Here is a 243,793-nt window from a genome sequence, read left to right as displayed (position 1 = left end):
AGGATCGGCGGGCAAGAGAGAAAGGGGGTAGGATTTGGGCACCTATGACCAACTGACTCAAAAATAAATAAGGGAGCTACCAAACAGGGTAGGAATCTGTTAGTTTGTTTTTTGGTTTATGTTTATTCTGGTTTATATATATTTAATTTTGTATTCTATACCTCCATTCTCTCTGGTTTTGTTCATCCTGCCATTTTTATGTATTTTGATATAATCAAACATGACTTGAAATGGAAGTCTATAAGTTGATTGTTTCTTTTTTTTTTTCAACTATAACTTGTTATCTCCTATTTTTGGGGTTTTTCAAATCTAATGGAACGTAATGAAATTTAAATGTTTAAACATTCTTTGAGTTTGGTGATGCTTACTGATGTACCTTGTGGCAAATAAAAAAAAAAAAAAAAAAAAAGGAAATATTTGTTACAGAATTGCTTATTTCCTCGTACGTTTCCTTGGCTCCAGATAACTGGTCAGACATTCTCCATTGATAAATATTTTTACATTCTGCAAAGAGTACCATAGCAATGTTTGTTTCTCACACCAAACTCTGAAATCTGCAATCTACACCATCCTCAGATAACCTGGTAATAACATACACCACTTTCCTTTTTTAATTGTAAATGTGATAAATTTCGCTTTTGCAGGTGATCCATGATTACCTTCCATGGTTCCTTCCTCGAGCTCCAACCAATACGGTCAGCTCCTGGCCCAGGATCAGATGAATACATGTCATGTAAAGCATGAGCCAATGTGTAGACGGCCTTATAAACACTGTATGTCTCTCTGTAGTTCATGCGCTGATATTCACTCAACATCCGAAACGTCTCATTTCCTGAGCAAAGAAAATCAGATGACCTGTCCATGAACATACCTTCGGGTCCATCCTTTACTATGCACAAGAAATCCGATAGCCATAGATCTGTCAGGGCTGTATCATCTATAAACTTTGATGGAGTAACTTTATCGAGAAAATCTCGAAATCTAATAATTTCTCCTCTTTGGATACAAAATGCTAGACTTCCATTGAATATTTCGGAGGTTAGATAATTGCCTAAAATGTTGCAGGTAGACGCTGACAGAATCCAGATTTTCCGAGGTAGCTTTTCCCAACCGTTATCTGTGAAATAACTCGTTAGGGCCATTGGGGTGCTGTAGAGAATGATCACCTGGGCGGTGGATATCCTGATGGCGTCCATGACAGAAGCCATGTTCTCAGTGTCAGCGGCAGTAACATAAGAGGGAATCATATAGGAGAACTCAATGCAGCCTCCAGCCTGGCCAACCACCTTCCGCAGTTCTCGAAGCGCTCTCTCCCCACCGTCATCATCCGTTGTCAGAATACCCACCCATGTCCAGCCAAAATATTCTAACAACTGAGCAACTCCATCGTAGAAGGAGAGCTCGTTTGGGGCAATCCGGTAAAAGGTTGGAAATCTTGTTCTGTCGCTGAGTACAGGGGTCTGAGCGCCGTCGCTGATCTGCAAGGAAGAAAGGAATGAAATAAGCATTAAATAAAATCTGGCAACATCCTAAGCAAGAGGCAGGGAATACTACAAATATTCAACTCTAAAAGACCCAGCAAATGTATCATGAGTTTGAGCACACAAATGCCAGTCTGTAGTGGCCATCTGAGTTGTGTGCTGACCCAGCCCCAACTCAGATGGCCAGACACCTTGGTGTAAAATTTGACTCACATCTCACCTTTGAGCCTCAAATTCGGTCCCTCTCCGTATCTTATTTTTCCATCATCAGAACCCTTAGAAGGATGCTCCTCAGTCTGGTGGAGTCTCAAAAAACAGTTGTCCACACTATAGCTGCGTCAAAACTGGACTATGCCAATAGTCTTTACTTAGGCCTACCGACCTTCCTTATCCAACAGCTTCAAGTTATCCAGAATTCTGCTGCACTCCTCATCTTGAAGATTCCTCCACGTTTATCAATGTCTTCTCTCTTGCGGCATTTTCACTGGCTTCCTATTAGTAAGAGAATCCAGTTTTAGGCACTTACTCTAGTTTTCAGAACCTGCACTCACAAGATCCCTTTATATCTCAGGAGGAGACTTCTGCCTTACTCCCAGTCCAGAGCTCTGAGGTCCAATAGCCATAAGTTACTGTATGTTCTCTGCATACTAAAGCCAGATGAGGCGGTCGTTCCTTCACATATCTGGCTTCGAAACTGTGGAACACATTGCTGCTCAGTCTGCACTCCAGCCCTTCGGAATGACTTTCGACTGAATTTCAAAACCTTTTGTGTAATACCCCTCTTATGGCTATGCCATCTTCAGTGTCCCCCTTCGCTTTTTGCTAGCACTGGGACACTTCCTTGGAGGTAGCTGTGTGCTATATAAATTGCATGAAATTGAAAACATTACTATGAAGCTCCATCATCACTGCCTCGAAGCTCCAGCGTTGATGCTGTGCCTGCAGAGTAAAGTCTGTGAAGCACACCACTACATTTTCATATTGCAGGTCACCGTGAGAGCGGGCTACTTATAGAATAGACTCTCTGTCTCGATAGTTCAAGATCTTAGCTATGATTGGAAGGGGAGGTGCCCCGGGATTTGTATCGGGATAGGCATCCTGTGTGCAGGCTCAATTGTGAAAAAAGTTGAGAGGTATTTAGAGCACAGATGGTTAAGTGTTAGATCTTCCAGAAATAGGTCAACACTAGGTTCCTCCGCTCCTATGGGGACTCCTACCACCCTGAGTTGTTCCTTTGAACACAGCCTTGGAACGCGGAGTTCCAAAAATCTCCACTCCACAGAGCGGGCCAGAGTTTTTCCCTCAGTTTTACTTTAAGCTGGCGAATTCGAGCGAGGAAAATCTTACTTCAGACCACCTCCTGGTGAGATTTCTCAATGCGGATAGTCGCGGATGGCTGGAGATGCTTTCGGTGAGAAACCTTCTGTTTGCATTGAGAAAGCTGCCACTCAAGTGGAATATCTACTCGAGTGGTAGAAAGAAGCAACCCCCTCTTGTGCTGCGCATTGTGCCGCTCACACTGATTTTCCAGTGTGGGGCAAACACTCAGTGCTAAAAATCAGCATAAACAACACAACCAAACGCACTCCACCGCTTGCGGGACTCCGCTTAGCATGGCAGAGTTTTGAGGTTACTTTGTGGAGTTGCATGTAGCAGAGGTCCGCAAACTCTGGAGGCACCCTAGGTTACCGCATTGGAACTTCCGGGGCAGATCTGTAGACCCCGCCCCAGATAGTCAAAACCCGGCACAGCTTGGACCCAGACTTTTTCGGGTTCGACGTCAAGGACACGAATAATCCGTGTTCCTTTTTTCCTTTGTTTTTGGGATTATAGGTTACTCCCCTCTTTTTCCTGAATCCCTCTCCCTTACTTTTTAATCACCACCTTGGTCCTGATGAAGCGCTAGGATCCACTAGGGACCGCGGGCAGCGCGAAACATGTTGACCACCCTTTCTACACCCCCTCTCTCATTTTAACCCTCACTCCAACGGGTCGAGAGCAGTGGGACGTATTTACATCCAATTTCCCCTACTCAGAGTGTCAATCGAACACTATCCCCCGTTACTTTTTAGTAAATCCTTTGGACCCACCAATAAATTGTTAGGGTACCATAAGGTCTTTTTAGCTCCATCGCGACACCGTCCTCCCCCCTTCCCCACACACCCGCACGCACAACTCCGGTGACTCCATCAAAAGATCTCCGACAGAGAGCCCTTCCAAGGGCCCGTGAGGGACTGCAGCGCCACCCCCACGAGGAGCACTGCCCGATGATGATGCTTTGCACCCGCAAGGGTGTGTGAGGGCACTTCTAGTACCATCCAGGAGTATCTGGTCTCCATTACACTATTACTCTCGAACCTCATCCACTACTTTCCCCCTGCCCTATATCTCTCTCCCCCTTCTCACAGTAGACCATATTGGCACTGTTTCGTTTAGGAACTGTTACCTTATTTTGTACGTGTCCGCAAACTCCACCCAGGCCTTCTCCAGCTGCAGGCCCGCCAGGTCATCTCGAGAAGTCCTTCTTGGAGTGTGAGCCAAGCTGGGGGGAGGTGAGAAAGAGCTCTCAGTCACCTGCATCACTGATTTGTAGGTAGCTGTCAGGCCACAGGGACCGTCAAAGACAACTGTGCGCCCCGTCACTGTTCAGAACTACCTCCTCTTCACCATAATCATGACAGGTATCAGGTTATAGGGCAAGCAGGCCCCACACATGTGCAGGGCAGTCACACCTGGTGAAAGGAAGGTAGACAAAAGCCAACGTTGTCTCAGCCCTGCTTTACAGTCCTGACTCACCACACCACCCGTGTTGCTGCCTTCTTTGAGTCAGATTTTCACTGCCCCACATCAGTTCACCAGCCCTGAGGTGCATCTCCTGATCCAGCCCCTACATCATCCCCATGTCCCAGAATTCTGTCATGGTGCCTTCTGGATCCCAGGCCCTTGCTCAGGGTCCCCTCCTTCGTGGCACCTTTACTCATGTCCGGGCTGCTGGCCACAGTTACTCCCCCGCAATGATATTTGTGCTCCCGGTCCTCGGGGCCGCTCAGCGTCACCAGTTCTCAGCCAAACCCCTCACTGGGGAGCCTATGGGTAGGCAGGACCCTGTTCATCTTCAGCACATGTAGACATCTCATCAGAGGGCTGTATGCAGCCTCTCATCAGTGCGCTGCTGCTGCCATGGCCCACCAGGCCCACAGCCAGGCCTGGCCATGAGATCACAATCAGTCTGCCAAATGGGCTGGGGTGATAGATGGTCGCTGATTTCATCTCAGCACTTTTCTCAGCACCCTCGGTATGTTACGAGCAGGATTAATAAGGAGATTTTAGGGATTAAACGCAGTTCTGGCACAGAACTTTGATAATGTGTGACTATCAGTGACTTCATAGACTTCACTCATACAGAACCTGTGAAATTCACCAGTTATAGTTGACTGAACTAACTATAACGTATGCCCTCACAATGCACTGCTTATGACCTCACACAGTGCCTCACTCATGACTCAGTGACAACCCTGATGACATCACTGATGACATCTCAAATGATATCACTGATGACATCATCTAGTGATTCTACATATTTTCTAAAGGTTTAAGAGTGGTAAGCATATATACTAAGGTACCACAATATTTAAATGAGTATACTAGGTGTATAATTACTAATGAGTGATTCTACTTCTAATATGCATTATGAGAGTGGCTGAGTGACTGTGTGTATCCGTGTGTGAGTGGGTGTCTGAGTGCCTGTAAGGGTGTGTGAGTGCGTGTGCAAGTGGCTGTATGGATATGTAAGCAGGTGTGTGAGTCGCTGAGTGACTGTGTATCTGTTTGTGAGTGGGTATCTGAGTGCCCATAAGGGTGTGTGTGTGCATGTGTGAGTGTCTGTATGGATATGTAAGAAGGTGTGTGAATGGCTGTTATGTTATGTTACAACAATTTATTAAGCACAGATCTACCCCTGAGGTGTCTTGGTGCAGACTTCTACATAGCAAGAAAAGGAGCATCATTTTTAAAGAGCCACGTTTTGAGCTCCTCCCTAAAGGAGATCAGCATGGGCATTGCTTTGATGTGAGGGGGCAGGTTATTCCAAAGCTTAGTAGTTCCAGTGATAAAGCTTCTACCTCCCCAATTGACTTTGCAGAATCTGGGAATCATCATTTTTTTGGCCCAAAGGAACGCAGCCATCTGCTATGGACGTACCATTCAAAAGAGTACTTCAAGTACTCAGGGCCAATTGTATGTAAAGCTTTGTAGGCGGTGCCTTAAATTTGGCATGACTTCTCACTGGAATCCAATGCAATTGCCAAATTTCCTTAGAAACAGATTTGGCTTTCAGAGTCCCAGAAAGGAGCCTGGTGACAGCATTCTGCCCCATATGCAACTTGTTAAGGTTTGTTTCCTGCATATTATCATAAAAGCCATTGCAGTAATCCAATTTTGATAGAACTAATGTAGTAGTTACTGTCTTTTTAGAATGATCTGGAATGAAAAGAAATTATTTCTTCATCAGTCTAAGCAGGAAGAAGCAGGAGGAGACCATAGAATTGACTTGCAGTCGAAAGTTTGGGTTTTCATCTATAAAGATTCCCACATTTTAAGCTTTGGTCATTAGGATAGGGGGAGGGCCCATTTCTTCTGGTTACCAAATAGGAGACCAGGCAGGATAAAGATAACCAAACAGAACAACCTTGGTTTTATTTGAATCAAGTTTGAGGCAGTTTCAGCTCATCCAAGAAATGATTGCCAACATACAGTCATGAAAATGAGCAGATACCTCAATGCTATTTTTGAAGGCTGACTGGACAATTTGAGTATCGTCTGTGTACGAGGTAAGCAAGAGGCCAATATTTTGACTAATAAGACCAATTCTGTAACATAAATGTTAAACAGTGTTGAACTAATGTGGCTTTGTGGGTGAGTGAATGTTGTGAGAGTGTGTGTGTCAGTACCTATATGGGTAAGTGAGTGGTGGTGTGAGTGACTGTATGGGTGGGTGCGTGGGTATATGAGTGACTATGGGTGAATGATCATATGAGTGAGTGACTGGGTGCCGCCAAGAGCAACTTCCACAACAGGATGAGGGCAGTCACCACCTGGATGAAGGACAGCTGCCTCAAACTCAACTCAGACAAGACCGAAGTCTTCATCATCGGCTCCACCCCCTATGCATGGAACAACTCCTGGTGGCCCACAGCGCTCAGGACCCCCTATCGCTGCATCCATTTCACCTTCAAAACTAACATCACCCACAAACGCCCACACCAGCTCCAATGCAGGAATTGGAACAAGATCTTCAACGACTAGCTCACTGCCTTCCTCATCAGCTCCGCTTCCACCGCCTCAGATGATGACCCAACCACTACCGCCCATACCCTACACAACTGGATCACCGACTGCTCCAACACCATCGCCCCCTCAAGATAACTTGCAACCCACATGCCAAGAAAGCCAGCTGGTTCTCCACCGAACTCTGAGAATCTAGATGAAACTGCAGACACCTCAAAAAGTTATGGAGGAACTCCAAAACCACAGCAGACCCTGATATCTTCAAAGCAGCTAGCCCCACCCACATTGGGCATGATATCAAAACCTCCATTGACCAGCTGCAGACCTGACCGAGAGGCTGACCTCCCTCCAGCGGGATGTGGATTCTGTGGGCACCAGAGTCCTGGACCTCGAAGCCCACCACCAAGAGCAGGAGCAGCTCTCGTCCGGTCTTCGGGACGATGTAATTTCCCTCAAGGAACAGCTCTATCAATCACAGCTCCGGGCAGAGAATCTCGAGAACAGGTCCCGGCGGGAGAACCTACACATCAGAGACCTGGAGGAGGGCGCGGAGGGGCCGGACCTAGAGGCCTTTGTGGTTGGACTCTTCTCGGAGATTGTGTCGCCACAGTCCCTCAAGATAAAGCTGGATAGAGTGCACCGGGTGGGGCCTCCACAGCAGGGGGAGAGGAGGCGGCCGCGAGATGTCCTGGCCAAATTCCACTCCTTCGAAGTCAAGGAGGCCGTCCTCCGGGCTGCCAGGGCCAGGGAGTCCATCACATTCCAGTACCGTTCCTGTGCCATTTTTCAGGATGTCGCACCGGCGACTTTGGCACGGCGACAACTGCTCAGACATGTTACCACTAAATTGCGAGACGACAAGATCAGATATCAATGGACGTATCCATTTGGGCTCATCTTTGAATTCCGGAATAAACGTCAGCACATCACCAATCTCCAGGATGGCTTGGATCTGCTGGGCATTCCCTCTGGGGGGGATGCCGACGCACAGGGCGCAGATGGCGGTCCCTCCCGGGGGGCTTCTGCTTCCTCTGCCTGGTCCCGCAGGGGGCGGCGCTGATTGCCTGTTGGAGTTCCGGGGCCTATGCTTCGTGCCTCCGGGTCCATTGGTAGCTTTGGCGAGTGCCCCTAGGAGCCTCCGTTGTCTCTCGGTGGAGGTTGGCTCCTGCTGGGGGAGCCCGGTGCCCTGCTGTGACTGCTCCCTCTGGGACTGAAGTCTCCCCTGGTACAGGGTGTGGGATCATAAACGCTGAAGACTTCATATGTAAGACTGCTGATGTTTCTTCTTGCTACTAGCGCAGTGGTTCGGGCGCGCCTGGTTGTCGTCCTGTTGACTTTCTGATGCGTTCTTAGTGCCGCTTCCTGGTTGCTTGCTTAGTTCCCCATTGTAGTCTCCCTCTTTGTGTGTGTGTCTAGGTATGGCATGAGGGTAGACTTGGGCCTCTCCATCTTAGTGGCCTTCTCGAGAGCCGCATACCTTGGCTTTTGGTTCACTGGCCTGCCGAGGTGGGCGTGTCCGGGTCCTCGGACCTGTTACCCCCTGTGGTCCCTCCTGGGTCGTCTTGGCTCCACGACGAGACCACCAACTACGTGTGAATGGTTATTTTGTTTTTTCCTTGTTTATTTCTTTTGGGGGGGGTTACGGGGGGTGGTGGTGGTGGCGGCTACTCCACACAGCTTGTGGAGTATTTTCCCGGATTCGGGGTAGCATGACTCAGGGACTCTGGCCTATGGCCTCTTTGGGGGGGCAATTTGGAGATGGCGGCAGGCCGGATGCGGGCGGGCTGGGTTGGGATGCAGTCTTCCCTACCTAATACGATGCCGATTGCAATAGGTACTTGGAATGTTAGGGGCCTCAACTCTCCTCAAAAGCGTCAAAAACTATGGAAATATGTTCTCGACCACCACCTTGACATTGTTGCTCTTCAGGAGACGCATCTGGTCAGGTCCGAAGACTCCCGGCTCAGGCACCAACTCTTTCCCCTTGAATTTAAATCCTCAGCCCTTACGAAACAGCGCGGGGTGGCCATTATGTTCCACTCTTCCACACACTTTCAACCACTAGGGGTCCAGAATGATAAGGAGGGACGGTGGGTGATGGTTAAGGGCCGCCTCAGAGAGAAAGTCTGTACCTTCGCGACCTTGTACGCCCCCAACGCTGGTCAGACGGGGTTCCTTAACGCGTTCCTGGGGAAATTGACTGACTTTGCAGAGGGTCCGTTAGTCCTTATGGGAGATTTCAATCTGGTATGGCAGAAGGATCTGGACAGCTCCCCTGCTCAACGAACAGGCTTGGGTTCCTTTTCGGGGGAGACACAGCAACGAATACAAAATCTGGGACTTCTTGACACGTGGCACGTTCTCTTCCCACACTCGCGAGATTATACATTTTACTCCCATGTTCATCACACATACTCCCGGCTGGACTATATATTCGTTAGCCAGTCACTGCAAGGTGCCTTACAAGACGCCAAGATCTTCCCCCTCTCGGTATCGGATCATAGCTTGTTCTCTGTTTGTCTTAATTGGCGGGGGACGGCTTCGGTCACTCCCAGATGGTATTTCCCTGCGTCAATTACTAGGGACAAAGACTCTTGTTCCAAACTCTGCGACGCCATTGCAGCGTTCTTTAACACTAATCGGCCGGAAGACACTTCGGAGTTTGTTACTTGGGATGCACTGAAGGCTGTCATCCGAGGGGAATGCATTGCTTTCAATGCGGCACTGAATAAGCAACGGGCCCAGGAGAGAGACTTGTTGGAGTCTGAGCTGTCAGCCCTTGAGCGCGCCCACAAGACCACTCCCACAAGGCAAACGCTCCGCGGCCTTACGGCCCTTCGGGGTAAACTTAAGGCCATTTATAACAACAGGGCGGAATTTACGCTTCTTAAACTACGACACCTTTCATATTCCCAGGGCAATAAAAATTGGGAAACATCTCGCCAGACACTTGAAAGGCAAACATGAGAAGGAATACATAGGCGGCATCTTGGATCCCTCAGGGGCTCTTACCCATAGGGATGGAGAAAAGGCAGAGCTCTTAGGGTCTTTTTATGGGAAGCTCTATACGGGTGACTCTCTGGACCTGCCTGCTCAACAAGACTACCTCCGGTCGCTCTCCCTGCCCCAGGTGTCGGCTTCTTGGAATGCGCTACTCACCGCTCCTTTCACCCTAGTGGATGTTACTGGGGCTATTCATAACCTGAAATCCCATAAAGCTCCGGGGCCGGATGGCTATACGGCTCTTTTCTATAAAACCTTTACCCCCGATATCGCCCCCTACCTGGTCCGCCTTTTCAATAAAATTGCGGGCGAAGGTACCGCCTCTGATTCCATGTCGGATGCTATGGTCTCTGTAATCCCCAAACCAGGGAAGGACCCCCGGCTCTGTGCCTCCTATAGGCCGATTGCCTTGCTTAACCTTGATGCTAAATTATACTCCTCGATCATTGCCAAACGCTTAAATGACCTCATGCCCATCCTCATCCACCCCGATCAGTCGGGTTTTATCAAAGGGCGCCAGACGCACGACAACACCCGCAGAATTATACACTTGATTGAAAAGGCTAACAGGCGTCGGATTCCGGCAGTCGTGGTGGGCCTAGACGCTGAAAAGGCCTTCGACCGGGTGGATTGGGGGTTCTTGTTTTGCACGCTTAGGGCCTTCGGTTTTGCGCCTAAATTCCTCGACATGGTGAGAGCTAACTACCGTCTTCCCCGCTCTAGGGTCGTGATTAATGGGGTACAGTCCCCCTCCTTTTTCCACTCGAGAGGTACACGCCAGGGCTGTCCCCTTTCGCCCCTCCTTTTTGCGCTCAGCATCGAACCCCTGGCTTTAGCGATTAGGAACAACCCTTCCATTCATGGAATTCCTTTTACGGGAGATTCCCATAAAATAACATTGTTCGCAGACGATGTTCTCTTATCCCTCTCGGAGCCGGAGGAATCCCTGCCTCCCTTGCAGGAAGAACTAGAGCGCTTTGAATTAGTATCGGGGTTTAAAACAAACCTAGGCAAATCCTACATACTTAATCTCACTCTCGCACCCGCTGAGGCTCTTCGACTCCAATCGCTTTTCCCGCTCTCCTGGTCCACCTCCTCCATTCAATACCTGGGGATTCACTTGACACCGAGGCTTGAGGGGCTCTTTGCAGCCAACTTCCCTCCCATCCTAACGCGTATTCAGGCGGAACTCGTGAAATGGAAACCTCTGTTTCTGTCCTGGCTAGGCCGCGTTCATGCGATCAAGATGACTCTCCTGCCAAAACTCCTTTACCTTTTTCTGGCCTTGCCGATCGAAGTGGAGCCCGATTTCTTCCGCAAAGTTAAGTCCATGGTCCTGCGCTTTATCTGGCAGGGAGGACGAGCACGGTTCTCCTACGCGCTGCTTCGTCGCCCCCGCTCTGCAGGCGGAGTGGGCCTGCCGGATTTTCTTCTTTATTACAAAGCGGCACAGCTGAGAGTCCTCACGGAATGGTCTCAGCGGGAATCTGAGAAACACTGGCTCCATAAGGACCGCAGTGTGACGGGACACACCATTTGGGATTTGGTGTGGCGCGCGCGACAGGACAGACCCCGTAACACATACAATAGCACCCCTACACACACTACGATTAAATTGTGGGATTTCGTTTTCTGGCGACGACAGGTGGACCTCGTTTCCATCCCCGTTTACTCCACTCCATTTCAATCCGGCATTCACTCCCGCCCATCGCGAGGGACCTTTTGATGCTTGGAGGAGGGGGGGTTGCCTGGCCCTAACGCACTTGTTCCACGACTCTGAACCACTTACTTTTGATCAGTGCAAACAAGACTATCACCTAGAGAACACGGAGCGCTATCATTATACACAACTGATGCATTGGGCCCTCTCTCCTCAGGTGCGGGATGCGGCTACACGCCCCCTCACGCAATTTGAGGCTTTCCTCACGAAGACTACTAGTATGAGGGGAGTGATCTCGTTCCTATATGGGTTCCTACTCAAAATAGTTGCATCCCCGCGTCCCCGGTATATGTCCATGTGGGAAGACATGATTCACCGCCCTATCTCTGATGAGGAGTGGTCGCACCTCTATACCTGATATTTCGCGCTTTAATCATTCTACAGAACTCAGGGAGGCGCACTTGAAGACCATGATGGACTGGTATCTGCACCCTGCTAAACTCAAGCAGATCTTTCCCTCCACCTCAGATAGATGTTGGAGAGGGTGCGGTTTCTTGGGGGACTTTCAGCATATCTGGTGGGACTGTACGGCCATCCGGCCTTTCTGGGAAGAAATTCTGGCACATATAAAGGACATGCTGGGCTACCCCATTCTCACTACAATGGCCGGTGTGCTTTTGGGGCTGCGCGATGCCGCCCTGGAACATCAGACGCGGACGTAAAAAATGATTATGTGGTTGTGTATTGGGGCAGCTAAAGTCACCCTTGCTGCCGCTTGGAAGCGGAAGGAGGCGCCCGCTATGTCCCTCTGGCACTCCCGCCTTTGGCGCCTTCTTAGCTTGGAGCGGATGGCCGATATCTTCAGGGATGACTATAAGAATTTTGAATTTAAATGGGGACCCCTTGTTTCTTTCCTTTCCAGAGGCCTACCGGCGGCTGTATGTCCATCTTCCATAAGAAGCGTCCATCTCTTTCAATTTTAATCGGAGTCATAAGCCACACTCCGTCTCACGGGTAGGGTGAGGGGGCGGGGGTGGAGGGTTCTTTTTGGATTTTTATTCTGTTAGTAACCCATGTTGGGATGCTTTTGTATTTGCTTCTTCCTTTTTTCTTTTCTTCTCCCTCTCCCTTACGTTCTTTGTTTCATGTTTAGCATCCCATTAAGGTACCGTGGGGAGGGTCCCTTCAAGGGAGGACGTCAGACTCTCTTCGGCCTCATCAGTTAACCTGGTGCCTCTGCAGAGACTTTCCTTTACAGCTCCATTACGTTTAGAAACTGTGTTCTCTAAGTGGCTTTTAGTTCACGCATTGTAGCTGACATTGTGCTGTTCTTGGCAACTTGTTGACTTGTTCTATTCCTGTTGAGGTTTTGCCGATCCCCTGCATTGGATCCTGTGATAGCACCTTCCCAGATTGTGCACTGTAAACGTTTAATAAATATATCTTTTTAAAAAGTTATGGAGGAACTCCAAAACCACAGCAGATCCTGATATCTTCAAAGCAGCTAGCCCCACCCACTACAAGCTCATCAGATACTCAAGGAAGAAAGTACTCCAGAAAAGAATCTCCACCCACGCACACAACAGCTAGGAACTCTTCAGCTTTATTAAAGAGTTCGCCCAAACCAACATTTTGCTGGTTTTCTACTTAGGTACACTGGGATCCTGCCATTCAGGGCCCCAGTCGAACTGCTTTCTCTTTAAATTGGATTCCATGTACCTTAGGTACACTCCAGATTGGATTCTGGAGTACCCTTATAAGTCCCTAGTATATGGTACCCTAGGTACCAAGGGCATAGGTACCCAAGAGGCCTACCAGGGGCTGCAGCATGTATTATGCCACCCCTGGGAAAGCATCCAAAATGACACCATAGGTCTGCTAATGCAGCCTGGGTAAGGTGGTGCATGCACCCCTTACTGCGGTATAGGTTACCTATATCACTTCAAGAAACACACATATAAACCTATAAGTCACCCCTATGGCAGGCCTTAATAATCCTGAAGACAGGGTGTTTGGTTTTCATGTGAGAGGTTGCCCATGCATGAGCGGAGCCCCTCTTCAGCTTTCTGAATCTATTCTCCGCAGCTGTATGTGGTGCAGCTAGACCATATACACTTAAGTGCATTGTAACCTCACAGTAAATGCTAACTTTGGAATGGCTGCACGGAAACATGTCATGTTTGGTGTCAAACACCTTGGAATCATACTCCCACACCAGTAACTGGTGTGGGAGTATGATCCCACCCTTCTAGAGGGAAAGACATGACAGCACCAGTATACCCGGTACCAACTTAAAAGAGCCCTGGCATCACAAAATGGGTGCTGCAGCCACAGACACAAGCCTGGCCTCCTGCTGCTGACCGAAACTCCGGCAGGGGAGGCCTATACAACACGTTCCCTTCACAGGGAGGTGTAACCACCTCCCAGACTGGCTTTAGTGTATTGGGGCTGGGTGGGTGCACTCCAAGAGTGCTTTAAAGTCTGCACTGGGAGCACATTTGGTGTTCCTGTGCATAGTCCAGTTCAAACCAGTCCCAGGGTCTACCAGCCCCTGCTCTGGTGCAAAACTGGACAAAGGAAATGGGTGTAGCCACCCCTCTTTCCAAACCCTCCCATAGGTGGGTCCCCTGAGTTAGTCCAACCCCTTCCTTGTGTATAAAGAAGGAACCCCAGTCCTTAGGACTTTAGATTATCCCTGGATTAAACTCTGCTACAGAAATCCCAGAACTTTGACGATCTACATGACTAGAATACTGAAGAATCTCCCTTGGAGTAAAGGAGTTACTCCCCTCCTTGGCAGGCACCAATGAAGCATTTGCAGGTCTGCATCTCCGAAGCTTCGGACGGACTCCGAAGTATTTGCAGCCCAGGAGGTGGATTTCCAGACTTCTCAGAGGCCGACCCGATTTCCCAGCAAAGCTGAGACCCGCAGCCCCCGTGAGTAACGTGGAACCGGATCTCCTGGCGACTGTGTACATTTGCAAGTGCATCAGCTTCTCGACGTCTCTTGAGGATGTGCTTTAGGTTACATGTAGCCCAAGCCCCGAGCACCATCTGCACCAAAGATTGCTGGCCTACACTACACGAGTGTTCCGTGAGGCAGTTCTGAGTGCGTCAGCTTGAGGCCCCTTTGCGATCCCTGGTCTGTCAACTGGTGGGTCCCTGTGAAGGAAACTCTGACTTTCCATGGGCCTCCCTGATTGCTCCAGATGTGCCCTGACTCTCCACCACTTGGTGAGTTCCTCGGATCTCACTGGTCCGCACCAAAGACTTTCTTCTCTTTCTGCATGGGTTGCTGTTGCCAAGGTTTGTTGGGTCCAATCCGGGCACCAACACCGCAGCACTCGACATCCTTTGTGGGACAGCTCTAATCCAGCTCCTGGTTGTCATTGATACCTCCTTGTCCTCGTGGCTGCAGAGTCAAGCTTCACCTCTTCAATCTGAAATCACCCGACATCGGTGGGCATTCTTCTATCGTGCCCCTGGTCACTGGCTAGTGACCCAGACACTGTCCCCTATGCTTTCAGGTTCTCCTCATCTTCGATCCAGGCTTGGATCACACCAGACACTTTTCACTTCAACGACAGCAGCACTTTGCAGCAGATCGCCATTGAAATCATTGACGATTCCCGACACCAAAAGACACCTATGCACCCAGCTTCCCAGGGTGAGGTAACTCGAGTACTCCAGTGCATCCCTGAGTGTTGGCCCTAGAACCTCTTAAGTCTAAAGGGGTTTGCTCAAAGTCCTCTCCTAAGTGTCCCTTTTCTCTAAATTTCCAACCGCGACTTTCCCCATTGAAGTTAACGGCGATTCGCGGCTATGTTCTCACACTGCATGTGTCCCCCGTGGGTCCCCTGTGTCTCTACCTTGGGTGGTTCCTTGTGGTCCCAGCACTTCTACAGGCTCTAGGCCTTGTGTCTAGTCAAGTCGTGGTTCTTATACCACTTATTGATATATGGTTTGGTTCGCCCCTCGGGCCCAGTGTATATTGTGCTATTTACCGTTGATATTTTGCTTGTAACTGGTGTACCTCGAACACTAGCCTCATAAAGAGACTAGTGGAGTGTGTTTTAGAATAAATACATATATTTTATATATACCTGGTGTGGTTCTCCTTTCATTTGGTCACTCAAGAAATTATAGACTGGTAAAACAAGCTGCTTTACACTCCTTTAAGACTTAGCCTGAAGGCTGCTCTCCATAGCTACCACTAGGATAGCTTTCAATAAAGGTTGTCTTTAACCTACCATCAATAAGGGGTCGTTTGTACTGGTGCAAGGTGCCAACTATAACTAATGGACAGCATATACCAGGCCAACTTCTCACATTGGTGGGAGCGTGTGGGATTCAAGCTTGCCATTGTTTTACCAGATAATCTCAATTTGAGTGACTAACTGAAAACCACAAAAGGTACTTTGAGCTCCATATAATTCAAGCTTAATTACAGTAAGTTCTACTGAACTTAGAGTTGTGTGTCCAGGGCTTAGCCGTGTACACCCTTTCTACAACTCAAGAGAGTTTAAATAGGCCACACTAGAGTAGGTAGGTGCATACACCACACCTCACTAGTGATGTCTTCAAGGCCAAGAACCAGTGGGTCACTGCCAGAAGCCACTGGGCTTCTTCCAACCAAGTATGATAATCTCCCATTCTTGGAATTGAGAGCATTATGCAGTACTAGGAGACTGAAGACAGGCAATAGTGAAAACACCCAACACCTCGTAGATGATCTCAGAAGACCTACAGGGTCTGAAGGGGTAGGCAGAGTGGGTGGGGCAGCAGATGAGGAAGGGCCAAGGGGTGAAGAAAACCATGACCTGAGCTCTGAAGCTGACCAGGAAGATGACAATAATCTTGACCTGGAAAATCCAGCTCCCCAGGAAGATGAGGAAGAAGACCCCACTGGTCCTCTCTTTGTCCCTCCTGGGAGAGTTGGTGGTGTGCCAAGAAGGTCCAGATCTCCTTCTCAGGAGTCTGTCCATTCTGACACATCTGTAGGGACCTCTGTCTCCTCTCATAGGAGGGAAACCTCCCAGGAGAAGAAAGAGAGAATGCTTAAGTAGGAAGAAGCTCAGCTGAGGATTAGAAACCACAGTTGGCTTTAGATAATGAATCCCTAGAGCTTCTGAGAGCAAGAAAGAAATTAGGACTAGAGTCCCATGTTGGCAGCATACTCCGTAGTGCTAGGGAAAGGTCCCATGAGCATAGGCCCCTGAGCAAGATTGTCCCTCCCTACCAGAGTGAGGATGACATCCACAACAGAATTACTGCACTGGAAAGGGCCTGTAAAGTTCAAAGGGTCCCCCAGGAGCAGTGGGCACCAATCTTGTGGCTCTCCTTTGCAGAGAAAGGCAGAGATAAGCTCCTCACTGTAAGAGAAGAGGATGCAGATAATTATAAAGTCTTGAAGAGTGCTCTGATTGATGGGTTTTGCTTAACAACTGAACAGTACAAGTTAAAGTTCAGAGATACCCAAAATGCACTCAAGACTGGGTAGACTTTGTGTATTGTGCTACCAAGGTTCTGGAAGGTTGGATACATGGCAGCAAGGTGCATGACTTTATAGGATTGCACAATTTGTTTATGAGGGAGCAGATCCTTAATAAAACCTGGTAGACTCTGATCTGATCTCTCCTCAAGAATTGGGAAAGAAGGCAGACAAATGGGTCAGAACCAGGGTAAGGCCTAAGAATCAGGGTGGTGACCAGAAGAAAGATTCTACCAAGTCCCAAGAGAAAGGTGGGGATAACTCTAAAGACAAGTCCCCTGCAGGGCCCCAAAAGTCCTCTTCTGGGGGTGGGTCCCAAACTCCTTCCTCTCCTGAAAAGAAACCCTATTGCCATGTTTATAAAAAGCCTGGCCACTGGAAAACTGATCCCAGGTCCCCCATGATTGGCAATAAAGAAAGTGTTCCTCTAACAAATATGCTAAAACAAAGAATGATGCGCAGGCATGTCTTGTAGGTAGAAGTTAGTATATTTATTCCTTAAGTTACATCACAGGTTCTAGGTTACAGGAAGATGTTCTGATCCATAAAAGTGCCCCACCAGGAGCAGCCTCCTCGCTGCTCAGCCCTTCCACACCAACTGCCCTCCCTTCAATCCAAACCCACTGAACATTCTATATGACCTCATCATAGGCTGAGCAGCAAGGCAGAGAACCACTGTAGGGAGAGTGCATTGGGTAATTAGTACATCACAACACATCTCCCCCTTATAATGATCAAAAACATTCAAAATGTGTTAAGGTGATAAAACACACATCTCAGCAAAGGAGGATGCATTAACAACAACATAATTATACAACACCCCCCTGTTAGACCTGGCACCATTGGCGTGAGTCTCCCTTCCATTTTTTCACTGTGTCTCCTCTGTTTTTGCTGGTTATAGATGCTCTGGGCGCTGTGCCACTGCCATTCAGTGCCACAGCGCGAATGCTCCCCTTGTAAAGATGACATATGAATTGGTACATCCATGATTGGCTTATTTGGTTTACCTGTTAGTCCCTAGTAGCGTGGCCTGTGTGTGCCCAGGGCTGGTAAACCGAATGCTGCTGGTGGGCCTGCAGCACTGGTTTGTGCCACCCACAGAAGCAGCTTCTAAAGTATGTCTCAGACCTGCCATTGCAGTGTCTGCGTGCAGTCCAGAACTGCCATCTTGGCTGTGAAGTGCACCCACTTCCCAGCCCCTAAACCTTCCCTTGGCATCCTGTAAGTCCCCCTTATGATAGGGCGCATTGTATGTGTAAGGTAGGACATGCCCTGATGTATGTAGCATGTCCTAGTAGTGAATTACACCCCATTTCGTTTTTCACTACTGTAAGGCTACCTGTTCTCCATAGGCCAGAATGGGAGGTCTGGGCTATTACATTCTATAGTCCTAACTGACCCACAGAACATGGTAGGAAAACGAATCTAGTATGCCTGAGCTCAGAATATTAAAATACATCTTTTAGTAAAGGTCATTTTTATGTTCTGTGTTTGAAACTACCACTTTTAGAGTATAGGTACTTTCTTGCCTAAGCCTTCCAGTTTGCTCTGCTATGATGTGTTTTGCCTGTCTGGTTTTGGAGGGACAGGGCAGGCTGAGTCAGACCTGGGTTGAATAGAGCGACCTGCCTTGGTGTGAGGGGAGGGGTAGCTCCTGCACTTGAATAGGACTGTGCCTGGCAAGGTGAATACTGGCTCCACCTCCCCCTGTGCGTCTGAGGCAGACCCCCTCTTTCTGAAAGGAAGGATGCAGCCTGATCAACAAAGTGCTCCAGGGCTGGGCAGAACTGGTTCTGGCTGGGTTCAGAGACTTGGGACCCCTAAGAACAAAGACTTTGGGGGTATAAATATTTGTGCACAAACCCCCTACAATTTGTATTGCTCCTGGATAACAAGAAGAACCTCTGTCCGTGGGACTACAAGAATCTGCAGGAGAAGGACTGTCCTTGTGCTTGTGTGCTGTTTCTGGGACTGGCCTGCAGCTGTTACTACTGGACTTCAAGAAGAGGAAAATAACTTTGATTGGACTTTTATTTTTGTGCTACAGCAATCACCCAAGGGCTAGGAGTGAGCTAGCCTCCTGCTGGAGTCTCAGGCACATCAGACTCCACCATCAGCCTCCTGTTTCCTCCCAGCGAGGATTACTATCTGCAGGTGAGGCTCCTGTGTGTTCCAGGGCCTCCAGTTCTACTGCTGAGAAGAGAACGCTGGAAATCGTCGCTAACCTCCGTTAGCGAGCCACTGCAGCTGGTGAGCGTGAGAAAAATCGCCGCTCCGCTGTCGCCGAGTGCTTGCTAACCCCGAAGATCGTCGCAGCACCTGTCTGCGTGCCTGAAAACGCCCGCTATCCGAAGATCGTCGCAGCACCTGTCTACGGGCCTGAAAACGCCCGCTATCTGGAAATCATCGCAACAGGATCATCGCAGCGCGGACGCCGAGCGTTCGCCATTTTCCCCGCATCGAATCCGGATCGTCGCTTCCTCGCGGAGCGCCATCTTTGTCAACGCAGCAAGATCGCACACGCAACAGGCTCGGTGCATCATCCTCCCTTCGCGGCAAGGATTTCATCGCATCACCGGCTTAGCGTGAGGAAGATTGTCGCTTTGTCCTGCCCGCAACCCAGTGATTCAACGCATCGCTGGTTAGCGTGAGGAAAATTTATCGCTACAACGCCTTAGCGACATTTTTGTTGCTTTGCTCCAGGAACCAGATCCTTTGTGAGTAAGAGGGTCGCAGAGACCACTGCCTTGAACCAAACATCATTTTGTGCATCCTGAACTATTTTTCCTTGCAGCATTTCTAAAGTAATTATATTTGTATAGTATTGTGGATTTTTACTGTTATTGGTCTTGTGATTAAGTCTATATAAAAATACCTATTTTTCATAACTACCTGAGTGGTGTCCATTTGTAGTGTTCCTCATTATATTACTGTGTATGGTCATAAATGCTTCACACACTGCCTCTGAGATAAGCCTAGCTGCTCGTGCTACGTTACCACAGGGTTGAGCAGGGGTTGTCAAAGGGTGTAGGCTGCTTACTCTGACTTAGGAAGAAGGGTCCCTACTTGGACAGTGGCCAGCCATTGCCAACTAGAGATCCCCATTTCTAACACCCCCCTGATATAATTATCATATACACTCAAAAGGAGTGAAGGTGATACAACACACGTCAGCTTAGGAGGATGCATTAACAACAACATAGAACACATCCTTCGCCCTGATAATGATGATAGACAACAAAGAATGCAAGATAAAGAGATATATTCCTAAAAACAGAGGATGCCATCCTCCATAACTCACACAACAAACAGCAGGTATAATACCACCACACCACACAGAGTACACATTGCGCCACAAACTAAAGCACAAGACTGCAGCAGAACAAGGATCTACAACCTTCAACTGCACAAACCAACGGTAGGACAGGTCTACCTCAAAGAAGAGGAATAAGACACCACCCATACCAAAACAGGGAAATTGTGAACCCAAAACACACTAAAAATAAATATGGGTATATATAAACCCAAAGTAAATCCAGGGTATCTTTAAACCCAAAGTAAATCCAGGGTATCCTTAAACCCAACGTAAATCCAGGGTATCTTTACACCCAAAACACACTCAAGACACTACGAGTATTTTTTAGACCCAAGACAAATCCAGGGTATCTTTAAATCCAAAGTAAATCCAGTGTATCTTTAACCCAAACAAATCCAGGGTATTTTTAACCCAAATACTCTCTTGAACACTCTATGGGTATTTTTAAACCCAAAACAAAGCAAAATCCAGGGTAACCAAAAAAAACAGTGAATTTCAGCCAACACGCACAGGCCACAGCCTCCACACAACAGAGAACACAGCTCCTAACAAACCCAAAACTGGGGCACTCACCGCCCCACACACTGCACCCACCAAACTACACAAAATAGGGACACAACACCAGAACTTAAATTTAAAGAAACACTGCAAGATGCTTGAAGCTCACACGTTAAGCATACTAAGCATCAAATAAAGCACACATTATGCAACCCACAATATAAATCAAGTATAGGTGAGATAAATACGATTGCATTTACCACTTTACAGATAAAAGAGCACAGTAATAACATGTTGAGTTAACTTGTAATAAGTACATCAGGTGAGCGTGTCACCGCAGAAAGCAGAAGAGATGACATGCTCTGTTTATTCCACAAACTGCGTTGCAAAGAAGAGCATCCGGTGGACACAATATGAAAACCTTTAATAGGAATTCGTTACTCTGGTGAGAGGTCTCACCTCACCAATAAATTCCATACCAGAGAGTCACGTAAAAACTTTGCCTCGGACAGCCGCAACAGGAACCTGAGGTTTAATAAAGAAAACACTCAACAGTACCTCTTCGAAAGTTTTCATTCTCGATACTCTCTGCTTCAGCCAAAACCATCGTCCACCCTGCATACCGATGCAAGAAGGATGAAGACAGAATAACCCACACGGCACAGCAAGATTCCAACTCCTCTGAGGTAGCGGATCACTTCTGAGAACAGCATGGCAGCACATTATAGACGCCGTGCAGGGTGGCTCACGGCACTTCAAGGCAGGCAAGCATCCCCAAGCAGTCACAAACTGCGTGAATACAATCACGAAAAGGAATCTAACGAAGGCATCACAGCAGGGCTCGAGGCACAGCATGTAGAGAATCACGTGCTGTGTACTTTTTAAATCGCGGGAATACAGTTAAACTGCCAATTGCCCAACTTGCTCAAATTTCAGCTAATCGATGCCCCCAACAGCTTCACTAATAACTTAAACTTACAGCATACTTGGCGGTGCTATCCAAATGCGAAGGGTCAGCCAGTGCGAATAGAATTATGCACATGATCAAACAGCTCACACAATGAAATATACTGGCGTGAGCTCTACATCACATTAACTCCAGAGTTAAGCTTGATGTAATTCAACCGAGATGGCACACCATACCATGACACTCCTCGTGTGTGTAAAGATCCTCCCAACAACGTGACGCAGTAAGCAAATCCACACAACTTGGCTGAGAAAGAGACAAGTGACAGTAACCTTCACCGTAATAACAGTAGGAACTGGCAGGCCCAGGTTAGGGCTGACTAGTCCCAGGCGATGAGGTTATAGGAAAGTCACTTTTCTGGCAGTGTAAAACGTCCTCAAGGCTGTTATCTGATAACTTGTTAGATGCTTGGGGAACTGCACATGATGGAGTCACTCACTCAAGTCCCGCAGGCACTGGCACGTCCACGATGGGGCCGACCGATCTTTTGGTCACTGGTGGGGCTCAGGACTGCCAGTTAGCTTCTTCCACATGCGCTTCTTCAGTTTCTTTGGTACCAGTCCATTCAAGGTAACTCACGTAGGTTCTTTCAGATCGTCTCCAGTGTTAAAACAAAGAATGATGCGCAGGCATGTCTTGTAGGTAGAAGTTAGTAGATTTATTCCTTAAGTTACATCACAGGTTCTAGGTTACAGGAAGATGTTCTGATCCATAAAAGTGCCCCACCAGGAGCAGTCTCCTCGCTGCTCAGCCCTTCCACACCAACTGACTCTCTCTTCAATCCAAACCCACTGAACATTCTATATGACCTCATCATAGGCTGAGCAGCAAGGCAGAGAACCACTGTAGGGAGAGTGCACTGGGTAATTAGTACATCACAACAAAATACTACCACTCCTCCTGGTACTACTTGTAGTAATCCCCCAGGTAGTAGTAATGTACCCAAAAAGGTATGTGCATTCTCATGGGGAACAGAGGTGGGCCCTAGTTTAGACAGGTCCCCCTCACAGTCCTCCTTAGTCTGTGATGGTGGCATGGGATTTGCCACTTTTACCATAGGTCCCAATGCTTTGGGCAGGTACAGACTGAAGCCCCTAATTAATGGTCAGAAAGCTGTGGCCTATAGGAACACAGGGGCTAGTGTCACCATGGTGACAGGGAAACTAGTTCCCCCTCAGCAGTTTTTACCTGAGTTTAAGTACCAGGTGACCAACATTGATGGTGTCAGCACAGATCACCCCATGGCCATAGTCAATCTTAGCTGGTGAGGGGTCACAGGCCCAAAGGGAGTGGCAGTGTCCCCAAACTTGCCTGTAGATTGCCTGATGGGCAATGATCTGGAGATTTCAGCCTAGGCTGAAGTTGAACACCAAGCCCATCTGAGAATGCTGGGCATCCCTGAAAAAGTTAGCGGGGCTGTGAGGGCAACAGCCCGACCCCATGGACATATTGGAGTGATGGAACCTGAAAGAATGGCCCACTCTCCTCCACAAGAGAGCACAAGGGTTGAAGAAAAGTCTTCTTCCCCCCAGATTATAGGTGAGGGTCAGCTTCCTCAGGGAACTGATTCTACCCCTTGTGAAGGAACTGCCCCAGAGGTAGACAGGCCTGTCCTGACAACCCCTCTGATGGCAGGGAATTCTTCCAAGGTGGTACCCAGTCTGGAGCAGGTAACCTGCCCCTCTCTACTCTCCCTCAGTCAGCCCAGGGCTGCAAAAGTCAGGGAGGTCAGTGGACCCCACAGGACCCACTGTCCAGAGGAACCCCCCTTCAGCAGATTAGGGGCACCCAGTCTAGTAGCCCTAGCCAGGTGAAAATTCCTCAACACTCTGAGGGATCCCTATTACCATTGTGTAAGGATCTCCCCCAGAAGGACTCTGTTGTGCAAGGGCAAACCTGGAACCAAAAGGTTCCACATCTGCCAGGACCCTCCAGTGTTCCACCCAAATGGACCCAACCCTCAGCTGTAGGCAGCCAAAGGTTGACCCTTGGAGCAAAGTACAACTCAGTCATGGAAAGTAAGGCATCCATGATGACCAGTGATCTGAGGAAGCTGAGACCTACTTTACTAGGGCCTCACTTCTCTACTCAGACACCTCACCAGCCTTCTACTTTACCAATACAGACCACAGGTAGTAATTCCTCATGGTGGAGATCCTCTAATACCCTTGGGGTGAGGAATTGCTTAGTGGGCCATAAGATGGGGGTAACCATGCTAGGACAGGTACTTCCTTATATGGCCACTTAGTCAATAAAGGCTCAACTGGACAAGGTTAGCCTTATCTCCTTTCGTTTCGGGGGAGTTATGTAGGAAGGTGTAATCTGACTGCATGGTTGCCCCCACTTTTTTTTGGTGTTTTGCTGGTTTTCGACTTAGTTGGACTGGGATCCTGCCATTCAGGGCCCCAGTCTATCTGCTTTCTCTTTAAAATGGATTCCATGTACCTTAGGTACACTCCAGATTGGATTCTGGGGTACCCTTATAAGTCTCTAGTATATGGTACCCTAGGTACCAAGGGCATAGGTACCCCAGAGGCCTACCAGGGGTTGCAGCATGTATTATGCCACCCCTGGGAAAGCATCCAAAATGACACCACAGGTCTGCTACTGCAGCCTGGGTAAGGTGGTGCATGCACCCCTTACTGTGGTATAGGTTACCTATATCACTTCAAAACACACACAAATAAACCTATAAATCACCCCTATGGCAGGTCATAATAATCCTGAAGCCAGGGTGCTTGGTTTTTGTTAGACCTGGCACCATTGGCGTGGGTCTCCCTTCCATTTTTTTTGCTGTTGCCTCATGTGTTTTTGCTGGCTATAGATGCTTTGGGCACTGTGCCACTGCTGTTCAGTGCCACAGTGCAAGTGCTCCCTATGGTAAATTGATATATGGATTAGTGACTCCATGATTGGCTTGATTGGTTTACTTGTCAGACCCTAGTACAGTGCACTGCGCATGCCCAGGGCGTGTAACCAATGCTGCTGGTGGGCTTGCAGCACTGATTGTGCCACCCACCGGAGCAGCTTGTAAAGTGCCTGAGCAGAGCCTGTGTGCAGTCTGGTACTGCCATGCTGACTGGGATAGTGACCCACTTGCCAGTCCCTAAACCTTCCCTTTTATACATATTAGTCACCCCTATGGTAGGCCCAAGGGCAGGGTGCATTGTAGGTAAAAGGTAGGACATGCCCTGGTGTGTGTGCCATGTCCTAATAGTGAATTACAGCCATTTTCGTTTTTCACTATTGCAAGGCTACCTGTTCTCCATAGGCCAGAATGGGCAGTTTGGTTATTACATTTTATAATCCTAACTGACTCAGGGAACATGGTAGAAATTCGAGTTTAGTATGCTTGAACTCAGAATGATAAAATACATCTTTTAGTGAAGTTGATTTTAACATTCTGTGTTTAAAAATGCCCGCCCGCGCCCGCATGCGGATTTCTCCCGAGAAATGCGTGGGCGTCCGCGCATGCGCATTCGTGAGGAAGAAGCTATCCGGGAAACATCAAGATGGAGCCCCGGGACGCGGCAGCTCAGGTAAGTAATTTTTTCTTTATCTAATGATTATAGTAATTGTAAAATGAGGGGGGGGAGGAAGGGGGGCGGCGCGTAGTGGGGCTACGCGAAGTGTGCGGGTGGGCGTAGATTTGCCCCCACTCCGTAATGCTTCACGTAGCCTCACTACGCGCACTACGTCCAGGGTTGGGGTTGAGTAATGATGCACGTGTCGTATTGAACAGATAAGTCCCTACACATGTATATTATATGATGTGCCAGGTACAACTGTATATTGACACGCCATGTTGCCTTAGAATCATGTCCTCCCGGGTCCCCTCATTACTGGGAGGTGCTCTAACGGTCTCTGTGGTGCATATCCCCAGTGGGAATGCACCCTCCCAAGTTTGTAACTGAACTCCTATACTATGTTGTTTTTAGCGGTGCTGTGCACTATACTGAGCGCCTCTTATACTCTCTACACTGTTGGGAAGGGTGGGTATGCATTCACCTGTGAGATTGGGCTACAGGCGTGGGTGGAGGGGGGTTCGCTTTCTTTTTCTTACTGTAGAAGACTTGCACTGCATAGCAATACATACATGGAATCGTATATGCTTGATTTCACAATCTAGCTACTATTTAATATGGCCCAGAAATACATCCTCGATCCCACCGGCATTCCCAAAGGGTGATGGCTGCTGATACCTCAGACAGGATTCCTCTAATTCGCTGCTTAACATGGAACATGCGCGGGCTTGGAGACCCACGCAAGCCCTGGTTGGCGCTTGGATATTTGGAAAGACACATGATCCAAATAGCTATGATACAAGAGACACATCTCAATCCGGGGCACAGCTATTTTAGTCCGATTGGGTGTGGACTGTTGTCTGATAGGACAGCTAAAGGACTCCAAAGGCAGGTACTGCATTATGTGGGGTAGGCTTGCAGGTCACTCAGTCACTCTGGCCTACTGCTACGCACCCAACATTGACAATCCGGATTTTATTGTTAACCTCTGGGGGTGCATCCTAGAAATAGGTTTCACATTTGTAGTGTGATGTGGAAATTTTAACCTGACGCTTGACCCAGGGCTAGACCGCTCCCCCATGCATACACTCTTGCATCCCCATGCAACTAAACATCTTTCAGACAGTATAGCTGATCATCACTTATTTGATGCATGGAGAGCCCTCCATCCTGCTCACAAAGAGGGCACAGTTATATAAAGTGTACACTCCAGCTGGTAAAGGCTAGACTTCTGGCTACTTTCAACTGGGCTAAACATGTAGCTAAGAGAGGCAACGCACCTTGCACGTACCCTTTCCGACCACTCCCCTGTTCTTCCAAAAATCTCTCTATGCCGGGGAAGACCTCCCCATACCAGTCGTGGAGGCTCCAGCCTACGGCCTAACTGGATACAGCTTTCTGTGAGGAAATCCGCCAGGAGATCACCAATTACTTTCTGTGCAACATTGGTAGTGTTGCGACATTATCTTGTGTCTAGGAGAGCTTCAAGGTTACGATCAGGGGGCTGTGTGTAGCCAAAAGTGGGGGAATACTCAAATCTATCCGAGGCACCCTACACAAAATAGAGACAGACATAAAAAAAACAGAAGAAGCAGTTGCATCCTGCCCTGACCGCTCACATAGAGCAAGGCTCAGAGAGCTCCTTACAGAGTATGCAGAAGAAGCAGTTGCATCCTGCCCTGACCGCTCACATAGAGCAAGGCTCAGAGAGCTCCTTCCAGAGTATGCAGAAGAAGCAGTTGCATCCTCCTCTGACCGCTCACATAGAGCAAGGCTCAGAGAGCTCCTTACAGAGTATGCAGAAGAAGCAGTTGCATCCTGCCCTGACCGCTCACATAGAGCAAGGCTCAGAGAGCTCCTTCCAGAGTATGCAGAAGAAGCAGTTGCATCCTCCCCAGACCGCTCACATAGAGCAAGGCTCAGAGAGCTCCTTCCAGAGTATGCAGAAGAAGCAGTTGCATCCTCCCCAGACCGCTCACATAGAGCAAGGCTCAGAGAGCTCCTTACAGAGTATGCAGAAGAAGCAGTTGCATCCTCCTATGACCGCTCACATAGAGCAAGGCTCAGAGAGCTCCTTCCAGAGTATGCAGAAGAAGCAGTTGCATCCTCCCCAGACCGCTCACATAGAGCAAGGCTCAGAGAGCTCCTTACAGAGTATGCAGAAGAAGCAGTTGCATCCTCCCCAGACCGCTCACATAGTGCAAGGCACAGAGAGCTCCTTCCAGAGTATGCAGAAGAAGCAGTTGCATCCTGCCCTGACCGCTCACATAGAGCAAGGCACAGAGAGCTCCTTCCAGAGTATGCAGAAGAAGCAGTTGCATCCTCCTCTGACCGCTCACATAGAGCAAGACTCAGAGAGCTCCTTACAGAGTATGCAGAAGAAGCAGTTGCATCCTCAGACCGCTCACATAGTGCAAGGCACAGAGAGCTCCTTACAGAGTATGCAGAAGAAGCAGTTGCATCCTCCCCTGACCGCTCACATAGAGCAAGGCACAGAGAGCTCCTTACAGAGTATGCAGAAGAAGCAGTTGCATCCTGCCCTGACCGCTCACATAGAGCAAGGAACAGAGAGCTCCTTACAGAGTATGCAGAAGAAGCAGTTGCATCCTCCCCTGACCGCTCACATAGAGCAAGGCTCAGAGAGCTCCTTCCAGAGTATGCAGAAGAAGCAGTTGCATCCTCCCCTGACCGCTCACATAGTGCAAGGCACAGAGAGCTCCTTACAGAGTATGCAGAAGAAGCAGTTGCATCCTCCCCAGACCGCTCACATAGAGCAAGGCTCAGAGAGCTCCTTCCAGAGTATGCAGAAGAAGCAGTCGCATCCTGCCCTGACCGCTCACATAGAGCAAGGCTCAGAGAGCTCCTTACAGAGTATGCAGAAGAAGCAGTTGCATCCTCCTCTGACCGCTCACATAGAGCAAGGCTCAGAGAGCTCCTTACAGAGTATGCAGAAGAAGCAGTTGCATCCTACCCAGACCGCTCACATAGAGCAAGGCTCAGAGAGCTCCTTACAGAGTATGCAGAAGAAGCAGTTGCATCCTCCCCAGACCGCTCACATAGAGCAAGGCTCAGAGAGCTCCTTCCAGAGTATGCAGAAGAAGCAGTTGCATCCTCCCCAGACCGCTCACATAGAGCAAGGCTCAGAGAGCTCCTTCCAGAGTATGCAGAAGAAGCAGTTGCATCCTCCCCAGACCGCTCACATAGAGCAAGGCTCAGAGAGCTCCTTCCAGAGTATGCAGAAGAAGCAGTTGCATCCTCCTCAGACCGCTCTCATAGTGCAAGGCACCGAGAGCTCCTTACAGAGTATGCAGAAGAAGCAGTTGCATCTTGCCCTGACCGCTCACATAGAGCAAGGCACAGAGAGCTCCTTACAGAGTATGCAGAAGAAGCAGTTGCATTCTCCTCTGACCGCTCACATAGAGTAAGGCACAGAGAGCTCCTTACAGAGTATGCAGAAGAAGCAGTTGCATCCTCCCCTGACCGCTCTCATAGTGCAAGGCACCGAGAGCTCCTTACAGAGTATGCAGAAGAAGCAGTTGCATCCTCCCCTGACCGCTCTCATAGTGCAAGGCACAGAGAGCTCCTTACAGAGTATGCAGAAGAAGCAGTTGCATCCTGCCCTGACCGCTCACATAGAGCAAGGCTCAGAGAGCTCCTTACAGAGTATGCAGAAGAAGCAGTTGCATCCTCCCCTGACCGCTCACATAGAGCAAGGCACAGAGAGCGTCTTACAGAGTATGCAGAAGAAGCAGTTGCATCCTCCCCTGACCGCTCACATAGAGCAAGGCTCAGAGAGCTCCTTACAGAGTATGCAGAAGAAGCAGTTGCATCCTCCCCAGACCGCTCACATAGAGCAAGGCTCAGAGAGCTCCTTCCAGAGTATGCAGAAGAAGCAGTTGCATCCTCCTCTGACCGCTCACATAGTGCAAGGCACAGAGAGCTCCTTCCAGAGTATGCAGAAGAAGCAGTTGCATCCTCCTCTGACCGCTCACATAGTGCAAGGCACAGAGAGCTCCTTCCAGAGTATGCAGAAGAAGCAGTTGCATCCTCCCCAGACCGCTCACATAGAGCAAGGCTCAGAGAGCTCCTTCCAGAGTATGCAGAAGAAGCAGTTGCATCCTCCTCTGACCGCTCACATAGTGCAAGGCACAGAGAGCTCCTTACAGAGTATGCAGAAGAAGCAGTTGCATCCTGCCCTGACCGCTCTCATAGTGCAAGGCACAGAGAGCTCCTTACAGAGCATGCAGAAGAAGCAGTTGCATCCTGCCCTGACCGCTTACATAGTGCAAGGCACAGAGAGCTCCTTACAGAGCATGCAGAAGAAGCAGTTGCATCCTCCCCTGACCGCTCACATAGAGCAAGGCACAGAGAGCTCCTTACAGAGTATGCAGAAGAAGCAGTTGCATCCTCCCCTGACCGCTCACATAGAGCAAGGCACAGAGAGCTCCTTACAGAGTATGCAGAAGAAGCAGTTGCATCCTGCCCTGACCGCTCACATAGAGCAAGGCTCAGAGAGCTCCTTACAGAGTATGCAGAAGAAGCAGTTGCATCCTCCTCTGACCGCTCACATAGCGCAAGGCTCAGAGAGCTCCTTACAGAGTATGCAGAAGAAGCAGTTGCATCCTCCCCTGACCGCTCACATAGAGCAAGGCACAGAGAGCTCCTTACAGAGTATGCAGAAGAAGCAGTTGCATCCTCCCCTGACCGCTCACATAGAGCAAGGCACAGAGAGCTCCTTCCAGAGTATGCAGAAGAAGCAGTTGCATCCTCCCCTGACCGCTCACATAGTGCAAGGCACAGAGAGCTCCTTCCAGAGTATGCAGAAGAAGCAGTTGCATCCTGCCCTGACCGCTCTCATAGTGCAAGGCACAGAGAGCTCCTTACAGAGCATGCAGAAGAAGCAGTTGCATCCTCCTCTGACCGCTCACATAGAGCAAGGCACAGAGAGCTCCTTCCAGAGTATGCAGAAGAAGCAGTTGCATCCTGCCCTGACCGCTCACATAGAGCAAGGCTCAGAGAGCTCCTTACAGAGTATGCAGAAGAAGCAGTTGCATCCTGCCCTGACCGCTCACATAGAGCAAGGCTCAGAGAGCTCCTTACAGAGTATGCAGAAGAAGCAGTTGCATCCTGCCCTGACCGCTCACATAGAGCAAGGCACAGAGAGCTCCTTAAAGACCATGCAGAAGAAGCAGTTGCATCCTCCCCTGACCGCTTACATAGTGCAAGGCACAGAGAGCTCCTTCCAGAGTATGCAGAAGAAGCAGTTGCATCCTCCCCTGACCGCTCACATAGAGCAAGGCACAGAGAGCTCCTTACAGAGCATGCAGAAGAAGCAGTTGCATCCTGCCCTGACCGCTCACATAGAGCAAGGCACAGAGAGCTCCTTCCAGAGTATGCAGAAGAAGCAGTTGCATCCTCCCCTGACCGCTTACATAGAGCAAGGCACAGAGAGCTCCTTCCAGAGTATGCAGAAGAAGCAGTTGCATCCTCCCCTGACCGCTCACATAGAGCAAGGCACAGAGAGCTCCTTCCAGAGTATGCAGAAGAAGCAGTTGCATCCTCCCCTGACCGCTCACATAGTGCAAGGCTCAGAGAGCTCCTTACAGAGTATGCAGAAGAAGCAGTTGCATCCTGCCCTGACCGCTCACATAGAGCAAGGCACAGAGAGCTCCTTCAGGAGTATGCAGAAGAAGCAGTTGCATCCTGCCCTGACCGCTCTCATAGTGCAAGGCACAGAGAGCTCCTTACAGAGCATGCAGAAGAAGCAGTTGCATCCTCCCCAGACCGCTCACATAGAGCAAGGCTCAGAGAGCTCCTTCCAGAGTATGCAGAAGAAGCAGTTGCATCCTCCTCTGACCGCTCACATAGTGCAAGGCACAGAGAGCTCCTTACAGAGTATGCAGAAGAAGCAGTTGCATCCTGCCCTGACCGCTCTCATAGTGCAAGGCACAGAGAGCTCCTTACAGAGCATGCAGAAGAAGCAGTTGCATCCTGCCCTGACCGCTTACATAGTGCAAGGCACAGAGAGCTCCTTACAGAGTATGCAGAAGAAGCAGTTGCATCCTCCCCTGACCGCTCACATAGAGCAAGGCACAGAGAGCTCCTTACAGAGTATGCAGAAGAAGCAGTTGCATCCTCCCCTGACCGCTCACATAGAGCAAGGCACAGAGAGCTCCTTCCAGAGTATGCAGAAGAAGCAGTTGCATCCTCCCCTGACCGCTCACATAGAGCAAGGCTCAGAGAGCTCCTTACAGAGTATGCAGAAGAAGCAGTTGCATCCTGCCCTGACCGCTTACATAGTGCAAGGCACAGAGAGCTCCTTCCAGAGTATGCAGAAGAAGCAGTTGCATCCTCCCCTGACCGCTCACATAGAGCAAGGCACGGAGAGCTCCTTACAGAGTATGCAGAAGAAGCAGTTGCAGCCTCCCCTGACCGCTCACATAGAGCAAGGCTCAGAGAGCTCCTTCCACAGTATGCAGAAGAAGCAGTTGCATCCTGCCCTGACCGCTTACATAGTGCAAGGCACAGAGAGCTCCTTCCAGAGTATGCAGAAGAAGCAGTTGCATCCTGCCCTGACCGCTCACATAGAGCAAGGCACAGAGAGCTCCTTACAGAGCATGCAGAAGAAGCAGTTGCATCCTCCTCTGACCGCTCACATAGAGCAAGGCACAGAGAGCTCCTTCAGGAGTATGCAGAAGAAGCAGTTGCATCCTCCCCTGACCGCTTACATAGAGCAAGGCTCAGAGAGCTCCTTACAGAGTATGCAGAAGAAGCAGTTGCATCCTCCCCTGACCGCTCACATAGAGCAAGGCTCAGAGAGCTCCTTCCAGAGTATGCAGAAGAAGCAGTTGCATCCTCCTCTGACCGCTCACATAGTGCAAGGCACAGAGAGCTCCTTACAGAGTATGCAGAAGAAGCAGTTGCATCCTCCCCAGACCGCTCACATAGAGCAAGGCTCAGAGAGCTCCTTCCAGAGTATGCAGAAGAAGCAGTTGCATCCTCCCCAGACCGCTCACATAGAGCAAGGCTCAGAGAGCTCCTTACAGAGTATGCAGAAGAAGCAGTTGCATCCTCCCCTGACCGCTCACATAGAGCAAGGCACAGAGAGCGTCTTACAGAGTATGCAGAAGAAGCAGTTGCATCCTCCCCTGACCGCTCACATAGAGCAAGGCTCAGAGAGCTCCTTACAGAGTATGCAGAAGAAGCAGTTGCATCCTCCCCAGACCGCTCACATAGAGCAAGGCTCAGAGAGCTCCTTCCAGAGTATGCAGAAGAAGCAGTTGCATCCTCCTCTGACCGCTCACATAGTGCAAGGCACACAGAGCTCCTTCCAGAGTATGCAGAAGAAGCAGTTGCATCCTCCTCTGACCGCTCACATAGTGCAAGGCACAGAGAGCTCCTTCCAGAGTATGCAGAAGAAGCAGTTGCATCCTCCCCAGACCGCTCACATAGAGCAAGGCTCAGAGAGCTCCTTCCAGAGTATGCAGAAGAAGCAGTTGCATCCTCCTCTGACCGCTCACATAGTGCAAGGCACAGAGAGCTCCTTACAGAGTATGCAGAAGAAGCAGTTGCATCCTGCCCTGACCGCTCTCATAGTGCAAGGCACAGAGAGCTCCTTACAGAGCATGCAGAAGAAGCAGTTGCATCCTGCCCTGACCGCTTACATAGTGCAAGGCACAGAGAGCTCCTTACAGAGTATGCAGAAGAAGCAGTTGCATCCTCCCCTGACCGCTCACATAGAGCAAGGCACAGAGAGCTCCTTACAGAGTATGCAGAAGAAGCAGTTGCATCCTCCCCTGACCGCTCACATAGAGCAAGGCACAGAGAGCTCCTTACAGAGTATGCAGAAGAAGCAGTTGCATCCTGCCCTGACCGCTCACATAGAGCAAGGCTCAGAGAGCTCCTTACAGAGTATGCAGAAGAAGCAGTTGCATCCTCCTCTGACCGCTCACATAGCGCAAGGCTCAGAGAGCTCCTTACAGAGTATGCAGAAGAAGCAGTTGCATCCTCCCCTGACCGCTCACATAGAGCAAGGCACAGAGAGCTCCTTCCAGAGTATGCAGAAGAAGCAGTTGCATCCTCCCCTGACCGCTCACATAGTGCAAGGCACAGAGAGCTCCTTCCAGAGTATGCAGAAGAAGCAGTTGCATCCTGCCCTGACCACTCTCATAGTGCAAGGCACAGAGAGCTCCTTACAGAGCATGCAGAAGAAGCAGTTGCATCCTCCTCTGACCGCTCACATAGAGCAAGGCACAGAGAGCTCCTTCCAGAGTATGCAGAAGAAGCAGTTGCATCCTGCCCTGACCGCTCACATAGAGCAAGGCTCAGAGAGCTCCTTACAGAGTATGCAGAAGAAGCAGTTGCATCCTGCCCTGACCGCTCACATAGAGCAAGGCTCAGAGAGCTCCTTACAGAGTATGCAGAAGAAGCAGTTGCATCCTGCCCTGACCGCTCACATAGAGCAAGGCACAGAGAGCTCCTTACAGAGCATGCAGAAGAAGCAGTTGCATCCTCCCCTGACCGCTTACATAGTGCAAGGCACAGAGAGCTCCTTCCAGAGTATGCAGAAGAAGCAGTTGCATCCTCCCCTGACCGCTCACATAGAGCAAGGCACAGAGAGCTCCTTACAGAGCATGCAGAAGAAGAAGTTGCATCCTGCCCTGACCGCTCACATAGAGCAAGGCACAGAGAGCTCCTTCCAGAGTATGCAGAAGAAGCAGTTGCATCCTCCCCTGACCGCTCACATAGAGCAAGGCAGAGAGAGCTCCTTCCAGAGTATGCAGAAGAAGCAGTTGCATCCTCCCCTGACCGCTCACATAGAGCAAGGCACAGAGAGCTCCTTCCAGAGTATGCAGAAGAAGCAGTTGCATCCTCCCCTGACCGCTCACATAGTGCAAGGCTCAGAGAGCTCCTTACAGAGTATGCAGAAGAAGCAGTTGCATCCTGCCCTGACCGCTCACATAGAGCAAGGCACAGAGAGCTCCTTCAGGAGTATGCTGAAGAAGCAGTTGCATCCTGCCCTGACCGCTCTCATAGTGCAAGGCACAGAGAGCTCCTTACAGAGCATGCAGAAGAAGCAGTTGCATCCTCCCCAGACCGCTCACATAGAGCAAGGCTCAGAGAGCTCCTTCCAGAGTATGCAGAAGAAGCAGTTGCATCCTCCTCTGACCGCTCACATAGTGCAAGGCACAGAGAGCTCCTTACAGAGTATGCAGAAGAAGCAGTTGCATCCTGCCCTGACCGCTCTCATAGTGCAAGGCACAGAGAGCTCCTTACAGAGCATGCAGAAGAAGCAGTTGCATCCTGCCCTGACCGCTTACATAGTGCAAGGCACAGAGAGCTCCTTACAGAGTATGCAGAAGAAGCAGTTGCATCCTCCCCTGACCGCTCACATAGAGCAAGGCACAGAGAGCTCCTTACAGAGTATGCAGAAGAAGCAGTTGCATCCTCCCCTGACCGCTCACATAGAGCAAGGCACAGAGAGCTCCTTCCAGAGTATGCAGAAGAAGCAGTTGCATCCTCCCCTGACCGCTCACATAGAGCAAGGCTCAGAGAGCTCCTTACAGAGTATGCAGAAGAAGCAGTTGCATCCTGCCCTGACCGCTTACATAGTGCAAGGCACAGAGAGCTCCTTCCAGAGTATGCAGAAGAAGCAGTTGCATCCTCCCCTGACCGCTCACATAGAGCAAGGCACAGAGAGCTCCTTACAGAGTATGCAGAAGAAGCAGTTGCAGCCTCCCCTGACCGCTCACATAGAGCAAGGCTCAGAGAGCTCCTTCCACAGTATGCAGAAGAAGCAGTTGCATCCTGCCCTGACCGCTTACATAGTGCAAGGCACAGAGAGCTCCTTCCAGAGTATGCAGAAGAAGCAGTTGCATCCTGCCCTGACCGCTCACATAGAGCAAGGCACAGAGAGCTCCTTACAGAGCATGCAGAAGAAGCAGTTGCATCCTCCTCTGACCGCTCACATAGAGCAAGGCACAGAGAGCTCCTTCAGGAGTATGCAGAAGAAGCAGTTGCATCCTCCCCTGACCGCTTACATAGAGCAAGGCTCAGAGAGCTCCTTCCAGAGTATGCAGAAGAAGCAGTTGCATCCTCCCCTGACCGCTCACATAGAGCAAGGCTCAGAGAGCTCCTTACAGAGTATGCAGAAGAAGCAGTTGCATCCTCCCCTGACCGCTCACATAGTGCAAGGCACAGAGAGCTCCTTACAGAGTATGCAGAAGAAGCAGTTGCATCCTCCCCTGACCGCTCACATAGAGCAAGGCACAGAGAGCTCCTTCCAGAGTATGCAGAAGAAGCAGTTGCATCCTCCCCTGACCGCTCACATAGAGCAAGGCACAGAGAGCTCCTTCCAGAGTATGCAGAAGAAGCAGTTGCATCCTCCCCTGACCGCTCACATAGAGCAAGGCACAGAGAGCTCCTTCCAGAGAATGCAGAAGAAGCAGTTGCATCCTCCCCTGACCGCTCACATAGAGCAAGGCACAGAGAGCTCCTTCCAGAGTATGCAGAAGAAGCAGTTGCATCCTCCTCTGACCGCTCACCTAGAGCAAGGCACAGAGAGCTCCTTACAGAGTATGCAGAAGAAGCAGTTGCATCCTCCTCTGACCGCTCACATAGTGCAAGGCACAGAGAGCTCCTTCCAGAGTATGCAGAAGAAGCAGTTGCATCCTCCTCTGACCGCTCACATAGCGCAAGGCACAGGGAGCTCCTTACAGAGTATGCAGAAGAAGCAGTTGCATCCTCCTCTGACCGCTCACATAGCGCAAGGCACAGGGAGCTCCTTACAGAGTATGCAGAAGAAGCAGTTGCATCCTCCCCTGACCGCTCACATAGAGCAAGGCACAGAGAGCTCCTTCCAGAGTATGCAGAAGAAGCAGTTGCATCCTGCCCTGACCGCTCACATAGAGCAACGCTCAGAGAGCTCCTTACAGAGTATGCAGAAGAAGCAGTTGCATCCTCCTCTGACCGCTCACATAGTGCAAGGCTCAGAGAGCTCCTTACAGAGTATGCAGAAGAAGCAGTTGCATCCTCCTCTGACCGCTCACATAGCGCAAGGCTCAGAGAGCTCCTTCCAGAGTATGCAGAAGAAGCAGTTGCATCCTCCTCTGACCGCTCACATAGTGCAAGGCACAGAGAGCTCCTTACAGAGTATGCAGAAGAAGCAGTTGCATCCTCCCCTGACCACTCTCATAGTGCAAGGCACCGAGAGCTCCTTACAGAGTATGCAGAAGAAGCAGTTGCATCCTGCCCTGACCGCTCACATAGAGCAAGGCACAGAGAGCTCCTTACAGAGTATGCAGAAGAAGCAGTTGCATCCTCCCCTGACCGCTCACATAGAGCAAGGCACCGAGAGCTCCTTACAGAGTATGCAGAAGAAGCAGTTGCATCCTGCCCTGACCGCTCACATAGAGCAAGGCTCAGAGAGCTCCTTCCAGAGTATGCAGAAGAAGCAGTTGCATCCTCCTCTGACCGCTCACATAGTGCAAGGCACAGAGAGCTCCTTACAGAGTATGCAGAAGAAGCAGTTGCATCCTCCTCAGACCGCTCTCATAGTGCAAGGCACCGAGAGCTCCTTACAGAGTATGCAGAAGAAGCAGTTGCATCCTCCCCTGACCGCTCACATAGAACAAGGCACAGAGAGCTCCTTCAGGAGTATGCAGAAGAAGCAGTTGCATCCTCCCCTGACCGCTTACATAGTGCAAGGCACAGAGAGCTCCTTCCAGGAGTATGCAGAAGAAGCAGAGCTCAAGTCCAGATTTTGCTCGAAATACCACGTGGCCAGACCATATGATGAGGGAGAACGCCCCGGCAGGGCCCTTGCAGAGGCTGCTAGAATCCCTAGATTTGCCAACCAAATATTGGAAACAAAAGATGGTGGAGGTAACAGAAATCTCAAGAAATCCTTGAGATATTCTCCAACTACAATGCGGAGCTATATCAACACTAAAGAGAATGGTATACCAGATATAGCATCCTATTTTGAGGACACGGTACTGGGGTGGGTAAATGACTCTCGCAGAGAGCTTCTATCAGCGGAATTTGAGGAGGATGAGATACGTGCAGCTATAATGGGCCTGCGCTCGGGTAGGGCCCCTAGGCCGGACAGGTTGCCTGCAGACTTTTATAAGTGCTACGTTGAGCAGCTGGTTTAGATACTCAAAAAAGTTTTCGAAGAAGCCACGGAGGCAGACATCCTCCCACCATCAAAGTGCCAGCGTATGATAATCTCGGTACTCAAACAGGGTAACATGGCCTCCAACTGCAACGCCTACAGGCCTTTGTCGCTAATTAATTGTGACACCAAAATACTTGCCAAAACTATAGCTAATAGGCTATCACTGCTAATGGAGGGATTGGTGCTCCCGGATCAGGCAGGGTTTGTGCCGGGCAGGGCCACCTCCCATAATATGAGAACCCCCTTTGCTCTGTTACATGACATAGACCTGGACATACCTGCAGCCAGAATCTTTTTGGATGCTACTAAAGCGTTTGATTCCCTCGAATGGGGGTATTTGTTTGCCATACTGAGCAGAATGGGCCTGCCCTTGCCCTTCCTCAAATGGATAAGGCTATTTTACACCGAGCCTGAAGCAATAGAGCAGGTTAACGGATGATATCCAGACCCGATAAACATCCCAAGAGGTACTGGGCAGGGCTGCCCGTTGTCCCCGCTACTTTTTGCTTTAGCAATCGAACCCCTAGGGGCTAAAATTAGTCAGCACCATAGAGAATATCCCATCCCATACCCCTCACGTCAGACTCTGATATCGTTATATGCTGACGATATCACGTTATATCTGAGAGATCCAGGCGTCAGCCTCAACCCGATTCTTTGGGAATTTATAAAGCTCAGTAACATCTCTGGGATAAAACTAAACTGGACTAAATCTCAGATCCCTCACCCCTCTGCTGCACAATTCACCCTGATTTCCCACTGAGCTGGTGCGCGCAGGAACTAAAATACCTAGGAGCGGCCCTAACCAGGCACAGAGAATCAACCATTTGTGCTAATTATGGCAGAGACAATTAGCTCATGGGTCGATAGATGGATCACGCTGCCGCTGCCTTTTGCCCGTCAGGTGGCGGGAATGAAAACGAACATGGTACCCAAACCTTTATATTTGGTCATCAATATTCCCTACAATCCCGGACGCCCCTTCTTAACACTCTGTGATCAATGCTCATTGAACTTGCATGGGGGGGAACAACCCAGGGTGGTATGGACAACCTTGCCACAGTCTTTTGCCAGAGGGGGTTTTAAGGCTCTGGACATTGAGCTATACTTGCTCAGGGCACAAGCACACCACTCTACCTATTGGCTTCATCCCCCCGTTCATGCCGCACTTGGCTGTTGAACGGGGATACACGTGGCCCATGCCAACACACTCTTTCTTGGGAAACGCAGTACCAGGTGTGGAAATATGGATTTTTCTGATCAGTTATGTCCCCTATCTTGGACCCCAACGGTTTCATGTATGAATCACAAGTACATGTATGTTCCCTCCAGTTCCAGTTATGAAGACGCAAACACATGTGCGTCCACCGTCAACATGTCCTCTTTCAGATCCGCCATGAATGGGCCAGATATTCCATTCCTAAGTATGAAAGGCCACCGGCTTTATATGGTTCACTTATGCCATTTTACAGTCCAGGCAAGTAGGCCCTGATTCTGTCATCAAGCTTTTCCTTCCCTCTGCCTCTGAAAGCTCCAGTCTGAGCCTGCATCTGTGACCATGAACTTTGTCTCATTCCCTGCGCGGCTAACGGTGCCTGACATCAGCCTGTTGCCTGCCAAAAAACTGTATTTCACCTTCGAAATTATCTGCTCCGCTCCCTGCCCAATGCATTCCTGTCTAGTAGTTTAAGTCAACATTCTTCCAGCTACCGAGCAAAAGGCCCGGCTTCTCTGTCTTTATGCAAGTAATTCATAGCCCTGTTACTATGGAAGATTTTCTGCCCCCGCATATTGTGTAGACACTTAGACGCTTGTACACGCACTCACAGTCAGTATAGAATAAGATTCTACTCTAAGAGACCTCTCTTTTGGATAACATAGTTCTTTAAACATAGGATGTTAGATATGATTTGGGATTAGGTTGACTTGACCCTCCAGACTTCTGTCGCCACATGTAGAGCTAAATGTCAAGTCCCCTTCACCCCCTAGTTACACGTCAATCATACGTCATGCTGCTGCGCGCGCATTTCTTCCAAGTATTTCTGCTGACATTGCAAAATTCTTTCATGGAACCACCCTATTATGACATCATACCTGATGACGTTCTTTAATTACACCCAGTTACGCCCACTTTTGCTACGCATGTATGTTTTATCTTTACTATCAATTGTTACGCCTCCTGCATTTGCTTCATTGTAATGCCTATTGTATAAAAGTGATTACTTATCAATAAAGTAAGGTACTTCACTTCCTGAACCTCCGTGGTGATGGAACTTGGAGTCCACGATTCGAATCGTCCATTGGAATAAAGCCCATTCCGAACCTCTAATCCACGGATTTTGCCTCTTATTTTACTGAGCTATTTTTATTATTTTTCTGTATCAAATTAAGTCCCGGTAATTAAATTATTTACCACATGATTGGCGCCCGAATAGGGACACTTTCTCATCTCACGCGCCGGCGGTGCGTTGCAGGCCCGGTCTCCTGCCACAGCTGGACGGACAACAACGCGTACCAGCAGGATTTCCTGTATCTCCCTCCGGTCAAGCGGGGGCGACTGAGGCTGCGATCAACACCCAGACGAGGCGGTGAGAAGTGCGAAGTATCCCGACCAGAGCCTAGCTGAGAGAGCAAGATCCGAGGTATACAGAGGCCCACCAAGTTCCGAAGTTCCGAAGTTCCGAGGTTTCCGATGTTCCGAAGTTTCCGAAGTTTTCGAGTCGAGTCCAGTCCGGTCCAGTCCAGTTCAGTTCCGTTCCGAGGCCTTCCGTTCCGAGCTACCCGGTGAGTACCATTGCTGGGGAGGCGTTCTGACGTGCACATAGGCTGTGCCGGTCAAGACGGGTTTGGGTACACAAACCCGGTCTGCACTGTTTCAGCAGTGTATCTGTACTGTTTAGCAGTATATCTAGTATATCAAGTATATAAATTCAGAATAATTCAGTTAATGCCGAGTATTATGTTTAGTGACTAGTTTTCTTAGATCGTCATCATCATTGTTGCTCATTTAAATGTTAAATGTTAAATGTGTTGATACGTCCTGCATATTGTGGTGTGAATGACTGTTCATTATTGTGTTTATTGTATTAAGTTTGTTCAAGATCAAGTATCAGATCAGTTCTCAATATGCCGCTCTTTTCGAAACTAAGACAGATCACAACTAGAAAAGGGGTACTCGAAGAAGCCGTTCCTATTCCTCCTAGGGACACTCCAGGGTACTTCATGTATCATAAACACGGCTTAGACGCTATATTATTTCTTGATTTATGGGTAGACTACACCAAGGAATTACCAGAAAGTCAGAGGTGGCCCGCAGCTGGGACCTGGGATGCAGAGTGCATCATGAAAGTAGAGGAAGAGTTATGGAAAAGGAAAGCCAGACAGTCACAGAAAGACGCCGTTGAGTTATGGCGTAAAGAATCTCATAGACGTACAGAAAAAGCACTCAGACAGGAGGAGAAAAATAAGGAGAATTCAAATAAAGTCCGAGATAATCTATTAATTGAAGAAGGTACACGAGTGAAATTAGAGCAAGTAGACAGACAAAGAAATGCCCTTATGAATGGTATGTATCCCCTTCTGGCCGAAGGATTACCTAAGGCTACTCCGGAGATACCAAAAGACTTGCCACCCCCATTGTTTCCAATAAAAGTGCATCCTAAGGGGCATCCTAGAACCGCAGAAGATGTTTTTCTTTCCTCATATTTAGATGACGCAGCTCCCGAGTATGCTAACCCCGCCCCACATAGACCGTCTGCCGGGGAAGTTCAACGCCAAGATCCTGTATCTGTACCTCTACAACAACAAATCCTGACACAAGTTCCGGCAAGCACATCTGTTTCTACATCTGTTCCTACAGCTGTTTCTACAGCTGTGTCCACACCTATAGTTGCTGTATCGCGTTCAACGAATCCTTTCGCGTCCGGTACCCCAGACGGGGCTACCGGAGGTGCTACCAACATTTTTTCTACGCCACCCAGAACAAATAAACTTACTTTTCAAGAATCAGCGCATCCACGTACGCCCAAACTCATAAATTCCCGCACGCTTAAGGAACTTCTTGTAGATTGTAGATATGACCCTGTGCCCGGCAACGAGGACGAAATGATCCTGGCATCATTACGTATCAGACGAGCTGCGGTGTATTTAGGGAAGCTACCAGGAATGACTATGCATCTAGATAATATATATCATTTTGTCCAAACAGGGCGAGATTCTGAATGTATTAACAGAGCTATGGAATAACAGAAAGTGGAGATACAGGGGGAACTGTTACGTTTCCTCATAAATTGTGTGATCAGAAATCAAGACCGACCGGGGGTAGATCCGGAAACAATGCAAACTCTTACCAGATGGAGCCAGAATATATCAGAAGGGAAACATGATAGGCAAACATGTATAATAGCCATGTGCCGAAAGATCCGTAAAGAAATAGAACGCATACACGATGAGAGATTAGCGGTAGACCAGTTTGAACAAAACGAGGAGGAGGAAGGATCAGGACTGCCCACAGGACAGTCAGAAACCATAGCCTATGTAGGTAGAGGAAGATCTTGTAATAGTATTAGATGTTTTACTGACCCGATACGTCCGATATGTCCAGATAATAACAGGAATTTCCAAACACCTATAATAAATATAAGGTCCCCCGAGCATTCGTTCCAAGCCGCTGACAAATTACTCCGAGAACGAAGGGGTTATCATTTACTCGATTCTAGGGATGAACAAGAATTAGCCAGGTCAGCCGTTCATTGGGTTGACAGTCCCGGAAAATATGGTGATGATACAGTAGCACACACATTTTTGAACCTCACCCCAGATGAACAGCGTTTAGCTGGGATTTATATGATTCAACAACTTCTTATACTATATAAAAGCCAACATTCAGATCCTGGTCCCTTACCTGATATATTGACTGAATTACTCACGAATAGATGGAGAGGTTCAGGTACTAAGTTAATTAGAGAAATACTAGAATCAAGAAAGCAGTACATTCTTTTTGTATGCCCAGAACATGTCTCACTGCCCATCAAGGAAAGAACGACGTATTACATGGACAGACAGAATCCCTTACGAGAAGTACACCCAATAAAAGGCGAGGACAATCAGTTTAAACGTGTATTTGTATATACGCCCATATCGAAAATAGAATTGTTAGAAATGAAGAAAGTGGTACCCAGTCATGACAAAGACCCAGCGGGTTTTCACCGAGAAATTAAAGACATGTTACTCATGGGAGAGTATACCTATCCCGACATTATGACAATATTGAAGGTATTAATGCCTGCGGGCATTTATGAAAAACTCAAGGAAAAAGAGTGGGAGGTGGGAGACCAAAAGATAGACTGGACAGCATTAGAAGCAGAAGAAAAGGCCCGAACTGCAGGAGCAGGGCTTGGGGATAAAACTAAAGCACTACCAGGTTTACTAGTACAGGTACTGCTACGTTTATTAACTACGAAAAAGGAAGACTGGGGTGCAATCTCAGCCTGTAAACAAAAGCAAGATGAAGACACTAGTGATTTCTATGCCCGATTCGAAAAATGTTTTGGTATAAATAGTGGCATAAAAGCAAGTAGCGAATCATACCCGCATCTGTTTGTGACAAAATTAGTTGAAAATTCCTTGCCCCAAGTGAAGAATAGAGTATTAAAATTCGAGAGTACCTGGCAAGGTAACACCCCATCACAAATGTTACAAATGTTACAGTATCATCACAATAGAATTAGAGAGGAACAAGAACATGAACAAAGACGCATGAAAGACACAAAAATGAAAATGCTAGTCTCCCAGACAGTTCCAGCTGAAGGTCATAAAAAGGGTACGACACAGTCCGGTGATTCAGCAGGACCTGTAAAAGGGACATGCAACTATTGTAAACAACCAGGTCATTACATACACGATTGCCCAGTCCTGAAGCGTAATATCGCCACAGGTATTACAAAAGAAAGACCACGGCCACCTAGACAGGATCCGAATGAACAAGGAGCCCCGCAGCATGCACAGTCCATGCCAGCTCCACAACAGCCTATACAGTTTGTGCCAGCTGCACCAGCGCTGCCTGTTGCTGCCACACAAACCACGACACGACAGCTGTACCAGACCGCACAGTACGACTATCCTGATTATCAACGATACGCATGAACCAGCCTAGAGAGGGAAGTTGGCTTACCCCTGATCGAGGTCCCTGTAGACCAAGAAGGACCTTATGTACATAGTGAACTATTAGGCCAAGATAGAAAATTTTTACTTGATACAGGGGCAAGTCGAACAACTATAAAACGTAGTGAAGTTCCAGGGGCACCCCTCTCAGGCGCACAGAATATTTCCCTTGGTTTTTCAGGAAAACCTATTGTTAATGAAGTATCACAGCCTCTTCCACTTACGATTGGACCCTTGACCCGAACTACAGATTTATTGCTTACTAAATCATGTCCAGAAAACTTGTTAGGTATAAAAACACTGAAAGCTCTAGGAGCTATAATATGTTGTTCTCCGGAAGGAGTAAGATTGTTTTTACGTGATTTCAAAGGTCACTATGTGTCTCGAGACATGGATCCCCGACTGCAGACTTTACCTACACAGTTATGGGCACAAGGCCCTACTGATGTTGGTTGCATGAATATTACACCATATCGAGTTACACTAAAGGCAGGAGTGGTATTACCACGAATGCGACAATACAAGTTACCACCAGATGCTGTAGTGGCTTTACTGCAAATCATTGACGAGCTCATTGCCCAAGGAGTGGTTGTGGAAACAGACTCCAATGTATGTAATTCCCCGATAATTCCGATTCTTAAACGAACAGATCCAAAGGCCCCGCCAGTATATCGATTGGTTATTGATCTGCGCGAATTGAACAAATGCATTGTGCCACAATTCCCTGTGGTCCCAGATATCTCGTCATTACTGACAGCTATTGATTCCAAAGCCACGTTCTTTACTGTAATTGATCTCAAGAATGCCTTTTTCAGCGTCCCAATAGATCCGGAAAGCCAATACCTGTTCGGATTTAATTTAAATGGACGTAGCTTTAAATTCACACGCGCACCTCAAGGATTTACAGAAAGCCCCAGCATCTATAGCCAAGCACTGAAACGAGAACTCAACAGTATCCACATGCCAGTCAACACTGCCCTGCTTCAGTATGTCGATGATCTGCTGATCACCGCTAGAAGCGAACCTGAATGTGAAAAAGCCTCACTGACGGTTTTACAATTTCTGGCCGGAAAGGGGCACAAGGTGTCCCCTTCTAAGCTGCAATTCTGTGTCCAGCGAGTTGTTTATCTTGGACACTCGCTGTCCAAGGAGGGAAGGCAGCTTACACCAGATCGCATCCAGCTGATTGCTAATATGCCAATACCCAAGACACAAAAGGAGGTGCGGGCTTTCATAGGCCTCACTTCATATTGTAGGCAGTGGATCCCTCAGTATGCATTTCTAGCAAAACCACTAATTCAATTGACAACACAGGAGGCAGCCACATCGACTGTTCTCCCTTGGACTCAGGAACATGCACAAGCTTTTGAAAGCCTAAAGAAAGCCTTGTGCCAAGCACCTGTTTTAGCAACACCATGTTACAATAAACAGTTTACACTCTTTGTTACAGAACGCGAAGGTACTGCCTTGTCAGTACTCACACAGGAACAAGCAGGATCACACAAACCATGTGCTTATTTTTCTAGTACATTAGATCCCGTAGCTCAGGCTTTGCCTGCATGCCTAAAATCAGTGGCAGCAACAGCTTTAGCAATCAGACAAAGCGATGCCATAGTGTTAGGACATCCATTGACAGTACAAGTACCACATGCAGTAGAGGTTCTTGTGAACCGCACACAAACACAACACTTGACTATAGCACGACTTACTGGTTATGAATTAACATTGTTTCAGCCACATATAGAAATCAGACGTTGTAGTACATTGAATCCTGCCACACTGTTACCAATAAACGGAACAGACCCACTTGCACATGATTGTATTGAAGTTATCACTATCACGACGAAACCCAGACAAGATTTGACAGACGTCCCATTGTCAGACCCAGACCTGACGTTGTATGTAGATGGTTCATGTATGAGAACAGGTACAGGAGAGCTAGTGGCCGCTTACGCAGTCACAACAGACACTGAAATCGTTGAAACAAATTGCATAAATACCTTGTCCGCTCAAGCAGCAGAGCTCATCGCTCTGACACAAGCCTGTATTCAAGCCGCAAATAAAAAAGTCAACATATACACTGATTCACGTTATGCATTCGGAGTTGTACATGACTTCGGCGTGCTGTGGCGAGAGAGAGGTTATTTAACTTCTCACGGTGCCCACATTCAGCACGGACCCCTCATTCATGCCTTATTAGATGCAATACATCTACCCACTGCAATATCAATTATGAAATGTAAAGCTCATACGAAAGTTACTGATATCATTTCTCAAGGCAATGATCTAGCTGACAAAACAGCTAAACAGACTGCTCAAACTCAAACATCCGACATGACAAAGACAATAGTCCCGACGCCAACACATTGTATGACGGTTAAGGATCCCGCTCTTGACGTAATTGACATACAGACACATGCTACACCAGACGAAATAAAGAAATGGACTGAATTAGGAGGGATCCAAACGGATCAAGGATGGATGACGAAGGAAAAATCTGTGTGGTTCCTTCCTGATTCAATGGTCCAAGTTATAATTAATACTGTACATAGTCCAGCACATCTAGGAGAAAAAGCTATGCTAGACAGCATTCAACACATTTGGTTCAACAAACATTTACGAGCAGCAGCTAAACAAAAAGTTCGTACCTGTATGATCTGTTGTCAGTTTAACCCAGGTAAAAGCATTCCCGTAGAACAGGGTGGATTTCAGCCTCCTGATCACCCTTTTGAAGTCCTCCAGATGGATTATATCCAGATGGAACGATGTCGAGGATTCAAATATGTTCTCGTAGTTGTCTGTGCTCTTTCCCGTTGGACAGAGGCATACCCGGTTTCAGATTACACTGCCCCGACTACTGCCAAACAGTTAGTTCGAGAATTCTTCCCACGGTACGGTTTACCACGTGTTGTCTACTCAGATAACGGCCAGCCGTTCTCATCCGAATTAATGAAACACGTTTCACTTTTGTTAGGCTATCAGTGGAAATTTCACTGTGTCCGACACCCCGAGGCAGCAGGTCTCGTGGAAAGACATAATCAGACCCTGAAAATTAGATTGTCCAAAATATGCAGGGAGAAAGGTGTCGACTGGGTAGTAGCGTTACCAGTTGCACTCTTTTACATGAGAATGGTAGCACACTCTCGAACAGGGCTATCCCCGTATGAGGTGATCTTTGGCAGACCACCAAATATGTGGGGGACGCCTATACCACGCAAAATAACTGATATTGACTGTAATATGCTGACAGATTACTTGGCTTCCTTGATGTCTGCACTACAATCTTGTCGTTCACAGGTAGCTGCAGCTTTTCCCGACAACACCGAGGTGAAACCACATGACGTAATTCCAGGGGATTTAGTTCTAGTGAGGAACTTTGATCGGAAGTCCCAGCTGGATCCTAGGTGGAAGTCGCCTCAGCTCGTACTGCTAACGACGAGGACAGCCGTGAAGATCGAAGGTCGAAAAGGCTGGATACATTCAAGTCATATCAAGAAATTTCATGGACTACCGTCAGATGTAAATGACACACCTTGCGTGTCTTCCCCGATTGACTCAAAACTTCCTTTGGTTGAATTGAGTAACCATGAACAATACAAACTAAAACTCAGGTCTAACAAGTCAGGCAATTTGATTGTTTAAGTCCTCTCCAAGGTGAATCGGTCGAATTTGTCTCTGACATGTATCCCTTAGACCTGTATAGAGAAAGGAACAGAAGGATAAAACTGAAACGACATGCGTACTGTAAATCACTGCGTAGTCATTGCACAGTGACGTTATTAATTTTGTTTTCCTTAAGTCTTTTAATAATTGCTGCAAGTATATTGTTGCACATATATTATCCTATTTCTAGACATGTTTATAATGTTACTGCTGAACATTCTTTTAGTGAATTACCTCCGCATGAGTTGTCCTATAGATTTGCGCTGCGCAATAACACGTTTATTAGTATGTTACATCATTTCCATCAGGTTAGCAATGCTACAAATTGTTGGATATGTGGCCGACTCCCTCCCTATCAGAATTATAAAGGAATTCTACCTCTCTTTCCATACCCGTTCACACACAACGGCTCCTGTGGAGCATGGTTTAGTTTAATTAATTCCCTAGATTCGAATTCTGCAGTTTATCGAGACAACTGGGTATGGGGAAATTTGAACTCAGTTTTACTTAAAGTCTGCTACCCTAACAAGGAGGGACTTCCCAAAAGAACAGGAACTGATCTAGAAAATGAAGTATATGGATTAGGTAATTTTACACTCAATCTCATGATCCTGAATGTCGAATCCGAAGCTACTCCAATTTTGCCCGCCATGTCAGTATTTCCAGTTAAAGGTGAATTATGTGTAAGAAAGAATGGTTCCATACATATGGGCCATAGTAGATGCACCACTATAATAGAATTTAGTGATCAAGGCAAGTCTACATTTAGAGCTTCCCGCCATTCCTACTTCATATGTGGTCAGACGGCATATATACGTTTGCCACTAGATTGGGATGGTACCTGCTACATCGGATTCCTTTTGCCACCTGTTTTCCTAGCTCCTCCTGATTATTACAGAAATACTCATTTAGTACACAATAGAGAAAGGAGAGATCTCCCAATAGTCGATTACACTGAAACAGCATGGGAAAAATACACAGATTTCAATAAAGGTCTCTTTCCCTACATAGGTACCGTTACTAATAGTAAGCTGATACGTAGATTAACTAGAACCCTTGAAGCAGTAGTGAACGAAACTATTTCCGCCTTAGGCAATTTAACAGAAGAGCAGTCTGCTATGCGGATTGTTGTGCTTCAAAATCGTCTTGTCCTTGACGTCATCCTGGCCGATAGGGGCGGAGCTTGTAGGGTCATCGGATCAAGTTGTTGCATTTTCATACCAGAAAATTCGCCATCTGTATATAAAGCCATAACTCGCCTTCATAAGATTGTAAGCCAGATACACCAGAATCCAGGCACCTGGACTTGGTCCGGTTGGTTTTGGAGTGTATTATCTACCTTTGGATGGAAGGTCCTATCCTTCCTAGGTATTGGCTTTCTCATACTATTCAGTTGCTGTCTATGTCTACAATGTGGACCAGCGATCTGTGGTCTGTGTGCCACATCGTGTATTCCACCACCAAGATTTCATTCATCCCAGAAGAAAAAAGAAGAACAAATGATGCTATATGAACAGATCAACGGATTGATGAAGATTGATATCTCTTAACGGGCAAGTAGGGGACAAGGAGGGAATGTGGAAATATGGATTTTTCTGATCAGTTATGTCCCCTATCTTGGACCCCAACGGTTTCATGTATGAATCACAAGTACATGTATGTTCCCTCCAGTTCCAGTTATGAAGACGCAAACACATGTGCGTCCACCGTCAACATGTCCTCTTTCAGATCCGCCATGAATGGGCCAGATATTCCATTCCTAAGTATGAAAGGCCACCGGCTTTATATGGTTCACTTATGCCATTTTACAGTCCAGGCAAGTAGGCCCTGATTCTGTCATCAAGCTTTTCCTTCCCTCTGCCTCTGAAAGCTCCAGTCTGAGCCTGCATCTGTGACCATGAACTTTGTCTCATTCCCTGCGCGGCTAACGGTGCCTGACATCAGCCTGTTGCCTGCCAAAAAACTGTATTTCACCTTCGAAATTATCTGCTCCGCTCCCTGCCCAATGCATTCCTGTCTAGTAGTTTAAGTCAACATTCTTCCAGCTACCGAGCAAAAGGCCCGGCTTCTCTGTCTTTATGCAAGTAATTCATAGCCCTGTTACTATGGAAGATTTTCTGCCCCCGCATATTGTGTAGACACTTAGACGCTTGTACACGCACTCACAGTCAGTATAGAATAAGATTCTACTCTAAGAGACCTCTCTTTTGGATAACATAGTTCTTTAAACATAGGATGTTAGATATGATTTGGGATTAGGTTGACTTGACCCTCCAGACTTCTGTCGCCACATGTAGAGCTAAATGTCAAGTCCCCTTCACCCCCTAGTTACACGTCAATCATACGTCATGCTGCTGCGCGCGCATTTCTTCCAAGTATTTCTGCTGACATTGCGAAATTCTTTCATGGAACCACCCTATTATGACATCATACCTGATGACGTTCTTTAATTACACCCAGTTACGCCCACTTTTGCTACGCATGTATGTTTTATCTTTACTATCAATTGTTACGCCTCCTGCATTTGCTTCATTGTAATGCCTATTGTATAAAAGTGATTACTTATCAATAAAGTAAGGTACTTCACTTCCTGAACCTCCGTGGTGATGGAACTTGGAGTCCACGATTCGAATCGTCCATTGGAATAAAGCCCATTCCGAACCTCTAATACCACGGATTTTGCCTCTTATTTTACTGAGCTATTTTTATTATTTTTCTGTATCAAATTAAGTCCCGGTAATTAAATTATTTACCACAGGGGGTTGCCCATCTTGCAGTCAGCCGCACCGATTCTGCCTGGCAGTGATTGTCCAAACTAATGGGAAAACCGGCATTATACTCTCCACTGACGTCACTCTCATACTTATATACTGCACCAGTGACTCTGGAAACAGCATGCTGCGATATGTTTCGAAAACAGAACCTTACGGTGCGAGGAGACTTATACCATGAGAAGCAATTGAAAACCCAGCATGAAAAGCTGAGCTGCGAACGGACCACCCCCTTGGAAATATTCCTATAAATAAGACTTAAGCACAAGATTAGAGCCAATGTCCCTGGCATCCCAGCAGAACCGAGCACATTAGAACTTCTCCGCTCGGCACTGAACCTGTCGGGGCGGCGCATGCTGAGTCTCGCATCTGTGGCACAGCGCTGATTGAGAGGCCACAACCATCACAGGGTGCACGGGAGGAATGGGGTTCGGATCTAGAGGAGGTTATAAATACCACTCATCCCAATATTGGCACTCCTAGGATACACAGCTGATCTGCAACAGGACTGTAGGAAGATTGTCGCAATGGGCTAAGCACCGGCTGGCATGCAGATGGGGCAAGGGGCGGGCCCCTAAGTTCAAGGAATAGCTCTCTCACTTTATATACTGCAAGGATCAGCTCACAAGATATGCTGAGCTTTTGCCGATTGCATATCAGTCCTAGAAACAAATGGGGGCTGTTAGAAATGGGGATCTCCAGTTGGCAGTGGCTGGCGCCAATGTCCAAATCCTTCTTCATAAGTCAGAGTAAGGGGGTATTGTAGGAGAGTAGGATCTGCTTCACATGGGTACCCCCACTTTTTGCTGGTGTTTCACTGTTTTATGACCTTAGTCTGGCTGTGGCCCTGCTAATCAGGACCACAGCCTAGCTGCTTCTTCTCTAAAATGGTCTCCATGTACATTAGGTACACTTCTTGTTGGATTCTGGAGTGCCTTATAAGCCCCTAGTATATGGTATACTATGTACCTAGGGCATAGGTACCTCAGAGGCCTACCAGGGGCTGCAGCATGTATTATGCCACCCCTGGGAAGCACTCCAAAATGACACCACAGGTCTGCTACTGCAACCTGGGTAAGGGTGTGCTTGTACCCCTTACTGTGGTATAGGCTACCTATATCACTACCTTATACAGACACATATAAACCTATAAGCCACTCCTATGGCAGGCCTTAACAATCCTGAAGTCAGAGTGCTTGGTTTTATGTGAGAGGGTGCCCAAGCATGAGCTGAGCCCCTCTGCAGCTTTCGGAAATACTTCCTTATGGCTGTTCTGTGATACAGCCATACCATATACTCTTAAGTGCATTATAACCTCGCGGTAAATGCTAACTTTGGGATGGCTGCATCAAAACATGTCGTGTTTGGTGTCAAACGCATTAGAATAGTATCCCCCCGCCAGTTCTGGCAGCGGGGGTAGCATTCCACCCCTCTAGAGGGAGAAGCATGTTCGCACTGGCTAAACCCGGTAGGACTTTCCTGAGCCCTGGCATCACAAACTGGATGCCTCTGCCACAGACACGGGTCTGGCCTCCTGCTGCTGACCGAAACTCCGGCAGGGGAGGTCTGGACAATAGGTTTCCTGTCGAGGGGAGGTGTCCCCATCTCCCCAGACAGGCTGATGTGTAATGGGGCTGGGCGGGAGCACTCTGTGGTGCTTTGAAGTCCTGCACTGGGGGCACACTTGGTGTCCCTGTGCATACGCCAGTTTAAACCAGTTGCAGGGGTCACCTGCCCCTGCTCTGGTTTGAAACTGGACAAAGGAAATGGGTGTAACCATTCCTCTTTCCTGGCCCACCCATAGGTGGGGCCTTAGAGTTAGTCCATCTCCTAAACTCACTATAAGTATAGAAATCCAGTCCCTAGGACTTTAGATTACCCTGGACGAAAGTCTGCAACGTACATCCTGGACCTTTGAGCTTCTATCCTGACTAGAAGACTGAAGAGATCTCCCTTGGGGTCAAGGAGTGACTCCCCTGCTTGGCAGGCACCAAAGAAGCAACTGACCGGTCTGCAATTCTGAAGCTCCCACTGGACTCTGAAGTCTCTGCATCCCCAGAGGTAGATTTACAGACTTCTCCAAGGCTACCCTGAGTCCACATCAAAGCTGAGGCCCGTGGCTATCGTGGGTGATGTGGAACCGTGACCCTGGACACCATGAACTTTTGCAGCAACACTATCTTCCTGGCCCTCCTTGAAGTTGTGCTTTGGGCTCCCAGTAGCCCCAGCCTTGAGCACCTCCTGCACCAAGATTGTTGGCCTCCACTCTACGAGTGACCTGTGGGCCAGCTTCAAGTGCGAGGCTCCTTCGCGGTCACTAGCCCGTTGGCTAGCAGGTCCCCATGAAGGCAACTCCTGTTCTGATTGGGTGTTCCTGGTTGCTCCAGACGTGCCCCAACTTACCATCACTGGGTGAGTCCCTCAGACCTTGCTGGTCTGCACCGCAGTCCTTTCTCTGAATTCCAGTGACTTGCCTTTGCCAAGGCTTGTTGGGTCCATTCTGGTCGCTGACACCGCAGCACTCGACAGACTTTGTGGAACAGCTTGAATCCGGCTTGTGTACTTTGTTGACGGCTCCTGGACCTCGTGGCTGAAGAGTCAAGACACCCATCAATTCACGTGAAGCACCCGACATCTGTGGGCATTTGTCCATCCTGCCCTAGGTCACTGGCAAGTGACCCAGACTCTGTCCCCTCTGCTTTCAGTTTCCTTACATCCTAGATCCAGGCTTGGATCTCTCCGGACACTTCTCCTCTTCACGGCAGCAGCAGTTCTTTGAGGGCTCTCATTGAAATTGACGACGCAACCCGATCCGACACCAAAAGACACCTATGCACCCGGCTTCCCTGGGTGAAGTAACTCGAGTACTTTGGTGCTCATGTGGGTGCTATCCCTAGAACTTCTTAAGTCCAAAAGGGTTTGGTCCTGACTCGATTCTAAGTGTCCCTAATCTTTAAAATTTCAACCGCGACATTGCCCATAGAAGATAATAGGAACCCGCAGTTGTGTTTACACACTGCATACAGTCCCCGTGGGTCCCCTGTGTCACTACCTTGGGTGATTCCTTGGGGTCCCAGCAATTCTAGAGGCAATAGATTTAGTGCCTATTCCAGTCGTGGTTCTTATGCCACTTTTTTGGTTTATCGTTTGGTACGCCCCTAGGGCCCAAACCTGTATTTGTGCTTTTACTGATGCTTGCTCACTTATAAACTAAGTACTTCGAGCTCCAGTCTCATAAAGAGACTAGAGGGGTGTGTTTTATCCTAAATACATATATTTTGAATATATACCTGGTGTAGTTGTCTTTTCATTTGATCGTTCAAGAGATTATAGACTGGTAAAACAAGCTGCTTTACATTCCTTCAAGACTTAGCCTGAAGGCTGCTCTCCATAGCTACCACTAGGATAGCTTTCATATAAGGTTGTCTTTAACCATTCACCATAAGGGGTTGTTTGGACTGATACAAGGTGCTCACTAGAACTAGTGCAAAAACAACAATTGATGGACAGAATGCAGAACAATGTCATACATTCACCCCAGTACAGAGATCTGGGCCTAAATCCATCGTTTTTTTGCTCACCATGCCATTCCAGTTTGAACCCAGCCATATGCAAATCAGTCTTGACCCTGTGCCCCATGGGAACAGTCCAGCCCGAACTGCCAAGCCAGGTCCTCCCTGGACTGGAAACAAGCATCCTAGGACCGGTTTCGGGCTTTCAGCCCTCGTCAGCCAGGATAGCTTGATTCCAGTGGCATGGAAAGCAAGGGACTCACGTCTGAGCATACCCTTCCCACTCGGGGTGACAAATGCAAAAACAACAATTGATGGACAGAATGCAGAACAATGTCATACATTCACCCCAGTACAGAGATCTGGGCCTAAATCCATCGTTTTTTTGCTCACCATGCCATTCCAGTTTGAACCCAGCCATATGCAAATCAGTCTTGACCCTGTGCCCCATGGGAACAGTCCAGCCCGAACTGCCAAGCCAGGTCCTCCCTGGACTGGAAACAAGCATCCTAGGACCGGTTTCGGGCTTTCAGCCCTCGTCAGCCAGGATAGCTTGATTCCAGTGGCATGGAAAGCAAGGGACTCACGTCTGAGCTTACCCTTCCCACTCGGGGTGACAAATGCAAAAACAACAATTGATGGACAGAATGCAGAACAATGTCATACATTCACCCCAGTACAGAGATCTGGGCCTAAATCCATCGTTTTTTTGCTCACCATGCCATTCCAGTTTGAACCCAGCCATATGCAAATCAGTCTTGACCCTGTGCCCCATGGGAACAGTCCAGCCCGAACTGCCAAGCCAGGTCCTCCCTGGACTGGAAACAAGCATCCTAGGACCGGTTTCGGGCTTTCAGCCCTCGTCAGCCAGGATAGCTTGATTCCAGTGGCATGGAAAGCAAGGGACTCACGTCTGAGCATACCCTTCCCACTCGGGGTGACAAATGCAAAAACAACAATTGATGGACAGAATGCAGAACAATGTCATACATTCACCCCAGTACAGAGATCTGGGCCTAAATCCATCGTTTTTTTGCTCAAGCTATCCTGGCTGATGACGGCTGATAGCCAGAAACCGGTCCTAGGATGCTTGATTCCGTTCCAGGGAAGACATGGCTTGGCAGTTCGGGCTGGACTGTTCCCATGAGGCACAGGGTCAAGACTGATTTGCATATGGCCATGTCTAAACTGGGGTGGCGTAGTGGGCAAAAGAACGATGGATTTAACCCAGATCTCTTGACTGGGGGAGAATGCCTGCATTGTCAGCATTCCGTCCATCATTTGTTCGTTGTAACGCTTTTCGCCCTAAGTGGGATGGGTATTCCCAGACGTGGGACCCGTGCTCACTACGCCACTGGAGTCAAGCTATCCTTGCTGATGACGGCTGATAGCCAGAAACCGGTCCTAGGATGCTTGATTCCGGTCCAGGGAAGACATGGCTTGGCAGTTCGGGCTGGACTGTTCCCATGAGGCACAGGGTCAAGACTGATTTGCACATGGCCATGTCTAAACTGGGGTGGTGTAGTGGGCAAAAGAACGATGGATTTAACCCAGATCTCTTGACTGGGGGAGAATGTATGCATTGTCAGCATTCCGTCCATCAATTGTTTGTTGTAACACTAGAACTAGTGGACAGCATATATCAGGCCACCTTCTCACAGCTATACCCTTTGATAACCACAGCTCAATCCCGTGGTAACCTAGCACGAGCAGACAGGCCTATCTCAGAGGCAGTGTGTGAAGCATTTTTGACCATACACAATAACGCAGTGAAGACACTACAAAGGGACACCACACAAGTAGCTATAGAAAAATAAGCCTCTTTATGTAGGCTTAACACAAGGCTCAAAAAGCGATCAAGAAGCCACAATGCATGTAAATATAGATTCACTCAAAAAGGAATAAAAGCACTCAAAAGCGTGTGAAACAAACTAAGTTTGAGGCTGTGGTCTACGCGACCCGGTGATGCACTATGTACCTGAGGTTTTAAGGGGCATGGGACGCAGCTTCGTGAGGAAGCCGCGAGGATGACAGGCGGACTCGCAGCGGCCACAGCTCCCAGCTGCGGCGGTCCGCGGCATGTACTCACGATGATCCTGGGACGGTGTTTGAAAGCGGCCACCCAGCGGCAACGGTGCTCGGTGGCGGCGGACCACGCAGGTGATAACAAAGATCCTCGATGTGGTGACCAGTGCGGGCACTCAGCGGCACAGCTCCCCAGCTGCAGTGGCCCACAGTAGCGATAGCGATGATTCTCGCAGCACAGACAGATGCAGGCTCTCAGCGGTAATAAGCTCCTCAGCTGCAGCAGCCCACAATAGTGATAGTGATGGATCTCGTAGCACAGACAAATGCGGGCTCTCAGCGGCAACAGCTCCTCACCTGCAGCGGCCCACAATAGCGATAGCGATGGTTCTTAGCCCACGTTCCCAGCAGTAGACCCAGAGGCTCTGGAATTCTCGACAGAAGCCTCACCTGTGAGTAGAATCCCCCTCAATAGGAATTCAGAAGGCTGATGGGTGAAGTCTAATGTCCCTGAGACTTCAGCAGGAGGCAAGCTCAAATCAGGCCCTTGGGTAGTCGCTTCAGCAATATGGATGAAAGTTTCAAAGTCCTTTCCCTCTAGTTACACGGACAGAGGTTTGTCTTGACATCCAGAAGTAACTCACCGTGTAGGGGTTTTAGCACAGATATTTATACCCCAAAAGTCTTTGTTCTTAAAAGTCACAAGCCACTGAACCCAGCCAGGACCAGTTTGGTGTGGTCCTAGAGCACTTTGTTTACAAGGCAGCATCCTGCCTTTCAGGAAGAGGGGGTCTACCGTCAGACGCACAGTGGGAGGTGGAGCCATCTTTCACCTTGCCAGGCACAGCCCTGCTCAGATCAAAGGGTCACCCCTCCCCATACTCCAACTGCTGATCTCTCTATTCAATCCAGGTCGGGCTTAGCCTGCCCTGTCCCTCCAAAACCAGACAGCCAATACACATAACACATAACAGCAGAGCACACTGGGAGGCTTAGGCAAGAAAATACCTACTTTCTAAAAGTGGTATTTTCAAACACAGAATATAAAAATAATCTTCACTAAAAGATGCACTTTAATAGCCTGAGCGCAGGCATACTAAATTAGACTTTCCTATCATGTTTCTTGGGTCAATTAGGATTATAGAATGTAATAATCAAATTGCCCATCCTGGCATAAGGGACCAGATAGCCGTGCAATAGTGAAAAACGAAATGGAGTGTAATTCACTATCAGAACATGCTTCACAGACCAAGGCATGTCCTACCTTTCACATACAAAGCACCCTGCCATAGGGGTGACTTACATGATGCCAAGGGAAGGTCTAGGAATTGGGAAGTGGGTTCACTTCACAGTCAGCATGGCAGTTCTGGACTGCACACAGAATCTGCAATGGCAGGTCTGGGACACACTTTACAAGCTGCTTCTGTGGGTGGCACAATCAGCGCTGCAGGCCCACCAGCAGTATTCGGTCTACCAGCCCTGGGTAAGCACGGTGCACTTTACTAGGGACTAATAGGTAAACCAAATGAGCCAATTATGGGAATACCAATTCATACAGTCAATTTACAATAGGGAGCATTTGCGCTGTGGCACTGAATGGCAGTGGCACAGTGCCCAGAGCATCTAACACCAGAAAACACAGAGGAGACAAGCGAAAGATGGAAGGGAGACCCACGCCAAGGGTGCCTGGTCTCACACGTGTCCCCTCCAGCTGAAATGTGGGGAAAACTTCCCACCCACTTGGGGGATTCTCATCACTAAGGCGGAAAAATCTGGACAGATCATCAGCATTGGCGTGTTCTGTACCAGGGCGGTGTTCCACCGTAAAGTCCATACCCTGTAGGGAAATAGACCACCTCAACAACTTTGGATTCTCACTCCTCATCTGAATCAACCATCTGAGGGGCCTGTGGTCTGTCTGAACCCGGAAGTGAGTCCCAAACATGTATGGTCTCAGCTTCTTCAGTGCCCAGACCACAGCAAATGAGTCATGCTCAATTGAACTCCACCTCTGTTCCAGTGGAAGTAACCTCCTACTGATGAAGGCTACAGGTTGGTCTAGGCCCTCTTCATTGATCTGTGACAGAACAGCCCCCACATCATGCTCTGAAGCATCTGTCTGGACAACAAATTCTTTCCAAAAGTTGGGCGTCTGAAGTACAGGTGCTGTGGATATAGCAGTCTTCAGGGCGTCCAAAGCTTCCTGACAGGTGTCAGTCTAGTTCACAATCTTTGGCTGCTTCTTAGAAGTCAGCTCAGTCAAGGGTGCAACAATGTTGCCATACCCCTTGACAAACCTCCTGTAGTAATCCGTGAGTCCTAAAAAGGGTCTCACCTGTGTCTGGGTCTTTGGGGGTTCCCAAGCCAGGATGGTTTCAATCTTGAGCTGTAGGGGCGCCACCTTGCTGCTCCCAACCTGGTGTCCCAAGTACACCTGTGAGAAAGGGTGGCGACCGCAACATCCAGGCTTACCTTTGCAGTCAAACACCGGGGTTACCAACGGGGATATCACAGACGATTCTGCCTTAACAAAAAGCTGTCCCTCACCTCCACAGGGCGGGGAATCAGAGTGTTTGGGATCGAGCCCGCCCAAACGCTCACACCTGACCGGAGCCAACCAATGGCCTGTCACAGCCGGTGTAGAAAAGGAGACCGTCTCACCAGAACAACACAACAACCCGGAAGAGGAGGAGGATCCACAAGCGGATGCCAGGAGAACCGGAAAAGAAGACGCCGAGGGGAACGCAGAGGAGAGAATAGTCCCAACAGCGACCGACTACCGGGGAGCGGTGAGGCTCGACAGCGAAACCAGAGAGGACCCAGATGAGTGGTGGGAAGAGTGGTGGACCCCGGAGGAGACGCAGGAGCCACCGCAACTCAGGAGAGTTGCCACTTGAGGCGGTACGTGTCGGGTCACCGGGGGTTTGTGTGGGTGGTGGGTGGAGAGAACGTGTTCCACATTAAACTGCGAAATACCAAACTGTCCATTCATACCTTTTTCCTTGCACTTCTAGTATCCCCAGCCTCGAGATCGTTCACCCGCATAGTTTCTGTTATGCACATGCTTTGACTACTCACTGTGTCCCATTTGTTTCTTTTCCTCTTACCTCACCAGTTTTCAGACCCTTATAAAAGTTTGATGTGCACATATTCCTACCTTTCCTTTCTTCACTCTCGCGACGTAAAGGTGTGGGGGGAAGAAAGAAGGACCCTGAGGGAAGGGATCGTGCTTCCAGCACAACCCTCTACTGTAAACCCTACAATCGACACAATTGCACCTGAATGTGGTGGTAAAAGAGAAACCACAAAACAGGGATACTTATTGTCTCTCTTTCCTCTTTTGGGGTTATCCTACCTTGAGAGCCTCCTAGGAAACCCTCTTCTGGACAACCTCAACAGAAGAGAAAAGAGAGAAGAGAAGCATCGCTAACCGAAGACCTCCCACCTTACGGCTGCACACAAAAGAACACACCAAGACTCTGTTTCCCTTCTTCTTGCTCTGTGACCTTATCTACACCTACTTTTCTGACAATAAAACCCTCACTATCAACCCTATACGGCCTCCATGCTTCTATTTCCACCCATCCCTCCAACAACACCCCAGAACCCTGCCCAATCTGACACTTACTTGCCTTGATTGTGTGGCCTGCCCTTCGCAGTGCCATCAACACTTCCCAGAGGTGGCGCAGGTGGTCCTCCCATGAGGAACTAAACACTGCAATGTCATCCAGGTAGGAACCACTGAAATCTTCCAGCCCAACCTGCTCCTTAATGTATGACCAACCTCTGAAAGGTGGCAGGGGCATTCTTCATACCAAAGGGCATCACCCGGACCTGGTAGTACCCATCCGGTGTGGAGAATGCTGACCTCTCCTTTGTCCCATTAGTCAAGGCAATTTGCCAATACCCAGACATCAAATCAAACGTGCTGAGGTACCTGCAGCCCCTAGCCGATCTATGAGCTCATCAGTTTTGGGGATGGGGTGCACCTCAGTCTTTGTGACTGAATTGAGTCCACGCAGAACCAAAGTTCTGGGGTTGCACCAGGCGCTGCAGCTTTTGGTACCAAGACCACTGGGCTGGACCAAGGGCTGCTAGAGGACTCAATCACCCCTAGAGCAAACATTTTGGAAACCTTCTCCTTAATGTATGCCCTAACCCGATCAGTCACTCGGTAAGCCTTGTGCTTAATAGGTGGACTGTCCCCAGTGTCTACTTCATGGACACACCAATCAGTGACACTAGGCACCAGGGAGAACAGATCATTGAATTGCCCCAACAGTTGGTGATAATCACTCTGCTGCTCAGGGGTCAGTGTGGTGGAGAGGACCACACCCTCCACTGACCCATCCTGCTCCCTTGCACACGGGAGGTCAGGAAGAGGCTCACTCTACTCCTCGATCCCAGCATCTGTGGGCAGGAGCATGCCCACTTCGGACCTCTCAAAGTGGGGCTTCAGGCGGTTGACATGCAGGACCCGCAAGGGGTTCCGGGGAGACCGCAAGTCCACCAAGTATGCAACAGGACTCTTGTGCTCCATCACCTCAAATGGTCTGGTCCACTTATCTTGGAGTGCCCAGTGCTCCACTGGGGCCATGACCCAAACCTTTTGACAGGCTGAAACTCAATCAGAGTGGCATTCTGATCGTGCCAACGTTTCATCTCCTCCTGGCTGGCTTCCAGATTTGCCTCAGCAAGCTTTCTGAAACGCTGAGTCGGGTTCCTGAAGTCCAGCATGTAACTAAACACGTCCTGGGAGTTTTCCTGGGAGATTGCTCCCAGCCTTCCTTGACCAGACTCAGAGGCCCTCTTACTAGGTGACCATACAGCAGTTCAAAGGGGCTGAACCCTAAGGACTTCTGTGGAACCTCACGGTAAGCAAACAACAGGCATGGCAAGAGGACGTCCCACTTATGCCTTATGGCCTCTTCCAGGCCCATAATCATGCCTTTGAGGGCCTGGTTGAATCTCTCAACCAGCCCATTACCTTGGGGGTGGTAAGGGGTGGTAAACTTATAAGTTACCCCACACTCCTTCCACAGGGACTTCATATATTTGGAAATGAAGTTCGTACCCCTATCAGACACCACCTATCTGGGGAACCCCACACGGGAGAAAATCCCCATCAGTGCACGTCCCACCACGGGGGCCGTCACTGTCCTGAGTGAGATGGCTTCAGGGTACCGGGTTGCATGGTCCACCAAGACCAGGATGAACCTGTTGCCCATGGCTGTCTTGGGGTCCAGAGGCCCCACAATGTCAATGCCCACTCGCTTGAATGGGGGACTGACAACTGGAAAGGGCTGGAGTGGGGCTTTGATCTTCCCCCACTCTTCCCTCTTGCCTGGCAAGTTTTACATGTCCTACAGTGAGCATGTGAGCTCCTGTGCATCTGAGGCCAATAAAAGTGGGTGACCTGCCCCAGATGTCCGGTCAATGGCATATCGTGAGCCAACCCCAGTAGGAAGGCTCTGAAGCACTGGGGTAACACCAGCACACAGGCTGACCCAGGCTCAGCAACCTTAGGCTCTCTGTAAAGGAGGTCATTCTCCCAATAGATCAGACGTGACCCTAACTGATCACCTGCTGCCTGGGCTGCAGCCTGTCACCACAGCCCTCAAGAGAAGGGCAGGTTCTCTGCTGTTCACAAAATTCCTCCCTGGTGGGCCCTCCTTCCTGCTGCCAATGGGTCAGCTCAGGCAGGTCTCCCAGTTTGGCTACTTTTTCCCCTGTAGGCTCCAGGGCATCCTCCTCAAGGTCTGCTCCCCCCTGGACCGTGGGAACTCTAGGGGCTGGTTTCCCGTGCCCCCTACCCCTTCTCTTTAAGAAAGGGGCCTGGGCCATACTTTCAGGCTCCAGGTCCTTCTGAACATCCTTACTGGCTGTCATGGACCGAGTGGTTGCGCACGCCTATTCAGGCAGACCCAACATTTCCAAGTGAGATTTCCTCTCCACCGTAGCCCACGGGGAGTTCTCTAAATCGTTGCCCAACAGACAGTCTACCGGCATGGCTGGCCTCACAGCTACTGGAAGAGTTCCTTAGATCCCCCCACTCAAAGGGAAATTGAGCCACCTCACACTGGCTCTCAGAGTTGTCTGCTGACACTACTGGGCAGAATGCATGAGGAACAACTTGCTCTTTGGACACCAACCGGGAACTGACAGCAGTCACACTAGCTCCTGTGTCCCTCAGAGCCTCCACCCTATGGCCATTGATGGTCACACACTGCCTGTACTTCTTAGTGTTAGCAGGCAGCGTGGGGTTAGGGACCTTCTCAAAGTCTCCTAGCGAGACAAGGGTCAATTCTACGGGATCCCACCCACCGTGGGCACCCATCTTCTCCCCTCCTAGGGCTACACTAGCAAGCTGGCGAGTTGGCTCATAAGGTGGTGCATTGAGGTCCCTCTGGGGACACTGGGGATCATAATACCGGTGGCCCACTTGACCTCACTTAAAACAAGTAAGGGGCCCACTATGAACAGGCCTACCTGTCGGGGCACTGGCTTCTTCTCAGGGGGAGACTGGGACACCACTACTTGGATCCCTTGGGAATTACTTTGGGGCCCTCTCTGGAACTCAACTCGGTTTACCCCTGTCCCCCCCACTTCTCTGCTGGAGACCCTGCCCACCTTTGGTGAAGTCTCCCACATGACCCTTGCGAACCATGGTGCTCACCCAGCGGTCTGCCTCCTCAGCAATCTTCCTAGGGTTAGTTAGCTTGCTATCAATAAGGTGCTGGCATAGCTCTGGAAAACAGTTACTAGCTAAATACTCCCACGCAAACAAATCATACAGTTGCCCAAAAGTTTCTACTTTGCTACCGTTTACACAGCGATCCATTGCTCTGCAAAAAAAAGACACATATTCAACCCAAGTGGTACCCTCTGAATCTCTGCCTGTACATTTCTGGGGTCAAACCATATCGCGTCATTAAGGCCTCTTTCATATGTGCATACACCATCCTGCTCTCCTCAGGCAGGTCAACAGGGTATTCCTACCATCACTCACAAAGCGTCCCCACAACCCCCCTCCCCAATCCTTCTCAGGGACCCGGTGGGACACCATTGCTATCTCGTAGGTGGCAAACCATTGCCCAATATCCTCACTCTTATGGAAATCCTTGATGACATCCTTGGGTATGTAACCTCTACTCTCGGTAGGTAGCAAAGGTATGCTGCCACCGGAGGGGGAGATCTCTAAACTCTTAGCCTTGATCTCCAGCTCCCTCAATACTCTCTCATGCTCCAGTTTCATTTTCTCAAGTTCAAATGCCAACCTGTTATTCTCAATACAATTTTTTACTCTCTAGGTTCTTCTGACCTTCTAATTTGGCCATCACCAAACTATGCCTCCTAGCTCTCTCCCTGTGCTCCATCGTTTCTGGAGGCAGGCCCTTTGAGGACACGTTAGTACCTGGACTGGAAAGTGCTTTACCTCCCACTAAATCCACTTTGTCTTCCTGCTGCCCTCCAACATTCCCTCCCCCATCCACAGGCTCTCCCTTTTCCCCAGGGGACTCCCTCGTCTCTAACCAGGCATTTAGCGCCTTTTGATACTCCTCCTTCCTAGAGAGACCTGCAATAGGGACTGTGAATTGCTTGCAAAAAGACTTTAGCTGTTTGGCAGTGTAGGTTTCTAACCTCTCTTCCTCAAAGGTGAGATCCTCCGAAGCATTGGATGTTGGCTTACCCATTGTAGAACTAACTGGCAATTACGATCAAAAATAGAACAAAATCAAAAACATATGTGGTTGCGTTTAGGTCTGCACTCACTAGTAGTGTACACCAGTTATTGTATGTGGATCATAAATGCTAGTCCTGCTCCTCAACGCTGACCACCATTGTTAGAAATGGGGGTCTCCAGTTGGCAGCGGCTGGCACCAATGTACAAATAGGGACCCTTCTTCCTAAGTCAGAGTAAGAGGGCTACACCCTTTGATAACCCCTGCTCAACCCTGTGGTAACGTAGCACGAGCAGACAGGCCTATCTCAGAGGCAGTGTGTGAAGCATTTATGACCATACACAATAACGCAGTGAAGACACTACAAAGGGACACCACACAAGTAGCTATAGAAAAACAAGTATCTTTATGTAGGCTGAACACAAGGCTCAAAAAGCGATCAAGAAGCCACATTGCACGTAAATATAGATTCACTCAAGAAGCAATAAAAGCACTCAAAATGTACCTGAGGTTTAAAGGGGCACGGCACACAGCTTCGTGAGGAAGCCGCGATGATGACAGGCAGACTCGCAGTGGCCACAGCTCCTAGCTGCAGCGGTGTGCACTCACGATGATCCTGGGATGGTGTTTGAAGGCGGCCACTCAGCGGCAACGGTGCTCGGTGGCGGTGGCCCAAGCAGGTGATAACAAAGATCCTCGATGTGGTGACCAGTGCGGGCACTCAGCGGCACAGCTCCTCAGAGGCAGCGGCCCACAGTAGCGATAGCGATGATTCTAGTAGCACAGACAGATGCGGGCTCTCAGCGGCCACAGCTCCTCAGCGGCCCACAATAGCGATAGCGATGATTCTCGCAGCACAGACAGATGCGGGCTCTCAGCGGCAACAGCACCTCAGCTGCAGAGGCCCACAAGTCTTTTCCCTCTAGTTTCACGGACAGAGGTTTGTCTTGACATCCAGAAGTAACACATGTGTAGGGGTTTTAGCATAGATATTTTTACCCAAAAAGTCTTTATTCTTAAAAGTCACAAGCCACTGAACCCAGCCAGAACCAGTTTGGTGTGGTCCTGGAACACTTTGTTTACAAGGCAGCATCCTGCCTTTCAGGAAGAGTGGGTCTACCGTCAGACGCACAGTGGGAGGTGGAGCCATCATTCACCTTGCCAGGCACAGCCCTGCTCAGATCAAAGGGTCACCCCTCCCCATACTCTAATAGCAGATCTCTCTATTCAATCCAGGTCAAGATCAGCCTGCCCTGTCCCTCCAAAACCAGACAGCCAATACACATAACAGCAGAGCACACCGGAAGGCTCAGGGAAAAAAATACCTACTTTGTAAAAGTGGTATTTTCAAACACAGAATATAAAAATAATCTTCACTAAAAGATGCACTTTAATATTGTGAGCTCGGGCATACTAAATTCCACTTTCCTATCATGTTCCTTGGATCAATTAGGTTTATAGAATGTAATAATCAAATTGCCCATCCTGGCATAAGGGACCAGATAGCCTTGCAATAGTGCAGAGATCATCAATCAGTAAGGCGCGCCCACCTGTGGGGGGGCGCAACACCATCTCAGGGGGGGCGCGCACTCCTCTCTCATCTTACCTTCCTTCCCTGCGTCGCAACTCTTCTTGGAGAACTCCGGTATGGTTGTAGGGGGGAGGGAGGAGAAATCGATGGGGCACTAGGTGCCCATGCTTTTTTGTCTTGCTAACTCTCCGGGGGGGGGGGGGAGGGGGGTTCATTCTTAGAGCTGAAACGCTTCAGCTGCAGTGGGAGGCAGGATGTCTCCTCTGCTAAAACCGAAAGCAAGCGAACAGACAGTCCTGTTCCTTCGCGTTCGATATCATAGCAGAGGAGACCCCTTGCCTCCCACTGCAGCTGAAGCATTTCAGCTCTATGAATTAACCCCCTCCTGGGAGAGTTAGTTCTTCCCAGAAAGGAGACAAAGTTTCCAGAGACATTTTAAGGCATGGGCAAGGTGGGCTCTGGCCCAGGGCCCCAGCCATTTAAAGCGGGTGGGGTGGAGGGGGGTCTGAAAGAGCCAGCTGTGTTCTACAGTCTTGCCCTCATGACCTTGACATTCTTTTAAACACAATGTTGTAAATAGCGTTTTTCCATCATTCATTTTTAATGTATAAGAGTCTATTACAGACATTTTGCAGCCAAAAGTTGTTTATGCGTCATGTAACATCCATATAAAAAGTTATTTTAGATCAATACAGAACCTCACATGAGAAATGGGAGGGTTTAACAGAGATTATTTGCAATAATATTAGTGAACTGCTGTTGTGTTACATACTGAAAACACACATCACTATCCATGAATATCATATGTACACACATTTAGTATTTGACCAAAGAAGGCATGAAAGAGCTGAGACTGGATCATAAAATCAAGGCTGGTCCGAACAGGGGCCCCCAAAATACATTTGGCCCAGGGCCCTCAAAATCCTTAAAACGTCCCTGAAAGTTTCTTTAAAAATTACACAGGCAGGCGCGCAAAATGCCAGCCAGCCATGTGTTGTTTAAACAGCCTGCAAATTGCTTGTCTTGACACAAAATATGGTTATAAATAAAGAAGTATGTTATTCATTTGTAATGTGACCGCTGCGCCTCTCACCAGGCCGGGTCACCCCCTTGCTCCTCCTGCCGCCTCCTGCTCCTGCCTGCCAGCCTTGCCGCAGAACCGCCCGCTCGCCAGTTTCCCGCCGCAGCTCGCCACAGGCCCCGCCCACCACCGGCCCATTGGCCGAGCCGCTCCCGCTCCCGCCGCCCAGCTGACCCGCCCTCTCGTCCCCCTTCTTAAGGGGACAGCAAGGAGTGCTCGGGAGTGACCGCTGTGCCTCTCACCAGGCCGGGTCACCCCCTTGCTCCTCCTGCCGCCTCCTGCTCCTGCCTGCCAGCCTTGCCACAAAACCGCCCGCACGCCAGTTTCCCGCCGCAGCTCGCCACAGGCCCCGCCCACCACCGGCCCATTGGCTGAGCTGCTCCCGCCACCCAGCTGACCCGCCCTCTCGTCCCCCTTCTTATGACGCCCCCAGAGCGACCGCGCAGCGGACGCGCAGCGGGAGCGCCGACTGAGCGCCGAAGGTGCGCCAAAGGTAAGCCCGTCTGCGCCCGTCCGCGCCTGGCCCGCGCCCAGCACCAGGACCCCTGGCCCCCGCAGACCCCAGCCCACCCGCCGGACGTACGACGCCTCCACCCTCAACGCACTCAATGCCGGCCAAATCCCAGGATGCTACCGAGCCACCCCGAGACGCACCCACGGACCCTTCTGCTGCAACGCCTGCAAGTTCACCTGCATCCGGACCAGCACTACTCCAGCACCAACCAAGACCAAGATGAGCAACAGCAGCAGCCACCTGAAATGCATCCTGCTCAACACCCGCTCCGTCCACAGACACGCCATCGAGCTCTGGAACCTGCTCGACACAACCTCACCAGACGTCACCTTCCTCACGGAAACCTGGATGAACGCCTCTTCAGCGCCCGACATCGCCATCGCCATCCCAGACGGCTACAAGATCATCCGAAGGGACCGCATCAACCAGACCGGAGGAGGCATCGCCATCATCCACAGGAACACCACCTGCATCACGACCAACACCAACGACACCCTCGCACCCGCCGAGCACCTGCACTTCCAGGTCCACATCAACCCCAAGACCACCCTCAGAGGCACCCTCATCTACAGACCCCCGGGACCACGCACACAATTCAGCAAAGACATCGCTGACTTCATCAGCCCGCACGCCCTCCTCTCCGCTGACTACATCCTCCTCGGGGACCTCAACTTCCACCTGGAGAACAACAACGACCGCAACACCACCACCCTGCTGGACAACCTCGCAAACCTGGGACTCAAGCAGCTGGTCACCACCCCCACCCACTACGCCGGACACACACTCGACCCCGTCTTCTCATCCAGCAAGGACATCGCCTTCAGCCACGCCACCGGACTTCACTGGACGGACCACAGCTGCGTCCACTTCAGCTTCAGAAGGACCACGATCCACCACCACCAGCAACAGGTTGCACGCAGAAGCTGGAACAAGATCACAGCCGACCAGCTCGCGACCTCCCTGAGCATGAACCCTCCCACCAGCGCAACGAACCCAAGCCAGGCGGCCACCAACCTCGCGAAGTGGATCAGCAACTGCGCAGACGACCTCGCCCCTCTGAAGATCCCGCCTAGCAGACCCAGTAGCAAGAAAGCCCCATGGTTCACCGACAAACTCAAGAGCTCCAAGAAGAACTGCCGAGCCCTCGAGAGGACATGGCGCAGAGACCCAACACCGGACAACATGACTGCCCTCAAGCTCGCCACCCGAAAACACCACCAACTCATCCATGCCACCCAGAAAACCGCATTCAAGGAACGACTGGACAACAACGCACACAACAGCAAGGAACTCTTCAACATCGTTAAAGAGCTCTCCAACCCCAACGCCGGAAACAACGACATCACCCCTTCGCAAGACCTCTGCAACTCCCTTGCCTCCTACTTCCACAACAAGATCGCGGACATACACAACAACTTCAGCACTCAACCGACGCACGACACGACCGAACCTCCGCCCCCCACCACCACCCTCCGCGCCTGGACCCCGATCAGCACCGAAGACACCGTCCGCACGATGAACTCCATCCACTCCGGATCTCCTACTGACCCCTGCCCTCACCACGTCTTCAACAAGGCTGACGCTGTCATCGCACCCCACCTGCAGGACATCATCAACACCTCCTTCGACACCGCTACCTTCCCGGAGAGCTGGAAGCACGCCGAACTCAGCGCTCTACTAAAGAAGCCATCAGCCGACCCCACCGACCTCAAGAACTACCGCCCCATCTCACTGCTCCCGTTTCCTGCAAAAGTCATCGAGAAGACCGTCAACAAGCAGCTGGCCGCCTTCCTCGAGATGAACGGTTCCGTCGACCTCTCGCAGTCTGGCTTCCGGGCCAACCACAGCACCGAGACCGCCCTGATCGCAGCCACCGATGACATCCGAGCACTGCTTGACAACGGAGAAACAGCAGCCCTCATCCTCCTAGACCTCTCTGCGGCCTTCGACACTGTCTGCCACTGTACACTAGTGCAGCGACTCAGCAACGTTGGAATCCAGGAGAAGGCACTGGAGTGGATCATCTCCTTCCTCGCCGGAAGAACACAGAGAGTCCGCCTCCCCCGTTCAGATCTGAAGCCACCGAAGTCATCTGCGGCGTTCCTCAAGGCTCCTCGCTCAGTCCAACCCTCTTCAACGTCTACATGAGCCCCCTCGCAGACATCGCACGCCAGCACAACCTCAACATCATCTCCTATGCCGACGACACCCAGCTGATTCTCTCCCTCACCAACGACCCCGCCACCGCCAGAGCCAACCTTCACGAAGGGATGAAAGAGGTAGCCGAATGGATGAAGAACAGCCGCCTGAAACTGAACTCGGACAAGACGGAAGTCCTCATCCTGGGATCCTCACCCTCCGCCTGGGACGACTCCTGGTGCCCCCCCCCCCCTAGGCAGCGCACCCAAACCAACAGACCACGCACGCAACCTGGGCTTCATCCTGGACTCCTCCCTCTCCATGACCAGACAAGTCAGCGCCGTCTCCTCGTCGTGCTTCAACATCCTGCGCATGCTACGTAAGATCTTTCGATGGATCCCCACCGAGACCAGGAAGACAGTCACCCAGGCCCTCGTCACCAGCCGTCTGGACTACGGCAACTCCCTCTACGCCGGAACCACCGCCAAACTCCAGAAGAGACTCCAGCGAATCCAGAACGCCTCAGCACGACTCATCCTGGACATCCCCCGTCGCAGCCACATCTCCGGACACCTGAGAGACCTGCACTGGCTCCCGGTCAACAAGAGAATCACCTTCCGACTCCTCACCCACGCACACAAAGCCCTACACAACCAAGGCCCAGGATACCTCAACAGCCGCCTCAACTTCTACGCTCCCAAACGCCAGCTTTGATCGACCGGTCACGCCCTCGCCGCCGTCCCCCGCATCCGAAGAGCCACCACAGGGGGACGGACCTTCTCCTACCTCGCCGCCAAGACATGGAACTCCCTCCCGACCCACCTCCGCCTGACCCAGGACCACCTCGCCTTCAGGAAGCAACTCAAGACCTGGCTGTTCGAACAGTAGCGGACCCCCCTCCCCCAGCGCCTTGAGACCCTCTGGGTGAGTAGTGTGCTATATAAATGCTTTGATTGATTGATTGATTGTCTTTGTTCCCTTTTATTATCAGTCATGGGTCATTCAGGCAGCTCTAGAAAACAATTAAAAGTTCTTTCTATTCATATTTGCTGTTCAAAGTATGCACAGACAAATACGGCTTTAGGTGACTGCTTATTTTTATACCATCTGTGACATCAAAATAATGAGCTGGCTACCCTAATCATAAGACTGGAAGTTTGATGAGGGATCAGCACATTATTTCTTTCCTCCGTCCTGATCCCTGGTTACTGCCATAATATCAATAGTTTAACACATTTGAAACCCTACGCTGCCATCAATAACATGCTGAGTTACTTCAAGTGTCTGGGTGTTAGAAGGCGACCTCAGAGGAGACAGGGAAGGTACCTGACCACCCTGAGACCTACCCTCGAGGTATCGTAGCCGGGCACTGGCGGGAGACTCCTCAGGGGAAGAGTCTCGTATCTAGGATCGTACCCACTGCACCACACGACAAAGAGACACCACACTATATGTTCTTGGGAATAGATCTTTATCTAATCAGTTTCGTAGGATCTTTATGGTCAACAAGATGGATATGTACAAATGGAGCATGGGCTCAAAGAGTCTCGGTAGGGATAGGGGGTAGCGGGACAGTCTTTGGGGATCCGGATCAATGCAGGGGCGTACCCGGCGCACAGCTCACAATCCTCGAGCTGGGGGATACGCTGTGGTCATTGGGGTCCAGCCGGACCGAGAGAGTCTTTAGGAGCCGCAGGTCACTCAGCAGGGCTCAAGCACAAGGTCGGAGGTCTTACGATCTTCAGGGGAGCCGCGAGTCACTCAGCAGGGCTCAAGCACAAGGTCGGAGGTCTTACGATCTTCAGGGGAGCCGCGAGTCACTCAGCAGGGCTCAAGCACAAGGTCGGAGGTTTTACGATCTTCAGGGGAGCCGCGAGTCACTCAGCAGGGCTCAGGCGTTCCAAGGTTGCAAGGGAGCCGCGAGCACGTCAGCAGGGCTCTCATCGTTCCAGAATCGAATCTGCCGGATAGTCCCAGAGAACCCCTTGTTATAGGTCAACTCCTCTTTGATGTCCGGAGTCTCTGTAGGCAGGGGTCTTAGCACCTGGGGGTCGCTTGTCGGAGTTTCCTGCCATGTCGTCCTTTGATCCTTTCAGGAGGAGTCCCAGACACACAGCAGGTGTGGAGCCAGCCCTCAGGGAGGCCGGAGGGCCGAAATAAACCCATCTCCCCAGGGGAGGTCAGAGGTGCGATGGAAACTGCTCCTCCCTCTCTCACTCCATGGGAGCGTGATGTCCTCCAGCCGGGGCGGCGCCTCTAGGCCTGGGTCGCGCTGGAGCCGGGCGGCCATCGTAGGTGCATGAAGTGGGCACGCGGGCCCGTGGTGCTGGGAAGATGGAGGGCACGGACGGGGAAGTCCGGGTCGGGTGTGTGTGGGTTCTGGCAGGAAGGACCGGCTAGGCCGTGTACTCGGGGGCTGAATGAGGTGCACGGGTCAGGGTGTGTGGCTAGGGGTCAGGGATGGCCATGCCACAAGGCCGGTTCTAACACGCGTCCCCCCCAGCTGAAAGTCGGAGAGAACTACCCATCCTCTTGGGGGTTCTCTTCGCTGAGGCGGAAGAACCGGGAGAGGCCGTCAGCGTTGGTGTGGTCAGTAATTTCTTGAGGGCCCAGACTACGGCGAAAGCCTCACGCTCAATGGTGCTCCATCTCTGTTCTCTGGGTAACAGCCTTCGGCTGAGGAAGGCTACAGGCTGGTCTAGGCCTTGGTCATTCACCTGTGACAGGACTGCCCCAATGCCATGCTCGGAGGCATCAGTTTGTACCACAAACTCCTTGGCATAGTCAGGGGCCTGGAGCACGGGGGCAGTACACATGGCCGCTTTCAGGACATCTAACGCCTCCTGGCAGGCAGAGGTCCACTGCACTTTCTTGGGCTGTTTCTTGGACGTGAGTTCCGTGAGGGGACCGACAAGGCTGCCGTACCCCCGGATGAATCTCCGGTAGTAGCCGGTGAGGCCCAGAAAGGCTCGGACCTCCGTTTGGGTAGTGGGTGGTTCCCAGGCTAGGATGGCGTCGATCTTAGGCTGCAGAGGGTCTGACCCGGTGCCCCAGGTAGACCACCGAACCTTGCCCAATCTGACACTTGCTGGCTTTTACTGTGAGGCCTGCCTGGCGCAGGGCCGTTAGCACCCTCCGGAGGCGCTGGAGGTGCTCACTCCATTCGGAACTGAAAACTGCAATATCGTCTAGATATGCGGCGCTAAACTTTTCCAGCCCGGCCAGGACTCTATTTACCAGTCGCTGGAAGGTGGCCGGGACATTTTTCATCCCGAAGGGCATCACGCGAAAGCGATAGTGCCCATCCGGGGTGGAGAAGGCGGACCGCTCCTTGGCTCCTTCTGTGAGCGCAATTTGCCAGTATCCGCAGGTTAGATCGAATGTGCTGAGGAAACGAGCAGACCCGAGACGGTCAATGAGCTCGTCTGCTCGGGGAATGGGGTGAGCGTCGGCTCGGGTGACTTCATTGAGTCTCCGGTAGTCCACGCAGAATCGGAGTTCTGGGGCGACACCGGGGGCAGCTGCTTTCGGGACCAGTATCACGGGGCTGGCCCAGGGGCTGTCTGAGGGTTCGATCACCCCCAAGGTCAACATCTTCGAGACCTCGGCCTGAATGCAGGACCGGACTCGATCAGGGACTCGGTAGGCTCGGTGCTTCACCGGCGGGCTGTCTCCGGTGTGCACGTCATGGACACACCAGTCGGTGACTTGGGGGACAAGAGAGAATAAGTCGGGGAACTGCCCTAAGAGCTGGCGGCAGTCCTCGCGTTGCTGGGAAGTGAGGGATGGAGAGAGGTTCACTCCTTCCACGGAGCCATCCTTCTCCTTGGTACACAGGAGGTCAGGGAGGGGATCTGACTCCTCTTCTCCCCCGTCATCGGTGGCCAGCAGTAGACTCAGCTCCGTCCGCATGAAGTGAGGCTTGAGGCAGTTCACGTGAAGGACCCGAAGGGGGTCCCGAGGTGACTGGACGTCCACCAAGTACGTGACCTGGCTCTTCCGCTCAATGACTTTGAAGGGCCCGGTCCATTTATCCTGGAGGGCGCAAGGTTTCACTGGGGCCATGACCCATATCTGCTGGCCCGGCTGGAACTCGACCAGAGTGGCATTCTGGTCGTACCAGCGCCTCATTTCTTCCTGGCTCGCCTCCAGGTTGGCCTCGGCCAGTTCTTGAAACTTCCTAGTCTGGTATCGGAGGGTCAGAACGTATCGGAACACATCTCGGGGGGGGTCTCGGGGCACCGCCTCCCACCCTTCCTTGACCAGGCTGAGGGGCCCACGGACGGGATGCCCGTAGAGTAACTCAAACGGGCTGAACCCCAAGGATTTCTGGGGAACTTTCCGGTAGGCGAACAAAAGGCAGGGGAGCAGGACGTCCCACTTACGCCGGAGAGGCTCTTCCAGGCCCGCGATCATCCCCTTCAGAGTCCGGTTAAACCGCTCTACTAGGCCATTTCCTTGGGGATTGTACGGGGTGGTGAACTTATAGGACACTCCACATTGTTGCCACAGGGACGTCATGTATTTGGAGACAAAGTTCGTTCCGCGATCGCTCACGACCTCGCGGGGGAAACTCACACGGGAAAAGATCCCCATCAACGCTCGGCCCACCACAGGGGCTGTGATGGTGCGTAGGGGAATAGCCTCAGGGTATCGGGTGGCATGGTCCACTAGGACGAGGATAAAGCGGTGACCTTGTGAGGTTGGGGGGTCCAGGGGCCCCACGATGTCGATCCCGACCCGTTCAAAAGGGGCACTGACGACAGGGAAGGGTTAGAGGGAAGCCTTGCGCTTTCCTCCACTTTTCCCACTAGCCTGGCACGTGGGGCAGGACTTGCAGTGGGCTTCTGCATCTGCTTTCATTTTAGGCCAAGAAAAGTGAGTTACTAGGCGACTGTAGGTTTTGTCTTGGCCCAAGTGACCTGCGAGGGGGACATCGTGGGCCAAGCCCAGGAGAAAGTCTCGGAAGCATAGGGGTACCACCAGCACCCGGGCTGATCCTAGCTCCACCGACTTCTGCTCGCTGTACAAAAGGTCATTTTCCCAATATAACCGGTGTGTTCCAGATTGGTCGCCCGCAGCTTGGGCCTCTGCTTGCTGCCGGGGTCCGACCAGGGAAGGACAGGTAGCTTGCTCCTGGCAGAACTCCTCTCGGGAGGGGCCCCCCTCGTGGCACCACTGGGCCAACTCGGGCAGATCGCCTAACTCTTCAATCTGTGCGGGGTCGGAAGGTAGGGGTTCGCCGCTGGCGACAGATTCTCCTCATGCGGAGATGTGGGGGACCTCGGCTGGGACAATCCTGTCCTCGTTGGCAGGTGCGTCCTCGAGTTCCCCAAGGGGGGGCAGTCGGGCCGCCATAGATCGGGTGGTGGCGCACACCCACTCGGGGAGACCCATCATCCCTAGGTGGGTCTTGCGCTCGACTTGCTTCCAGGGGGAACTTTCCAGGTCGTTCCCCAGGAGACAGTCGACCGGTTGGGAGGTTCTTACTGCTACTTTCAATTTACCGACCACTCCTCCCCATTGAAAAGGCACCAGGGCTACCTTACAGAGGCTATCAGTTTTGTCAGCTGCAATTACAGGGCAAAATATATTGGGGAGGACCTGGTCTACGTGGACTAAGTGGCTGAGGACACCAGTGATGCTCGCCCCGGTGTCACGAAGGGCCTCTACCTGTCGGCCATTGATCGTCACTAGCTGCCCGTATTTCTTCGTGTTGGAGGGCAGGAGGCTCCCAGGGATCATTTCCCTGTCTCCTAAGGATACTAAGGCCATGGCGGCGGGTTCCCACTCTACGGTCTCCTCAATCTCCTCCCCTAGGGCTACATTGGCTATCTGTCTGGCTGGGGGGGCTGTAGTGGGGATGCGCAGGGCCATGGGGCATTCGGGGTCATTGGCGTAATGCCCGGGCTTCTGGCAACGGAAACAAGTGATGGTCACCCGGTGCCCCCGTCTCACGGGTGGACCGGATACAGCTGGTGGGGGTGCCGGGAAGTGTGGAGGTTGGTTTTTCGGAGGACCGGACTGGGACTCTTTCTGCCCTCCCTGGTTCCCCCCCCCTCTCTGGCGGGGTGGTCCCTGACTGGCTCGGGGGTATTCTCCTACAGGGACCCGGGAGACCCGGGTGTTGGTCCAGCGATCCACCTCGACAGCCAGCTTCCTCGGATCCGTGAGCTTGCTGTCGAGCAGATGCTGGCGCAGTTCCACAAAGCAGTTCGCGGCCATGTGTTCCCATAACATGAGGTCGGTTAGTCCGTCCAGGGTGGTTACTTTGCTGCCCTTAATCCACCCGTCGAATGCACGGCTGAAAAAGTGTACATACTCCACCCACGTGGTGGCAGGGATCTTCGTGCAGTCCCGGAACCGCTGGCGGTACATCTCCGGGGTGAGGCCGTACCTTGTGAGGAGGGCCTCCTTCATGTGGCTGTAGCAGGTCTGCATGGAGGATGGTAGGTCGAGCAGGGTGTCTCTCCCCTCGCTCAAAAATCGGCCCACAACCCGGCCCCCCAATCCTTCTGCGGGACTCGGTGGGAGGTCATGGCGACCTCGTAGGCCTTGAACCATTGTTGGATGTCATCGTTTTTGTAATATTCTTTGACCACATCTTTGGGGATGTGGACCCTCTGTTCCGCCGGGGGGGCCGCCTCTCGGTTCCCCGGGGGTCGAGCTTCTTCGCTCCTTGCTTTGAGCTCGATTTCTTTCAAGCCGCGTTCGTGCTCCAGTTGAAGTATTTTTCCTTCGTGCTCCCGTTGGAGTTTCTTCTCTTCTAGTTCGCCTTGTACTCTCATCTGTTCCACTGCTAGCGTCTTCTCAGCTAATTTCAACTTGGCCAGTTCGAGTTCGTGATTACGACTTCTCTCTCTGTCTGCGAGTTCTTCCGGGGATAGACCCCCGTCTGGTACGAAGCTTCGTACCTGGTTGCTGCTGCTTTCTCTTTGGGAGAGTCCAGCTTCGTCGTGGAGCTCCACCGCTCCTTCTGGGAGGGGGGCTCCGGATTCCACCCAAGCTTTCAGTGCCTTGTGCATATCTTCTTTGGTGTTGAGACCAGTGGTAGCGATTTTTAGTTCTTTGCAGAATTGCTTCAGTTCTTTGTGCGTGTACTCTTCCAGTTGTTCCGCCTGGAACACAGTACTCGCGTCGGTTTCTGTGAGACTCATGGCGTTTTCTTCTGCCGTCTTTGCCGGTAGTGCGTCAGCCGTTTACGGTACGATCTCTAGATTATGGGCCCGAATCCCGTCGCTTGCCACCAATGTTAGAAGGCAACCTCAGAGGAGACAGGGAAGGTACCTGACCACCCTGAGACCTACCCTCGGGGTATCGTAGCCGGGCACTGGCGGGAGACTCCTCAGGGGAAGAGTCTCGTATCTAGGATCGTACACACTGCACCACACGACAAAGAGACACCACACTGTATGTTCTTGGGAATAGATCTTTATCTAATCAGTTTCGTAGGATCTTTATGGTCAACAAGGTGGATATGTGCAAATGGAGCATGGGCTCAAAGAGTCTCGGTAGGGATAGGGGGTAGCGGGACAGTCTTTGGGGATCCGGATCAATGCAGGGGCGTACCCGGCGCACAGCTCACAATCCTCGAGCTGGGGGATACGCTGTGGTCATTGGGGTCCAGCCGGACCGAGAGAGTCTTTAGGAGCCGCAGGTCACTCAGCAGGGCTCAAGCACAAGGTCGGAGGTCTTACGATCTTCAGGGGAGCCGCGAGTCACTCAGCAGGGCTCAAGCACAAGGTCGGAGGTCTTACGATCTTCAGGGGAGCCGCGAGTCATTCAGCAGGGCTCAAGCACAAGGTCGGAGGTTTTACGATCTTCAGGGGAGCCACGAGTCACTCAGCAGGGCTCAGGCGTTCCAAGGTTGCAAGGGAGCCGCGACCACGTCAGCAGGGCTCTCGTCGTTCCAGAATTGAATCTGCTGGATAGTCCCAGAGCACCCCTTGTTATAGGTCAACTCCTCTTTGATGTCCGGAGTCTGTGTAGGCAGGGGTCTTAGCACCTGGGGGTCGCTTGTTGGAGTTTCCTGCCATGTCGTCCTTTGATCCTTTAAGGAGGAGTCCCAGACACACAGCAGGCGCGGAGTCAGCCCTCAGGGAGGCCGGAGGGCCGATCGAAACCCATCTCCCAAGGGGAGGTCAGAGGTGCGATGGAAACTGCTCCTCCCTCTCTCACTCCATGGGAGCGTGATGTCCTCCAGCCGGGGCGGCGCCTCTAGGCCTGTGTCGCGCTGGAGTTGGGCGGCCATCGTAGGTGCATGAAGTGGGCACGCGGGCCCTGTGGTGCTGGGAAGATGGAGGGCACGGACGGGGAAGTCCGGGTCGGGTGTGTGTGGGTTCTGGCGGGAAGGACCGGCTAGGCCGTGTACTCGGGGGCTGAATGAGGTGCATGGGTCAGGGTGTGTGGCTAGGGGTCAGGGATGGCCATGCCACAAGGCCGGTTCTAACACTGGGATTGCACCTTGCATTCAGACAACTCGCTCCTCATTCTCGCCCTTCACTTTCACCCTCACCCTGCACTCAAACTTATCCAATACACTCATACCATTCACCCACTTACCCTCCACTCACACTGATCACCATGCACTCACACCATTCACCCACTCATCCTGCACTCACACTGATCACCATGCACTCACACCATTCACCCACTTACCCTCCACTCACAGTGATCACTCTGCACTCACAGCGATCACAATGCGCTCACACTGATCACCATGCACTCACACCATTCACCCACTCACACTGATCATCATGCAATCACACCATTGACCCACTTACCCTCCACTCACAGTGATCACTCTGCGCTCACAATGTACTTGCGCTGTTCACCCTGTACCTCACCCTGCAGTCACACGAGCCCACGACTCAACCTGCACTCGTGACACTTCACTCAACTGTTCCCCTCACTGTTCAATCTGCAATATCACTCAAATAAGCCCACCACTAACCATACATTCATTCGTCCCACTCTGCACTAACATGCGCACCCAAATTCATATGGTCACCTCACTCACCCCTGTACACAAGTATGAGCATGTCCTGCCCCATCAAGGTTTTTGTCCTAAATTACAAAAGTAGACATCTAAATGCACTGCAATCCAGCCTTCCAGGGGCTCCTTGATAGAGACAGTTCTGTTTTTGCCTTGATGGCCTGGAATCATTCCTAAACAGATTCTTGCAAATACCGTTTTGTTTAATCTCTTTTTAATGTGATTGATGTGAGGGAGTCTATTACTATTTGCAGAGAAATGTGTTTGTTTCATCCAACAACCATAAAAAAGTTAACCATAAAAAAGTTAGCTCCAAGCGAGTCCTCACATATGAGAAATTGGAGGATATCATAGATATTATGCACTGTAAAATTAGTGGGCTGCTGCTTTGTTACAACAGTGAAAACACATCACTATCTCTGAATATTAGATGCAAAGGCTGTTAGAATTTCGACTACAGCGCCTGTGCACAGTTAGTAGCCTGGCTAAATAGGGTATGGCAGAGCTGAAAGTAAATCATTTAAACTCAAAGCTTTATTGAACAGGGGCCCCCAACATAGGTTTAGCCCAGGGCACCCAAAATCCCTAACATGTCCCTGCCATCACAAAGTCTGTCAGACAACATTACTCTGAAGTAAAATAGACAACATCATTAATTTAATATCAGTTCTATATTTTTTAAACATAAGCCTGAGATGTCCTAAACCCTCACTGCTTCAGGCAAGCAACTTATCGTACCACTAAGGAATTCTCAATTAGGTGTTCGTTCAACGCCCTCTCTGTGGACTTTCAACTATCTTCGGATCCATAACTGGTTGGTGGGCAATTATCCCATTATAATGCTGCCTAAAACATTTGTTAATGATTTCTAGAGAAGATTTGTTTCTCTTGTACCAGCTCTGAGCTAGGGAGTGCTCGACAAATCTGACAACACTGTCGCCCTTACAGTTCCTGTCTTGGCTGAAAATGTCTGCAGAATATTCAGCTTTGGGAGAAACTGCTATCAAAACTCTCTTGTCTTTCAGCTCGTCCTATTTATGTGAGATTGGGTTCTCAGCACTTGCGGTGTTAAATACTAAGTACCGTTCAAGACTGGATGTGGAGCACTGTCTGAGGATGGCAGTAGCAAACATCCATCCACACATTGACCGTCTCTGAAAAACAGGCACACCTTGTCACATTTATGTTGAGGGTGTTATTATCAATCTATGTCATGTGTAAAACAAAGCATCCTAGTAAAAACAATCTGCGCACATTTTATCTTGAAAAGTAGTGTTTTGAGCTGTGTAATAAGCCTCTGTTACCCCAGTATTGGAACTTTCATAGATTCTCATGCTTTGTATCATTCCCCGTCGTCGGAATGGGAGCCTCGGTAACAAAAGTATATATATATATACATATGTATCACCATAGAAACAAAAGAGAAAAATAGGCCTAGGCCTCATCTCATTTTGTAGTATATCACCCTCTTTGTGTAAAAGAGCCCAAACTTTTGCCAGGACCAATCAGCACAGCCTCACCCTCTGGAACCTTCCTGAGAGAGCTCAGAGCCTCAGATTTTTCTACCGCACGTTGTGCTAGGGAGTCTCCACTGAGCTCTGCTCAGTTTTTCTCAGAATTTAACTTTTGGATATCTTTATTGCCATCTTTTGTGACAGAATGTCAGAAAAGGAGAAGAAAGCTTTATTTAGAGCTTGTGCCTCTTGTGGGAAGAAGAGACTGTTTGTGGAAGACAAACATGAAAACTGCATATACTGCCTGTACCCGGAACACAAGGCCACAGACTGTAAAATTTGTCGGACCTTCTCGACCAAGACCTTGAGAGACAGAGAGGGGCGCTTGCTGACGTGGCTGCAGAAGCTAAAGACCAGGACGGAGGTTCTCTCTTCGGATGAGGAGGAATCAATCTCTGGCACCTCCTCCAGGAGATCGAAGAAGAGGGGTAGGTCATCTCCCTCCACTTCTGTGGAACCCCCTCTCAAGGTCCCTCTCAAAGCCCCTCACGGGATCTCTGACAGGTCTGAGGAGGCTGGTCCCAAAAAATCTCCTCACGACAGTGTAAAGGAGAGGCAGGGACGGGCTACTGTGGACATAGCCCCTAAGGACAAGAAGGAGGTTGCAACATCATCCCCTCCGTCCCAGAAGGAGAAACCTGTAAAAAAACATGCTGCAGAAACTCCTCAATCAGTTCCAGGAAAGAAACCGCGTCCGTCGACGCAGGCGAAAGCAGGTACGTCGACGACGATCTCCTCAGTTAAGACTGTTTCCATGGGGTCGTCGACGAGACCGTCGACGATATCTACTTCGTCGTCTTCGACAGCGGTGTCGACGACGAAGACCACGTCGACGATGACGACGACGACGACGAGTTCGTCCATGTTGATGACTACAAGTTCGTCGACGAGACCGTCGACGGGTGCTCCGCCGACGATGAAACATACTCCGTCGACGAAGAAGAAAGCTCCATCGACGACTGCTCCGTCGACGACTGCTCCGTCGACGACGATTACAGGACTGTCGACGGCATCATCGTCGACGACGATTTCAGCTCCGTCGACGACAGTTGCCCTTCAGTCGACGATGTCGTCGTCGAATTCGGAATTTGCCACCCAAAGATTAATGATCACACCGGACATGACTTCCCCTAGGCGGGTCACGCCTTTGCCACCATCCATGCTTCTCGAGGACTCGGAGGAGGATGAAGAGGATGGGCAGTTTGGGGACGCATACAGCCCTTCAGACCTGAATGTCAAAAGCAGAACACAGATACGGAGGAGTTTTATGGTCCAGAGGTGCAGGAGGGGCACCAAAGCTTGACACAGGGATTACACCCCCGCTCTCTGAGGCAGGACCTGATTGCCTTGCCAGTGGCTTTAGTGTCGGATTTGCAACAGATGCTGCAAGACTATAAATCTCGTTTTCCGACGTTGCCGGATCGCACTCCAGTGCGTCCTTCTACATTGGTAGTGCCACGTAACATGCCAATGGACCTGCCACCTCTACCAAGAGAGATACCTCGTACCATTTCACCGGTGGTGCCCCTAGTGGTTCCCCAACCTTCAGGTACGGAACCTGCTGATGGAGACGCACAAGATGCAGATACGGACGAAGACGACGAGGGACAGGTGATCCCTCTTACAGATCCAGGGGATCCGGATGGGGACCCTGATGATACGCAGGATCCAGATGCTGTAGGCCGAGAGACAAATATATCGCCTCCAGCAGACATTGGTGGATTCCATAATTTGATGGAAAGGGCATCCAAGCGGTTTGGTTTGCCCTTTACGGTGGAGCAGTCCGACTGCTTCCTATATGACTTTAAAGCTCAGTATAAGAAGTCGGTAAGATCAATTCCCATTATAGAACATGTCTGGGATGAGGGACTTAAGACAATGCAAAATCCAGCGACAGTCATTCCGGTTCTTCCCCGGCTGGAGAAGAAATACAAGGCACCTGAAGGCAGTCCTGCGTGTCTTCTAGGTCAACCTAAGCCGGATTCCGTTATTTCACAAGCCGCACAAAGTAAGTCAAAAAATCCGTCCACTCCATTAACCACGCCTCCAGATAAAGAAGGCAGAAGACTGGACAATGTGGGTAAAAGATTCTCCACCATGGCCAGCTTGTTGGTGCGTGCGGCTAATTCTCTGGCTATTCTGGGTAGATACGACCGCCAGATGTGGTGTGATATGGAGCCATTCCTGGACCAGCTACCAGACTCTAGTCAAGAGGAAGCCAGACAGGTGCTGATGGAGGGAGAAAGATGCTCTTCGGAAGTCATCGACTGTGCGATGGACATAGCTTCAACGGCTTTCAGGGCTTTGGCAGGGTCAGCCGTCTTGCGCCGTCAAGGCTGGTTGAAAGCGACCTGGTTTCGCCAGGAGGTCCAGAATAAGATCTTGGACCTCCCCTTTGACGGGGAGATGCTTTTTGGTAAGCATGTGGATGACGCCCTCCAAAGCATTAAAAAGGACACCGACACAGCTAAGTCCTTAGGATCTTTGAACTATCGCAAAGTGCCATTCAGAGGGGCACGTGGTCGGGGGTTTTCTAACTACAGAGGAAACCAACGACAATATTCCACACAATCAGGACAGTCCTATAAAGGTCAATATTCCAGCCAGCGCCAAGGACAGTCGGCGTCTTTCTCTCGGCAGTCCCAGAGAGGACGTCAGAATCGTCAGGGACGAGACAACGCCAAGAGGCAATAGCGGCCTCCTGGCTCTGGCTACTGTTCCTCCCCTACCACAAACACCGGTCGGGGGCAGGATATCTTTTTGTCTGGACAGCTGGGTGCGTTTAACATCAGACCGGTGGGTCTTGAATATAGTTCAGAGTGGCCATACGTTGGAGTTCCAAGATCTTCCTCCAACAAGAGCTCCGGACGCCCGTGCAGCGAAACATCTCCGACTATTACATGTCGAAGCCCACCAGCTTTTCATCAAGGGGGCGATAGAGCCCGTGCCGCTTTCACAAAGGGGCAAGGGGTTTTATTCCAGGTTCTTCCTGGTTCGGAAGACGGAGGATACATGGCGTCCTATACTAGACCTCAGGGAGCTCAACACCTATCTCATCAAGCTCTCTTTCAGGATGGTCACTCTCCAGGATATTCTACGACTACTCAATCCGGGAGATTTTTTGGCATCCCTGGATTTAGAGGATGCTTACTTTCATGTTCCGATCCACCCAGCTCACAGGTAATATCTACGCTTCACAGTAGGCAAGAGCCATTTCCAGTTCAAGGTGCTCCCGTTTGGCCTTCGGTCGGCACCCCGCATTTTCACGAAGATGCTGGCACCAGTCGCTGCTTTTCTGAGGAAGCAGTCCTTGGAAGTGTTCCCGTACTTGGGCTCCGTCGTTCAGGGCAACGTCTCAGGCTGTGTCAACTTGCATAAGATTGTTCGCCCATTTGGGTCTTCAGCTCAATGTGTCCAAGTCGGAACTGATACCCTCCAGGTCACGGAAGTTCCTTGGGGCTATTCTGGACACGAGACGATGCACGGCTCGTCCGTCAGAGGAGCGTCAGGGCTAACTGACCACTTCCGCTCGTCAAATGCTGCACAAGAGACATGTCTCGGTTCGACAGTACAAGTCCTTGCTCGGATCAATCTCATCCTGCATACCTTTGATACCGCATTGCAGGCTTCATATGCGTCCTCTACAGGAGGAGTTGGACAAACAGTGGTGCCAGGCAGAAGGATCGTTCAACGACAGAGTGTGGATAACGCCTGCCATGCGCACAGCCTGCGAATGGTGGCTGGTGAAGGAGAACATCGCAGGAGGATTAACGTTCCGAATCCCTCCTTCTCCTATGGTGGTGACTACGGATGCTTCCCTAGAAGGGTGGGGAGCTGTCCTCCAGGAGCTTCAGGTCAGCGGTCACTGGAGTCCAGCAGACAGACTGCACCACATCAATCTTTTGGAGCTGAGGGCCATTCACTTAGCCTTGCTGGCGTTCCTTCCCAGACTTCAGAACCGTGCAGTGCTGGTCCGGACAGACAACACGACGGCCATGCACTATATCAACAAGCAAGGGGGAACAAGATCGCGGACGCTGTCCAAAGAAGCTCAGGTGATCTGGGATTTTGCGATCTCTCACGGGATCACTCTGCGAGCCGAGCACCTAGCGGGGTGTCTCAACATCACAGCGGATGCTCTAAGTCGGCAGACGAAGGGGACACACGAGTGGGAGTTGGATCAGGCCACGCTGGAGGCAGTGTTCAAGAGATGGGGTACTCCGACCATAGACCTCTTTGCGACCCCGGAGAACGCCAAGTGCCGGTTTTACGCAAGCAGGGTTCCCCAGCGAGGGTCTCTGGGGAATGCCCTTTCGATTGCTTGGTTCGGCGCATTTTGCTACGCCTTTCCTCCGATTCCCCTCATTCCTCGAGTTCTCAGGAAGGTCAGGGCGGAACCTTGCAAGATGATCCTCATTGCTCCAGCATGGGCGCGGCAGTTCTGGTACTCGGAACTCCTACTTCTCTCCCAGGATCGCCCGATTCGCTTGCCACTAATTCCATCTCTATTATCGCGAAATCAGGGGCAAGTCCTCCATCCGGATCCGGAGTCACTTCACTTGTCAGCGTGGCTCCTGAGCACAGAGAATTCCGCCATCTGAATCTGTCTAAGGAATGCAGGGATGTTCTATCTCAGGCGCGGGCACCAAGCACTAATAAGACCTACATGGCAAAATGGAAGAGATTTTGCCTTTGGTGCCAGAGGAATAAACTCCATCCTTACAAATCCCTGCCACATCAGATTTTGCCTTACATCCTGTCTCTGGCTAAATCAGGTCTGGCGCACTCTTCGATCAAGGTACATCTGGCTGCCATATCCCGCTTTCGACAGAAGACATCGGGGCCATCTCTATGGTCCGCAAGGATTGTTAAGCAGTTCCTTAAGGGGTTATTTCGGATGTATCCTCCGGTCCGGCCACCTCCACCTATCTGGCAGCTTAACCTAGTACTGGCTCAACTGATGAAAGCGCCTTTTGAGCCGATTCACAAGGCGGACTTGAAGTTCCTATCTTGGAAACTAGCCCTTCTCCTGGCATTGACTTCGGCTAGGAGAGTTAGTGAACTCCAGGCTCTCTCTATAGTGAAGCCTTTTCTACAGTTCAAGAGGGATGTCATGATTTTGAGAACCAACCCAAAATTCATCCCGAAGGTGCCTTCGGAGTTTCATTTGAATGAACCCTTAATTTTGAACTCCTTTTTTCCGCGTCCTTCCACTCAAGCGGAACGAACATTGCATTCTTTGGATGTCTAAAGATGCCTGAAATTCTATCTGGAGCGCACACGCTCTTTCAGAAAGTCTACTCAACTATTTATTGCCTACAGTGCACCACGGAAGGGGTTGCCGCTCGCCAAGAGTGGCATTTCCCGCTGGATCTCCAGTGCAATTCAGTACTGTCATCAGGCTGCGGGCAAACCTTTGGATAAAAAGGCCCGGGCGCATTCTACGAGAGCGATGGCGTCTTCAGTGGCTCTCTTTTCTGGAGTGGCGATTAAGGACATTTGCAGGGCAGCAACGTGGAGCAGTGTACACACCTTCACGAAGCACTACTGCCTGGAATCGGTGGGACGAGCTGACGCTGCTGTTGGTCAAGCAGTCCTCCGGAATCTTTTTCAATAAGAGGTGAGCTTTCCCTACAATCCCTCCATCCTGGTAAGCACATTTGTTTTCAGTAATGCTTGTTTTATCATGTACACTGAGATGATTTTGTAAAGCCATGTATTTACCGAAATGTGCTTGTCGTGATCTACTGCTTGCTATTCTGATACTAAGCATGAGAATCTATGAAAGTTCCAATACTGGGGTAAGAAAACAAGTTACTTACCTGTAACTTTGGTTCCCCAGTATTGGTAACTTTCATAGATTCTCATGCGCCCACCCACCTCCCCTGGGAAAGCTCTGTCGGTTTACTAAGGTAGTGGCTGTTGGCACAACGGCTACGAAAATCTGAGGCTCTGAGCTCTCTCAGGAAGGTTCCAGAGGGTGAGGCTGTGCTGATTGGTCCTGGCAAAAGTTTGGGCTCTTTTACACAAAGAGGGTGATATACTACAAAATGAGATGAGGCCTAGGCCTATTTTTCTCTTTTGTTTCTATGGTGATACATATGTATATATATATATACTTTTGTTACCGAGGCTCCCATTCCGACGACGGGGAATGATACAAAGCATGAGAATCTATGAAAGTTACCAATACTGGGGAACCAAAGTTACAGGTAAGCAACTTGTTTTCTTATTTCACCACACCCACTCACAAACCTGCAGTTTACTAAACTTATTGTATTGAACATTATTTGCTGTATATGCCCGATATATGCGCGTGGCAGTCAATTCCAGAAATTTCTGTCAGCTGGTGGGGGGGCCCAACATCTAAAAAAATTCAGCTGGGGGGACTCAACGTACAAAAGTTTGAAGACCTCTGCAATAGTGAAAAATGAAATGGAGTGTAATTCACTATCAGGACATGCTACACAGACCAAGGCATGTCTTACCTTTTACATACAATCCACCCTGCCATAGGGGTGACTTACATGATGCCAAGGGAAGGTTTAGGGACTGGGAAGAGGGTTCACTGCCAGTCAGCACGGCAGTTCTGGACTGCACACAGACTCTGCAATGGCAGTCCTGAGACATACTTTACAAGTGGGTGGCGCAATCAGCGCTGCAGGTCCACCAGCAGTATTCGGTCTACCAGCCCTGGGTAAGTACGATGCACTATACTAGGGACTAACAGGTAAACAAAATGAGCCAATTATGGAAATACCAATTCATACGGTCAATTTACAATAGGGAGCATTCGCGCTGTGGCACTGAATGGCAGTGGCACAGGGCACAGACGTCTATTACAAGCAAACACAGAGGAGACAAAAGCGAAAAATGGAAGGTAGACCCACGCCAATGGTGCCAGGTCTAACACGCGTTCCCTCCAGCTGAAATGTGGGGAGAACTACCCACCCACTTGGGAGATCTCATCACTAAGGCGAAAAAATCTGGACAGACCATCAGAATACTGCAGATTGATGAAATATATAATCATATTTGCCTAACCATAAATATGGAGGGAAGAGCGGAGATATTATGCAACAGGGTTGTCAGATGGTTAAAACCTTCCAAAATGCTTTATGATGTATGTTTTTTATAGACATAATTATCAAAGCTCACTGCAATGCGATCAGATTGATATAAATCAATGATGACATGTGTTATTACTCTATAATATGTATTCTATTTTGGAACCTGGGTTCATGCGCAATCAACAAATGGCTGTAACATCGTAATCCATGCTCAGATTCATGCATCCATTCATCACTATGTACTATATAAGTCGCTCCGATGTTTGTTTATTCTGTGTTCTTGAATGACTGTTTGGCTGAAAATGCTACCATTTCCAGGGCTCCCAAGGACCCTTGCCCCCACCACATCTACCACAGAGCCTAGATATTATCGCCCCGAGCTTTGACAAATCATCAACCGCTCATTCGAGACAACCTCCTTTCCCAATGACTGGAAACGCTCTCCTGAAAAAACCCTTGGCGGACCCCACCGATCTCAAGAACTTCAGACCGATCTCCTTACTCCTGTACCTAGCGAAAGTCATTGAAAAAGCCGTCAACAGTCAACTCACCTCCTTCATAGAAGAAAACAACATTCTTGACTCCTACCAATCAGGCGTCAGAAAGCACCACAGCATCGAAACCGCCCTTTTCACAACAATAGACAACATCCGTTCCTGCCTCTACAGAGGGGAGACTGTGGCCCTCATCCTCCTGGACCTCTCCGCAGCCTTCGACACAGTCTCACACCGCACCCTAGCCTTCATACTCCACAATGCAGGAATCTGGAACAATGCCCTCGACTGGATCTGCTCATGCCTCTCTGTCAGAACACAGTGGATCAGACTCCCTCCCTTCCTCTCAGATCCTTCACCGCCCACCTGCAGAGTCCCCCAAGGATCCTTCATCAGCCCCACCCTGTTCAAGCCAGCATGGCCCGCTTGCATCCATTGTAAGATCCCACAGACTCAACATCGTATTGTACGTAGGCGACACCCAACTCATCCTCTCCCTCTTCAATGAACTCAACATCTACAAACAACTTTCACGAAGGAATGGAAGCAGTCACCAGGTGGATGACGAACAGCTACCGTCAATATGGACCGCCAAATCAACGCTGCCACCTGTTTCCACACCCTCCATCTCCAATGAAAGACCTTCAACTGGATTACCCTCAAACACAGGAAAACCATCCTCCATGCCCTCAGCAGCAGACTAGACTATGGCAATGCACTCTACGCCGGGATTAACAAGAACCTCACCTGCAAACTCCAGAACTCCTCCGCCAAACTTGTCCTCAAAATACCGCGCCACTATCACATCATCCAACACCTGTGGACACTACACAGTTGAGAAGAGAATCACCTTCAAGATTCTCACCCACGCCCACAAAACCCTCCACAACACTGGATCCACCTACATAAACCACCGCCTCTCGTTCCATGCACCCCAAAGATCCCTCCTCTTAGCTCAGCTCTCCCTTACGACGGTTCCACACATCAAGAAGATCAGAACAGGAGGCCATCCCTTCTCCTTCGTCAAGACCAAGGCATGGAACACCCTCCCTCTCCACCGCCGACAGACACCAACAGTCTCCAAGTTCTTGAAGGACCTCAAGACCTGGCTTCTCGACAAATAACCGTGAACATCCAGGAGCTATGTGCCCACACCGCCACCACCCCTCAGTGCCTTAATACCCTATTGGGTGAGTAGTTGTGCTTAACAAACGTTTGATTGATTGATTGACACTCACAGACTGTGCACATAACCTCTGCATGATCCTGGACTTCTTGCTCTCTAAGAACTACCAAATCAATGCTGTCTTGTCCTCCTGCTTCCACATGCTCCACCTGCTTCAGAAGATCTTCAAGTGGATTCCTAGTCCTACTGAGTCCAGGAAAATGGACACCATGTGCTCGCCATCCACAGAATGGACCACGTCAATGCACTTTACACCGGCACCACCAATACCTCCTGAAGAAACTGCAGAACATCCAGAACACCTCCATCAGACTTATCCTGGACTTCCTCTATCACAGCCATATTACCAGTCACCCGAGAGACCTGCACTGGCTCCTCATCAACAAAACAATTACCTTTAAGCTCCTCTCGCACCCCTACAAAGCCCTGCACAATGCCGGACCTGCATACCTCAACCACCACCTCTCATTCCTCACATCCATCAGCCATCTATGCTCCACCTAACTGGCCCTGGCTACAATTCCATGGATCTGCAAGAGCACAGCTGGAGGTCTATGCTTCTCCTACCTAGCTGCAAACACCTGGAACTCCTTGCCTCTACATTTCAGACAATCACCATCTCTACCTCAATCAGGAAGGACTTCAAGACCTGGTTCTTTGACTGAATTGCAGTTCCACCCCCGACTCAGTGCCTTAAGACCCTAACAGGTGATTTCTCACGCTTTGCAAGAATCATGATTAATTGATTGAGTGATTGATTGATCGGTGTGTAAATTAATGTATGGGCAAATGATTGGCTATTTGAGTGGGTGTTTGGTTAAGTGAGTTGGTTTGTGAATAACTGTATTTGAGAGTGAGCAAAATTCAGTCCCAGGAACCCCATCCCCTGTTGCCCATCCTCTTTTCTGGGTGCCCTGGTCTGACCCAGGGTGCCCACTCCCAACTGTCCCTGCCGCCTCCACACCTCCTGCGGGTGCTGACATTGCTTTCACACATGGGGAGCTGCTAAAAACACTCTGTGTGTAAAAGCAATTGTACTCCGCTTCAAGCAAGTGAGAGCCTGAGGCCCCCCAATACAAATGAATGTTGTCCCTTGGGAGCTGGTGGTCCATGAGGTCTGGGGAGAGTTAGAGACACTCCTCCCCCCATAATGATATATTAGCCCTAGGAAGGTGGTGATCCCTGGAGAACAGCTGGGTCCAAGAGACCCCTAATTACTTTCTGACATGTAGTACCTTGAAGGTGTTTGTCCCATGGCCTGGGGGGTCCGAGAGGCCCCCTCAAGTATAAATGAATAAGCCCTGGGGAAGAAATGGTCACCAGGTAATTAATATGCCCGAGGTTGGGGGGCACTCCCTTATTAATAATATGCCCCCAGGACCTGCCCAACTAGGGGCCGATAACAAAAAAATGAAGCCTGGGCTAGTGCGCTTAGTTAAACATTTTCAGCGGAATCCGCGGATCCCTCCAAGGGTTTAGACTATTACAACAGATATGGCTGGTGAGCAGTGTGTTACAGCTATTTGCAGTGCTGCAAAAAATCATTCATGCTAATTTTTTCTCCCCTTTTATATTTTTTGCAGATTTCTCAGTGCACATTTTTCTAATTCCTCCTGTCCTAGTTGTCATTTTTGTTACCATAAAAAAAATATCTGAAACTTTGCAAAAGAACTTAAAAAAATTATTCAAAAACAAAACAAAAAAACATATCACCTAGAAATAAAGGAATAGCATTGGATAATACACTTTTCAATTAAAATAATAAGAAGACGCCCATTTATCAATCTTGGACATTCTTTAAGATGAGTCCATCGTGAGCAGATTTGCGCAATGGACAATATGTCTCAAGACATTCTGAAGGGGTGGAAATGAAACTTATTCTTGCGGGATTACGTCTATGCTTTACCATCTAAAAACAAACCATAGGAATAGTGTAATAGCATCAAGAGGGCAGCGGAAGACTGAAGAACCTTAAACTGAAGGAAACCTTTAGAATACTGTTCTGAATCTTAGCGGGTTTGTTTCCTCTCTCGAGGGTCGCTGGAGTTACTTCCACTTTATTGCGACCTGCCTCATTGACAGCACTTTTTAATGTTGGGTATTTGAAGGAGGCAAGCAGATGACGATGGTAAAGTGATCTTAGAGGAGTACCAAGAATAATGCAGTCTGGTAAATCCTGGCCCCTGTCTATGAAGTACTTTAAATCCAATGTAGAGGCTTTTGAAAACATTTCATTTCTCTATCAAAAGGCAACGCAGGGATTGAAAATGGTTAGAAATAAGAGAAAACTTTGGAAGTCCAATAAAAGTTGGGGGCACAAATGTGCATAAGGTAGATGGAGAACATTGGCATAATCTATGTGAACCCACAGAAAGGGTTGATTAGTATGAGAGTCCACATAAAGGGTTGAATGGTAGGAGTGTCCACATAAAGGGTTGAATAGTAGGAGAGTCCACATAAATGGTTGAATAGTAGGAGAGTCCACATAAAGGGTTGCAAGGGTTGAATAGTAGGACAGTCCAAATTATAAGGGTTGAATAGTAGGAGAGTCCACAGAAAGGGTTGAATAGTAGGAGAGTCCACATAAAGGGTTGAATAGTAGGAAAGTCCACATAAAGGGTTGAATAGTAGGAGAGTCCACATAAAGGGTTGAATGGTAGGAGAGTACACATAAAGGGTTAAATGGTAGGAAAGTCCACATAAAGGGTTGAATTGTAGGAGAGTCCACATAAAGGGTTAAATGGTAGGAAAGTCCACATAAAGGGTTGAATAGTAGGAGAGTCCACATAAAGGTTTGAATAGTAGGAGAGTCCACATAAAGGGTTGAATAGTAGGAGGGTTGAATAGTAAGAGAGTACACATAAAGGGTTGAATAGTAGGAGAGTCCACATAAAGGGTTGAATAGTAGGAGAGTCCACATAAAGGGTTGAATAGTAGGAGAGTCCATGTAAAGGGTTGAATAGTAGGAGAGTCCACATAAAGGGTTGCAAGGGTTGAATAGTCGGAGAGTCCACATTATAAGGGTTGAATAGTAGGAGAGTCCACAGAAAGGGTTGAATAGTAGGAGAGTCCACATAAAGGGTTGAATAGTAGGAAAGTCCACATAAAGGGTTGAATAGTAGGAGAGTCCACATAAAGGGTTGAATGGTAGGAGAGTACACATAAAGGGTTAAATGGTAGGAAAGTCCACATAAAGGGTTGAATAGTAGGAGAGTCCACATATAAAGGGTTGAATAGTAGGAGAATCCACATAAAGGGTTGAATAGTAGGAGAGTCCACAGAAAGGGTTGAATGGTAGGAGAGTCAACATAAAGAGTTGAATAGTAGGAGAGTCGACAGAAAGGGGTGAATAGTAGGAGTGTCCATATTATAACGGTTGAATAGTAGGAGAGTCCACATAAAGGGTTGAATGGTAGGAGAGTCCACATAAAGGGTCAAATAGTAGGAAAGTCCACATAAAGTGTCGAATAGTAGGAGAGTCCACATAAAGGGTCGAATAGTAGGAGAGTCCACATAAAGGGTTGAATAGTAGGAGAGTACACATAAAGGGTTGAATAGTAGGAGTGTCCACATAAAGGGATGAATGGTAGGAGAGTCCACAGAAAGGGTCGAATGGTAGGAAAATCCACATAAAGGGTCAAATAGTATGAAAGTCCACATAAAGGGTCGAATAGTAGGAGAGTCCACATAAAGGGTCGAATAGTAGGAGTGTTCACATATATGGTTGAATAGTAGAAGTGTCCACTTAAAGGGTTGAAAAGTAGGAAAGTCCACATAAAGGGTTGAATAGTAGGAGAGTCCACATAAATTGTTGAATAGTAGGAGAGTCCACATATATGGTTGAATGGTAGGAGAGTCCACATAAAGGGTTGAATGGTAGGAGAGTCCACAGAAAGGGTAGAATGGTAGGAGAGTCCACAGAAAGGGTCGAATGGTAGGAGAATCCACATAAAGGGTCGAATGGTAGGAAAATCCACATAAAGGGTCAAATAGTAGGAAAGTCCACATAAAGGGTCGAATAGTAGGAGAGTCCACATAAAGGGTCGAATAGTAGGAGTGTTCACATATATGGTTGAATAGTAGAAGTGTCCACTTAAAGGGTTGAAAAGTCGGAAAGTCCACATAAAGGGTTGAATAGTAGGAGAGTCCACATAAATTGTTGAATAGTAGGAAAGTCCACATAAAGGGTTGAATAGTAGGAGAGTCCACATAAAGGGTCGAATAGTAGGAGAGTCCACATAAAGGGTTGAATAGTAGGAGAGTACACATAAAGGGTTGGATAGTAGGAGTGTCCACATAAAGGGATGAATGGTAGGAGAGTCCACAGAAAGGGTCAAATGGTAGGAGAATCCACATAAAGGGTTGAATAGTAGGAAAGTCCACATAAAGTGTCGAATAGTTGGAGAGTCCACATAAAGGGTCGAATAGTAGGAGAGTCCACATAAAGGGTTGAATAGTAGGAGTGTCCACATAAAGGGTTGAATAGTAGGAAAGTCCACATAAAGGGTTGAATAGTAGGAGAGTCCACATAAAGGGTTGAATGGTAGGAGAGTACACATAAAGGGTTAAATGGTAGGAAAGTCCACATAAAGGGTTGAATTGTAGGAGAGTCCACATAAAGGGTTAAATGGTAGGAAAGTCCACATAAAGGGTTGAATAGTAGGAGAGTCCACATAAAGGGTTGCAAGTGTTGAATAGTCGGAGAGTCCACATTATAAGGGTTGAATAGTAGGAGAGTCCACAGAAAGGGTTGAATAGTAGGAGAGTCCACATAAAGGGTTGAATAGTAGGAAAGTCCACATAAAGGGTTGAATAGTAGGAGAGTCCACATAAAGGGTTGAATGGTAGGAGAGTACACATAAAGGGTTAAATGGTAGGAAAGTCCACATAAAGGGTTGAATAGTAGGAGAGTCCACATATAAAGGGTTGAATAGTAGGAGAATCCACATAAAGGGTTGAATAGTAGGAGAGTCCACAGAAAGGGTTGAATGGTAGGAGAGTCAACATAAAGAGTTGAATAGTAGGAGAGTCGACAGAAAGGGGTGAATAGTAGGAGTGTCCATATTATAACGGTTGAATAGTAGGAGAGTCCACATAAAGGGTTGAATGGTAGGAGAGTCCACATAAAGGGTCAAATAGTAGGAAAGTCCACATAAAGTGTCGAATAGTAGGAGAGTCCACATAAAGGGTCGAATAGTAGGAGAGTCCACATAAAGGGTTGAATAGTAGGAGAGTACACATAAAGGGTTGAATAGTAGGAGTGTCCACATAAAGGGATGAATGGTAGGAGAGTCCACAGAAAGGGTCGAATGGTAGGAAAATCCACATAAAGGGTCAAATAGTAGGAAAGTCCACATAAAGGGTCGAATAGTAGGAGAGTCCACATAAAGGGTCGAATAGTAGGAGTGTTCACATATATGGTTGAATAGTAGAAGTGTCCACTTAAAGGGTTGAAAAGTAGGAAAGTCCACATAAAGGGTTGAATAGTAGGAGAGTCCACATAAATTGTTGAATAGTAGGAGAGTCCACATATATGGTTGAATGGTAGGAGAGTCCACATAAAGGGTTGAATGGTAGGAGAGTCCACAGAAAGGGTAGAATGGTAGGAGAGTCCACAGAAAGGGTCGAATGGTAGGAGAATCCACATAAAGGGTCGAATGGTAGGAAAATCCACATAAAGGGTCAAATAGTAGGAAAGTCCACATAAAGGGTCGAATAGTAGGAGAGTCCACATAAAGGGTCGAATAGTAGGAGTGTTCACATATATGGTTGAATAGTAGAAGTGTCCACTTAAAGGGTTGAAAAGTAGGAAAGTCCACATAAAGGGTTGAATAGTAGGAGAGTCCACATAAATTGTTGAATAGTAGGAAAGTCCACATAAAGGGTTGAATAGTAGGAGAGTCCACATAAAGGGTCGAATAGTAGGAGAGTCCACATAAAGGGTTGAATAGTAGGAGAGTACACATAAAGGGTTTGATAGTAGGAGTGTCCACATAAAGGGATGAATGGTAGGAGAGTCCACAGAAAGGGTCAAATGGTAGGAGAATCCACATAAAGGGTTGAATAGTAGGAAAGTCCACATAAAGTGTCGAATAGTTGGAGAGTCCACATAAAGGGTCGAATAGTAGGAGAGTCCACATAAAGGGTTGAATAGTAGGAGTGTCCACATAAAGGGTTGAATAGTAGGAAAGTCCACATAAAGGGTTGAATAGTAGGAGAGTCCACATAAAGGGTTGAATGGTAGGAGAGTACACATAAAGGGTTAAATGGTAGGAAAGTCCACATAAAGGGTTGAATTGTAGGAGAGTCCACATAAAGGGTTAAATGGTAGGAAAGTCCACATAAAGGGTTGAATAGTAGGAGAGTCCACATAAAGGTTTGAATAGTAGGAGAGTCCACATAAAGGGTTGAATAGTAGGAGGGTTGAATAGTAAGAGAGTCCACATATAAAGGGTTGAATAGTAGGAGAGTCCACATAAAGGGTTGAATAGTAGGAGAGTCCACATAAAGGGTTGAATAGTAGGAGAGTCCATGTAAAGGGTTGAATAGTAGGAGAGTCCACATAAAGGGTTGCAAGGGTTGAATAGTCGGAGAGTCCACATTATAAGGGTTGAATAGTAGGAGAGTCCACAGAAAGGGTTGAATAGTAGGAGAGTCCACATAAAGGGTTGAATAGTAGGAAAGTCCACATAAAGGGTTGAATAGTAGGAGAGTCCACATAAAGGGTTGAATGGTAGGAGAGTACACATAAAGGGTTAAATGGTAGGAAAGTCCACATAAAGGGTTGAATAGTAGGAGAGTCCACATATAAAGGGTTGAATAGTAGGAGAATCCACATAAAGGGTTGAATAGTAGGAGAGTCCACAGAAAGGGTTGAATGGTAGGAGAGTCAACATAAAGAGTTGAATAGTAGGAGAGTCGACAGAAAGGGGTGAATAGTAGGAGTGTCCATATTATAACGGTTGAATAGTAGGAGAGTCCACATAAAGGGTTGAATGGTAGGAGAGTCCACATAAAGGGTTGAATGGTAGGAGAGTCCACATAAAGAGTCGAATAGTAGGAAAGTCCACATAAAGTGTCGAATAGTAGGAGAGTCCACATAAAGGGTCGAATAGTAGGAGAGTCCACATAAAGGGTTGAATAGTAGGAGAGTACACATAAAGGGTTGAATAGTAGGAGTGTCCACATAAAGGGATGAATGGTAGAAGAGTCCACAGAAAGGGTCGAATGGTAGGAAAATCCACATAAAGGGTCAAATAGTAGGAAAGTCCACATAAAGGGTCGAATAGTAGGAGAGTCCACATAAAGGGTCGAATAGTAGGAGTGTTCACATATATGGTTGAATAGTAGAAGTGTCCACTTAAAGGGTTGAAAAGTAGGAAAGTCCACATAAAGGGTTGAATAGTAGGAGAGTCCACATAAATTGTTGAATAGTAGGAGAGTCCACATATATGGTTGAATGGTAGGAGAGTCCATATAAAGGGTTGAATGGTAGGAGAGTCCACAGAAAGGGTAGAATGGTAGGAGAGTCCACAGAAAGGGTCGAATGGTAGGAGAATCCACATAAAGGGTCGAATAGTAGGAAAGTCCACATAAAGGGTTGAATAGTAGGAGAGTCCACATAAAGGGTCGAATAGTAGGAGAGTCCACATAAAGGGTTGAATAGTAGGAGAGTACACATAAAGGGTTGGATAGTAGGAGTGTCCACATAAAGGGATGAATGGTAGGAGAGTCCACAGAAAGGGTCAAATGGTAGGAGAATCCACATAAAGGGTTGAATAGTAGGAAAGTCCACATAAAGTGTCGAATAGTTGGAGAGTCCACATAAAGGGTCGAATAGTAGGAGAGTCCACATAAAGGGTTGAATAGTAGGAGTGTCCACATAAAGGGTTGAATAGTAGAAGTGTCCACTTAAAGGGTTGAAAAGTAGGAAAGTCCACATAAAGGGTTGAATAGTAGGAGAGTCCACATAAATTGTTGAATAGTAGGAGGGTCCACATAAAGGGTTGAATAGTAGGAGCGTCCACATAAAGAGTTGAATAGTAGGAGAGTCCACATAAAGGGTTGAATAGTAGGAGAGTCCACATAAAGGGTTGAATGGTAGGAGAGTACACATAAAGGGTTAAATGGTAGGAAAGTCCACATAAAGGGTTGAATTGTAGGAGAGTCCACATAAAGGGTTAAATGGTAGGAAAGTCCACATAAAGGGTTTAATAGTAGGAGAGTCCACATAAAGGTTTGAATAGTAGGAGAGTCCACATAAAGGGTTGAATAGTAGGAGGGTTGAATAGTAAGAGAGTACACATAAAGGGTTGAATAGTAGGAGAGTCCACATAAAGGGTTGAATAGTAGGAGAGTCCACATAAAGGGTTGAATAGTAGGAGAGTCCATGTAAAGGGTTGAATAGTAGGAGAGTCCACATAAAGGGTTGCAAGGGTTGAATAGTAGGAGAGTCCACATTATAAGGGTTGAATAGTAGGAGAGTCCACAGAAAGGGTTGAATAGTAGGAGAGTCCACATAAAGGGTTGAATAGTAGGAAAGTCCACATAAAGGGTTGAATAGTAGGAGAGTCCACATAAAGGGTTGAATGGTAGGAGAGTACACATAAAGGGTTAAATGGTAGGAAAGTCCACATAAAGGGTTGAATAGTAGGAGAGTCCACATATAAAGGGTTGAATAGTAGGAGAATCCACATAAAGGGTTGAATAGTAGGAGAGTCCACAGAAAGGGTTGAATGGTAGGAGAGTCAACATAAAGAGTTGAATAGTAGGAGAGTCGACAGAAAGGGGTGAATAGTAGGAGTGTCCATATTATAACGGTTGAATAGTAGGAGAGTCCACATAAAGGGTTGAATGGTAGGAGAGTCCACATAAAGGGTTGAATGGTAGGAGAGTCCACATAAAGGGTCGAATAGTAGGAAAGTCCACATAAAGTGTTGAATAGTAGGAGAGTCCACATAAAGGGTCGAATAGTAGGAGAGTCCACATAAAGGGTTGAATAGTAGGAGAGTACACATAAAGGGTTGAATAGTAGGAGTGTCCACATAAAGGGATGAATGGTAGGAGAGTCCACAGAAAGGGTCGAATGGTAGGAAAATCCACATAAAGGGTCAAATAGTAGGAAAGTCCACATAAAGGGTCGAATAGTAGGAGAGTCCACATAAAGGGTCGAATAGTAGGAGTGTTCACATATATGGTTGAATAGTAGAAATGTCCACTTAAAGGGTTGAAAAGTAGGAAAGTCCACATAAAGGGTTGAATAGTAGGAGAGTCCACATAAATTGTTGAATAGTAGGAGAGTCCACATATATGGTTGAATGGTGGGAGAGTCCACATAAAGGGTTGAATGGTAGGAGAGTCCACAGAAAGGGTAGAATGGTAGGAGAGTCCACAGAAAGGGTCGAATGGTAGGAAAATCCACATAAAGGGTCAAATAGTAGGAAAGTCCACATAAAGGGTCGAATAGTAGGAGAGTCCACATAAAGGGTCGAATAGTAGGAGTGTTCACATATATGGTTGAATAGTAGAAATGTCCACTTAAAGGGTTGAAAAGTAGGAAAGTCCACATAAAGGGTTGAATAGTAGGAGAGTCCACATAAATTGTTGAATAGTAGGAGAGTCCACATATATGGTTGAATGGTGGGAGAGTCCACATAAAGAGTTGAATAGTAGGAGAGTCCACATAAAGGGTTGAATGGTAGGAGAGTCCACATTCTTGGTAAGCTATGGCAGAATTTTCCTCCAAGCTTTCAACAAATAGAGGTGCCCTAATATTATGAGGAAGGAAAGAAATATCTTTGCAAATAGCACTTCAAAGTGTCCAACATCTAGTGAATGACTTGTGGTACTCCACTCGTCACAGGTTTTGAAGGGAGGGATGATGAAGGACTGATATCTATCTGTGACAAATACTGGACATAATCAAGGGGACATTCCATCTCACCTGCAGATGCTCAGTCGGTACACCAAGACAGAGTTCCTGATTGTATCAAATGTGGAGGACGGATCAAGGAATATGAGAACTGCAGTGCCTCCCTGGTCTGAAACCATTCATAGCTGTCCATATACAGCCACCTAAGCAACTTCTGTCCCACAATGCTCCCTAACCCCAGCTTGGTCGGGGTTAAATAGATATTTCTTTTGAATAATTTCCAATTGTGGCATATTAAATCCCTTCTTTGCAACCTTAGGGCAGACTGGCAGCAAAGAGATATCATGATAATTGCCAGGAACAGCACAAACAGTAGAATGAACTGGTTCACTAACCGAGGAACTAATAAAAGGGCCGAATTTATGAAAAACATTAGCTGGACATCAGTCGTCTTATGAACCTGATTTGATGAGTTTCATCACTTGGGCTCTTTGTTTCATTGGCATGTGCCTGGATAAAGTACAGTTCAGTAGAACGTTTCTGCCTGTCAAGGGAATGGCAAGTGAGGGAGCCGCACTCTGGTCCTGCTCCATGAGGGCATCTTCCAAGCTTGTATTAGGACCTCAACAACTCTGTATGTAACTGAATAAATATGTATAGTAAACTGAAAGGTATATTTTCAAAAGAAAATATGCAAATTGTATGAACTATAATATGGTACTATTGTGAAAAACAGCAGTAAATCACTCATTCATCTTTCCACAATAACATTGCTGAAGATCACTAAATAATTGTAAACACTGGAACAGTTCAGGAAGAGATGCAATTATGAAACAGTCCTATTGACTCTGCACCGAGGGATCAGCAACCTTGTTGTAAAGGGGGAAGACCTCAAGTCCACCCATGGACATATAGGATTTGTGTTTCCACAAACACAAGGACTCAAACCGGGACAATTTAAGCTGATGATGATGCAGTCTTTTTATTGTTTAGTTAGTATAAACCATAAAAAGAATGATCATGACAAAAACATAATACATACTATAACAGAATTCATTGTTGAGAAAAGCATAAAAGCATTAGTTCCTTGTGTGGAAGTAGACCAAATATTGTGCATTAGTTAAATATGTTATTTGACTCGTGGCTGATCGTAGCTGTGAGCGCAAACTTAATTCTTGGATAAAGCAAAGTACAAATTTCATCTGAGGTTGATTAGCTGTCAGAGGTCTTTGAGTGGCTCTTTTGCAGATTCTAGTATGAAACGTTATGTTAAAATGGTTGCATTTATTTGATTGCCTAGTCTAGGCCATTCTGTCCACTAGAAAGCTAGTGCAAGCAAGGATGTTGAATATATTGAATTTTAAAATCTGTGCGAGTGCGCAAACGTTTAAAAAGTAAATTGCCAACTGTTTAATTGAGTGTCAGAATGGCATGTACAAACTTGCTGGAGTGCACAAGCTTATGGGAGTGGTGTCTTAAATTCCTGCCATTTTGTTGAGTTTAGACGTTTAGGTGGGTAGGTACTCATTAGATGTTTATGGGATTGTCAGTTCTCCCTGGCAAAAGGTCCTCATTGTTGACCCAGACTCTCGTAATAATCTACCTGATTCCGCAAAGAATTTGCCGAGCTGTGCTAGGACCTTCGGAGTAACAGATGTATATATGAGAATTATTGCTTCCTTACATGTTCTTATCTCATGTTGCATGAAGATAAACTTAAATACCTGCGTCTCTGTTGTAGTAAGTGTGTGCAGCAGCATAAAATATGGGCAACTGATTCAGAATGGTATTTACACAGCCTACATTACTCTTGCCCCAGAGCTCAGTTTTCCCAATGTGCCCTCTTCTCCCTAATGGGTGTTGTTAGCAGTCTAACTGATAGAATGTTCTTGAATGCATGCTTTCCAATTGCTGCTCTCTGGTATGGTTGGCAGAGAGAGGCTCCATGGGATGCTGCAAGCTCCTCCGCACCTCTGATGCTTCTTGTCTGGTTTAAGTCCAGATCCTCGAGGCCTTTCTGGCCTGTGCCTTAAGTTTGTTTTTTAGTGGTGCTTTGCTGATTGGGAGGGCTAACTAGAGCGCTGGATCCAGGTTTAACATTGATCAAGCTAATTCCATGTACTTCGTCCAGGTGCTTTTCTTGTCCAGGAACATTGCCATGAGGGCACCCCACAGGGACTCAGGATCTGCCTAACGCACCGCCTATCACATGTTCAGTTACTCACCAATGTACCACTGAGACATCCATTCATTCACCGACACAACCATAAGCGCACTCACTCACCTATACAGTCCCTCACAGACACACTCATGAACCCATACACCCAGGGATTTATACACTCATACATCCATGCAGGGAGTCACACACCCCCTCACCTACCCACACAGACACTCAGGCACCCAGACAGGCACTCAGAGACAACTAATTAATAATCCATATAGACACTCATTGTACCTGCTCACCAACCCATGCAGCTTTTTACAAAAACTGACAGACTGATACAAGCATTCACACAGTATAGTCACTCACCCATACATTTACTTATACAGTCAATCACACACCCACTAAATCATCCATACAGGCACTCATACATCCACTGATCCATCAATGCTTACTGAGTTGAATTCCAGGGGAAATAAAATGAGCTGAGCGCTCGCATGCCAAATATCTTCTTGTATGACAGTGTATGGTTCCACTCTAGTGTTTTGGGTAGTCTTCCTGGATAGGGGAGGTGGCCATAGATTATTGTTGGTCCAAGTTTTGCCCCGATGACTCTTTAAATTGTGTCGGCCGAGTGGCTTAGTGTTTTGGGGAGCGTACATAGTTAATACGTGGTTTTGCTGCTTAAGCTGCTATTGCCTTTGTCTGCAGTGTTTGTTTCCCCGTGCCCGTCAACCATACTCCAAGGTAATTGTACTTCAAATCTGTGTCAACCTTTAGTGGGCCAAGTTGCCATTTGAGTTGTCGTTTTTTGGGGCATTGGACAAAAATCAGGACTTTGGTTTTCCCAGCATTTGCATAGAGGGCGTTGCATTTATTGTATGTGTGTAAAATATCCAGGGGCCCCCTCATCTCAATGCGGGTCAGGTCCATCAAAGCTAAGTCATCCGCATACTGTATTATTGGTAATTTTTTTCTTCCTAGCGTTGGTGAAAAGGCTCAGCTTTTCAGTAAGTCGGGCGAGTATACATCCCTGCTTTAAACCTCTGTTGGTGAGGATTGGGTTGGTGGCATGTGATTGTGTTAGCTTGATCCTCACCCACATATCCTTGTAAAATGCTGCTATGGCTGCGAGCAGTTGTTTCGGAATGCCCCATCCTGCCAGTTTTCTCCATAGGATGCTGCGGTCAATGCCGTCAAAGGCTGCACTATAATGATCAAAACAGGCATTTTAGTCATTCTCAGTGTCATCTTCATCTGTCTAGCACCAAGGCTACTCTGGTGCTGAATCTCTCTACAAATGCAGGGGCTCAAGGGAAAGGGAAAAAATGATAAAAGGTAGAGAGTAAGTGTGTTTAGTAATAAATCACCACTCCTATGTACAAATCTCCTGGCTCTTTGGTCTGGTTAGTGAGTTCCATGCAGCCAAATTGGCAGCATGATGGGTCTGGAGAGCTTAAGCAGGGCCTTCAGGCCATTTAGTAATGGCTATGACTCGGATCCCCATTTTGGAACACCACAGCCGTGTTCACAGACATTTATTCATGTGTGTATTCTTTCCCGGGAGGAATGGAGCAAAAGCTTAAATGACCAATTTGTGACAGTTCGGTAGCACTGTGGATCGACATACATTAGTTTCCTCGCAGAAACCACTGTGTCAGTTAGTTCTTTCATCCACATGCCATGTACAATCTCCAGGTGTCTAGTCTTGCAGGAGTCTCTGTATATACAGGCTCTGAGAAAAAGGTGGCTGGAGAGGAAGCGGTTGAGTATAGGGATGTCCTTGTTTTTTCTCGATGGGCAGCATCCATCCTAAATCTTCCACTCATTGGTTCATACCAAAAGATGTTTATGAATAGTCCATCCTCAACCCCTCTCAATCCGGATTCAGCAGCAAACACAGCACCTAGACCACTCTTCTCGCTGCCACAGATGACATCCGTACCCTCCTCGACCAAGGACACACCGCTGCTCTGATCCTTCTCGACCTCTATGCAGCGTTCAACACTGTCTCCCACCGCACAATCACAACCAGACTCCACGTTGCCGGCATACAGGGAACCACCCTCAACTTGATCCGTTCCTTCCTCACCGGCAGAACCCAAAGAATCAGACTGTCACCCTTCCTCTTCGAACCCACGGATATCAACTGCGGAGTACCCCAAGAATCGTCTCTCAGCCCCACACTCTTCAACATCTACATGGCCCCCCTTGCCGCCATTATCAAACAGCATTGATTCAGCATAGTGTCCTATGCCGATGACAACCAACTCATCCACTCCCTCACCAAGGACCCCATCACCACCAGACTCAACTTCCAGGGAGGAATGAATTTCCTCGCATCCTGGATGAGCAGCAGCTGCCTGGAACTCAACTCAGAGAAGACAGAGGTCCTCATCCTCAGACCCTCCCCCTCTGCATGGGACAACAGCTGGTGGCTCACCGCCCTCGGCAGCCCTCCCACCGCCACGGACCACGCCCGAAACCTCTGCATCATACTCAACTCATCCCTCTCCATGACCCAACATGTCAATGTTGTCGCCTCCAGCTGCTTCAACACCCTCCGCATCCTCCAAATGACCTTTAAATAGATCCCCTCGAATCAATGAAGACCATCACCCATGCATTCATAACCAGCAGACTGGACTACGGAAACGCCCTCTATGCCAGGATCAACAAGTTTCTGCTCTGCAAACTCCAGACCATACAGAACACCGCAGTCAGACTCGTACTCGGCATCCCTCAACACGAACACATCACCCAGCACCTGCAGAACCTCCACTGGCTCCCCGTTGAGAAGAGAGTTACTTTCAAGATACTCACCCATGCCTACAAATGCCTCCACAACACGGGACCCCAATACCTCATCAAGATAATCTCCTTCCACGTACCTAAGAGAAACCTCTGATCCGCCGACCACACCCTCGCCGAAACCCTGCACATCCGCAGAGTCAGAACAGGTGGAAGAGCCTTCTCCTACATCGCGGCCAAGACCTGGAACGAGCTCCTGAACGACATCAGACTTGCTCCCTCCCTGAACATCTTCACACTCAAGACCTGGCTCTTCAACTGAATGGAGCCGCTCACCACCCCCCAGCACCTTGAAGCCCTCACGGGTGAGTAGCATGCTTACAATTCCCCTGAATGATTGAATAGTCAAGTGTAAAAGTAATGATAGGTTCACTAAGGGTTATGGCAAACTACATTCTGCACACACTTGTTCCAATATTCACGATCATTATCTGATGTCTCTCTTACCTGCATCTTTTTTGCCCCCACTTTTCATGCTCCATAATTTGTCTCCATTCGCTGTTCAATTTAAACAACTTCTTTTCATTCATTCTGTTTCATTAGGTTCCATTACCCCCTGGGATCACTGTCTCGTCCCTCGCCCTGCCTGTATGTCATTTGATACCCTGCATTGCTCCCCCAAGCTAGATTGGCAAGCTGACAGATATAAGGGGGTCTCTTTGGTAGGTGCAGGGAGTCTTTTCAAACAGGAGGAGGGTGGGCGCACACTGCCTCACATCCCAGCACTCAGTTTGCCACGATGCATCATAGTAAATGCAGTGCATGATAGCACTTACTTCAGAATCAGGCTTTAGCTTTTCACCCTTGTTGGTGCAGCCAGTGCTGTGTATCTCTAGACACTTGTTTCAGGATAGGTATGTTATGTTATGTTAACTGAAGTTTGTATAGCGCGTAATCACCAGCAGGTCTCTTAGTGCTTTGAGAAGACTAAAGTCCACCAGCAATCGCCGATAAGAACTTGGCGGGCGATTCAGATGTGCCTAGAGCATCCCTAAACAGAAGAGTCTTGAGTTGCTTCATAAAAGGGAGGAGTGCAGATTATTTACGAAGATTCTCAGGCAGTTGATTCCAAAGTTGGGGAATTAAGGCAGAGAAGGCTCTGCCACCTTTGGATGCAGTTTTGACCCGTGAGTAGGCCAAGAGGCCTGCCTCGGAGGACAAAGAGTATGTCCAGGCGCATGGTTCCCTAGGCACTCCTTGTTATAGGCTGGCGCCTGGCCATGGATGGCTTTGTGGACGATGCAAAGGCCCTTGAAGTTTGCTCTCTGTTTGATAGGGAGCCAGTGCAACTTACAGATGAAAGGGGTTGCATGAGCCATTCTAGGGAGCCTGAAGATCAGCCTAGCTGCGTCATTCAAGGTCACTTGTAGCTTGCTGATGAGTTTCTCAGGGAGGCCGGTGTATACAGCATTGCCGTAGTCCAATCTAGACACGATTGTGGCCGACACGATCATTTTTAAGTGGCAGGTGAGAGAAGGGGAGCAGGTTTCCTCCCCTGTCTCATTAAACCCTTAGAGGTGCCGACCACAGAAGCTGCCTGATTTCCATAGATAGATTGGCATCAATCTTGATGCCCAAATGTTTTACGACTGGAACTGGCGTAGGGGAGGTGTTAAGCTCCTGTGGCCAGAAGAGGTCTTGCCAGAGGTTGTTTTTAGAAGAGATGACAAGGACCTCAGTTTTATCTGAGTTGACTTTTAGCGAGTTAGCTGTCATCCAGTTCACTGTGTATCTTAGGATGTTTTGAACATGAGTGTGGGCTTGAGGGGAATTCTGGATCTGGAGAATAAGTTGGGAATCATCCGCATAGTTAAAGACTTGACAGTCCATACGGGCCAGAGCGGCAACCAGTGGCGGGAGATACATGTTGAAAAGGAATGGGGACAGAGCTGAGCCTTGGGGGACACCATATGTGAGGGCACCACTGTTCAACACCTGCTCACCCAGTTGGACCCTTTGGGACTGCCCTGACAGAAAGGCCTCAAGCCACTGGTGTGCCAACCCACAAATGCCCAAGTCGGAAATTTGGACCAGAAGCTGTGCATCCTTCTTCAGAAGAGAGCAAGGTGTCTAGTGAGATTTCTGCACCCCTGTGGGGCAGATCTTGGTGGAAACCCCATGTGGGTCCCAAGGGGCGCAGAATGACTATCTAATTTGTGCTTGGGAGTGCTGGCATGTTCATTTTGGGCAGCCCCCACCCCTATGTATAAAAACATATAATCCATGGTGCAGAGTGGATTATCTCCCCCCCTGGGGGGAGACATCAGGGGCTATTGCCCCTATCTGCCTCCCTGGGGGGCAGAAAAACTGTGGCAATTTCTTTAGGGGTTGGGGTCATTGGCATGCTCATTTTGGGCAGCCCCCACCCCTAAATGTACATAAATAAAAATCCCTGGTGCTAGTGTGCTTTCTGCCCCCCCTGGGGGGGGGTAGATCAGGGGCTATTGTAGTGCTTAATTTGTGCCAGTGCTTTCCGGTGCTTAGCACCAGCACTTATTTGTCAGGGCCGAGTCTACACTCTAGTCTCTACTCTACAAGCAATATGAGTAAAAATTGGCTGCACGCTGCTCACTAACCTCAGAGTAGGATCCCAGCCTCCCCGGTAAAGCGCTGATATAAAACGTGACTGCGTGCTGGTAAAATATTTCAATTATGCCTTTTTACAAACCACACAATTACTGCCAGAAAGTGAAACTGCCTGAGTCCCTGCCTCAGCGTAGGTCACCGTCACACCCCACTTTACAATCGTTCATGCGCTACCAATGAACGATTGCAAAATATATTAATAGCCCGCCCGTTCCTCTGTGGCGAATCTTCAAGTGAGTGCCCAGATTGGGACAAATAAGCATTGTTTTCGACCAAGGCCCGTCCAGCATACTGCGCAGCTGCAGAGCTAATCATCAGCCGACTACAGAAGCAAGCAGGGTGTTGCGCAGCAGGCCTCCCTCACAGATTAATTAAGGCTGTCCCGGTAAGTAATTACTTTCACTTTGTAACATGATTCTGATAATCATGACAATGTGCACCAGTTTTCAGTGTTATATTTATTTCTCAAAGCATTGACATGGCTCAATGTGCTAAATAACTTTTTACAGTGCGGGGCCCATGGCTGCAGGACTTCCTCCACTGCTGCTGGCTTTTCACTTTTGCTGCAAAATAAATCTTTTGTAAAGTTAAAAGCATGCAGCAGCGGAGGAAGAGCTGCAGCCATGGACCCCACACTATAAAAAGTTATTTAGCATAATGAGCCATGTCAATGCTTTGTAGACAAATATAACACTGGACACTGGTACACGGCTGTTGGCAGAGCAACAAGACTAACTGAACGTGCCACTCGAGGCAAAATTCCCGTTCAGATTGTGGTAAATAAAATACCGGACTGAATTTCATACGGAATCTTAAAATAAAGTAAATAGCTCAAAATAACAAGAGGCAGAATCCGTGGTATAAGAGGTTTCTAAATGGGCTTTATTCCATTCAAAATGGCCGACTCGAGTCGCGGCCTTCAGGTTCCGTCACCACGAGGGTTCAGGAAGTGAAGTACAATATTTTGTTGATAGACATGCATTTTTATAATAAGTGCATTACAATGAAACGAATGTAGAAGGCGTAACATTTGATAAGAAAAATGACGTGACAGTGACATAATCGAAACTAGGCGTAATAAGGAATAAAAGAAACATAATTGGTTAGGATTATCAGACATAGGTGGATCTATAAGATAATACTTGGCATAGATGCGCGCGCAGCAGTATGACGTGTAATTGACGTGCAACTAGGGGGTGAAGGGGACTTGACATTAACTCTACATATGGAGACGAAAAGTCTGAGGGGTCAAGTCAACCTAATCCCAAATCATATCTAACATCCTATGTTTAGAGAACTATGTTATCCACAAGGAAGGACTCTCGGACAGAATCTATTCTATACTAACTGTGTGTGCGTGTACAAGCGTCTAAGTGTCTATATGAGATGTGAGGGGCAGAAAACTTTCCATGGCAGCAGGACTATGAATCACTTGCAGGAGGACGGAAAGGCTGAGTCCTTTGCTTGTGAGCTAAAGGAAATGTTTACCTAAATCACTAGACAGGAATGCATCGGCTGAAGAGCAAAATAGATAATTCGAAGGTGAAATACAGCTTCTTGGCAGACAGGCGAAAACTAGCCGAGGCAGGCACCGTTAGCTGCACAGGGAGTAGGACAAAGTTCATGGATACAGATGCGAGCTCAAGCTGAAGCTGTCAGAGACAGAGAGCAGGGAAAGGCTTTGAGGACAGAATCGGGCCTACTCGCCTGAACTGTAAAAATGGAGTAACTTAGCCATATAAAGTCGGTGGCCTGTCATGCTTAGGAATCGAATATCCAGCCCATAGATGGCGGATCTGACAGAGAACATGTTGACGGTAGACACACATATGTTTGCGTCTTAGAAACTGGAACTGGAGGGAACATACATGTACTTGTAACATGTATATAGAACCGTTGGGGTCCAAGATAGGGGACATAACTGACCAGGAAAATCCACATTTCCACATTCCCTCCTTGTCCCCTACTTGCCCTTCAAGAGATATCAATCTTCATCATTCCATCGATTTGCTCATGGAGCATCATTTCTTCTTCCTTCTTCTTCCGGCATTTTGAACGAGAACTGTGATATGGAATGCATGATGTGGCACACAGACCACAAATCGCTGGTCCACATTGCAGGCATAAACAACAACTGAAGAGCATAAGAAGGCCAATACCTAGGAAGGATAGAACTCTCCATCCCCAGGCTGATATCACACTCCAAAACCACCCGGACCACGTCCAAGTGCCTGGATTCTCGTGTATCTGGCTTACAATCTTATGAAGGCGTGTTATGGCTTTATATACAGATGGCGAATTTTCTGGTATGAATATGCAGCAGCTGGATCCGATGACCCTGCAAGCTCCGCCCCTATCGGCCAGGATGACGTCAAGGACAAGACGATTCTGGAGAACAACAATTCTCATCACTGATTGTTCCTCTGTCAGATTGCCTAGGGCGGCTATAGTCTCGTTTACTACAGCTTCAAGAGTCTTGGTGAGTCTACGTATCAGCTTACTATTTGATATTGTACCTATATAGGGAAAGATACCTTTATTGAAATCTACATACTTGTCCCATGCCGTCTCAGTATAATCGACAACTGGGAGATCTCTCCGCTCTCTTTTGTGTACTAAATGAACATGTCGATAATAATCAGGAGGAGCTAGAAAAACAGGTGGCAAAAGGAATGCGATGTAACAGGTACCATCCCAATCTAGAGGCAGAAGCATATATGCCGTCTGGCCACATATGAAGTAAGAATGGCGAGAAGCTCTAAATGAAGATTTCCCTTGATCACTATATTCTACTGTAGTAACGCATTGGCTATGGCCCATATGTATGGAACCAACTTTTCTTACACATAATTCACCCTTTACTGGAAATACTGACATAGTGGGCAGAATTAGTTCAACTTCGGATTTGACATTCAAAATCATAAGATTAGGCGTAAAATTACCTAATTTATACACTTCATTTTCTAAATCAGTTCCTGTTCTACTGGGGTGACCCTCCTTATTAGGGTGACAGACTTTGAATAAAACTAGATTCAGATTTCCCCATATCCAATGTTGTTGATAAACTGCTGTGTCTGGGTCTATGGAATTTAATAAACTAAACCATGCTCCACAGGAGCCATTGTGTGTGAACGGATGTGGAAAGAAAGGCAGAACTCCTTTGTTATTCTGATAGGGAGGAAGTCGGCCACACACCCAACAATTGGTGGCATTACTAGTCTGATGGGAATGATGTAACATACTAATGAATGTGTTATTGCGCAGCGCAAGTCTATAGGACAACTCATGTGGGGGTAGGTCACTAAAAGAATGTTCATCAGTTATATTGAAAACACGTTTAGAAACAGGATAATACATATGCAACAATATACTTGCAGTAACTATTAAAAAACTCAAGGAAAACAAAATTAATAAAGTCACAATACAGTGGCTACGCAGTAATTTACAATAAGCATGTCGTTTCATTATGATTCTGGACTCTACATGATTCAGACCTAAGGGATACATGTCGGGACAGATTCAACCGCTTCACCTTGGAGAGGACTTAAACAATCAAATCGTCCGACAGTTTAGATCTGGACCTGAGTTTCTGTTTATAGAGTTCGGTGCTACTGGCCTCAGCCAAAGGTAGCTTTGAGTCAATGGGGGAAGACACACGGGGAGTACTGTCTGTGTCAGGAGGAAGTCCATGAAATTTTTTGATATGGCTGGAATGGACCCAGCCCTTCTTCCCTTCGATCTTCACAGCTGTTCTGGTCGTCAGCAGGACCAACTTAGGAAGTTTCCACCTGGGCTCCAATTGGGTTTTCCGATCAAAATTTCTGACGAGGACATAATCACCGGGAATCACATCATGAGGTTTCACCTCGGTGTTGTCGGGAAAAGCTGCGATTACCTGTGAACGACAAGATTGTAGTGCAGACATCAAGGAAGCCAGGTAATCTGTCAGCATATTACAGTCAACATCAGTTATTTTACGGGGTATAGGCGTCCCCCACATATTCGGTGGTCTACCAAAGATCACTTCATAAGGGGATAGCCCTGTTCGAGAGTGTGCTACCATCCTCATGTAAAATAGCGCAACTGGTAAGGCTACTATCCAGTCCACACCCTTTTCCTGACATATTTTAGACAGTCTGATTTTTAAAAGTTGATTATGTCGTTCCACGAGACCTGCTGCCTCGGGGTGTCGGACACAGTGGAATTTCCACTGATATCCCAACAAAAGTGAGACATGTTTCATTAATTCGGATGAGAAAGGCTGGCCGTTATCTGAATATACAACACGTGGTAAACCGTACCGTGGGAAGAATTCTCGAACTAGCTGCTTGGCAGTAGTCGGGGCAGTGTAATCTGATACGGGATACGCCTCTGTCCAACGGGAGAGAGCGCAGACAACTACGAGAACATATTTGAATCCTCGACAACGTTCCATCTGAATATAATCCATCTGGAGGACTTCAAAAGGATGGTCAGGAGGCTGAAATCCACCCTGCTCTACGGGAACACTCTTTCCTGGATTAAACTGACAACATATCATACAGGTACGAACCTTTTGTTTAGCTGCTGCTCGTAAATGTTTGTTGAACCAAATGTGCTGAATGCTGTCTAGCATAGCCTTCTCTCCCAAATGTGCTGGGCTGTGAACTGTAGCTATAATGGCTTGAACCATGGAATCAGGGAGAAACCATACAGATTTCTCCTTCGTCATCCATCCTTGATCTGTCTGGATCCCTCCTAGTTCAGTCCACTTCTTTATTTCTTCTGCTGTGGCATGTGTCTGTATGTCAATTACGTCAAGTGCGGGATCCTTAATTGTCATACACTGTGTTGGTGTCTGAACTATTGGCTTTGTCATGTCTAATGTGCGATTCTGAGCAGTCTGTTTAGCTGTTCTGTCAGCTAAATCATTTCCTTGAGAAATGGTATCAGTAACCTTCGTGTGTGCTTTACATTTCATAATCGATATAGCAGTGGGTAAATGTATTGCGTCTAACAAGGCATGAATGAGGGGTCCGTGCTGAATGTGGGCACCATGGGACGTTAAATAACCTCTCTCTCGCCATAGCACGCCGAAGTCGTGTACAACTCCGAATGCATAACGTGAGTCAGTGTATACATTAACTTTCTTATTTGTGGCTTGAATACAGGCTTGCGTTAGAGCAATAAGTTCTGCTGCTTGGGCTGACAGAGTATCTATACAATGTGTCTCAATAATTTCAGTGTCTGTTGTGACTGCATACGCGGCCACTAAATCTCCTGTACTTGTTCTCATGCACGATCCGTCTACATACAATGTCAGGTCTGGATCTAACAATGGAACGTCTGTTAAGTCTTGTCTAGGTTTCGTCTTTATTTCAATGATTTCAACACAATCATGAGCTAGTGGGTCTGTTCCAATTACAGGTAATAGTGTAGCAGGATTCAATGTATTACACCGTCGGATCTCTATGTGTGGTTGAAACAATGTCAGTTCATAACCGGTAAGTCTTGCTATGGTCAAGTGTTGTGTTTGTGTTCGGTTCACAAGAATCTCTACTGCATGTGGTACTTGTACTGTCAATGGGTGTCCTAATACTATGGCATCGCTTTGTCTGATTGCTAAAGCTGTCGCTGCCACTGACTTCAGGCATGCAGGCAAAGCCTGAGCTACGGGATCTAATGTACTGGAAAAATAGGCACATGGCTTGCGTGATCCTGCTTGATCCTGAGTGAGTACTGACAAGGCAGTACCTTCGCGTTCTGTAACAAAGAGTGTAAAATGTTTGCTATAACATGGTGTTGCTAAAACAGGTGCTTGACATAAAGCTTCCTTTAGGCTTTCAAAAGCTTGTGTATGTTCCTGAGTCCAAGGGAGAACAGTCGATGTGGCTGCCTCCTGTGTGGTTAACTGAATGAGTGGTTTTGCTAGAAATGCGTACTGAGGGATCCACTGCCTACAATATGAAGTGAGGCCTATGAAAGCTCGCACCTCCTTCTGTGTCTGGGGTATTGACATATTAGCAATTAACTGGATGCGATCTGGTGTAAGCTGCCTTCCCTCCTTGGACAGCGAGTGACCAAGATAAATAACTCGCTGAACACAGAATTGCAGCTTAGAAGGGGACACCTTGTGCCCCTTGTCGGCTAGGAAATGTAAAACTGTCAGAGAAGCTTTTTCACATTCTGGCTCGCTTCTCGCGGTGATCAGCAGATCATCGACATATTGAAGCAGTGCTGTATTGACTGGCATGTGGATACTGTCAAGTTCTCGTTTCAGTGCTTGGCTGTAGATGCTGGGGCTTTCTGTGAATCCTTGGGGAGCGCGTGAGAATTTAAAGCTGCGTCCATTTAAACTGAATCCGAACAAGTATTGGCTTTCCGGATCTATTGGGACGCTGAAAAAGGCATTCTTGAGATCAATTACAGTAAAAAATGTTGCTTCGGAATCAATTGCTGTCAACAATGATGATATATCAGGGACCACAGGGAATTGTGGTACAATACACTTGTTTAGTTCACGCAAATCAATAACCAATCGGTACACTGGTGGGGCAGTAGGATCAGTTCGTTTAAGAATCGGAATTATCGGTGAATTACATACATTGGAGTCTGTTTCTACAACTACTCCCTGGGCAATTAGCTCATCAATGATTTTCAGCAAAGCCACTACAGCATCATGCGGTAACTTGTATTGTCGCATTCGTGGTAGTACCACTCCTGCTTTCAATGTAACTCGATAGGGTGTAATGTTCATGCAGCCAACATCCGTAGGGCCTTGTGCCCATAGATGTACTGGTAAAGTCTGTAGTCGGGGATCCATGTCTCTAGACACATAGTGACCTTTAAAATCACGCAAAAACAACCTTACTCCTTCCGGAGAACAACATATTATGGCTCCTAGTGCTTTCAGAGTTTTAATTCCTAACAGATTTTCTGGGCATGATTTAGTAAGCAATAAATCTGTAGTTCGTGTCAAAGGTCCTATCGTAAGTGGTAGAGGCTGTGATACTTCATTAACAATAGGTTTTCCCGAAAAACCAAGGGAAACATTTTGAGAGCCTGAGAGGGGTGCCCCTGGAACCTCACTTCGTTTTATAGTTGTTCGACTTGCCCCTGTATCGAGTAAGAATTTTCTATCTTGACCTAATAATTCACTATGTACATAAGGTCCTTCTTGATCTACCGGAATCTCGATAAGCGGTAAGTCAACTTCCCTCTCTAGGCTGGTTCATGCGTAACGCTGATACTCAGGGTATTCATACTGTGCAGTCTGATACATTTGTCGTGTTGTAGTTTGTGTGGCAGTAGCGGGCAACGGTGGTGCAGCTGGCACAAACTGTATGGGTTGCTGTGAGGCTGGCATGGACTGTTGCTGAACTGGCATGGACTGTCCATGCTGCATAGCTCCTTGTTCATTCTGATCTTGTCTAACTAATCGTGGTCTCTCTTTTGCAATACCTGTAGCTATATTACGTTTCAGGACTGGACAATCGTGTACATAATGGCCTAGTTGTTTACAGTAATTGCAGGTTCCTTTTACAGGAACTGCAGAATCACCAGAATGTGTCACACCCTTTTTGTGACCATCTGCTGGTACTGTCTGAGAAACTAGCATTTTCATTTTTGTATCCTTCATGCGTCTATGCTCGTGTTCTTGTTCATCCCTAATTCTATTGTGATGATACTGTAACATTTGTAGCATTTGCGACGGAGTGTTACTTTGCCAGGTACTCTCGAATTTCAATATTCTATTCTTCACTGGGGGCAATGCATTTTCCACTAATTTTGTCACAAATAGATGTGGATATGAGTCACTACTTGCTTTTATACCACTATTTATACCAAAACATTTTTCAAATCGAGCATAATAATCGCTTGTGTCTTCATCTTGCTTTTGTTTACAGGCTGTGATTGTACCCCAATCTTCCTTTTTTGTAGTTAATAAACGTGGCAGTACCTGTACTAGTAAACCTGGTAACAGTTTAACTTTATCCCCGAGCCCTGAACCTGCAGTTCGGGTCCTTTCTTCCTCTGCTAATGCTGTCCAGTCTATCTTTTGGTCTCCCACTTCCCACTCTTTTTCTTTCAGTTTTTCATAAATGCCAGCAGGCAAAAGCACCTTCAATATCGTCATAATATCAGGAAAGGTGTACTCTCCCATCAGTAACATGTCTTTAATTTCTCGGTGGAAACCCGCTGGGTCTTTGTCATGACTAGGTACTACTTTCTTCATTTCTAATAATTCCATTTTTGATATGGGTGTGTAAACAAATACACGGTGAAACTCATTGTCTTCGCCTTTTATTGGGTGCACTTCCCGTAAAGGATTTTGTCTATCCATGTAGTACGGTGCTCTTTCTCTGGGGGGCAGGGAGAGAGAATCTGGATTTACAAAAAGGACGTACTGCTTACGTGACACTAATATCTCTTTAATTAGCTTGTTACTAGAACCTCTCCATCTGTACGTGAGTAGTTCCGTTAATATATCAGGTAAAGGACCAGGGTCAGCATGTTGGCTCTTATATAATATAAGGAGTTGCTGAATCATATAGATTCCAGCTAAACGTTGTTCATCTGTACTGAGGTTGAGAAACGTGTGTGCTACGGTCTCATCACCGTATTTTTCAGGACTAACAATCCAGTGAACGGCTGATCTGGCTAATTCTTGCTCATCTATGGAATCGAGGAGGTGATAACCCCTTCGTTCTCGTAGTATTTTATCTGCGGCTTGAAACGAATGTTCAGGAGATTTCAGATTTATTACAGGCGTCGGATACGTTCTGCTATTATTTGGGTATACAGAGTGTATTGGATCAGAAAAACATCTAGTATTTTCACAGGATCTTCCTCTGCCTACATAGGCTATGGTCTCTGACTGTCTTGCAGAGTTCCCTGATTCGGACACTTCATCTTGCTCAAACTCGTCTGTTCCCAATCTTTCTTCATGAATACGCTCTATTTCTTTACGGATTTTTCGGCACATGGCTATTATACAATTTTGCTTATCGTGTCTCCCTTCTGATATATTCTGACTCCATCTTGTAAGAGTAAGCATTACATTCGGGTCTACCCCCGGACGATCTTGATTTCTGATCACACAGTTTATGAGGAAACGTAACAGTTCCCCCTGTATCTCTACTTTCTGGAATTCCATAGCTCTGTTAATACATCCTGGATCTCGTCCTGTTTGAACAAAATGATATATGTTATCCAGATGCGTAGTCATTCCTGGTAACCTTGCTAAATACTCTGCGGCTCGTCTGATACGTAATGATGCCAGGACCATTTCGTCCTCTTTACCAACCACTGGGTCATATCTACAATTTACAAGGAGTTCCTTAAGCGTACGTTCATTTACGAATTTTGGTGTACGTGAATGTGTTGACTCTTGAAAGACAAGTTTATTTATTCTAGGTGGTGTAAAAGTACTGCTAGCACCTCCCGTGGCCCCATCTGGGGCGTCGGGTGTGAAAGGGTTCGTCGAACGTGACACCGCAACTATGGGTGTCGATACCTCTGTAGAGTCGACTGCGGAGACAGATGCGGAAACGGATGTGCTTGCCGACGCTTGTGTCGGAACTTGCTGTTGCACGGGGACAGATACCTGATCCTGACGTTGAACCCCTCTGCCAGATGGTCTATGTGGTGCGGCGTTAGCATACTCGGGAGCTGCGTCATCTAGATATGAGGAAAGAAAAACATCTTCTGCGGTTCTGGGAAGCCCCTTTGGATGTACCTTAATTGGAAATAATGGGGGTGGCAAGTCTTTTGGTATCTCTGGAGCAGCCTTAGGTAATCCTTCGGCTAGTAGGGGATACATACCATTCATAAGAGCATTTCTTTGTCTATTTACTTGTTCTGATTTCACTCGGATACCTTCCTCAATTAATAGATTTTCTTGAACTTTATTTGAACTTTCTTTACTCCTCTCTTCTTGTCTACGTGCTTTTTCTGTTCGTCTATGAGATTCTTTACGCCATAACTCGACAGCGTCTTTCTGTGACTGTCTGACCTTTCTTTTCCATAACTCTTCCTCCACTTTCATGATGCACTCTGCATCCCAGGTTCCCGCTGCGGGCCACCTTTGACTTTCCGGTAATCCCTTGGTATAATCTACCCATAGATCAAGAAACAATATGGCATCTAAGCCATGTTTATGGTACATGAAATGTCCTGGAGTGTCTCTAGGAGGAATAGGAACTGCTTCTTCAAGCACCCCTTTTCTGGTAGTAATCTGTCTTAACTTCGAGAAGAGCGGCATATTGACAACTGACCTGATACTTACTCTTGAACTTACTTAATACGAGAAACACAATAATGAACAGTGAACAATGAACAGTCATTCATACCACAATATGCAAGACATTTTCTGAATACTTTAAACATTAAACATTAAACATTTAATAATGGTCGACAATGATGACAGTCTGCCTAACTAATCACCACGCTGAATTCTTGACAATAACTGAATACTTCGGAATACTTGATATACTGCTAAACAGTACATATACACTGCTAAACAGTGCAGACCGGATTTGTGTACCCAAATCCGTTTTGACCGGCACAACCTATGTGCGCGTCAACACGCCTCCCCGGCGATGGTACTCACCGAGTAGCTCCTTGAAACGGAAGGCCTCAGAGAATGGACAGGACTCGATAACTGCGGACAGCGGACCCTCTGGACATCGGGCTTTCGGAAAACCTGGTGGGCCTCTGTATACCTCGGATCTTGCTCTCTCAGCTAGGCTCTGGTCGGGATACTTCGCACTTCTCACCGCCTCGTCTGGGTTGATCGCAGCCTCAGTCGCCCCCGCTTGACCGGAGGGAGCTTACAGGAAATCCTGCTGGTACGCGTTTATGGTCCGTCCAGCTGTGGCAGGAGACCGGGCCTGCAACGCACCGCCGGCGCGTGAGATGAGAAAGTGTCCCTGTTCGGGCGCCATTATGTGGTAAATAAAATACCGGACTGAATTTCATACGGAATCTTAAAATAAAGTAAATAGCTCAAAATAACAAGAGGCAGAATCCGTGGTATAAGAGGTTTCTAAATGGGCTTTATTCCATTCAAAATGGCCGACTCGAGTCGCGGCCTTCAGGTTCCGTCACCACGAGGGTTCAGGAAGTGAAGTACAATATTTTGTTGATAGACATGCATTTTTATAATAAGTGCATTACAATGAAACGAATGTAGAAGGCGTAACATTTGATAAGAAAAATGACGTGACAGTGACATAATCGAAACTAGGCGTAATAAGGAATAAAAGAAACATAATTGGTTAGGATTATCAGACATAGGTGGATCTATAAGATAATACTTGGCATAGATGCGCGCGCAGCAGTATGACGTGTAATTGACGTGCAACTAGGGGGTGAAGGGGACTTGACATTAACTCTACATATGGAGACGAAAAGTCTGAGGGGTCAAGTCAACCTAATCCCAAATCATATCTAACATCCTATGTTTAGAGAACTATGTTATCCACAAGGAAGGACTCTCGGACAGAATCTATTCTATACTAACTGTGTGTGCGTGTACAAGCGTCTAAGTGTCTATATGAGATGTGAGGGGCAGAAAACTTTCCATGGCAGCAGGACTATGAATCACTTGCAGGAGGACGGAAAGGCTGAGTCCTTTGCTTGTGAGCTAAAGGAAATGTTTACCTAAATCACTAGACAGGAATGCATCGGCTGAAGAGCAAAATAGATAATTCGAAGGTGAAATACAGCTTCTTGGCAGACAGGCGAAACCTAGCCGAGGCAGGCACCGTTAGCTGCACAGGGAGTAGGACAAAGTTCATGGATACAGATGCGAGCTCAAGCTGAAGCTGTCAGAGACAGAGAGCAGGGAAAGGCTTTGAGGACAGAATCGGGCCTACTCGCCTGAACTGTAAAAATGGAGTAACTTAGCCATATAAAGTCGGTGGCCTGTCATGCTTAGGAATCGAATATCCAGCCCATAGATGGCGGATCTGACAGAGAACATGTTGACGGTAGACACACATATGTTTGCGTCTTAGAAACTGGAACTGGAGGGAACATACATGTACTTGTAACATGTATATAGAACCGTTGGGGTCCAAGATAGGGGACATAACTGACCAGGAAAATCCACATTTCCACAAGATAGTCTTGTTTGTCAGCCATCAGCTGTGTACCAGTGTTGTGTGCTATATTTGTAAATTCATCCCAAGACTGTTTCCTTTCTAACTAACCACAGGGAGCGGGACACATTTTCTCTGCTTGCATTTCAGCCAGCCTTTGGCAGCCCACCTGCGCCAACGTTGAATTCAATTGATTTTAAACATTTGTGGAGGACGATGATGTTTTTCTGGGCGGGAGACCCCATTGTAGTCTATGAAAGATATTTTGCCTGCTCGGAGAGTGAAGATGAGACCACAGAATGGTGCTTTCTGAAGAGACTGCTAAAAGAGAGTGCGTGAAATGCCTACCTTTGAAAGGCAGCGAGATGAAGGGCCCAGTATTAAGGGCAAATAAAAGTGAGCTCCACATAATGGGCCAACATTTGGAGACAGAAAGAAAGGAAAATTTTATAACAAAAAGTGAGCCAATCTAATTTTGACATTACCTTGCACTCAATTGGAGGAAATAAAGCTGCTTTCTTCATTATACAAATTACACTCCTGCCTAAATGGGAATCTCTGATCCATAATATTGAAGCCCTTCATTTTGACTTCTTAAGTGCAGCGATTTTTCCTCCTCTTTTCACTGTACTTTGCCATTGCAGGCTCCCCTTTAAGGGTCGGACTGGCTTATTGGGCAATCAGGTCATGCCCGATGGGCTGGTGTGTATGGGCCAATGTTTGGGCTCTTTGTGGGCCTGTTTTATAGTCTGGGGGGCCGGTTATTCTAGGGCCCAGTCCAATGTTGCCCCCTTTGCCTGCACAGATGCACCCAACAAAGTGTTAGTATATAAAAAGCAGTTATAACATTAAACAACAAGTATTGCCTCTAGTAAGTTAATCTATCTATTGAACAAGTCAATGTAAGCAAAATCAACTTGTTTTAGCTGTCAGCACAGATTGTGCATCTCACTCGACACCTCCATAGGGAGTCTGATGGTCTTCGTCATTGAGTCACAGGTGGGCAAGGTATGCAAATGTCACACTCAAAACTGAGCATGTTGTACTTAGCTCAGTTCACCAAGTATGATGACTTTATCAACTGTGCCATACTTCGTTTGAGGAAGTTTTCCATGTAGAAAAAAGTTTTGTGAGAGAATTTTCAAGTTAAAGTTGGGATTTTGTAGGCCTAAATTTAGAGGATGTTTTCATCACTAGTTGCTTTAAAAAAAACTTTTTATATGTTGGGCCAGTATCTAAAATGTTCACATTTTTCAAAACAATGTAACATAGTTATGGAGGCGGGATGAGCTTCAGATTTTCTCACAATCATGCTGGGATATCATGTTAATTATTATATGAGAAGCAGGCATGAGGAGGAGGGCTTAAGGGCCGGTGAAAAGGTATAGAAATGCAGATTGTGAGGGGTATCAATGCCCCACTGGCGAGTTGCAGCTGGGACTTGAAATGTGTAGCCTGTTCTGGTGACTCTCACAAGTTCAGTCTGCAAATATCGGTCAGCCCGGTCCTTGCTGCAGAGGGCGAGACTCTCCACTGGTGTTAACAATCTTCATACAGACTGTGATACCTTCTGAAGTGTGGTGCTTTTGATATGGATGGTGGAGTGTGGTGCTCTTGATATGGATAGTGGTACCCTGCTCCTAGTATGCAGGCATCTCTTACTGAGTGGGACTCCTCTGTAGACTCTAAGGTGCAGACTCTCCTGTCTGTGGAATCTGCTCCTGACTTTAATACCCTCTTGGTCTGCAGGCCTTTCATATAGACTGTGTGTGATGATACCCTCATGCTGTGCAGGGACGCTGATAGGGACTGTGATCGCATCCCAGTCTGCTGTGCTTCAGTTCCATGACTAGCCTCATGTGAGGGGCTTAGATATGGACTCCCTGACTCTTCTGTTGTGAGGCGCACCCACCATAGCACAGCGACACCCCTAAACCAATGATCTCTAAATAGTGTCAAATTCCTTTGGGACTGTTGAACATATTTAACAGATTAGTACCTTTAGCTTGCAAGCCTGTGCTGGCTGCCTTCAGAATATTTCATTTTGTGCTTTTTCTTAAAATTGAAGAGGTGTGCATTTTGCTGTGGAAATGACGACTATATTTAAACAATTTCTATAATCCTTATCTTGGCATGTATAGATTGCTCTGACAAATTATCATTTTCTTCAGCATGTAAAATACAAAGTAGTCAGCAGGGGAGCTTGCAGTTAACATGTAAAACAACCCTTTACGTTTAAAGTCACAAAGTGTGCATGTCACATTCACTTGAGAAGTTTGGAATGCCACAATACCTGCAACGAGCACACATTTAAAAGGTACGCATCTGTGCTGTATGCCTTGAGTTCATGAATCTTATATAGTTTAGATATGCTCCTGGTCATTACTGACTCTGGGAGAGTGCCAGTGGCAGAAATACTCTCCAGGCTTCAGTGGCACTTGGACCGGGGTTGAAGGAGCAACTGGTAGAAGCCCATTTCTCATACTTGCACTGGTGACCTTTGCAGCATTGTAATGCAACTGATAGCGTCTCCACTTGTTAGCTGCCATAGTGGGCTTGTCAATACACTGTTAGCTGTCTTTATATATTTCATCTGTATTTCTCAAGGAAAATATGTCTCAATACAGTCTATTGTTCAACTCCTCTTCTATTCTATGAGAAGTATCTGTGTGTGCGTGTCGGATGATATTATAAATAAATACCTCCTCCAGATTCCATACAATGCTCAATCCACCATGCACATGCCCAAAGCTTTCAGCAGTGTTCCACAGATTTAGTTCTAAGAGTAATCTAGATACTTCCTGTTTAACTTCTTTACCTTTTATTTCAAGAAATGCTTTGCTGGGTCTGGTACATCAGTGGGCTAATATATCCACTGCAGGAATCTGTGTTTGATCTCAATCATAAATTTAAATAATGGTGTGGCACTCGGTCTCTCATCTTTCTGAAGTCGTGCCATTGTAGTGCCATTGAGTTGGATCACAACATTTTTAATTTAAGGCCCCCTCTAGTAAGTATGTGCTTTACAAACATACATAGTGTGATAAGGATACAGAAATGTATTTTAATCTTTTGCTTTTCAATTTCTCTGGAATATTACATTGTCATTATTCCCTCTGTCCCACCTTGACCCAGTACTTTTCACACTCATATCCATTCCCATGACCTCCTTTCTTTCCTTTGTCCCATCTTTTGCCTTTCCTTTTTCTCTTCTCCAGCACCTCCAGCCATGCCTTCTTTCTTTTTCCTTTTTCCATTCTTGCTTCCTTACACCCTCATTCATTCCCAATCCTTCCTTCCTCCCTTGGTGCATTTCTTCCTTCTTATTCCCTTTGTTCCTTATTTTCTTTTATTTCTGCTCCTTCCTTCATCTTTCTTTAATTTCTTCCTTTCTTATCCTAAACCCTTCCTTCAGTTTTCCTTCCTCCTTTCCTTTGGATTCAACCATCAAACATCATTCACTTTCTTTCTCCCTCTATCCCTTCATTTCTTCCAATCACATTCTTTTCTTATTTCCTTCTTCTTTCATCCATTACTTATTTATTTCTTCATCAATCCAGTACTCTCTTTCCTGCCTGCATTTGTTGCTGCTTTCGGTTATATATTCCTTTCCTTAATGCCTTCCTTTCTTTTAAACACCACAGTACAAGCACATTCTCTTTAGTTTGTAAAGCTGCCTCAAATCCTCAATTGACCTTTCCTAAAGCTGCATTTTGAGATTTACACGCATTCTCTAATTTGAGTTCACTTTTAAGTTATTGTCATAGGCTTTCCATATTTTGTATTAAGTTATGTTATATTGATTTGTATAGCGCACTAATGACCCGAGAGGGTATCCAGGCACTTTGGCAGGTATGTAGATGGGAGGCCCCGAGGTGCTTATGTGAAGAGCCAGGTCTTCAGCTTCTTGTGGAACTCAAGGAGTGAGGAAGCTGCTCTGATGTGTTGAGGCTTGTGAATGTGGGTGGAGCCAATAAAGGAAGTGGGTGGGGCCACAGGGTGAAGTGGGCGGGTCAGGGAAGTGGGTGTGTCCTCCTAAAAAAATTAGAGTACCTGCACTTCATATTTTACAAATTAAGCTTATTGCCCCACATTTGCCAGCTGGGGGGGGCATAAAGAATGTTTCCAAATACATTTGGGAGGGGGCTTGGTCTTTTATAAAACAAAAACATCCCTTGTATCTAGTGGGCTTATTGGCCACAGGGGGGCAGATCAGGGGTATTAACCCTTATATTCCCCCCAGGGGAGCATAAAGACTGTGTAGGTTGTATAAGGGCAGGTGGGGGCATTGGCATGTCCATTTTCGTCAGCCCCCACCCCTAAAGGTACATACCTAAAAATCCCTAGTGCCTAGTGTGTTTTCTGTCCCCCCTGGGGTGCAGATCAGGGGCTATTGCCCAACATCTGCCCCCCAGGGGGGCATAAAGACTGTTTCCAAATATATTTGGGTGGGGGCCTGGTCTTTTATAAAACAAAAAACATTCCTGGTTTCTAGAGGAGCGGAAGGACTGTGTAGGTTGTTTGGGGGATGTAGGGGCATTGGCATGTCCATTTTGGGCAGTTCACAACGCCCAAACTTTTCACACAAAAAAACCTTGGTGTTTAGTGTGCTTTCTGCCAACCCCCCCAGAACAGATTGGGGGATACTGCCTCCATCTGCCCCCCGGGGGGGGCAGAACAACTGAATATGGCCGAATATTTGGGGGGAGCAAAGGCCCTTGCCCAAGGGGCCACTCTCCCCTCCCTAGTGTCCAGTGGGTGGATCCCTGCTTGGGGATTGCCATCACCCTCCTTCGGCAATCCCCAAGCAGTGAATCATTAGGAAGTGATATCAATGGAAAGGGGATATTCTCCCCTTTATAATGATTAGGGCTCCCGGTTTAATGGTATTTATTTTTTTGATATTTCCATCTGTATTTATCCATATATATTTTTGGTTTTGTGGAAAAATTAAGCTGAAATTAGTATATTTCCACATTTATTTAACCAGCAAATATGCACTCATGCTTGAATGCCTACTAGGTTTCAATGTTGTAAACCCCCACAGAAGATAAATCAATGCTCTTATAAGAAAATATTCATATTTCAGTATCAACCTTGTGCATGCCTACTGATGTTAAAGCCGCTTAACTAAAATTCCTTTCTTTTTTAGCCCCCTTGCCTATCAATCCACATAGCTATTGGCCTGGCGGTCATGGCAGACAGTATTTACAACTACTCAAAAATCAACCCGATTTCCATTTTTATCCACATTTAAAAATAAATACAGAAAGAAAATAAATGTTTTCTGTCTGTATTTATCTGTAAAAATCTGTAAAAACGGAAAACGGGGAGCCTTAATAATGATACCTGTCTCATCTCCTTATGCGCTCAGGTGTGTGGGCTAGCCCTACAAGCACATAGGCAGTGAACATGAAACTACGTCAGCGTAACTTGCTCGCTGCTCATCATTTCGGTGAAATAATCAGAACAGTCTTGGGCGCTAGGGATTTCCTGTGCCATGTGTGCGGAAGGCCGATCACATGAGCACTGTAGCATTGGACAGCTCCCGGCCATCTGACGCATGGAAAGGGTTAAGGCCACTACTTCAGTATATGCCCCTCCACTGTCCCCTACTCCTGTGTATGTTATACTAGTGTATGGTAGTGTACTGTACACCATTCCACTGGACGCCACCCCACTCTAAGCAACTCCTCTATACACCACTTCTGTGTATGCTATTCCACCATAATCCACTCCACTCTACCACACTCCACTATTTGACATGACAGCCCTCAAGATCGCCACCCGCGAACACCACCAGCTGATCCGCACCACCAAAAGGACATCCTTCAAAGAGCGACTAGACAACAACACCCACAGCAGCAAGGAACTCTTCAAAATCGTCAAAGAGCTCTCCAACCCCAGCGCCAGTAACAACAACATCACACCGTCACAAGAACTCTGCAACTCCCTCGCCACGTTCTTCCACCGAAAGATCGCAGATATACACGACAGCTTCGGACCCCAGACTCCGCCTCCGCCCCCACCCTCAGCACCTGGACCCCCATCAGCACCGAAGACACCACCAACATCATGAACTCCATCCACTCCGGCTCCCCCTCGGACCCATGCCCCCATCATATCTTCAACAAAGCGGACACCATCATCGCACCCCATCTCCGAAACATCATAAACATCTCGCTCGCGTCAGCCGCCTTCCCCGAGAGCTGGAAGCACACAGAACTCAACGCCCTGCTGAAGAAACCCACAGCAGACCCCAAAGACTTCAAGAACTTCCGCCCCATCTCTCTTCTCTCCTTCCCGGCCAAAGTCATCGAGAAGACCGTCAGTAAACAGCTGACTGCTTTCCTCGAGGCTGACAACTCACTCGACCCATCCCAGTCCAGATTCCGAGCCGACCACAGCACCGAGACTGCCCTCATCGCAGCCCCCGACGACATCAGGACCCTGATGGACAACGGAGAAACAACCGCCCTCATCCTCCTGGACCTCTCGGCAGCCTTCGATACCGTATGCCATTGCACCCTAATAACCCGCCTCTTCAACACTGGGATCCAAGGAAAGGCCGTGGACTGGATCACCGCGTTCCTCTCCGACAGAACCCAGAGAGTCCACCTCCCTCCCTTCTGATCAGAAGCTACCAAGATCATCTGCGGCATACCCCAGGTCTCATCGCCTAGCCCTACCCTCTTCAATATCTACATGAGCCCCCTCGCCGCCATCGCACGCAAACCCATCAACATCATCTCCTACACCAACGACACCCAGCTGATACTCTCCCTCACCAAAGACCCAGCCACCGCCAAAACCAACCTACAGGAAGGAATGAAAGACGTCGCAGAATGGATGAAGCTCAGCCGCCTGAAGCTGAACTCAGACAAGACGGAGGTCCTCATCCTCGGACAATCCCCAGCCCCCTGGGACGACTCCTGGTGGCCCTCAGCACTGGGCTCCGCACCGACACCCTCGGACCACGCACGCAACCTGGGATTCATCCTGGACTCCTCCCTCACGATGACCAAGCAAGTCAACGCCGTCTCGTCATCATGTTTCAACACCCTGCGCATGCTCCGAAGGATCTTCCGATGGATCCCCACCGAAACCAGAAAGACGGTCACCCAGGCCCTCGTCACCAGCTGACTGGACTACGGAAACGCCCTATTCGCAGGAACCACAGCCAAACTTCAGAAACGACTTCAGCCCATACAGAACGCCTCCGCACGACTCATCCTCGACATCCCTCGCAACAGCCACATATCCGCCAACCTGAGAAACCTGCACTGGCTCCCCGTCAACAAGAGGATCACATTCAGGCTCCTCACCCACGCACACAAAGCGCTCCACGACATAGGCCCCGAATACCTCAACAACCGCCTCTCGCTCTACACTCCCACCCGCCAGCTCCGCTCCGCCAACCTCGCCCTCGCCACCATTCCACGGATTCGCAGAACCACCGCCGGAGGAAGATCGTTCTCCTACCTGGCAGCCACAACATGGAACTCCCTCCCCGCACACCTACGAACGACCCAGGACCATATCACCTTCAGGAAACACCTCAAGACCTGGCTTTACGAGCAGTAGCAGCACCCCCCCCCCCCCTTCAGCACCTCGAGACCCTCACGGGTGAGTAGCGCGCTTTATAAATGTTTTGATTGATTGATTGATTGATTTGCCACTTCACACCATACCACTTCACTTCATGCGATTCCACTGTACACCACTCAACTGTATGCTGATCCACTATACGCCAATCTACTCTAAGCTGTTCCACTTTGTGCAACTCTACTTTATGCATCTCCATTCTATGCTAATTCACACTACTGTAAGCCACTCCAGTGTATGCACTACAGTGTAAGCCAATTTACTGTACCCTACTCCACTGTACGTTGTTCAACTCTACAGCAGGGCACTGTTAGCCACTCAAATCTATGCTACTCCACTGTATGGCTGTGAGAAGTTGGCCTTTTATATGATGTCCACTAATGTAAGTGGGCACCTTGCTCCAGTCCAGACAACAATTATGATGATTTAAGAGGTCTTGGACAACCATAGAAAGCTCTCTAATTGGTAGCTGTGGAGAGCAGCCTTTTGGCTTAGTCCAGAAGGAGTGTAAAGCAGCTTGTTTTATCAGAATACAATCTTATTGAATAGATTAAGTGAAAAGATCCACACCAACTATTTATAAAAATATGAATTTATTATAAAATACTCTCTAGAATGTTCAAGTATCTCTAACATGGAGATAAACACAATGCAAACAATACTTTTGCAAAGAAACACATTATATAGCACAGAATACACAGTGGACCCCAGGGGGGGACCAAACTACCGCAGTCAAACTCAATGGAGGACTTCAGGAAAGTGTCGCTGTTGCAGAAGGGGAAAGCGTCCAGTTGAATCTGAAGGTGGATTGGTAGATGAGAGGTACCTGCAAGCTGAGGGGACAGAGTCTATGTCACTCAGGAGTAACCAGGAGACCTGGAAAACGAATGCCCTCCAATGTCAAGTGTTGCAGGATGGGTGACAATGACCTCGACTCCGCAGCTGTGAGGACCAGGTGATGCTGAGGAGGACCAGGAGCCATGCACGATCTGTCCCACAAAGGATGTCGAGTGCTGAGGGGTCAGTGTCTGGCAAGCCTTGGAAAATGCAACCAACGCAGGAAGTGAAGAAGGAGCAATGTCGGGGTCAAAAGGTCCAGGGGACTCACCGCAAGTTGGGGAGTCAGGCCAGGGCCAAGCAATCAGGAGACCACAATTGAAACAAGTGTGCCCCTCAAGTGCACCCACAGGAACTGGCACTCGAGTCGCAAGAAGACCACAAGCAGTTCACCAAATGATGCAGGCCACGATGCACAAGATGCAGTATGGCTGAAGATTCTGGACACTGGAGGTGCTCAAGGTTGGGGCTACTTGGTGCCCGAAGATCTTCTTGGAAGGAAGCCAACAAGCCTTTGCAACTGGAAGTTGACGAAGTGCACAGGGGTTTGGTTATTACAACGCCCAAGAGAGACACTGGCCTCAAACTTGGTGAGAGGGCAGGGCAGGCCTCAAGTGCTGTGGAGAACCACCACCGGTTTTTGAGAATCTAATGGAGTCCGGAGGAGCTCAGGATCAGCAGACTGGTCAACTTAGTTGCGATGCTTGCGAATGCAGGAGAGTGACTCCTTGACTCCAAGGGAGATTCCTTTGAGTGCCTTTGATGCTTCACATCTGTCCAATTGCTTGGAAAGGGTCTCCGCATGGATGGATGACTCTTTTCTAAAGCTGAATGCAGCCAAAACTGAGCTGATGTTTTTAGGTAAGACCGCCAACCTTGATACTAGTGTACTGTGGACAAAATGTTTAGGTGCCATGCCCCCCCCAAAGAGCAAATAAAAGGTCTAGGGCTGTGGCTGGACCATGACCTGAATTTCAAGGAGCAGGCACGTAGGGTGGCAGGTACTTGTTTTGGTATCCTGAAAACGATTAGGAAAATGTTACCCTTTCTGCCCTTTAATGCCAGGAAACTATTGGTTCAGGCCTTGATTCTCTTGAGGCTTGATTACGCCAATGTGCTTTACCTAGGTTCACCTTGCCCTACCATTAAAAAATTGCAAACGGTCCAAAATTCTGCTGCGTGACTCCTCATGAAGGTTCATAATCGGGAATCTGCTAAACCTCTTATCACCTCCTTGCACAGGCTGCTGGTTGCCGAAAGAATCCAGTTTAAGGCTCTGTGCATTTCCCATAAGTCACTTTCATCCAGGGCCCCCCCCCCGATTCTTCGGTCCATTATTACACCATACCTCCCAAAAAGATCACTTCGCTCTGGGAAAAAACACATAGCAGCCGTACCCAGAGTAAATCGTGTGCGGAGTGGTGGGAGATTATTTTCCCTTATTGCGGCAAAATGTTGGAATCAGTTACCAGACCACATTCAGCTTCAGGCCAACTCTTTCTCCTTCCGTAAGGTCCTGAAGACTCTGCTGTTCCCTTGATTCCTCTGTTGATTTCGGTTTGGCTCTGTCTCTAGCGCTGGGAGGCCTTTGGTAGCCATGTGCTCTATAAGTGTATATTCATTTATTCATTCATTCATTCACAGGCCTTGGAAGGTCCCTGTATGATACACAGACACAGACAATTCAGCAGACTAGTAGGGAGACAGAGTCAGGCCCAAACAAAGTCCTGCGATGTTCAGAGTGCCCAGATGTTAGAAGAAGAAGTGGTGTCTGATCTGAATGCTCTCCCACGATGAATCTTGGGACCTACACTCAGGTGAGCCCTTAAGTACCCTAGGGAAAAGGCTGGGAAGATTCAGGGGACCCTCCCAGGGGAGGGTCTGAACAGGGGGAGGTTACTCCCCTGTCCCTTGTCCAGTTTTATGCCAGAGCGGGAGCCAACGGCTCCCAGGACTAGTTTGAAGTGGACTATGCACGGGGACACAAAATGTGCCCGTCATGCAGACTTTGTGGCGCTGGCAAGCGCACCCACCCGGTCCCAATACACTAAATCCAGTCTGGGAGGTGGTCACACCTCCCTGCAACAGGATGAATTGTTCTGTCTTCCTCTGCTCGAGCTTGACTCGTCAGCAGGAGGGCAGAAATGTGTCTCTGGTTTGCAGCAACCATTTTTTGCTGTCCGGGTCTAGAAGGTTGGCACCCGGATCACTGAGAGCCTAACGGAGGGCTCTTCCAGTGCTTGGAATCACACTTCCCATACCGTTTACAGTGTGGGGTTATGATTCCAACATGTTTGATACCAAACATGATAGGATTCGTTGCAGCCAGTTTTGAGATAGTCATAGCGTAATTACGCGGTGCCCCTATATAAAGTATATGGCTGCTTCACTGACAACCTGGGAGAATAGACTGCGTAGGCTGCAGGGTTGTCCTGCTCATGCAGGAGCACCCTCTCACGTAGAACCAAGCACCCTGCCTTCAGGATTGCAAAGGCCTGCTAGAGGGGTGACTGATAGTTTTCAAGTGCAATGACCCTAGGAAACATATATCCTTAGTATGTAATGTAAGCACAAACTTACACAGGCTGCAATGGCAGGCTTGTAGCTGCAGTTCAAATGGTCTCCCATAGGTGGCATAATACATGCTTCAGCCCATGGGGGACCTCTGAGGGACCTATGCCCTGGGTACATAGGTACCATATACAAGGGACTGATAATGGTATCCCAGTATCCAATCTGAGGTTTACCAAAGTACTGAACACAACCATTAAGGGAGGAAGCAGATAGACTGGGGTCCTGATTAGCAGGATCCTAGTCAGAGTAGTCAAATACAGTCATCACATCAAACAAAAATTGGGGGTAACCATACTTTCCTACAATGGCACCCCAGTCCATGCCACTCCACTATACACTATTCTACTTCCTAGCACTCCATGGTAGGTTCTTTGCTGTACCCCACTCAGCTGTTTACTATTCCACTCTAACCCACTCCACCGTTCACCATTACAGTCAACTCCACTGTATGCTACTCCACTCTATGCCGCTCCTGTGTGCACTACTCCACTGTCTGGCACTCCACTGTGTGCTGTTCCATTGGACACCACTCATGTGTGTACTACTCCACTGTCTGGCACTCCACTGTGTGCTATTCCATTGGAAGCCACTCATGTGTGCACTACTCCACTGTCTGGCACTCCACTGTGTGCTATTCCATTGGAAGCCACTCATGTGTGCACTACTCCACTGTCTGGCACTGCACTGTGTGCTATTCCATTGGAAGCCACTCATGTGTGCACTACTCCACTGTCTGGCACTCCACTGTGTGCTATTCCATTGGAAGCCACTCATGTGTGCACTACTCCACTGTCTGGCACTCCACTGTGTGCTATTCCATTGGAAGCCACTCATGTGTGCACTACTCCACTGTCTGGCACTCCACTGTGTGCTATTCCATTGGAAGCCACTCATGTGTGCACTACTCCACTGTCTGGCACTCCACTGTGTGCTGTTCCATTGGAAGCCACTCATGTGTGCACTACTCCACTGTCTGGCACTCCACTGTGTGCTGTTCCATTGGACACCACTCATGTGTGCACTACTCCACTGTCTGGCACTCCACTGTGTGCTGTTCCATTGGAAGCCACTCATGTGTGCACTACTCCACTGTCTGGCACTCCACTGTGTGCTGTTCCATTGGAAGCCACTCATGTGTGCACTACTCCACTGTCTGGCACTCCACTGTGTGCTGTTCCATTGGACACCACTCATGTGTGCACTACTCCACTGTCTGGCACTCCACTGTGTGCTGTTCCATTGGAAGCCACTCATGTGTGCACTACTCCACTGTCTGGCACTCCACTGTGTGCTGTTCCATTGGAAGCCACTCATGTGTGCACTACTCCACTGTCTGGCACTCCACTGTGTGCTGTTCCATTGGAAGCCACTCATGTGTGCACTACTCCACTGTCTGGCACTCCACTGTGTGCTGTTCCATTGGAAGCCACTCATGTGTGCACTACTCCACTGTCTGGCACTCCACTGTGTGCTATTCCATTGGAAGCCACTCATGTGTGCACTACTCCACTGTCTGGCACTCCACTGTGTGCTGTTCCATTGGAAGCCACTCATGTGTGCACTACTCCACTGTCTGGCACTGCACTGTGTGCTATTCCATTGGAAGCCACTCATGTGTGCACTACTCCACTGTCTGGCACTGCACTGTGTGCTGTTCCATTGGAAGCCACTCATGTGTGTACTACTCCACTGTCTGGCACTGCACTGTGTGCTGTTCCATTGGAAGCCACTCATGTGTGCACTACTCCACTGTCTGGCACTGCACTGTGTGCTATTCCATTGGAAGCCACTCATGTGTGCACTACTCCACTGTCTGGCACTGCACTGTGTGCTGTTCCATTGGACACCACTCCACTCGATGCTATTCCACGCTATACTAACCCTCTCTATGCCACTCCACTGTACACGGCTACACTTAACGTACTCTATGGAACTACTTTTGACAACACTAAATGCCACTCCACTATAGCACGTTGTACCACATCCTATTCTATTCTACCTCACTCCACTGTATAACACTCTATGACAGTTTCACACACTCTATGACATGCCATACCACTCCCAGGGGCGTAGCTCGGAGGGGGGGGGGGGTGTTGGGGCGTTACACTCCCCCTAAAAAATGTATTCTGTGGTAAATAGTTGGGTACAAGTGCTTTCAATTGGATATAGTGAGGTGTCTGTCGGGAACACCTGCGATTTTCACACACACGAACAAAAACACACACATACTCGCTCACATCTCTGTTTTGAAGTTCTTTCAAAATGTTGGTTACTTTGAAAAATGGTATGTTTTAATTAGTCCTAATGCACTGCTCCTTGACCCTCCTCATTTCCTGCTTCTCATATAACGTGTCTTAACACATTTACCACAGTATTCTAGTAGTTTTTTATATGATTTTTCAGCCTGGTAAAGCACCCCAAGCCTTATTCACAGCAACATTTATGCTTCCAATAAATATATCACATCCAAAGGTGCAATAGTTCCCCATCCATTGCAACCTAGTTAGGATTCATTTTTTCACACACATTATATTCCATGTGAATCATATATACAAATCTTGAAAAGACCTTGATAAACTGGACATGATTTAACTGTGCCTCTTTTGACCCGGTAAAGTACCCAAGGATCAGACACAATACCGTCTTGGTTTCCAGTAGTTATGTCACATCTAGAAGATTGCAGAGTCGTCCATATGTTCACAGAGCGTCCTTTACCAGTACTTACAGCTCTAAATCAGTCATTTTCAATTTAACATAGCAACTGGACAAGAAAATTGTTTCATTATATTCACAGACTGTCAGAAGTACAGAAAGTGATTAAGGTGCTTTCCAGAGTGCTCTGTTAACTGGCTCAATCAGATCAGAGTACTTCACCCAAAACCTCAGTGTCACAAATATTACAGCATCTAAACTTTCACTTATACGTAGGCTTGATGGCCCTCCATTTAAATGATGTATTTTCATTAAACAATCATATATAGTCATTTCAATATCGTTGCACACAACCTGAAAGTCATTGTTCTCAGCTAGATGCTAGCCAGTGTTCTCCCAAATATGAATATATCCTCGATGGACTCAATCTCAGGGAAAAGGGGGGGGAGGGGCGATACTGGAAAAGACATCTATTGGATATAAACAACCATACGATCACTATGTCGGCAATCTGTAAAAACCTGTATAAACAAAAGTGCTTTTCGTGTTTTATGTAAGCATTATCGAGATGTAAACAATAGCCCCCATTTATATACAACCCACTTGCATTGACTGCATGATCATTTTAATAGTATGCATACTCTACAGTGCTGACAATGGCTTCATGTAAATACCCATTGAGACAAGACAGTTAGAATTGAGATAGAAATATTTCACAGTGGACTGGCAGAACCTTTAGATTCATTTTAAAAATAAAAAAAACTCCATGCATCCGAATTGTACATCAATCATTTCATGGAGAATGACTCAGCAGTAGTTTAAGCCACCTGTTGAGAGCAGGGAATAATCAGAAGAGAGCAAAGAATAGAGAAAAAGAAGAGCAAATGAAATAGAGAGGAAGGGAAAAGGGTAGAAAAAAGTAAGAGAGGAACAGATCAGTGCAATGCAACTCCAATACGGTGGAGGTGTGCCTCTGTTTGTGGTGAAACAGGTACCAGTGAAATCCCATGTCTTATGCCACAGCATCATTCATCTTAAAGGCATAAAACACCTTTATTTCCATATGAAAATATACTGTTATATAGGCCTGGGCGGTAAATTTCGTTCCGCTCGCGGATTTTGCGATATTTCGACATTTTCATGTTCCGCGGAGAATGCGGAAATGTTGAAACTTCCGCGATCCGCTGCGAAACTGAAGTATTTTCTTGTTTGTGCTTTAAAAATGCATTCTCGCACAAGAGGTAGTGATTTCCTGGGATCGCAGCATTCGCCGACGAGTTTTCCTATCTGCTCGCGTGCGCTGCGAGATGTTGTTAGCCGGTCACGCTATCCCGTGGGAGTTCGCGATCGCGAACACGTCATTCGCCGCGCCATCGGATACCGCGAGATTGTGTGATCGCAAACATGTCATTCACCGCGCCATCAAGACCGCGAGAGAGAGCGTGCAATCGTGAACACGTCATTTGGACGCGCCATCGGATATTTAGGGCATGGATGGCATTGGATTGAATTGCAAAATGTGTATTTTTGGGGGTATTTCTGTTCTTTTTGAGTGTGTGTTAAATAAATGCCTTTGTTGTGTGTGGTGTGTTTTGTACTATGCAGACCTTGTTTAGCCCTGTGTATTTTCATTTTTGCATTTTATTGCATTGAAGGCAAAGCAGTGTGGTTTAGCATGCATCCTTTGCCTGGCAATTATAGGTCTTTTGTCAGTACATTGTTTTCCAGGCCTCCTACTTGTTGCTTGTGGTTTGTGAGTGTCCAGGTGTTGCTGGTGGCCATTTTGTGGTGGGAGCTATACGTGTGCTGCTTTTGCCATATAGACCTGCATGTGTTTCCTTTGTGGCCTAGGCTTGTTGTTGTTGTTGTTTTGGGCCTGGCCATGAGGCTGGTGGTCAGACTGAAGCCAGGCCGTGTGCTTTTTTGCACTAGGCCTGCATTGCCTGTCTTCAGTTTCTTGTAGTTGTGTGGGCCTGTCCATGTGGCTGGTGGCCTTTTCTGGTGGGAGTTATGTGAGTGTGCTGCTTTTGCCATATAGGCATGCATGGTTTTCCTTTTGGCTTACTGCTTCCATCCATCCCCTTTGCCAGCAGTAGTTCCCTGAATGATGTGATGAGCAAATAATTTAATGCCAAACAGGGTCAACTTCCATTACATTTGTATTTTTGTTGTTGTTCTTCTTCTTTCCTATCCTTTCTGAGAGTGTACACAGTATACCATGAAAGCCCTTGATGACAAAGTCTCACAAATGGCAACACTAAGTTATATATTTTATTTATTTGTTTGTACTAGTAGTAATTGAACCACAACAATAAATGCAACATTTAACTGATGTTCTTCTCATGGCTTCTTTGCTTTTAGGTGCACAAAGAGGAGGAGGTGTCATCATCACCCGTTGTACTGCCAGACAGAAGTCCTTCTGCGCACCACGTCACGTCCACATGTGACCACAGATATCTCTGCAACTTGTGCACCTGCGTCCTGCTGACATCTGAAGAAGATGGGCCCAAAGAAAGGTAACAGGTCCTCCAGTACCAAGAAAGTTGTCAGTGAGAAGAAGGAACAGAAAAAGGAAGTGACACTTACCAAGACTGGTGTGCCGCCCAAGATGTTTTTTGGAAACAAAAAATTACACCTGCAGCAGCATTGTCCGGGGACCAAGCTGGGAGCAGCACCTCCGCATCAGCGGTCCAGCCCCACCAACCTAGGTCCAAGCCCATGAGTGTCACAGAGGTAGCCAGTCTACTAACGAGCAGCGATGTTGAAATGTCATTATCGCAAAGTAGTACACAATCAACGCAGGCGGAAACTCAGCAGGTAAGTGGCCAGCCGCAGGCGCAGCAGCAGCCGCAAGAACAGCAGCAGCCGCAAGAACAGCAGCAGCCACAGCCCACAATAGTAGTTGTTCCTCCTGAAGTAGGGGCATTTCAGGAAATCGAGCTTCCTGCAGACAAAGACAAAGAGGAGCAAGCCACTGTTTCAGAAGATCCATTGTCTTCTAGAACCCTAACAAGGAAAAGGAGGGTTAGTCCATCATCTTCTTCTTCAAGCCCTGCTTCTGATGATCTTGATGCCACTTGGATGCATGTGGGTCTAAGTAAGTAAGAAGTTTTTGTGAACAACGGTTGAAGAGGACACCCTTTACTTAGCATTAGCATTAGCAATAGCGGCAGGAGTTGAGTAACCCATTTTCTCTTCTATCTGACTTCAACTCAGCTGTGAAAGTTTTATGGAGAAGACTAAAAGTCAGATTAGATTAACCTGATGGGTGTGTTGAACGAAAATGGAAAGAAGGGTGGAAGGAGGAAGCATGGGGGAGATGAAATATTTATGACTTGCAGAGAAGGATAAATGGGATGCATGTATAGGTGGCTAATAGGAATCAGATGCATGGGTGTTTGAAGGAAGGGTGGAAGGTGAAAGAAAAGATGCCTGCCTGGGTGGGTGAAACTGTATGGGTGGAGGATGGCAAGAATCCTCAGTGGTGTTTGGGTCAAACTCTAAGCCAAGGCAAGCAAGGAAGGAAAGGAAAGGACACATGGGTGGTGGTTTAAAAAAGAAAAAGAATAACTGTTTGTTGGTGAAACAAACTAAGGTTTGTTGAGAGATTAAGAAGAATGATAGATGTTTACATTCAATGGATGGGTGCCTGGATGGTATCATCATAGAAAGCATAGGCGGAGACTGTCACTGGATGAAGAGTCTTAGTTTGAAGAGACTGTGAAAGAAGCCGCGCCAGAGTAGCAAAGCCGAGGAGAATCTAAGTTGTTTTTTTTCAGAATACTCCCTTGACCCACAGTAGTTTGCAAGGACAGCATATATATTGTGTATGTATGTAGTAGTTATCATCAAGCTCCTTCCTTCGACTCAGAGGATAACTCCCTACCTAAGGTAAAAAAAATTCGACTGTGTCAGCCAGCCTGTCATGGGTGGCCTATCGGCTGGTTACACAATCAATCAAAACAAAGTACCTCATGTCGTCCCATATATAAGCAATGATCATTGTGAAGTGAAATTAAGCAGTTGCCCTTGATGTAACAGAGTATGGCCAATGCCACCTGTATTAGAAAAATATGAGCTTCCCCACCTGCAGACTGCTTCATGACTCTAGGATGTTTGTCTTGGGCGCAGGCTGACTGAGCTGGAATGCCGGCTCCAACAAATGTTAGAAATGGGATTTCTGGTTGGCTAGGGCTTGCGCCAAAGCCAGGCAGAAACCACCACTCTAGTCAGGGCTGGAGAGTTACACGCCAAAGATAACCCCTGCTCACCCCCTTGGTAGCTTGGCACGAGCAGTCAGGCTTATCCCAGAGGCAATGTGTAAAGCGTTTGCGCGCGCACCCAGCAACAACACCCAAGGCCCACCACAAAAGAAACTCCACACAAGGTTATATATAAAAATAGCCTTTGTATTATACCAAAACACATTAGATAATAAATACACTCTTTACAATGGGCCTCTAGGCCCATAGGAAAGAATGGGGAGATATTTCTTAATTGCGACTCGCAATTTGCGAGTCGCAATTAAGGAATGTTTAGAAATCGCTATTTTTTTAAGCGACTTCTACATGCATAACCTTTTGCTATTCCTTATTAGCGAATCCTTATTTTTCGCTAATAAGGAATCAAAAATGGCATTGTTGATGCATGTGCCAGTAAGTCTCAACAGTACAGTGAAGTGTACACCCTTGCAGCGAGTGCAATGTCATTAAGTAAGGATAACTTACCACCACCCGCCACTGCTGCTGTCTCACCCCCTGCAGCCCCTGCAGATGCTGCATCTCCTGCCCCCTCCGGAATGGCCGCGTCGCCATCATCGCTGGTCCCCGCACTGGTGGTTGTTAGTACGCCTAGAAAAAACATTGCACATTTTTTAGCTGTCATATACACCTCTCCCTATTAATTCTTTTTCACTAGCAAGATTCAAACAAAAGTTAAATACATACAGATACAACAGACATCACTAGTACAAATCTGGTACTTCTAGAGTAGAGTAGACACTAGTTGTGTTATGGTCTCTAGGGTCATGCCAGTCTCTTTCATAAGTTAGCCTGAGCCGCGCATGCATTTTAGCTTTGTGTCTTTTATTTTTGTGCACGTTACCTCGCAGCTTGTTGTTTAAGAACTAATAAGACTTTGAGCCCACATGAGCACATACTGCTACTGTCTGAGCGCTGTGTACAAGTTCGAAGAACAAGCAACTTTGTTATTGAGTTCTGGTGGTCAGTCCATTTTGCTTAGCCATAACATGCTACACTTTTGGCATGACTGAGAAATGCTTACAGACGGAAGATTCCCTTCTACGAAAGAGAGCTTTGCAGACCTTATGAAGTAACCAGTACTTATAGGTTCTTCTAAGGTGAAGGGTCCCCCAGAATTCGCTCAGAGATCTTCATTTATAATTTTATATAAACTATATTCCTGCAAAGGGGAGGGTGGTTCTTCAACCACTGTTCAGTTATCATGATTTCCCCTTTTTTCTCCTCTGGACTTTTAGTTGTAACAATGTTTATTGTTTTAATCTTACGCATTTTGCTGTTGGTGCTGGCACTTATAGTTATTAGTATATTCAATTATAGAACAATGTACAGAGCTTGTTATTTAAAAATAAACATTTTGAACTTACATAGACTCTGTGGTATTTGGTGTGGATTGTGGACTTAAACGAGTGAGTGAGCGAAAGGGTGTGCATTGCTTCCACGACTCTGAGAGGTCGGCAGTGTAGTGTTATGTTCTGGGTTGTCTAATCATTGGGTTTATTCGGGCGGTTCGTGGAGCCTCTACTAATGAGACACTATATTTAGTCGGTCAGGGGATTGTGGGTGAGGTATGAGGAAGGTCCAAACTCCTATCAACAACGTCCTGTGCATAGTTCTGTATGTCCAGAATCCCTATAACAGTAGTAGTATGTAGTAGTATCCTATAAAAATAGTTAAATATCTGGTTGGGAATTTTGTTGGTGGGAATTTTCAAAAAGCCTCAAGATTAAGAAGACTGGAAGAAGACAACCCAAAGGACTGGACTCAGTGGCTAAAGAGATTGGTGAATCAGAGTTTTATTTAAAACATTTAAAATAAAGACTGGCCACCTGGGCAAGCTTAGCTACAGACAGACTAATAGTGGTAGTAGTAGAGTCATAGCAGGGGCAGTTAGAGGCAGGGATAACAAGAATTTAGAAAATGATTGTTTAGATTGAACATTGGAGAAGATTTTGTAAAAGAAATAGAATTAGGAGGACTTACTGGGGCCAGCAGCAGAGCTCTCGGTAGAGGAGCGTTCCTGGCCCTGGGAGGCATCTTCCCAAGCTCCCGCCGACTCCGACCCTGTCTTCCTGCCCCTGGGTGCTTATCATGAAAGATGTAAGAAAGAAGACAAATATGGATGATTGGTGTGAAACAAATGAAATATTTTTTTAAATGCTCACAAAAAACATTTATGGAAACAACAACTGCAATAAAATTGACCTATCTAAACCTGGCCAACTAGTAGTATTGCGGTATTCGCGCCGCAGTCCGTCTTGTTAATATTTAATATATTTATGAACACTATTCCAGTTTTCCATTCTGATTCCAAAACACTAACTAAGCCTATGTACCACCTGACCTAGCCCACCTATTCCAGACGGGCCAATTGTTCACTAAGTCTACAAAAATGCAATGAAGGACACATGCATACATTTTTGCAAACACCAAAGTGTAGATTTGGTTGGTTCCTGCTGATGTTCTGCTAGTGATAAATAATAAGCCTATATTAGCACTCAATGAACAAACTACAAAAGGTTCTACTAAGGACAGGGGTAAGCAGCACTCAGCAACACATGACGTGACAGGATGCGTCACGCAGACCACTAAAAAACGTACCTACTAATAACAAGTAACTAAACTAAGCCTATCAATCCACCACTATCTCTTCTTAGTTGCAGGAGGACAAAGGAAGGACTAGAGTGTATCTAGCATTACCTAACTTAAGTTCTCTAGAGTAAACACTTTCATAATCATGGCAAGCGAGCGCAAAGTTGCAAACAAGGAAGATTAGTAGCGCCGAGCACCTGTGTCATACCAATCACAGAAGATTTTTTAAAGTAATTTACCTGCAATGTAAACAGCAGCATTCTTGCTGTTCGGGGAAAAAATGTATTCGCAATATATAACACAGAGCAGAAGAACACAATGTAGTAATATTAAATAGCTACTCACCAGAGCAGTGAAACACTGCCCGGCGCACCTTTCCCCACCGCTGCCGACGCTCCCGGAGCCCGTACCCAGGCCCAGGCCTGCTGCCTGCTTCCAGGGTTAAGGGGATGTGGCACTGGATCAAAAAAACAAGTGCGGCCACCTCCGCCTCACCAAATAAGGCCCATGCATACACCCCATCTGGGCGCCGCCTTCCGCAGGGAAGGCGGTCGTGGCTGTGGCTGCGAGCAGCCCAGCCCCAGCCCTTGTACTTGCCCTCTCCCTTGGCCATGGCTCTGGGACTCTGGTGGGGCGGGCGGAAAAGAAAAGGGAGGAATTGGAAAAGTAGGTAAAAGAAAAGCAAGTTATAGCAAAAGAGTAAAAAAGTAGTAGAAAAAGTAACAAAAAGTAGAAACAAACTCAAAATATAGAATCAGGAAAATAGAGAGATAGATAATAAATCAAAAAGATCAAAAAAAGTGTACAGAAACAAAGGATTGCAGAGATAGAGGGAGGATAGAAAACCATGCCCAGAACTATAGAATAGAGTGAAAAACAAGATGGCCGCGCCCATTGCGACCGCCTGGGCAAGTTCGCGCGATATTTCCCCCCGAACACACAAAAAGTGTCGCAAACAGGAAATACTCATCGCGAACAGCGGGAGCATGCAATACGTGACCTGGAACAGGAAATAGGCATTGTGAACGGGCGGTACAAGTGAAAACAAGATGGCCGTGCCCATTTGAGACCGCATGGGCAAGTTGGCGACACATTTCCAACGCGATCACGCAAAAACACATCGCGAACAGGAGGGGCAAGCAATTCCGTGTCTTCACGATATTTGCGCGTGTTCGCGGAGAATGTTAAGCGCTTTCGCGGAGATTTGCATAACGAGATTACGCAAATTCCGCCCACCCATACTGTTATGTAGAACAGCAGGATCATCATAGGTACTGACTCTACAGAGCTTAAAGGTGGATGTAAAGTTTGGGATCTGTGTTTGGACCCAATGGTGTTTCAGTTCTGATCATGATAATCCATATTGATTTTTCGCTCCTTGAGAAAAGTTTGTGATCTCCTCTTCTAGGATTTGCTGGTATATGTTGAATTCCATAGAAGCATGAACCACTCCTATCATCTTTATCTTCCTAGATATGTTTCGCGATCACGTGTACAAAGTCCTTGTTGGAGATTGTACATATGTGCTAGAGTAGGGAAAGCTTCTTTGATCTTTTAAGTGCATCCATCAGATAGTAGAAATACATTTCCATTGTCACCCACAACACAGGCTTTATACTTCTGACACGTGTAAAATCCTTGTTTTTTAGACAATAACCACTTGGTCGACTCTTGTATTTGATTGGTCATTCAGCTCCGAATAAGGATATCACCTGGTGACGATGATTCCCTGTATGTGATGTTTGGATGTCTGATAAGTGTGGTCTTAAATCCTCATCTCCCTTCAAAATTCTCCAATTATTTATAATCAATATCTTGATTTCCTTTTCTGAATTGTTGAAGTCCATAATGTGTCTGATCATCATTTCTTCTGTCGGAGCTTCCACTTTCTTGGGGATCAATAGGTCCTGCCTGTTTCCAGACATCTTTTAGTACTGAAATGGGATATCCACGTCTTATAAAGCTCTGGTATATCTCCTTTACCTGACTTTCAAAATTCTTTTACTCTGATTAATTCCTTTTTACTCTCAAGAATTGTCCATAGGACACTTTCCATTTTAGAGCATTTGGATGTGCCCTGTTTGCAAAATAGTGCTTTTACAACTAGGTGGTTTCTATGTACTTTGTACAGGTCATTATTGTTTTCAGTATAGAGGCCGATGTCCAAAAAGTTGATGTCGCTGGTGCTTATTCGTAACTAAATTTCAGCTTTTGAGGATTGTTGTCAAGTGATTTTAAAAAGGTTCGCAGCTCGATTTTGTTCACCCTCCCAGATTAAAAGAAGATCATCGATGAAGCATATCTGTAAAATCACTTATTGAGAGCCTGGGCATTGATGTCCATACGACTGTCTCAGCCTCCCAGTACCCCATTGTCAGACTCGTATATGTTGGGGCAAATGAAGTGCCCATGGCCATTCCCAACTTTTGAATACAGTAATTGCCATCAAATGGGAAAATACGGTTCTTTAAACAGAATTACATTATTTCTAATAGCATGTGTGGTACTGCTCCCCAGTACCTGTAAGCCTTATCTCTACCTTACAAACCTACACGCCTGCTGCGTTCCATGACTCAGGGAAAATTCTTGGTTCCCAGGGTTAAACTCTCTCGGATGGGTGGCCGCTATTTTGCTTGTCTTGGCCCTATTCTGTAGAATACTCTTCCTACATCCCTTTGCAATGAAACAAACTTTGCAAAATTCCACAAAAGTTTAAAGACATGGCTGTTCAACCAATAACACTGCTTCTTTTTCCATTCTTCAGGCTGGCGCAGGGAAACTCTTTCTGGGTAGCTGTGCGCCCTATAAAACTAAATTAACATACCATGTGTGAATGCTCCATCAGGCTAATTGATCCAGATCTTAGATGATATTTGCTGGCCTGCAAACCACCCTCATGTTTTATGAATGTATGTAAAGATATGGCATCCACTGTTGCCATGATGTACTCTTTATTCCACGGAATACTGTTTATCCTATTTAAAAAGTCCATATAGTCTCTGCTGTACAAAGGGAGTTTAGAGATGTATGGGAGCAAGAAGATGTCAACGAATCTGGAAGTATTTTTTAATATTGAATCACAAAAAATCACTATCGGACTTCCAGGAGGGTTTTCCTGATTCTTACTGTTGCCAGGTCGTTTCCTACATTTGGGCAAAATGATAGCAAGATTTTGATGGCTAACTTGCCACACTTCCAGAAGTATACAGTTGAGGTAGCCACAAACGGAGCATGCAAAGATTGAGAAAGAGGGACTCAAGTCACTAAACATGGTCAGAGTATCACAGCTCTGGACTAGCCTATGGCAAAATTGGAAGATCCTGTGATAGCTTGATACGGGCCTAGGAGTACATAGGGTGTCAGTGAGTAGAGGGCCCTGGATAGGATTAGTGAGGCAATACAACCACAGCCTCAGAGAATGCAGACACCTGCCCAGGATCACACAATGTGAGTTTGAAGTGTCTAGTGCCCTGTCCAGAGTTGTGCAAGGTGCTGGTATAACAACAAAGAGCCCTTCTTAGGAAGTCACTTGCAAGATAGGCTACATACTGAGTGCTTAGTAACCCCATGTATCAATTCCCTATTTTTCTCCCCACTATGGTGGCTCCTAGTTTAATGTTTTATAGAGTCCTGTGTGATCAGTAAAATTAATTGAAAGTTGTTTTTCCCAAATTTATGAGACCTACTCAAAAATTGAAGGTGTTTGAGTGGAGTGACGCACTTCAGGAGGAATTTGCTTCACTTAAGAAAGACAACGGAACAGACGGAATATTCACCCCTTTTGATTCACCAAAGGAATGTATTGTTATTGTTGATGTGATTAATGAAGGGTTGGGAGCCACGTTAGCCCAAAAGAATAGATCTGGTATTGAAGTTACCGTGGGGTTTGTGTCAAGGTCTCTGAAGGAAAATTAGAAGGTTTGTTCAGTCATCGAAAAAGAACTCTAAGCCTGCTGTTGGCAGTGGAACGTTTCAAGTGTTTATTGCTTGGGGAGAAAATCCACATTCAGAACATACCATAAACCATTAGTGAATATACTCGGTGGGACCATCATCAGGGTTCATACACTGAGACTGGCCAGACTAAGGGGCATATTTACAAGGACTTATCACCATTGTAACGTCAATTATGTGACTTTACAGCAGCTTTTTTTATTGCCGTAATTACAAGTTGCTGCTAACTCTAGTTAGCAGCATTTTCCTAGCTTTAACGTTAATTTTTCCTAGTGCCACTTCTGTTAGCGTGGCTTACTGAAAGTGAGAAGCAAGGTAGGCATTCCCAGGTAAAAACTCCCACAAAACACACAACCCAATATTTACAAGGATTTCTTTGTAAGTCGCTCAAGGGAATAAAATGCAGCTAAGTCCAATGAGAGGCAGTTTTTTAACGCCAGTAAGTACCTGGTCATAGAAATGGTGCAAACACACTTGGGGCCTCATTTAAGAGGTTTTGTCGCGTCCACAAGAACTCCTCAGGATCGGGCGATGCTCAAAGGGGTCCACCTCCTGACATCCGCAACTCTGACTAATTAGACCCAAATTTTTGAGGCGATCAGGCGAGGGATAGGGATTAGGGTAGGAACAGCAGGGAAAGGGATACCTGTCATTAAGTCTCACTAGCGAACGTCCAATACCTGTCATATGTCTCCCTCGGCTGCAATAAATGTCCTCTATACTCGGTAAGATACCTTCTCTCACCTTGAAGAATAAACACCTACAAACGAGACACAGCCCAATTAGAACTCCAATCTCTTCTTCCTCTCTCTTAAGGCAGAAAGAACAGGAAGACCCACACACACCCTTTCTCTCGTTCTCATAAAGCAAGAACATAAATCAAGTTGACAGGAAACAAAATGTCACAGTTAGAAAGGTTGAAGCTGACTGCATAGGTGCAGTAGTAACCATGCTCCCATATCCAATTCTGGTACCTTGCTAAGAATGTGGCCGAAACGTAAGGGGCAAAAAGAACACAATCACCCACTCCAATAGTCACTCAATGTCTTGCATCAAATTCAATTCCTCAGCCGATGAACTCTCTCTGGAATAACACGGACCAGTACTGATTCTCCTGAAGTCGGGAGGAAATGTCCAGCTTGACTTCCGTGGTCTCCTTTCATGTAAAAAGACAATGGTCAGGTATCCACCGGCGATGATTTCCTGCCACAGCCACGAAACAGTAAACAAAACTCAATACGCCCCTGCTCGTCCAAGTGGAACGTAGATCCCAAACACAGCTCCCCAGTCGACTCAGGGATGTTCCGGGAAAGCAACACTCAAGGTTAGCGTGCGCACAATGAACGGCATGTGAAAATAGAAGGTTAGCGTGCAGAGCAGCCGTCCTGCACTGAACTTCCTGGTTCCCTCATAGAATCACGCACAATACTCTGTGCGCTGGACGTGACTTAAACGGAGATGTAGTTCGGCAGACCACTCTGAAGCTGCACATGAGGTAGGCACTGCCTGTCAATGCCTGACAGTATTCTCTCCTCCCATGCGCCTCCTAGACCCAGGCTTTCCGGGATTATGGGAATAGAAGAGCCGCACCAGCCTGGGGGCGTGTACCCCGGTGCATGGCTCTCAGGAGTCGTCTTCAGATAGATACCCTTTCCAGGAAATAAGATAACACAGCCGACCCCTGCGGTACACCTCGTATTCCAGCTGGCCATCCCTAACCACAGGTGGCACCGCTCTGCGTCTGGCACTTTTTATTGGTTTTCGTAGACTAAAGTGGAACACCGAATGAATCCTCAGAGAAGCTGGCAGTTTCTGTTTGTACACCACTGGATTGATTCTGCAGAGAACAGTATACGGGCCGATGAACCAGGGATGAAAAATGCAGCGCATCCGAAAACGGATGTTCTTGGTAGAGAGCCACACATGATCCCCAACCTGATACGTAGGTCGCTCTTGAAGATGTTGATCCGCCCATGTCTTGGATGACCCTTTGGCTTGGTCCAGGTTCACCTGCATCTTCCTGGGTATTTTCTGGAGAGGCTTTACTTGAGATATAACTGTAGGGTGGTTCGTTACCTCACTAGGTATAGCCAGAGTCAGGGTGGTGGCATGGAACCATGTATTGGCCCTGAACAGTGTTTCCTTGATGGAGCTATGCCAAGCATTGTTATAGGACAATTCAGCCAACCATAGTAAGGACACCCATGACTCTGCGGCCTCTTTGGAATAGCACAGCAGGAATTTCTTTAGAGTCTGACACAGTCGCTCTGTTTGCCCACCGGTTTGTGGGTGGAAGCTGGTTGACAGAGCCGCTTCCACATGAAGAGTCTTGCACCACATACTCCAGAACCTATTAATAAATTGGGGTTCTCTATCAGATACAATGACGCTAGGGAGTCCGTGTAAGCGAACCACGTGTGATAGCAACAACTGAACTGTTTGTCCTGCAGTAGGAAGTTTCTTGCAAGGTATAAAATGACCCAATTTTTTGAGACTGTCTATGACAACAAGTATTGCGTTATACCCCTGGTCCATTGGTAATCCTAGGACGAAGTCTATACTGATCGTCTACCATGGTTGTGAAGGTGTGGGAGACGGCATCAGTTTCCCCTTGGTCTTGACGTGTTCCCCTTTTGAACAAGCATATCTCACATTGCAATCCCCATTGTATGACGTCCTTAGCCATTCTTTCCCACCAAAAGTGACGTTGGAGTAAGTGTAGCTTTTTCTTATGTCCGGGATGGCCAGCAAGTACTGCGTCATGAAACCAGTTGAAAGCTTTCAATCGGAGTGCATGGGTAGGTAAGTACAGTTTATTGTCGTGCAACGGGACTCCATGTTTGAGAGTTCGATGATTGCTTTGCTCTGCCCACCGCTGCCACTGATCTAGGGATTGATGTTTAATGATTTGGTTGAGGAACTGCTCCACGGTTACCACGCATAACACTCTTTCGGGACTTACGATCGCCTCGTGAGTTCTTGGCGAGGTGTATTACTCTCTTTTTATCCTTGTCTGGACAACAAGTCTGCTATTTTGTTTTCCGATCCTGGACGGAACGTAATGATGAAGTCATATTCCGCGAAGAACAACATCCACCGCATCTGTCTCTGTGAGAGGTGTCGAGCTGTCTTCATGAACTGTAGATTTCTGTGGTCCGAGTATACAGTGATTGGATGCTGCGCCCCCCACAAGTAGTGTCCCACATGTTGTTCCTGAGAGGATGAATAGACCAAAATATCTTCGATGTATACGATCACAATTCGATCTACGTATTCCTTGAGCACGTCGTTGAGGAAGAACTGGAATGCTGCCGGGGCATTACATAACCCGAACGGCATAACCAGGTATTAGAACAACCCATAATGTGTTTTGAATGCTGTCATCCACTCATCCCCGTCGCGTATTCGAACCAAGTGATAGGCCCCTCTCAGATCGAGCCTGGTTAAATGTTGGCCTCCCTCACCTGGTCCAGCAACACAGGATTGAGCGGAAGCGGGTATCGATTCACCACCGTGTTCTTGTTCAACAAGCGGTAATCGATTCACGTTCGTAGCTCTCCATTAGCTTTTGCTGTAAAGAAAGGAGGAGAAGCGGCTGGGGAGCGAGAGGGTCTAATGAAGCCTATATCAATGAAATTATCCAAGTTTCCACGCAATTGTTTGGTCTCGGGCTTGGACAAGGCATAGACTCTGCATGATGGAATGGTTGCTCCTGCAACCAAGTCTATGTGACAGTCATAGTCACGGTGTGGGGGTAGGACCTCTGCTTTGACCTCACAGAATACCTCTAGATATAGGGCATACTCCAGAGGCAATTCTGTCTCTTTCTCTGCTGTAGTGGCAACGTGGTATATCCGCGCCAGACCCAAGGTGTGTGCGTATATGTTTCTCATGCAGTGAGTTATACATTCCTCTGAGTAAAAACTTATGGTCTTCAGTCTCCAATCCATGGTAGGGTTGTCTTGCCATAACCATGGCATGCCCAAAATATGACCTCGTATTGTGGTGCCTCAATGATGTTTAATGTAAGATCCATAACGTGGTCCTGAGGGTCCCCCTTTAGAACCAGTTCTACCACTTCTGTGTGTTCCGTGATAGAAACTGACTTCAACGGGGTGTCATCTACTGCCAACACCTTTTCAGGCTTCTCACTAGCTGCTCTCTGTAATCCCAGTCTTTGTACCAAGCCACAGTCTATGAAATTTTCAGTGGCTCCGGAATCTATCATTGTCCGTACCTGGTGTCTTTGTTGTCCTGTCCTAAGGATCATGGACAGCACTATCTGTGATTGTTTGCTTTTTACCTCGGTGATCACTAATGATGGCAATTTCCATTCCCTCTCGTGTGGTTCTTCTAGAGGGATCTCTGTCTCAGTGGAGTCTCCATTAGTGGAGGACCGCACCACCACAACTGCCATCTTTTTACTGGAATAATAAGTATTCTTTTTCTTGAGTTTCAATGGGCAGTCTCTCACATAGTGTCCCTTCTTCCCACAATACATGCAGAGTCCTTGGGCTCTATGACTCTCTCTCTCGGTCTTGGATAACGGAGCCTAATAGCTCCCACATACATGGGTTCAGTCCTGGCTCTTTAGGGGTGTATGCAGGACCGCTGTCGTACTCCACCCCAACTCCAGTTCTCTCTCCTCTTCTACGCTCCCCTCCCCATTCTGCCAACCTATGGTCTAACCTCAATGTGAGGTTGATTAAGTCGGTGCACGTAGTGGGTTGAAGGTCTATTTGCACTAGCACGTCCTTCATGTCATCCCTTAATCCCTGGTAATAGAGCAACATCCTCTTCTCCTCTGGCCAGGCGGTTTCTGCTACCAGACGATTAAAGGCAGTCATGTAGGTCATCAGGTCTCTTCTACAATGTCGAAGCTCCAATAGCTCTCTATCTGCGCTAAACATGGTAGCCTGGCGATCAAACACTCTCGAATTCCCTCCAAAACGCTGTCCAATCCGTAAGCAATGGATCGTCATTCCTGACCAAGGGCACCGCCCAGTTGGCTGCGTCTCCAGTCAGGTATGAGATGGCAAAAGCCACCCTTGAAAGATTTTCAGGAAAGGAAGCCGGCTTACAGGAGAAGTGTAAAGCTATCTGTGTCAGGAATGTTTATATCTTCAATGGATTGCCGGAATACCTCTCAGGACTAGCCAAAGGAATGGGGGGCGGAACAGTCACCTGAATCTGGGGACTTGCTGTCGTGACATCAAATGGGTTCCTAGACTGTCTATCCACCGGCTCTCTTAGAGCCGCTGTCTCTGCTCTGGAAGTAACTAGTTCCTGTTGTACTGCTACCAGTGCTTGCAGGACATCATCCAAAGACGCCATCTTTGCGAATGGCCCTGACCGGGAGGAGTGTATTCGTGGTACGTGATTCGGTCGCGTCCACAAGGACTCCTCAGGATCGGGGCGATGCTCAAAGGGGTCCACCTCCTGACATCCCCAACTCTGACTAAATAGAGCCAGAGTATTGAGGCGATCAGGCGAGGGATAGGGATTAGGGTAGGAGCAGCAGGGAAAGGGATACCTGTAACAGAAAACAAATGGTTAGTAGGGTTCTACAACACTGACTACACTCATAAAGTCTCACTAGCGAACGTCAAATACCTGTCATATGTCTCCCTTGGCTGCAATAAATGTCCTCTATACTCGGTAAGATACCTTCTCTTACCTTGAAGAATAAACACCTACAAACGAGACACAACCCAATTAGAACTCCAATCTCTTCTTCCTCTCTCTTAAAGCAGAAAGAACAGGAAGACCCATACACACACTTTCTCACATTCCCATAAAGCAAGAAGAAAATAAATCAAGTTGACAGGAAAGAATATGTCACGGTTAGGAAGGTTGAAGCTGACTGCATAGGTGTGGCAGTAACCATGCTCCCATATCCAATTCTGGTACCCTGCTAAGAACATGGCCGAAAAGTAAGGGGCAAAAAGAACACAATCGCCATCTCCAATAGTCACTCAATGTCTCATATCAAATTCAATACCTCAGTCGAGGAACTCTCTCTGGAATAACACGGATCCTTACTGGTTCTCCTGAAGTCGTGAGGAAATGTCCAGCTTGACTTCCGTGGTCTCCTGTCATGTAAAAAGACTATGGTCAGGTATCCACCGGCAATGATTTCCTGCCGCAGCCACGGAACAGTAAACAAAACTCAATTAGCCCCTGCTCGTCCGAGCAGAACGCAGATCCCAAACAGAACTCCCCAAGCGGACTCGGCTCAGGGATGTTCCGGGAAAGCAGCACCCAAAGTTAGCGGGCGCACAACGAAAAGCACGCGAAAATAGAAGGTTAGCGTGCAGAGAGGCCACCCTGCACTGAATTTCCTGGTTCTCTCATAGAATCACGCACAACTCTTCATGCGCTGGACGTGACTTAAACGATGTGTGATCCCTCCCAGAAGGACGGCCTTCTGGGAGATGTAGTTCGGCAGACCGCCTCTGATGCTGCACATGAGGTAGGCGCTGCCTGTCAATGCCTGACAGGTTTGCTGCTGGACAGCTCTACGAGTAGCCTTGCTGCTCTGCCCTGTGACAAAACAAAAGTGCAGGAACGCACACTATCAATAAAATAGGGCACAGTCCTGTCTTTTTCCCCTATGTTGGCACACAATGGCTGCAATGCGCCAACACAGGCACCCTTGCCCCATTGTGCAAGGTTACTTGTGTTGCAGAACTGATTTATGTTGTGCCAGAAGGGACACCTTAATACACAAAATCAATCAATCCAGGCGATTTCCTCTTTCTATTTGTGCTGCAGAATTCTGCACACATAGAAAAATGAAAAAAGAGGAGAAATGTAACTATGGAATAAGAAGAGATGTACAACTAGTCAACCTTAAATAAGGTCACCTGCCATCTTAGGAGTCACACCATGTAACAATGTATTGTAAAAATGCAGCTAAGCAACAAAAATTCGGCTTAGCGGTAAATCTTGTGAATAAGTCCCTAACTTCTAAATTGTTGCTAAATGAGTTTATCACAGAATACATCTCCGGGGAAAGCATTTCCAGGCAGATTATTTATAGCGATCTTCCATCAATGATCAAGGTCAGCCTATTAATTGGGATGAAGAGGATGAAGAGTGCCTGATAGCGAGTGCAGATATATGAGAGGGTAAAGAGGAAAGAGAGTGCCTGATAGCGAGTGCAGATGTATGCGAGGGTAATGCATTCACTGAGGGAGAGTGGAATTACAGTATGGCAGAAGATGAGGTTCTGGTATGTGTAAAGAAACGGGTGACACATCGATGGCCTAAAGAGAAGACTGTTCCTTTTGGATTACAGACGTATGTCAAGGTGCCTGATGAATTGTCAGTTGAAAAGAATGCAATGCTGATTGGACTTGATAAGTTAATTCCCTCCAGTGGGTTAAGACACAAGATTATTTTGATCAACATAAGGGTCATCTGGAACAAACCATTGCTCAAAGGAAGATCAGAGAGAGTTATTGGTGGCCTGGTATGGGACTCTGAGATTGTTGCAAATGTTAGAACATGTGTAATTTGTGCTAATAGTGACACAAGCATGAAGATTGAGACCATGACACTACAGCCCAGTGTGTTACCTTTCTGGGAGTAGTCCCAAAAAAATTGCCTCCGATAATGGAGTGCAATTTGTGTCCAATGAGATAGAGTAATTTCCGGTAAAGAATGCTATTCAGCATAAACGTACAGCCAATAAACAGATAACTCAAGACATCCTGTGTGAGGTGCATTGTGTCCGCTCACACTACGACACCTATCCCCAAATTTAGATTTGGAATTCCCACTAGATGACTCTTAGCTTTATTCGTGGTGAGAAAGGAAGAGCAGAGTTTTTAAGCTGAACATTGAATTGTAATCTTTTGTATTTGGATGATTCCATCTGCTGTCTTTATTGGCCTTCTATTGTCCAGCCACAATCCTCACTGATGCATTAATTTACTTGATGTAAGGATTCATGTCCATAATGCCTTTTTTTTTGCCTGTTTACTGATTGTCTATCAAGCTGTAATAAATCCACTTACCCTTAGTTTCTGAACCCTTGTCTTTATTGTGGAACCAAATGGGCTACACAAATGCTAAAATGTAAATTCTTACTAACTCCCTTGACTCAAGTCAACCACACAAAGGTCCATCTGTTGAAGAATGACCTCCACTTCCAACTGCGCCCCTGCAAAATGACCCTGTGGATGAAACAGGATCTACAAAACGAGCAGCAGAACTTTGGAATTTGAGATATCTGGCCCAAGGTTACAGGATATGGGTTTGTCTAATTGGCTCCTTGTCAGTTTCTTGGCATGTTTTGTATCTTGACCATGATGTCATATGCAAACATCAAAGCTCTGCTGTCTGCGGCAGGTGAGGTTAGACTCCCCCCTCAAAAAATATAATAAAAGAGATTAAGTAGAGCATCCTCCTACCTGTGGGTACTTGTAGAGCGCCAGGAGTTGGGCCATGGAGTAGGTCGTTGATGAGAACGTGTCTCCGATGAAACCCACCAGGGTGCCCTTGCTGTGGCACCTGTAGTTTGGAACTGGCTCTCTTTGCTGGGACATGATGCTCAGGATGCTCTGAAGAGCTTTCATCTCACTTCCACAGGAGTCAAATAAATGGTACCCCAGCGTGAGGTTTGGTAAGAGAGTAGCGTTTCTGTTAATCTCCTCAACGGCGTAGATGAAGACCAGGCCATTAATAACAGACTGCAAGGTAGCCCTAAAGAGTGGATAACATAGAACATAATTACTGATTTTTCAGAACAAATCTAAATAAAATGACCACCTTAGAAAATAAGGATAGGAAAAATAAAAAAGGCTCTATATAGAAGAGGTGTATGCTTGCATGTCCTAAAAAGTCAACTTTCAAGACTATTGATGCTTTCCTTTTCATTTTCTGTATAGCTCTGGGATGGGATGAGCAAAATGCATCAGTGTCTGTCTAGATTTGGACAACCTAGAAAATATGCCTACTCTAGCACAACTTCAGATGACAGGAAAAGCCATGGAAGGAATCTCTCCGCAAGCCATGGACTGCTGCAATAGAAGGGAATAGTCCCAGCTCATCTATCCAATCACAGGCAGCCCATGGGCAAGGGCCAACAGCCAATCAGAACATTCTTAACATAGAAGCAACTCTGACTGAATCAGCAATCTAAACTACCTAAAACAATCAGAGCTCAGCCTTACTTTCAAACGTCTCTGATTGGCTTTTTGGCAATCAATCTAAATAGCTGTTGACAGTAGTTAGACTGCCTAGCACCATTAGTTTTCCATTCCCAGGACAGGAAATAACCACTTTTATTTATCCATCCGAGAATTGAACTGTGTGGTGTCAGCTGGAGGTTAAATACTTCGGTCTATATTTATAATTTGTTCACACAGCGCACGCAGGGAGCCACCTTGCTGCACTGTGTTGCGCTGCATGTAAGATAAGGGTCAGGAAAGCACTGTATTTAAAATTATACTGGACATTCCTTCCCTTTCCTAGTGCTGGCAAACTTTTGAATGCCTAGCACCAACGCAAGTAACCTTGTGTCATGGTGCAAGGGTGTCTGCGTCGTAGGCAGGATTGTTTTTGAGTAGGAAGGAACACCTTTCTGCACAGAAACAGTCCTGAGAAGTGGATTCCTCTTTCTATTTATGTTGCAGAATGCTGCAGACTTAGAAAGGGGAATAAATTAGGAGAAATAAACATATTTCTCCTCATTATTATGAGTCTTGTAATGAGCATAGCTACCCAGAAGAGTTTCCCAGTGCAGAGCAAATGCTAGTATGGTGTCCAAGTAAATTTAATTAAAATTGCCCAGCATTTAGCTTCCAGAAGAGGTTACCACATTTCAAACGAAGATACTTGAAAGAGCAGCCTTTTATGCTATTTAAACGGACCCTCGGTACAGGGAAAAAAACCCGATTTGATGATCTCAAAGAACAAGTATGCTGGTAATGGACTGCCAGTTCTCGTATTGTTTGGCCTTGGACATAAAGCACAACACTTTAAATTCAAAACTCTTAGTCAATAACAGAAGAAACAATATTGTCAAAAGTGTATATATGAGAAGACAACATATTAATGTTGTTGTCTACCACATCCAAAACGTTACGCAAGTTGTCTTGCTCTAGATGTCGCAACCTGAAAGCTGCTTTCATTTGGGACAGCTTCCAGATTTCATTATATACCGCATATGCAAAACGTTTTAGACAAGAAGACCATGGACCTAACAGGAAATCTGCCTGATCAATGTCTCCATTTAAACGTGAGAGATGTTGTTTCACAGATGATAACGATGACTGTCCCAACTACTGTTGACACAATTTACCCACAGAATATGTAGTAACTGTGTGTGTTTGTGGAAAGTGAGGGTCAGGCCTACTGAGTGTAAACCCCCCTGTTGAATTTGAAAAACGCAACTGGCAAGCATTATTACTGAGCGGCCAAATTAACCATCCCAAGGGAGTAATAGTGGATGAATTGAGGGTACCATTATGGACCATACCTTGTAAGTCCTCTATAGAATAATTTTTATATAGCTGCCATCCGTCATAAGCTGCTAATGACAGAAATGAGGGAAAATCTAAAATATTAGCAACAGCTAAACCAAAACATACAGTTTGCTGCACTGTCTGATTAAAGAACAACAGCTGTGACTGTATCAAACACACATGATGCAATGATTCAGTTCCCTGCATGCACCTGACAATTTTTGGTACCCTATATTGATTTCAAATCAATCCTGTCTTTCCAATAATCAGTTATGAAAACTGAAGAATATACCAATTTTTGAGCACTCAATTAATAATAATAGGATATTGGGTCCGATAGGTTACAACCCTAAAAGTAGACACATTTATTTTTCAGTGTCAGCGAAATACCTTGAAACGGGGCAGGACAATGTTCCCATTTTGTATAATTAACCTGATTACAGACTGTATTTGATTTATGTAAAAGATTATGACCACAATGTTGGAAACAGAATAAATCAGCATAATTGGCAGAACTCAAATAGTCATCCTCAGTTTCAAAAGCAGTGTAATATTTTAAATCTGAAAATAACGAATGTATTGCATTAACATCCCAGCCGTCGGAATCTAGTCCAGGAGTGATAACGTTACCTAATTCGACACAAAAGACGTACAGCATTCGAATCATCTCCGTCGGGCTGTATATTTGGTATTAAACTTTATCCCAAACCATGCCATCTACTACTGGCACAGAAGAAATATTAACATGGGATTGATCCCTTTTCATTATTTGAGATGATGTGTGTGGGGCCAAAACACCATCAACCAAATGTATATCTGAGCGTTCAGGTAAGTAATGACCATTAATCAAATGGAAAAAGACAGTCACAAATCCAATCCACATGAAGAGAAACACCATTGTAAGTACCATACAAATGTAGCTCCAAGGAGGAACCAGAAAAGTTCTGCGAAACCAGGAAAAGAAAATGAAAAATCGACTGGGGGATTCCTCCGTACTCTAATTTGATGAAGAAGACTATGAAGGGAAAGAAAAGTTGTCTCTGTCCATGTAATAACCAACAGTTCCTAGTCAATACAAAGGTGTTCGGTCAGCATTAAATGATGATTGGAGCACACGTGTAGGAATGTCCACAGTAAACTCCATAGACGGAAGGTCATACATTCGAGGTGTAGCTGTTGAAGATGAGGACAAAAAAGGCAGTATATCAATTGAGGTTTCCACTTCACTCTCCTGGTGTACAGTAGTTGCCGTCAAAGACCTCACAGGAAGTGAAACATCTCTCCGCAGAACAGTTTTGGGCATACTATTAAGTATCGGCCAAATGGTGCAACTTGACATGTTCAATGGAAATGTAGTGATTTTCCTTGCGACCAGGTAGCAGAGGCAAAATCACAGTTTGTGTGCCCTTCAGACCAAGAACTGGGACTGGTGCACTGTAGGAGGTACCAAATTCTTTTTTGTTCTCTATCTTCTCCCGGACCAGCTCTCTAACTTTAGGAACCCACCCTGTGACTGGGATCAGCACCGCTGTGTCTTCGGACGATTGCAACTCAGCTTTAGCAAGAGTATCTTGAGTCTTTTGTAGATCCTGTAACATACCACAATGGTTTTCTACATCAAATGTTGCGGCAGCCGCCACAACGTTTTTACCATCAAGGTCGGCACAAATATTTTGATGCCAAAGAGCATTTCGTATGGGGTCAGCCCACCCAGAGATCTTCTCGGGAGATTATTTTGTGCATGTTGAATCCCATATAAATGAGTCAGCCAACCCCTGCCAGTACCTAAGACTCTAGCTGTCAAAGACTGCTTTAAATCATGGTTCATTCGCTCCACTATAGAAATGCCCTCACGCCTTTATGGAGACGAAAATTGCAATAGCACCCCCAGCGACCTCATCGCATCCTTGTAAGCCTTAAAGATGAATGCAGGACCCTGGTCAGAATGGGAGGTACCACAAGTAAATGTTACAATAAAGACACGGAAATCTCTAATGACATTTCGAGCGTCAGCACTACGTTGTGGCCAGACCCAAAATAATCTAGTGCACTAATCCATTGCAACCAGAATATGTTTATAGGCAGTGTTGGACGTCAAAGGACCACAGTGATCAAGATAAATACATCCAAATGGTTGATTTGAGATATATAGCTGCGTGTGAGGTGGATGTTTTAATTTGTTGACAAATGTCACAAGAAAGTACATAATTACATGTCTGTCTATATAGACCACACCACCAGTAACGCTGTTGCAAAAGAGACATTATTGCTGAAACTCCAGCATGTGCAGATGCCATGCCTTTGTGCGCGGCAACGATCAAAGGAAGCCTGCAGTCCTCATTGGGAATTAGCCAATCCCCAATGGACGGAATGGAAGCAAAGGAAACTTGTTCCGGTGATAAATGATAAGAATACTTAGAAGGGAAACCTTGCGGGAATGTCTTCCCATCCCTCGTATCAGCTATAGCCGCCAGAATTTCATTATCAATTTTAGTCATGGACCTTGTAACTGCTGCTACTAAACGTGTGGCAACTGCAGTTTTGGCTGCCTCGTCAGCCAAAGAATTACCCACAGCATGTGTTCCCACACACTGATGGACGATAGTATGTATAACATGTGTGAGCGGCAAGCTTTCTTTAAGAGCTGCCACTCAAACCCAAAGCGTCTTATACTTGATGCGCTACCTTTAGAGTCCCGATAATCGTTTTGAGACCAAAAAAATAGATGTTCATTAAAGGACTGTACACAATAAAAATAATTGCACACTATAACTGTAGCTAAATCAGGATCAATGAATTCGAGAGCCAATACTAGAGCCCGCAGCTCAGCCAACTCAGCTGTGCATTCACCGTCAACCATGGAGCCTGCCACAATAGCACAAGTGGCCGAGTAAGCATGTTTGGAACCAACGGCCGGCTGTGCAGATCTGTTGGTATAAACTATACATTTGTATTGGTCAAGAAGGAAGCAAAAACTGTTGTGCAGCTTGAACCTGTTCATACTGTTAAAACTCCTGCGTCTGCAAGGATGGGTCAAAGATAAAAGTGACATCCGCCGATGTCAAGGAACTTGTCCACTGAATCCAACACGGGTGTGAGGCTTTTGAATTCTGTACACACGCCTTTGTGACCGCATCTAGAGTAGGCACAGGCGATACCATAAGAATGCGTTTCCCCTGAGTCAAAGAGCGCTCCTTCAGGATAGACATCTGTGCTGCTGTAAGAGTTTTCTCAATGGGGGAAAAACGCATCTCTGCTGTTGTGTACAAAAGCGATTTGTAGGCAATGGGGACCATATCTCTCTCATTGAATGTCAGGTAAGTGAAACCCACTGTACCTGGTACAATCTGTATGACTAAGTTAGTTGTCTTGTCACGAGTTAACAAGAAGTTGGACACAAGCAGATCAGACTGCAAAGACTGAAGAATTTCTATATGTTCCGCAAGCCAGCTGGAAGACGATGAAAAAAGGGTTGTATCAACGCGTAAAGTGGTTTGATATGCTAAGCATAATCAGGAATGTAGGTCCTCCCGATATTAAAAAAAAAACAACAAAGATTGTAACTTCTTAAGAGTAGATGGAAGATGTAACTGAGCACATTTCTCCAGAAAGTGAGGGGCCAACCCCCTCCCTTCATTGTTGAGTTTGTAACCAAAAAAGCGAACCACCAAATAGGTGATATGAGACTTAACAAAATTAAATTTGTACCCTAAGTCTGCAAAAGACAAAATGATGCGGTCAACAGACACCAGATGCAGGTTCAAATCGTAGTCAGTCAAATAAATATCCTCGACATAAGAGAAACCATCAGGATCTTTGTCGTGTAAAAGTGACACAATGTGCTGCACCGACATCTGGGCTATTCCTATAGCCCATGGGCAATCTTGTAAACCTTTTTTTGATTGGCGACTGCAGTAAATGCAGTCTAGTCACGGCTCTCAGGAGCCAAATCGTGACTGTAGAATCCATTGGAAATGTTCAAAGTGGTTTAATACATTTTTTGGACAATGTAATTTATTAACGCAGAGCTGTGGGTGTTCTGTACAGCAAACATACAAACATAACTGTTCAAATTTCTATAATCCAAAACAATGCGATATGAACCATCTGGTTTCGATATCGGAAAAAGAGGATTATTCATTGATGAAACACAGGCTTCATATTCCAAATGGGCCAAAATGTCACTAACGGACTCTTTTGCCTCCCATTATTGATCGGATATTTTGCCTGAGGCTGTGGCATTGATCGTTAAGGATCTCATGTGCTGGTCACTCTATCCCAGCCCACCTGATTGCGAAACACAGTCGGTGCTAAGGCTATAGACCATTCCGATGCTTAAGCCTGTTTAGGCTCTTCAGACACGTAACCCGAAAAACTGGGAAGTATCACGTCTTAACCTCGGGATGAAGCTAAAACAAATGGAGAAGCCAATCCGATTCCGCCAACAAAATGTCATATGACGAGGTAAGGTTATCCCAAAAGATAACCTTAATTGTACGTTGTATATCACCTTCAATTTGGAGGACTATCTCATAAAGTCTACCAGCGGGTGCAACTCTTGTATCAGCTGTTTACACTGTAATGAATGTGTCAGTTGCTCTCGCCTCCAGACAAGGATGGAGAACTTCACGTACTATGGTAACTTCCGCCTCGCTGTCAAGGAGTGTCACAGCCCACCTCCAATCGAGGAGCAGGGTTCTCACCGTTTGAGGCATGCTTCACTGTTAAAGCAGCAACCTTTTTCTTTTGAAACGGGGCAAGAAATGGCAATTGTCCCTTCTGGTTTGGCCTTTAAGTCAAACTGGCGTGGCGGATCACGTTTTTGTTGCTTGTTCTCACCTTGTCTATAATCTTGATGCTCTCCTCCACTGGACTGTTGATCCGACGAGTCCTGCAAGGAACGAGGAGAATGAAGATCAGGAACCTGAAACTTCTGTGGTGTTTTAATATTAGAGCGGTCACGCAAATCATACCTACGCTTGGAAGCATCAGGTGTCGGTAAACCAGCACGCAAACCTTGCTTCTGTTGTTGTTGTTTATTCTTGTTCCAATTCTTTTTAGGAAATAAGGGATTCCCCTCCTTTTCAGGAGGAGGTTTATTCTGCTGCTGAGTATAAGGTTTAATCTCCAAAATATTACGCCCTAATGATTTATACACCTTAGCGATAATCTTAGGCAATTTGCGTTGCTTATCAACGTGAGCTACTGCCTCAAGGCGCTGACTCACTTGCAAACTAACCACTACTCCTTTTATATTGGCTAGTAAAATATCAGAAACTATGGGGAATACCCCAATCAGTCTCATCCCCAACTCCAGGGCCGCCTCCATCCCGTGTTCCTCCTGATCCTTCTTAAGAACTGGTGGAAGCACTGTCATGGAGGGGGTGCCAAAGCATAGAGAATACAGTGCCGCAAACACCTTCCCCCAGGTGGTGCAATCTGATGAATTGGGAATAAGACCTTTTGGTAAACTCATAGGGGCATATCAACAACAACCGGCGATAATTATCGCTAAGCGCACTTAGCGCTAGAATAATTATCGCCGGCTAGCGTTGATTTTTATCGCTGAGATAGCGTGCTATTAGCAACGCTTATCTCAATAGCGAGAAAAATTCTCACGCTAAGTGGCTAACGTGAGATTGTCGCTGGAAACCCAGCGATAATCTCACGTTAGCTTGTTGATAGGGACAGACAAACTTAGCCATGATATACTCCTTCCATAGGATATCATGGCTAAGTCAGAAAAATACCAGACGCAAAAAAGCAGCGTTAACCGCGGTTAGCGCTGCTTTTTTTGTCTCTAACAGAGTTAGCGATATTCTTGATAATAGAGATGCAAGGAGAAGCGTAGAGTAAAAGGGTGCTAACATGCGAATTTGCATGTTAGCACCCTGTTGTTGATAGGGTGCTAATTTTATCTCTGCTTTTTTGGCTTTTAAAGCCAAAAAAGCAGAGATAAAGCCCTTGTTGATATGCCCCATAGTAAGGATCCTGTGTTTGTCCAAAAGAGTAGTATTGGGAAATACAGCTTCGAGTCACTCAAATCGCTCGGCTAACCAGAACAGCAAAGCCATGAAATTGTCATTACTCCTCTCTTGGCGTATACACCCTGTCTTTCATGTCTCTCTACTCCATCTTTGTCCTATGAGCACAAGGCTACAGAATAGACCTTTACCATTGGAAATAGATGATCAGGATGAATATGAAGTACAAGAAATTCTAGATTCTCGACTGGTGAGGGGAAGAGTGCAGTATCTGGTGGATTGGAAAGGTTATGGGGATGAGGATAGAACGTGGGATTCATTGCACAACCTCTCTATTGCCCTCTTCTATTAGAACGTTTTCACACACTATATCCAGGTAAACCGGGACGACCGCCGAGACAGTGGTCCTCGGCAGGGGGTTCTGTCATGGTTCTTCACAGTGCACTTACATGAAGGGCTCCACACCCCCTATTAAATGGTGTCTTGTGTGTGAAGTATAGGGTGCCACCAGCAGGCAGACGGCGCTCACTGGACTACAAGTCCCAGAATTCCCCGGGGCGTGTGACTAGAAGAAAGATTGGAAGCCGCCTTGGATTCAACCACCACTATAATGCCCCTCCCCCTCCTGGGGTAGGGGCTTGACAATCTTGCATTTTCTGGCGTTCTTCAGAGCGTACGGTGTTCCCCGCTGGAGTTTCCTGTGTTGGTGTGGTTTCCCAGCTGTAGCCTGTTTCTGTTCACGGGGAAATCTGCAGTTCAAAGGCCCGGCTTCCTCAGAGATTTTATAGCTGGCTTTTCAGCTGTTTCAAGGCCCGGCTTCCTCTGAGTATGGAGCCGGTTTTACCTCCCTTTCTTCATTCCTGGTGAGGAGGCCCAGGATTCTGGAGAGCTAAAGATTGTGTTTAATTCAAGCGCCCGGACATTTCAGGTATTTAGCTTTGAATCAGAAAGGAAGCGCTGGTGCGCCCCTTTCACTTGCAATTCATTGACTTTTGAAGATTCCATTAATCACCCTTGACTTTGTTTGTTGTGGTCTTAAACAGTCAGTATACGTTTTGAATTATTAATAGTGAAATATTATGCAGTGTTTTTTCCACCGGAACCAGGCTTGCTGCTCCTTATGTGCACCCTGAACTCTTTCTTAATTACGCTGTGCTGCTAACAGCATTCGTGTGGTATAAACTGGTGTGCTTATCAGTCCTTCTTGACATCAGTTCTGTGATTTTGTATTGCCTGGATTTAATCATTTGGTTCCTGAGTATTACAAGGATCCTGTATTGTCGTATTTATTTGCTCCAAGTGTGTGGTCTCTGTGGATTGTATACCTGGACCGAGCTTTTGAGTATTGCTGCCTTTCACCTAGTGAGTATTTGAATATCACTGCTTATAGTTGTTTTGGTGTGAATGTTATTCCCTGAGCCTCTTCTCAATACCCCTTTCTGTTCTTTTATCTACAGCTTATCATAGTGGGTTACTCCTGAAGATAAACCGAGCCCCTGACCAGTCTTAAGGTTTAAGAAGATACCGCTTAGCAGCTGAGTTTGTTATTTTATCCCTTTGTCCCTATTCCCTGGGGTGCTTCCTTACACAGTAGTTTGTCAGTACTCTGTGTGGGGTAGCGCTTGGGGAAATAGAGAAGATTTGCTTCACTCCGTCGTCCCTGCTGGAAGTACTAAAGGTTAGTGGCAATTCTTGTTTTGGAGCTGCTGACACATCCTGACATTGGGCCTCCCCTTACGGTACCCAAGTGAATTCATCGGGGGATGGGGTCCCCTAGGCAGAATTAAACAATTCAGAATAGATTGCATTTGTTTTGTTTTGCGCGCTTGGAGTCGCGACTCCACCGTGTTCTAGTGTAAACTCGCTGGGTTTGCGAATTCAAGAAAAGTTGTACAAGAGAATTTGTATGTTTTAATATGTAAGATTTACTGTTGGGCTATAGAGTGGCTCTAAAAAGAGCCCCTGTGTTTATTATGAGTTTCTTGTAGCTACATGTAAGTGCGGATGCAGAGCTTCAGGTTGTTGAAAAAGACTCTGTTTCCGTCATCTGTAAAGTGTACTCAATCACTCCTGTAGATGCCCTCCATATGAAAACTTAGATTGTTGTTATGTATGGAGCCAATTCTATGGTCTCTAAGATAAGCAGAAACAGCGTTATTGATATTTTTTCTAGCTTTCTCAATCTGTGGACGGAATTGATTTGACCACTTCCATTTTTATTTTTGGCATGTTAGAGTAGACAAAGACTGTTTGAGGCAAGAGCAAAATCAGTTGTGCAAAGGTGTCCTTCATTTGGATTTCCAGACCTGCCCCAGTCAATGTGCCTAGGTCATTGCTACCACAGTGCACAACCATGAGGTCAGGGGGTTGTAAATGCAAAAAGGTTTTAACCAAAGGCATCTATTGGTGCCACTTTAATCCTCTCTGTGCAATCCATTTAATATCCACATTTTGCAAACCTAGGTCTTTGTCAATACCTCTGTGTTCTGCATACCTTTTATACCAGAAAACATAGCTGTGCCCTACAATCCATACTGTAAGCATCTTGAAGGGACGATTGGAAGGAATGAAACGATGTCTGTAGCTCAGGCAGTCAGTTGGTAGAATGAGAGGTATCTAAACTGGTGTAGAAGATGCTGTTTTTGAAAAAGCCGATAAGTGATTGGCTGTTCATCAACATTGTTCACTCAAACATATGATACATGTAACTTTCATGAAGAAACATGTTTCTTATTGGTTATTAAAACATGTTTGAAAGGTACAGTAGCTAGGATATGGTAATATTTTGAAAAAGTCAACCACATCTGTTATTTGCATATGCAAGCTACTGTGCTGAAGTTTAAAATATGGTAAACTTGTGACCTGCCAGTACAGTTAAATGTTGCAGAAAGTGTTGCTATGGAAACTGGGATTAAGGTGAATGGGGGAAGGGTAGAAAGTTAACTGTGGATTTAAAATGTGAAATGGTAGCGTATATATGTGATATTAAATTAAATGAAATACCAGTATTTGTATTTGTTTGATATGTTACTAAATTAAGTTTTTCTGAGTCAGTAGTATATGTAGAAGTAATGTGTTGTTTAAAAAAAAACATGGTATTAGTAGAAATAGGTTTTTGAACTCCTGCATAGAAATGTGTTTCACAATTTGAAATGATGTAGGAAGTAATTTGATTTGTTACTTACATTTATTTGTGTGCAAAAAGAGAAGGAAAGTTTGCCATTACTGGTTTAACCTTGTTGAGAGTGGTGCATTACATTTATTGTGTGCAAAAGGAAATCTTTTATGAATTTCTGATATTTCATATTCTGCAATACAATTTGAAAGGTGAGATAGAAATGCGCGAGGTGTATTATGGATTATGTAGCAGGGCTTCACTCTTTGTAGTGATAGTTTTACATTTGAAAAGTTTTGGGCCCGATTCACAGAACTAACTTAAGACAAAATCCTAAACTTACTACCATTTTCGTATTCACAGAAGGCACTTACTCATTTTGGTATTCACAGAAGACACTTACTCACTTCGGTATTCACAGAAGTTAGGAGTCCTATCTTTAGGACTCCTAAATGCCTTCTGTGAATACCGAAAGTCTTAAAGTTAGGATGTTTTTCAGTTTAGGAGTCCAAAAGTTAGGAGTCCTAACTTTACTACTACTAAACTGAGAAAAATCCTTATTGTAAGGCTTTCGGTATTCACAGAAGGCATTTAGGAGTCCTAAAGTTAGGAGTCCTAACTATACTACTACTAAACTGAGAAAAATCCTAATTTTAAGACTTTCGGTATTCACAGAAGGCATTTAGGAATCCTAAAGTTAGGACTCCTAACTTCTGTGAATACCGAAATGAGTAAGTGCCTTCTGTGAATACGAAAATGAGTAAGTGCCTTCTGTGAATACCAAAATGGCAGTAAGTTTAGGATTTTGTCTTAAGTTAGCTCTGTGAATCGGGCCCTTTATTTTCAAACTTTTGAAATTATTTGTAAACTATGATTTTCGAAATATGTTATGCAATGTACAGATATGTATTGTAGCTTGTTTTATTGTAGTGAAATGATGTTAGAAATAGTTTGTGCATAGTAATATGTGTACATTGGTAGATGGATTAGTGACAATGCTAGTTTGCATGAGTGTATGGAAAGGTACAGTTCAAGTACACCACCTACTTTTAGGTGTCTCTTTCAAATTGGAAGTGCGGTCTGTTAAGTTTTAAGGTCTGCCTGGACTTGTGACTGAGGTCTGTGTGTGCTTGCACATGTATTCTCATAAGTGTTATGCATCTGAAGATGCTCGTTGTATAAAACACAGGCATACATCTATTTGAACCTTTCTTTTATGTATGATAGTACTAGGACAATGTGTAGACACATGCTTCCATGTTTTCAGGAATATGGTGAGACATACAACAGAGACATAGAAAGTTTATTGCTTTGTATTTGGCTAGGTCCAACAGTCTGAGAAGTAGTAGAATGGTGAAGTTGCAGCAAGAAAGTGAGGTTTAAAACATGTTGGCAGTGGCATCAGTGATGAGGCTTCTTTGCATGAGTGTGTGGAAAGGTACAGTTGAAATACACTGCATAATCTTTGGAGTCTGTTTGAAATGGGAAATGCATTCTCTGAAGTTTTAAGGTGTGCATAGTGTTGTGATTGAGGTATGAGTCTACTTGCACATGTAATCTTATACGTGTTATGCATCTGAAGATGCTAGATGCATAAAACTCATGTACACTTCTATTTGTATGTTTCTTTTACATATGATGCCACTAGCAAAAGGTACAGACACATGCATGCTTGCTTTTAGGAATATGGTGAGACTTGCAACCGAGACTTGTGAACGGTTGCTGCTTTCTATTTGGCTAGGCGCAACAGTCTGAGTAGTAGTAGAATGTTGAAGCTGCAGCACTAAAGTGAGGTTTAAGACATGCTGGCGGAGGGATTAGTGATTAGGCTACTTTGTATGAGTGTGTGGAAAGGTACACTTGAAATATACTGTATAATTTTTGATGTCTGCTTGAAATTGAAAGTGCTCTCTCTGACATTTTAAGGTGTGCATGGTCTTGTGACTGAGATATGTGTCTACTAGCACATGTATTGTTATACGTGTTATGCATCTGAAAATGCTAGACCTATAAAACGCAGGTATACATCTATTTGTATGTTTCTTTTAGATATGAAACCTTGTGCAGGTCTGTGAACATGATTCCATGCAGCATGACCGAAGAGTGGCCCTAGGTATGATGTCTGTGGAGCAAACCTTGTGCATGTCTGTGAAGATGAATGTATGCAGCAGGAGTGATGAAAGGCCCTGTTGATGGTGACTGTGGACCAAACTTTGTGCCGCTCTGTGAACATGAAAATATGCAGCAGGAGTGATGAGAGGCCTAACTTATGGTGTCTGTTGAGCAAACCTTGTGCAGGTCTGTGAACATGACTCGATGCAGCAGGATTGATGAGAGGCTCTGGTTATGGTGTCTGTGGAGCAAACCTTATGCAGGTCTGTGAAGATGAATCGATGCAGCAGGAGTGATGAGCGGCCCTGGTTATGGTGTCTGTGGAGCAAACCTTGCGTAGGTCTGTGAATATGATTCGATGCAGCATGAGTGATGAGAGCCCTGGTTATGGTGTCTGTGGAGCAAACTTTGCGCAGGTCTGTGAACATGATTCGATGCAGCAGGAGTGATGAGAGCCCCTGCTTACGATGTCTGTGGACCAAACCCTGTTCAGGTCTGTGACCTTGAATTGATGCAGCAGCAGTGATGAGAGGCCCTGGTTATGGTGTCTGTGGAGCAAACATTGTGCAGGTCTTTGAACATGAATCGATGCAGCAGAAGTGCAGGTCTGTGAAGATGAATCAAAGACCCCACCACTGCCAAACTTAACCTCCAGAAAGGAATGCAAGACGTCGCAGTCTGGATGACCAACAGCTGCTTGAAGCTCAAAGCAGAGAAGACAGAAGTCCTTGTCCTCGGTACCACCCCTTCTGCATGGGACAGCACCTGCTGGCCGACCACCCGGGGAAGCCCACCTACCCCCTCAGACCACGCCAATAACCGCGGTATCGTACTCAACTCATCACTCACCATGAAATAACAGGTCAACGCCGTCACTTCCAGCTGCTTCAACACCCTCCGCATCCTCCGCAAGACCTTCAAGTGGATCCCCCTGAGTCAAGGAAGACAGTCACCCCCGCACTCATCACCAGCAGACTGGACTATGGAAACGCACTCTAAGCCGGCATCAACAAATCCCTTCTCCGCAAACTCCAGACAATACAGGACAATGCCATCAGCTCGTCCTCGGCATCCCAGACATGAACACATCAGTCAACATCTACGAAGTCTCCACTGGCTCCCCGTGGAGAAAAGAGTCACTTTCAAAATCCTCACTCACGCCTACAAATGTCTACACAACAACGGACCCAAATATCTTAACGACAGAATCAACTTCCATGTACCCAAAAGAAACCTGCGATCTTCTAACCTCGTACTGTCCAAAATCCCACGAATCCACAGAGCCAGAGCAGGCGGAAGATCCTTCTCTCACATTGCAGCCAAGAACTGGAACGAGCTACCGGCAGACATCAGACGCGCCCCCTTCCTGAACACCTTCAGGAAGACCCTCAGGACCTGGCTCTTCAGCTGAACAGATCTGCGGACCCCCTCCCTCAGCGTCTTGAGACCCTCACGGGTGACTAGCACTCTTACAATTGCCTGATTGATTGATGGATGCAGCAGGAGTGATGAGAGGCCCTGGTTATGATGTCCGTAGAGAAGTTATGTTATAGGAACTTATATAGTGCACAGTTACCCGGAGGTGTCCTGGTGCTAGTTATTATCCCTATGGTAAAGAAATGGTAAACTGCAATTACAGGTAAAAAAGCCAGGTCTTTGGACTCTTCCTAAATGTCAGGAGGTCTGTGCTGTTTCTCAGGTAAAAAGGAAGGTCATTCCAAGCTTTTGCGGCACGCACGACAAAGCTTCTTCCACCCCTAGAGGCTTTTTTTATAAGTGGTACTTTCACCAGCTTGACTTCAATGGAACACAAGGTTCTTTTAGGCCAGTACCATTGTATATGCTGTTTCAGATACTCAGGGCCTAAGCCTTGAAGAGCCTTGAAAACTGTACACAGGGCTTTAAAGTGCACCCGTTTCCTGACCGGCAGCAAGTGAAGTTTTTTAATTTCCTTAGAGATGGACACACATTTAGTTGTGCCCAAAAGCAACCTCGCTACCCCGTTTTGCAGCAGTTGGAGTTTGTTCATGAAGCGTTCCTGTCGGCTCAGATAGAAGCCATTACAATAATTGAGCCTAGACAGGATAAGCGCCGTAACCACTGCTCGCTGGCTGTCAGTCAGTAGAAAGGAGAGCATTTTTTTGATCATCCTAAGCACATGGAAGGTGACAGATGACATTGTATTGATCTGATCACCAAAATAAAGATTGTCATCAACCATGATGCCTATGTTTTTTGCCTTCCTTGAAGGTGTAGGAAGAGTGCCAAATGTTACTGGCCACAGGTTAGGGGTCCGAAAATTGGCATGATTCCCAAAAAGGATGACTTCTGTCTTGCCTGAATTTAATTTTAGTCAGTTTTATGTCATCCACCTCCCCACAGCTTCCATACAGTAGTGGAATTGATTATCTAGTTCAGATCCCTGACCCGGCCGCAGCGACACATCAATCTGTGTGTCATCAGGGTAGGATATCAGATTAAAACCAAAGTAGCTGATCAGTGAGGCAAGGGATGAGACGTACTGTGGCATCTTAGAATGCCTTTCATGTTGCCAGGAGCGAAAGAATGTTTATTGATGTATGTGCTAGGATGATGTAAGCGAAAGCAGGTCAGTTGGAGCTTGCCTTTCTTCCTGACATGAACTTCTGGTGGATGGGATCTTTTACTTATAATAAACCTCATGAACATTCAACAAAACATGAATGAACCTCTTCTTTACATTTGGCGATGTAGGATGGCTTCACCTTAAGGATTGGCTTCATCATTTTAACAAGATCCCAACACTACTTCGACTTTTAAAGGAAGATTGAAAAAGGACTCTTTTAACACTTTGTACTACAGGTACGAAATACTCTCTTAACCCTTTCACCCAACTTCATCAAGATCTGCTGCGGGCTTTTCACTAACTTTTACACTCTCAGTTTAAAAAAAAAAAAAACAAGCCCAAAATAATTGAAATAAGCGAATGCGACAACTCTTTGGCTCATCTGACTGCTGGGGCCCTAATTTTGTAAAATATCTGCAGCGTAGATCCAGAACAAGTTTGTTGTTCGCCCGGGCTGACTTTTGACCGTGTATTGAGTGTGCGACATGTGAATCCCGGCTCCCTTTGCCATTGTGAAAGTTTTGCATCTTCGGGGCCGCGATTCAGGGTTAGAAGGTGTGTACCTGCAGATTGAACTTAGAGGAGTCTGTTTTTCGCGATTGACGATTTCAGTCACGACAACGTGTTAATGCATCTTTCCAAATGGTTTTGCTCACCGTTTCGAATGCCGAGGACGCTCTTCCTGGCCGCGCGCCATTCTTTGCTGGCGTCTTCTACGGAGAAGAATCACACGTACTAGCGCTGTGCGTCATCCGTCTATGCACGCTCACCTTCCTTTGGTTGCCAAGGGAACCTCTACAAACAAGGGTTCTACTTCCTGACGCGCCGCGTCATCCACGTTCACTCCCTCGCAAGTGCTTCGTTGCTATGTAACGCTCTGTACACTCGTCGCGTTACTGGCAGCTACCACACGGCCTGAATGAGCGAAGAAAATAGTACAACTAACAAAATTAAACGGAAGTCTATGAACCTCGTATTTTAAAGGGTTTTGGTGTATCTTCTCAGTGATACACACACTTCACTTCAAAGCTCAAATGTAAAAGCGGACTCTAGCACAACATTGATGCACACAGTTGTAAGTTAGTTTTTATAAATTTATTTTCAGCTCCAGAAGGTTACTATTTTAGTATTTACATTTAAAACGGAATTTTTTTTTTCTCTTATTATAGTAAATACAGATTTTCTTTGGCAAATTATTTAAGTTTAAGTTAAGATAATGCAAAACGTCACTGCACCTCCTTTCTTTTTGTCATCACCGGGGGACCCCCCATAAAGTGGCAAAAGTGGCGAAAAATTTTCGAGAGGTACGCAAGAGTATGCGGTTCTTCTCTAAGTGCAGAAAGGAAGACTACCTTGTTATTGCATTGTTTAGGATCAGAAGGCCAAGAGGTCTTCGACCATCTTCCTGAATTGGATGATCGTAACCTTAATGAATATGAAATCTGCATTGCCATGTTGGATAAACACTACTTACCCAAAGTCAGTACCATCTTAGAGAGGTACCACTTTGGCAGAAGGACCCAATTGGAGGATGAGAGTGTTGAGAACTACGTCACGTCTCTCAGAAAGTTGGCTTCTTCATGTAAATTTGCTGCTACTCTCGACGAAAGAATAAAGGATCAGTTCATGTTGGGTTGCAGCATTGAACGCGTCAGAGAGGAATTGTGGCAAAAAGATTAGCCGACTCTAGAAGATGTTATTGTAATCGCTAAAAGGATTGAACACTCCCTAAAATGCGTAGATGTCATAAAGAAAAATGGGGAAAACAAGGAGAAAAGCTCTGTTCAGGTTGTAAAGACTATCCCTAGAGGAACCACTAACCATAAAGAAATCCCAAAAAATTAAATCTCAAAAGAAGCACCCAAGAAATTTAACTTGTCTAATGTGAAATGTTTTCGTTGTGGAAAAAGTGGTCATTTTGCAAATGACATACAATGTCCAGGGTGGAAGGTTACGTGTAGTAAATGTAAAAAGAAAGGACATTTCTCTGTTATGTGTAAAGGAAAAAATTACAAAGAGAAAGTAAGTGAAATCTATTATGATGTTGATGACGATTATCAATGCCAAGATGAAGTAGATTGTGGTCAAATTCAAGTACAGGTTGTACAAAATGAAGAACCAAAGAATTGCCCTATTGACGAAATCCTAGTTGAAGGGAAACCTACGAAAGTTCTTTTTGATTCAGGTGCAAAGATAACCATCATTTCCAAAGATTTTTATAACAAACATATTATGGGGAAGGTAAAGGTTTTTCGCCCTGACATAAAACCTGTCGCTTATGGTGGTGAACCAATTAAGCTTCTCGGGTACTTCTGGGGTTTAATTGACTACAAAGACAGATTAACCAGTGCAAAAACATACATCTCACGAAAGGGAGATAGCATTCTGAGTTGGTTCCACCAGAAGGACCTTGGTGTTATGTTGGATCCCAACTCTTCGCCCCCTATCATTTTGAAAGACAATTTTGTGTCAAATTCGATCTCTGTTGTTCAAGACTCTACGAACAAAGAATGTTCTGATGTCTTGAGAAATAGATTTCCGAATGTTTTTTCTAATAAATTGGGTTGCCTCAAAGAGTACTTCCATCATATTCGGATGATTGACAATGCAAAACCCTATGCTGTAAAGTTAGAAATGTACCTGTCGCAGTCAGGGAATTGTTCAAATTAGAATTGGAGCGACTCAAAGCTGAAGGGGTAATTGAGGATGTAGAGGCAACTCAATGGGTTGCTCCGGTCGTCGCCGCCAAGAAAGGTGACGGGTCCCTTCGTTTGTGTGTGGACCTTCGCGAATGAAACAAGAATGTTGTTATTGACCGTTATCCCCTACCAAAGATAAACGATATGTTGATGTTTTTAAAAGGAGCAAAGATCTTTAGTACCATTGATCTACGGTCAGCCTACCACCAGATTAGATTAGACGATGATTCTAAAGATCTAACGGCCTTTGTCACTCCTTTTGGTACGTTCCAATTTGCAAGACTTCCTTTTGGGCTTGTATCAGCAGCCTCAGTTTTTCAAAGAGCGCTGGAGAAGGTTTTAAAAGGTCTAACAGGTGTCAAGATTTATCAGGATGATATATTGATTTTCGGATGTGGCACGAAGGAACATGACGACAGGCTTTACATGATATTGAACAGGTTACACGATTTTAACCTCACGGTGAAAATTGAAAAATGTAAATTCAGGAAAAGCTCAATTGAATATTTAGGGCACACTATCTCTCAAGGGGGAGTGTTACCAAAGGAGAGTTTAATTACCGCCATACAGAATCTAGCTTCTCCTACGAATAAGGAGGAACTCATGAGCTTCCTGGTTATGGCCGAGTATTATAATAAGTTTATAAATGGTTTCGAATTCATGTGGGATGCTAAATGTGAACAAGAATTTTGTACCCTTAAAGAAAAATTTAAAACTGCTCCCAAACTATGTAGTTTTGACCCCCTGAGAAAGAATCCATTTTGATCACGGACGCGAGTCTGAAGGGACTGGGAGCAGTTCTCTTACAAAAGGATCATTCTCATGAACAGGTCATTCTTTTCTTATCCAGAAGTTTGCGGGGCGCTGAGTTTCGCTACTCCGTGATAGAGAGAGAAGCTCTAGTGGTTTATTGGTCGATAAACAAGCTAAAAAACTTTTTGTGGGGTGCTACATTTGAAGTCAGGTCTGATCATAAACCTTTATGTGAGATTTTCAAGAATAAAGGTATTGACGCAGTTTCAGGTAGAATTGCAAGGTGGGTGGCTGGGCTCCAAGATTACAATTTTGATGTAAAGGATCTACCTGGGGTGGAAAACAAGGTAGCTGATGCTTTGTCCAGACTGGTTGTCAAAGGTGATGCCAACTTTGACGATGAGTTTGAACAAGATGAAGAAATTGTTTGCGTGATTGAAGAATCCATTATTGATAAGGACAGGTGGAAAAAAGCATTACTACAAGATCAAGAATTACTAAAGGTCTTTGAAGCTGTTAACAAGGGTTGGGCGAAAAAACACAAAAATGACGTAGAGTTATAGAAGTTTTGGCATGTCAGAGACCAATTATCGGAACATGATGGTCTACTCATCAGGGGTGTGAGACTTATTCCTCCAAATGACATTAGATTAGATCTTATATCACTTGCGCATGTTACACATCAAGGTATTTCTAAGACGAAAGAGAGACTCCGACTTAACTATTGGTGGCCAGGGATGGATATACAGGTTGAACGGAAAATAAGAGATTGTGTAGAGTGTGCTCTGAGTGAGAGGGTAGCAAAACCCAAGACACAACCCATGGTGATAGGAGAAAGACCTGATGCCCCTTGGGAAGAAGTGGGATTAGATATTCTTGGCCCCATACAGTCATCTGGAACTGACTGGTATGTTTTTGTGTTATTTGATTTCTTCTCCAGGTGGCCAGAAATCGCAATTTCTAGAAGGATTGAAACCAAACATGTAATAACTTTCTTAAAGAAAATCTTCTCTAGAAAAGGAATACCTTCTAGTATCCTTACTGATAATGGGGTGCAATTTGTATCCAGAGAAATGGAGACATTTTTAGCAAAATATGGTATCAAACACAAAAAATCGTCCTTGTATCATCCAAAAACGAATGGCATGGTTGAGAGATTCAACCGTGTGCTAAAAGAAACTATTAACATGGCACGGTCAAATGGTCTAGATTGGCGTAACCAAATTTGGGATACAATTGAGGCTTACAGGTTGTCGCCCCACTCGGTCACAAATAGGACCCCCTTTGAATTATTCAGGTCCAGATGCCCCAATACTTTGGTGGCACTGCTGGAGCAGGTATAATGTTTTCTTTTTATGTACCCACTCCATTTTCGCATGTTTATATTAAAACGAATAATGAATAATTATAATAATTAATGGTTTGATGTATGGTAACTAAATCAACCTTATTAACAGAAAGAATACATGTGGGAATGCATTGTGCATGGCTAAAGTAATAAGTGAACTAAGCCTGTATGCATATTAATATGATAAACGTTGCTTGTGTGATGTTATTGTGATTTTTGCTTAAATAAACAAGTATTTGGATGTTGCATATAGCTAGATAAATGCACACACATAAGGGTATTAGCAAGGGGGATAACACTGTTTTAATCATTTCAATGTATTAATTACGTTTTTGTGTTTCTTTGCTTAAGTTGACCATTTGGGCCTGCCATTAAATGGCCGCCGACTGAATCTGACTGTTACGAATGACATCAGTGAAGGGAGAGGAGAAGTGCGCATGCGCAAACTTCAGCAGCTGTGGCCTGCCGGTGAACTGTCATCACTGTGCCCATCAAGGTTGCTCTGGGCGAAAAGCCAACCCTTCAACAAAATGTTACAATATGGACTATGGATTCCTAATTTCCCATATATTCGCTTTTGAAACTTATTCCGCATGGGAAAATCATCGAATGTTGCCGGATGCACCAAGATGCATTTTAATTAACGAATCAGATCCCAGTGAAACGTAAATTGTAACATTTGAAATGTAAAATTTAGTATAAATAATGGTAGACTAGAGAGGTATAAGCACCCACTTCTTGCGAACGTCATTTCCAGTATCCTGATGTTATGCTGACGGAGAGGACAGTGACTCTGCATGATAGAACAGAACTTTGACGATTTGACTGAGGACCAGATTCTGACTTAGAAAACGACAATTAGCCAGAATAGGTAAATATGACAAAAGATGATTTGAATTATTAAGATTTAACCTGCATTTGAATTAGATAAAAAATCGTTCTTTGAATTAATGTGTCGGGTTGTTATTTCATTGAAATGTATTTTTGACTAATTTAGAGTGCTAAGGCGTCATTAAACTAAACTCAACTAAATGATTTATCAACCTTTTGATGGAAGAGACGCTAGGATGATTCAGGAAAAGTGATACTTCCATCAAGAAAGCAGTTTGGATCGGAACCAATGTCCCTTTGTAGGTGTGGATAGTTTGATAGAATGAATGTTGGTGTTATGGGCCCCACCAGCGTATGATGTGTGTGTGTGTGTGTGTGACTGAGAAATCTTTCTGTCCGTGGAAATAGAGGGGAATTGAGGAACCCGAACTGCACCAGCACCACCTTGGGTAAATAATATGCAGCCTGAGTTACTGGCTGAGAATGACAAGTCTAACTGGAAGTTGAAAGAGTCACAAAGAATTGAATCTAGAAAATTGAGTTTTGGTTTTGAGGAAATCTTTGAAGAAGACTGCTGTAAAAGTGGGGGATTGGGTTCTCATAAAAAATCCAAACAAAAAGAAATCTGAAAAAAGATTTTTGAAACCTATTCAAGTAATCAACATTTTCAATAATGCTGTAAAAACTGCTGACCACCGCATTTGGAACTTGAACAGGGTGGTGGTGGTACGGAAAGACTTATTGGCTGGTCAACAGTTTTCCGGTTGTGATGATGTAATTCGAGTCCCTCAGGACATTCGTAGATCCACCAGAGTTTCCATTCCTCGCATGTTTTTAAAAGATTTTGTTAAATAGATGTTAAGTATTGTTATGTTGTTACATAGTTTGCGCTCCTGGTGTAACTCACATACTTTCTTTATAAGGAAAGGGGATGTGTGGCATCTTAGAATGCCTTTCATGTTGCCAGGAGCTAAAGAATGTTTATTGATGTATGTGCTAGGAAGATGTAAGCGACAGCAGGGCAGTTGGAGCTTGCCTTTCTTCCTGACAGGAGCTTCTGGTGGATGGGATCTTTTACTTAAAATAAACCTCATGAACATTCAACAAAACATGAGTGAACCTCTTCTTTACACGTACCCATTAAAAAGTAGGAAGAGCAGGTATGTGAAGATGAATCGATACAACAGGAGTGATGAGAGGCCCTAGCTATGTTGTCTGTGGAGCAAACCTTGTGCAGGTCTGTGAACATGAATCGATGCAGCACTAGTGATTAGAGGCTCTGGTTATGGTATCTGTCGAGCAAACCTTGTGCAGGTCTGTGAACATGAATCGATGCAACATAAGTGATGAGAGTCTCTAGTTAAGGTGTCTGTGGAGCAAACCTGTGCAGGTCTGTGAACATGAATCGATGCAGCAGGAGTGATGAGAGGTCCTAGTTATGATGTCTGTTGCACTAACCTTGTGCAGCTCTGTGAACATGAATCGATACAGCAGGAGTGATGAGAGGCCCTAGTTATGATGTCCGTGGAGAAGTGCAGGTCTGTGAAGATGAATCGATGCAGCAGGAGTGATGAAAGGCCCTAGTTATGATGTCCGTGGAGAAGTGCAGGTCTGTGAAGATGAATCGATGCAGCAGGAGAGATGAGAGGTCCTAATTATGGTGTCCGTGGAGAAGTGCAGGTCTGTGAAGATGAATCGATGCAGCAGTAGTGATGAAAGGTCCTAGTTATGGTGTCCGTGGAGAAGTGCAGGTCTGTGAAGATGAATCGATGCAGCAGGAGTGATGTGAGGTCCTAGTTATGGTGTACGTGGAGAAGTGCAGGTCTGTGAAGATGAATTGATGCAGCAGGAGTGATGAGAGGTCCTAGTTATGGTGTCCTTGGAGAATCGATGCAGCAGGAGTGATGAGAGGTCCTAGTTGTAGTGTCCTTGGAGAATCGATGCAGCAGGAGTGATGAGAGGTCCTAGTTATGGTGTCCGTGGAGAAGTGCAGGTCTGTGAACATGAATCAAGGCAGCAGGAGTGATGAGAGGCCCTGGTTATGGTGTCTGTGGAGAAGTGCAGGTCTGTGAAGATGAATCGATGCAGCAGAGTGAGGAGAGTTCCTAGTTATGGTGTCCGTGGAGAAGTGCAGGTCTGTGAAGATGAATCGATGCAGCAGTAGTGATGAAAGGTCCTAGTTATGGTATCCGTGGAGAAGTGCAGGTCTGTGAAGATGAATCGATACAGCAGGAGTGATGAGAGGTCCTATTTATGGTGTCCGTGGAGAAGTGCAAGTCTGTGAAGATGAATCGATGCAGCAGGAGTGATGAGAGGTCCTAGTTATGGTGTCCGTGGAGAAGTGCAGGTCTGTGAAGATGAATCGATGTAGCAGGAGTGATGAGAAGTCCTAGTTATGGTGTCCGTGGAGAAGTGCATGTCTGTGAACATGAATCAAAACAGCAGGAGTGATGAGAGTCCCTAGTTATGGTGTCCGTGGAGAAGTGCATGTCTGTGAAGATGAATCGATGCAGCAGGAGTGATGAGAGGTCCTAGTTATGGTGTCCGTGGAGAAGTGCATGTCTGTGAAGATGAATCGATGCAGCAGTAGTGATGTGAGGTCCTAGTTATGGTGTCCGTGGAGAAGTGCAGGTCTGTGAAGATGAATCGATGCAGTAGGAGTGATGAGAGGTCCTAGTTATGGTGACTGTGGAACAAACCTTGTGCAGGTCTGTGAAGAAGAATCAATGCATTGATGTTTTTTGGATGAGACTTGAATGTTATATGGATATCTAATTGTGGAAAGTACAGTAAATGATTAACTTTTAAATTGCTGACATTTGAGTTGTTTTTTCCCATTTCTATTGAACATGCTACTTGTAGCACTACAACCTATAAAGGTTTCTCACATTTGCGTGCCAGTTCGACGCTGGCCCTGGTGCTGCTCCTGCTCAAAATGTTGAGGGCCAGCACTGATTGGTAGCATTTAATAACTAAAGACTGAAAATAAATGAAGGACCCTGAGATAAAGCACACCTGACCATGAAATCTCACACATCATGGTTCTAGCTTTCCCTTCTAAAAAAAATAAAGGCCACCCTTGCTGCTCTGGACTTTACAACAACTTCCCAAACTCTGCTCATTTCCTTGTTAGGAGGTGGTGACTTCCTGCTCAGCAGGTTCCTCTGACTCAACCACTTCTCCCTGGAAAGTGTTCTCCAAGCTGCCACCTTCAGTATAAAATGATTGATACAATAAAATGTCATCACTGCAGTGGTGCAGTGGTTGTGTTAAGTGCCCTTGTGCAAGGAAGGAAATCCAGCTGCTCTTTGAAGTGTTGAATACAGCAGTAATCATGGTGCAGTGGGCCCCTCAGGCATCTGGTCTCCGGTGTCACTGCACCTGCTGCACCAATGCTAGCTAGGCCCCACCATTGCTGCCTCCCTGCTTGGCCTGCACTGTCTGCTTCTAGCCTGCACCACCTTCAAGGGCCCCCGCATCATCTACAAGACTGCAACAGCCAGTATACTGCCCTGCCTGGCAGAAACATGAAGCATCCCAGGAGAACAGCTCCACAAATCTAAAAGAACACCAGGCTTGAGATCAATAAGTGCAAATCACAACCTCCATCACAGACAAAGAGATATGCCAGTCCCCTGGACGCACAGTAGGAATGTGTCCCTCTACCACTCCCTCACTTATGTAGACTCAGTGACAATGGACCCTTAACACTGCCTCTGTGTATAGTGCTGATGTGACCCATGGCTGGCATTGGTGCCAACCACAGCATCCACGCTAAAACTGGTACCTGCAGCAACATCTGGACCAGCACTTGCGCTAACACCTGCACCAGCACCAGCACCTGGACCGGCATCAGCACCAACACATGGGCTGGTACCCACACCAACAGCTGTATCAATACCTGGGCTGGCACCAGCACCTGCATCAACCCCTGCACTGGCATCAATACCTGGACCGGCACCAACACCTGGACTGGCAGCAACACCTGGACCAGCACCAGCACCGACACAAGCACCAATTCAGCATCCACACTAAAACTAGTACCAGCACAAACACACACACCAAAACCTGGACCTGCACCAGGACCAACACCAGCACCAGCCCAGCATCCACACTACAACCAGCACCAACACGTGCATCAGCACCAACACTAACACCTTGCCCGGCCAGCACAAGCTCCAAAACAGCACTAACATCTGCACCAACAAGTGCACCGGCACCAACACCTCCATCAGCACCAACACCTGGACCGGCATCAGCACCTAAACCTGCACTAACACTAGCACCACCAGCACCTGGACCGGCACCAGCACAAACACATGGACCGGCAGCAGGAGGGCCTTACTGCCCAGTAGGGCAACCTTACAGTGCTAGAAGGGGTGGTCCGACAGGTCAGTCTGTGGCTGGATTTGGCTGGTTGTGGGCCTGTTTTGTGCTCTGGTGGACCGGTTTTCGATGTTATTTCCTCTGATATTACCACAAACATTGTCTGTGGTTAGCAGAAATACATGCAGTTTCTCCTACTCTGCAAAACCCCAAGGTAGTAAGTAAAAAACTGTCCTGATTGGCACATATAAGTTTTTCAATTCCATTCGGAAATGGCGGCCACTTTTATTTTGATTTTCTGTTGCAGTCCTTTCCTGAGCACCAGCACCACTGCCCAACTCCAAGGAGGGCCACGAAACACTTCATTACAAATACTGGAATTCTAGAAACCATGGCAGGGCTGCCCACAGTAAACCATGGGCCTCATTTATGAGGATTTGATGTAGGGCAGTGCAGCAAGTCACCAGAGGGAAAGGGCAAGAATGCACTGTATTTAACTAATAAAGTGCGTTCCAGTCCTTTACCCCAGCTCTGATGCCGTGGTGCCAGAGTGGTGCCAGAGTGCCTGCATTGTAAGTAGGATTTGTTTTGTGCAGGAAGGGTCACATACCCACACAAAAACAATCCTCTGTTTATGTGTGCTGCAGAATGCTGCATTCAAGGAAAGAGGAATAAATGAGAAGAAATAAAGTTATTTCTCCTCGTTACGCCTCAACTCAGGAGTCGTAAGGTTTTGATGCTTCCCCAGGTTTACACAGTCTGGTGAATCTGTGGAAGTGTTAAAAACCATGGGGCTCATTTACAAACCCCTTGCACCACCAATGCAGCAGAAGCGCAATCCGTGCTCCACACTGCCCCATATTTACAACCTGATGCATGGGACCTAGTGTGTCATTTTGTGGAGCCCTGCATCACATCATACCTGCACCACGTATAATGTATGCAGGGCAGGCGCTCCCACGAAAAAATCTACTTACAAGTTCCACAGTGAAATGTAAAACTTCACTGCGTCACTCAAAGACTTGAGTGCACCAAACTCCCTGCACCTTCAGGGACCAGGCACTGGGATTGACTCAGGGGCTTTAACATGGGACTCGCCTCTGTTTGCAGAGGCATTGCTGGCGTTGCGTCCGTCTTATGACCAACTCCAGCGATGCACCACTTATGCGCCTACAAATGCTTCAGGATTTCTGATGCATCCGTGAATCCTTGTGCCATGCAGCCCTGTATTTTACATAACGCATCCATGGCATTATAAGGGCATTTGTGGCAGGCGCAAGAAATCAGACACATCGCTGCCAATGCATCAGTTCTTGTAAATGAGACCCAATGGGTGTTGTGAGGGAACACCCACCACTACACCCATGGAACGCCTCCCATGCATGCGCAGAGTGAGGCAATGCAGTGATTTGCACTGCCTTGCCTTACACCTTTTCTATGAGGCATTTCAAAGCCATGCTGAGTGGCTTCGCGTGGCCTCATAGATATGAGTTCAAGGTCTGCTCCGATGGATTGTCACAGAGTGACGCTCATGCGACTCCGGGGGCTCATCAATGTGCCTCCATCTTTGCCGCTAGTCCATGTGACACGACAGTGCGAGGGTAAAAATATGATTATTCATTAACATATATTATGAGCAGAGCACTTTTTATAAGGGGGTTGACTATAAAACACTCACCAGTAACATTTCCACGGACTGTTCAGCCCCCTGAAATCTTTTTCAAAGTTGTGATTGTGCAAATGGCGCTGTATGACCCCTCCAATCATGAGGTCTCCAGCCTTGTACATGATTGAATGTTTGCTGGCTCTCAGGATACACATGTTTGTGTGCTCAGCAGCAGCTCCATCGGTGCATTGAAGAAGCATTGAGAAAACAGCGAAAAACAGAATACGCTTCATCTGGAGGTGCTGTGTTCAGGATGTCCTTAGCCGTGGGTCACAGAGGGTTAATGCAGCTTTTCTACCTCCCTGGCGTCCTCCAAGCTGCCTCCAATCTGCAAAAATGAAGATATGTGCCTGGGTGTTGAAATCAGCTATTAGCACCTGTTGTCCCTGGTGGAGTAAAAGGGAAATAGATAGGATTTTTAGAATTTTCTTCAGAAGCCACCTTGTGCCAGAAAGAACTGACATTTCAAGGACAGAATATGAGGTCTGGGGTCCAAGGGCAGAGCTGTGAGCCTGTTGCATGGTCTGCTAGTTCAAGAGAAACTGCTGTAGGAAGTTGGCTCTCTATATACTATACCAAAGTAAGGTATAGTGTGCACAGAGTCCAGTGGATCCCCAAAGGTATAGCAGAGGCTACGGTAGATAATACCTTACTCTCTTTTGTAGTAGTGTGGTTGAGCAGTCAGGCTTATCAGAGAGTAGTGTTAGGCATTTGTTGCGCACACTCAGCCAAAAAATGATGTCACACACTGAAAGACTGAATCTTTTTGTTGTTTGTATTACAAGCTGTTATTTATTTTGCTGTCTTATTTCTAGAATCAGATATGCTTAGTAGCAGGTAAGTGATACTTTCCACACAGAGTTACTTTTCAAAAGACAGTGAGCACTGCTTTTGTGGGAACATTTAGATTTGTTTTGTAAATGAGAAAGGGGGTTGAAGCCCATTGTAAAACACATGAAATGACTTTGTAATTACCCTTCTAGTATAGCATAAAAAAGACTAAGCGACACATGATAGGACATATTTACAAGGAAGTGATGGAGCGCGGCATTAGCCTTCATGGCTTAACGCCACACTCCGCCATTTCTGAAACTCAGGGCTGCACTGTATTTACAACAATTTGGTGCAGCCCTGCGTTTCCCCCGTGCTGCACCATACTACAGTGCAAGGGTGCCTGTGTTGGGAGGAATGATTGTTTATGTGCAGGAAGGTGCCCCTTCCTGCAAATAAACAATCTAAAATGGTGATTTGTAACTTCAATGTGTGCTGCTTTGTGCAGCACATATAAAAGTTTCAAATCGTCATTTTTTATTAATGATTGTTTATGTGCAGGAAGGGACGCCTTCCTGCACATAAACAATCATTCCTGGCGGTTTTGCTGTTTCTGCTTGTGCTGCACAATGCAGCACACATATAATCAGCAAAAACGAGGGGAAATAAAGAATTTCTCCTCGTTGCGCCTGTTTGACTAAGTTTTCCCTGGTCTTCTTTTGGCACTGCCCCATATTTATGCCACCTTTGTAAATAGGGGGCAGCGTCAAAACTAATGGGTGCTGCGGTGGAACGCCCACCGCAAAACTCATTGCCCACCCCTTTCACGCTAACTAAAGCATGAAAGGGTGCCTTATTTGCAAGGCAGCATAAAGGCACAATAAGTGGAATAACACTGTCTTGTAAATAAGGCGAAGCCTATATCGCCACAGGAACATCACAAAAAGTGACGTTCCTGTGATGTTAGGGGCTTGTAAATGTGCCCCAAAGTGTTAAGTTTACAGGTAAGTAAACGGTTGTAGGGATAGAGTTTTGTGGGATAGAACCATGGTACCCCAAGGTTCAAGCTGGCATTTAAGGTGCACCACCAACAGCAGTAGGGCGTCTGGGTGCAGAGTGCAGAGCGCCAATGGTAGCTAATGAGCCTAGGGGTCACCTTGGTTAGGGGGCTGTGTTGCAGGGATTCTGCTTATACACAGAACTATGCGTAGAACCCCAGGACCTCAGTGAATTGTGGTGTACCAGAAACTCACCTCAGAACCCAGAACCCAGTATCCGGCTAGCATAAGTGTCCCATTCGTTATCCGAGATTTGGCTTGGCGATCCCAATGAAAAGACAACTCAGAACAAGCTACTCAGTGTACTCTCAGGAATGGTGGGAATCGGAAATACCTGTTCGTATATTATTCTCACATCAGTCCATAACAAGAATCAACAGAGACACGGTGAAAATAAAAAGAGTTTATTTTTATAGACCACGTGTCCTAAGATGCAGTACTTTGGCTAATACAAGCAGACAAATGATTAAAATCAAAACCATCAGCATCGTTACAATACCATAGAATATAAAAGGGGTGATCATGTTATAAATGACAGTGGATACTACCACCTTCCCTTTACTAAGAAGCTAATATTATTATTATTATGCTAATAAAAGGTCTCTTAGGCTTGAATGGGGGACCCCATACCTCAAAGATCAGCTTAGTGAAATCACATCACAGGAGCATCAGGAGTCTTCTCGCAGGAAGGCTCGTCTTCGGTCTGAATATTAAACATGATGTCTGCAATATTAAAAGCACCAGCTTTCAGGTATTCGCAGCTGCCTGTGTGTTATGGCTAAATAGTGGGTCGATCAACCTAGAGTGGAAAACATGCATTGTCTAACAACCCAGACTGTTTGTTACACCATGTACAGACCAAGGTCGCTGCGCTGAGCTCGGGATGGTAACAACAGATTGCTTTTGTGTGAGGCAAAGCGCGAGTCAGCAGTTTGTTTAAACAATAACATGTAGACGCAGTGTCGTACGCAAAAGTAGCAAGATGGCTTTCTAACATCTAACGTGGTTATGCTAACTTAACAATGTATGTACGTATTAAGGGAGTCCTTACTACATGCCCCCTTGATCGAAGCACTAACCAGTAGGGAGGAAATGAGAGAACGCAGAGTTCAAATTCGACAGAGCAGAACAAGGCGTATCCAATTTCGAAACCAAGTATCGGTTAAGAGCAAGTTTGAAAGAAAAAAGAAAACGGGAGAAAAAGAAAAAAAGAAATCCTCAAAAAGGGAAAGGAAATAAAAAATGAAAAAACCGCTGTTTTGGCCAGCAATCCAAAGTCACCGGTAATGTTCAGTACATGGCAGAAAAAATACAGTGGATCACAGTTCACTCAATCCATGAACGTGTATGCAGCATACGTGGCAACTGCTTCCAACAGGAAATCGTTTGCAGAGCCACTAAAAGTTTCAGCCATCCAGTCAAGCAAAGAAAAGGAACATACATGTTCTTCAATGAGCGGAGCCTCTAGCACCATCAGAGGGCAACCGACGTGTTCTTCCAGATAACTCATATGCAAGAAGTCATAGGCAGCCCTTGCGATGTCCCAATTACCCAGGATACCATGCGCCGCACCACAGGCCATAATCCGAACACCAGAACAGGCAAACTCGTGAGACACTAAGGGCCTCATCAGTCGATCATAATCCGGCACCGGAGACACCGTGTTGGTTAAGCACAAATCCAGAGGCCATTCAAAAGGACAATCTAGGCAGTGAAAGACAGGTTGCACACAGGTAAAGTAGGAATACCGGAAGGATAATCCATACGCCAGGCTCAAAGTCGCCAATGGCAGCGTACCATAATATTCAAGCATCCTGTCACGAAGAAGATGCAGACGGGACAGGTTGTCATGTGGCACAGAAAGAGCAGCCATTTCGTAGTATGAAAAGTAAAAGTAGCACACCTGCCACCAGCGCCAGAATCAGCGGGACACCGCCAAAGACGCTCGAGAAAATAGAATGAAAAAATGCCGGAATCACACCAAAAATAGTTTGGAAGGAGGTCACGAGGCCTGAGCCTACAAGTTTAAAAAAATGAGCCAGGCCAGTTGTGGACGAGGCATTGAAAATTGTTTGGATCAAAGCTCCAAAATGCAGGGGGGGGGGTCAGTATTCAAAAGCGCCTGTACCTCAGTACGCGTATTTGCTACGTGAAGGACAAACGTTTCTCGGGAGGAAGTCAATGGCACCTCCTTTTGGGACAATAGAGCTCTTATTCTGCTCATCTTGTTGAACTCTGCTTTCAAGGTCGGAATCGAAGGCCAGATGGAAACATCCAGCCGCCCATGCGGGGGAGGAAATAGAACATTATTGCAGCAGACTACTCTCTGCGATACAGTTACTATATATGGGATTCCCACTAACATCCCGCAGCAAGCTTCATTATTCAAAATCAAATAACTACCGTTTGCAAGCAGCGTGAAAGATGGTGTAATCACTGGCACTGGGATACCTTTGAGGACGCAGGCCAAATTCGGGGCGTGTACATTGCAAGCACCGTGTAACTGAATGTGCCTACATACTACAGAATGATCAGGTGTCGAGGAGCATTCCTCACCTTTCAGATAAACCTCTGTACCGTCTCTTGTACATCTATACGTAAAAGGGAGGGACCAAACCTCATGTATGAAAGCGGTACCCAGCTGTTCATATCTACCCAGAGCATAGTGTTTCATACAGGACGTAAACTTAAAAAGCGCGAAAGGGAGCGTGATCAACCCATGTACCAACCACACGGCCGAATTCAATTCCGCCACAGAGAAAGGTAACGGCTCCAATTTTTCAATGTGTAACAATGAATATGTAGCATCTTTCATGGACATGAACTGCTGCTTTACAGTAAGGTTAAAGGGAAGGAATAATGATGTTGTATTCAGATAGTCCCAGGGGACCTTCCCTGCCTTTAACGTTTGTAATGTCCATGCAAACTGCATAACAGAACGCAACTGGTTTTGACCATGATACAATACAGACACATCATCATGTACAATATCAACAATTGAAGACACTATATTGTCTAATGTATAAATTCTGGAAGAAAGAGTGTTAATGCTGTTATCTATAACGGCTAACACCTTTTCCATATTTGCTTGATCAATAGCTCTCAATCTAGAAGCCGCCTCAATTTGCGACAATTTCCATACTTCGTTGTAAATAGCATACGCCCACCTCTTGGATCTGCCACCCACAGGACCTTTAACAAAATCATTCAAATCTATTTTGTCATGTAATCTTGATAAATGAACTTTGACAGATGCCAAGGTGGAATGTCGCAGCCAGGACTGACATAATTTACCTACAGAGTAGGTAGTTACTGTATGAGATGACTCAAACTGAGGGTCTACGCGTTGCTGCGTATACCCCGGTTTCAGACCTAGAAAACGACGTTGACAGGTATCGGAACTGCTTTGCCAAATTAACCATCCTTCACTACTAAATTTCGAAATATTGAAAGATGTATTAGAAACCAATGACTGCAAAGCAGGAAGGGGCAGATCTGTGTGGTTATCCCAATTTGGGTAAGCGCCCAGATCTGGAACAGAAGGGAAACTTAGTTTTTTAGAAGTGGCCAATCCGAAACAGGTGGTCTGGAAGATGGTTGAATTAAAAAACAACATATGATTTGGTACAAGACAGGCACAATGTAAAGCTTCAGTTCCCTGAACCTGCCACGGTTTGGAACCCCAAACCGATTTAAGATCAATAGTAGCCTTCCACAGATCATAACCTTTGATTGACAACTCATCCATAAAGGACTTAGAATAGAGTAATTTGGTGTGTGTCAGTCTAACCTTCGAGGCAGACTCAGGCATCACTTTAAAATAAAAGGATGCCGGGTCGGAAACACTGAAATCAGTAAAATAAGCATACTTATCAACTAATGTAGGTGAACTGCCGAAAGAGGGGGTGGGACAGTGTTCCCATTGGATAAAATTTACAAAATTACGAAAAGTGTTCGCTTTATGCAGGAAGTGATTGCCATAATGCCGAAAACAATACTGTTCTGCATAGTTAGCCGCATTCACATATAAATCTTCTGCATCAAAAGCGGCATAATATTTCAAATCAGAAAACAGTGCTTCAATGGCATGAACATCCCAATCATCAGAACGAATGTTCTGCTTAACCACATCACCCATAGAAACACGAAATACATTAGGTACATTGATGACCTCTGTAGGACCATGAATTTGGAATTTAACAGCATCCCACGCAATTCCATCCAAAACGGGCCAGGCAGTAATATTCACAGAAGTCTGGTCCCTTTTCATGATGTGGGACGAGGAGTGGGGGGCCAAAGTTCCATTGATAAGTCTAATTGTGTTCGAAGGGGAAGTAGAAGGCAATGAGTTAGTGTCAAAGGAGAAACGGGACTGGTCAACCGCCGTAGATTGTAAAACAGGCGAGTGACCATTTGTAGGATAAGCATACTCAGTCTCTTCGGGCAGACCACCAGGCGGCGGTATTAACAAGGGATCAGTAACTGACTGCATCTCGATGGCAACATCAGACAAGGTGGTAGAAGCAGGAACCAACACTGAATTTCGTTGCATCGTCTGGCATGAAACTGCTGGAGTCAGACTAAGAAGTATCGGCCACTCACTGAAGTTTGACATTGTCAATAGAGATGTACCTGTTTTCTTTGCGACCAGGAAGTGGAGGTAAAATGACTGTTCTTGTACCCTGCACTCCAAGCACTGGAACTGGTGCACGATAAGAGGGGCCGAACTCCTTCTTGTTCTCCACCTTCTCACGGACCAGGTCTCCAACTCGGGGTAGCGAGCCGACTACCAGAATCTGAAGCTCAGCATCAGACGTGGAGGGCAAGTGTTCCTTCGAAAGAGTGTCTCTGGCTTCTTGTAGGGTCTGCAAAACAGCACAGTGATCATCTACGTCAAAGGGTGCGGTCGACGCCGCCATGTCTAGACCATCAAGGTCTGGGACAAACATTCTGATTCCGAAGAGCATCATGTATGGGGTCCGCCCACCCAGAGACCTTCTAGGGAGATTATTAAGTGCATGTTGGACGTTATACAAATGGGCTAGCCAATTCCGGCCTGTGCCTAAAACACGTGCTGTCAAAGATTGCTTTAAGTCACGGTTCATTCGTTCCACCACACTATTACCCTCAGGTCGGTAGGGGGACGAAAATTTGACTTGGACCCCCAAATTTCTCATAGTGAATTGTGGTGTACCAGAAACTCACCTCAGAACCCAGAACCCAGTATCCGGCTAGCATAAGAGTCCCATTCGTTATCCGAGATTTGGCTCGGCGATCCCAATGAAAAGACAACCCAGAACAAGCTACTCAGTGTACTCTCAGGAATGGTGGGAATCGGAAATACCTGTTTGTATATTATTCTCACATCAGTCCATAACAAGAATCAACAGAGACACGGTGAAAATAAAAAGAGTTTATTTTTATAGACCACGTGTCCTAAGATGCAGTACTTTGGCTAATACAAGCAGACAAATGATTATAATCAAAACCATCAGCATCGTTACAATACCATAGAATATAAAAGGAGTGATCATGTTATAAATGACAGTGGATACTACCACCTTCCCTTTACTAAGAAGCTAATATTATTATTATTATGCTAATAAAAGGTCTCTTAGGCTTGAATGGGGGACCCCATACCTCAAAGATCAGCTTAGTGAAATCACATCACAGGAGCATCAGGAGTCTTCTCGCAGGAAGGCTCGTCTTCGGTCTGAATATTAAACATGATGTCTGCAATATTAAAAGCACCAACTTTCAGGTATTCGCAGCTGCCTGTGTGTTATGGCTAAATAGTGAGTCGATCAACCTAGAGTGGAAAACATGCATTGTCTAACGACCCAGACTGTTCTTGTTACACCGTGTACAGACCAAGGTCGCTGCGCAGAGCTCGGGATGGTAACAACAGATTGCTTTCGTGTGAGGCAAAGCGCGAGTCAGCAGTTTGTTTAAACAATAACATGTAGACGCAGTGTCGTGCGCAAAAGTAGCAAGATGGCTTTCTAACATCTAACGTGGTTATGCTAACTTAACAATGTATGTACGTATTAAGGGAGTCCTTACTACAGCTGCTTAGGGGCAGGCAATCGGTCTAGGGAGCCAAACTCCTACGTTTAAAGTAAGGGCAAAGGGGGTCCCAGGTTAGCACCAAGTTCGCAACACCAGCGGCGCATGGACGGCTGGATGCAGGGTACTCAGGAGGTGTTGCAGGTAAAGCTTTCCTATGGTGGTTGTCGTCTTTGTATTTCGGCTGCAGGTTTGGCCCAGGAAGTCTCCTGGGAAGAACCAACAGATGGGCAGGTAAGTTGGGATGCCAGGTCAGGTTGAAACACATTGGTTCTGGTCACCAGGAAGCAGGACTGGAGGATGTAGGGGTGTGTTGGACATCTGGTTTCTCCTCACTGGGAAGGTTGCGGTCAAGGGCGTGTTGGTGCAGGGGCATCAGGTGTCATCACAAAGACTGGGAGGTGTGTCCCCCTCAATGGATTCAGGCTCAGGACCGCTGAGGAGCCTCCGCTGGACAGGTGAGTATTTACAGTTCGGCAGGTGTAACAAGCTGGCTTTGTATATATTATTCCAAAGTAAGGCATAGTGTGGATCCCCTGAGGTATAGCAGAGGCTAAATTAGGTAAGTACCAACATCTCTCTTTGTGGTAGTGTGGGCGACCAGTTAGACGTATCCAGAGGGGGTGGTAATCATTTATTGTATTCACTCACTCAAGACTGATGCCACATCCTCCGAGAGTGAATCCAGACCAATTAGGTAAGGATAAAGAGGTATACTTCAGTTTTATTCTCTAGAACCAAGCAGGCCTTGGAACAGGTAGTAAAATATACTTTGAAGTGCAAGGCTGTACACAGGAATGCAATTGCAGCGAAAATTGGAGTTTTTACAGGTTTGTAATAGCTTTAAAAATGGTTCAGAGTACTTTTTAAACATTTTTGATTACTTCCAGATTACTTATTAGTTACAGTTACTACTTGGGTGCTATGCCTAGATACCACACCATAGGTCCCACAATACAAGGTAAGTAAATTCTTTTCTTAGTAAAAGACACAATTGTTGTTCACCATACAACACCTCAGTTCAACACTTAAAACATTTTTAGGAGCAAATACTCATAACACTGGTTACTATTGGGAAAAAGAAGGTTATCGGTTTGCAGGTAAGTAAACGACCTGCAAGAATAACTTTTGGGGGATAGAACCAAGATCCCCAAGGTTCATATAGGCACTCAAATTGCACCACCAGCAGCACTAGGGCAAGCGAGTGAAGAGTGCAGGGGCCCAATCCTAGCTAAAGCCTAAGGGGGCCTTCGGTTAGGGTCTGTTTACGAGCAGACTATTCGACTGTTGGAGCCAAGCTCCTAGGGTTAAGACCAGAACTGTAGGGGCCAACAATCAGCACAGAAGCTGCACCAGCATAGGGGCAGCTGGGTGCAGTGTGCCAAGTAGACGTCGGGAGCCCTGTGGATTCCAATGGAAATCCTCGGTTTGGAAAAGACAATGTAGGCTCAGGCAGGGAGACATCCTGGAGGTAGCCACTGGTTGGAGAGGTAAGTTTGGGTCTCAGAGGATGCCTGGACACCCTCAGTTGGGCCACCGAAGCCCGTGTGGAATCGGGTAAAGAGGTGTCTTTTGGCATTGTACATTCTCACCAACTCTGGTCACGGTCAGGGTGACTCTTCAGGTTGAGGCTGCAGGTGTTGTCATGAAGCTTGAGGGAGGTTGGGATCACCAGATCCCAGGTCAGAATGGCTGGGGTGACCTCCTCGTGTTGTTGGGCCACACTAACTCGGGCCGGGGGCATCAGGTGTAAAGTGATGCACAATTGCAAAGCTGCCAGGATCCGTATTCTGATTTTGGTGTCATTTTTGAGGAAATCTGGTGCTCACGGGAGACAGAGTCTGTGAGGTGAGCGCAGGGCAGGTCCACTGTGCCCTGGGGGATGCTGGCTGCTGAAAAAAGCAGCAGATGTCTTTTTCTTCCTCGGTCCGCACGGCTCTTCGGTCCTTTTTAGGTCTCGCCTGGCGTTAGCAGCGCGCATGCTCTGCTCTCGCCATGCGAGGGCCTTTTGTAATCAATATGGATTCCATGGGCACGCGTACGGGTGGACAAAATGTGCACACGTATGGACAAGAGATGTGAACGCGCGCGCACATGGCGACGTGCTTACGCTTTCTGCTGTGTTTCAGCACAACGTGCGCATGACACGCTTTCGCTTTCCCTCCCTCCCCCAGTGTAATGCTTACTGTAGGCAGGCTCCACCAACCTCAGTAAAGAAGCCCCTCCCTACGGCTGCTACCAAGCAAATAGCCTTGGTACCATATAGGAACCATTTTCCATCTTGATGTAGACGTGCGTCTGCCTGATTTGAAAAGACATCTCACCTTGAGCTTTCTGAGCATTAACCAGCTCTCCACCTTAGCGAGGGCTGTCAATAATCCTTACAGATCACACGAGCATGTATGAGCTAAGGAGAGAGTGCTCGTGACCTACGGTTAGAGCCGTGCGTGTGGGAATGGGCACATATGGGACAGTGGGCAGGACAAAAAGTCGGGGGCTCAGAAAATGAGGATGGGATGTCAGTAATCAATGATCGGACGAACACACCTAGCTTCAGCAATGCAGAGGTTGTAGCATGTCGTCTCTCAACAGATGCCAGCATTATACTGGGTGGCAAAATGGCGCAAACATTCAGATGCGCAGACAGCGCAAGAGCTGCAGTGTGGCACTACACTACAGTGCACTGCCCTTTAGATTCCTTGGCCATGCAGGGGCTGCAGTATACACAACCCCACGAGTGCCTCAGAAGTGTTTCGGGTGTACTTGACTCTACATCACAAGTGCACCAGTGGTGCACGTGAGGCGTGCATTGTGGATAACTTTCTAAGGCAAAACAGTGCAGGGGGAGAAAATAGCACCACCTCATAGACACCCGGAAGTGCACAGGTTAACAATTAACAAGGCATTACCATTGGCCCAGCAGTGCAGTAGTTGCACTACTTAACACGTGCCCTGGAACTTCAGGGGTTAGGCAAGGTGCCCCAGGGAACATATTCCTATCCGATGCAGAGGCCTATGTGGGTCAGAGCTTCCTCCAGAGCTGGAGATGTGCAGACAGCAGCTTCCTCTTTGTATCAATTATTCAAACCAGTTTTGCAGGTTCCCATCAAAGAGCGCGGGAGTGAGAGGAGACAACAAGGGGAAGAGGGGGCGCGCGGGAGCTGTGGTGAGCCAGCGAGCGCGAGGCAGGAGGAAGGCGGAGAGGGGGCAGTGAGAAGAAGAAATAGAAGATGAAAGCAGAGTGGCTGAACTAGAGCAGGAGTGTGCAAACGTGGGATATGGGGATAGGGACGCGACAAGAGCTAGCAGGACCAACAGAAAACCACTGGGTGAGTTGAGCAGTCAGAGGGAGAGCAGTAAGTGAAGGGACAGCAGATACCGGACAATACTGGGGTGAGAAGGGAGACAAAAAACAGTACAGCGAGGGAAGGAATGATGGGTGACAGATGGATTAAGGGCAAAATAGGGGAGAGAAAGAAGAAATGTACTTTAGTTTCATTTATATAGCGCTTACTACCCCAGGCGGACATTAAAGCACTTTATGGCAGCTAGTACACTCCTCTGGAACACAAGGTTAGTGGTTAATCTATTAGATATTGGGTTATTGGCAAAGTCACTAGAATTATGCGATTTTCTAGCCATGACATAATTATGGATTTACCGCGTTTGCCACATAATCCATCACCTGCTGCATAATCTGCAGATTTTAACAAAAAAAATATTTGTTTCTAACTATAACAGATTAAAAGTTACGAAAAACACGTCTTAAACATGTTCTTGCTCAGTGGAAGGCCCATCACAAAGATCGACAGGCCATCCTTCACTTTGCTTACTGCTGTGTTTGTAAGTTAAACTGGTACAAACAAGATGACATATTTTTCCAGATAGTGTTATCATGTTTTAAACATGTCAAAGTAATGAACTAATACTATCATAAAATGAACATTTACTCAATTTTCTCTGTGGTAGATTAATTAGAGGGAGTCGTGATCATTAGTGGGGTACGTGAGTTCATGTAATGGTTGGTGGGGTACATGGATAGGCGAGAGGAGATCACGTATTGCTAGGTTGCAGGGGTATAGTTTCAAAGAAGGAGGTTGTAATACCTGAGGGAAGGTGATGGCAAATTGCAAATATACAATAATGGGAAGTAGCAGAGAACCAAGATTTAAAAACGGAGGACACGTCGTCTTTTCACCTGATTATAATCTTACAGTGGTGTTCAGAATAATGTCAAATGTATTATTGTAATAAGTCTCATAACGGGTTGCATCTATATTGACGGGATATCAGTTAATGTGCCATAAAGTGTGTATACAGCTCACTACACTAACCCTTGACTGCACCACACTGTGCCCTGTTACGCATTACCAACGTTGGTAGTTAAATATAATGTAAAGGAGGGGGATCTAGGACAGTTAGACATAAACATGTTCTCTAATTGCCTAAGGAATACTCGTCAGATGGTATTACCTAATCTAAACAGACTGGTACCTGTGAGTCACTTAACAAGCATTAATAATGCAATAGGTCTCGCCTTTCATTAAGTTAAAGCCATTTGCTTTGCTATACAATACCATTAGCAAAGCAAATGGTTTTAACTTAATCAAAGGCGAGACCTATTGCATTTTCAATGCTTGTTTTTCTTTCTTTCGCCAATCTGAGGAGGCAACGTTCAGGGTGGCCTTTAAATACTACATTTAAGGGTGATAAAGGGGGGTGTAGGTCGTGCCCAATTGGGTCTTTCCTTGGGGTGAGTACACTCCCTATTATGTCACCCTCCAGGTCCTAATTGGCTGAGTCCCCCAATCCTCAAGATGTCGGGGACTGAGATGTGTGCTTCACCTTGTCTCCCCCACCTGAGGGGTGGGGTTGTCAAAGGTGGGGATGCCTCCCTTCCTCACCTGGTTTTCTTGCTGGTTCTCCCACTTGAAGCGGGGGTCAGAACCGGTGGGAGCTAGATGCTGGGGGCACTAAAAGGCAGGCATAGCATCCAAAGGCAGCAGGTCTTTGAAGCTTCCCTTTTCCTGGACTCAGCCTATCCTGGGGAAGGAGGCATGACACCTCTGTCCAAGATAGTCTTTGTTTCTGGACCCAGTGATTGGAGGCTTTCTATCCAGGGTCCAGAAACCTGCCTAGTGGGGCCAAATGGCGGGTAGCCATTCAGGAACTGCACCAGGTCTGGGCGTTTAACAGGGGGCATCTCTAACATGTTGTCTGAGTGCATTGTACCTTAAATCCTGACCTGGCATCAGTGTGAGTTTAATGTGCTGAGAAGTATGCTACCAAATGTCCCAGTTTTTAGTAAAGCCATTATGGAGCTGTGGAATTTGTAGTGACCAACTCCCTGACCATTTACTCTTTATGGCTTTACTGCAGTTGTGTAAGAATGGAATTAGACACAGTAGGGGCACAGGGCTCATGCCACTATATCCTCAACTGGAGGTTAGGGCACCCTGCTAGAGGGGTGACTTTCCTAGGCCCTAGGCAGTGGACTGTAGGCATGGCACACAGGAATGTGTGTCATGTTGATTCTTCACTTTACTCTGCACCAAAACAAACAGCATGTAATGGCAGTGTGTGTGTGTGTTAAGGTACAGGGCCTCAAACGGTGACACCCTAGGTACTGCAGCCCTTAGAGGCCTCCTCTGCTCACAATGCACTTGGTATCATTGGCACCTTTTAAAAAGGGCCTACCTGTGGCCAGAGATGCCAAATGAGGGTACAAAGGTACAGCTTTGAGAAAGAACACAGGCTCTGGGAACCTGATTGGCAGGGACCCAGGGCACACCAAGTCAAAGCACATCATGTGTCATGTAAAACATGGGGGCTAACCATGAAAAAAGGGGCACTTTCATATAGCAGGGTCTTGGAGTTCTTTTTGGAGACAGATCCAATGTCTTTGGGAGTCTTGAGTCTCCTTCAAAGCTGATCAGTCCTCCCATAGTTTTTAGAGGTCGCTGGTCATCAGGCTGGGAGTCATCACGCTGCTGGGATTTCTAGAAGGTGCAGGCAGGCCGGTAGGGCTGAGGCCAAAGCAGTGGTTCCGTGGATCTTCTTCTTCTTCTGCACCATCTTCTCACCACTCCTATTCGAATTTCAGGAACTGCTCTCTGGGTTCAGGGCTGCCCCCTAAATACTGCATTCAGGGGATGTTTTGGGGGGTCTCGGGGAAAGTAGCTAATGGGCTACCGACCTTAGGATGACTTTACCCTAGGTGTACTCACCCCATGTGGGGAAGTGGGCACAATCCATAACACTGATTGGAGGGTGCCTGCCATCTGTAAGATGGCGGGCACTGAAGAATGGGCTTCAACTTGCCTTCCCCACTTGAGGGGTGTGATTGGCAGGGGTGGGCACACCTTCTGGGCTGTTAGAATTTTTTCCGCCTGTCTTCCCACCAAAAAGGGGTACAACAGGAAGGGGGACTACTCCTGATAGCAGGAGATGCTGGGGGTCGCATTGCAAAGGCGACAAGGACTGTGAAGCTTCCCTGCAACAGATGGCTCTTTCTGACCTGGGCGGGGGGGTGTGAACACCTCCGCTCAGGAAAGGCTGTGTTTCTGGGCTCAGGGAGCGAAGGCTCCCACCCCAGGGGTCTAGAAACCTGTCTCGTTTACCAGTCAGGAACCCACCAGTGGTTGGTTTGGTTCAGGGGTCCCCTCTAGAAGGCACCCCTGAGTACAAACATCCCAGCATTCAGTAAATCCACTATCATACTAGGAAATTTGTAGTGACCAGTTTCCAGACCTTATATTCAGTATGGCTTTACTGTGCACTTATAATATATAAGAATGTATGACGGTGCTATGCATACTAATACTATGTGTGCCATTACAACGCGGGTATTACTACGCTACTACCCCTACAACGACCTACCATTACAACGCATTCTTTTACTACGCATATGCCTTTACCAATCATATGCCTTTACCACTCATGCCATTACATTGCAAAGGCATACGAGGTAAAGACATATACTTTGTAAAAGTCTCTAAGGTAAATTACACTACCCTGCCTGTTAGACCTGGCACCTTGGCGTGAGTCTCCCTCCCTCTTTTTGGCGCTGTGCCTCATGTGTTTTGCTGGTGTTAGCTGCTCAGAGCACTGTGCCACTGCCAACCAGTGCCACAGTGCAAGTGCTCCCTATATAAAATGTATATGTTGGTTGGATTCCATGATTGGCTTATTTAGTTTACTGTCAGACCCCAGTAAAGTGCACCAGGAGTGCCCAGGGCTTGTAAATATGAATGCTGCTGGTGGACTCGCAGCACTGGTTGTGCCACCCACAGAAGCGGCCTAGCAAAATGTGTCTAAGGTCTGCCATTGCAGAACCTGCGTGCACTCTGGTACTGTCATGCTGACTGGGCAAGTGCACCCACTTGCCCATCCCTAAACCTTCCCTTTACTTCATGTGAGTCACCCCTATGGTAGGCCCAAGGGCAGGGTGCATTGTAAGCATAAGGTAGGACAAGCCCTGATGTGTGTGGCATGTCCTAATAGTGAATTACAGCCATTTTCGTTTTTCACTGTTGCAAGGCTACCTATTTTCATAGGCCGGAATGGGAAGGGCAGAATTGTTACATTCTATGATCCTAACAGACCCAGGGAACATGGTAGAATTTCGAGTTAGTATGCCGGAACTCAGAATAATAAAATACATCTTTTAGTAAAATTCATTTTAATATTCTGTGTTTGCAAATACCACTTTTAGAAAGCTGGTATGTGCTTGCCTAACCATTTCAGCCCGCCTCTGCGCTGATGTGTATTTTTTTATTTTTTTTATTTAATGCGTTTTTATATAGCGCGGACTTTACCCGAAGGTGTCAGAGCGCTTCACAATAGGAGCAGTAATGATACATAAGGAGAAAAATTACAAGTGAGAATGTTACAAAATCAAACGGTACGTTACATGAGGCAATAGTGACAATTGTGCAAGTATCAGGAGCAAACAAAATACAAGAGGTAGCAAACGATACGTTACAAAAGGAAAAAGTGACGTGTGCAGGTTACAAGAGCATACAAAGTACATGTAGAGGTAAAAAAATTGCAATAAATGGCAGACACTCAGAACACTAAAACAAAAGTTACGTTACATGAGGCAGTGGTGGCCGTTGTGCATGTGTTGGAAGGCGGACCCCGAGGAGTCGGTGCGACCACCAAGGGGGGGGCCCTCACACTGCACGAAGTAGCCGAGCGCTGCCGAGAAGTCTCCTGAGAGATCCTTCTCCTATCACGTACTAGCACAGTAACACCACCACACAGGACTCAAGGAGGTTGTCTTGTGACAAGCAATTCTTTATCAGCAATAAAAGGGTTACGAGGGCAATATTTACACGAAGGGATCGAGGGATCCACCAAAAGTCTCAGTGTCTCTTTGGAAGGGTCGGGGTAGCGGGACAGTCTTTGGCAGGAATGCGGTACGAGGGTACCTGGGGCCCAGTTCTTATCCTCAAGCTGGAGGACCTCCGGATCTCGGAGGGGTCGAGCCGCGACGGCGTCAGCAGGGCTCTGGCGTACAGTTCGTGGAGAGCCGCGATCCAATCAGCAGGGCTCTCAAGATGGTTTCTGCTCAGCTCGAGCCGCGACGTCGTCAGCAGGGCTCCGAGGGAGGCTTCAGCGAGGTTGGGCCGCGACAGCGTCAGCAGGGCTCCGATGTTCCAGGTGGTTCAGAAAGGATTCACAGGAAGGAGCCGCGACGCAGTCAGCAGGGCTCGTGATGGTTCCGACAAGAGTTCTTCTCCGTAGGGTCAGCCGCGATTCAATCAGCAGGGCTCTCGACTCCGGGATACAACTGCCGAGCTGTGGTGGGGTCGCCCCAGATATAGGTCTGGAGCCCTTTGATGTCCGGACCTATGCGCCCGAGGGGGCGGAGTGGCCGGGTGGAGGTGGCCAGACGCCCAGCAGGAGAGGCGCCAGGCCCATGGGAGTTGCCGGGCGATCACACCTCGAGAGGGGAGGACAGTTGGGGGTCCCATCGATACTGTCCTCCGCCGGGGGCGATGAATGGTTCCTGCGGCACCCCCTGGCTAGTTCGTGGTGCCTCGATGGCGGGGCTTCGCTGGGGTCGAGGCTGGGTTGAGCGGGGTCGCGCCGGCTGGGGCACGGTGTGACGTGGATGCCAACAAGATGGCGGAGCCACGAGGAGTATGCGACCACGTGCAGCTCCGGGTGAAGGGTCTTGGTGCAGTTCAGACGGGTGGCCCGTGAAGGCCGGGGCGGGGAACGGGCACAATCCAGGGGGTTAAGGACCACGCCACGAGGCCGGGTCCAACAGGCGTCCCCCCCAGCCGAAGGCATGGAGAGTCACCCATCTCCTTGGGGATTCTCCTCGTCAAGGCGGAAGAAGCGGGACAGGCCGTCGGCGTTGGCGTGGTCATTGCCGGGCCGGTGTTCGACGTCAAAGTCCATTCTTTGTAGAGAGATGGACCACCGCAGCAGCTTGGGGTTCTCGCCCCGCATTTGCATTAGCCATTGCAAGGGCCGGTGGTCGGTCTGGACCCGGAAGTGGGTGCCAAAGAGGTAGGGCCGGAGCTTCTTGAGGGCCCACACCACAGCGAAGGCCTCACGCTCAATAGTGCTCCAGCGTTGCTCTCGGGGCAGTAGTCGTCGGCTGAGGAAGGCCACTGGTCGGTCGAGCCCCTTTTCGTCAGCTTGGGATAGGACGGCCCCGATCCCATACTCGGAGGCGTCCGTCTGTACCACGAACTCCTTCTGGTAGTCCGGGGCCTGCAGCACCGGAGCAGTACACATGGCTGTTTTTAGGGTGTCGAAGGCTGTTTGGCAGCGGGGTGTCCAGTGTACCTTCTTGGGCTGCTTTTTGGACGTTAACTCTGTGAGGGGGCCAACAATGCTCCCATAGTCCCTGATAAACCGCCGGTAGTATCCGGTGAGGCCCAGGAAGGCCCGGACAGCGGTCTGGGTAGTGGGGGGTTCCCAGGTCTGGATGGCATCTATCTTTGCTTGGAGGGGGGCCACCTGCCCGCTCCCCACTTGATGGCCCAGGTAGGTCACGGATCCGTGGCCGATTTGGCATTTGCTGGCCTTGATTGTGAGCCCGGCCCGCTGAAGGGCGGCCAGGACGGCCTTCAGGTGGCGAAGGTGCTCGGCCCAGTGGTTGCTGTACACGGCAATGTCATCTAAGTAGGCCGCGCTGAAGGCCTCAAGCCCGGCCAAAACCTTGTTCACTAGTCTTTGGAAGGTGGCCGGGGCGTTCTTCATTCCGAAGGGCATCACCCGAAAGTGGTAATGCCCATCCGGGGTCGAAAAGGCGGATCTTTCTTGGGCGCCGGGGGTGAGCTGGATCTGCCAGTACCCGGCGGTGAGGTCCAGCGTGCTCAAGTAGCGAGCGGCCCCTAGGCGGTCGATGAGTTCGTCGGCCCGGGGTATCGGGTGTGCGTCTGTCTTGGTTACTGCATTCAGGGCTCGGTAGTCCACGCAGAATCGCAACTCCGGGGGGTGACCGGGAGCTGCGGCCTTGGGCACCAGGACGACAGGGCTGGCCCACGGGCTGTCGGAAGGCTCGAAGACTCCCAGGGCCAGCATCTTTGCTACCTCAGCCTGGATGCAGGTCCGCACTCGGTCAGGCACCCGGTAGGCTCTGTGCCGTATGGGGGGGCTCTCCCCGGTGTCGACATCGTGGACGCACCAGTGGGTCACCCCCGGGGTGAGAGAGAAGAGGGCTGCGTAGTCCCGCAGTAATTGCTGGCAGTCGTTGCGCTGTTCCGGGGTCAGGGACGAGGCGAGTTGGACCCCTTCGATCGATCCATCGTGAATGTCGGATTGCAAGAGGTCGGGCAAGGGCTCGGAGTCGACCTCGCCCCCTTCGTCAGTCGCCAGCAGCAGGCTCAGTTCGGTCCGGGCGAAGTGGGGTTTTAGCCTGTTAGCATGTAGGACCCGGAGGGGGTTCCGGGGGGACTCCAGATCGACCAGGTAGGTGACGGGACTTTTCTTCTCCACCACCTTGAAGGGCCCGGTCCACTTGTCCTGGAGGGCGCCGGGTTCGACCGGGGCCATGACCCATACTTTCTGTCCTGGCTCGAATTCTATAGTAGAGGTGTTGCGATCGTACCACCGCTTCATGTCCTCCTGGCTGGCCTCGAGGTTGGCTTCGGCCATGGCTCGGAACTTGCGGGTCTGGTTTCGGAGGGTCAGGAGGTATCGGTAGACGTCAGGAGGGGCGCCTCGGGGTTTCATCTCCCAGCCCTCCTTGACCAGGCTGAGCGGTCCGCGGACCGGGTGCCCATACAATAGTTCAAACGGGCTGAACCCCAGGGACTTCTGCGGGACCTCCCGATAGGCAAACAGGAGGCAGGGCAGCAGGACATCCCATTTCCGCCTGAGGGGTTCTTCCAGGCCCTGGATCATCCCTTTTAATGTTCGGTTGAACCGCTCAACCAGGCCGTTCCCCTGAGGGTGATAGGGGGTCGTGAACTTGTATGTGACCCCGCACTGTTGCCACAGAGACCGCATGTACCTGGAGATAAAGTTCGTGCCGCGGTCGCTCACCACTTCGCTGGGGAATCCCACTCGGGAGAAGATCCCCATCAAGGCCCGGCCTACCACAGGGGCCGCTATAGTTCTTAGCGGGACCGCCTCCGGGTACCTGGTGGCGTGGTCCACGAGGACCAGGATGAAGCGGTGGCCCAGGGCGGTTTGGGGGTCCAGGGGTCCCACAATATCGATTCCGACCCGTTCGAACGGGGTGCTGACGGCGGGAAAGGGCTGGAGGGGGGCCTTGACCCGACCCCCCGTCTTTCCGCTGGCTTGGCAGGTCTGGCAGGACCGGCAGTGGTTGTCCACATCTCTCCGCATCCGGGGCCAGTAGAAGTGGGTCACCAGACGACTGTACGTTTTGTCTTGCCCCAAGTGTCCGGCGAGGGGCACATCATGGGCCAGGTGGAGAAGGAACTCCCGGAAGCGGAGGGGGACCACCAACACGCGGCTGGCCCCGAGTTCTGCTACTTTCTGTTCACTGTACAACAGGCCCTCGGTCCAGTAGATCCAGTGGGTGCCGGTCTGGTCACCGTTGGCTTGCGCGGTCGCCTGTTGTCGGACCCCTTCGAGAGAGGGACAGGACTGTTGTTCTTGCTGGAACTGCTCTCGGGTGGGGCCCCCTTCGTGTCGCCATTGTGTCAGCTCTGGGAGGGCGCTCGGAGAAGCCATCTCTTCGGGGGAGGATTCGCTGGGTCCCGGGTCGGTGTCCGCCTCCTCCTCGCTGCTGGCGGGAGGGGGTGTGAGCCCCTCGGGCTGGGCGGTCCCGGAGGTCGAGGATGAGCGGGGGGCCTGGGCGGTCATGGACCGGGTGATGGCGCAGGCCCAATCAGCCAGTCCCAACATTCGGAGGTGTTCTCGTCGCTCTACTTGAGCCCAGGGGGAACTTTCCAAGTCGTTCCCCAGGAGGCAGTCGACCGGGGCGTCGTCGCGCACTGTCACCTTTAGCAGGCCCGTCACCCCTCCCCACTCGAAGGGGACCAGGGCCATCTGGCATAGGCTTTCACTGTTGTCGGCCGTCCGTACGGGGCACAGCACATTCGGTAGAATCTGCCCAGGGGTCACCAGGTGGCAGCGGACAGCGGTGATACTGGCGCCTGTGTCACGAAGGGCTTCGGCCCGTTGTCCATTGACCGTGACCTGCTGCCGGTACTTCTGGGTGTTGGTTGGGATGGGGGTGCAGGGTACCATCTCTCGGCTACCCAGGCAGACCAGGGACATGGCTGCCGGCTCCCACTCAGTGTTCTCTCGGTCGAGGGCCTCCTCTTCCTCTTCTTCTCCCCCCAAGGCGGCGGCTGTCAGCTGCCGGGGCGGGTGCCCGCCGGCCCCGTTTCTTCGGTTCAGAGGGCAGGCCGGATCGCTGGCAAAGTGTCCTGTTTGTTGGCAGCCGTAGCAGGTCACTGGCGGCCGTGGTCCGGGTCGGGCCGGGCCCACCTTTCGGGCTAGGCTCGGGGAGAGATGTGGCTGCGGTGGCCCTCGAGGGGGGCTCCTGGGGGCCCCGGCGGGAGGGTCTCGGTTCCTGTTCGGCCCTCCCCCCCCACCGCGCTGGCGGGGGGGCCCGTTGGGGTTCCTCTGGTACTCCCCCATTGAGTTCCGGGGGACCCGGGAGTTGACCCATCGATCGGCTTTGACGGCAAGTTTTCGCGGGTCGGTCATTTTGCTGTCGAGGAGGTGCTGCCTCAGTTCCACGAAGCAATTGTTGGAAAGGTGTTCCCATACGATGAGGTCGACCAGCTGCCCGTAGGTGGTTGCTTTGCTCCCTTTGATCCACCCTTCTAGGGCCCGACTGAAAAAGTCCACATACTCCACCCATGTGGTACCCGGGATTTTCTTGCAGTCTCTGAACCGCTGGCGGTACATTTCCGCTGTTAGCCCGTAGCGGGTGAGCAGGGCCTCCTTCATGTGATCGTAGGAGGTCATCACCTCCTCCGGTAGCTGGAGCAGCGTGTCCCGCCCCTCACTCAGGAACCGCCCCCACAGGCCCGCGCCCCAGTCCTTTCGGGGCACCCGATGAGAGGACATGGCCACCTCGTAGGCCTTGAACCATTGTTGGATGTCGTCATTCTTGTAATACTCCTTGACGACTTCTTTCGGGATATGCACCTTGGCCTCGGAAGGCGGTAGAGTGTCTCTGGGGGTGTCAGTCCCTCCGTTCTTGGCCTTGATCTCGAGCTCGTTGAGACTGCGCTCGTGCTCAAGAGTTAGTTTCTTTTCCTCCAACTCCCGGTGTCGTCTCTTCTCCTCTATCTCTTCTTGAAGGCGCAGCTGCTCTAGGGCCAGTTTCTTCTCTGCCAGCTGGAGTTCCCCGTCCAGCCGCAGTCGGGCGAGCTCTAGCTCGTGGCTCCGGACCTTTTCCCGCTCTCGTATTTCTTCTTCGGAGAGGCCGGTTTCTAGACTCTTTCTTCCTCCGGTTGCCGGAGTCCGTGCGGTTGCTGCGGTCTCAGTCAGGGGCAAGGGCCCTTCCTCCTGGGAGGGGCCTGCCCCGGCCTCCAACCATGCCCTCAGAGCTTTCTGCATCTCCTCTTTGGTACCCAGGCTGGTGGTTGCAATGCCTTTGTCTTTGCAGAACTGTTTCAATTCTTTGTGCGTATATTCTTCCAGCCGTTCGGGCTGGAACTCCATTGTCGCGTTGTTTTCCTGGCTGCTCATGATGCTGTTCGTTTGGATGGGTAGCTAGTGGGTACTGGCTGGTACGTACTGCGTTCGGCTCGGATCCCGTCGCTGGCCACCAAATGTTGGAAGGCGGACCCCGAGGAGTCGGTGCGACCACCAAGGGGGGGGCCCTCACACTGCACGAAGTAGCCGAGCGCTGCCGAGAAGTCTCCTGAGAGATCCTTCTCCTATCACGTACTAGCACAGTAACACCACCACACAGGACTCAAGGAGGTTGTCTTGTGACAAGCAATTCTTTATCAGCAATAAAAGGGTTACGAGGGCAATATTTACACGAAGGGATCGAGGGATCCACCAAAAGTCTCAGTGTCTCTTTGGAAGGGTCGGGGTAGCGGGACAGTCTTTGGCAGGAATGCGGTACGAGGGTACCTGGGGCCCAGTTCTTATCCTCAAGCTGGAGGACCTCCGGATCTCGGAGGGGTCGAGCCGCGACGGCGTCAGCAGGGCTCTGGCGTACAGTTCGTGGAGAGCCGCGATCCAATCAGCAGGGCTCTCAAGATGGTTTCTGCTCAGCTCGAGCCGCGACGTCGTCAGCAGGGCTCCGAGGGAGGCTTCAGCGAGGTTGGGCCGCGACAGCGTCAGCAGGGCTCCGATGTTCCAGGTGGTTCAGAAAGGGTTCACAGGAAGGAGCCGCGACGCAGTCAGCAGGGCTCGTGATGGTTCCGACAAGAGTTCTTCTCCGTAGGGTCAGCCGCGATTCAATCAGCAGGGCTCTCGACTCCGGGATACAACTGCCGAGCTGTGGTGGGGTCGCCCCAGATATAGGTCTGGAGCTCTTTGATGTCCGGACCTATGCGCCCGAGGGGGCGGAGTGGCCGGGTGGAGGTGGCCAGACGCCCAGCAGGAGAGGCGCCAGGCCCATGGGAGTTGCCGGGCGATCACACCTCGAGAGGGGAGGACAGTTGGGGGTCCCATCGATACTGTCCTCCGCCGGGGGCGATGAATGGTTCCTGCGGCACCCCCTGGCTAGTTCGTGGTGCCTCGATGGCGGGGCTTCGCTGGGGTCGAGGCTGGGTTGAGCGGGGTCGCGCCGGCTGGGGCACGGTGTGACGTGGATGCCAACAAGATGGCGGAGCCACGAGGAGTATGCGACCACGTGCAGCTCCGGGTGAAGGGTCTTGGTGCAGTTCAGACGGGTGGCCCGTGAAGGCCGGGGCGGGGAACGGGCACAATCCAGGGGGTTAAGGACCACGCCACGAGGCCGGGTCCAACAGCATGTATCAAAAGCAAACAAAATACAAGAGGTAGCAAACGATACGTTACAAAAGGAAAAAAGTGACATGTGTGCATGTTACAAAAGCGTTCAAAATACAAGTAAAAGTATAATACTGCAATAAATGGAAGACACTCAAAACACAAAACACACTGGGAAGGCACTTCTATAGGCATGGAGAACAGAATTTCCTATAATGGAAGGACTTCCTTCAGAAAATAGAGGGTGTGAATTAAATTTGGAAGTGTCTTTGAAGAAGGAGAGCTTTGAGGTCAGTTTTGAAGGCCTGGGAAGAGGTGGTGGTCCGGAGCTGAGGTGGAAGTGAGTTCCAGATTCTCACCGCGTTGCCTGAAAAGGATTGGGCCATCGATTTTTCCTTCTTGAAAGTGGGATGTTCAAGCAATACATTTTCTGCATTACGTGATGGTCTGGAGCCTCCAGAGAGTTTCAGTTTATCCGCCAGGTAGCGAGGGGAGGAGGAGTGCAAGGCTTTGTGGGTGATACAGGCAGTTTTGTAGATAGATCTTGCCTCTATGGGAAGCCAGCGGAGGGTGGATAAAATGGGTGTGATGTGGTCGCTTCTTTTGTCCCCATATATGAAACGAGCTGCTGAATGGAGAACAGACTTCAGGGGGGACAGGTGGGATTTGGGGAGGCCAGTAAGAAGAGAATTGCAGTAGTCCAGTCTGGAGAGAACCAGCGATTGGACCAGGGTTTTACGGTCGTGGTCCGGGAAGAAGCGACGAATCCCCCAAAGAAGGCGCAGTTGGTATCGAGCAGACTTTGCAATGGAATCGATGTGGGAGAGTAGATTGAGTTTTTTGTCGAGTATGACACCAAGGGATTTTGCGCTCTCGACAATGATGGGTTTATTGTTCAGTAGATTAATCTGATCCATCCATGATTGCACTGGGGGAGGAAAAAGTGAGGAGGAGAGGAGGAGGAATTCAGTTTTGGAGGGATTCGGGATCAGTTGATGAGTTAACATCCAGTTTTGAATGGAGTTGAGAGTAGAGCTTAGGAAGGATAGATTGTGAGTGGAGGCCACCTTAAGGTAGATTTGAGTGTCGTCCGCATATAGATGATAGTGGATCCCGTATTTACTCAGGAGATTTCCCAACGGTTCTAAATAGAGATTGAACAGTGTGGGTGCAAGTGTAGAGCCTTGAGGAACACCTTGACCGACCGCTAAAGGAGATGAAAGACTGTTCGCTATTTTGATCATTTGGGATCTATCAGAGAGGAAGGAGGCAAACCATTTGAGCACAGTGCCCTCCATGCCCATTCTCTGTTGAAGAGTATTAAGGAGAGTGTTGTGATTGACAGTGTCAAAGGTTGCAGAGAGGTCAAGAAGAATTAGAAGACAAGACTCCCTTGAATCGAGTATCGGCAGCGTGTCATCAATCACTAGCAGCAGGGCTGTTTCAGTGCTGCAGTTTTGAATGAAGCCGGACTGGAAATTGTCCAGAAGATCATTGTCCTTGATATGGCGAGAGAGTTGTTTCGCTACACATTTTTCTGTGATTTTTGCAAGAAAGGGTAGGTTAGTGATGGGACGGTAGTTGTTGGGGTCGTTCGCATCAGCGGTGGGTTTTTTAAGCAGAGGGGTGATTTCTGTGAGTGACAGGGCTGGGGAATCCCAGAGGGCAGGGCTAGGTAGCCTGGTAGTGAATAGAGAGATTGACATCCAGATGGGTGGGAGGAGTGCACCTGGACTCTGCATAGGGCTGTGCTCTGCCACCACAATGCTGGCTCCACCTCCTGTGGAGCGGCTGATGTCTCTGCCCTGCACCCTGAATAGAAAGTCAGAGTCATGTCAACAGAGTGCTCCAGAACTGGTTTAAACTAGGCACCGACCTCTCTACCCTAGAGGAACAAAGGAATTAGGGGTATAAGTATTGGGACCCTGCTCCCAAGAAATTAGATCCTGCTTGACAAGAAGAACCTCTGCCTGAGGAGAAGGAACTGGGAAAGCTGTAAGGAGGAGTACTGTCCCTGACCTGGGAGATTGGTCTGCAGTGGTTGCCTTGCTGCTGAATGAGAGGAGAAAGACTACAAAATACTTTATTTCAACTTGTGCTTAAAAGATCTCCAAGGGCCTGAGTAGAGCTGGCGTCCTGTTAAGAAGTCCCAGGAACAAAAGGAGTTCACCCCCAGCTTCCCCCTGAACTCTGCTGTGTGAGTTCTGCCCCTCCTAGAGTGCTGGAACCAGTTGTGGGGCCTCTGGGAGCTGTGCCTGCTGTTGGGAAGCTGGCCAAGAAGAAAGAAACCAAAGATCTCCACTGACGCTAAGGTGAATGATTTTGTCGCTAACCTAAGAACTCTTTCTGAAATCATATTCTTAAACTGTGTATGTCATTTTTGTTGTTATTTGGTCTTGTGCTAAGTCCTTATATATAAAGATCACTATTTTTTAGATAAATCTAGTGTGGTGTCCATTTGTGGTGTTGTCACTGAGTTACTGTATATGGTCACAAATGCTTAACCTATAACACTCTGAGATAAGCCTTGTCTGCTCGCGCCAAGCTACCTAGAGGGTGAGCAGGGGTTATTTTAGGAGTGTACCCCCTTACCCTGACTATAGGAGAGGGTCCCTGCTTGTCACAAGTACCTACCTGTGCCAACCAGAGATCCCCAATTCTAACACTGCCCTACCCTAAATACGAAATCAGTACCCCTTCATGATCCCCCAAACCCCAATCCTTTCCCTATCCTGAAACTTAGATCACTGCCCCTGCACGACCCTACCCTGTCTTGCAGTCCTCTACCTACCTTAAAACACTACCTTGCATGCCCCCAACCCTACCCTAAAACAGTACCCCTGCACGATCCTCCCCTGACCCCAATCCTTTCCCTATCCTAAACCCTAAATCACTACCTATGCACGACACCCAATCCATTCCCTGCCCTAAACCCTAAATCACTACCCCTGCACCAACCCCGCGAGCCCTAATCCTCTCCCTGCCCTAAACCCTAAAACACTACCTCTGCACAACCCTCCCCTGACCCCCAGTCCTCTCCCTGCCCTAAACCCTAAACCACTACCCCTGCATGACTCTTCCCCTGGTTCAGTTGACCCACAGCTCCCTGCAAATGTCTAGTGTTTGCAAGCCTGTTGCTCAGTTTCGCTTTTGATGCACAATGTTGACCTGTGTTTCCAGTATGTTTCTTACCTTATCATTATGCATTGTAACATGTCTACCTTTCTATATCACTTTCATCATCTTATGTATATATACATGCTGAATTGTACTATGGGCTCGATTCCGATGTCATTTCAAAGGCCCTCCCAGATGCGTCCGCAGGCGACCAGTACAATCGACACGTATAGGGAGCCGGTTAAACCAAACAACGCAGTACAATGCGCAAAAACCTTTACTCACCAAACGATACGGTCACTCCAATTCTGACCTCATAGTCCAAACGGAAAGTCTCCGGAAACGCAGAAAGGAGCTGTCTGGAGGCATTTCCACGTCTGATTACAAACTCCGAAGTACGATGCATGTTTCCCATGCACCGAATCCGTCGCTACAACCAACACATCAGATCAGCCAGAAGGGGAGTATTTCATCACCAATTCGCGCCACAACATGATTCCTGCTGGATGAGACGTGCAGCCATGAATCCTATTGTGCATGTAATCTCCATACCATACCTCTTCGAGCACTACTACAACCGCAACTGACACGTTTGTTGCAGAAGGCAAGTATGACACTTACCCATACAGTAATGTTGAGTCAATAGGGGGTGGCAACCACCTACAGCAATGTCCAGTCAATAGGAGGGGTGTCAACTACCAACAGAAATGTCCAGTCAATAGGAGGGGTGTCAACTACCTACAGCAATGTCCAGTCAATATGGTGGGTGACAACTACCTACAGCAATGTTTAAGAAAATATGTGCTTTTGTTGGGGGATACACCATATGTGTATTTGCATATGTGGTTTTGTGTGCAAATCCCCCATACATGAAGATGCCTAACTTGATTTTTGGGACCAAATACCCTCATACATGAAGATTCCCCTCTTGTGTGGGGGATAAATGCCCCCACACATGAAGATGCCTTACTTGATTTTGGGGCAAATACCCCCATACATGAAGATGCCCATCTTGTGTTGGGGTAAATCCCCCATACATGAAGATGCCTAACTTGATTTTGGGGCATATCCCCCCATACACGAAAATGCCCATCTTGTGTTGGGGATAAATGTCCCCATACATGAAGATGACTAACTTCATTTTGGGGCAAATACCCCCATACATGAAGATGCATAACTTGATTTTGGGGTAAATACCCCCATACATGAAGAGGCATTTCTTGTGTTTGGGGTAAATACCCCATATATGATTATGCATAGCTGGTGATAGTGAAAATACCCCTATACAATAAGTTTCATTACCTGGGTTGGGGGTAAAATAAAGCATTAAAAATGGACATGATAAATGAAACTTCTCTTCCAAAAATAAAATCTTATATCTGTACATGTGGAGTACACGCTGGAGGTATTTCCACATAAAGAAGCTCACACTGTATTGTCAATGAAAGGTATTCACACATTGTTGCAGAAAAACTAAATGTTAAACTTGAGGAATGGGTATAGTGGAGAGGCAGGTGTACCACAGGGCCACCTGTAGACCACGGTTAGGTGGGCCTTCATAGACCAGCACAATGGACTCACACGCTTACACAGTCCCCACCAGGACAATGCAACACTAGGTCACAATTTCCATGGATTACTATCTGTTCTTCGACTAGAGGCTGATGGACAGCCTTATTGGCAGAACCACCATGGTGCTCTGCCTTACATGCATTGATAGAGGTAATGCCATGTTGAACACACAAACTTCACTTTCAGGGCATGACAGGTGCAGGGATTTGGCCTCAATGTAGGGACCTTGCAGGGAGGTAAGTCACAACTGACCTATATATCACAACATCGATCTGCAGCATAGTTCATTTAACTACAAAACGTTTGGCCAGTAAAAACACACATGCCATGTTCAAGAGATGATCACAGATTGTGTGCCCATTACTTTTAAAGTGCCTGAGCATCATTGTGATCGCAATCAGAACATGTGTCCATACTTAGCACGTTGTGTATGCAGGATAAGGGATTTTCATCATCAGGTAGTTACAGTCAGCATGCTAACTTCTAGGGGAATCGCAAATTTGACGCTAGACCAGGATTTGGAATAAACACACATATGTGTGATCACACAGTGAATGATTAGGTCCACCACAACACACACAGAAACATTGCAGGACAACACTCTAATTTACTAACAAAAGTAAAACCTTGTGATGCATTTCACACTATGATCCAAGACATAATTTGGCAAAGACAACCATGAAATGCAGACCCCACATCTTAAAATACCTTCTGTCAAAGTGCACAAACTCCAAGTAACATGTGCAAAACATGCTGCCACTCTAATATCATTGTATATATAAAAAAACAATTCCACTTGTCACGCAGTCAACTCTGAAACAAGTTGTTGAACAACAATGTTTTTATTTAAATAAATAGCTTTATTCAGCAGTAAAATAAATATATCTTTCATCATACACAAAAGGCCATTGGCCAGTCCTTCACTGATTAGTGTCCATCTGACCTTTGAACATCAGGCCAAAACATTCTTGCCAGCACAATTCCTGTAAGGGGACACCTCCCCTGAGAGGGGCATCTTGGAGGCATGCCAGGCACAAAAGGGGACAAACTATTGGGGACTGGGTTGTGTTTTTAGAGGGTTGGGAGCAGGAGGTGAGTTAGGGTCCACTGCGGTGGTAGGGTCTGATGGTGGGTGTGGGACTCCACTGCAGTGGTTTGCTCTGATTGTCAGGGGGGTGCAGCTGTAGTCAGATGGGCAGTTTGAGCTGGGGATCATGTGGCCTTAACTAATTTAGGGATCTTACATTTTGTGAGGGGTGAGTCTGAAATGGGGAGGAGAGGTGTCTTTTTGGTGGGTGTTTTAGCCAATTTTGATGTACTGGGCTTGTCCGGGGATCTATGGGGTGCAGGAGTAGATGCTTTGGATTGGTACGGAGGGATTTCCTATGGGGAGTTGATGCTTTTGGTTTCTTGGAGGGGGTGGGGCTAGCAGATGCTACAGGTATGACCTCCTGTAGATACCTCCTCTTCTTAGGAGGGGAGTGCATGTCTGTGGTGAGAAAATTTCAATGGGAACAAGGTGGGGAGCCTGTGTTGAGGGTGGTACAGGAGCGTAAAGGGTAGGGGTTGTGGAAGCAAAGGGTTGTGAGGTATGCGTAGTGTCACTGGATGCATGTGTGTCGGTGCTGTCCAAACCTTTGGTGTGAGTGTGTTGTCGGTAGCATGAGTGTGCACGGGTGTGGCTTGTGACTTTTGTCTGAGTGCTTGTGTGCTGTGTGTGGATGGTGCCATGTGTGACTGTGTGTGTTTGCATGTGCTTGGGTCAGGGAGGGTTGTTGGGACAGCAGATGAGGAAGAGGTAGGAGGGGGCGGTACTGCTGGAGGAGAGATAGTACAGCTGTCAGTGTTGAGGCCATCTCCTGATTTGTCCTCTATAGGGCAGACATGTTTGAGTGAATACCCTCCATGTACGATGACATGTCTGTCAAAAGAGTTGTGTGTGCATGGAGGACACTCAGCATTGATGTCTGCCCCACTGAGATCTGCCTCAGGAGGCCATTGGTCTCTTCACTGAGGGCAGCAGAGGAGACAGGTGCTGGGGGTGAGGAGCCTGGCCTAAAGGAGAGTTTGCCCCTAACACGGTTGTGGCAATGGACAATGGGAGCAGCAGGGAGGGTGGGGATGGTAGTGGTGGTGGAAGTGGACTCTGATGTTGTAGATGCAGTCTCTGTGTCCCCCACCACCACATGGGAGTCCTAACCGGAGCTGTGATCTGATTCAGAAGCTGCAGATGTTGTTGAGGATCTGCTGCCAATGAGACTCCCCTCACCCGCTCTGTCACTGGGTCCCCCCACTAATGGCTCTTCACTGGACCCAGTTTGACGTTCTGCTCTCACAACATCTGTTGCACTCTCTGCTCCTGTATCCGTTGATGATGATGCGACCAAGTAAGAAAAATATTTACATGAGTCATCCATGCCTAGTTGACACATAGTTAACACACAGATGTAAAGAGATATCAGACATCACAGAGAGTTGGGTAATTAGCACATGCTGCATTAACAGAAATGGTACTTGTTATCCTGCCTCTTTCACATTGCTCAATGACATATGATGTCATCAGCAACTTTGCAAGTATCAACATCAAAGTACAGAACAAGAATGTTGACTAATGGAGTTTGTGGCAGGGAATGTTTTGTCTTGTGCTATTGATGGACTTGAGACTGGTATTACTTTCTCCTCTTCTGCATGTGAGTAGAACCATCAAAACATTTATATGAATCTAAGATGTCATTGAGACATGGTACACATCCTGAAATCATCAGTCATCTAATGTTGAACCATTGGCTTATATGACACGGCTCACATGTCTACCTTGTCAAACATGCACAATGCATACTCATTGCATGAGTCATGTTACACAGTTCACAGTGATTGATAACGTGTTGCAGTAGCTTTGCATACCCAATGTCAAAAGACACATATAGGTGTCATAATGGAGACACCAAGGCAGTACGCATAGCTGGTCCGACAGGCATGTAGCACACTGTCCTGTGTCATCTGTGCATGGTGTCATGTAGCACAATCATATATATTTGAAGACTTAAAACAAATAAAGTTTCATAGCTGTAATTAATGGTCTACAAACGGCCACGGTCACAATGTATGAGAAGCTGGCCTGATATATGCTGTCCACTAGTTCTAGTGGGCACCCTGTATCAGTCCAAACAACCCCTTATTGGTTATAGGTTAAAGACAACCTTTATTGAAAGCTATCCTAGTGGTAGCTATGGAGAGCAGCCTTCAGGCTAAGTCTTGAAGGAATGTAAAGCAGCTTGTTTTACCAGTCTATAATCTCTTGAGTTCCTAAATGAAAGTATGGGAGTTTTGGGAAATAGGGGTGGCTACACCCATTTCCTTTGTCCAGTTTCGCACCAGAGCAGGGGCTGGAAGCCCCTGAACCGGTTTGAGCTGGACTATGCACAGGGACACCAAATGTGCCCCCAGTGCAGGACTTCAAAGCACTCAGAGAGTGCTCCCACCCAGCCCCAATACACATAAGCCTGTCTGGCCCTTTGACAGGAAACCTATTGTCCAGGCCTCCCCTGCTGGAGTTTTGGAAGCAGCAGGAGGCCAGATCCGTGTCTGTGGCTGCAGCATCCATTTTGTGATGCCAGGGCTCTATTAGGTTTCCACCGGGTAGACCAGTGCTGCCATGTCTCTCCCTCTAGAAGGGTGGGATCATACTCCCACACCAGTTACTGGTGTGGAGGTATGATTCCAAGGTGTTTGACACCAAACACAACATGTTCCCATGCAGCCAGTCCAAAGTTAGCATTTTATCGTTTGTTTATAATGCACTTAAGAGTATATGGTCAGGCTGCACTACAAACAGCATCAGAGAAGGGTCTCTGAACACTGCAGAGGGGCTCTGCTCATGCAGGGGCACCCTCTCACATAAGAACCAAGCACTCTTCCTTCAGGGTTGATAAGGCCTGCCATAGGAGTGACTTATAGGTGTATATGTGTGTATATATATAGTGATATAGGTAACCTATTTCACAGTAAGGGGTGCATGCACCACCTTACCCAGGCTGAAGTAGCAGACCTCTGGTGTAATTTTGGGTGGCTTTCCAGGGGTGGCATAATACCATTGCTTAAATTGTAAAATATGAAGTCCAGGTGCTCAAATGTTTGTCGGAGGCCACACCTACTTTTCATGAGCCCCACCCACTTCCTCCACTGGCTCCACCCACTTACTCCATTGGCTCCACCCACGTCCTCAACTGGCACTGCTATAAGTCAGATGTAATACCTGATCTGAATATTATATGTTTCTTTTGTCTTCATTGATTGATTTTGCGCGCCACAAAGTGTTATTCATACTTTCTGAAATGTCACTCATACACTTTCATGCTACTTTAAAGAACCATCAGACAGCGAGTCTCAAATTGATCTAAAACTTATGGGTCCGGCCCTTTTCAGAATCATGGACCGGTCTTTATTGTTGAGTTCCCAGATATTAAAACAAACATTGCCTGCATTAAGCTCAAATCCATGAAGCCTTCCATACCATGTAAAACCCTTATACAGTGTGTCTTTACAAGTTGAACACAGCCTAAATCTACAAACATGGCCAATTTTTACGTTGAGCCTACGCAGCTCACATGCGCTGCATAGGAAAAAGACCTTTTGGAATCGGTTAGCTTTTCGGCCTAAAAACGTGCATGTGTTGCATTGCTTTCAATGGCAACGCGTGCGGGAGCAAGCTTTGGCACCATGTGTTAGCAATTATTGCTCCTGGTGCTGCTCGCCCCCGCAAGGGAAACGCTTTCACTTTTGCCAACATTTTTTTTTTTTTTTACCTTTAGCGCGATGCACGCCCTTTCACTCCTGTCCACCCTCAGATCTTTGCAGTATTTTAATGTGGCCTGAGCACCTCACATCTTACCTTCCTACACCCCCTATCCCTTACGTCCATCAATTTCTGTCTCCCCTCCAATGTACCTTTCCACTCACACCCACGTCCCCTTCCCAGCAGTGGATCAATGGTAAATGCCCACACGGCAACGCAACAAAATGGCAAAGGGACCCAAAATTACATATCTTGCCCTAAATGGTAGGTGCTGAGCCGTAACACGCAGCAGTTGAGAGTCAACTGATGCTTGCACGCCAGGCTGGTTTTCATTGCAGAATTTACCACGCTGATTTTGTAAATTATCGGCCTCTAAAACCATTGCAACAGAGACACCTAGTGGCCAGTCGAATTGTGCATCCTCCTAATGTGAATGATGGAATGGTGTTGGGTTATTATTACACAGAGCTTGTGTCCGTGACCACTTGAGTTGGTGGGATATGAAAAAGATTTGCTAGAGAAAATTTTGAAAAAGGGGGCCCTCCAGTCGCATTTGTTTCTTATTCTGCCCCTCGCAGTGTCTTATCTGTCACACAGCCTCTATCATATAAATACAGTTTAAGCTACTAATGATAAAATACAGTTGTTAACTATGCAGATGGCAACAGCCTGCACCAGTTTGACCTTATTCTTGGTTTGCTTTGTTTGAAATGTGCCTTTGGACGTGTATTTCTACTTGCAATGGTAGAATTTGACCCTCGTGAGGGTGACGAGTCTATTCTATTGCTAGCAAAAGAGTAACTGTCCCAGCAGGAGTAATGCTGTTTTTTTTTATTGATTCTCAACAGCCTTAAATACAGAATTGATGTTTTTTACCACGTAGAAGCGGCTCGTCTCCGCATGAATTATTCCTTAATGTAGTCAGCTAGTGCTGAGGCACTGTGATGTCATAGCAGGTTGGTGCCGAGGAAAGGATATTGTGAGCTACTTGGGATCAGGAGTCTGGAGAGGTGGGGTCTGAAGTTACTTGCTGCTGCTTTGACCTAATTTCAGGAGAAGGGGTGAGGGCTAGGAACCGCAGACTGTGCAGGTTGGACAGGTAGCCCTGATAGAAGCCTTTGTAGAAATAGCCTCTGGTGTCACCTACATTTTGAGGTACTCGGGTCCTCCCTCCGGCTTGTGCTGAAAGATGGTTACGTTTCTGAAGACCTCAGATATGTTTCGGTGAATCGACCTCCCTTTCTCAGTACGAGAGCACAGGATGAGAGAGGCAGCGTAAGATAACTAGTATTTCAGTTGAATCGGTTGGATTCCACCAGTTGTGCAGCAGTAGGTAAGTCCTTTCCTTGCTTATTTGAGGTGATATCAGTGAATAACCAGGTGTGACTCGGGCACTAGTGCGAGATGAGAGTGAATTGTTTTCAACACTATATATTTGTGTGTAGGGACCGGAGGTCTACAATCATCCCGTCAGGGGCAGCACAAGAGGCAGGAAATATATGCAATAAAAGAGAGAGAACAGAGCCTGTGGGAGATGAAGAAGCAAATAGAGAGCGAGTGAAGTGAAGACAGGCTGAGAGGAGGAGAGACTGAGTAAGGAACGGAGAAGTAGAGACACAGAGAGGACTGCAACAGAGGAGTAGTAACAGAGGAAGCAAGACAGGTGAAGGGAACTGCAAACATAGAGAATGTGCAACAGAGAGAAAGGATAGAAGACAGAAACTGACATAGAGACAGAGACACAAAGAAGGAGTAAGAGAGAAATAAAATGAAAGAGGGCACTGGAGAAGACAGAAAGGAATAGTAGCAGATAAGCAACAAGCTCTCGAAGTGCTAAGGCTGCAGCACTCGTTAAATAAACAAGCATTGGCCGCGTGCGTGCCTCGTGCTCAAAGTTTAAAAAACCAAGCTGCGAAACACGCTCTGTGGTGGGGGAGGGGCATTGAAGCGAGGCACGCACGCTTGGCCGAGCGAGTGGAACACCTCTGCTTGTGCCTGTGAAAGTGCTCGCCCTCCAGATGGTGCCTCGAGGGGCTGAAAGCTGGCGGCTGTACGCGCGCTCGCGCACGTAACCGCAAGCTTGAGGCCAGCAAAAGCCTCTGGTGGCACTTTTGAAAGCCACTTACTAAATGTCTCAAAGAGACAGCACATGCGCTGTCTCAGGCGAGACCTAGAAAAGCAGTGTTGGTAATGGCATATTATATTATGGCTGTTACTTACGGTTACTGCTATGATGGTGGTGGGCAGACAGACACTGGCCTGCTTGCCTTTATATTCGATAGGCGGCCTAGTCGAGGCTGCTGTTGCTGCCTGCACTACGAAATCGTCGGGTCGGGCTACCACCTCAAATGCTGATGACTTGTGGCCGGGTGCATGCGTGCGGGTGTGCCAGGGCGGGGCATTTTGTAAACAATCTACACACTGTGCCACCGTACAGCCCTACCCCAGCAGAACCAAAACAAGCCCCCTGCCCAATCCCTGTCCCGCCCACTGGCAATGGCTGCCGCCTAATTAAAGAAAACAAATTCAAAATGCTCAGCATCGTGACCATCACGACTGAATCAAGTCAGTGAGGTAATTTATGTCGTGCTGAGTTGCTGTTTTGTAGATCCTGCCTGATAAATATGTGCCTGTGCTAAGCAAGGGAAAGCACCGGCACAAATTAAGCACTGCATAATACATGTGTCTGCCCCTGGTAGGCCTCTGGGGTACCTATGCCCTGGGTACATAGTATACCATACACTAGGGCCTTATAAGGGCACCTCAGATCCAATCTGAACTGGACCTAAAGTACATGGAATCATTTTAGAGAGGAAGCAGCAAGGCTGGGGCCCTGAATAGCAGTGTCCCAGCCAGACTAAAGTCGAAAAACAGTGAAACACCTGCAAAAAGTGGGGGTAAACATGTGAAGCAGATCCTACTCTTCTACACAATGCCTCAGGCGGAACACCATTCCACTGGCACATCTGGGTGCAATGACTGCCTGATTTGTTGTTTCCAGCATGAGTACAGTCTACACTGTTGAGCAATCTTGCCTACACTGAACAAGTCCAACATCATACTGACAAAGTCTGACTGTCCCTCCCTTTGATTAAAAACTATGCACACTTTCTACTGCAGAGATTGTTCATGTCTTGCATACCATTGGGTTAACACATTTTCAATTGGTGCACATTTTACATCTCAGAATCAGACAGTAATGCCCAAAAAAAACCTTGTTTGCCAAACCATCGTCTTTGAGTAGTCAAGACCATAAACACACATGTCAACAGTTGTGACTGTGTAGTGCACATCATGCCTCAAAAATCAAGACATATTGCAATTAGTGACAACCTGTGTTTGACAATGAATGGCTTGTCATTTCACCATCACCTACTCCTACACATGGACTCACTTTTCAAAATGTTGGTTGTATGTTTTGACCTAACCTCCTGGGAAGGACATTGTGACATGTGACCAGAGTTACCCTAGCTGTGAACGTCCCCTGGAATACATGTGATCACAATTGGCAGCACGTCAGTAAAAAAGACCTTTGCGCACGGACCAAGACAAACAAATCTATGTCTCTACATTGAGAAATCGTTTTACACAAAATGTTGAGCATGTGGTCTGCACAATTGGAATCACCTATCACAATAAACTTCAATGATTTGTTCCGACTACTCTGAGAACAGGATCACACATCAGTGGATGTGCACACACTTGTAAAGCCATGGGATTCATGCTGAAACTTATACACATGTCTTGTGTAAATTATTAAGCTCACATGTGCATGTCAACACTGTTACATTCCCTGAACATGACTAATTCACATGTCCCTGATGAATGAGTCATTACCTGTCATCTATTGCCCCATCTGTTTTTTTTCATCTAGTGCGAATGCCTGCATGTTTGGCAGACTTACAACCACTAAAAGTGCCTTCAAGCTCAGATCACAAAACCTGCCAGGATAAAGATAGAAATTCAACATGTAACTGACTCACCCCCTCCTTGCTGCTGTTGGGCCTTCAACTGCCCATCCAGGTCAGGGAAGACCACCGCTATGATGCGCCACATATGGGGGGGGTCAATCTTTGCCAGCTGCCTCGCTTACCCGGTTTTGACTAACCCTGGGCATTGTTTGCGTAGTAGCGCTACACGTAGCTACGCAAACTGCGTAGTGCGGTAGGGAAATGCTGTTCGCACTGATTGCACAGTGCTGGATGCTTGTCCGCACTGTGCAATCATTGCAAACGGCATCTTGCATAGTGCAAGCGGTCGTTTTATGCTGCTCGAGTAGATTTGTACTCGAGCGGCAGCTTTCTCAACGCGGACTGGTACGCTACCACTCACAATGAGAAACCTGACCTCCCCACGTTGAGAATCTTGCCGTAAACAAGGAAAAAGTCTCGCCGGGATGTTGATTTTGCTTGCTATGCGTTTTTGCACAGTGCTACGTGCAATTCGCATATTTCGTAGTAGCGCAAACTACGCACGCTCCGTGAGCATAGCGAAGTACTACGCCCACGGTTAATTTTGACGGGCCCAGCTGGACCTCAGCAATCTTCGTGGCCCAGCCACGAATGTCCTGCCACCTCATGCGGCAATGACGAACACAACGATATACGACCCCCACGTCACTTGGCAATGGTCAGTCACATTCTGTCCTTCTCATGGGAATTGACCTGTGAGGATGACAGGGTGATAGTCCACATGTGTCATGTGTCACTATCATACACTAATATACCTAGCTCATTACATGCATGTGGCATCATGTGCATCAGTCATGTGTACAAGCTAATCTCTGTTCCAATTGGGACAGCGATGACATGTTTGACCCAGGACACACACTTCTACAGCAGGGTGCCTGTCAAAATCAGGTCCAGACACCCAGTTATGTTTTAAAATAGCAAAAATGAATATCTCTGATAGAGATTCCTACTGCCAGTAATGCACAGTTGTTACACATGTCCAAGGGCAATGCACTGTCAATCTCACTCACCTGCTCCTCTGGTTTGCCATACATCTGGCTGTGTAATGCAGGAGTGTGTCCAGCAGGGCCTGATTTTCCTCCTCAGTGAAATCTTACTTCACGTATTCCACTTTCCATTGGTCACCATTATTCACGTATTTTACTTCTTTTTTGTCATCACAATTTGATTGAAAGCTAGGACACTTTGGATAAGCATTTCCACGTTTATTTTTTTCACTCAGTATGAACGTATGCGTTTGATTTTTATTCGAGTGCTGGTTGAGGATGCCCTTCACTACGTGAGGACAGCGCATCACTTTTCATTTATAAACGGGTGTTACACATCTCTTGAAATACATGTTCCTATTCAGTATCATTAATGTACATGTAATATTTTTAAACACATCAAAGTGACATATTTTAACTATTGATCTTTGGAATATGTGCTGTTTACAGACATTCATGAGTCAGACGCTAGGGACTTATACATCACACCACTATAATTGCTGTGTCGCCATACCCTGATAACATGTCTGTGTATGGTACTGTTGCTGGGATCTGTATATAAGGTCATTTTTTAACATTAAATCATGTATTTGAAGGCTCTGTAGGTTCAGTTGTGTTCACATTTCATGCTCTCTTTGTCTCTAAGCATGTTGCTTGGTACATTGTGACCAGACACCAGCTGTGTTCATACTCTACACATAGGTATCGCAGATGACCTGCAGTCCACAGGCCATTTCCAGACTTGCAACCATGGAAGAACGTGGCACCATCAGGAAGTGCAGCTTCACAAGGCCAATCATTGAAGACATGACTGTGCAGTTGTCACCTCCTCTGCAGCCTGGTCGTCCATATCCAACTGCACTGACGGCCAAAGTGAAGGTTATTGCAGCTTTACATTTCTTTGCCTCTGGTACATTTCACTACAAAGCGGCAATATCAGGTGGGATGTCACAAACCATGTGCAGCCGTGTTCTGCCAGATGTTTTGGCTGCATTGATGAATGTTCTGTGCCAATACATAAAGTTTCAAACACCAGGAGAATTTGGAGACATCAAGGGTGCATTGGGGCAGTTACCCCATGTAATTGGCTCCATTGATGGCACCCACTTTGCATTGGTGCCACCACAGACTCATGAGGTAGTGTATGACAACCGCAAACATTACCACTCAATTAATGCCCAGGTGGTTTGTTTGGTGGACATGACCATCTCCCACGTCTGTGCACGTTCCCCTGGATCTGCACATGATGCTTACATCATGAGGAACAGTGCCATCCCCCGTTTGATATCACGGGCACAACATGACTGTGCTTGGCTTGTTGGTAGGTGGTGTAACATGTGTGCTGTGTTGTGTGTAGATTGTATGTCTGATAATGCTTTGTCAGCCAACTACAGATTATAGTTTTTGTTTTCAATGTAGGAGACTCTGGGTATCCCAACCAACCTTGGTTACTGACGCCACTCTGTAACCCAGCCCTACAATATGCACCATTGAAGGTGTGCAACATCATCACTGTTTGCTGCATGCCCCACAACCTGGCCATACAGAGGGAAATTCTACTTATACAGGACGATGGCGACCAGCATCCACCAGCGAGGGAGGACCCTGGACAGGGACAAGGACATGATGACTGTGGGGGTGATGATGATGGCGTGGATTTGAGGCGACAGCTTATCAACAACATCTTCCCATGAGTGTAGGAATGCAATGAAAGTAGGGGCGTTCCCCCAAGTGTTTGTTTTTGTGTTGCTTGTGCGCAATGTGTATGTATGTTTGTGAGTGTATACAAATTGCCATGATGTTAGTTGTATGATAAGTATTTGTGAGATGGAAACGTTGAGATGTACAGTGTTTCTGTGAATCAAAGATAGTTTACACACTGACAATCTTTTACTTCAGCTGACATTCTTGTCAAAATTGAAGAGGTGCAGTCCTGTGTCCATAACTCTGTTCTATGTTTCTCCTTGCCAGGGTACTTGGCCGTGTCAACCATGCAATTTGTGAACCCACCAGACACCTGATGCTTTGACCTATGCCAACATTGGACTTGTATGTAAATCCATGACATGCTATTCCTTTTGGACTGATGGACATTTTTCTTCATGTTACAGCTTTTTCTTTCTCTGTGATGTCCATTTAAATAGCGTTAATGCGCAAGGTTCTGTCAGGGAAATAATCCTATGATACACAAGAATTAATGCCTTGTGTGTTTTCACGCATCCAAAGTAATTTTTTTAAATAAACATGCTCCACTGTTATGCTAAGAAACGTTTGTTTATCGTGTCTTAAAATGGTGCTAGTATTTTGACCAATATACTTGCATTGCATCTGTAACACGTCCTATGGTTTGGGCTCTGACCTGGTTGTGTCCACCTATCATGCTGTGACAATGTACATATACTCACAAGACAGTAATGTACACCTTCAAAGTGATGTGTTACCAATGTTGTGCAAGCTTTCTTCTTTACCTTTTTTCAGCATCATTACAGTTATCTTCTCACATTGGTGTGCAGCGGGTGGGATTCTAGCTTGCCATTGTTTACCAGATAATCTCAAGTGATTGATCATTTGAAAACCACTAAAGGTACCAGAGGTACATATAAAACAAGCTTAAACACAATAAGTTCTACTGAACTTAGACTTGTGTGTCAAGGGCTTAAGCACACCCTTTGTACAACTCAAGAGAGTTTAGTAGGTAAACAACTACAATAGGTAGTGCATACACCACACCTCACTAGTTATGTCTTCAAGGCCAGGAATCAGTGGATCCCTGCCAGATGCCAGTAGGTGACACACATCCAAGTATGACAAATTCCCTTTTTTAGAATTAAGGGCTCTGTGTACTATGAGGAAATTGAAGACAGGCAAGAATGCCACCACCCAACACATCAGAGAAGTGTTACTGCTGGATGACCATAGAAAGGCTACAGAGCCTGAAAGGGTAGGCATTGGGGTGAAAGCAACAGAGGGGCAAGAGGCTAGTGGTACAAACCAACAGGACTCAGACTCTGATGTTGACCAGACAGGTGACAATGACCAGAACCTGGACAATCCAGCTCCAAATGGAGATGAAGAAGGCCAAACTGGCCCTGTCTTTGTCCCACCAGGAAGAGTTGGGGGTGTGCCTAGAAGGCCAAGATCACCTTCAGTGCAATCTAACCATTCTGACACATCTGTAGGGACCTCTGTCTCTTTTCATAGGAGGGACACCTCCCAGTAGAAGAGAGAAAATCAGCTGAGGTTTGAAGAAGCCCAACTGAATATAAGGAAACAAAGAGTAGCCTTCGAAAGGGAGCCCATAGAGCTTGAAAGAGCAAGATAAAAGATGGGACTAGAGTCCCGTGGTGGCAGAAACTTCCCTAGTGGTAGGGACAGGTCTTATGACCATAGAAACTTAAACAAGATTGTCGGTCCCTACCAGAGTGGGGAAGACATCCACAAATGAATAACTGCACTGGAAAGGGCCTGCAAAGTACAGAAGCTCCCCCAGGAGCAGTGGGCAGCAATCTTGTGGCTCTCCTTTTCAGTCAAGGTAGAGACAAGCTCCTCACTGTCAGAGAAGAGGATTGTGAGAAGTTGGCCTGGCATCTGCTGTCCACTATTCTAGTGGGCACCTTGCACCAGTCCAAACGACCCTTATTGATGGTAGGTTTAAAGACAACCTATATAGAAAGCTATCCTAGTGGTAGCTGTGTAGAGCAGTCTTCAGGCTAAGTCTTGAAGGAATGTAAAGCAGCAGTCTATAATCTCACAAATGACCAAATGAAAGGAAAACCATACCAGGTATATATATAAAATATATGTATTTATTCTATAAACATCCCCCTAGTCTTTTTATGAGACTAGAGGCAAAAGTACATTCAGTAAACTTATTTAGCACACAGTAAATTAGCACAATATACGTTGATCCTAGGGGGGTACCAAACCATGTATTAAGAAAGTGGTATAAGAACCACGACTGACATAGATACAAGGCCTAGAGCATTTAGAACCACTGGGGCCACCAGGAACCACCCATGGGAGTGACACAGGGGACCCACGGGGGACGCGTGCAGTGTCTAAACACAGCTGCGAATCACCATTAACTTCTATGGTGAAGGTCGCGGTTGGAATTTTAAAGATTAAGGACACTTAGAAGAGGACTTGGAGCAAACCTCTTTGGAACTAGAAGGTTCTAGAGTCAACACCCACGGGAGCACCGGAGTACTCGAGTTAACTCACCCAGGGAAGCCGGGTGCATAGGTGTCTTTCTGTGTCGGGTTTCGTCGTCGATTTCAATGGAGAGCTGCTGCAAAGTGCTTCTGGCGTCCAAGTGGAAAGTGTCCGGGTGGATCCAAGGGTGGATCGGAGATGTGAAGAACCTGAAAGCAGGGGGGACAGAGTCTGGGTCACTTGCCAGTGACCAGGAAGGCGATGAGAAGAGGTGAAGGATAGTTTGGTTAACCCCTGTGGGGGGCTGTGTGATACAATTGTGGGAGAGCATATTGTAAGTCCTTGTTTTCCAAAGCTATGCCAACACCTGTTGGAGAGTGAGTTCTATGACCCCAGGGAGCTCAAATTGGTGGCAGACCTTTTGTTGGATTCCAGAGTGTCTGGAGAGGCCCTGGGGAGTGACCCTGAAGGGAGTGGCTCAGGTATCTTCCAACCCAGAGTGGTGGAAGTGGTTCAGAGTAGCCCAGCTAGGTTCTATTGTAGTGGGAGGGTGTAGGGACTCACATCCTGTCCTGATGAGCCGCCCATTGAGGGGGATCCCCTAGTGTCTGGGGAAATGGGAGTGTCTTTAAGCAGGCGTCTGGCAGTGCCGCTCTTAAGTGGAAGGTTCAGAAGTCCAGACTGAGGGGTGAGAGGGGGGAAAGAGTCCCCAGTGGATGAACCAGTGGGTCAGGGGCCAGCCAGAAGGGCTGCGTCACCAGTGAAAGACCATGGTGACAACACTTCTGTCCTGGGGGATCTTCACGCACTGTCAGAAGGACAGGGGTCAGGAGATCTACGCCAGGCAGACTATCACACAACACATGAGTTATGTGTTACCCTCGGGGGGCATGTGTGTTCCCAAGGAAGTCCTGGTTTGCCAGGCAAGTGTTCAACCGCAGGGTCTGGTCCCTGAGTTGGGAAGTCAGGTTCAGGTGTTGTCTGACCTGGAGGAAGGGGCAACTGTAATCAGTGTTGTTGGAGCCGGCCTTGTGGCGTGGTCCTGTTCCCCCTCGCTAAGCCGCACGAGGTCCCATGCACCTCGGGGCTCCTCCATTTTGGATTGTACGACACTCCACGTGACCACCTACGTGACCCTGCTCTACCCGGCCTCGGTCCCAGCGAGGCCCGACATCGAGGCGCCAACCCCTGGCCCGGGGGATACCACATGAGCCCTTCCCACTCCCGGCGGAGGGCAGTATCGATGGGACCCCCAACCGTCCTTCCACACCTAGGTGCGATCGCCCCACAGCTCTCTGGGGCCTGGCGCCTCTCCTGCTGGGCGTCTGGCCGCGCCCTACCCGGCCTCTCCGCCCTCCTGGGCGCAAGGGTCCGGACATCAAAGGGCTCCAGACCTATATCTGGGGCGACCCGGCAACAAGACATCAGTTGTATCCCGGAGTCAAGAGCCCTGCTGATCGGATCGCGGCTGACCCTACGGAGAAAGACTCTTCCTGAAACCACACTCTGAGCCCTGCTGATCGGATCGCGGCTGACCCTATGGAGAAAGACTCTTCCTGAAACCACACTCTGAGCCCTGCTGACGACGTCGCGGCTCCATCGTGCTTACGAGACCTTCACGAACCTTTGGGGCCCTGCTGACGCTGTTGCGGCCCGACCTTGTTGAAACGTACCATCAGAGCCCAGCTGACCTCGTCGCGGCTCGACCGAAGCGGACCTACCACCGGAGCCCTGCTGACTGTGTCGCGGCTCGACCCAAGCGGAACTACCACCCGAGCCCTGCTGACGCTGTCGCGGCTCTCCACGTCCGAGCCGCTCTGAGACCAGCACCCAAGGTCTGGCGCAGAGCCTTCCCGTACCTGGCTGGTACTAAGACTGTCCCGCTACCCTATCCCTCCAAGGACATTGGGACTCTTACTGGATCACTCGATCCCACTGTAAATATTGAGCGTGCTCCTTTTTATATAAAGAACCAAGATAAGCAACTGCTACAGAGTCCTGTGTGGTGGTGTTACTGGGCCTAGTACGATCAGGGGAAGGACCTCTCCTAGGAGGCTTCTCAGCGGCGCTCGGCTATAACTTTGCGGTAGGAAGGTGCACCGGAGTAGTCCCCCCGACTCCCCGGTGGTCCTCCCTCCAACAAGTGTCCTGACCGATGTAGCTTCTAGGGGTACCACTCCAGTTGGGAGGGTGTAGTGCTCTGGAAGGGGGTGCAGAAGAAGGGAGTCCTCGCCTCTGACCCCGGTACAACCTGAGGGTTTAGACCCTAGGTTGGAGGGCCAAGTTCACGGTGTCCCCCCTGACCTGGGAGCCCAGTTGCAGGATAGAACCCATGAACTGGTGGGTGAATTGTGCAGGACACCTGTTACAAGCACCCTGACAATACTGGAAGGGGGTACCGCTCCAGGTGGGAGGGTACAAAGCCCCAAGGAGGAGGACCGGGTGTGGGAGAGCCAACCCCTGTCTCGTGTCTGGCCACCGGGTACAGGCCTGGGGCTGGTGGGTCAGTGTCAGGATGTCCTACCTGACCTGACGGGAGGGAGAGTTGACAAAGGGTGCCGAGCACCTGGGGCTACTGCCTCCTGCGCTCTGATACCACAGAGGTTTGAGAGCCCTGAGAGGCATAAGGCCTTGGTCTCATCACTGACTACTGTCAGTGGCCACTGTGGCTTGCTGTCTGTCTGTTGGGACACACCTGTGAGCAAGTTAAGGTTAGATGCTGCACAGGTGGTGTCCACAGGTGAGGAGAAGGGTTCCCCATGGATTAGCTTGGTGGACCCTGAGAGTATGCACAGAGGAATTGAAGTGGGTTCAGATTGGCATAGAACTGGAATATGCCCCTGCTGTTGTGGGCGAGGTCCATTTTCTATCTCCCAAAGAAGGGAAGCCCATCAAGGTAGTGATGGTTCTACCCTGCGTTTTGGCTGGAAGGGGGTTGTGTTGGACTTGGCCTTTTTTGCAGGGTCATCCCTGAACTTTTTGCTTTCCTCCTGTATTTTGACTGACCAGTTTTAGTAGGTTTTATGACTCTAGGCACTTTACCACTGCTGATCAGTGCTAAAGTGCATATGCGCCCCCTATTGTAATTTGATATATGGATTAGTGACTCCATGATTGGCTTATTTGGTTTACCTGTCAGACCCTAGTACAGTGCACTACGTGTGACCAGGGCTTGTGAATAAAATGCTGCTGGTGGGCTTGCAGCACTGGTTGTGCCACCCACAAAAGCAGCCTGTAAAAGTGTGTCTCGGGTCTGCCATTACAGAGCCTGTGTGCAGTCTGGTACTGCCATGTTTACTGGGCAAGTGCACCCAATTGCCAGTCCCTAACCCTTCCCTTTCCTTCATATCAGACACCCCTATGGTAGGCCCAAGGGCAGGGTGCATTGTAAGTATACGGTAGGACAAGCCCTCATGTGTGTGGCTTTTCCTAATAGTGAATTACAGCCATTTTCGTTTTTCACTATTGCAGGGCTACCTATACCCCATGGGCCAGACTGGGCAGTTAGATTATTACATATTATAATCCTAACTGACTCAGGGAACTAGGTAGAAATTGGAGTTTAGTATGCCTGAACTCAGAATGATAAAATACATCTTTTAGCGAAGTTGGTTTTAACATTCTGTGTTTGAAAATACCACTTGTAGAAAGTAGGTATTTTCTTGTCTAACTATCCAAGCCTGCCTCTGCTAGGTTGTGTATTCCTTGTCTGGAGTTTGAGTGACAGGGGCTGGGGGATTCCAGGAGACAGGGTGAGTCAGCCCAGTGGTGAATAGAGAAATCTGCATCTAGATGGGAATGAGGAGTTGCACCTGGGACATGAATAGGGCTGTGCCTTCCCTCCACAATGCTGGCTCCACCTCCTGTGGTGCGTCTGATGTCTCTACTCTGCACTGTGAAAGGAAAGAAGGAGTCATGTAAACAGAGTGCTCCAGGACTGACCAGAACTGGTTTGGACTAGGCAAAGGCCTCGCTGCCTTCAGAGAACAAAGAGAAACTGTGTAGAAAAGAGGGGACCCAAACCCCAGAGAATTAGATCACTTTGGGACAACAAGAAGAAACCTTTGCTGAGGAGTGTAACCAGAGAGACTGAGCAGAGACTATCCCTAAGCTGAAGTGCTGCTTGGGGGATTGGCTTGCAGTGGTTGCCTGACAGCCAAATAAAGGAGAAAGGAATTTGAGTGCACTTTATTCAACTTGTGAAGGATCTCCAAGGGCTTGGAACAGAGCTTCCCTCCTGCTGAAGTCTCAGGGACAACAGACTTCACCCACCAGCTCCCCAAGAGTTCTTTTGTAGTGTCTGCAGTTGTGCTGGACTTTTTTGAGGACTTGTGTGTCGCAAGGAGCTGGAAGCGCGACTCAAGAACAGGAAGTGTGTCGCTGAACTGCCGCTGCCACTTCACAACACGAAGCGCTTCGCATCGCCGGAGAAGAGGATCGACGTCACAGCAGACGCCGTCGCCTCAATGGGAAGCGTGTCGCAGAAGAATCGTTGAGTCAACGTAGGGCCACCGAAGCGCCTCGCATCGCCAGGGGAGTGGATCGATGTCGCAGCAGATGCTGTTGCATCACTGGGAAGTGTGTTGCAGTGCCTGTCGCGGCTCGCATCGTGTGAAGCATCTCGCATCGCAGCAGACGCCACTGCATCATCGGGAAGCATGTTGCATCAAGAAGAAAGCGTCATCTTTGTTTCTATGCACCAGATCTTCAACGCATCACCGTTCTTGCAACACTTTTGTTGTCTTGCGTTACCCATCTTAAAGTACATTGAACTCAGAGTGTCGCATTTACCATCTTAAGTGAAATAAGCTAATTCTACCATTTTAAGTACAGTATTGTGGATTGTTGTCGTTTATGGTCTTGTGTTAAATCTATATAAAAGATACTTATTTTTAATATACAACTTGTGTGGTGTCCATCTGTAGTGTTGTCACTTGATTACTGTATGTGTTCACAAATGCTTTGCACACTGCCTCTGAGATAAGCCTGTCTGCTCCTGCCAAGCTACCAAGGGGGTGAGCAGAAGTTATTTTAGGAGTGTACCCCCTAACCCTGACTTGAGGCAAGGGTCCCTATTTGTCACAAGGACCTACCTGTGCCAACTAGAGGCCCCCAAATCTAACAACCTGCATACATGCATCCACCCAACCACCCATCCATCAACATCATCACTCTTACATACATACATACATGCATACCTGCATACATGCATCCACCCAAACATCTATCCACATCATCACTCGTTCATACATACATACCTGCATGCATGCATCTACCCACCCATCCATCCACATCATCACTCATACATACATACATACATGCATGCATACATCCAATCACACACCCACACCCATCCATCCACATCATAAGTCATCCAAACATACATGCATACATACCTGCATGCGTGCATTCATCCACACACCCATCCATCCACATCATCACTCATCCATACATACATAAATACATACTTGCATGCATGCATCAACCCAACCACCCATCCAGCCACATCATCACTCGTCCATACATACATACATACCTGCATACATGCATGAACACACCCATCCATCCACATCATCACTCATCCATACTTATATACCTGCATGCATGCATCTAATCCATCCATATCATCACTTGTCCATACATATATACTTGCATGCATTCATCCACCCACCCACCTTCCCATCAATCCACATGTTCACTCGTCCATACATACATACATACCTTCATGCATGCATCCACCCAACCACCTACTCATCCATACATACATGCCTGCATACATGAAAATACCCATCCATCCACATCATCACTCTTCCATACATACCTGCATACATGCATCCACCCACCCACCCACATCATCACTCGTTCATACATACATACCTGCATGCATGCATCTACCCACCCATTCATCCACACCATCACTCATCCATACATACATACCTGCATGCATGCATCCACCCACCCACCCACCAATCCATTCACATGTTTACTTGTCCATACATACATACCTGCATACATGCACCCACCCACCCATCCATCCACATGTTTACTTGTCCATACATACATACCTGCATGCATGCATCCACCCACCCACCAATACATCCACATCATCAGTCGTCCATACATACATACCTGCATGCATGCATCCAATCCATTCACATCATCAATCGTCCATACATACATACTTGCATGCATGCATCCACCAACCAACCTATCCATCCATCCACATGTTCACTCATCCATACATACATACATACATGCCTGCATACATGCATCCACACAGCCATCCATCCATCCACATCATCACTCATACATACATATATACATACATGCATGCATACATCCAATCACACACCCACACCCATCCAGCCACATCATAAGTCGTCTAAACATACATGCATACATACATGCATGCATGCATCCATCCACACACTCATCCATCCACATCATCACTCATCCATACATACATGAATACATACCTGCATGCATGCATCAACCCAACCACCCATCCAGCCACATCATCACTCGTCCATACATACATACATACATACCTGAATACATGCATGAACACACCCATCCATCCACATCATCACTCATCCATACTTATATACCTGCATGCATGCATCCAATCCATCCATATCATCACTTGTCCATACATACATACTTGCATGCATTCATCCACCCACCCACCTTCCCATCAATCCACATGTTCACTCATCCATACATACATACATACCTTCATGCATGCATCCACCCAACCACCTACTCATCCATCAACATGTTCACTCATCCATACATACATGCCTGCATACATGAAAATACCCATCCATCCACATCATCACTCTTCCATACATACCTGCATACATGCATCCACCCACCCACCCACATCATCACTCGTTCATACATACATACCTGCATGCATGCATCTACCCACCCATTCATCCACACCATCACTCATCCATACATACATACCTGCATGCATGCATCCACCCACCCACCCACCAATCCATCCACATGTTTACTTGTCCATACATACATACCTGCATACATGCACCCACCCACCCATCCATCCACATGTTTACTTGTCCATACATACATACCTGCATGCATGCATCCACCCACCCACCAATACATCCACATCATCAGTCGTCCATACATACATACCTGCATGCATGCATCCAATCCATTCACATCATCAATCGTCCATACATACATACTTGCATGCATGCATCCACCAACCAACCTATCCATCCATCCACATGTTCACTCATCCATACATACATACATACATGCCTGCATACATGCATCCACACAGCCATCCATCCATCCAAATCATCACTCATACATACATATATACATACATGCATGCATACATCCAATCACACACCCACACCCATCCAGCCACATCATAAGTCGTCTAAACATACATGCATACATACATGCATGCATGCATCCATCCACACACTCATCCATCCACATCATCACTCATCCATACATACATGAATACATACCTGCATGCATGCATCAACCCAAACACCCATCCAGCCACATCATCACTCGTCCATACATACATACATACATACCTGAATACATGCATGAACACACCCATCCATCCACATCATCACTCATCCATACTTATATACCTGCATGCATGCATCCAATCCATCCATATCATCACTTGTCCATACATACATACTTGCATGCATTCATCCACCCACCCACCTACCCATCCATCCACATGTTCACTCATCCATTCATACCTTCATGCATGCATCCACCCAACCACATACTCATCCATCAACATGTTCACTCATCCATACATACATACATGCCTGCATACATTAATATACCCATCCATCCACATCATCACTCTTCCATATATACCTGCATGCATGCATCCACCCACCCACCCACATCATCACTCGTCCATACATGCATACCTGCATACATGCCTCCACCCTCCCATCCATCCACATCATCACTCATCCATACATGCATACATAACTGCATACATGCATCCACCCATCCATCCACATCATCACTCTTCCATACATACATACATACCTGCATACATAGATCCACCCACTCATCCATCCACATAATCACTCGTCCATACATACCTGCATACATGCATCCACCCACCCATCCATCCACATCATCACTCATCCATACATGCATACATAACTGCATACATGCATCCACCCATCCATCCACATCATCACTCTTCCATACATACATACATACATAGATCCACCCACTCATCCATCCACATCATCACTCGTGCATACATACATACATACATACCTGCATACATGAAGCCAACCACCCATCCATCCACAACATCACTCATTCATATATACATACCTGCATACCTGCATCCACCCACCCATCCATACACATCATTAATCGTCCATACATACATACATACAAACCTACATACATGGATCCACCCATCCATCCACATCATCACTCATCTAGACATACATACATACCTGCATACATGCATCCACCCATCCATCCACATCATCACTCTTCCATACATACATACATACCTGCATACATGCATCCACCCACCCATTCATCCACATCATCACTCGTCCATACATACCTGCATACCTGCATCCACACTCCCATCTATCCACATCATCACTCGTACATACATACATACATACATATCTGCATACATGCATCCACCCACCCATCCATCCACATCATCACTCATCCATACATACATACCTGCATACATGTATCCAACCACCCATCCATCCATCCATCCACATCATCACTCATCCATATATACATACCTGAATACATGTAGCCATCCACCCACCCATCCATCCACATCATCAATTGTCCATACATACATATATACATAAATACCTGCATACATTCATCCAACCACCCATCCAGCCACATCATCACTCGTCCATACATACATACCTGCATACATGCATCCACACTCCCATCTATCCACATCATCACTCGTACATACATACATACATACATATCTGCATACATGCATCCACCCACCCATCCATCCACATCATCACTCATCCATACATACATACCTGCATACATGTATCCAACCACCCATCCATCCATCCATCCACATCATCACTCATCCATATATACATACCTGAATACATGTAGCCATCCACCCACCCATCCATCCACATCATCAATTGTCCATACATACATATATACATAAATACCTGCATACATTCATCCAACCACCCATCCAGCCACATCATCACTCGTCCATACATACATACCTGCATACATGCATCCACCCACCCATCCATCCACATCATCACTCGTCCATACATACATACATACCTGAATACATGCATCCACCCACCAATCCATCCACATCATCACTCGTCCATACATACATACCTGAATACATGCATCCACCCATCCATCCACATCATCACTCGTCCATACATACATACATTCCTGCATACATGCATCCACCCACCAATCCATCCACATCATCACTCGTCCATACATACATACCTGTATCCATGCACCCACCCACCCACTCATCCATACATGTCATTACTCGTGCATACAGACATACATAAATACCTGCATACATGCACCCACACACCCATCCATACACATCATCAATCGTCCATACATACATACCTGCATACATGCATCCACCCACCGATCCATCCACATCATCACAAGTCCAAACATATATACATACCTGCATACAAGCATCAACCCACCCATCCATCCACATCATCAATCATCGATACATACATACATACCTGCATACATGCATCCACCCACCCATCCATCCACATCATCACTCGTCCATACATACATACCTGCATACATGCACCCACCCACCCATCCATCCACATGTTTACTTGTCCATACATACATACCTGCATGCATGCATCCACCCACCCACCAATACATCCACATCATCAGTCGTCCATACATACATACCTGCATGCATGCATCCAATCCATTCACATCATCAATCGTCCATACATACATACTTGCATGCATGCATCCACCAACCAACCTATCCATCCATCCACATGTTCACTCATCCATACATACATACATACATGCCTGCATACATGCATCCACACAGCCATCCATCCATCCACATCATCACTCATACATACATATATACATACATGCATGCATACATCCAATCACACACCCACACCCATCCAGCCACATCATAAGTCGTCTAAACATACATGCATACATACATGCATGCATGCATCCATCCACACACTCATCCATCCACATCATCACTCATCCATACATACATGAATACATACCTGCATGCATGCATCAACCCAACCACCCATCCAGCCACATCATCACTCGTCCATACATACATACATACATACCTGAATACATGCATGAACACACCCATCCATCCACATCATCACTCATCCATACTTATATACCTGCATGCATGCATCCAATCCATCCATATCATCACTTGTCCATACATACATACTTGCATGCATTCATCCACCCACCCACCTTCCCATCAATCCACATGTTCACTCGTCCATACATAAATACATACCTTCATGCATGCATCCACCCAACCACCTACTCATCCATCAACATGTTCACTCATCCATACATACATGCCTGCATACATGAAAATACCCATCCATCCACATCATCACTCTTCCATACATACCTGCATACATGCATCCACCCACCCACCCACATCATCACTCGTTCATACATACATACCTGCATGCATGCATCTACCCACCCATTCATCCACACCATCACTCATCCATACATACATACCTGCATGCATGCATCCACCCACCCACCCACCAATCCATCCACATGTTTACTTGTCCATACATACATACCTGCATACATGCACCCACCCACCCATCCATCCACATGTTTACTTGTCCATACATACATACCTGCATGCATGCATCCACCCACCCACCAATACATCCACATCATCAGTCGTCCATACATACATACCTGCATGCATGCATCCAATCCATTCACATCATCAATCGTCCATACATACATACTTGCATGCATGCATCCACCAACCAACCTATCCATCCATCCACATGTTCACTCATCCATACATACATACATACATGCCTGCATACATGCATCCACACAGCCATCCATCCATCCAAATCATCACTCATACATACATATATACATACATGCATGCATACATCCAATCACACACCCACACCCATCCAGCCACATCATAAGTCGTCTAAACATACATGCATACATACATGCATGCATGCATCCATCCACACACTCATCCATCCACATCATCACTCATCCATACATACATGAATACATACCTGCATGCATGCATCAACCCAAACACCCATCCAGCCACATCATCACTCGTCCATACATACATACATACATACCTGAATACATGCATGAACACACCCATCCATCCACATCATCACTCATCCATACTTATATACCTGCATGCATGCATCCAATCCATCCATATCATCACTTGTCCATACATACATACTTGCATGCATTCATCCACCCACCCACCTACCCATCCATCCACATGTTCACTCATCCATTCATACCTTCATGCATGCATCCACCCAACCACATACTCATCCATCAACATGTTCACTCATCCATACATACATACATGCCTGCATACATTAATATACCCATCCATCCACATCATCACTCTTCCATATATACCTGCATGCATGCATCCACCCACCCACCCACATCATCACTCGTCCATACATGCATACCTGCATACATGCCTCCACCCTCCTATCCATCCACATCATCACTCATCCATACATGCATACATAACTGCATACATGCATCCACCCATCCATCCACATCATCACTCTTCCATACATACATACATACCTGCATACATAGATCCACCCACTCATCCATCCACATAATCACTCGTCCATACATACCTGCATACATGCATCCACCCACCCATCCATCCACATCATCACTCATCCATACATGCATACATAACTGCATACATGCATCCACCCATCCATCCACATCATCACTCTTCCATACATACATACATACATAGATCCACCCACTCATCCATCCACATCATCACTCGTGCATACATACATACATACATACCTGCATACATGAAGCCAACCACCCATCCATCCACAACATCACTCATTCATATATACATACCTGCATACCTGCATCCACCCACCCATCCATACACATCATTAATCGTCCATACATACATACATACAAACCTACATACATGGATCCACCCATCCATCCACATCATCACTCATCTAGACATACATACATACCTGCATACATGCATCCACCCATCCATCCACATCATCACTCTTCCATACATACATACATACCTGCATACATGCATCCACCCACCCATTCATCCACATCATCACTCGTCCATACATACCTGCATACCTGCATCCACACTCCCATCTATCCACATCATCACTCGTACATACATACATACATACATATCTGCATACATGCATCCACCCACCCATCCATCCACATCATCACTCATCCATACATACATACCTGCATACATGTATCCAACCACCCATCCATCCATCCATCCACATCATCACTCATCCATATATACATACCTGAATACATGTAGCCATCCACCCACCCATCCATCCACATCATCAATTGTCCATACATACATATATACATAAATACCTGCATACATTCATCCAACCACCCATCCAGCCACATCATCACTCGTCCATACATACATACCTGCATACATGCATCCACCCACCCATCCATCCACATCATCACTCGTCCATACATACATACATACCTGAATACATGCATCCACCCACCAATCCATCCACATCATCACTCGTCCATACATACATACCTGAATACATGCATCCACCCATCCATCCACATCATCACTCGTCCATACATACATACATTCCTGCATACATGCATCCACCCACCAATCCATCCACATCATCACTCGTCCATACATACATACCTGTATCCATGCACCCACCCACCCACTCATCCATACATGTCATTACTCGTGCATACAGACATACATAAATACCTGCATACATGCACCCACACACCCATCCATACACATCATCAATCGTCCATACATACATACCTGCATACATGCATCCACCCACCGATCCATCCACATCATCACAAGTCCAAACATATATACATACCTGCATACAAGCATCAACCCACCCATCCATCCACATCATCAATCATCGATACATACATACATACCTGCATACATGCATCCACCCACCCATCCATCCACATCATCACTCGTCCATACATACATGCCTGCATACATGCATCCACCCACCCATCCATCCACATCATCACTCATCTATACCTATATTCCTGCATACCAGCATCCAAACACCCACCCATCCATCCACATAATCACTCATCCATGCATACATAGCTGCATACATGCATCCATGCACCCATCCATCCACATCATCACTCATCCATATATGCATACCTGCATACATGCATCCACCCACCCATCCATCCACCTAATCAATTGTCCATACATACATATATACCTGCATACATGCACCCACCCAACCACTCATCCATCTACATTATCACTCATACATACATACATACCTGCATACATGCCTCCACCCATCCTTCCACATGTTCACTTGAGTTACATACATACATACCTGGATAAATGCATCCACCCACCCATCCATCCATCCACATTATCACTTGCACATACATACATACCTGCATGCATGCATCCACCCACCCATCCATTCATCCACATCATCACTTGTCCATACATACATACCTGCATGCATGCATCCACCCACCCATTCATCCATCTACATGTTCACTTGTCCATACATTCATACCTGCATGCATGCACCCAATCCATCCACATCATCACTTGTCCATATGTACATACATACATACCTGCATACTTGCATCCACCCACCCATCCATCTATCCATATCATCACTCGTCCATACATACATACCTGCATACATGCATCCAACCACCCATCCATCCACATCATCAGTCATCCATACCTGCATACATGCATCCACCCACCCATCCATCCACATCATCACTCATCCATACATGCATACCTGCATCCACCCATCTATCCACATCATCAATCGTCCATACATACATATATACATACATACCTGCATACATGCATCCATCTAACCACCCATCCATCCACATCATCAATCTTCCATATATACATACATACCTGCAAACATACATCCACTCAACCACCCATCCATCCACATCATCACTCGTCCATACATACATACATACATAGATACATACCTGAATGCATGCATCAACCTATCCATCCATATCATCACTTTTCCAAACAACCATACATGCATCCACCCACCCACCTATCCACATTATCACTCGTTCATACATACATACCTGCATGCATGCATCCACCCACCCATCCACATCATCACTCATTCATACATATATACCTGCATGCATACATCCACCCACCCATCAATCCATCAACTTCATCACTCTTCCATGCATACATACCTGCATGCATGCATTCATCCAACCAACAATACATCCACATCATTTCTCATCCATACATATATACATACCTGCATGCATGAATTCAACCATCCACCCACCCACAAATCCATCCACATGTTCACTTGTCCATACATAGATACCTGCATACATGCATCCACCCACCCATCCATCCATCCACATGATCAATCGTCCATACATATATACCTGCATCCATGCATCCACCCACCCATCCATCCATCCACATTATCAATTGTCCATACATACATACCTGCATGCATGCATCCACCCACCCACCCATCAATACATCCACATCATCACCCGTCCATACATACATACATACCTGTATACACGCATCCACCCACCCATCCATCCACATCATCGGGCATCCATCCATACATACACGCATCCACCCACCTACCCATCCATCCACATGTTCACTCGTCCATACATACATATATACATACCTGCATACATGCATCCACACAGCCATCCATCCATCCACATCATCACCCGGCCATACATACATACATACCTGCATGCACCCACCCACCCATCCAGCCACATAATCACTCATCCATGCATACACAAGTACATGAATGCATGCATCCTCCCACCCACACATCCATCCACATCATCACTCGTCCATACATACATGCATACATAACTGCATGAATGCATCCATCCACCCACCCATCCATCCACATCATCACTTGTCCATACATACATATATACCTGCATGCATGCATCCACCCACCCACACATCCATCCACATCATCACTCGTCCATACATACATGCATACATAACTGCATGAATGCATCCATCCACCCACCCATCCATCCACATCATCACTTGTCCATACATACTTACATACCTGCATGATTGCATCCAATCCATCCACATCATCATTCGTCCATACATACATTCAGGCATGCATGCATCACCCACCCACCTACCCATCCATCCACATGTTCACTCGCCCATACATACAAACATACCTGCATGCATGCATCCACCCACCCACCTACCCATCCATCCATATGTTCACTCGTCCATACGGACATACATACATACCTGCATACATGCATTCACCCACTCATCCATCGATCAATATCATAATTTGTACATACATACATACCTGCATACATGAATCTACCCACCCATCCATCCACATCATCACTTGTCCATACATACATACACACCTGCATGCATGCATCCACCCACCAATCCATCCACATCATCACTCATACATACATACATACATACATACATACCTGCATTGTTAGACCCGGCCCTCGTAACATAGCCAGACCTGACCCCTGCACCTCACACCAGCCCCCGAGCCCACGGCCTAGCCGATCCTTCCCACCAGAACACACACGCCCGACCCGGACTTCCCCGTCCGTGGCCTTCCTCCTTTCGGCCACACCAGGCCCGCGTGCCCACTTCATGCACCAAGATGGCCGCCCGGCCCCAGCGCGACCCTGGCCTAGAGGCGCCACTCCGGCTGGAGGACATCGCGCTCCCCTTGGGATGAGAAAGGGAGGAGCAGTTTCCATCACACCTCTGCGCTTCCCTGGGAAGGTGGGTTTCGATCGACCCGCCGGCCTCGCCGAGGGCTGGCTCCACGCCTGCTGGGTGTCTGGGACTCCTCCCGACCCAGCCCTGAAAGGATCAAAGGACAATGGCAGGAAACCCCAACAAGCGACCCCCAGGTGACAAGACCCCTGCCTGCACAGACTCCGGACATCAAAGAGGAGTCGCCCTATAACAAGGGGTGCTCTGGGACTGTCCGGCTGATTCGCCTTGGAAACACCTGAGCCCTGCTGAGTGACTCGCGGCTCCCTGAAGATCGTAAGACCTCCGAACTTGTGCTTGAGCGCTGCTGAGTGACTCGCGGCTCCCTGAAGATCGTAAGACCTCCGAACTTGTGTTTGAGCCCTGCTGAGTGACTCGCGGCTCCCTGAAGATCGTAAGACCTCCGAACTTGTACCTGAGCCCTGCTGAGTGACTCGCGGCTCCCACAGATTCTCTTGGTCCCGCCGGACCCCACGACAACAAGCGTATCCCCCAGCTCGAGGATTGTGAGCTGTGCGCCGGGTACGCTCCTGCATCTGATCCATATCCCCAAAGACTGTCCCGCTACCTCCTACCCCCCTCCAAGACTTTGTGAGCCCGCGCTCCACTTGTATATATTTGCCTTGCTGATCATAAAGATCCTACAACTCCGATCTGATAAAGATTTACTCTTAAGAACTCCCGGTGTGGTGTCTCTTTGTCGTGTGGTGCCGAGTGTACGATCCTAGATACGAGCTTTCTCCCCTGAGGAGTCTCCTGCCAGTGCCCGGCTACGATACCTCGAGGGTGGGTCTCAGGACAGTCAGGGCCCCCTCCGGGCCCCTCTGAGGTCGCCTTCTAACATGCATACATGCATCGAACCACCCATCCATCCACATCATCACTCATGCATACATACATACCTGTATACATGCCTCCACCCATATATCCATCCACATCATCACTCATCCATCCCTCCATACATACATACCTGCATACATACATCCACCAAACCACCCATCCATCCACATCATCAATCGTCCATACATACATACATACCTGCATACATGCATCCACCCAACCACCCATCCATCCACATCATCACTCGTCCATACATACATACCTGCATGCATGCATCCACCCATCCATCCACATCATCACACTTCCATACATACACGCATACTTGCATACATGAAGCCAACCACCCATCCATCCACAACATCACTCATTCATACATACATACCTGCATACCTGCATCCACCCACCCATCCATACACATCATTAATCGTCCATACATACATACATACATACATACCTACATACATGGATCCACCCACCCATCCATCCACATCATCACTCATCTAGACATACATACATACCTGCATACATGCATCGACCCATCCATCCACATCATTGTTAGAAGAGCGCCCTCCGGGAGCCGGAAGGTGTCGGACTGACCACCCCGAGGGCCGCCGTTCTGTAGGCGAGTAGCCGAGCGCCGCTGAGAAGCCTCCGGGGCGAGGTCCTTCTCTTATGATCGTATCAGCCAAGCAACCCCACCACTACAAAGGGACACAGCCAGGGTATTTATTCGTATACGCTTTTTTCGGTTATCAGGGCAGGTTTCTGTGGCAATATTTACAGGTGGATCCAGGGATCCAAGAGAGTCTCAAAGTCTGGTTGGGAGGGGGTAGCGGGACAGTCTCAGAATTAGCCTGGTACTGGACACCCTGCGCCTAGCTCTCAATCCTCGAGCCGGGGGGTTCCGTACAGTTCGGGGGATTGCTGCGGTGAGGTGGAGCCGCGACGAGGTCAACAGGGCTCCGATGGTTTACTTCTGCGAGGTCGAGCCGCGACGAGGTCAGCAGGGCTCCGATGTTCCGGGAGGGTCTTCTTCTCTGCAAAAGGGGGGAGCCGCGATGCAGTCAGCAGGGCTCAGAGGTCCAAGTTCCAAGTAATGAGTCTTTCTTCGTAGGGTCAGCCGCGATCCAATCAGCAGGGCTCTTGACTCCAGGATACAACTGCCGTCTTGGTTTAAGGCGGCCCCAGATATAGGTCTGGACCCCATTGATGTCCGGACCCTTGCGCCTGGGGGGCGGAGGGGCCGGGATGGGAGAGGCCAGACACCCAGCGGGAGAGGCGCCAGCGCCCTGGCAGGCCGTAGGGCGATCGACACCAGGCGTTGGGGACCGGTTGGGGGTCCCATCGAAACTCCCCTCCTCCGGGATCGGTGGAGTGGCCACTTGGTGCCCCCTGGCCGGATCTTGGTGCCTCGATGTCGGGGCTTCGCTGGGGCCGAGGCCGGGGCGAGCCGTGTCGCGTAGGCTGGTGCGGGTAGCAATGTACAATCCGGAGGGACCCCGAAGGGTGGGGGCTGCCCCCGTCGGGTCGGGCAGGAGGGTTCGGGACCACGCCACGAGGCCGGGTCCAACAGGCGTCCCCCCCAGCTGAAGGCAGGGAGAGTCACCCATCGTCTTGGGGGTTCTCCTCGCCGAGGCGGAAGAAGCGGGACAGGCCGTCGGCGTTGGCGTGGTCGTTGCCGGGCCGATGATCTACAGTGAAGTCCATCCCCTGCAGAGAGATGGACCATCGCAACAACTTCGGGTTCTCGCCTCTCATCTGCATCAACCACCGCAAGGGTCGGTGGTCGGTTTGGACCCGAAAGGGGGTGCCAAAGAGGTAGGGCCGGAGTTTTTTGAGGGCCCACACCACGGCGAAGGCCTCTCGCTCAATGGTGCTCCATCTCTGCTCCCGGGGCAGCAGGCGCCGGCTGATGAAGGCCACCGGCTGGTCAACCTCCTCAGAATTCACTTGGGACAAGACAGCCCCGATTCCGTACTCCGAGGCATCCATCTGCACCACAAACTCCTTGCTGTAGTCGGGGGCTTGTAGCACGGGAGCGGTACACATCGCTGTCTTGAGGGTCTCGAAGGCCGCCTGACAGCGGGGCGTCCAGTGCACCTTCTTGGGCTGTTTCTTTGATGTGAGCTCAGTGAGGGGGCCCACAATGCTTCCATAGTTCTGAATAAACCGCCTGTAATAGCCCGTGAGTCCCAGGAAGGCCCTCACAGCGGTTTGGGTGGTTGGAGGTTCCCAGGCTACGATGGCATCGATCTTTGGCTGGAGGGGAGCCACATGGCCGCTCCCCACTTGATGTCCCAGATAGGTTACGGAACCTTGGCCTATCTGACACTTGCTGGCTTTTACAGTAAGTCCGGCCCTTTGGAGGGCGGTCAGGACCTCCTCGAGGTGCCTCAGGTGCTCGGCCCAGTGGCTGCTGAACACCGCAATATCGTCCAGGTAGGCGGCGCTGAACGCTTCTAGGCCGGCCAGTACCTTATTTACCAGCCTCTGGAAGGTCGCCGGGGCATTTTTCATGCCGAAGGGCATCACTCGGAAGTGGTAATGGCCATCGGGGGTGGAGAAAGCTGAACGCTCTTGGGCGCCGGGAGTGAGCCCTATCTGCCAGTATCCGGCGGTGAGGTCGAAGGTGCTAAGGTAGCGGGCTGCTCCTAGGCGGTCGATCAGTTCATCTGCCCGAGGAATGGGATGGGCATCGGTTTTGGTGACGGCATTCAATCCCCGATAGTCCACGCAAAACCGGAGCTCCGGGGTGGTGCCGGGGGCGGCAGCTTTCGGCACCAGGACCACAGGGCTGGCCCAGGGACTGTCGGAGGGTTCGATGACCCCCAGGGCCAACATCTTGGCGACCTCGGCGTGGATGCTGGCCCGCACTCGTTCGGGGACCCGGTAGGCTCGGTGTCGCACGGGGGGGCTGTCCCCGGTGTCGACGTCGTGGACGCACCATCGTGTGACTCCGGGAGTGAGGGAGAAGAGAGCAGCGAAGCGATGCAGCAGTCCTTGACACTCTCGTCGCTGATCGGGAGTCAGGGTGGCGGAGAGGATGACTCCCTCCACGGAGCCGTCCTTTTTGGAGGTTTTCAGGAGGTCGGGTAAGGGCTCGGAGTCGTCCTCGGCCCCATCGTCCGTAGCCATCAACAGGCTAAGTTCTGTTCGGGCAAAGTGTGGTTTGAGCCTGTTGACGTGGAGGACCCGGAGGGGGTTCCTGGGGGATTCCAGGTCGACCAGGTAGGTGACGGGGCTCTTCTTCTCGACCACCTTGAAGGGCCCGGTCCACTTGTCTTGGAGGGCGCAGGGGTCGACGGGCGACATGACCCAGACCTGCTGGCCGGGCTCGAACTCGATGGAGGAGGCGTTCTGGTCATACCAGCGTTTCATCTCCTCCTGGCTGGCCTCGAGGTTGGCTTCGGCCAGCTCCCTGAATTCCCGTGTCTGGTTTCGCAGGGTCAGGAGGTACCGATAGACGTCGGGGGGAGCATCTTGGATGGTGGTCTCCCAGCCTTCCTTGACCAGGCTGAGAGGGCCTCGGACAGGGTGTCCGTACAGAAGTTCGAAGGGGCTGAACCCCAGAGATTTTTGCGGGACCTCCCGATAGGCAAACAGGAGGCAGGGCAGCAGGACGTCCCACTTGCGTCTCAGGGGCTTCTCCAGGCCTTTGATCATCCCTTTCAATGTCCGGTTAAATCGTTCGACTAGACCGTTCCCCTGGGGGTGGTATGGGGTGGTGAATTTGTAGGTGACTCCGCACTGTTGCCACAGGGACCGCATATACTTCGAGATAAAGTTGGTGCCTCGGTCGCTCACCACCTCCCGGGGGAAGCCTACTCGGGAGAAGATTCCCATCAAGGCCCGGCCCACCACGGGGGCCGTCACTGTTCGGAGAGGGATGGCCTCGGGGTATCGGGTGGCATGGTCGACCAGGACGAGGATGAAGCAATGCCCCTGGGAGGTTCGGGGGTCCAGGGGCCCCACGATGTCGATCCCTACTCGCTCAAACGGGGTGTTGACTATTGGGAAGGGCTGGAGAGGGGCTTTGACCCTTCCCCTGCTCTTCCCGCTGGCTTGGCAGGTCGGGCAGGTCCGGCAATGATTGTCCACGTCTTTCCGCATGCGGGGCCAGTAGAAGTGGGTCACCAGGCGGCTGTATGTTTTGTCCTGTCCCAGGTGCCAGGCGAGGGGCACATCATGCGCCAGATTGAGGAGGAAGTCCCGGAATCTGAGGGGGACCACCAGCACGCGGCTGGCCCCCAATTCTGCGGTCTTCTGCTCGCTGTAGAGGAGGTCATTGTCCCAATAGACCCAGTGGGTCCCCGCCTGGTCTCCGGCGGCCTGGGCGGCTGCTTGCTGTCGGGTCCCTTCGAGGGAGGGGCAGGTCTTTTGTTCTTGGCGGAACTGCTCCCTTGTGGGGCCACCTTCTTGGCGCCATTGGGTGAGTTCGGGGAGGTCGCCGAGCGCGGCGACCTCGTCCGGGGCGAGTTCTGGCAGCCCGGCCTCGGTGTCGGCTTCTTCTTCGACGGAGGGGGCTGGTGGTTCGGGCCATTCCTGCTCTTCGGGGGGAGCCTCGGCGCTCGGTTGGATGGCCCGGGCGGTCATGGACCGGGTGGTTGCGCAGACCCATTCGGGCAGTCCCAGCATCCCCAGATGCTCTCGGCGCTCAACGTGGGCCCAGGGAAAACTTTCCAGGTCGTTCCCGAGGAGGCAGTCCACGGGGGCGTCGTCGCGGACGGTGACCTTCAGCATGCCCGACACTCCCCCCCACTCGAAGGGGATCCGGGCCATCTGGCACAAGCTCTCAGTGTTGTCTGCCGACCGGACGGGGCACAGTGCATTAGGCAAGATCTGTTCGGGGGTCACCAAGTGGCAGCGGACGGCTGTCACGCTGGCTCCGGTGTCTCGGAGGGCTTCGGACCGGCGTCCATTAATGGTGACCCACTGTTGGTACTTCTGGGTGTTGCTCGGGATGGGAGCCCGGGGTACCATCTCCCGACTGCCCAGGCAGACTAATGTCATGGCGGCAGGTTCCCACTCGGTTGGTCCAGCGTCGTAGTTTTCTTCCTCTTCTCCCCCTTCCCCCAGGGCAGTGGCTGCCAACTGGCGGGGGGGTGGCCCGGTGGTCCCCGCCCGTCGGTTCACGGGGCAGGTAGGGTCACTGGCATAGTGCCCGGGTTGTTGGCAGTTGTAGCACGTCACCGTCGGTCGAGGCCCCGGTCGGGCTGGGGGGGCCCCTCTTCGGGCGAGGGACGGGGACGTGCGGTTTGAGGGCGGACCCCGGGGAGGACTCCGGGGTGGCCCCGCTGTAAAGTCTCTGTTTCTGTTCGATCCCCCTCCTCCGCCGCGCTGGCGGGGGGGCCCGTGGTGTTCCGTTGGTACTCCCCCATCGAGTTCCGAGGGACCCGGGTGTTCATCCATCGATCGGCCTCGGCGGCGAGCTTCCGCGGCTCGGTCAGCTTGCTGTCGAGGAGGTGCTGTCTCAGCTCGATGAAGCAGTTGTTGGAGAGGTGCTCCCATACATTGAGGTCGAACAGTTGTTCGTAGGAGGCGACCTTGCTGCCCTTGATCCAACCTTCCAGGGCTCTGCTAAAAAAGTCTACGTATTCCACCCAGGTGGTACCGGGGAGCTTCTTGCAGTCCCGGAAGCGTTGGCGGTACATCTCTGGGGTGAGCCCATAGCGGGTGAGCAGGGCCTCCTTCATATGGTCATAGGAGGTCATCACTGCGTCTGGGAGCTGTAGCAGGGTGTCTCTGTCTTCGCTGAGGAACCGTCCCCATAGGCCGGCACCCCAATCTTTCCGGGGTACCCGATGGGCGGTCATGGCTACTTCGTAGGCCTTGAACCATTGTTGGATGTCGTCGTTCTTGTAGTACTCTTTGACGACATCCTTGGGGATATGTACTTTCACCTCTACCGGTTTGGGGGCGTCTCGGTTTCCTGGGGTGCCGGTCTCTCCATTTCTGGACTTGATTTCAAGTTCTTTGAGGCCCCGCTCATGCTCGAGGGTTAGCCTCCTCTCTTCCAGTTCTCGGTGCCGCTTTTTCTCCTCGATCTCTTCTTGCAGCCGCAGTTGCTCTAGGGCCAATTTATTTTCGGCTAGTAGGAGTTCGCCGTCCAGGCGGAGTCGGGCGAGCTCTAACTCGTGGGTCCTGTCCCTCTCCCGTTCTCGTATCTCTTCCGGGGAGAGGCCGGTCTCTAGGCTGGTTGTCCTCCCCTCTGCCGGGGCTGTGGTTGGTTGCCGGTGTAAGTTTGGCACCGGGTTCTCTTCGGTTTGGGGGGAGGCCGCTTCGGACTCTACTCAGGTCTTTAGGGCTGTTTGCAGGTCCTCTTTCGTGTTTAATCCGGTGGTTGTGATGCCTTTGTCTTTACAAAACTGTTTTAGTTCCTTATGTGTATATTCCTCCAACCGTTCCTGTCGGAACTCCGCGGTTGGGGTGGTCTCTTGGTTGCTCATGGTTACTCTGTGTCTGGGTAGGTAGTGGGTGAGTTACCCGCTGTACGATCTGCGTCGGGCTCGGATCCCACCGCTGGCCACCAATGTTAGAAGAGCGCCCTCCGGGAGCCGGATGGTGTCAGACTGACCACGCCGAGGGCCGCCGTTCCGTAGGCGAGTAGCCGAGCGCCGCTGAGAAGCCTCCGGGGCGAGGTCCTTCTCTTATGATCGTATCAGCCAAGCAACCCCACCACCACAAAGGGACACAGCCAGGGTATTTATTCGTATACGCTTTTATCGGTTATCAGGGCAGGTTTCTGTGGCAATATTTACAGGTGGATCGAGGGATTCAAGAGAGTCTCAAAGTCTGGTTGGGAGGGGGTAGCGGGACAGTCTCAGAATTAGCCTGGTACTGGACACCCTGCGCCTAGCTCTCAATCCTCGAGCCGGGGGGTTCCGTACAGTTCGGGGGATTGCTGCGGTGAGGTGGAGCCGCGACGAGGTCAGCAGGGCTCCGATGGTTTACTTCTGCGAGGTCGAGCCGCGACGAGGTCAGCAGGGCTCCGATGTTCCGGGAGGGTCTTCTTCTCCGCAAAAGGGGGGAGCCGTGACGCAGTCAGCAGGGCTCAGAGGTCCAAGTTCCAAGTAATGAGTCTTTCTTCGTAGGGTCAGCCGCGATCTGATCAGCAGGGCTCTTGACTCCAGAATACAACTGCCGTCTTGGTTTGAGGCGGCCCCAGATATAGGTCTGGACCCCTTTTGATGTCCGGACCCTTGCGCCTGGGGGGGCGGAGGGGCCGGGATGGGAGAGGCCAGACACCCAGCGGGAGAGGCGCCAGCGCCCTGGCAGGCCGCAGGTCGATCGACACCAGGCGTTGGGGTCCGGTTGGGGGTCCCATC

General features: G+C 47.8%; 1 protein-coding gene across 1 annotated transcript; it reads right to left on the bottom strand.

The window, feature by feature from the left end:
- Positions 1-572: 572 nt before the first annotated feature.
- LOC146863637 (extracellular calcium-sensing receptor-like) lies at positions 573-159,941 on the bottom strand. Its single transcript, XM_085636646.1, has 4 exons — positions 159,898-159,941; positions 155,149-155,193; positions 150,146-150,431; positions 573-1,478 (listed from the first exon to the last, which is right to left on the bottom strand). The coding sequence occupies exons 1-4, from the start codon at positions 159,939-159,941 to the stop codon at positions 573-575; spliced, it is 1,281 nt and encodes a 426-aa protein (XP_085492772.1).
- Between the last annotated feature and the right edge of the window lie 83,852 nt (positions 159,942-243,793).

The sequence above is a fragment of the Triturus cristatus genome, chromosome 2_1, assembly GCF_964204655.1.
Source record: "Triturus cristatus chromosome 2_1, aTriCri1.1, whole genome shotgun sequence".
NCBI lineage: Eukaryota > Metazoa > Chordata > Amphibia > Caudata > Salamandridae > Triturus > Triturus cristatus.
The sequence above is the reverse complement of the archived record's forward strand: the minus strand, read 5'-3'. Positions and strand labels throughout refer to the sequence as shown.

What these genes read in the sequence shown, in the direction of transcription:
- LOC146863637 (XM_085636646.1), bottom strand. Translation starts at nt 159,941, where the DNA reads ATGAATTCACTTGGGTACCGTAAGGGGAGGCCCAATGTCAGGAT. An exon ending in GGGAGGCCCAATGTCAGGAT is followed by an intron (nt 155,194 to 159,897) that starts GTGTCAGCAGCT and finishes CAGTATGAACAG; the next exon opens with GTTCAAGCTGCACAACAGTT. An exon ending in CGCTCTACAAGTACCCACAG is followed by an intron (nt 1,479 to 150,145) that starts GTAGGAGGATGC and finishes TCTTCCTTGCAG; the next exon opens with ATCAGCGACGGCGCTCAGAC.